Source organism: Panulirus ornatus, chromosome 21 (genome assembly GCF_036320965.1).
Source record: "Panulirus ornatus isolate Po-2019 chromosome 21, ASM3632096v1, whole genome shotgun sequence".
NCBI classification, from domain to species: Eukaryota; Metazoa; Arthropoda; class Malacostraca; order Decapoda; family Palinuridae; genus Panulirus; species Panulirus ornatus.
The window spans coordinates 12288882-12561381 of record NC_092244.1 but is presented as its reverse complement, the minus strand read 5'-3'; the positions used below and the strand labels follow the sequence as shown (position 1 = coordinate 12561381).

The 272500-nt window shown below is 40.0% G+C and overlaps 6 protein-coding genes across 10 annotated transcripts in view; 3 read left to right on the top strand and 3 right to left on the bottom strand.

Moving 5' to 3' along the window:
• Positions 1-41817, top strand: part of LOC139756370 (uncharacterized) — a 77279-nt gene extending 35462 nt beyond the window's left edge. Inside the window, exons 3-9 of the mRNA XM_071675747.1 lie at positions 752-786; positions 3491-3670; positions 4617-4882; positions 8374-8570; positions 24143-24290; positions 35672-35733; positions 37985-41817. Coding sequence (XP_071531848.1) covers positions 752-786; positions 3491-3670; positions 4617-4882; positions 8374-8570; positions 24143-24290; positions 35672-35733; positions 37985-38665 — 1569 coding nt within the window. The 3' untranslated portion in view covers positions 38666-41817. The remainder of the gene's footprint in view (positions 1-751; positions 787-3490; positions 3671-4616; positions 4883-8373; positions 8571-24142; positions 24291-35671; positions 35734-37984) is intronic.
• A 26601-nt stretch (positions 41818-68418) lies between these two features.
• LOC139756369 (uncharacterized) lies at positions 68419-80461 on the bottom strand. Its single transcript, XM_071675746.1, is given in 5 exon segments — positions 68419-69889; positions 74063-74263; positions 77376-78035; positions 78038-80074; positions 80077-80461. Coding segments are annotated over 5 exon segments (4293 nt in total). The 5' UTR covers positions 80374-80461; the 3' UTR covers positions 68419-68791.
• Positions 80462-81255: 794 nt separating this feature from the next.
• On the top strand, positions 81256-128821 carry LOC139756366 (uncharacterized). Of its 3 annotated transcripts, none has more exons than XM_071675741.1 (9): positions 81256-81310; positions 86273-88400; positions 97198-97375; positions 97845-98005; positions 100781-100962; positions 101445-101615; positions 111032-111250; positions 117562-117661; positions 120440-128821. In XM_071675741.1, the coding sequence occupies exons 2-8, from the start codon at positions 86282-86284 to the stop codon at positions 117649-117651; spliced, it is 3120 nt and encodes a 1039-aa protein (XP_071531842.1). In that variant the 5' UTR covers positions 81256-81310; positions 86273-86281; the 3' UTR covers positions 117652-117661; positions 120440-128821. The 3 variants fall into 3 exon arrangements, with proteins under 3 accessions (XP_071531842.1, XP_071531844.1, XP_071531843.1); XM_071675743.1 differs by lacking the exon at positions 81256-81310 and adding an exon at positions 81325-81384; XM_071675742.1 differs by lacking the exon at positions 81256-81310 and adding an exon at positions 81404-81599.
• LOC139756368 (metallo-beta-lactamase domain-containing protein 1) lies at positions 128813-151188 on the bottom strand. Its single transcript, XM_071675745.1, has 4 exons — positions 150984-151188; positions 140683-140847; positions 135116-135229; positions 128813-131850 (listed from the first exon to the last, which is right to left on the bottom strand). Exons 1-4 carry the CDS (start codon positions 151132-151134, stop codon positions 131642-131644), a joined length of 639 nt encoding a protein of 212 aa, XP_071531846.1. The 5' UTR covers positions 151135-151188; the 3' UTR covers positions 128813-131641.
• A 5090-nt stretch (positions 151189-156278) lies between these two features.
• Positions 156279-195776, top strand: Acadvl (Acyl-CoA dehydrogenase very long chain). The gene is made up of 12 exons (XM_071675744.1): positions 156279-156436; positions 167078-167294; positions 169673-169765; positions 171225-171350; positions 171688-171943; positions 174229-174404; positions 176315-176461; positions 182275-182391; positions 182606-182774; positions 185968-186152; positions 188890-189102; positions 191449-195776. Exons 1-12 carry the CDS (start codon positions 156360-156362, stop codon positions 191584-191586), a joined length of 1914 nt encoding a protein of 637 aa, XP_071531845.1. The 5' UTR covers positions 156279-156359; the 3' UTR covers positions 191587-195776.
• A 69299-nt stretch (positions 195777-265075) lies between these two features.
• kek6 (kekkon 6) overlaps positions 265076-272500 on the bottom strand; it is a 398199-nt gene continuing 390774 nt past the window's right edge. For all 3 annotated transcript variants that reach the window (XM_071675739.1, XM_071675737.1, XM_071675738.1), the window contains 3 exons: positions 271856-272024; positions 269677-269827; positions 265076-269545 (listed from right to left, as the gene is read on the bottom strand). In XM_071675739.1, coding sequence (XP_071531840.1) covers positions 267635-269545; positions 269677-269827; positions 271856-272024 — 2231 coding nt within the window. In that variant the 3' untranslated portion in view covers positions 265076-267634. The remainder of the gene's footprint in view (positions 269546-269676; positions 269828-271855; positions 272025-272500) is intronic.

Sequence of the window (272500 nt, the reverse complement as noted above, 5' to 3'; positions counted from 1 at the left end):
CACACGTTTGAAAGCAGTCTAGACAAACACTTCAGTCTGACATTATCTGCCCCTCCGTAAATACAGATATTCCTTCTTGATTTATCCGCCTTTTTTTTCCTTTTTTTTTTTTAACACTTGCAACATGAAACTCTTACAAGGACATGGTGATTTTTGCTGTTGTTTTTTTTCCTCTGTAATCTTTCCTCTCAAGTTACAGTATTATAGGTAGTGAGTGTTTACGTCCATGATTTTTATGAGAGAGAGAGAGAGAGAGAGAGAGAGAGAGAGAGAGAGAGAGAGAGAACTTCTGGTTATGAAACACTGGACACGTGCCATCTACGTCTTTCAACCCATTGCTTAAAAAACCTAAAAGAATAACCCTATCCAACACTCCTTTGACAGTAGGGAAAAGAATGATCATACTAATCCACTGTTTACAGTAGTCAAAAGAATGACCATGTCAATCCTCTACCAATAAAACCCCCAAATAATATGATCTAATCTCTGAACAATATTAAAAGAATTATCCTATTAATCCATTCCTAACAATACCTAAAAGAATGATCTTACTAAGAAACAATACATAAAAGAACGACTTTTGTCTATAAACTATACATATAATAATAACCTTATCAATAAACAACACATAAAAGAATGCTCTTAATAATCCCAAAGTACTAAAAAAAAAAAAAATTGTAATAAAAAAAATATCTAAAAGAATTGTTTAATGCATTGTTCATAATACCTAAATGAATGATCTCATTTCCAGGTGTCGCCAGAGCCATGTGAGGTGGGCCAGATAGTGTAAGTACAACCCTAGATTGTAGATAAGAACAATGGACACGTTATTAAGTTTACGCTGGACCTAAAGAACTCTAAACCCAGGGAACTGTGGACCCTAGGAACTCTAGACCCTGGGAACTCTAAACCCTGGGAACTCTAGACCCTGGGAACTCTAGACCCAGGGAGCTCTGGACCTAGGGAACACTAGAATCAGGAAACTTAAAACCCTGAGACAACCAAAACTGAGTCAGCATCTTTGCAGACCAATAGGTGTTAAGTAAGCTGAAGGTTCAAGTACTCGTCAAAATCAGGTGTCAAGACCTGGGTTCATCTCTAGGTATGGTTAGGTTCAAATGTTGGTTAAAGTAAAGGAACAAGTATTGGTTAACATTAAGGAACAAGTTATGATATTTAGTTTAAAGTGCTGGTTAATGTTAAGGAACAAGAGTTAATATTTAGTTTAAAGTGTTGGTTAACATTAATGAACAAATGTTAATATTTAATTTCAAGTGTGGGTTAACATTAAGGAACATGTTTTAATATTCAGTTTCAAGTGTTGGTTAATGTTAAGGGCCAAGTGTTAATATTTAGTTTTAAGTATTGGTTAAAGTTAAGGAACAAGTATTAATATTTAGATTCAAGCATTGGTTAATGTTAAGGAACAATGTTAATATGTAGATTCAAGTTAAGGGACCAGCGTTAATATTTAGATTCAAGAATTGGTTAATGTTAAGGAACAAGTTGAAGTCATGACGACAAAGGATTACGTGTGCCTCTCACTATGAAAACAAGGAAATGTGGCCGAATGTGATACTACAGGTTTTTAAGGTTTGCCATTAGGCTAATTGCGTCGGCAAGTGACACATGACGGCGAGAACCAGGTCTCTGATAACATCAACACACACACACGCTCCACTCACTGACACTATAATCATAGTTCAATTAGGAATATATATTTTCATCAAACCAATGTAGATTTTCTCTGATGGCACCTTTCTCTCACGGTATTAGTTATATATATATATATATATATCCTTGGGGATAGGGGAGAAAGAATACTCCCCACGTATACACTGCATGTCGTAGGCGACTAAAAAGGGAGGGAGCGGGGGGCTCGAAATCCTCCCCTCCCTTTTTTCAATTTTCCAAAAGAAGGAACAGAGAAGGGGGCCAAGTGAGGATATTACCTCTAAGGCACAGTCTTCTGTTCTTGGCGCTACCTCGCTAACGCAGAAAAATGGCAGAAATGATGTAGGCAAAATATCTTATATGGGAGTCTGCAAGGCAGCCGACTGTAAGTCTACGGTGGCCACTTGTGATATTTCACTTAGTCTCAGTCCTTCACGCTTGACCTCGACGAAAACATAACAGCATTTATTATAACACTGTAATGTCCCGATATCTTTGTATACATGTTGTGAAAGAAAACGATAAATATGAACTAATAAAAGATATTTCAGCTTTCCTGCTTAAAAAAAAAAAAAAAAAAGTTTCTGTTGGTTTATGAACGATGAAAGTTTACACGCGATTTTATTTCATACTCCCTGTTCTCCCGTTCGTAGCCCAAGATGCGTTTCTTCACTCTACCGCTGGGAAAACCACAAGATATGCGGTCGCTGTGGGTCATAAAAAAAAGAATTAAATGTCGGGTAACGGTGCCCTCTGGTGTACAGCCCCCAGTCTCAGTTCCCGGTTTTTGGGTAACTGCCAACACTTCATGCGCTTTTTAAAGTATTAAATTACGGCATTTCGTCAGGATCGTTTACATCCTGTTAAAAGATGTTTCAGGTCACTATTATAATCCACGCTACACAATGGGATAATCCGAATGAACAAAAATGAATGTCCTTTTAACTTTTATCGAGAATTTATACATACACACACATTATATATATATATATATATATATATATATATATATATATATATATATATATAATATATATATATATATATAATATATATATATATATATATATATATATATATATATATATATATATATATATATATATATATATATATATATATGCGATTTGAAGGGAAACCAGGCTGGAAATCCTCCCCTCTCGTTTTTTTTCTAAATTTTCCAAAAGAAGGAACAGAAGGGGCCAGGTGAGGATATTCCAAAAAAGGCCCAGTCCTCTGTTCTTAGCGCTACCTCGCTAACGCGGGAAATGGCGAATAGTTTAAAAGAAAAGATATATATATATATATATATATATATATATATATATATATATATATACAGAGAGCATGGAACACGCCAAAAGCGTTTCCATTTCCCAAATTCCAGTCTGACTTCGCAACATACCCGGACTCACTCGATCCATACATCTGGCACTATTGTCTGCAGTCTCTGCGTTCTTCGTCCCCAGCTCAACAATTGGAAGTTGTAGAATAAATATTCCGGGAGAGGGAACCAGACAATGTATCATTATGAAAGACTGACAAGAGCCACCGGGGAAGGAAGGGTAGGTTACATGGTGGCAGCAGACTCCTGGATAATGACCCCCTGCCTCTCTCTGTGACGTCAGATATATATACAAACTTTGCCGTGGAGGCAAAACTTCCATCCCCGGGGCTTTGTAAGTAAGTATCTCGCGAGACACACACATGATGCACTTATTTACTTACGCTGTACTTTACAGTCATTTATGCATAGAAAATGATCATCTGCTCTTATCTTATTTTGAGTTCTGCCAATTCTATTTTGTGCCGGCAGGTGCAGGGAATGGCCCAGACAGTGTTGCCAAGCTACAGAACGTCCGTGGCTGCAGGCCTTACCCCGCCCACCAGCCCCGCCCTCCTCGCCAGACAACGCGAATCAGTATCCTCTGCCGCCAGTGCAAGCTCCTCCCATCTACCCGCACGTGCTACCCGTATGGACCAATTGGTACTTTTGGTAAGATTCTATTTTCTATTCCCCCAACCCCAAATATCATAAAGATTCGTCTCATAGCGAGAGTGATGGCGTAAATGTGATTCCGAAGATCGCAAAAGCCTTCATCAGGGTTCATTACGTAGGATTAGTCATAGAAATCATGCGTTACATATACTTACGTTTATCTTACTTCAAGAATCAATTAGTATTTCATCTTCCTTGAAAATACGTGTACAATTAGAGAAGGCTTTCAAACTTTTAATTACACACACACACACACACACACACATATATATATATATATATATATATATATATATATATATATGTGTGTGTGTGTGTGTGTGTGTGTGTGTGTGTGTGTGTGTGTGTGTGTGTGTGTGTACACGTGACTAGGCCCTATGTGCAAGATCTTACACTGTTAAGTCTCCATAGCGAGGCTGACTTTTCACTCGCGGCGTGACCTCGTGCACAGGCGGAGTCCGGTCACACCCTTTTCTAAATCAAGAACCATATATATCATACTGTGGCTCATATTAGTATGTGTGCCTGATTCCCTTTTTCATGGATAATGATGGAAAGCAGACTGGTGCACAAGGACCTATACAAAAATAGGGTATAGAAATTGGGTGTGTGTAGTAGGGTCATGTCTGTAGCACTGTATATTACTCTTCAGAACTTTATACTGGCCAAGGGAAGTGGATTTTTTTGGCTTACGCTGTAATTTGCTTTATTGTTTCATGATTTTCATATCTCAGTGTTTCATCACAACGTTTGTGTATCTCAAATTTCATTTGCTACCCTGCACTACGTGTACCAAAGTTTCGTACGGAGTATGATGTGTTGAAATTGTGTTTACTGAGTTACTACATGGGCTTCCTGTGTAACCATAAGATAGGCGAAACTAAAGGAAAAAATATGATTATTTTTTCAGTGTTTACATGTTAGTTTTCGGCGTGGCCGGTAGGGTGATGGTGGCGCTGCTGGTGGTGTCCTGCCTGGCGGGTTGCGGTTACTGGCGCAAGAGGAAGATATATGAATCCTCAGCCTCCCAAACCCTTGGCCACGCCCACATCTACGGCACGCCCACGCCTTCCGACGACACGCCCATGTACGGCCCGCCCCTCCCTTTCCTCCCGCCCACGCCTTACCCCGCCCCGCCACCCTACAGCGAAGCAGCCAGACCCTCGTTTGACCCACTGGAGCAACACCTCTATGACGCCATGTTGTCCGGTAGGTTGCTTTGACAATAAAAAAATATTCATGGAAATAATAATTTCGGGTGTTTATCACTTGACTAATAAACAAACCAATCATATATAATTCTTATTTATCACGAAACTCTTATCGCTAAATATATATCAAAAGCTATCTTCCTTAGGAAATACTTTTAATAAGATTTTATGGATATCCCATGGTTCATTACGTCATTTCCACCACTATCTGAGCATTTCATAAGGTTTTACAGTAAATTTATCAAAAATTTAGATTATCCAAGACCAAAGAAATAGACTGTAGACTTATTATAATTTTGTGAAAGGGTTTCAAATCTGTACAGTCAGTATACATCTTTATATAAACTGAACAACAAGACGTCAGCAATAGTTTACATTAATATACAAAGCAAAAGAACTTAGTGAAAATTGTGGTTAGGACAAACTTGTTTTTCCTTAGTCACCACAAATTATATTGCCAGTCGACCCGTCTACAACGGTGGTGTGTACTTTTTAACTTATTTAGATGCTGGCATACATTAATATTCAAAGCAAAAGAACTTAGTGAAAATTGTGTTTAGGACAAACTTGTTTTTCCTTAGTCACCACAAATTATAATGCCAGTCGACCCGTCTACAACGGTGGTGTGTACTTTTTAACTTAATTAGATGCTGGCATTTTCAAATGCTTCGCCCACTGCCCAAAGGTGACTCAAGCCTCTGGCACATAGTGTGTGTCTGTATTATGACCTTATATATATATATATATATATATATATATATATATATATATATATATATATATATATATATAAAACCTTTACAGCACCATTGTGGAGGGCAGCACACGCTTCAGAACCTCTGCCAAAACACTCCTTACAACACATCTTACAGTAATAATTACACTAAAGTGAGAACGACCTCTAGATAATGGTTCCTCACAACACCTATAGCAATACCCCTTACAACAATACTCTCAAAACAAAAAAGAAACAACTAAAGCAATTATAAAATTCCTAAATTCATACACCACCCTCGTAAAATAACCCCAAGAATATAGTAGCCCCATAAAATAACGAACAAGTACAACACCCCTATAAGACACTCTTTAAAACTATACAACACCCCTTCAACTGTACATTTCATACAACACTACAGTAAGTACAGTCACCTCCAATAAAAGGAACTACGGCAGAATGACAATCTCGTAAAGTAACCCAACATGACTCCCCTACAACATAGCAACACAACCCTGAGGTTTCCCAAGACTCGCACATCCAACATCAACAGCCCGGCTTACAGGTCTGCGGTAGTCTCACAGTGAAGAAAAGGGATGCAAGGCTATATCTGCGAGAGAGAGAGAGAGAGAGAGAGAGAGAGAGAGAGAGAGAGAGAGAGAGAGAGAGAGAGAGAGAGAGAGTTAACGTTAATTCGGTCTTAACCTGGCACACATCCAGGACTCAGCATCTCGTCTCTCCCCGTAAGACCAAGATAACTATCCCTGTTTCTTCTCCCCGTAAGACTAAGATAACCACCCATTTCACTCCCCGTAAGACCAAGATAACCACTCCTTTCACTCCCCGTAAGACCAAGATAACCACCCCTTTCACTCCCGTAAGACCAAGATAACCACTCCTTTCACTTCTCGTAAGACTAAGATAAGTACCCCTTTCACTTCCCGTAAGACCAAGATAACCATCCCTTTCACTTCCCCTAAGACTAAGATAACCACTCTTGTCTCTCCCAGTAAGACTTATAACCAAACCCTGTCTCTCCCTACGACCAAAACTGTCTCACCGGGAGACCAAGAAAACCAATATCTGTCTCCTGCAGACGAAGATAACCACACCTGTGTCTCTCCGTAATATCAAAATACACAGGTGACATGTCTCCTTTTGTATAAAACATACAACCATTCATCTATCTCCCTCTAAAACCAAGATTCTCGTTCATCTGTCTCCCGAAGAACAAGTAACAATGATTTTGACGAAAATATTTCAGAAACCTAATATATATACAAAAAAAAAAAAAAATGAATTATAATTCTAGTTATCACTTGAGGAGAGATAGCAGTTAAAGGCAGAATTCTTTAAAACGGTGTTACTGATTTTTGGAGTTATAACCAGGGTCGTTTTTCATTCCATAAAAAAAGCACGTTATAGAAAACGAGTCCTCGGAAGGATTTTGTGATTTGTATCTAAAACTTTATACAAATTGAAGCGTTGCTGGGTGGATGTGCAAACACGTTCTCCCCCATGACATATTACTCATACATAAACAGACATTTTGAATTTGAATATGTCTTGTAACGTAAAAGTACTAAGTTTTCACTGGCACCAGGTAATGGAAGACGGATGCTGAAAAATAACAGGAAAAGGAGATCGAATCGGTGGAGTAGAACGAATTGTAATATTTTTAATTCATCTATTCGTGTTGTGTGTGTGTGTGTGTGTGTGTGTGTGTGTGTGTGTGTGTGTGTGTGTGTGGTGGGGGTTTTCGTTAATAGGGTCCAATCTCTAGAACATTCTCTACTATCATACTTTTAAACTTCTGTATGCTGCCTGCATCGACCACATCCTCTTTCAGTTCATTCCAATACTCACCCACGATAACAATACTTCATTACACGCTCTTAACAAATCTCTTGCTTAATTTCATGTTATGCCGTCTGGTGGTTCTATCCCTACATCTGTCGACGAATTCTTCACCTTCTACGCTGTCTTGTGTGAAAATTTACAAGTTGTGATCAAGCCACCCCACCTCTCTTTCATGGTGTGTGTGCATGTGAGCAGACATGTGCAAAGATAGGGAGTCTTTGGGAAGAATGCGTATGCTCAGGAGGGTGCATGAATGCCCCACCTAAAAATACGTATCTTGTCTGAAACTAGCAGAGGACGAATTGGATCTACGTCCATGTCTCCATTTACACAATCATTCATATTGATCAGATAATAAAAATAGATAAATATATAACTGCAGTAACCGTACAATCAGGATAAGAACACTTACTTCTACCAGAAATCGTCTCTGAGTAATGTTGAAAGAATTAAGTGTTTACCAAGCAAATTAGAAAACGGAATTTTTTCTGCAATCGCACCCCAAGCCCTCTTACTTCTCATTCAATATATCTCCTCTGTTCTTGCGATGTGTCTAGTAGTGTGTGTTCTTCAAAGAACTTTACCTTTAATAATGTTAATTATTTATACTTTTTATTGATTACAGCCTGAGTTTCTCTTTACAACTCCCGTATATAGGTTTACAACTTCCAAGTGAAGAGAAATGAAGGTTGAAATCACTTCAGAATCATAGTTACTGATTCACTTTAAAAATCAAACAATGAAATCTAATCGCTAAAGATAGGCAGTCAGTACACCAGTGATACCGGAGCTAGAGACAATAACATAGAGAAAAATACCATCAAAATTCATCATGTAACATTATGGATATAAAAGACATATCTTAACCAAATAATAACCAATCACGCAACCCACCCTTTGGTTTGTCCCTGCAGGTCGTAGTGTGTATGACTTCTACGACCGGCGGCACCCCAACGCTTACTACGACCGGTACTTCTTGCCGGACGACACCTCCTCGAGTGAGACGACCTCACTGCTGTCGTACCGTCTGCACCGGTCCTGTTCCGCCCATCTGCCCCGCCATCACTCACTCAGGAAGTGTGACATGCTCGCTCCCCCGCCTTACTCTGAGGTACGGTAAACCATGACTTTTCGTATGTTGAGAAAACCCAGTGGATGGCTCTTCTTAAGCAGTTAATGCATGGATGTTCGTGTGAAAATGGAATTATTCCATGGTTATACGTACATGAGTACGGTAAATGCATACTAATATAACGTAAAGAATTAGTGCATGGCTTTTAGTGCGTGACGTTAGTGGATGGCTATTCGTACTTAGAGAAATTTCATGCATAGCTATTTGTATGCAGAGAGCTACTGTTTGGCTCTTCGTATAACTTGGTAATGGATGACTGTTCCTATAAAGATATTTAATCCATGACAGAACGCAGAAAAAATGCATGACTCTTCGTACATAGCTAACGCATGACTACGTTTGTAAAATTAATGGTTTTCATGCCGGATTCCTTATTGAATAGGTTAGTGTGGCTGTTTACTGGAGATTGTCAATATTGTGGCTGCCTATACGTGAAGGTTTGCAACTATTGTGGCTGTATGTACGTGTCATCTACTTTTACGGGTCTGTGTATGGTAGCTAGTATCGAGATTGTCTGCTTAAGGGTTCAATGGTATCGTAGGTGTCTGTACATGTAGATTAGCAAGTAATATAGCATTATGCGAGTTTGCTAGAACTGGTTGTGCAAATGTGCGGATTAGCTATTACTGTGGCTGTCTAATAGTACTTGTGGCTACGTAAAACGAATTCTAAAACTTTGTTAAATTACTCTGTATGTCGACTAGCAGAATAGTTACCAGTGCGGAATAATTAAAACATTTTAACATACCGTTTGTGAGACAACTCGCCTGCCTTAAACGGTGCAAAACCTAACGGTCACTTATTCAAATCCAAAGTCAAGGAAACACAACATACTAGTATTGTGGTTGTCTGTACGGGAGTGTTAGCCAGTGTTGTGACCATCTGTGTGGTGTTGTGATTATCTGCACGTCAGGGTTAACATTACGCCTGTGGATGTTTAAACTGCGGCCTTTTGCCCATACGTGGGCGACGGATAACGTGATTCGCCGTTTTCATCCATAGACAGGCTAGTGTCTATGTGATCCACCACACGTCCATATGTAGGCGTAAAGCCTATACCTAATCCACTGTATCTGTCCATATGTAAGCCATATTGTGGTTATCATAATGCATTGTGCGTTTATGTGTATATTCTGAGTGTGTTACTTCATACAAGGTTTTGAAAACGGTTCAGGAGAGATACAAGGCTAGGTTTTGAAAATGATTTTGGTGCAATACATGGCTAGGTTTTGAAAATGGTTAAGATACATTATTAGGTTTTGAATATGATTCTGGTGCAATACATGGCTAGGTTTTGAAAATTGTTAAGATACATTATTAGGTTTTGAAAATGATTCAGGTGCAATACATGGCTGTTTTGAAAATTAAGGTACATTAGGTTTTGAAAATTAAGATACATGGGTAGGTTTTAAAAATGAGTGTTGATATGCATAAAGTAAGTTTTCTTCAATCTATACTAGAGTCATATGTTTATTTTTCGAGAATTAGTGATTTTCTCGAGTTTGCATTTGAATGAGTGACCGACCATTAGGTTTCGCAACGGCTGGGGGCAGGCGAGTTGTCCCACTTACGGTATGTTAATGCTTTAATTATTCAGTAATGGTAACTGAAAATGATAACAGCCTTGTCGGTAGTGACTTTCCGCTCACGGTGTTACCATGCTTAGGTGGAGTCCCCTGTACATAGCTTTCGCGTGACGTCATCAAGCTTCCGATCGGCCATGTTGGCGCCATGTTGAGTGTCCTGTGGCATGATGTACATCATGTAATCGCCATGTGTGTCAACAATGGTTAATCACTGTGCTATCATCGGTTGTTGCAACATATCAAACCAGGGCGATCCAACACCTGAACCATGAAAAAAGACGGACGCTGTCATCACTTATCAGCGGAAATGACACGGCTCTGGCCTCTTTACATTTAAGTGTTTTCCGTCCATTCATTTTGTGACAATTAAACAAATACCTAATAAGACTCATCATTTTAGAACTTAAAAGATCGGACTATTTACTTACATTTACAAAGTCACAAAAATAATATAAAATCAAGAATTCTGACACGTACTGATTACAGCAATTTGGATAATTAAGGCTAAAAAAAATACGTAAATTTTTGCATCTATGAAGATATATCTTGTCTGATAACGTAATGATAATTAGATGTCGCCCACCGGGAATGTGTACAGGCCTAATTATCAATAGTGATGGTGAGTTGCAATATTTCAAACAGGAATATTAATCACATCGATTATACATAAATCAAGGACATTGAGAAATTAAAATGAAATGATTCTGACGACATGCATGACATAACAGGAGAAGGAAGAATAGTACTTACTGTGCCTATATGTCCATGGTTGTTTTCGAGGCATACGGCCACATAATGAGCCCATCCACAAACCAATTGGATTTACGCTAGCCTTTTTAGATCTAAGTTGTTCTACAGTATAAGCACTTGTTGAATACTCTGAAAATGATCACAATAGTTGAGTACTGAGCTTGTCCACTTACCAGTATTCCGTGACCATTCAGGTTTCCGCGGGAAGATCTTGCACGGATCCCAGTCGTTTATGAGCTTCTGTTCGTGCATCTCTCTGCTGACGGTTGCCTGACGAATCGTAATTGCCATTTGTACTTTCTGAAGACGTCACTGCACATTTTATACAATAAACCTGTATCTTTCATTGCATACGAGTTTCAAAATTACGGAACTTAGAAGTTTCCCGCGCTAGCCAGAGCGTCTTGTTCCTCTTCCAAGATGGCGGATCATCGTCAGTGCCCCGGATGTCATGACGTCATAGGAAGAAATTAAAATATATATATATATATATATATATATATATATATATATATATATATATATATATATATATATATATATATATATATATACATATATATGCATATGCGGGTAAAACCACAAGGAAACAAGATACGAAGTGTCAACGCTTTCGTATACTGCAGTGCATTTTCAGTCTTGACAGTGTAGTTGATAAGTGAAAGTGCTTGACACTTTGTATTTTCTGGTTCCTTATGATTTTACCTGCATCTTTTTTATACTTGCGACTTGTGTACTTGTTGCATATGTATATATGTATATAAAAAAATTCAAATGACGTCACGACATCCGGGGCACTGACGAGTATCCGCCATCTTGGAGGAGGGGGACAACAAAGCATAGTGATCAGCACGGGAAGCTCCTAATGTATAAAATTCCGTGATTTTGTTACACGTATACATTTTAAAGATGGTGTTATTGTATAAAATGTGCTCTGATGTCTCCATAAAGTGACCATTTCGATTCATCAGTGAGAGACACGAACAGAAGCTTATAAATGTGATCCGTACAAGATCGAGAAAGCTGAATTGTTACGGGATACTGGTAAGTGGGCAAGCTCTGAGTACCCAGATATTTTGAACTTTTCATTGTATTCATAAGTGCATATTCCTAGAAGGACTTTTATCATGCAAAGACTCAGAATTTCGTTTGTGGATAGACTCGTGATGTAGTCGCTTGTAAGTATCTTATTTAATGCAAGTCGTCTTAACCAGTTCATTAACATCTCAATATCTTCGATTTGTGTACATCCCTGGTTGATTAATTCTCATGTTGAAACTTGAAATTCAATTTTTTAATTGGATACTACGATTGATCATGGCCTAGCAGTACCGCTCCCGCTTGCCATGTCGGGGTTCCGGGTTCGATCCCGGCTGTTAGGAGGGTTGTATGTTATACCGCTAGGCTATGATCGCCCCTAGCCTAGCGGTAGCGCTCCCGCCTGTTGCACAGGGGTCCCGGGTTCGATCCTGGCTGTTGGAGGTTTGTGTTCTATGAAGGTGCGTGTTCATATGCACTTTGTTCGTGTGTGTGTGTGTGTATATATATATATATATGTATGATCAGGGGTTCTCAACCATTTTGTTCCTCTGTGCCCCTTGGGCATTCTGACTGGTTCCCATGTACCTCTGAAATTAATTTTGAAGTGCTACATATATTTTACTTCGTAACATACAAGAAATAGGGAGAAGAGTTTGCCCAATGGCTGCTCTCATCATTAGCTGATTTATAACGAGGGTGTTCCATATTTCTTATGTTCTTCATTATTCATGGTGTAAACTGTACAACAGTGTACACCATGGTCTTTTCTCAGAGTCATTCTCAGACCCCTATGTGCCCCTTGAGAAGTTCAAATGTACCCCTGTAGCACATGTAACCCAGGTTGAAAATCCCTGATATGTATCAAGAAAATTATCATCACGGCCAGGATTTCACTGAAAGAAAATGAGAGGCAAAAGTTATAAAGTAGTCCAAGAGTTTATTCTGAGGTGAAAGATTGCCTTTTGAAAAGGGACTTTTTCATTACACGTTGGTAGCGAACCACTGTAATTATACGTTACACCAGCACTCTGCTATAGATAAACTTTTAAACTATAATTTCTAAAACTGCGGCATGACTTGAAATCGTTGTAGAGAGCAGCGACCGTTCCCGCGTCCAACCCTCCCCCCACCCCTTCCAACCCTCAGGTTCTAGTGTTGATGGACATCAGGGTCGGGTATTGGAATAGTCCTAGCGGCATTAGCCTTGTAGATGAGGCTGCCAGGCACGGTATGGAGATGAGGGAGGAGATTGTGAGGGGAAATGAGGGGTAACTTGGTGAGGAGAGGGGGGGGGGGGGAAAGGAATGAATTTAAGAGGGATAGAAAGCACGTCGGGTGGCATTTACCGTGCGTCGCTGGGTTCCAGACTTTGGCGAATTAGATAGACTGACGGATGAGTGGGTAATTGGAGTGATGGGCGGGTGGCTCGTAGGGACGTAGTTGATGGCATGTTACGAGGAGAGTTTTACGCTCGTGTTTCTCCATTTCTGAAACTTTTATATGCACACACACACACACACACACACACACACACACACACACACACACACACACATACATACATACATACATACATACATACATACACACACACACACACACACACACACACACACACACACACACACACACTTACCTCAACCATTTGCCACATACAAACCATCCCCAAGGGAGAATGAACTCCCAAGTTAGGTGGGGGCCGACTGCTGCACCCCAGATTCAAACATGCGGGCCCAACCCCGGGTGACCCTGTGCTGTCGCATGGTCATTGTGTGAGTAATTGCCAATTTTTACATCACTGGGAGAAAATATTACACTCGTGAGACCCCGTCTCGTATCATCTGTAAGATCAGAAGTTAACTCTTGCCAAGTTGCCCAGTTCATTTTCCTTCCACCAATCCATCCGTCCAACATTCTAACGCTAAACTATTTCTTCATATCTTTCCTAAATAGCTTCATGCTTAGCTTCGGATTGTGTACGTCATTAACTTAGTTACTTTTGGAACTTAAAGCCTCCTAATAGGTCCCCCCTTCCTATCTTCTCTCCTCCATGATGCACTGCTATGTAGCCCTCACCTTCATTGGAACTCATTTCTCGTAATTCAGTCACCATCTTTGTTGATTTTCTCTGCATCCTCACAATCAGATCTTTACCGTTCTTAAGTGTCATAACCAGACTTGAGAGGCGTAATCCAGCTTCAGCTTGGGTTGTGAATAGCTTACCGAACATTTCCTTATCCTAGTACTTGAATTCAGTTATAATATTTGCTAGCATCTAGTTTACCTATTTCACAGTTCTCTCAGAGTGTAGCTCTGACGACTGATTAAGCACATTGGATCTCTCACACACTCGATTCCTTTAGATTATTTCCTGCGAAGTAGTACTTGTGTTGGGCATTTTTTGACATGGTTCCATCCTCATTACCTTGCACTTAAGTGGATTGAATCTCGGTGTCCATTTTTCAGAGCAACTTTGGAGCTTGTGCAGGCCCCCTAGTAAGCTGAAACAATCGTTATTATTCCTTATTTCTCTCAAGACCTTCGCATCATTCGCATACATATACACCAAGAACAGTAGTTGGCCCAATACCGAGCCCAGAGCCACGTCCATTGTAACCCAGGCATATACCGATAACATCTTTTATCTGCGTTTTTTTCCCATGCAAAGAAGTATCTTCATGACAGTAAAGAAAGTTTGTTCCGTATGCCCTCTGTTGCTCCAGCTTCTTAATCAGCGGGTACAGGGTCAAAGTCTTTCTTGCAGTCCAGTAGCACAGTCTTCTTATCCATTTCTTTGTAGCTCATCCTCATCAAAGTTTGAAATTTTCGGGACGCAAGACATCCATACCCTTTAACCGCGTTGCCTTAAGCTTAATAGTTTCTCCATTGCATATAGTCGTTCCTTTGTTTTCTGTACGTGTTAAGTACCTATTTATCTGTACGGAGAGTTTTACCCTCGTGGAGGCCCCATATCTTGAACATTCTCTATCATACAATTTCTTCAAATTTTGTGTGCTTTCTGACCATGTCCTCAGTCATTGTTCCATTCATACTATAAAAGTCTTCTTTACTTCATTTTTAACAAATTTACTCGGTAACATATTCTGTTGTCTGGTTCATTTTTAACAAATTTACTCGGTAACATATTCTGTTGTCTGGTTGCTTTTTTACATCTCTTGAAGAACTGTTCACTGTCCACGTCATCAGTTTTAAAAGCTTATATAAAGGTTGTGATCAGGTCACCCTTAACTCCCAAGGTGGTGCAAATTTAAATCCTATAGCCTTACCCTGTAATGTGGCTCTCTTAATGTGGTACAATTATTCATTGCCCTTTGCACCCTCTTTGTTACCTTTTTTGTGCTTTTTTAGATGTGATGACTACCTGTTTGTGCTTTTTTAGATGTGATGACTGTACCTTTTTGTGCTTCTTTAGAAGCGTGTTCTTATTTGGCACTAAGTAGGATATGAACATCTTGCTAAATATACCCTTATCCATATACTTGAAGGCTACTCTATTTCCCAGCAGACCTTTTGTCTCCTTAGCTATTTTAATATGGCGACAGGTTAGGGTAGGTAGAAGAAAAGAGTGGATTATGAATGGTTATGAAGGGTATAATTGACTGATATACGTATTGATAAATGATTATGTGATTGGGTGGGTTGATAGACAGCTTTATGTGCGAGTAAGTGATTTCATGTGTTTATGTGTGAGTAAATTATTGTATGAGTCTATGTGTGATTAAATGATTGCATGTGTCTTAGGTGTGAGTAAATGATTGCATGTGTGGGTAGATTGATGGGTAGATGCGTTAATAGATAACTGGACGGATTGATTAAGTTGGTAGGTGTTTGGATTTGTGGATGAGAGACTGGAAGGTCGGTTGATGGATATTAGGATGAATGGGTGGGGTAATTTTTGGATGGGTGGCGGGTAGAATGATGTGAGGAGATTGTTGGTTCGACGAGTGGACCGATAGATAACCGGGCAAACGAATAGATGTTTGTGTTGCCCGCCCTAAAGGATGAATAGCTGGCTGTGGATGATAGGCTTTCAGGGCTTGCTGTGCTTGGTAGGTTGGCAAGGCGGAAGGATGGTTGGCTTTTCTACCATACTGATTATCTGACTTTTGGTGTGGCTTACGCATATGCTGGCTAATTGCATCATAGTTTTATGCGTATTTTCGTGTGTATCAGACTTTTATAACTACTTTCATCATCGCTCATTTTGTTGATACGCATAGGCAGTGGATATTGTTCCGTGTATTGAACACCGCTTTAGTCAATACAAGGACGATTAAAGCCATGACTCCACGGGGAAAATGAAACACGATAAGTTCCCAAGTGCACTTTCGTGTAATAATCACATCATCAGGGGAGTTACAAAAGAGAAGTATGTTTGGTGATATACAACGAAGAGACGTAGCTAGGACGTCATTTGGTAAACGCATGTTTACGTGTCTTTGTATATCTACTGACTTATATTTCTCTCTTGTATCTCCCCTGATGATGTGATCATTACACGAAAGTGCACTTGGGAACTCATCGTGTTTCATTTTCCCCGTGGAGTCATAGGAATATATATATATATATATATATATATATATATATATATATATATATATATATATATATATATATATATATATAAATATATATATATAAATATATATATATATATAAATATATTAGGTACAGTAGGGTTGAGGGTCAAGTCAATTGGGAGGTGAGTTTGAATGGTGAGAGGCTGGAGGAAGTGAAGTGTTTTAGATATCTGGGAGTGGATCTGTCAGCGGATGGAACCATGGAAGCGGAAGTGGATCATAGGGTGGGGGAGGGGGCGAAAATTTTGGGAGCCTTGAAAAATGTGTGGAAGTCGAGAACATTATCCCGGAAAGCAAAAATGGGTATGTTTGAAGGAATAGTAGTTCCAACAATGTTGTATGGTTGCGAGGCGTGGGCTATGGATAGAGTTGTGCGTAGGAGGATGGATGTGCTGGAAATGAGATGTTTGAGGACAATGTGTGGTGTGAGGTGGTTTGATCGAGTAAGTAACGTAAGGGTAAGAGAGATGTGTGGAAATAAAAAGAGCGTGGTTGAGAGAGCAGAAGAGGGTGTTTTGAAGTGGTTTGGGCACATGGAGAGAATGAGTGAGGAAAGATTGACCAAGAGGATATATGTGTCGGAGGTGGAGGGAACGAGGAGAAGAGGGAGACCAAATTGGAGGTGGAAAGATGGAGTGAAAAGGATTTTGTGTGATCGGGGCCTGAACATGCAGGAGGGTGAAAGGAGGGCAAGGAATAGAGTGAATTGGAGCGATGTGGTATACAGGGGTTGACGTGCTGTCAGTGGATTGAATCAAGGCATGTGAAGCGTCTGGGGTAAACCATGGAAAGCTGTGTAGGTATGTATATTTGCGTGTGTGGACGTGTGTATGTACATGTGTATGGGGGGGGTTGGGCCATTTCTTTCGTCTGTTTCCTTGCGCTACCTCGCAAACGCGGGAGACAGCGACAAAGTATAAAAAAAAAAAAAAAAAAAATAAATAAATATATATATATATATATATATATATATATATATATATATATATATATATATATATATATATTCCTATGAGGAGGTAGATAGATGAGTATGAATGTAAGCTGCTGCAGATACAAAAACTGGAAGATAGTGAGATCCTTAGAAAGCAGTATTACGACTCAGCTATAATGACTTGGCCTTTTGACCTAACCTTTAACTTTACCTTTGGTCTGACCCTCTTAATGTCTCTTCAAAGGCCTGGTATCACACTTCCGAGTCGTACCGTACCGTCGAGCTGAAATGCATAATATAGCTTCGGCCATTTAAAATTAACTTGATGGACTAACCAGCGAATCCGCCGGACTCAGCAGCGTTTTGGAAATGCCCATCCAGTTCTTGGTAATTTATACAGACCAATCCCTCGAAGTATAGGCAAATGTCTGGCTGGGTGATGGAGTTGGCCGGGCTGACTGGCGCCGACTGGGGACGGCTCTGGCTAATGTTGCGGGACCGTGGTAAAAAATCCGTGCGGGAACTACCTCTCCTTTCCTACCCTACGCGGATTATTGGGTCTTTTTAGCCTGGCTCATGGCAAACTTGAAACTGAACTGTATTTGTCTTTATGTAATATATATTTCTTGTTCCTATTATATATAAATGTATGCTTTTATACATAAATTTATATCTAGCTAACTATGAATTACTTAGTGAAAGTTGATTCAAGTACCTTTGTACTCTTGAAGTATTAAGAAAATAGAACAAAATATATATTAAACGAAGTATTTTATATAAACCACACACACACACACACACAGGAGGAGAAACCATCCTTTTGAGGAAGAACGAACTTAGAGGAATGTCAAAGGTAACATCGTAGAATGGATAGACAAGTAGCGTGCCGCAAGAATCAGTCCAAGGGCCAGTTCGGTTTGTCATATATATATGAATGACATTGATGATAATATGAGTTGCATAATACCATAATCCACGGACGATACTAAACAGGGAAATAAAGCAACAACAGAAATTGAATGTCTACAGCTGCAAGATTAAATGTACAAACAAGGTCTGGGTTCACGGTTGACTAATGAATTTTGAAATCGATGAGTAATACGTAGGAATTAAAATTTAGAGGCAAGCTACAGTATGAATTCTCTTGGAACTACAGAAGGTAAGAATAAAGGAGAGACTGGTGTGCAGAGGCGTATCCAAGGAGGAACGACGGGGCCGTTTCTCTCTTTCCTTGAGCAAACTTTTCAGTCAACTTATTAGATATTAATGACGACTAATAGAGTCATATGTTTATTCTAACACTTTTATTTCCAAAAAATGGAAACAAAATGTATATCTATGTTGAAGTTGATAAATGTTTCTTATGGTGGGGCGAGTGCAGTGCAGGTGTCCAGGGTCTTAAGTTGAAGGTGGCATCTTGTTTTTTTGGGAAGTTTTTCGGTACACTGCTTCGATGTGTGTGATGTTGAAAAGTAGGATGATGTTCAAAGCATGAACTTGAAGTGTGCATCGTATATGTATGGGGAAGTTGTTCCAGATAGGTTTATGTTTTTGGAATAGATTTCAAGATCAGATTGGAGGAGCCATTGTTAGTGTTGAGTCATTACGGCGTGGAAATGTTTTGTGTGTATGCTGGGGATGGAGGTTTGGGTTAGGGGTCTATAATTATACGTTTCTGAATTATTCATTTGTGTAGATCGTGGTATAGGGTTTGGAAGTGGTGGTGGGGGGGGGGGGGGTTGGTTAGTGCTGTTATATTGAATTGGGTGATGATTATGTGTAAATGGGATTGTAGCGGAAGCTACCGGGAGTGGGTGATTTATATGTAAAGGATACAAAGGGAGTCTTTTTTCTCAGAAACTAATACCAATAAATGTTTTGGGGATTAGTAGTTAGTCTGTGGCCTATATGTTCATATTTGTGATTTGGAGAGTGAATGTCGTGTGTGCTGTATCAGGTCTGTGGCCTATATGTTTATATTTGTGATGTGGGGAGTGAATCTTGTGTGTGTTGTATCAGGTCTGTGGCCTATATGTTCATATTTGCGATGTAGGGAGCGAATGTCATGTGTGTTGTATCATGGTATTAAGTATGGTTACTGTTGAGTGGGAGTGGTTGACCACTGTGGGTTATGGGATAGTGCAGGGTGGATTCACGTCCATTAGGGTGGTGAAGCGGGTATGGTGGATTCCTGTAGGAATGCAGATCTTGCCAGAGCAAGCCAGTGTTCAGACTGCTTGACGAAAGGTTGCTTGTTTATTATTTCAAGTGTTGTGATAAAATTGTGATTGTTTGCCAGGAGACTCCAGTTTAGAACTTCAGAGCTTAAGAGGTTAAGCCACAGATGAAGTGAAAGTAATTCATGTGTATGTGTGAGATAGGATTTCTTTAAGCGCACACTCTACAGTTAAGTCAAAATTTATTATCAAACGAAAGTTTGCTGAATATTTCCCTCTCCATATATTTGATATGAGTCATATATTTGCCAGCAGACTCTGTGTGTCCTTTACAGTTCTTCTCTGATGGGGCTTTGATGACAAGTTTGATAGTGCTGACACCCAAGTCCTTCTCACACACAGATTTCTAAAGCTTACTTCTGGCTAGATGATAGTTTTATTGAGGCCCTCTTTCACAGAGTCCCATCCTCATTACTTTGACTGCCATGTATCAATTTGTTTAGTTCTCCTTTTAGTTTAATTCAGGCCTCCTAACTAAATTTTCATCTTGACATTGGCACCATCTGCAAATACATTCAGGTTCAAGTCCAGTCTTTCTGGCTGGTCAAATACTTCGATCAAGAAGAGCAGTAGTGCCAAAACTGAACCCTGCAGCATGCTGCTGGTGACCCCAGCTTATTTTGAGAAGGCTTCTTCAGCACATGCCCTTTGTTCCCTTCCACAAAGGTAGCTTTCCAGACATTGAAGGAGTCTCTTTCTAATTTCTCCCAAAAGATCCTGTTTCCTTACCATCTTTCACTTTGTGAAAGATGCTTTCTACTAGTTGAGGAAAGCACAGTCCACCCATCCTTTTCTTTTGGCAGAATAATGTTCACCCTTATAGAAGTCTGAGCGGTTTGTTGCACATGACTGCCTCTCCCAAAATCCATATTGTCTCTCACTTGGGTAATTTCTTCTTTACGGATCTTTATGTATTTGCTGGTACTTTCTCATAATTTTTTGTTGTTGTTTTGTTGATTACATTTATCAGAGAAACCAGTTTGCTAAGTTTTTTCTCTTTTTTAAGACATGAATTTGCCCTCTTCCTTCCTGTAGCACTCTAATTCCCTACAGTAATATATTGAACAATATTTTAAGTGGTTTGAATAGTGTATGTGCACACCTCAACATACATGAAGAAATTTTATCAGAACCATGAGCATTATGTGGTTCAAGGTCCTTTAGTAGTCCGCTTTGTCTTTTGTAGTTATTTCATCATTTTCCAAGACCTCCCCATTCCATCTCAAGGATTATGTAGCTGCAATGTCTTTCAGTATGAAAAAAATTTCATCTGTTTAGTTCCTTGCGCATCTTTTCATCATTTACTAAGACTCCACCCTCTCAATCCATTAGCCTGATTGGCTGCTATATAACCACCAGTATACTGAGACAAATTTATAGAAAATATTTGTGTGTGTGTGTGTGTGTTTGATTGCTGTTTAATGTTTGTGAGTACTGAGTAAGTCTTATTAGAGAGTTTTATACCTATATTGCACCTTTTCATAACCTTTTATATCTTCATGTTTTTACTCCAATGTGTGTAGACATAAGCAGAGATTAGCATAGATATCAAAAATGTCATACATGATACACTTCTTGGAATGTAATGCTTAAGTGTGATTATGTGGTATATAAGGAATTTAAAAGAGCAGAAATGAGACAGGACTTGAGGAGATATAATCATGGAAACTGAATAAAACATAACAGTTTATGTGTTACATGAATTGAGAAATGGAGATCATTTGCCAGGAACTAGGGTACTGTGCTGAAAAGTTCTGTGACCTTTATGGTGAAGGAGTGGGAACACGTGTACCACTTGCCTCAAATATAGAGGGAAGAATGGTTTAATCAAAGATGTCAAAAATCAGTGGGGTTTCAAGATGTGCAGTGGCAGAGGTATAGATGCCAGCCTTCTAGCTTTTGCAAGGCATTAGAGAGCAAGGATTGAGTTTAGAAGATTAAGAAAGGAGGAACAGAAAATTTGAAAAGAGTATTGTAGAAAAGGCATGTGAAAATCAGAAACTTTCCCATGAATTCATCAGAAGTAGATTGCCAGTTAAAGAGGAACTAATCAGGTAAGGGATTCAGAAGGAAGATTTGTTGAGGATGTTGTAAGACTATGTGAGGAAAATGAATTACTTGGACCACATGGACTTAGAAAGAAATGCAACTTGAACTTCTTCCCACAAGCTGTAGACCTCACAAAATAAAAGAAATCATCTCAGACAAAACCACTTACCACTTCTAGAAATTAGAGAACAAGGCCAGTCACCATCAGTAACATAATTACAGAAAGACGAACATCAAACTGAGGTCTTTCTCAATACAATGAATCTACAACAACCAACTCTGGTGCATATTAAAAAAGTTCCACACCCTATGCATCATCCCAGCTTCCACACAAGAAGCATTTCTGACCTAAACCAGTGACATTCCTTGTAAAGAACACATAAACTACTCAGGAAACACTACTCAAAAATCAGCAGCAAACCAACCATTCCCCTAAACAGGGAAGTTATGAAATTCCTATTAAAGAGATAATGCTCAGCCTCCTTTTACTCCCAAAAACTCATGCAATTCTATTGAACCATTCAATTCTATTGAACCATTCAATTCTCCTGCACATGCAATTCAATTGAACCCTTCAATTCTCCTGCAACAATCTCTGTTAAAATATCAAACTGCATCATAGAATGTTTTGGCCTAGATGTAGTCCAATCTTTTACCGATATCTTCTACCACTCCTGTCTGCACAGCATAATCCATGACATCTGGAAGCATGCCAACACAGTACTGATCATACAACCTTCCAAACTACTCAATTCTCCCTCCTCTGTCTTCAGTATTTAAGCTTTTAAAAATTGTTCCATAACAGAATAAAACTAAATATCACATTTTCACTTTTATATCTTAGCTCTAGATGCATTCACTCCACCACCACACTACACAGGCTTCTTACAACATATTTTAGAATACCTCAAGCAACCACAACCCTCTTCCTGCAAAGTATCCGTGAAAATAGATATCAACAAAGCTTTTGACATTGTCCCTCAATGCCTCCTCATACAACAGATGCTTGACACCACTCCACAACAATAACAGAAAGTGGTTGGTCAGTTTCAAAGCTTGCTGCCAAGCCAGAGCCACTCACAAAGGTGCACCTCTGAGCTCCTTAAGCTCCACAGTGGAGTTACCAAAGAGAAGTTCTTTCTCTGATACTCTTCAGTCACTTTCTACATGACCTTCCATTATTTCTTGCAGACCATAATGTAAAGGTCCTTTTTATCTGCAGCCTACCTTACAGTTACATCACAGGATCCTGACACAAAAGTAGTGACATGAAACATGCAGCACTATATTTTACTATTTGAACAGTTGTTGCAGAATGTCTGTATCTCCACAGAAGTCTTCAGTTGCTCTTTACCCTAGATAGACATGAATCTAATCTGTATCTTCCTGTCACTCCTTTTCAACTAAACGACATCTGTTATGGGCATCACATATGACACACACCACAAGCATCAGCACAAAAACAGCACAAGGCAAATGCCCTCAGAACTGACTGGCACCAGATTTGTTCAAGAATAAGAATCCTTTAGTATCCTCTGCAAACAATCATATCCTCCCCTTTAAACTGCACTTTACCTGCTTGGTCATCTACTTTGTCAGAAACAAATATAAAAAAGTTGCAAACTATACAAAACAGAGCAACCACAAACAAACACCCAATACCTACACAGCACAATGTAGATTCTTTAAGTGCAGTCCCATCTCATCTCAGTTGGTTTAATTCTTTGTAACAACACTAGACCCTTCCCATCTGAACAACTCCATAACTAACCACCAGCTACCTCACATAGAAATAAAAAGCTTACCCCTGCTTCACCCTTCAATTATATTACTTCCTCCTCCACCCCTAACAAACACAACACAGACAAGGCATATACACCCTGAAATCACCTGATAACAGTAAGCAACCACCTCATTCTTAAATACCACCCAAGTTGTCACACACTCATCTGAAATCAGAGTATGCAGATATGTAGGAGTTGCATTTTCACATTTATGTTCTGACCTTCACTCAGCCTTGCAACATCACAAGTACCGATTTAAGGCTGGTTCACACTATTCATCACGTCACCATCACACCACCATTCCATCAACCACAGTTAAGACACTGAGTGCATACTGCTCTGTTGCCCAATACTCTCCCTTCATAGACACATAAACACCCAACATTGCTACACTTTATGACCTGAGGTCATTCCTGGTGGATGTAGCCAGCTTCCTGAGGGGTCCCATAGATGATAAAAAGGGGATTCTGAGGCAGGAAAGTAGGTAGGGATGTTTAAATGCATTTATTCATAGATGAATTTTCTCTGTGCCTTCACCAGCCTGAAACTAAACCAATGTCTGTCTACAGGTGGCAGCCAAGCCTGAGTTGTACCCTGTGGTAGTGATGAGGGGAGGCATCACGGAGGTCAACTCCAGTAAGTCCATGACAGAGGGAAGTGGCCTTACCCATCCCTCTGCATGGCACCCATCTTGCCATCATTATATATACCGATCAGGTATGTTCTTTGGGTGTTATCACACCCAGTTGATTCCAGGTTATCCATTGTCATGCATCCTTATATGCTGCAGGGGTGCGTGATGTCTCTGTGGCTGTCTAATTTGTTTATAGATGGAGTTGTTTGGGAGGTGAATGTAAGAGTTTTGGAGAGAGGGGCAAGTATGCAGTCTGTTGTGGATGAGTGGGTTTGGGAAGTGAATCAGTTGTTGTTTGCTGATGATACAGCACTGGTGGCTGATTCAGGTGAGAAAGTGCAGAAGTTGGTGACTGAGTTTGGTAAAGTGTGTGAAAGAAGAAAGTTGAGAGTAAATGTGAATAAGAGCAAGGTTGTTAGGTTCAGTGGGGTTGAGGGACATGTCAGCTGGGAGGTAAGTTTGAATGAAGAAAAACTGGAGGAAGTGAAGTGTTTTAGATATCTGGGAGTGGATTTGGTAGCAGATGGAACCATGGAAGCGGAGGTGAGTTACAGGGTGGGGTCGAAGGTTCTGGGAGCGTTGAAGAATGTATGGAAGGCAAGAATGTTAACTTGGAGAGCAAAAATGGGTATGTTTGAAGGAATAGTGGTTCCAACAATGTTATATGGGTTATAGATAGGGTTGTGCAGAGGAGGGTAGATGTGTTGGAAATGAAATATTTGAGGACAATATGTGGTGTGAGGTGGTTTGATTGAGTAGTAAGTAATGAAAGGGTAAGAGAGGTGTGTGGTAATACAAAGAGTTTGGTTGAGAGAGCAGAAGAGTGTGCATAGAAATGATTTGGTCACATGGAGAGACTGAGTGAGGAAAGATTGACAAAGAGGATATATGTCAGAGATGGAAGGAACAAGAAGTGTGAGACCAATTTGGAGGTAGAAGGATTGAGTGAAAAAGATTTAGAGCAATCTGGGCCTGAACATACAGGAGGGCAAAAGGCGTGCAAGGAATAAAGTGAATTGGAATGATGTGGTCTACTGGGGTCAATGTGCTGTCAGTGGATTGAACCAGGGCATGTGAAGCATCTGGGGTAATCCATGGAAAGTTTTGTGGGGCCTAGATGTGGAAAGGGAGCTGTGGTTTTGGTGCATTATACATGACAGCTAGAGAATGAGTGTGAACAAATGTGGCCTTTGTTGTCTTTTCCTAGTGCTACCTCGTGCACATGTTGGGGGAGGGGGCTGTCATTTCATGTGTGGCGGGGTGGCGACGGGAATGAATGAGGGCAGACAGTATGAATTAATGACGTGTATATATGTATATGTTTGAGTGTGTATATATATATGTATACGTTGAGATGTGTAGGTGTGTATATGTGTGTGTGTGGATATGTATGTATATACATGTGTATGTGGGTGGGTTGGGCCATTCTTTCATCTGTTTCCTTGTGCTACCTTCCTGGCGCGGGAGATGGCGACAAAGTATAATGATAAAAAAAAAGATATAGATAGATAGATAATGTGTTGAAAATGAAATGTTTGAGAACAGTATGTGGTGTGAGGTGGTTTGATCAAGTAAGTAATGAAAAGGTAAGAGAGATGTGTGAAAGAGTGTGGTTGAGAGAGCAGAAGAGGGTGTGTTTAAATGGTTTGGACATATGGAGAGAATGAATGGGGAAAGATTGACAAAGAGGATATATGTGTCAGAGGTGAAGGGAACAAGAAGCAGGAGACCTAATTGGAGGTGGAAGGATGGAGTAGAAAATATTTTGAGCGATCGGTGTCTGAACATATAGGAGGGTGAGAGGCATGCAAGGAATAGAATGAATTGGAATGATGTGGTATACCGGGGTCAGTGTGTCGTCAATGGAGTGAACTAGGGCATGTGAAGCATATAGGGTAAACCATGGAAAGGTGTGTGAGGCCTGGATGTGGATAGGGAGCTGTGGTTTCCGTGCTTTATGCATGACAGCTAGAGACTGAGTGTGAATGAATGTGGCCTTTTTTTGTCCAGTTTCCTGGCGCTACCTCGCTGAAGTAGGACGTAGCGATGCTGTTTCCTGTAGGGTAGGGTAACACCAGGAATGGCTAAAGGCAGATTATTGTACTGTAGCATTGTTCACATATTGAAATAAACTAAGTTCTTTAATTAAATAATGAGCTTTCTGCCAGAATTTTAATATAAACATAGATTTATTATTGTCTGCATAATTTTCTTTTTATAACTGGTAATTCTGTGTATCCTTTTTTTAATTGTAGATTGCTTAATCCATGAGTGTAAAAAATTATCTTTAGAAAATTATAATTTTCATTTAAGAATATGAAATATTTTTAAAGAACGTATCGTCTTTTTTGGAAAGATGGTATACAGAAACTGACCATATTCTCTTTAGGGTTTGTGTCTTCCTTTTTATGAAGTATTTTGTTTTTGATGTAGTCTTGTTTTCATGAAAATGAAATTGATTTATGTCAGTAGACTGCAAGAGCAAATTAGCTGCCCCCACCAGACTGAAACACTTTATAAGGAAGGGCAAACATTTTTCTGTTGGACAAAGCTCTCTTTTACCGAAAAAATAATTTGAAAAGGGTAGTTTTAATGAAGAAATAATTCTTTTCTGTATTGGGTAAACATCCTTTAACATAAATCATCCTGTAGGGGCTAAATCTCTTTTAAGAACAATTCTTTTCTTTAGTTTCTCTTATATTTAGGAAACTCCTTTTAGTACTGATGTACATTGTTTCAAAAAGTTATTGTGTACATTGTTTCAAAAAGTTATTGTTCTGTCTAAAGATCATATTGTTAACAGTGGCTGCTTTCTTCTTTCTTGTCAGATCTACAAGGCAATCCTGGATGAATGTAAAAATGAAATAAACGAAGATAAAGTTCATTATTAAAAAAATTAAGTACATGAAATTGCTTCATATCAGAGAAGAATTGTAGATATGACAAGCATAATGATTCATCTGATGCATTATTTCAGCATTATTTCAACCTTTGTATATATGTATATATAAAATGCCTAAGTTACTAGCCTGTCTTGACTGTGTTTTGTGCATCATTTCACTCAGATCCCACTTTCCTACAATCTGTTTCTGTTGCTTTTTATCATGCTGCTTCTTCAGAAATGCTCAAAATATTTAATATATTGGAGGGCTAGACTTTAAACAATATGCATGATTTATCAGTTGTAAATAGTTTAAACAAACTGTTGTTAAGCTTTGAAGATAGGTAAATCATCGATGTATATAATAGCTTTTTTTTTAGTGTGTGTGTATATATATATTTTATTTATTTTATTATACTTTGTCGCTGTCTGCCGCGTTAGCGAGGTAGCACAAGGAAACAGACAAAAGAATGGCCCAACCCACCCACATACATATATATATATATGTAATCGTAATCATATATATATATATGATTCAGTTTTTTCTTATCTGTGTATGATTTCTTCATTTCCGTTTTATCAGTAAGTAAGAATATTACATTACTTTCTGCATTGCTTTACTTTTTTCCGTTTGTCTCTCATGATGTTTTCAGATTCTGTGTTGTGGATTCGAGTTGACTCAGAATCGGTGCAGTGGCGACGACCAGCAAGAAGTAGCAGAGGTAGTCGGGGTCAGACATTTATCTCACATGCACATGTGCTGTCTTTCACCACTGTTAGGAGACCCTTCTGATACAGTAATCACAGATTCGAGGATAAAACTTGATCTACTTTTGTAATAGTTATAAGTGAAATGGATCAACTTAAGTATTTGTAAGAAAAATACCTACTGTAACTGCAAACATGTGGTAGATATACAAAATATGCGAAATTGCTTCCATTTCAAAGTACAGCATGAAAAACTTGACCAGATATCACAAGTGAAAATTATTTCTTTAAGTAAAGAAGTGCCATATAAATTGCAGTTGACTTTACAGGTTGATATTTTAACTCGTGGGTAAAAGAAGTACCATCACCTCTTTCGTGAGCATTTGAAAACATCCATGACTACGCCTCAAAATTATTTGTTTCAATGCAGAACTCCCTTTTGAATATTATCTTGTTGCCAAAGATGATTTTTTTTTCATAATGATCCATTACAAAATGTATTAACTGTATGGGCTCTCTATGGTAGTTATAGGTAAGGGACACAGATCAAAAAGGTCAGTTCTTTGATGAACTTTGGGACTTTACCCAATTTAAGGGTAGAATTTTTCATATTGCACAAAAAGTTTTAGTGAGATGAAATTAGTTCAGGGCTGGAAAGGTAATGGAGTTTGTGTATCACCAGTGAACTTATTCATTGCTCAGCTGATTGAGTTACCACATTTTAGTTTCTGAATAATGTTGCATTTTCAATGGGTGGTGGGGAGTATGTATGCTCTTTTCATTTAAAGACATAATCACAATAAACCAAGGGACAAGCTGTACGCTTGTCCTTTGAAACAAGATGGTATAGTCATGAAAATGTATCTCTTGAAAAAAAAAGTTCCCAAGTGCACTTTCGTGTAATAATCACATCATCAGGGGAGACACAAGAGAGAAATATAAGTCAGTTGATATACATCAAAGAACAAAGCTAGGACGAAAGAATGGCCCAACCCACCCACATACACATGTATATACATGTATGTACATGTATATTCATGTATATACATGAATCAGCTGGTGGCTGATTCATGTGAGAAACTGCAGAAGCTGGTGACTGAGTTTGGTAAAGTGCGTGAAAGAAGAAAGTTGAGAGTAAATGTGAATATGAGCAAGGTTATTAGGTACAGTAGGGTTGAGGGTCAAGTCAATTGGGAGGTAAGTTTGATTGGAGAAAAACTGGAGGAAGTAAAGTGTTTTAGATATCTGGTAGTGGATCTGGCAGCGGATGGAACATGGAAGTGGAAGTGAATCATAGGGTGGGGGAGGGGGTGAAAATTCTGGGAGCCTTGAAGAATGTTTGGAAGTCAAGAACATTATCTCGGAAAGCAAAAATGGGTATGTTTGAAGGAATAGTGGTTCCAACGATGTTGTATGGTTGCGAGGCATGGGCTATGGATGTGCTGGAAATGAGATGTTTGAGGACAATGTGTGGTGTGAGGTGGTTTGATCGAGTAAGTAATGTAAGGGTAAGAGAGATGTGTGGAAATAAAAAGAGCATGGTTGAGAGAGCAGAAGAGGGTGTTTTGAAATGGTTTAGTCACATGAAGAGAATGAGTGAGGAAAGAATGACCAAGAGGATATATGTGTCAGAGGTGGAGGGAACGAGGAGAAGTGGGAGACCAAATTGGAGGTGGAAATATGAAGTGAAAAAGATTTTGAGTGATCAGGGCCTGAACATGCAGGAGGGTGAAAGGCATGCAAGGAATAGAGTGAATTGGATCGATGTGGTATACCGGGGTCAACGTGCTGTCAATGGATTGAACCAGGGCATGTGAAGCGTCTGGGGTAAACCATGGAAAGTTCTTTGGGGCCTGGATGTGGAAAGGGAGCTATAGTTTTGGTGCATTATTACATGACAGCTAGAGACTGAGTGTGAACGAATGGGGCCTTTGTTGTCTTTTCCTAGCGCTACCTCGCACACATGAGGGGGGAGGGGGTTGTTATTCCATGTGTGGCAAGGTGGCGATGGGAATGAATAAAGGCAGACAGTATGAATTATGTACATGTGTATATATGTATATGTCTGTGTGTGTATATATATGTATACATTGAGATGTATAGGTATATATATTTGCGTGTGTGGACGTGTATGTATATACATGTGTATGTGGGTGGGTTGGGCCATTCTTTCATCTGTTTCCTTGCGCTACCTCGCTAACGTGGGAGACAGCGACAAAGCAAAATAAAAAAAAGATAATAGAATATATATATATATGTTCAGGCCCCGATCTCTCAAAATATTTTCACTGCATCCTTCCACCTCCAGTTTGGTCTCCCTCTTCTCCTTGTTCCCTCCACTCATGACACATATATCCTTTTTGTCAATCTTTTCTCGCTCATTCTCTCCATATGTTCAAACCACTTCAACACACCCTCTCCTGCTCACTCAACCACACTTTTTTTTTATTTCCTCACATCCCTCTTACCCTATCATTACTTACTAGATCGAACCACCTCACACCACATGTTGTCCTCAAACATTTCATTTCAAACACATCCACCCTCCTTTGCACAACCTTATCTATAGCCCATGCCTTGCAACCATATAAAATTGTTGGAACATCTATTCTTCAAACATACCCATTTTTGCTCTCTGAGATAACATTCTCTCTTACGCACATTCTTCATTGCTCCCAGAGCCTTCGCCATCTGACCCACCTTTTCACTCTTCCACGTTTCCATTTGCTGCTAAGTCCACTCCCTGCTATCTAAAACACTTCACTTCCTCCAATTTTTCTCCATTTAAACAGACTCCATACTTGCCCCTCTCTCCAACACTTGCATTAAGCTCCCTACCACCCCATCCATAAACAAGTTAAACAGCCATGGGGACATCACACACCCCTGCCACAGAGTGACCTTCAATGGGAACCAATTACTCTCCTCTCTTCCTCCTTGTACACATGGCTTACTTTTACATATGTGTGTGTGTGTGTGTATATTTATATATGTACATATATGTATATATGAAATATGTCACTGGACTCTGCCAGCTTGTGGTTTCACCCTAAGGGAAAAGTCTCCCTCAGTGAGGCATAATTATCAGCTGTTGAAATAGATTACAGTTGCAACAAGTAACTTTTTGCTCCATAGGAATCCATCATATCCTTGTTTCTAATTGTAGTGCAGCAGCAAAACTGTCAGATCCCCATAAAAGTGTCCTGGGTTTAGATATCGTTTTATATATATATATATATATATATATATATATATATATATATATATATATATATATATATATATATTTTCCCTGGGGATAGGGGATTAAGAATACTTCCCACATATTCCCTGCGTGTCGTAGAAGGCGACTAAAAGGGGAGGGAGCGGTGGGCTGGAAATCCTCCCCTCTCGTTTTTTTTTTAATTTTCCAAAAGAAGGAACAGAGGGGGCCAGGTGAGGATATTCCAAAAAAGGCCCAGTCCTCTGTTCCTAACGCTACCTCGCTAACGCGGGAAATGGCGAATAGTTTGAAAGAAAGAAAGAAAATATATATATATATATATATATATATATATATATATATATATATATATATATATATATATATATATATATATATATATATATTATCCATAGGAATCCATCATATCCTTGTTTCTAATTGTAGTGCAGCAGCAAAACTGTCAGATCCCCATAAAAGTGTCCTGGGTTTAGATATCGTTTTATATATATATATATATATATATATATATTATCCCTGGGGATAGGGGATTAAGGATACTTCCCACGTATTCCCTGTGTGTCGTAGAAGGCGACTAAAAGGGGAGGGAGCAGGGGGCTGGAAATCCTCCCCTCTCGTTTTTTTTTTTTTTTTTTTTTTTTTTTTTTTTTTTTTTTTCTCCAAAAGAAGGATCAGAGGGGGCCAGGTGAGGATATTCCAAAAAAGGCCCAGTCCTCTGTTCTTAACGCTACCTCGCTAACGCGGGAAATGGCGCATAGTTTAAAAGAAAAGAAAGATATATATATATATGCTCAAGTTTTATCCAAGAATATGTTTTTAGTTGATTGATATTTTGCATTGATTGATTCTGGGCCCGACACCAGCCTCTGCATTGTTCCTCATTTTGATGTATGAGCCACTTTTACTTCATGGTATCTCAACCAACTTTCTATTAATGTAATTAGTATGTGCTTATTTGGCCTTGTGCTTGCATATTTCTGTGCTTTTGTATTTTCTCAGTTCATATTCTGTAGCCAAGAACTCGAGTTGGAGAGCAGCTGAAGAAAGGCCTTATTGTGATGGCTGTCTTGCCCTCGCAGCACCACAACATAGTTGGTGTGGCTTTCCAACCATCACCTAACTTTCACTCCTTTGCATGACCCCTGTTACCAATCAGCTACACACTGCTTATCCCCAGGTTGCCAAGAAAAGGTTATCATTCATTTTCTGTCTCCCTATACCTCAGCCCATTCCTGTCACTTGCTGCCTACTCTTACCATTCGTACCACAATACCTAATGTAAGATTATATCCTTAACTTTGTATTCTGCTGTAACCATCCTGCTATCTTTGCCTTTACCCTTTCCTCCATCCTTTCTTTTAGTTTCTTCCCTAACCTGCTTGACTCATAACTGATCTCCCATCAGTCAACCCTTGCTTTCTTTCCAAACGCCATGCCATACTACATATCTCTCATATGATTCTCACCATTTTTCCCATTTCTTAGATTTTAATGTTTTCAGCTTCCCATTCCCTTAACCTGTCATTTACTCTCTACTTTTCTTCTATTCTCCCTTTTGTATCTTTTAAGTTTTTGTCTCCCTAAGCCTTCTATGTGTGTGTTGCCATATATTACCTCTATCTTGTATATGTATATCCAGACTTATGTACCTTTCTTAACATTTGTCTCTCCTATTTTTTTCTAACTTTTCCATCATCCTGACCTTTATAATTCCATATTTCATTCTTCCTATCCTTCCCAGCACTCTTACACCTGAACTTCCCAATACATACACTGACCTATACATATATACACATTGGAAAGAATCACAATTGAGCACATGATCAAGCATATGCCTATGAGTCCATGGAGAAATAAAACACAATAAGTTCCCAAGTGCACTATCATGTAAAGATCACATCATCAGGGGAGACACAAGAAAGAAATATAAGTCATTTGATATTCAATGAAGAGACTTGGCGTCCTAGCTATGTCTCTTTGTTGGAGACACGAGAAAGAAATATAAGTCAGTTGATATACAATGAAGAGACTTAGCATCCTAGCCATGTCTCTTCATTGTATGTCAACTGACTTATATTCCTTTCTTGTCTCTCTCATGATGATGTGATTATTACTCAAAAGTGCACTTTGGAACTTATCATGTTTCATTTCCCTGTGGATTCATAGGAATATATATATACACACATACATATGTAAATGCACATACATGTACATATCAACATATGCACGCGTACACACTCACCTACTGTCATCCGTTCCTGGTGCCACCCTGTCCTACAGGAAGCAGTCCTTCCATATGTACATCCCTTTATCCATCATATGTCCTTTTTATCTCTCCATCCCTCTACCTTCACTTTCCATAATCTTCTGCTGGACCTTTCTTTGTCCTTTATAGATATAGAAAATCTATATTCTTAGACTTTTCTACGTTTCACCATCATAATATATTCATACTGAATCCTTTTCTGTTCTTGCATGTATCTGCACCTCTCTTTGTCCAGTATTATCAACTCTGTTTGAGGATCCTTCATTATGTTTATCCCCTATTCTTTCTTCTTTCCTTCTTTAGCCTTTAGTTAGGTGTGGTCTCTTAGATGTTTGTTCCTTGGCACCCCACAACATGTTTAAGCATTTGCTCTTAGGCATCCCACAGCATGGTAGCCATGATTCACCAGATGTAGCCATGGTCCACAAGGCATTTGCTCCCAGGCACCCCACAACATTGTAGCCTTGGTCTACCAGGGGTTTGCTCTTGGACACCCTTTAACAATATAGCTATGAAGCATTTATTCCCAGATGCCCCACAACACAACACTGTAGGAGTTTGTTCCGGACACCTTACAACAGCATACTGTATCTGTGATCTACTAGGTTTATGCTCTGAGATGACCCACGACACAGTTGTTAGATGTGTGTATCAACAGAAGTCAGGGAAAGTTTTTTCTGTGACAGGCAGGTTCCCATTCTTTTTATTTGTGCAGTATGATGTTTTCTTTCCATTCATCTTTTAAATGATACTCATCTTCTGATACATGGTTTGATTTCTCTTTAATGGAAGGTTGAAGTGCCATTCCTTTGCATTCAGGGGTAGCTTCTAACAAAAGTTTCTAGTTCTCATCTCCCTTAATGATTAGTTTTCATCAACATTCCAAATTTGATTTCATTCAGAAGAAGCTCTTGAATAATAAGTTCCAATTTTCTTGATGTAGATTCACAGTCAGCTGCTATTGGTATTATCGAGTTTCGCTCTTCTCCATTCATGTGCTGTATAACATTTACGAGGTTTCTTCTGTTTTTAGTATTATCCATAAACAGTTTCCATAAAAGAGTTGTAATTGCATTCTCCCACATTCACTTACATTGTAGAAGTTTTCCTCCTCTCCATTTACAAGTAGCTTTAAAGTGATAGGTATATAATCCACTCCTTCCTCTTCTCATATTTTTTGATGAAAGGGTTAGATTTAACACAAGCAGCTTCTCTTGTCTATTGTTTGATATATGCAGTGCTTCAATATCTCTCATTAGATAGCAGTAAGCTTTGCCTATGTAGGATAACACTATGAAAGCAAACTTTTCTTTTAGTATAGACTTTAGATAACCAGTCAGTAAAATCATATTATTTCCTTTGTTTGCACCATAGCTTCTAGAGCCTACATAGTCATAATACTCCTCAGTCTGTTATGATGAAGTCCCTTCCTCTTTGGTAATGATAATCTTCACTCTTTGATAGTACAGTAATCTTCCTCCCCTCTTGGTAATAGCTCCCTCTTTCAGTGATAATATACCTACATCTTAAGTAATAAGACTCATATTTCTTCGGTATTGACACCCTTAGAACACCACTTACTCTTTGGTATTAACACCCCTCCCTTTTACATGATTGTATGATTTTCCTTGATATAGTTGTATCCTCTTATACATGGTAATATTCCCCTCTCCTGGATGGTCACACTTCCCTTTAGAGTAGGTTTAGTCTCTCCCACTCTTTGATAAGGATAAGAATATCCCTTTTGTTGTGATATTATCCCATCCACCTAATTGATTATATCCCCATCTCTGTGGCAATGATATCTTTCCCTGTATAGTCATAATACTTTTCCCTCAGTAAGGATGATATTCCTTCCCCATGGTAACATTACCCCTTCTTAGAGGGAAACATCACCCATTCCTCGAGTATGATGATATCACTCCCTTTATGACAGTTGTGCCTCTTGCTCTCTTGTGACAATACCCATTTTTCTGTCATGATAACACTACTACCTCTGAGGTTATAATACTCTTATTTCTCTCTCTGGTACAAATACCCAATACTCCTCCCTGGCTAGAGTTATTTTTTCTCCCTTTCTCATAGTGATAACCCTTCCCTCACTGATGTTAATAACCCCTCCTGTCTAATTATAGTACGCTTCTACCTGTGGTTACAGTAACCCTCCAGCTCAAGTGATATTTCCTTTTACCTTCCTGATGATAATGCTCCTCCCTATATGTTGGTAATGTACTTTCCTCAGATGATACTATCCCTCCCTCATAGGTGATATACTCTACCCAGATGGTGATAAGTACCCCCTCTATCTTCAACAAAAATACCCCTCCCTGTTGTGTTATGATGATACCCCTGCCACTTATGTAGTAATACTCCTTATATGTTGCAGGTTCCGTGTCAACACCAGAGGGCTCACAAAGTTCCAGTTACACTTGTGGTGCCACCCTCCAGGTGAGTGTGCTCAGAAATATGCTCCAAGGGGGTGTGGGGCCATCTTAAGGTAAGTGTACTGAGGAATGTACTTCAGTAGGTGTGGTGTTATTCTCCAAGTGAGTGCAGTCAGAATTATCCTCCTTAAATAGAAATAGGTAAAGCCAATAGGCCCTCTGATGTCTGTATTTCCCTTGTACTCCCATATAGTAGTTATTCTGTAGCTGGTGCATCTTACAGGGAATGCTGTGGTACTTGTACTTGAAGGTGCACCATTGCGGGTGTACACCATGGAGTGCATGCAGGTAGGTGTACTGTTAAGACAGTACTAACCTTGGTTAGAGTTAGTGAAATGTATTCAAGAGGGTATTTTTCATTTGGTGTACTCTGTTGGATATGGTCTAAGAGGTTTACTGCAAGGGTTGTGCTTTTGTGAGTATGTGCAATGAGAACTGTCATGTGTGTACTTAAGAGGTGCACTTTAGTTAGTGTATTCTGTTGAATGTTGATTGTACTTTATTAGATGTGCTCTTATGGATATACTCACAGAGGATGTACACCAGAAGGGGGACTTTGGGCATACTTCTTGTGGGTTATTGAAGTGGGTGCTCTTCAAGAGATATAAATTCGAAAGAAAATACACTTGGATATATTCTGGAAATATAATTCCAGGTTTAAATGACAGGTTCCAAGGGAATTGTGCTTTGCTGTATATTTTAATAGATGCACTTCAAGGGCATCTCGTGAGGATGTGTTTTGTAGGTTTCACCATAGTAACTAAACCATGCAAGGCTATTGCAGAGGACTATTGCAGGATGTGAACTTTGTCAGGAGTGCATGGAAAGTCAGATGCAGTCCTTGAATTCACTCCAGAGAGTGCAGTGTATCTAGTGTTCTCTGAAGGGTACACTTTTTGTGCAATATTTCGGGGGTATACTCATGTCATGTATGCATTTGGTATACTTAGGGAAGTGTGCTTCAGTTTTATTATTCCAGGGAGGATAGTATACAAGGTAGGGAGCACTCTGGGATGTGGTTCCATTTAGTACTTTAAGTGATTTACTGTAGACGGTATACATCATTAGATCTACTCTATGGGAGTGTGGCCCATAGTTTGGTGCTAAATTTTTGCACTCCTGATGGTATACACAGTAGATGTAACTCAGTGATGTTTTGTGATTTGTGATCTCAAGGTCTGGTAATCCTTTAAGGTGCAGTATATACTTTAGAAAGTTTACTTAAGGTGCAATATTTCATGAATGTCCCATGCCATGATAAATGTGTTCAAAGTATTTTGTCCCATATTCTGTTCCATGTAGTGTGGGTTACTGATAAAACTGATATGATTGTGTTTGGCAAGTCCCTGTAGTCTACAACACTTTACAAAAAGTGATATACTTTGTTTAGTGCTGTATCAGAGTATTGTTTGCATGTATTCAATAGGTATTCTATGGTAGGTGTATATATGATGGTGAACAGTAGGAGCCTCGAAAGTGTAAAACTCCTTCCCCGTACACTATAAATAGGTAATTATATGTTGGATAGTAGGTGTTATACATCAGCTAATGAAAAAAAAATTGTGTTTGTCTCTTGTTTATGTTATGTTCTCTACAGCAGATGTTTTGAACTAGTAGTAAGTGATCTAAAGGAATTAGTAAGCAATGCACTGCAGATTTTGATTAGATGTTGCATGCTAAGAACAGGCTGATTGTACCCTGGTTGCAAGTATTAAGTAAGATATGTATGATAAAGTAGACAAGCATTAGGAGGCAGTGTATACTTGTAGCAGGAAGTGAGTGAACAAGTAATACAGCAGTGGCAGGAAATGCCTAGCAAATAATGTGCAGCAGTTGCATAATTATTCTACAGTTGATTTATAACAGCAGCATCAGGGTGTATTAAGTAGTTTGTAGCCAGATAAATCATGTGCAGTGAGCACCAAATAACATGAAGCAGAAGCAGCAGCCAAAATATAACATGTATAACTGGTAATAAGCAGCAGTTTGAAGCATTATTTAACAGATAATGTATAGCAGTAGAACACTATATAATAGCACATTTCTGTAACAGTTAGTGTATGCTATAAAACATAAGAAAATAATGTCCATAATGTAATATATACACCAGTAGTAGAGAGTAAGAAAGTATTGCAGGGGAGAGAGTGCAATTTACATCTCACAGCATATATGAGGTGGTGCACTGTTACTGGGGAGTTTATAGTAGGTGGTGCCGAGCAGCATGGGGCAACAGTTAACTTGGTGGTCATCCACAGAGCGAATTCCGTGGTGGTCGCGTGTCATCACCTGGGGGTGTGCTGGCCCTGGCCTCACCAGCCTCGTCCGTGGGCCCTCATGCTTCTGATGTGTCCAGCCTACCACCCACCTCGCCGCCCTCACCCCCAGCACCCACTTCACCCACGTTGCCACCTTCACCAGCTACCCGTGAGCTGCGTGATGTGCTACACAAGATCAGCCAGTTGCCTGGGGCAGCATCGCCCCCACCTCCACTTACCCCTTCCCTTTCGCCGCTCTCCCCACACCACCGCCTGCTTACACATCACACCTCTTCCCATAGCCGCTACAGTCCTCCACGAACCCGTGGACGCCGCCCACTGGGAGCTTCACTTTCCCTGGAAGTATCAGGGCCTTCCCGGCCACGGTCTCTGCCCTTGAATGCTGCTCCACCCTCCTCCTTGCATTTAGATGACCCACCATCGCCTCTGCTCACAGCCTCAGCCTCTACGCCAAACTTATCCTCCAGTTGGCCCTCGCCACCATCTCGCACCCCACTAGTGGCCTCCCTGGTGGGTGGCTCCCGGGTGGTACACCACCCTGCTACCCATGCCCACTCAACTGCCCTGTCTCCAGGAGAAGGCAACGGAGAGTGGGCAAGAGATTCCCGGGATGCTAGGTTCACATGGCGTGCTAGAGATGCACCTGAGGAGCGGGTGTAGCTCTATTTCACCTGATCTTTCTTCTCTCACACTCACACTTTCATTCACAAAATGGCTCAAGAATAAGATTGCTATATAGGAAAATCAAGAAGTTTTAGAGCAGCAGGAGTAGACAGTATATGTCCTCTTGACCATGTCTTAAATTCTTGTATCAGATCTTCATAATGATACTCTATTTGTGCACGTTACCCCTTGGATCTACTTCCATGTAAGTTTTCTATGAATAATTGCAAATTATTTGTTCTTTCTTGTTTGGTTACACTCCAGGTCCTCCGCTGCAATATTGCTTATGTCTGGTTACATATTCCTTCTGATGCAGTTGAATTTGGCATTTCAAGGCTTTTATAGTTAGTCTAGTAGCAAGAATATGCTGTAAACATGCTTCAACACAATGAATTGCGGTGGCACAGCTATCATTAACAGCTTCACATTTCATTGTACTGTTAATGTGACTATTGTCTTTAACCTGCTTTTGCTTTTCTTTGACCTGTTACTAAATATGCCTCATACCAAGAATCTTTAAGCATGTTTCTCATAGAAAACTCATCTGGTTGGGACCTGTAACTGATAGGTTTTTTAGTAAAAATGAATTCATTAGAAAGATCGGCAAAGGTAAACATATAATGATAGTGTGCAGACTTTTTGATAGTTTTTTGGTAATGATTGTTTGTAATAATGACCAAAGACATAGATATTGGAAGTAATAAGAAGAAAACTGTATTGTAGATATGTAGTTTGACAGTGCATGACTGTTGCTAAACTGATAGTATTTAGGGAGAGCCATTCAAGTATCTGGATTATTTGACTCATGGTTTTAGTAATTACTAAGGTTTTTCACAAATGCCTTTACATAAATTAAGATAATATGTAAGAGTGTAGTATTGCCATGTAACTCAAAGGGTCTTCATATTAGTATTTAGATGTCACACCAAATTATAAGCAATAGGATGTTTATATTGAGTGTTTTATGATATATAAAAGAAAAAAATTAGAACGACCTGATTAAACACCCTTCATGTAATGGAGGATGGCATTCTTACAAATCAGTTATGTCTACACAAATTGACTTAAAGCATAAGTGCCTGATACCACCTCAACATTATGGAAATTTGTCAGACTTCTTATTAGAAGGCAAGTTTGGTAAGGCCTAGAATAGATTCACTGGTAAACCAAGATTTTGTCCTATGAAAAAAAATATCTGCTTATATATTTTTACATGCTGAAACCAAATATGTTTTCAGGATTTCTCTTATCACCCATAGTTTTTTGTTCCAGCATACTCACAGATTACATACAGTACATATGTACCAGTGCTCTACAGAGCATTTGAAACAAAAAGTTTAACAAACAGCTATTTTTCATTGTTTGTGAATTGCAGTTGCTTCTTTTTAAAAGCACTAGCATAGACAAATGAGTCACCAGGGGCTTGCAGAAATACGAGTGGAAATTTTGGGACATTCAAACAGTGCTCACTTCTGAGTGGCAGCTCTCTGTCAGTTTCAGGCTAGAACTCAATGTGTAAACAGTGTCTTTTCCACTCAGTTGATGGATTATGCTTTTGTGTATTCAAGTGTTGTGCTGATGCCCCATCCACCATTATGATGCTAAGAAACTTTGTAAATAGTAGAAATCCTTTCTGCTGCATCTGGGGTGAATTGACATTCATATCGCAGAGACTTTCTTTCACACCCCTCATTAAAAGATGCTATGAGCATTACTTTGTTTGTAAAGGAGGTTAATTTTGTATGATCACAGATCAGGGAACTGCTTTGAAATGAAAGTTCAATATAGAACTAAATGAAGTTGAAAGAAATGCATGGCTGTCATTTAAGAGAGTTAGCAAGGATTTTGGGGGGAATCACAGATCAGAAAACTACTGTGATGCTGTAAAAGATCTGTTGACTTCATATAAAGCTGTAGGGTGCAATATGAGTCTAAAATCCACGTTATAGACTCGCACATAGAATTTTTCCCGGAAAATCTTGGGGTAGTCAGTGATGAGCTCGACGAAAGATTTCATCAGGACATTTCGGACATGAAAAAATGGTGCCAAGGAAAATGGAGCCTCTCTATTTTGGCAGGTTACTGCTGGACACTAAGGAGGGATGTTCCTCAGGCCATATATAGCCATGAATTGTACACGTTTACATTTTAGGGGATATTTTTTTAAGTCTAATACCGGCCTTATTTATGAATGAGTAACATACACTTATTGTACAATTTAATTGCTCTGTCTGTTAAAATCCTTGCCTGATAGAAGAATTCTAAGAACATTCAAATTCAGTTTAAAAATTTTTATAAGGTCCACCTACTTTAATTCATGGGACAAAAAAATAAAATTTTGTTGACCAGTGAATCAGGCAGCTCTCTGATTATAGAAAATTGAAAAGAAATGTTTTAAATGACATGATGAGAGTTGATGAGATTGGTGAATAACTAGTACTTGTCGGAGTCCTGGTGTAACAGAAGCTGCAGGAAGCCATAAATCATTCTTAAGGCCCTTGCTCAGTTGGCACCTTTGCAATTGATGGATGTCTTAGCTTTGGTCCCCCTGCCACTCGCATTTCTTTCACCTTCACTTGGGAGAGTCATGCAGTTAAGATATGCAAGTCTGCTTATTGTAGGCTAGATCCTGGTGGCTGTGAATATTTTATTGGTTTTCATGGGGATGATCGCAGCATCTCTGATCAGGCAGCTGTTATATGGTTGCTAAGCTTCATACAATTTGTCCCTTTTGCAGATGATTAACATTCATTGTCTTTATGATTGGAAGTTCTTGTAACATTTTATATTAAAGGCACACTAAAGTTGTATTGAATCTGTAAATAAAATCTGGATGTAGTGCATGCAGTAGACAAGGAATAGTAGCAGTTGCAAGGATGGTACAGTTGAGGCACTTCTTGCATAAAGTAATGGTTGTTGGCATAGGAGCACCACTCTAGGGTTACTGTCTTATTTCAGGGAGTCAGGACAAAGTGTGGCATCATATTACTTAGTTTGACGTTTGATTTAATGTTAAGACCGTTAGTCCTGGCTGTTTATTTCTAGAAAGGTTTAAGTAGGATTGGTTAAGATAAGGTATTGATTTTTAGATGGCAGTACAGCAAACACTCACACACACTCACACACACACACACACACACACACACACACACACACACACATATATGCACTTGCATGGGCCTCCATGGTTAGCATTACTGATCTAGAGACAGCACAGGCCTGCATGGGTTTGAATCCTGGACGTGGCTGTCTACCCACATCTAACCCAGATGTTCATCCTCCTTCTGGGTTGGTCAGTAAATGGGTACCTGATGTGATACATAAATACAAGGTTAAGAGGCAGGGCAGCATTAGTGTAAAACTATATCCCTATAACGCATGAACGTCACTCACAAATAATAAGTTCACACAAGAACTAGCAACAGACAGAGGCACCCAAGCTACTCTTATCTTTAAGATTCAGATGGGCTACAGCTTCTTCAGGCTTATTGTAAAAGTAAGGAGAGGGAAGAGATTCCTGGGAGGCTCTTGAATGCAGTATTTCTTAAACATGCATTTCACTGATATATTCAGGTGAAGTAAGAGCACTGGTTGTGAAGATCACAGATTCAAACTGCCATGCTGGTGAGAGGTGCCAAGTACAATATGCCGAAGTTTTTTGGTCATTTTGTAAAACATTATTAAGAAGGAGGTATTGTGAGTAACTGTGATTATGTGAATAAAGAAACAAGATGAAAAGTCTACAGAGGAAAGTAGCTGTTACAGAGAGGCCACTGTGCCAATTGACATGCCAGCCTGACTTCCTTCAAAATTTTTCTGGTTAGATTCTTAAGTTTTTGTTTCATAAGCTTGTGAACGGCAGTAAGCTTGAGGAAGTTTATAAACAGGCTTGTTTTGAAATTTTGGTTTAGGAATTTCATCACCTTTAGGCTGAAACTAAAAACAGTACAAGCCCAGGGCCATCCTAGAGTAGAATTGTAATCACAAATGGAGTTGGGTGACGTAAATTACCACACCCATACAGTTGAAGTAATGCCTCCTAGGAGTAGGCTGCATGAAGGGAATTATAAGGGTTTTGCAATGAGTGGGGAAAATGATTAGACGAATTGAATGATGGATCCTTTAGAACCACAAGGCTGGGTAAATTATCGGCAGTTATGGAAAAACAAGATGACACTTAACAACAGTTGGAGGAAGAAATTGAGATACTGAAGAATCAGATCAAAGATCATGGAAAGTGTCATTAGATGAAGGAGGAAATTAGGAAATTGAGAAGCATGATTAAAGGGCATGATAGCAAAATCAAGCCATCGAATGGATTCAGATGGAATGTAAGCAAAGCAAAGAAGGTGCATTAAATGAGAGGTGAAAGAGGAAGAGGTCAAAATGGTCTTTTCTAGATGTCCTTGAGATAGAATAGGAAAAATATAAGCTTATAACACAGAAACCTGACACTTTTGGTGATTGAGGAAAGGGAACAGTAACAGATTTTGGACCTGTCAGCAGAAAGGCTATTGACTGATGCAAAGAAGCAGAGATCTAAGGACATTGAAAATGGTGGACATGGGAAATTATTGAATGAAGCCATAGAGAAAGCATTATGCACAGTTAGAGAAAGAAAGTTAGGAGGGTACTCTTGTTTGTTAAATGGGGGTTTATTGACTGTTGGCAAAGGTAGATTTTAGATAAAATCAGGGAGATGGCACTTAAGTCAACACTGCAGGAATTTGCTGACAAGTGGATTGCACCAACATTAAGAGCCTTAGTGAAGGAGGTTGATCCACTTAAATTGTTCATGATTTTTGGACTAGAGGAAGGCAATATTAAATCCAAAGTGGAAAGGATAAAGAAGGAAGAAATAATGATTAAAATGTCTATTGGAAGATATAAACATGCCAGATGCAGTTTCTGAGTTAAAAATAAACAAATTGATATGGTAGAAATATTTAAGACATAAGGGGGATGACTAGTAATGGTTACATTCAGTGTGGATGGAGTCATGTAAACAAGAGGTACTAAAGCAGGCTAAGAATCTTACAGACAAAGAGGAATTCAGTAGGGTATTCTTTAGAGGTGATAAACTGAAGGAAGAAAGAGAGAAGTAAAGAATACACTCAGAAGTCAAAAACCAGGAGACATCAGAACAGGCTAAAGGGAAGAAAAGCTGCTACAGTACCTTTAGGAGGTGAGGAATGGTTATTGATGGGAATTTCAGATTGGAAATAATGTTTACAAATGCAGATGGACCAGGAATATCTAGATAGAGCTGGAGTTCAAGAGTAGAATTAGTGAAAAATAAATGTATTATTTTTGGGGCACTGAAGACATGACTTACTAAAAGATATTATCTGACAGTCTGTCTGTAGGGATGAATAATAGTTTGAATGAGCTTTCTGCATGTATCCTTACCACTAAGGCATGGACCCATGACTTATGGCTGGCTGTTGCTTACCATAGTTTCTGTGTAGAGTCCCGCCACTTGAGAATTTAACTGTTGTGATACCATTGTTTGTATGTGAAGTCCAGCCACTTGATGATTTAACTGAAATGATGCTTACCATAGTTTCCGTATGGAGTCCAACCGCATGAGGATTTAACTAGTATGATACTTCCTTCCTTCAAACATGGAAGCTAAGGAGCTATCGTCCTTCTTTCATGTTTCCCTCTTCTTATAACCTTTGTGTCCTTGATAATCAGGTCTACAAATACCAAAGGAGCTCTGTTTAATTTTTTCATTCTTTTTCTTGCCTTATTTTTCTTAAGACTTGAGTTGGCCATTATTGGATCATGTGTTGCCTATGACATGTTGGTCACTCTCAGGACATTGTACTAGATGACTCTCCCACTATCTTTTAGTCATGTGTCAGAGGGTCTTGTTCAGGTACTTTTTGTGAGTGCCGGACATGTTTACTGCATATTATTTCAATCACAGATGGTTTTAATTTGGTCACAGATGGTCTGAGATCAGCCACAGCAGGTCTTAGGTTAGTCATAGTTGGTCTCAGGTCAATCACAGATGGTGTTTTGTACTTGGGACCAGCTTTGATTGATGTAAGACCATCTGTAGTTGACCTGAGGCTGAATGATAGCTTAGATTGACATAAGACCAGCTCCATTTGACTGGATCATAAGTGGTTAACCTCAACTATCTGTTGTTATATTAAGAGGGCTTGTGATTGACCTAAGACCAGCTGTGATTGACAAAACCAAGTGGGACTGTACTCAGGCCAGCTGTGATTGACCAGTGCCATCTGTGATTGGTCTCAGTGATGCAGATGACATATATGAAAGCCAGTGACACAGTATACACGATATATATATATATATATATATATATATATATATATATATATATATATATATATATATATATCTATATATATATTTATATTTATTATACTTTGTCGCTGTCTCCCGTGTTTGCGAGGTAGCGCAAGGAAACAGACGAAAGAAATGCCCCCCCCCCCCCATACACATGTATATACATACGTCCACACACGCAAATATACATACCTACACAGCTTCCCATGGTTTACCCCAGACGCTTCACATGCCTTGATTCAATCCACTGACAGCACGTCAACCCCGGTATACCACATCGCTCCAATTCACTCTATTCCTTGCCCTCCTTTCACCCTCCTGCATGTTCAGGCCCCGATCACACAAAATCTTTTTCACTCCATCTTTCCACCTCCAATTTGGTCTCCCTCTTCTCCTTGTTCCCTCCACCTCCGACACATATATCCTCTTGGTCAATCTCTCCTCACTCATCCTCTCCATGTGCCCAAACCACTTCAAAACACCCTCTTCTGCTCTCTCAACCACGCTCTTTTTATTTCCACACATCTCTCTTACCCTTACGTTACTCACTCGATCAAACCACCTCACACCACACATTGTCCTCAAACATCTCATTTCCAGCACATCCATCCTCCTGCGCACAACTCTATCCATAGCCCACGCCTCGCAACCATACAACATTGTTGGAACCACTATTCCTTCAAACATACCCATTTTTGCTTTCCGAGATAATGTTCTCGACTTCCACACATTCTTCAAGGCCCCCAGGATTTTCGCCCCCTCCCCCACCCTATGATCCACTTCCGCTTCCATGGTTCCATCCGCTGCCAGATCCACTCCCAGATATCTAAAACACTTCACTTCCTCCAGTTTTTCTCCATTCAAACTCACCTCCCAATAGACTTGACCCTCAACCCTACTGTACCTAATAACCTTGCTCTTATTCACATTTACTCTTAACTTTCTTCTTCCACACACTTTTCCAAACTCAGTCACCAGCTTCTGCAGTTTCTCACATGAATCAGCCACCAGCGCTGTATCATCAGCGAACAACAACTGACTCACTTCCCAAGCTCTCTCATCCCCAACAGACTTCATACTTGCCCCTCTTTCCAAAACTCTTGCATTTACCTCCCTAACATCCCCATCCATAAACAAATTAAACAACCATGGAGACATCACACACCCCTGCCGCAAACCTACATTCACTGAGAACCAATCACTTTCCTCTCTTCCTACACGTACACATGCCTTACATCCTCGATAAAAACTTTTCACTGCTTCTAACAACTTTCCTCCCACACCATATATTCTTAATACCTTCCACAGAGCATCTCTATCAACTCTATATATTATTTTTTATATTATTATACTTTGTCGCTGTCTCCCGCGTTTGCGAGGTAGCGCAAGGAAACAGACGAAAGAAATGGCCCAACCCCCCCCATACACATGTATATACATACGTCCACACACGCAAATATACATACCTACACAGCCTTCCACGGTTTACCCCAGACGCTTCACATGCCCTGCTTCAATCCACTGACAGCACGTCAACCCCGGTATACCACATCGCTCCAACTCACTCTATTCCTTGCCCTCCTTTCACCCTCCTGCATGTTCAGGCCCCGATCACACAAAATCTTTTTCACTCCATCTTTCCACCTCCAATTTGGTCTCCCTCTTCTCCTTGTTCCCTCCACCTCCGACACATATATCCTCTTGGTCAATCTTTCCTCACTCATCCTCTCCATGTGCCCAAACCACTTCAAAACACCCTCTTCTGCTCTCTCAACCACGCTCTTTTTATTTCCACACATCTCTCTTACCCTTACGTTACTCACTCGATCAAACCACCTCACACCACACATTGTCCTCAAACATCTCATTTCCAGCACATCCATCCTCCTGCGCACAACTCTATCCATAGCCCACGCCTCGCAACCATACAACATTGTTGGAACCACTATTCCTTCAAACATACCCATTTTTGCTTTCCGAGATAATGTTCTCGACTTCCACACATTCTTCAAGGCCCCCAGGATTTTCGCCCCCTCCCCCACCCTATGATCCACTTCCGCTTCCATGGTTCCATCCGCTGCCAGATCCACTCCCAGATATCTAAAACACTTCTTCCTCCAGTTTTTCTCCATTCAAACTCACCTCCCAATAGACTTGACCCTCAACCCTACTGTACCTAATAACCTTGCTCTTATTCACATTTACTCTTAACTTTCTTCTTCCACACACTTTTCCAAACTCAGTCACCAGCTTCTGCAGTTTCTCACATGAATCAGCCACCAGCGCTGTATCATCAGCGAACAACAACTGACTCACTTCCCAAGCTCTCTCATCCAAGAGAATATATGTGTCAGAGGTGGAGGGAACGAGGAGAAGAGGGAGACCAAATTGGAGGTGGAAAGATGGAGTGAAAAAGATTTTGTGTGATCGGGGCCTGAACATGCAGGAGGGTGAAAGGAGGGCAAAGAATAGAGTGAATTGGAGCGATGTGGTATACCGGGGTTGACGTGCTGTCAGTGGATTGAATCAAGGCATGTGAAGCGTCTGGGGTAAACCATGGAAAGCTGTGTAGGTATGTATATTTGCGTGTGTGGACGTATGTATATACATGTGTATGGGGGTGGGTTGGGCCATTTCTTTCGTCTGTTTCCTTGCGCTACCTCGCAAACGCGGGAGACAGCGACAAAGCAAAAAAAAAAAAATATATATATATATATATAATCATATGCCTTCTCCAGATCCATAAATGCTACATACAAATCCATTTGCTTTTCTAAGTATTTCTCACATACATTCTTCAAAGCAAACAGCTGATCCACACATCCTCTACCACTTCTGAAACCACACTGCTCTTCCCCAATCTGATGCTCTGTACATGCCTTCACCCTCTCAGTCAATACCCTCCCATATAATTTACCAGGAATACTCAACAAACTTATACCTCTGTAATTTGAGCACTCACTCTTATCCCCTTTGCCTTTGTACAATGGCACTATGCACGTATTCCACCAATCCTCAGGCACCTCACCATGAGTCATACATACATTAAATAACCATACCAACCAGTCAATAATACAGTCACCCCCTTTTTTAATAAATTCCACTGCAATACCATCCAAACCTGCTGCCTTGCCGGCTTTCATCTTCTGCAAAGCTTTTACTACCTCTTCTCTGTTTACCAAATCATTTTCCCTAACCCTCTCACTTTGCACACCACCTCGACCAAAACACCCTATATCTGCCACTCTTATCATCAAACACATTCAACAAACCTTCAAAATACTCACTCCATCTCCTCCTCACATCACCACTACTTGTTATCACCTCCCCATTTGCGCCCTTCACTGAAGTTCCCATTTGCTCACTTGTCTTACGCACTTTATTTACCTCCTTCCAGAACATCTTTTTATTCTCCCTAAAATTTAATGATACTCTCTCACCCCAACTCTCATTTGCCCTCTTTTTCACCTCTTGCACCTTTCTCTTGACCTCCTGTCTCTTTCATTTATACATCTCCCACTCAATTGCATTTTTTCCCTGCAAAAATCGTCCAAATGCCTCTCTCTTCTCTTTGGATGTGTATGTAGCATTTATGGATCTGGAGAAGGCATATGGTAGAGTTGATAGAGATGCTCTGTGGAAGGTATTAAGAATATATGGTGGGGGAGGCAAGTTGTTAGAAGCAGTGAAAAGCAGTGAAAGCAAAAATGGGTATGTTTGAAGGAATAGTGGTTCCAACAATGTTGTATGGTTGCGAGGCGTGGGCTATGGATAGAGTTGTGCGCAGGAGGATGGATGTGCTGGAAATGAGATGTTTGAGGACAATGTGTGGTGTGAGGTGGTTTGATCGAGTAAGTAATGTAAGGGTAAGAGAGATGTGTGGAAATAAAAAGAGCATGGTTGAGAGAGCAGAAGAGGGTGTTTTGAAATGGTTTGGGCACATGGAGAGAATGAGTGAGGAAAGATTGACCAAGAGGATATATGTGTCGGAGGTGGAGGGAACGAGGAGAAGAGGGAGACCAAATTGGAGGTGGAAAGATGGAGTGAAAAAGATTTTGTGTGATCGGGGCCTGAACATGCAGGAGGGTGAAAGGAGGGCAAGGAATAGAGTGAATTGGATCAATGTGGTATACCAGGGTTGACGTGCTGTCAGTGGATTGAATCAGGGCATGTGAAGCGTCTGGGGTAAACCATGGAAAGCTGTGTAGGTATGTATATTTGCGTGTGGACGTATGTATATACATGTGTATGGGGGTGGGTTGGGCCATTTCTTTCATCTGTTTCCTTGCGCTACCTCACAAACGCAGGAGACAGCGACAAAGCAAAAAAAATATATATATATATATATATATATATATATATATATATATATATATATATATATATATATATATATATATATATTTTTTCAAACTATTCGCCATTTCCCGCATTAGCGAGGTAGCGTTAAGAACAGAGGACTGGGCCTTTGAGGGAATACCCTCACCTGGCCCAATTCTCTGTTCCTTCTTTTGGAAAATTGAAAAAAAAAAAAAAACGAGAGGGGAGGATTTCCAGCCCCCCGCTCCCTCCCCTTTTAGTCGCCTTCTACGACACGCAGGGAATACGTGGGAAGTATTCTTAATCCCGTATCCCCAGGGATAGTATATATATATATATATATATATATATATATATATATATATATATATATATATATATATACTATATATATACTATTTTGAAAATCATGAGAGTTAATAGGGAACAATCTTAATTTTCAAGAAATGCTGGAATTCTAATTCTACACCATTGAAAAGTAAGTATAGGAAAGACTTACAAAGTGGCATTGATTTATAATTCTCAAAAGAGTATTATCGAACCAGAACAAGTAAACAAAGATAACAATGGAGGGATGGACACTCATGATGGTACATGAAGCAGTGAAATGCACATTTCCCAGATAAGGTAAAGTTCTAATCATGAAGAATTTCATTTTTAAAGAGATAAGCTAGGAAAATTTAAATTCTCATGGAGAAATGGACACATAAGTTTCTAAAGTGTATTTAAAGAAACTTTCCTGTATTATTCACATCACAGCAAACCAGAGGCAAATGGGCTTATACTCCATCATCACGAGATTTGATATTTATACTTAGTTGAATGCAGATTGAGAATGTCCTGTATGATTCACCAATTGGAAAAACTGATGATGTAACGTTTAAGCTCAGTTTGATTAAGTGGTAATTGGACATAAAAGTAATAAAGATAAAACCAGACTCAAAGAGGAAATATAGTCAGAAATAAAACAGAATTGAAGAACTAATGTGGAATCTTAGACTGGGAATAGGATGGTATAAGTGTGATATAGGACTTTATTGTTATGAAAGGTTCTTTAAGGTTTACAGTGAAGGAATTGGTACATAGTTGCTTTTAGCTTTAGATACAGAGGGATGATTTAAGAATAGAAAGATGCAGTGCAAAAAACTAAAGAGCTTAGGTATGTACTGTGGAGTAGATTTTGGCTGCACTATAGCCAACCAGCGTTTGACAGGTTTAAATGCAAAATAGAATTAGTGTAAGAGGATAAAAAAGGAGGAACAGAGAATTTTGAAAAGAATATTATGGATAAGGCAAGAGATATTTAAAACACCATAATTTCATCAGGAGTTAAGTCAGTTAAAGAGCAGCTAATTAGGTTAAGGGAATCAGAGGTAAGAGTTTTAGAAGATGGTGTAAGATATTTGAGTAGATGAATGACAAGAGGATCTTGGAAAGCATTGAAATATCTAGAAAAGCTAAACATACTGCTAAAAGGCCTCAACTCGGATAAGGCTTGTAGTCCTGGTGTAATTTTGCCATTTGTGCTAAAGGGGTGTGCAGGTGCATTTGATAAGCCACTTGGAATATTCTTCATGATCTTGATATACTTACAGTACTTGTGCTGAAGGGTTGTGGAAATGTATTTGATAGGCCATTTGGAATATTGTTCGTGATGTCACCAGGAAAGATTAAATGCCAAAGGAGAGGATGAATGGATCAGAATGACAGGACATGGTTAATGCAGACAACATACATAAATTTAAGAGGTTATATGACCATAATGAATATTCAAGAGATGGGCCCCACAAGTATAGAATCCCTCCCCATGCAGTACAAATAGGCAGTTACACACACACTTGCACATGAACAGAGGAAAACATGAATGTATGTCAACTAAGTTGATTGGAAAGGGTCAGTCCACCCATTTCATTGCAACACTTTTTTTTCTTTGTAGGAGGGGGGGTTACTTGAAAAGGCTAATTGGACTGTTGTCCCTAATGATAATCTTACTTTGTGAATTAGATTTTAGGACATGGTACTTCAGGATAAGTACAGCTCATTTTACTTAAGATCTAGGTTTTAGTCAGCGTTCAGAGCAAGAATGTTTAAAATCATAATGTAGTAGTGTGTAGTTCTCATCTCTAAATCAAGGCAACCAATCATAAGCATAATTCTCATATCCCCTGCCTTACCCAAGAATACTAGGATGTAAGGTATACATCTCCAGATGCCCGCATGATAACCAGTTCAAGACAGGTTATCCTTATCCTTGCAACCTTGGTCCAAGCTATAAGAAAATTATGCTGCTTCTTTGCTTGGTCTCTTTCTTCTCACAACTAGGATGGGTCATGTTCCATTTGGATTTTTTTCTTTTAAGATGATTTGTTAATGAATTTCATATGACTTTAAGATGAGTTATATTACTGTTGGGGTGTTATATCATTGAAGTTATAGGCCTCATATTACTTCTGGGATATTACTCACAGCTTGAATGAATTTTATGCTTCTTTGGAGTAGCTCTTGTAAAGGGATTATTTCACTGTTGTGGTAGGTCTTTTCATATCTAATGTGTTGGGTCATGTATTACTGCTGAGATTGGCCTGATAACAAAACTTTGATCACTAATTGTTATGGCTGTAGTATGACTTTGTGGATGAGTTTTGTATAATTGTTATCATGGGTCTTAATGTCATTAGTGGCATGATCTTTTCACCTGTGAGTGGGTCTTATTTTTCATTTGGCATGGGTCTTATGTCAATACTAGGTGGTTTCTTTATCACTTAGGGCAAACCTGCTCTGTTTTCTTTTATCACTGTTAGTGTGGATCTTATGTCACTGTTGAGATGGTCATATGATGCTGCAGTAATGGTCCCTTAACATAACTGAGATGGATATCATAATTATTTCATGTGTCTCATATCAGATAGAGTGAGCCTCATATCAGTTTTGGGGACAGTCTCCTGATATTAATGGTTTGGTTGCCATATCACGGCTGGATGGGTCTCACATCACAGCTAAATTGGGGCTTGTATCACTACTGAGATGGATCTTATATAACTGCTGAGGTATATTATGCTCCTGCTGGGATAGGTCACATTTTATTTCTGAGATGGTTTCCATCCCATGTTTAGGTGAAACATTTTATTACTTGTGTGTCTTGAATTATTACTGGAGAAGTTTTTTGCCGCTACTAAGTGAGGATTATTGCTAAATTAGGTCCTGTATAACTGTGAGGGTGCTTCATTTTACGTGATTTTTTTTCCAACATGGCACAGGCAGAACATGCCCCATTCAAGGCTATCTTAGGTGAAAGGAAAAAAAAGAGGAAGAGAAAAAGAATGTAGATATTTATTAGGGCTCTGTAGGTGTTTGTAAACCTGACTGGTAGCTGAGATGGTTAATAACACTGTTTAGTGGGTCTTGTATCACTGTTGTGTTGGATCTTTTACCATGACTGTGACGGGTTTTATGTTATAGCTACATGGATATATGATATCTAGGGCCAGGTTTTTATCACTGATGTGTAGTTCTGTCACTTTTGGGAAGGATTTTATAGCATTACTGGGATGGGTTGTACAACATATTGTGTGGATCTAATATCATATTTAGGGTACATTTTATAACTACTTAGATGAATCTCGTACTGGGATTGGTTTTATATTGCTTCTGGGTGGATCATATGACATTGCTGGGTTTGATCTTACACCACTTTTGAAGTGAATTTTATATCAGTACTTGCATAGGTCTTATAACACTTTTGGGTGAATCTTTTCTAACCCTAGGTTGAGGTATCTAGTGCACCACAGCTGGGATGGGTTTTACATCACTGCCAGAATTAAACTTATTTCACCAGTGGGTGGGACTTTCATTACTGTGAAGTGCCACTCTTTGGTTGGTGTTATCTTTGTTCAGGGTCTTATATTACAACTTTTTAGGGTTTTATGTATGTTGAGCTGTTTTTTTATCTGCAGATTAAGTCTTTTATCCATGCTTATCCATGCTGAGTCTGATATTCCAGCTGATTGCTTCCTACAACAGTACTGGTATATGCCTTTAGGATGGATATGTTTTTACAACTGGTTTGATCTCGTATTACTACAGGGAATGTATTGAAGGAAATCTCGTCCTCTTTAACAGATATCAATCTGTATCCATGGATAAATCATTTCATGAATATCTTCCATGTTTTCATGTAAGAACACATATGATCAGAGTTTTGGATTATTGGGTCATTTGTCAATGGCTTAGATAACATGTGAGATTTTGTCTGGCTAAAACTGTTGAAATTATTAATAAATATTTCAAGATGTCATATGAACATGGTAATATATATGTAGAGGGCATTCATGATGTGATGTCCAAATTACTGCTCTCTTTCCTTAAAACTTGTGAATAACATATTAAATTCATTTTGTTAAGATACAAATGGTGTATTGTATTGCAGTCAGACTCTTAGGTTCCTATTTAATTTCCAAAGATAATATTACCTCAGTAATAGATTGTGTGAAAGTTAATTTGCAACAGCAGACCTCTTGATTTTATACTTGCATTGTCGAGTATGATTGTTTTTCTGAGTCAGACTCTTCCATAGTGCATAGTTGATTTCTTTTCTTAGAATTGTTTAAAAAAATTTGAAGTTCCCCAGTCATTTTTTTGTAAATAACAGTTTTATTTACCTTATTCTATGGGTAATGGGATGATTTAGTATTTTTTCTTATGACAAGTTACTTTAGTAAAAGGTATGTAAATGAGGATTTAACTGTTAGATACTAAAGAATATTAACTTGTTGAATGATTTTTAAAAAGAGAGAATTAATTATGTTCATTAAATGCTATACAGCCAGTTACTTTGCAATCATCTTTCAAGCAGGTTAATGTGCAGAATAACATAATAAGGAAGTCTTATCATCAGTGAAAACGTATTTCTTCATTGGATGAGAGATATAGTTCTACATAATGGAAAATAAGTTACTTCAAATGATCAAAGTCTATCAATCACAGCAATTAAGTCATTACCTCAAATGACCAAAGCCTATGAAAACGAAGAAGTTGATTACAGAAACCTGTATAACTGAAGGATATAACTTCAGCTTATCAAAGTCTGCTGCCTTAGATAATCAAAATGCATAGCACCAGATAAACTATCATGTCATGTGATATAAGTCCATCATTTCCAAAAATCAAATTTCTTAACCTTGAGAATTCAAGTACATCAAACTTTAACGCTGTGTGTAATTGATTTTTTTTCCCTTCCCCCAGTGCTCAAAAAATAGCTGAATAATTTTGTTCAATTTATTTAGAGAAGAGCAATAGAAAAAAAGGAATTACATATAAATAAGAATTTAACCTTCTTTAGTTCAGTAGAATCACATTACGAGCTGGATTGGCCAATTTAATTTTGCAAAAAGTTTCATGACTTTTTATATGATAAGGAGCATTAGAATCTATCAAACCATTATTTTCTGTAAATTAAGAGACAAGCATTCCTAATTTAGGAAAAACATTTCCTTGATTGGATAATCTTCAGTACAGTTGGTGGGAAAGCTATGGGTAGCAGTAAGCGCTATGGATGTGGGGAGTTCCTAGAAAAGTTGTGCAGCTGCCCACTGTAGTACCATGGTCTCTAGTAAGTTGCTGAGGCATTCAGGAAGCTTTGAGGATTCATCCTTTTGTTTAGTTTGTCATCTATGGCCAGCAAACAGAGCCTACAATGCATGTAGACTTCAACCAGTTGCAGGAAATTAAGTTTGTAGATGTAGCAGTCTGCTACATAATAGTAAATTGTTGTCCATAGCACTTGAAAAGTTAAAGTTCTCTTAACGTAGTAAGTTTTACCAAAGTACTGGTATACTGTACTTGTCTGGAAAGATGTAGTGATTCTTCATTAGAATTCACTCGCAGAATTTAGCATGGTATATGCTGGCAACCTTTGGTAAATATTTGCCTCCATGTTTCTCTGCCATCATTTGTTAGTTCATAACCATATGATTCATTTTTTTGAAGACCCACCCAGGTCTAGCTAACAGTCAAGGTCTTTTACTTATCTTAAGATGTGTAGAGTTTATGTTTGTATTGACAACTTTTTAGGGATTTCAACTCAAAATTAATTAAAGTTAGTATGTTTGTATCACACTTTTTATCATACTGTGGATTAGAATGTTGAAAGGTACACAGAATGAGGAAATAATTTTTGGTAAAATTAAGGTGTAAATAATTGACAAGGAAGTTTGAAGTAATTCTCTCTGTCATACTGTACTTAAAGAAATTGTAAGAGATAAGATTAACTTATATGAGGCATAGTTCAGTCATGTGTTGGTGACTGATCAGCTGAATATACTTTTAAGGTAGCTTTGAGCATGTAAACAGTGGCTTACCAATATTTGTTTATTATTCATCCATGTGAGTTTTAACAAGATTATGCACAGTTGTCATTAATTTAGGCTGATCAGTGTTACATAAGTGAAGCAGATAGTTTTTGTTATTTCATCTACAGGAAGTTGGTGCTCCTAATAATTGTGTGTATAATTATAATGATAAAGCTGATGATACTTTATTCCTACTAGAGTGAATAGAAAAGACTTTTGTACTTCTGGAAATTATTAGTAAGCTGAATTGAACTTTAAAGGCAATTCCACAAAACTTGAAGCATTGTGAAAAGTTTTTCACATTTGTGAAAGTAAACTGCTAGATTCCATAAAACTGGGTGAAAGGACTCACTGATTACTTATGTATATAGTTAGCAGGTGTAGTAATATTATTTGGAAAAAATTTGGTTCCTTACATTCAATATTTGTTATAAGTACTTATAAGGCTTTTCATGGATAGTTAATCATCAGATCTAAAATATTTTTTGCAGACATATTAATGGTTTAATTTGGACTGATTTAACTAATTTGACAAAGTTAGAAAACACATTATAGCCTTACCAAATTTTATGATTCATCCAGCCATATATCCTCAAAATATCTATGAAATTGACTGAAAAGCACCACAAAAAGTAAAGGGATGTATTTGATGAGTGCTGTGATCAGAATACATAAAATGCAGGGTTATGAATACCCAGTAAATTATCCTGAAAATCTGTAGCAGAATTGAAAAAAAAATTGTAGTAAGTTGAAATGTATGGGGCCTGGTTGTGGATAGGGGCATGAGGTTTTGGTACATTACATACAACAGATCAAGAATGCACATGAGCTAATGAGGCCTTTTTTCTGTGTTTCTCATGCTACCTCACTAATGTGGGAAACAGTGAACAAGTATGAAACAAATATGATATTCTATAATAAATCACAGACTGTGCAATTACATATGTATGCATTGAGATGGAATGGAATTCCTTTGTTTAGATGACTGATAAATTATAGAATATTGTGTACATTTAATTTAGAAATTTTTAATGATCCTTTTTACCAAAATAACTGTATGGTAGCAGTGTATTAGTCTTGATTATCATGGAACTAGCAGATCAGTATCTTAACCTTGAAAGGGCTTCATTTTTCCTTGACCCCTCTCAAACTGAATTTGTGAACTTTTGATATATCATTGAAGATTATGATGAAAAATGAAAAGAAAGCTAAACACACAAGATTGTCAAGGACTACATTAGATTTGAAGCTGTGAACTGTTACAGGTTGTTATATGAGCATTTATTTTTTTTATGTTATGAAGTGAAAGATATTCTTGGAAAGTAAGTGAAAAACAAAAATAATCCATACATATTTGATCATCAAGGGTTATATTAGTTTTCATTGAATGTTCTCATAGGCTACGTTTTGGAAATGAGTAGTCATGAAAGATCATGTTAAAAAATTCCAGACACAGTCAGTTGACTGCAGGGAATCATGTGAATAGAGCCTTAGGTGGCCAAGATTCCAAGGAGTGCCTTGCAGTTGCCCTGTTAAGTGGTGATAGATACTTTTCAGGAGACAGCTTAAGACCCTCATGATATAAAGCAACCATACATGACAGCTATAGCTGTTTTCATTACAAACAAAAGGTGAGGAACTTGAAGCATAATTTTTAGACTGTCCCAAGAGAATGCATAGATTTATGTCAGTTGAATTTTTAGCTTGTCCCAGGAGAATGCGTAGATTTATGTCAGTCACCTTTCAAGGCTAATTATCCAGGTTGATTATCCAAGATCAAGTGAATTGTCCATCTTCATTACCACAAAATTTACATGGATGTAACTTATTTAGTTTACAGTTTGGGCTTAGCATTAATAAACTTCAAAACATGTACTTCATAGGTAGACTTTTAGAATATGGTTGCATATGATAAATGTTTCAGATTATTTCATAGATAACCATGATTTAATTCATTGGTTCCAGAATCAATTTTCAGTTGCAGTAAATTCTCCAGTAAAATGGAGAATGGTAATTGGTCCTTTTTTTTTTTTTTTCCTGGCAAGCCAAATCATAAAGTTTTCATATTTGGCATTAATATTTTTTTATAGACAATATTCGATTAGCAGGGGAGAAATGCATTAAAACGTATGAAATATATATGGTTTGATGTCTGCAGGATGGCATAAACATCAAGTGTAGTAGATTTCTTGCTCCATATTTTCACAAGTAAATTGCACACAAGTAAAGTGCCAGATTTAAAGGAATGTTAAGCAGCCTTGTGTTGCCTACTCATAAACACTTTTCAAAAACATTGTATGTTGTCCTTGTATATCTCTATTCATGCATTATGATGAATAATACACTATTGATAATAAACAAGCTGTAAAGAGGGTAAAAAAATTCCAGATTTAAAGAGATTTAGCAGTCCCATTTTGCCAACTTTTGAAAACTAGACAAAAATTAATGTTAATCACTATGGATTTTTATGTATGTTATGATGTACACTTACACAGCATCTCTTGAAATTATAATGTCCATAACCTACCGAAATGAAAGAGAAAACAAAGTAAAAACAGAAAAGAGAGATGAAGGAATCATTACATGGGTGGCAGCAGTCAGCTGAGCAAGTCATTGTTTATGCATGAGGTTTAAGTCAGCCACAAGGTGGAGACAACACTTTACAGGACCCTGGCACCATTTTCTAGCAAGGGAGGGTCAGCAAACTGCATTTCTTCCTTTTTTTCAAGGAAATATATGTATTTTTGTTGCAATTTGAGGCAAAGATTTAACAAAACTTTGAATTATGCCCTACATAACCAAACTTTAAATTGGGTGCCAGCTTAGAAGACTTAGAATGGGGAAATGAATGAATAAACTTGTAAAATTGAACCCTAGAAACCATTTTGTAAGTGCTGTATTAGGTGGAATAACCATATGTAAGAGTGAAGTCGTAGGGAATTGAATGTTGGATTATCAACTTAAACTTCCAGAGAGAACCAAACTTTAAGCTCAAGACAGCCAGACTTTTGCTTTGTGTCTTGGATATATAAACTTTCATTGCCTTGCCTCAGGATGTTCATTTATTAAGAGAACAATCCCTTAGTATTTACTTTATGATAGCTTTAAGGATCAACTATATTCATATTAAATACAGTATATCTTTTTCATGGCATTCCTGGACTCTGCATGAATGTGCTTATGTTGCGAGTGAAGTCACCTACTGCAATGTCATATCATCGTCATAGTATTAAAAGTACAGTCTCTCCAGAGAACTCGTTCTAGAGTCCATCCTTTTCCTGCTACTGATTGCAGTGCAGCCTTGAAGCTGCATGAGCCATTAAATGGGTCCTAAGGTTATGTGATTAATCATTTTACATCAGTGTTTAATGATTTTAGGGGAAAACGAATAATTCAGGCATGAAAAATTTAAGTGGATGTGCTTGAGTGCTAGGAATATATAGGTAAAGCATAATTTGAAATTTTCATAGTTAAAAGATATACAGTAATGCTAATTTTGAGATAAACATGATCTAAAAAAAAGTAGTGATTACAGTTGTTAATATTGTTTTGGATGAGATAGGAAATTGACTGAAGTATTCAGGAAGGGGATGACAGAAAAAGGATGGAAATATTCAGTAAGGAGACTGAAGTATTCGGAAAGGGAACTTTGGAAAAAGGATGGAAGTATACTATTGAAAAAGGAGACAGCAGAAAAAGGGTGGAAGTATCCCAAAAGGGAATAGCAGAAAGAAGATGGAAGTATTTATCAGGAAGAGTACTTATTCAGGAAATGGATAGCATTTTTTTTTTAAGTTGATATCAATCAGAGACTTAGGTAAATATTGGTGGAGTTACTAACTTGTTAACATTTGTAAGTTAATAATGGATGAGATGCGATGAAAGTTTTAACAAATAAGGAAAGCCAGAGTAAGTGACATCTGCCATACTTATGGAGTTTTAGATATAAGGATTTTTCTTGATATTTTACTGGAAAATTTTTCACACCATATCAAAATTCTAAAGTACTGTATTTATGTAACCATCAATGATATTAAAAGTTTAAGCTGTAGTATATTCTGATTAAGCAAAAATCTTGATTAGCTGTCCAAGTCTTATTATCAATGGCTGTTGAATCAATATTGTATTCTCACTTATCTCCATTCTTTTGCAAATATCCGTTTATCCATTATTTCACTTTTTAGAAGGACTATGTGAAATCTTGCTACAGCTATATGCCACAACACCTGAATGTACATGTATTGGTAGGTAACAACTGCATTAAGAACGGCTTCTGTGGCATGAATTTTTAAGAAGTATTGAGAGCAGGATGAAAAGTGCCTGGTAAAATAATTCAGAAACTAATTATGATATGTATTTATATTGGATGATCCTTGAAATCCTAAATATATGCTCTCTGGTTCGATAAATGCCAGATAAAAAAAATCTTAAGTTTTTCTTGTACTGAGCAAGTTTCATGAGGATGCATTGGGAAATAAACAGATATTGGATGAATTACCATAGGAAATATTGAAAAGTGAACATTACTTTAAAGTAGCATTCAAAAGAAAAATTAAGAGAAAATTAATGACAATGGGCAATATTATGTGGTAAACGTGTATTTGATAGACTATGAATCGTAGGTTAGGTGATGGGAGTGCAGCTACAGAATACCATTATTTGGCAGTTTTAATGGAAATTCATTACTTATGCAACATTGTTGGCAGAATCTTTGGAGGTTAATATTTTAATTCTGAGTACCTCAATGATGTAGAGCCTGTGGGACCACAGGTCATTTAAAAAACTTTGACCAGATTCATAACATTTGAAAGTCTTACCTCCTGATCTTGTTTAAGTCTATCCATGAAAGTTGTAATATGTTTAGGCTCTTAGGTTTGTGTGAGTTTGGAGTGTGAGCCACAGTTATTGGTAAATGTGTCACAGGTCAGTTGATCCTTGGATCAAGCTCATGAATTAAGTTCATTATCCTGGACAGTCTGAAAATTGTGTCTATCTTAGTCATTAACTTGCTGGAGCCCCCCACCCCTTTTTTACTGTGAGACTAGGGCAATGACGGCTAGTTTTTAAGGAGACAACTGAACCTTTTAAGTGCTAAGTGAATACACTGAATCATGGAATATCTCAAAGAAATATGTGCTAGTGAGACCAGCAGGAGGCCTACTGCTCCATGTGCTTCAACTGCAGCATTATGAGCATGTGGTTTGTGTCACAGATGTCAATGCTGCTAATATGTTTCTTCCTAAAAGAAAGAGAAATGAACTCTTAGGACAGCCAGAAAACTGATGGTCACAAAATCACTTGGTGAGAACAATAAGTGTTTTTCTGTCTGGAACTATTGAGTACTGTAAATGGCATGTCATGTTGCCTTGTCTTATGCTCTCATGCTTGATTTGACAGTAAACTAAGAAATAAGCAGATATCAAGTGGACTGCCATCATAAGCTTCTGGAGAGTAAACCAGACATATTTTGTGCCATGCCAATTGGTTGATGCTTGTCAGCATAATGATGAATATATGTAAGGATGTGTAAAGCAGTGTGTGGTGTATTTGATGGAAGCAGTGATGTCAACACTTAGGCAATAATACCAGCTGATATGCAAGTGATATATGCAATACGGCTCTTAGCCATCTCAAGGTACATAGTCTTGTAGGCTGTCATATTTGTAAGGAATCCTTTTTAACAGTTTCATAATTACTGTATTGTCACTAGATGAAATAAATGAATTAGTCTTTTTTTTTTACTGGGGTTTGATTTACCTTGTCATTAAATCAGAGGTGTGCAGTAAGTGAAACTAACCTGGAAAGTAGAGTTACAGAAGAAAATAACAGCAGAATTAGGCTGACTTAGTAAGACAAACCATAAGAGTGAAAAAAAATTATGTGAATTCTAATAGTGCAAAATTGTAAGATAAAAAATGAAGACAAACTATAATGTATACTGTTAACCTGTACTAAGTAACTGAGGAAGACTTGGGAGTAATGATATATTTATCACTTAAAGCCAACTTGGCAGTACATTGAAGCATAATAGGGCAAGCAAGATTTTTTTGTTGAAGCCATTTATGATAGGTCAGTGTGTAGCGCGGTGGTAGAGTGTTTGGGTTCAGCTGAAGCCACGCTGTGTGGGTGAGAGTTTGGTATTTTGTGTGATTCTATTGTCGATAATATCTTTAGAGTTTGGATACTGAGGATAGATGTGATATATGGTGATAGTAGGAGAGGGAGTTAGGGAGCTTGGAGGGCTTTAGGATTGGTATTATGTTGACAAGTTTCCTGACAGGGATTTTGCTGTGTCCAGTAGTAGTTGAAGATACTGTTTGATGCTTGCATTGCAAATGGGAGAGTGTTTTATGTGAAAGTAAGATATGTTGCTAGGGTCCATAGCAGGAGAGTTCTTTAAGGTATCAATTGCATTACTTTTATCAGGGGAGTGAAGTGTTGATGGGCAGTTGTTTTTGGATGGAGATTATTGCAGGTTTTTATGACTATCCTGTTAATGGGTTTTACCAAACTCTCCTTGCATAAGGTTATGCCATGAGTGAAAAGTCGCCTTTGGTGAGGCTTTATCATTAGGAGCACAGTCTCGTCAACAACTTTTCACTTTAGTGGAGTCCATTATTTCCCTGCTTCTGGAAGTAGTGAAACTTTGGAGCTGTAGGAGCTCCTATATATAAATAAAGCTTCAGACTACACAAAATTATGCACTCAGAACAATCACCAGTCACTGCCCAGTAACCATAAACATTAAACACCTTCACAATGAAATGTAGATCCTCCCAATACATTCCCACCTCAGCATACTCAGCTTTCAGTTCTAAGCAACAGTACTAGACCCCTCCCACCCACACCACTCTCTACCTTCCAACCCTCAAGTAAGAATAAAGCTTATCCCAGCCACACTCCTCAGCAACCTTTACTCACAGATCCACCCAACCCCCAACAAATATAACCTACAAAATACATACATACTAAACCCTACAAGCACTAAAGAACTGACCTTTCAACTCATCCTGCAGACATACAGACATCAGAGACCACACTCCCCAGACAAACTTGAGACACATTCTCCCACTTACACTTTGGACGTCATCCATCAGTACAACTGTACATACACCATCTCTACATGTCTCAAGACATTTCATAACCATGTTACTACTAACATACCAATCAATTGCCATGTAATCTTTGCACATACATGTACACACAACATCACAACACTTTATGACCTATGGATGTAGCCAGTTATCCGAGTGCTGCAGTAGCCCTATAAGGATAGAAGGGACTTCAGAGACTGGAAGTAAGTATCTAAAAATCTTCATACACTAATAAAAACACTAGAAATCTTTACATGTCAAATATATGTATGAGTGCACATGAAAATACAAACAGGACATAAATGCCCCAAAGGGAAATGCAGAGTCACACATCAATTCATTTTAGTGTACCAAACTGAAAACTGATGACATAAGAGAATTTTAGAATAGCAAAACTTTCCTTTGTTAAAGTTTTATACTAATGTAATACTGACTTCATGGTCTTACATCTAAAATTCTACCTTTGAATATTCTGCTACCATATCCATTTACCATTACACACTTCTGCCTCATGATGAAGTGCATCATTAGGTTTAAGGATACCCACCCTCATTTGAATTTCTAGCTTATGTACAGTTCCATCACTTATCCACAGGTGTCAGTAGTAGCCTAATAAAACATTTGGAACATATTATATATCACAGTTATCTACAATTGTCAGAGAGGTTGTAATTTTATCATTATTGTGGAAAGCCAGATTTACATGCCAAATATTGTAGTCATATTTATGTTTTAAGAAGCAGTTCCTCCTGTAACTGTGTTTATATTTTTGATGAAATTGAGTGTAAGTGCTATGTAAAATTAATTACATAAATAATTTGTATAATTATTATGTAGTACACTTGATCATCATTTCCCACACCAAGGAGGTAGCGCCAGGAAACAGATGAAGAAAGACCCATCCACTTGTATACACACATTTATACATACACATATACATTCATATGCATACACATGTATACATGTACATATTCATACTTGCCTTCATCCCTTCCCAGCACCACCCTGCCGCACAGGAAACAGCATCGCCACCCCCGGCATCAGTGAGGTACTGCCAGGAAAACAGACAAAAAAGGCCACATTCATTCACACTCAGTCTCTAGTTGTCATGTGTAATGCACCAAAACCACAGCTCCCTATCCACATCCAGGCTCCACAAATCTTTCCATGGTTTACCCCAGAAGTTTCACATGCCCTGGTTCAGTCCTTTAACAGCATGTTGACCCCAGTATACCACGTCGTTCCAATCCACCCTATTCCTTGCACACCTCTCACCCTCCTGTATATTCTGTCCCTGATGGCTCAAAATCTTTTTCACTCCATCCTTCCACCTCTGATTTGGACTTCTGCTTCTCCTTGTTCCCTCCACCTTTTCACACATATATCCTCTTTGTCAACCTCTCTTCGCTCATTCTCTCCATATGTCCAAACCATTTCAACACACCCTATTCTCCTCTCTCAACCACACTCTTTTTATTTCCACACATCTCACTTACCCTTTCATCACTTACTATATCAAATCACCTCATACCACACATTGTCCTCAAACATTTCATTTCCAACACATCCATTCTCGTCCATACAACCTTATCTATACCCCATGCCTCATAACCATGTAACATTGTGGGAACTACTATACCTTCAAACATACCCATTTTTGCTCTCCAAGATAACACCCTGTTACTCACTTCCACTTCCATGATACCATCCGCTGCTAGATCCACTCCCAGATATCTAAAACACTTCACTTCCTCCATTTTTTCTCCATTTAAACTTGCATCCCAATTAACTTGTCCCTCAACCCTACTGGACCTAATAACCTTGCTCTTATTCACATTTACTCTCAACTTTCTTCCTCAATATAATAGCCTTGCTCTGATTTTCATTTACTCTCATCTTTCTCCTTTCACACACTTTTCCAAACTCAGTCACCTGCTTCTACATTTTCTCACATGAATCTGCCACTAGAGCTGTATCATCAGCAAACAACAACTGACTCACTTCCTAGGTCTTCTCATCCCCAACAGACTGCATACTCGCCCCTCTCTCCAAAACTCTAGCATATACCTCCCTAACCACCCCATCATAAACAAATTAAACCATGGGGATATCACACACCCCTGCTGCCAACCAACATTCACTGGGAACCAATCACTTTCTTCTCTTCCTACTCTTACACATGCCTTACATCCTTGGTAAAAACTTTTCACTGCTTCTAGCAACTTACCTCCCACACCATATACTATTAAAACCTTCCACAGAGCATCTCTCTCAACAATACCATATGCCCTCTCCAAATCCGTACATGCTACATACAGGTCTCTTTGTTTTCTAAGTATTTCTCACATACATTCTTCAAAGCAAACACTTGATCCACACATCCTCAACCACTTCTGAAACCACACTGCTCCTCCCCAATCTGACGCTCTGCACATGCCTTCACCCTCTCAATCAATACCCCCGCCATGTAATTTTCCAGGAATTCTCAACAAACTTGTACTTCTGTAGTTTAAACACTCACCTTTATCCCCTTTGCCTTTGTATAATGGCACTATCCATGTATTTCACCAATCCTCAGGCACTTCACCACCATGATCCACATACATTAAACATCCTTACCAACCAATCAACAACACAGTCATCCCTTTTTGATAAATTCTGCTGCAATACCATCCAAACTCGCTGCCTTGCTGAATTTCATCTTCCACAAAGCTTTCACTCTCTTCTCTCTTCATCAATGTAAAAATTGTGTAAATGGTATGTATGGGATGTGTAAAATCATGCAAGAAGAAAACTGTACTCTGCTGAGCACACAGATGACTGTACTGGGGGGATTTTGTTTATATTGTGTTGGTACTGAGTGCTTGTGGTTGCTAGACAGTCGGTGAATGTTCTGCATGCTCCATTTTGTGTGTTTTGCAGCATTGGTATTTTTGCTTTTGATAGTGTTGATAACCAAGCAAGTGAGGTATAGTTTAGGATAGAGCAGATGATTAGCTTGTAAAGGATACTAAAGGATTCTTTATATCATCCAAATCTGGCACTGGTTCATTTTATATGAACAGTTTATTTGTTTATTGGTTTTGTGTTGATATTTGTAGTGTGGGAAGTGAATGTCACATGTATTGTGTATTTTGTCGAGTAGGAGTGATTGGCCGTTTTAGGTGACAGGAGGGTGCTAGCTGAATTCATGTCTTTCTTGGGTCAAAAGGGTAACGGAAGACTTCTGTGGAGAGGCATACATTTTGACCTTGGGTATCATTGTTTCAGTTTAATTTAGTGTTGCATGTTATTGATTCTGTAGTCAGGGTGCTGTGACATGACTGTAGGATTGTTTGCATGAGAAAGGACCTTCGTACTGTGGTTGGCAGGATACAGTGGGAGGTCATGTAGGAAGAGAATGAACAGTAATAGAAAAAGAACTGGTCCTTGGGGAACTCCATTGTACATCCTGAGTGTTTTGGAGATGAAGTCTTTGTGAGTGACTCTGACTTGGCAGCCAACTATGAAGTTGGCTTATCACATTTTGTCATTGCTATGGAGGGTAGAGTTATTTATTGTTTTTGTGGGAATATGTCATTGTACAGTATCTGGTGCTTTGCTGGTAACTGCAATGAATACTGTAATGGAGAGGGTTTATGGTTGGTTAAAGCCATCTGGCATATGTTGTGTGAAGTCTGTGTGTCATGTGGTAGTGGAGTGATTAGGTCTAAAGGGGTTTAAAGCCTTGTTTTGTGGGTGATTGGGATATTTTCCGTGATTCTGTTGTGGATCAGTTTTTCAGAGAAGTTGAATACTGATGATAGAAGTGATATAGGGTGGTAGAATGAGAGAGTTAGGTGTTTGGAGAATTTTAGGACTGGTACCATGCTGGTAAGCTTCCAGATCTCATGGACTTTGCTGCGATGCATGGAGTGATTTATGTTTGTAAGTGCTTGGATTGCAAATGGGCCAATCTGCTGTATGTAGAAGCTTGATGTGCTGTCAGGGGCTGTTGCAGGAGAGTTCTTTTAGATTTTAACTGCACTCTTATGTTCAGTGGGGTGAAGGGTGGGTGAGCAGTTGTTTGTGGGTGGATTTTATGTTTTTAATGATATTTTTTATAGATGTGTCTGTGGCTTATTTTCAAGCAGTTTTATGAGGATGTTTGTGTGTCCTTTAGAGGAAGGGATGTCACTGGATTGGGTAAGAAGTGCATCATGCGTAGGAGCTGGTTTGGTGTGGGAGGTGTGGATCATTTTTAATGTATGTGAGAGTTGTTGTTGGTTTTGTGATTGTGTTGTGGAAGGAGTGCCAAATAAAAGTTTGTCTTTCCCTGATTAAGTTAGTGATGATGTCATTTAGGTTTTAGATTTGTTCTGACTTATGTTGATGGTGAGAGGTTTTGTTTGAGCTTGTTTATTTTTATGTGGGAAGAAATTTCGGTTATTTTTTCCCTAAGTACTTGCAACATGTGCTTTTTCCTGGCTTGCTGAGGGATGACATGGCATGATATAGGGATGGAAAATCATCAATAAGTGAAGATCTAAAGCTTGGATTCCATATAATGTGTGAATGCTGGTCCATCCACTTTCCTGTAGTTCGTCATTTTGCTGTCACTGAGTAGGTTAGTGGTAGATTTATTAGAATGGCTGTGTGTTCAGAATACGAGTTCATACAATGTGCTCCAGGTGGTATTTGTATGCACCACTGACGAACAAAACTAATCTCTGGCAAGGTTAGTTGCTGGAGGGGGTGGATTAAGTGTCTGGATGGTAGGTCACATGGGTTGAAGATGTTGAAAGGATGTAGTTGATTTCTGAGTACTGTAGTTCTTCTCAGAGATCTTGGGTCTTAGTTTGGAGCCTTATTGGGTGGTAGGTATTGAAAGCCTCACATAGATAGGTGTTAGGCTTGTTGGTTAGGTTCTGCAATTCGAGAGAGTATCTAGGAAGGCAGATGGAAGGGGAGAGTATGTAGGTATTGACTATGTTGTAGTTAGTGTTGAGTAGTATTACTTTTGATTTTGTTTTCCATCATGTGTTTACATATATTCCTGTACTGAGTGTCATATTTATACAACCCCAGGACCCCTTTTATGGAAATCCTGCAGCTTCAAGGCTGAACTACACTCACAAGCAAAACATAATGACTCCTTTGGAGCAGGATCCTTAATAAGAATGCACTCCCTTCTGTCCATCAACAATGATACAGCCCTACCAAAGGTGACCTCTTGTGTATGATGCATTGACATACAGGCAGAGCCCAGTAACACCTTTATACAGGTATTCTCCCTAATCAAATTTTTTGTTTCATGAAATGTACAATCAGAAAATGTGGGTAGCTGAGTGATGTGGTCACTGTTGCTAGCAAAAATGACCAAAGTAAATGTATCATGGCCCTTAGCACCTTATCATTACCATAGCAACCCAATGGCATGCTCTTTAAAACCTATAAATACTGTGTCCCTAATTGAATGGGTTAAATATATGCTTGAGCTATTGCTGAATCTAAAGCAAACTCATGGATAATGATTTTGCACAAATTAATGTGCTGTAAACATGTGATTTACGTAATATTTTCAGAAAAAGCTATGTACGATTTTTGGTTAAAAGCTCTCAGCTGGATCTTCAAACTACATTCCAGTATAGTGTGTATCATTCACTACTTTCTTCAAAGAAACAAAATGTATATGATATACAGAAAGACTCCTTTATTTCAGCTTATACAGATTTACAGTACCAATGTCAGTCATTATTTTTATAATAAAAAATACTGCATATGACAACTTTCCAAACCTAATCATTCACTTGGATGCCATTTGTTATGTTACGTTGGTCTTCTAATAACCAAAAGCCTTTCCCGTTTCAGCAAAGTAACATCTGGAACACAACCACTGCATGCAGTCAGTTTCTAAGTTGTACTATATAATGTACCAAACCAAAACCTATCATCCATGACAGTCCAACCGTTGACAGCACATTGCTTCCAATATACATCAATCCAATTCATTAAACTATTAATTTCAAACCATTGTTAATTTTACATATGATACAGATACTTTACAATCGCACCCCTCCTCCCCTATTCAGTATTTCTGTCACATCCTGAATCCTTTTAGACAACATCAGATGGTCAGCATTTTCGTTGTTCTTCTTTGCATTTAAGAACTTTAAAATGAATATTCTGAGACTCTGTCGAAGGAGTCTGAGTTTTGGAGATGCAAAAAGTCCAGAGAATATACGTTCAACTGAGTCTTTACCAGCAGGGTGAAGAAGGAGAGCAATTAGAACTTGCCTTAAGAAGCTAATCATCTGGCTATCAATTTCCATAAATGATATATTCTTGAATACTGACAAATTCAGGCTATTTTCACCAATTAAATGTGTCACAAATTTAGCTAAATTTGCAGCCTCCCTTGGCTTTATAGATTCTACTTCTTCAAATTTGTCCCACAAAGCAAACTGCAAAAGCCTCTTATATTTTACATCAAAGTTACACATTCTGTCTGCAAGATATGCAAAAAATGGATTATAAACCTTGCATTTCTGACAGCACAACAATATGACATTAAAGAGCTCTCGTTCCTGCTGGGGTGGTAAATTCAGCTGCAAAAGTTTCTCACAAGCATCAAGATAATCGTCTGATCCTTCTGTAATTACATATAAAATATTTATTCTAGGTGGGCGCGACAACTGAAGTTTTGCTGCCTTTTCTTTAAACTTTTCACTGAACTCACACTGTAAATTTTTCTCTTTGACATTATCTGAAAGTTTCTGATCTCGGGTTGGTTTTTCTCCTGACCAAGCAGAACCCACAATCCACCATCGTCCATGCTCTCTAGCCTTTAGAAGGTCTTCCAGTGTTATATTTAACTGTGCTGCTTGGCTACCCTTCCGCATTAACCCTTTGAGAACTTTCTTAAGATGTTCTGCATGTGATGGATCAAAGTTAGGCATCTTAGCCATGTTGTTGTTACGGATTGCCTGTACCACTTCTAACATGAAACGCACTCGAGAATATTCTTTTATGTCCTTGTGTTTGGCCTCAGTCATAGATGCTTGAGTCTGGATTTTGGTAATAAGGGATTTTAGAGCCAGGGGATCTTCTTTCCGTAAAGTAAACCCCACACTGCGCAGTATCAGTAAGATAAGCTCCACCTGAAAAGGAATAATACAAAGTTAGCCACCAAAGCACAGTAAAACTTGTACAGCACTAGAAATTTGAAGAGTCCTAGATAAAATAAAGCATAAAGTTTTTTAATTTGTGAATGCACTAAATACAGGAAAACAGAAACAAGCATATTAAGACATTTATTTTTTTACAAGTTTCCATCACATTTCCTTCAGGAAAATATTTATTTCTTTTTACTATATTAATTAAGTACTTATGCAGATATTAGCAGGCCTGTTATGATAATATTCCTTGTCAGTTCAGATTCAAAGTAACTTTTTACTTTCAAATCATTTTCTATTCATACAGTATAGGGTAAATCAAGTTTAGTCACTACTAAAGCCTCCCTGATCATTCATGTACATCCTCTATTAACTTACAGAGTGATAAATTGAGGAGAGTCTACTATATTATGAGAACACTTCATAATCACATAATTTTCACATTGAAGTGATTTCCTAAGTGAGACATCTTCATTCGTCTTTGTAACAATAAGTTGCTACTCCATAGTCGTCATTTTACTAGTATTTTCATCTATGAGATTCCTAGCCCTCTGAACAACCAGCACTTAATCTGTTTGCCTCTTTCCTCGTCAATTTTGATCTCCTTACCTAAGCTTTTCTCATGTGCCATAAAGTATGCAGTGACATGCCAAAGAAACTGTCATACATGCAACTTTCTAATGCCTTCTTCACACTACAAATCAGTCCTATATCTTCACTCTTTATCTAGTGTCTTCATTCTAACTAAATTATTCAGTTCATTAATTATCACATAAACTCCAAAAATATTCATCAAAGTTGGAATGGTTTCATCTTGCAGGCAAATATTGCACTAATTGCACTCCCATTCACCATAGTTGTTAAAGCACCTCATCTTCATTTTTTCTTGCAATACCCTGCTCTTAGTTTCAACTTTCTCAATGTCACCTTTACTGAACACTTGAACCTGAATGTCTGTGCTTCTACATACACCAACTGTACAAGCTTATGAGCATTTTCACTTATAACAGCATCTCATTTTGTGGATGATACTGTGTTCTTTGCAGAGAGTGAAAAGGTGTTATAGAAGTTTATAAGTCTGTTTATGATGTGTGGATGTGTATGCAATTCAAACAAAATGCAAGAAAAGTAAAGTGATGGTGTTTGGGAGGAAACAGAGCGAAATTAAAGATTTTGCAAAGTCCCACAATAGAGAGAAGAAAGTGTATTAAACTTTTAAAGATATATGGGGGGAGAGACTCTGGAAGAGATGACAGAATTTAAGTATTTAGAAGCTATCTTGGGTAAGTTTAGTGATCTGGAAGGAGAGGTAAGAGCAAGAGTAGTACAGGATAGAACAGTCATTGGGTTTCTTAATAGAGTGATAAAGGGTAGAGGTGTAAGGAAATGAGGAAAGGATGATGAGACACCACAGTCCCACCTCTCACCTGTGCAGCCAAAACATGGACATGGGATGAACCATACAGGTCACAAATCCAGGCAATGGAAATGAGTTATTTGAGAGGAACATTTGGTATGACTGAATGGAATGAAGAAAGTAATGAGGGGGTGTATCAGAGAGTTAGTATGGCAGGGAATGCAAAGGGAATAAATTGGAGTGGTAGAGTGGGTGAAACAATACTTTAAGGTGGCTTGGGTATGTGAAAAGAATGCAAGATGAGACTTTGCAAGGAGAGTGTATGATTAAAGAGTACTGGGAAGAAAATGGGAGAAGAATGCATGGAACAGTGTAAGAAAGGGAGGCATGTAAGGACAGAGATAAGTGGAGACTTGCCGTGGCCATTCCTGAAATAAGAGTTCCCAAAGGGAATGGACATCACAGAAATAGATAGACAGCATCTCATATACTGCTCCATCTTTTTCATACCTGATTGCTGTTTCCCGTGTTAGCAGGGTAGTGAGAGGAACAGATGAAAAAAGTTACATTTGCTCACATGTCTTGCTGTCATGTACAGTGCAATAAAACCACAGCCTTCTATTCACCACCAGGCCCCATAGACCTTCCCATGGTTTCTCCCAGCCACTTCACTGTGTTAGTTCAGCACATTGACAGCATGTCAACCCATGTATACCACATCATTCCAACTCTATCCTAAGCAAGCCTTTCACCCTCCTGTATGTTCAGGCCCCAATCACTCAAAATCTTTTTCACTCCATCCTCCCATCTCCAATATGGTCTTCCCCTCTTTATACCCTCCACTACTGAAACATATATCCTGTGTCAACCTCTCCTTATTCTTTCCATATGTCCAAATCATTTCAGCACACACTCTCCAGCTCTCTCAACCATACTCTTTTTATTAAAACACTTTTCTTTTCCTCTTTTATTACTTATTGATCAAACCATCTCATACCAAATAGTGTCCTAAAACATTTCATTTCCAACACTTCCACCCTTCTCCACACATCCTCATTTATAAACTATAACTCATCCATCCTACAACACTGTTGGTACTACTATTCCTTCAAACATACCGATTTTTGCCCTCCCAGTTGCTGATATCTCCTTTCACACATTCTTCAATGCTCCCTCACCCACTCTATGACTCACTTCCACTCCCATGGTTCCACTTGCAGCCATGTCCACTCCCAGGTATCTAAAACACTTCCCTTTCTCTAGATTTTCTCCATTCAGGCTCACACCCAACTAATTTGTCCCTCTACTCTGGTAAACCTAATAACCTTGCTTTTATTTACATTTACTGCCAACTTCTTATTTTCAGACACTCCAAGACTCAATCTCCAACTTCTGCAGTGTCTCACTTGAATCTACTACTTGTGTTGTGTCATCAATAAGTAACAAGTGACTAATTTCATAGGCTCCCCCCTTCATCACCTACAGACTGCAACCTTGCCCCTCTCTCCAATACCCTTACATTTAACTCCCTCACCAACTCATTCATAAACAAACTAAATGGGCAAGGTGACATCTCGCATCCCTGCCAAACAAACTAAATGGGCATGGTGACATCTCGCATCCCTGCCATCAACCAAGCTTCACTTCCCTAAAGCAAAAACCTGATTACTTCATCAATAAGCATGAAATAATCACTGTGATATAACACAACGCTGATGTACACCCAGACTTTAACCACTCGCTCAAGCCAATGCACATTCTCACGCAACACTTACATTAAAAAGAATTTTTTTCACCAAGTATATTACATGATAAATTCTGTATTCACTTTACTGAAGTTGTTTTTCTAAATTAATAAATGCCACATACACTGTCTTGTTTCTTACTATCCCTTTCTTAACAAGCTTTAAAAAGGCCTCTTCCATTTCTAAATCCTTCTTGTTTCTCTTGTACAAGAAAAAGAGTACCAGTAATGTTTTATGTTTGCCTGCATAGCATGGTAGACACTCAAAGAATTTTTCATCCATCATCATCAATGTCTGTCCATCTTCCATCACCAATCTTACTTTAACCTGAAAAGTCTAAATCAGGTAATCATGAATCTGTTTACAGTTGTTTCCCAACATCTAAATAATTGAATGTCATGAAACATAGTCAAGAATTTGCCTAGTTATTCCCCCTATAATTTGGTTTAACTTATATCTTAACTTGGCTTATAAAAATATACCAACTTTGGCACTGGAACTTTAATACAGAAGTTTTTTCCCCATATTTTCCAAACAATATTTCTATCCTTTTTTATTTAACTCCTAATAAATATGCTGCTGCACTGCGGGTGGAACAAGTTTTCCATAAAAATTCATGTTCACACTATTCATCAAAATTCCACCATGTTTTCAAATATTTTTAATTGCCCCATGACCCCTTACTCGAAAGGATCCTGTTTTACTTCTTACCCCTCTTCTAGGAGCTCCTGCACCTCCAAGGCTGTGCTACTTCCAGTAGCAGAGAAATGATGGACTCCTTTGGAAAGGGAAATTTTTGATGACATTATACTCACTTTCATCAACAGACAATGATAGAACCTTGCTGAAGGTGACTTTGCACTTATGATATGACTACAGACAGGCAAAGTCCAGTAACACCACTTTTCAGAATCCTACTATATGCCCTACCAATTGATTAAAGACTTAATCCTCTATTACGGCTGCAATCATTCTTAATTCCACCACTCTTTTGTGGAATATTCACTCTCTTAATGCCTTTCCAATACTTTTATATGACCTTAAGATACTCCTCACCTCTTTATTTGTAAAACTGTGTGCCAATTTATTTAAAATGTCATATATAAGTCTGGCATTCATCACTCGAAAGTTGTAGAGGTTGGCTAAAAACAGTAGCAAGTTGTCCAGTTCTTTTGTGTCAATATCTTCCCCAGGCATCAATTGCTGCATCTCATCATTCCATCTCAGAACAAATTCATTCAGGATGTGGGCACCAACCTATAACAATAAGAATGTAAATTCAGTACTTTCATCATACAGAACATTAGATATGGGATAACACAAGCTAAATACAGTATATTCACCAAAGGTAGGTCACATTTTATGTTAAGTATCCTGACATAAAAACAAAGAAAAGCACAACTGGAAAGCTGTTTTTACTTCCTAAATATTGCCTAAAAGAACTGAATAAGCTAACATATAAACTGATATACCCTAATGATGCACATAAAATAGAGAGAAATAATCATACAAGTTTGTATTTACATTTTACCAATCAACTTTACCTTACAGAAAAGGGGGCCAAGTGAGGATTTTTCCCTCTAAAGCTCAATTGTTTGTTCTTAACGCTACCTCGCTAATGTGGTAAATGGCGAATATGTAAAAAATAATATATTTCTTGTACATATTCGCCATTTCCCATGTTAGCAAGGTAGCATTAACAGAGGACTGAGCCTTTAAGGGCAAATCCTCACTTGGCCCCTTCTCTGTTCCTTCTTTTGAAAAAGTGGAAAAAAAAAAAAAATGGAGGGGAGGATTTCCAACCCCCCACTCACTCCCCTTTTAGTCGCCTTTTATGAGATGCTAGGAATACGTGGGCAGTAGTCTTCCTCCTGTCCCCAGAGATCTTCAAGATATATATATATATATATATTCCTATGAGTCCACGGGGAAAATGAAACCCCAAAAATTCCCAAGTGCACTGTCGTGTAATAATCACATCATCAGGGGAGACACAAGAGAGAAATATAACAGTCAGTTGATATACATTGAAGAGAAGAAGCTAGGACCAAATGGCGTCCTAGCTTCGTCTCTTTGATGTGATGATGTGATTATTACACGAAAGTGCACTTGGGAACTTTTCGTGTTTCATTTTCCCCGTGAACTCATAGGAATATCTTGATCACGCGCAAAATTGTGATCCTTTCCAATATATATATATATATATATATATATATATATATATATATATATATTTTTTTTTTTTTTTTTTTTTTTTTTTATACTTTGTCGCTGTCTCCTGCGTTTGCGAGGTAGCGCAAGGAAACAGACGAAAGAAATGGCCCAACCCCCCCCCCATACACATGTACATACACACGTCCACACACGCAAATATACATACCTACACAGCTTTCCATGGTTTACCCCAGACGCTTCACATGCCTTGATTCAATCCACTGACAGCACGTCAACCCCTGTATACCACATCGCTCCAATTCACTCTATTCCTTGCCCTCCTTTCACCCTCCTGCATGTTCAGGCCCCGATCACACAAAATCTTTTTCACTCCATCTTTCCACCTCCAATTTGGTCTCCCTCTTCTCCTCGTTCCCTCCACCTCCGACACATATATCCTCTTGGTCAATCTTTCCTCACTCATTCTCTCCATGTGCCCAAACCATTTCAAAACACCCTCTTCTGCTCTCTCAACCACGCTCTTTTTATTTCCACACATCTCTCTTACCCTTACGTTACTTACTCGATCAAACCACCTCACACCACACATTTTCCTCAAACATCTCATTTCCAGCACATCCATCCTCCTGCGCACAACTCTATCCATAGCCCACGCCTCGCAACCATACAACATTGTTGGAACCACTATTCCTTCAAACATACCCATTTTTGCTTTCCGAGATAATGTTCTCGACTTCCACACATTTTTCAAGGCTCCCAAAATTTTCGCCCCCTCCCCCACCCTATGATCCACTTCCGCTTCCATGGTTCCATCCGCTGACAGATCCACTCCCAGATATCTAAAACACTTCACTTCCTCCAGTTTTTCTCCATTCAAACTCACCTCCCAATTGACTTGACCCTCAACCCTACTGTACCTAATAACCTTGCTCTTATTCACATTTACTCTTAACTTTCTTCTTCCACACACTTTACCAAACTCAGTCACCAGCTTCTGCAGTTTCTCACATGAATCAGCCACCAGCGCTGTATCATCAGCGAACAACAACTGACTCACTTCCCAAGCTCTCTCATCCCCAACAGACTTCATACTTGCCCCTCTTTCCAGGACTCTTGCATTTACCTCCCTAACAACCCCATCCATAAACAAATTAAACAACCATGGAGACATCACACACCCCTGCCGCAAACCTACATTCACTGAGAACCAATCACTTTCCTCTCTTCCTACACGTACACATGCCTTACATCCTCGATAAAAACTTTTCACTGCTTCTAACAACTTGCCTCCCACACCATATATTCTTAATACCTTCCACAGAGCATCTCTATCAACTCTATCATATGCCTTCTCCAGATCCATAAATGCTACATACAAATCCATTTGCTTTTCTAAGTATTTCTCACATACATTCTTCAAAGCAAACACCTGATCCACACATCCTCTACCACTTCTGAAACCGCACTGCTCTTCCCCAATCTGATGCTCTGTACATGCCTTCACCCTCTCAATCAATACCCTCCCATATAATTTACCAGGAATACTCAACAAACTTATACCTCTGTAATTTGAGCACTCACTCTTATCCCCTTTGCCTTTGTACAATGGCACTATGCACGCATTCCGCCAATCCTCAGGCACCTCACCATGAGTCATACATACATTAAATAACCTTACCAACCAGTCAACAATACAGTCACCCCCTTTTTTAATAAATTCCACTGCAATACCATCCAAACCTGCTGCCTTGCCGGCTTTCATCTTCCGCAAAGCTTTTACTACCTCTTCTCTGTTTACCAAATCATTTTCCCTAACCCTCTCACTTTGCACACCACCTCGACCAAAACACCCTATATCTGCCACTCTGTCATCAGACACATTCAACAAACCTTCAAAATACTCATTCCATCTCCTTCTCACATCACCACTACTTGTTATCACCTCCCCATTTACGCCCTTCACTGAAGTTCCCATTTGCTCCCTTGTCTTACGCACCCTATTTACCTCCTTCCAGAACATCTTTTTATTCTCCCTAAAATTTACTGATACTCTCTCACCCCAACTCTCATTTGCCCTTTTTTTCACCTCTTGCACCTTTCTCTTGACCTCCTGTCTCTTTCTTTTATACTTCTCCCACTCAATATATATATACTGTATTTTGATTCTGCATCACAAACTACTGAATTCACTTGCCTCATTGCCTACATTAGTGGAGAGGACTGCCACAAGCACAGCATGCTCCTGCACTAGCCTCTCAGGGGTTAATGTAGGTGCCACAAGGGATTCAAAGAAGAGACTTGTTAGTATCTCATTCATGTCATTGTGGCTATGCTTGATGTACATCCCTTCTATCTGGCTGACAATCCCAGCCATATTACTTTCAGCTAAACGGTTCAAGAGTCCCTTGAGGGTTTTCCTGAGCTTGCCAAGTTGTTCTTTCTTTTTTTCACTTGTATCGAGAGCCATGAGCTTACGAAGAGCTGGTGGAATATACCTACCATTTCCTGCTTCTCTGTTTTCATCTTGTATGATATTCCCTTCTTTATCTCTTAGACGCCCATATATATCTTCTCTTACACCATCTTTCTCTTTTGGTTGTGCTTTATTTGTAACATCTTGAGTATCTTCCTCAACATCACTGAATTCTGCACTCCCAAATGAATCATTTTCATCTTTACTGAACTCTGCACTACCTAATGATTCACTTTCTTCATCTTCTTTAAACTGAGCATTATCATGCATTTCACTAACACCACTAAAGCTAGTTCCTTGGGTATCTTCCCCGTCATCACTGAATTCTGCACTACCTAATGATTGATTTTCTTCATCAGTAAACCCTGTGCTACCAAGTGACTCATTTTCTTCATTTCTTCATTATCAATGAAATGAGAACTGCTTTGCATTTCACTAACTGCACCAAGTTCAATTCCTTGGCTATCATCCTCATCTTCACTGAATTTTGCACTATCCAATGATTCATTTCCATCATCACTGAACTCAGAACTATCTAATGACTCATTTTCTTCCTTATCAAACTGATCAGTGTCCTCTGCATCGTTATCAGAATCATCATCACTAACATCTGGTATTTTCATAAATTTTCCCATTCTTTTTATGGTATGCAAAGATGTCTTCTCTCCTTTTGTCTTCCGGTCACTATCTTTAACATGATCATAATTTCTCTCATTCTGTGATGATTCATCTTCAGTTATATTGGGTAAAAGAAATGATACCCTGTCCGTCCTTTTATGTTTTGACAGTGACCGAGAATTCTTTAAATTGCTCTGTTTTTTCAGTATTGTCCTGATCTGTTTCTTGCTAGATTTTTTCAAAAGACAATCAGAGTCTTCATCATCACTACTTGTCCTCTTTCTTATCTTTTTCCTCTTTTGTTTAAGTTCACACTCTTCATCCTCTTCACTAGATGATGAGACAACTGTATTCTTTTCCTCTTTGGTTTTATTTGATACAAGACTTTTGTTTACCACACAATCATTAGCTTCTCTCTCCTGTTCATTAATGTCATATCTGACATCAATATCCCTTTTCTTCTTTGGGTTTTGTTGTTTTCTTGTCCTGATTTTCTTTGATACATCAGAATTGTTCCTAGGAATAAGATATACATTATCAACGTCACCCGGAATTTTACTCTCTAAATTTTCATTTTCTTTACAATCATCATTAATACTGTCTTCACTGTCATCACTCACTATCAATCTTCTTTTCTTAACAGGAGAAGAATCACTTAATTCATCTGGAAGTTCATCCCTTACATTTTCAAACTCAACCACATTATCATCAACTACAAAACCTTCAAGATCTATATCATCATCACTATTACTAGAGTACCTGTCAATATCATTTTCCTGACCATTTTTTAAGATTTCTGGCTTACTGCAGTAGCTTGAGCCACCTTCAAAGGCCAATTCATACTCAGTCCTAAAGTCATGAATGAGTTCTTCATCACTGTCACTCTCTTCATCGCTACACTCTTCAGCCTGCGAGTCCAGAAAACCGCTGTTGTCATTTTCATCTTCACTTGCTTCACTAACATCTGAATCATTTACATTGGTATCTTGAATGGGACTACTCAAGTATTCACTTCTGCTGTTTGAGGAAAAAGTACTTTCAAAGTCATCTAAATCACCCTGCTCCATACGTGATGCACTTGCAACAGAATGGCCATCATCAACTTCAAAACCTTTAAGATCATCCTCTCTTGATGCCTCCTCATCATTTAAATCATCAGAGTTGTCTGTACTATCATGATCGTAATCCCCATCACTTTCATCCACTTCCTCATCTTCACCAAGAAGTCCACTTTCAAAGGCCTGAAAGTCATCATTCATAAAATCTTTGGACACATTCTCTACATCTGTATCTACTCCTGTTACATCCTTTATTTTTTCTTTCTTTTGCTCATCCAGTTGCCCCAAAGCAATAGCCATATCCTTTTCAAAGTCTTCATCACTGTCATGAACATCATTCTCATCCTTCTCGTATTTCTCTGCATTAGCCATACTTCCTTCCTCAATATCATTTAAAAGACCTCCAAAGTCATTTGCAAATATTGGTGCAATCTTCTTTTTCTGATTAGCTTTATATCCCAAAAGTCTTGCCAGCTTATTTATTTCCTTTGTATCTTCTTTCAAACCCCATTGTAAACTTTTTAGTTTCTGCTTGTCTTTGATGGAACTTCCTTTCTTTTCTTCCAGTTTACTTTCAGGTCCAACTTTGTTCTTGGACTTTTTGTCACTCATACGGCCGATCCCAGCTTCATGGTTGACAAATTCTTGCAGTCTAGCCATGCGATCACTGACTGACGATGATGCTTTAAATCCCTCACTTTCTTCTTCCTGGAAATGTGAAACATGTTTATCTGGGACATTTCCAGCATTATGTGGAGGCCTTGATCTCGCTTCATCTGATTTTTTTCACCCTTCAATTTCTTCTTCTCAGCATCAACAAAAGCTTTCAGGCGGTTGATTTTGTTTGGAGTATCCTCTGCCTTCTGGTAATTACCACCAGAGTCACTGGTTGTTCTCTTCTTGTGGCGGGCGGCATAAACAGCTCGTGCCTTCTTTTTTTGTTTTCTCTCTTCCTTTCGTTGTTGTTTCCGTTTCTGCACATTTGTTCGGAATCCTGTTGAATTTGCTACCTGGCGATTTCCCTTTCTTTTCTTGAACTTCATTTGGAAAAGCAAAGTGCACTCTAGAACCGAACAAAATTAACATGTGTTTCGTTTAGGTATCATGTGTTTACATGAAAACGAGCCTAAATGTTTAACATAGGGGTCCACTTTGAATAAAGATTTTGACGGGTGTACATAAATACCGATATATAAGGTAACATTGAATTAGAGCGTGTCAATGTGTTGAACGATGTTATAGCCTCTATGTTATAATGCATTTATGAAGTGAATCTCCGTCTGAGACTTGAAGCACACTGCAATTTGTTAGTTTATTTGTATGGTCAACAAGGAAACTAACAATTGTATTGTTAGCGAATGTATCGTATTTTCCTTAGATATTCTTGATTGGATCAAACCATATCTGATATTAACTAGGAGCTAAACTTTTAAGTTTGAAAATTAGCCATAGCACCTTAGAATACTAGGAAAATATTTCGTAGTTCTAATTACTGATATTTTCATAAGATGGGTCTTTCGATAGATTGTTTTTTAGCATTGGAAGGTGGTTACTTACATCTTAAGAAGATATACATGTTATACGTAGTATCATTAAGCTTGTATTCTTCAAGCCCGAGATAAAGGGTATACAACTTAGTATTTCAGATGAAAAAAATTTCTTTTAGTAAAATACATATTCAATAAATATTCTGAAGAAAGTCGTGTATTCTTTGTCATAAGAGAACTAATTTTATAGATTTGTGAATTACTATATAGGGTAAGTATTGAAATGAAATTATCATCACGTAATATTCTCAGAAATAGATTATTTACTTAACACCTTAAGAATTAGAGCTGTAGATTTTATGTTCTTACTTTACGACGTATTTCAATGTTAAAGAAGAAAATATTATTACTATAGAAAGGTGGTCTCCCCAGGTGAGCCTGCTCGCCATTGTTGTCACATCTCGCGTCTGTCAGCCTGGTTTTCGCCGCCACCGTAAGTATTATGGCAACGCGTCTAATGCTCGGTCAAAACAAACATGTCAACGTCCACATTCGACGACGATAAGGGTGATGACAGCTCATTAGGCATTGGAAATAAAGCTGGCTAGTGTAGGGGAGGGTGTGTATAGGCTGTAGGCGACATGGGAATGACCTTGACTAGATATTACGGTTTGGTCGCTGAGGGAAATGGAGGAAGAGAAGGGAGCGTGTGGTGCTGCAGGCCGCGGGCGCCTCAAACACTGGTTGCCAGCCTGAGGTTGAACTTTTAAAATAGTTTCGTTGTACGTACTGTAGCTGTTTGTTGGCATCAGTAGTGAATTATAGTCTATTAAGTATTGTGGGTGAATTGTAGTGTAGAGACATGGTCCATGTTTTTTTACCTCTTTAGTAAAACTAATGTAAATTAGATTGGTTGCACTTACGGGCGAGAGATTTTATCATCCTGTCATTTCAGTTCAAGTATTGCTGAATTATAGACATTGTTAGAAGTTTCACATCTTCCTCCTGAAGGCTGTTGCATGGACTGTATGTGAATATACTTCAGGGGGTCTTGATCCCCCCCATCACTCCAGTCAGGGACCAGGTTGCTGGTTTGGTTGCGTGTGATAAAACCCTAAAAAGATATGTCCCAGTTGGTTAAATTTTACCAGAACAGCGCAATAGATGACATCTACATTGTTTAAGTTATGTTCAAATGTTTAATACAGAAAGACGAAATATTTGTAGTCAAAAAAAATAATTTTTTTCTCAGTTCTCTCACTAGATCCGTCTCCCTAATACAGTTAAACATCTTACATATCTAAATAAAAGAAAATCATAAAAAATGATAATGAAGCAAGTTGAATAGGCTTTAAGCAGGAGGTAACAAATTTGTTAAATGACTGTTGGTAAGATAGTGTTAAGCACTAAAAACAGTCTGCTACTGAGGTGTTCCTGCAGGTGATGATGTCACCTCTTGAAATAATTACCGATTTGTACTGTATGTAAAGGTCATTTTGCACTCATGGTGCCCATCTCTTGAACATTTTCTATCACACAACTTGAATTTCTATGTGCCGTCTGCATTAACCATGTTTTGTCATCAGTTGCTCTATCCCTCATATCTTGAAGAATGGTGTACTTTTCGTGTCGTCAAAAAACTTGGATCAGGTCACCCCCTATCTCTTGAACATTTTCTATCTCACAACTTGGAATTTCTATGTGCCATCTGCATTACCCATGTTTTGTCATCTGTTGCTCTATCCCTCATATCTTGAAGAATGGTGTACTTTTCGTGTCATCTGTCAAAAAACTTGGATCGGGTCACCCCCACTCTTATTTCTTCCCAGTTGGGTAAATTCAAAGCTCCAGCCTTTCTTTGTAACTTAGCTATTTCAATATCAAGGTGTAACTAGGCTGTTTCGCTATCTTACCTGGATGCATCCATTGTAAGTTTTTTATTTCTCTGTGGTGAAGATATGGCCTGTATCAATTATTTTTGATTTCTTTTATTCTTTGATGGCATCTTTCATTTCAAAGATAGAAATAGTAATTAAGTTTAGATTTATTACTTTGCTATTTAAGATTTATCATATTAGTTTTAGAGAAACTGATCTGGTGAGAGGACTAAGATGTAATCATTTTTTTTTCTTTGATTTGCAGTAAAGCTTTGTTTTTATGTCAAACATTCTTGTACCTGCCCAACTGAACACGAACTTGAACAATGTGGATGGCATGCTCTCTGTTATCCAGGTACATTTCAGTATATTTTGGGTTTTTGTCATACTTGGATTAGGTTTGTGGTTGACCAAGCTTTGGGAAGCCTTGGCCCACAGAGCCGCTGCAACATACCTGCTTAGAATTCTATTCTGATTGCTTCTCCCCTTCAGCCAAAGTGGGAGCATTCATGTGTGTCAGACCTTTAAAAGTTCAGTATTTTTTCTGGCACGTTAGTTCCTAGATGTCTTCTTTTGAAAATGCGTTTCATTTTAGCTTTGGGCTCAGAAAGGAGAGTTATTAAATTATATGCTGTGGCAGACACGAGTATGTTCTTGTTTGTGATGGCAAGCTTTGCTTTGTACTCCAATAGAAACTCAAACCCCAGATTTGTATCCAAGAATAAAATCATCAAGATTAAAAGTCATCCCATTATCATCCTCTCATGGAAGATTTCTTTTAGGGAGCATTATTTCTTATTTCTGGTTAAATCCCGAGAGACCAGAGATTTCTAGTGGATTTTTTTTGTCTTTTTTGATAAATATCTATGTGGATCACTAAACTTTTCGATTCAACCAGGGCTTTATGCTAGCACATGGTGTGAAGGTGTCCTCTTTACTTTAGCCTTCATCAGAAAGGAGCCTTTTAGCTTTCTTCTTTCACCTTTGTTAATTGGTGTCAAAAGTTTAGACGTAATGGATCTACCATGTGGGGTTTTGTGGATTCCTCCTCCATGAGAGTTGGATTCCTGTATGCTCTCAGTTTTTCAGAAAAGGTATTTATTTTTTGTGATTAGCCTTTTTTTTTTTTTTCATACTATTCGCCATTTCCCGCGATAGCGAGGTAGCGTTAAGAACAGAGGACTGGGCCTTTGAGGGAATATCCTCACCTGGCCTCCTTCTCTGTTCCTTCTTTTGGAATAGGGGAGAAAGAATACTTCCCACGTATTCCCTGCATGTCGTAGAAGGCGACTAAAAGGGAAGGGAGCGGTGGGCTGGAAATCCTCCCCTCTCGTTTTTTTTTTAATTTTCCAAAAGAAGGAAGGTGATTAGCCTTATATGAAAGTATTTTCTTTAATCCTCCCCTTCATAATAGCATTCTCTCATTGCTCATAGGACAGGCTGCAGATGGGAGAAATGTAGGTTTTGAATGGTGAAAAACCTCTTCTCTCTGAGACCCACAAGGAATTTTTCCAGTTTTGCATGCCTTACCTACCTTTCCCATCCTTTTCCAAAACCTTTTCTGTGCACCTTTTGTGACTGCCTGGGTTAGCACCAGTCAGTGAATTGTGAGCTCTAAATGGTTGGTTTGGTGATGTCAACCTGGTGGCCTCTGCTGATTTGCTGAGAATGAATCCATTAGTTGAGCAAAAGGCTTCTGTGATAAGAAGATTGATAAGAAAGGGTGAGTGGAATAGAGCTTCCTCACCAATATTATATAGTTAGGAATAATCCTGAACCTGTATTCCTCAAGGAATATCTTACTGAATGTGAGACAGTGACTTGGAGAGAAAAGGTTTCTTAACCTTTAAATCGTTATTTTGTGAATACTCGTTGCTTCTCCACAACAGTCCAAATGGGAACTTTCAGAAGTGCTTGGTTTTTTACAAGCGAAGATTTTTACTGGCAGTTAAGCTTCTCTGTATCTTTCAGGAAAACCCATGTAGCTCCAAGCTCAGGAAGAGAGTTATTGAGATACACACAGTGTCCATACATAAAAGAACCTTTTAACTTTTTATAATGGTATGTTTAGAAATATCCCTTAAGTGACTATTCTAAAAAACTTGAACTGCAGAGAATCATTCTTTATGGTCATCTAAGTCTCGAGCAGACTTTGAAGAAATCACTAATTACTTGGATTTCAAATTTATTTTTTTAACCCATCCTGGCTTGTATGCTAGAGCCCATAACATAATGCCATCTTGAGAAAAATCTCTGTGGAAGAAATAAATGAAAGAGGTCTCTGACATTCCTCAAACATTCGCCAAGGCGAAACCTTAGAGACATGATGTACCTACTCTCTTTGGCACTGGGGTTACTACCTTTTGGGACATATGGATCCATTGGTAACTAAAAGTGAAAGTTTTTTGCCTTTGTTTATCCTCCTATTAGAAAGTGTTTCTCTGATTCTCCTCCTTCATATTGGTATGCTCTCCGCTTAATGGTACTTCCAGACTCTTGAGAGAGAGGCAAGTTTTGAAGAACGAGAAACTTTATTGGGGCAGTATCTTGCATCACCATGCCTACCCGTTTGTTCTTTCAACTAATCTTTCTCATAAACAGCAGTCACTATTGTTAAGTTTACATTCATGATCTGAGACTTTTGAGTAGGATGGTGGCTGGTACTGATCCTGGAAGCAAGTGGGTCATTGATGTCATCACCAGGATGGGGGTCACTGATTGGTCAAGGGCAGGTCTTGGACCAAGTAAGCTGGCTGCTCCACTAAGAGAGTGGTTTAGTGATGTAAGAGGCAGTTATCTCACCAGAAGGCAAGGGTCGATATGATCCTAATCCTAGGGATCTAAGGGATTCTCTCAAATTTGTGAGACTGCCCCTGAGAGAAAGATTTTTCATCCTTCAAAACTTAAACTTTTCTTTATTTGCTTTGCTTGCCTCTGTTTTTCATTCATTGTCAAGCCACAGGGAGTACTTATGTCATTTGTAACCATTGACATTAAAAACCAAGATAACAGTATGACTTACACAAGTGTAGTGCTTGTTTGTATATGTGCAGATAACAAAAAACAAAATAGTGGTTAGTATCAAAGATGTGCTGTATGTTTCCAGTCAGGTTGCAATGGTTATGTATGTTCTTAAGTTGCAATAGCTAACAGTCTGACCTAAGAGTATTGTAACACATCTGATGGTACTGTCCTGCCACATAGAAAATGTTCTGGTGAATTATCATTGCACACTTGTTCAAGATGGTGGCAGATTGGGTGGCCATATGTAATCAGGGGCACTTAACTGTAAGGTTTAAGTAAAGTAAACGTTGAGGACATGTTTCACTGTTTTTTTGTAATGTCCACTGAATTGAAGGGAAGAAGTTGACCCCCATTTTCAAAGTGTAGTGTGAACTCAGCTTATATTTACCATTCTAAATTTATTATTGATCTTGTTGTACTCCATTGACACCATTGAGGTGTTTATTAAAGGTAGGGAATGAATAGGGTGACCTGTTTTGCTAAAATTATGATTGAATTTTTTTTTCATAAGTGTTTGAAATAGTAATTTGTAAAGGATTTCTCTTGTATTGCAGGAGTAAGTGATGTCAGAAAGTGAAGATGGCAGCATCTTGGGAGGCAGCGGATCTTTAGAAATGAATATTGTCAGTTTACCTAAGATGGATGCAGCACCCCTAGACCAGCTGGGGCTTCATGGGCCTTCAGGAACCCTTGGCACCAGTGGTCTGACTTCTTTGGGTGCAACACCTCAGCATTATGCTCCTGCATCTTCTGGCAGCACCCAAACACTCCTAGAAGGTGTCATTGCCCAGGGATCTCGTGCACTAAGTAACGTTAGTCCAGCAGTGACTTTTACTACTGCAGGAAGTAGTACACAAGATTCTTATGGCAGCTTGGAATATGTGACTCAGATGCCTCTCCAAGATGATCAGCAAGCCAAATTTCCAGATGCTCTTGTTTCTGTAGACAATGTTGCTTTTGTAGATATGAATGATGCAACTATTAAAGGAGCCCCAGCTTCTGCTCCCCTGGAACTGTATTTTGATGTTATTAACCCAACCACTACTGCTGCTCCTTCAATTTCCAGCACTCATCATGCTCGACATGAGCACCAGACCCCTAAAGCTCAGCTCTTAGAAAGAGCTTATTCTGATATATATCTCCAACAGCAAGAGCAACAACAACAGCAGCAGCAGCAACAACAACAACAGACACAGGATCAAGAATTGGATCATATCCTTCCAGATGTTACGACAGCAAATCTTGTTCAGCTTGATCATGATGGTCTGCCTCATGCATTACATGATTACCGGAAACCAAATAAACTAGAACTTCAGAAAAGACAGTTGCAGCAGCAGCTACAACAACAGCAGCAGCAGCAGCAACAGAGACAGCTTCAGCAACAGCATCAAGAACAACAGCAGCAGCAGCATCAACAGAGACAGTTACAACATCCTCACAGGTTGCAGCAGCAGCAGCAGAAGGCATTCCAATTTCAGCAGCCGCAACAGCGACAAATCCAACCACAAGTACACATCCAGCAGCAACAGCAACACCAAAAACATCAGCACCAGCAACAGCAGTCACAGTTACAACAGCAACACCAGCAGAAACAGTTTCAGCAACAAATTCCAAAGACAGATCAGAGTAGTCAAGATGATGATCAAGAGCAACAGCAACATACTACTCAACACATGCCTCTTGTGTCTCGCAGTGGCCGCCCCATCCGCCGTAGACCAGAGTATGTTGAGTATGTAAATCAAAACTTAAAGGAGGAAGAAATATTACCTCATCTTCCTGAACAACTAGTCAAAGTGGAAGCAATGGTTATCGGTGCAGAATATGAAGAGGAGGACCCATTGGAAGAAGTATTGGAGGAGGAGGACCCACCAGAGGAGGAACTGGATTCTAATGATGAAGACCCAGAGACAAGTGGCAATTATAACACTGATGGAAAGAAATCCTTGCCACACAAAAAAAGAATTCCAAAAAAACTGAAAGCAACGAAAAAGCATGTCAAGTGCTATAAATGTGCTCAGTGTGGAGAACAGTTTACCAATCAGCAGCAGTTTACAGCCCATAAACAAACTCACACACCTCTTCCAATTAAACCTAAGCCTTTCAACTGTGAGTTATGTGGAAAGGGATTTGATAGTCAACTAAAATTTTTTGAACATTTAAAAGGTCATTATGAACCATACAAAAAGCACAAGTGTGAAGTGTGTGGTGGAGAATTTGAAAGTGCAGAGGCTCTTCAAGAGCACTTTCTAGTTCACTCTAGAGAACATTTTAAGTGTGAATTGTGCAACAAAACTTTTCGGAAAGAGAGTATGCTTGAGGTTCACTTAAAAGTTACTCATATAGAGGAAGATGAAACCAATTCCATTGAAAAGCCCTATACATGTGTTGCGTGTCCCAAGAGTTACCGCACACAGATGGCACTTGACTCCCATGTTCAGTCTGAGCATAGTGAAAATCCACCTGAGTTTAATTGTGAGGATTGCTACAGGGTCTTCAAGTCCAAAACAAAGTTAATGACACATAGGAAGATTGAACATAAAGAAGAAGGACCACAGAATAAGGGAGCACCAAAAAAAAAGATCAAAATAGGAAAGGCAGTAAAAGGTGGTTATACTTGCACAATGTGTCCGAGGGTCTTCACACACAAAAACTCACTGGTTTATCATATCCGAGGTCATACAGGTAAGAGGCATTGGGGCAGTAGTATTGAAAACTGTTTCTTTTCACTTGTCTGTTGTCTGTGATTAATTATCATCATTTGATGTCTGTCACAAACCTGTAAGCTTGATTAACTTGAAGCATTGCCATAGCATACCATGCTTCTAAGATGTAGTGGTTGGTATCAGTGATTCTGAAAAATGAGTGAGTAAGCCAGGTTTCAAATACTGGAGAGGGTTGTTATCCTACAGCCAATTCATTGAGTACATGACATTGGCTGGGATATTATTATTAACACCCTCATACACCATGATGCAATTGTCACATCAATATCTAGTCTTATCCAATTTTTACCTGATGCCACAGCCTCATCATTCGGATGAAAAACTAGAGTAATTCCAATTAGCACTCAAATTTTTGACATGTCTCCTCACAGCCTGCTTTCTAATGGTAATCCATCTTTCTTGTGAAATATGGTAACCCTTTGTAGCATGTGCAATGATTTACGAAGCCACAAGGTGCTGTGCACTAGCCCTTTAAAGATCTTTACTTTTCCATCTTATACACTCCTGCCTTCCAGTGTGCTGTAATGTTAGCCTGTTTGTAAAGTGATTATATAGTGTTCATTGGTGTATTTTATATTTTACTAGTTCAAACTTTTGAATATTTGAGAGTGAAGTGCTGTTGTTTCTCACAAGAAATGCCCCTCAGTGCATACAACAAACATCTCATCCCTCTGTAAAAGGGGTGGGAAGTTTTGCTTTAAAAGTGTGTTGTTATATTTCTGGATATTTAGGGTCATAAACACCCCATGTTTGTTCAGTTCCATCACATTGCTCAGTTGCATATGTGCATGTGGACATCATCTGAAGATGGACTTGATGATGCCCTTGCACAGTTTGAATCAAACTCTGAATATGAAATTGAAGACCCAGAATCTGATGGAAGCAACTTTTTTAAGGGCTTCTTATCTCTGTGCTTGGAGGTAAAAGGATTTTGCAGGGCGGATAAGTAACACCCTGCAGCATGACTTTCCCCCTGTTGCCTCTTATCCACACCCAGGGCCAAGTGGTGCAAAGCAATTGCAACAGGTGCAGCCATCTGCTCCCCCATACCATCACAGCTCCCCAACCTACTGTACCCCATGCAACACTCTCAAGCATATAACATCACACCAAAGGATGAGATTGTTATAGAATTTAATTTTATTGTATTGTTATAGAATTTGATTTTATTGTATCAGTATAATACTTCAAAGATTATATTGTTGTATGCATCCAATATGTTGCTTAACAGTATACTACATAGGGGTGGATTTTTTCTAAAATAGGTTACAGTGAAACCATACATGTTAGCAAAATTTTTAAGGTGACCTTAACTTACTTAGCCCTAACCTAGACCTAACCTATATGAACCAACAGAATAAGAAACGAAAAGTATGAAAATAAAGGGGAACCCTAAAGAGATTGAACACTTATGGGAAAATTTCTCATTATTTGTTCTTTATTTTTTCAGTGTATCATCTATAGTATAGTATAACTCATATTCAGTTTCTGATCCCACTAGTGTAAAGCATAAGAATGTCAGCATTTTTATTATTTAACACTTTTTTGTGGTCAATTTTTTTTTCTTTTTTTTAAGTGAGTTGATTGTGGTGAAAACTAAAACATATGCAACTTTAAGTGGGTTGAGTTGTGGTGAAAACTAAAACATATGCAACTTCACACCATTTTTATTTTCATTGTGTGAAAAGAGTATTTAATTTTACAAGAATGTAATTGGTTCCTACCAAAGTAAGACAAAGGACAGTATGGCTCTTCCATGCCAGTAGGTCACTGCTTACCTTGTGTGTAGGAGGTGATACTGTTATTAGCAGGGCGTTGTACAAGGATATTATTATTATTATTATTATTATTATTGGATGGTATTGCAGTGGAATTTTATAAAAAAAAGGGGATGACTTTGTTGTTGACTGGTTGTTAAGGATATTTATTGTATGTATGACTCATGGCGAGGTGCCTGAGGATTGGTGGAATGCATGCATAGTGCCATTGTACAAAGGCAAAGGGGATAAAGGTGAGTGCTCAAATTACAGATGTATAAGTTTGTTGAGTATTCCTGGGAAACTTTATGGGAGGGTATCGATTGAGAGGGTGAAGGCATGTACGAGCATCAGATTGGGGAAGAGCAGTGTGGTTTCAGAAGTGGTAGAGGATGTGTGGATCAGGTGTTTGCTTTGAAGAATGTGTGTAAGAAATACTTAGAAAAGCAAATGGATCTGTATGTAGCATTTATGGATCTGGAGAAGGCATATGATGGAGTTGATAGAGATGCTCTGTGGAAGGTATTAAGAATATATGGTGTGGGAGGCAAGTTGCTGGAAGCAGTGAAAAGTTTTTATCGAAGATGTAAGGCATGTGTACAAGTGGGAAGAGAGGAAAGTGATTGGTTCTCAGTGAATGTCGGTTTGCAGCAGGGGTGCATGATGTCTCCATGGTTGTTTAATTTGTTTATGGATGGAGTTTTTAGGGAGGTGAATGCAAAAGTTTTGGAGAGAGGGGCAAGCATGCAGTCTGTTGTTGATGAGAGAGCTTGGGAAGTGAGTCAGTTGTTGTTCGCTGCAGAAGCTGGTGACTGAGCTTGGTAAAGTGTGTGAAAGAAGAAAGCTGAGACTAAATGTGAATAAGAGCAAGGTTATTAGGTACAGCAGGGTTGAGAGACAAGTCAATTGGGAGGTAAGTTTGAATGGAGAAAAACTGGAGGAAGTGAAGTGTTTTAGATATCTGGGAGTGGATTTGGCAGCGGATGGAACCATGGAAGAGGAAGTGAGTCACAAGGTGGGGGAGGGGGCGAAAGTTCTGGGAGCGTTGAAAAATGTGTGGAAGGCGAAAACATTATCTCGGAAAGCAAAAATGGGTATGTTTGAAGGAATAGTGGTTCCAACAATGTTTTATTGTTGCGAGGCATGAGCTATAGAGTTGTGCAGAGGAGGGTGGATGTGCTGGAAATGAGATGTTTGAGGACAATATGTGGTGTGAGGTGGTTTGATCAAGTAAGTAATGAAAGGGTAAGAGAGGTGTGTGGTGATGAAAAGAGTGTGGTTGAGAGAGCAGAAGAGGGTGTTTTGAAATGGTTTGGTCACATGGAGAGAATGAGTGAGGAACGATTGACAAAGAGGATATATGTGTCAGAGGTGAAGGGAATGAGGAGAAGTGGGAGACCAAATTGGAGGTGGAAGGATGGAGTGATAAAGATTTTGAGCGATCGGGGCCTGAACATGCAGGAGGGTGAAAGGCATGCAAGGAATAGAGTGAACTGGAACGATGTGGTATACCGGGGTCGACGTGCTGTCAATGGATTGAACCAGGGCATGTGAAGCGTCTGGGGTAAACCATGGAAAGTTTTGTGGGGCCTGGATGTGGAAAGGGAGATGTGGTTTCAGTACATTATACATGACAGCTAGAGACTGAGTGTGAACGAAAGTGGCCTTTGTTGTCTTTTTCTAGCGCTACCTCGCACTTATGAGGGGGTAGGGGGTTGTTATTTCATGTGTGGCGGGGTGGCGACGGGAATGAATAAAGGCAGCAAGTATGAATTATGTTGCCACACATTAATGTGATACAGCAGCTTGCCGAGTATTGCATGGATTAGATAGTGGTGGGGGGCACACATGCAGCCAGCTCTCTGAAGCAAAAACCAAATCAACACATTTGGATGAGGGAAAGTGATGCAGAGCTAGAGCCACCCCAGATGTAAGAGCAGTACTCCATACAAGGATGGATCAGACCTTTGTATAAATGGAGCAACTGTTCAGAAGAAAAGAAATTTTGACATCTGAACAGGACTCCCAGTTTCTTAGTGGCAGACTTGGCTATTTCCATAATGTGGGGCTTTCATGAAAGGGTGATGTTATGGTAATACGAAGTATGTTCATTAAGTCAAGAGGTGGAATTACAGAACCATCAAAGGAGAGAATAGAGTTAGGAATTTTCGTGATAGAGATTGGTGAAAACTGAATCTTGGAGGGATTAAACTCAACCACATTTCATCCACCCCACTCCAATTTTGAGTTTATAGAGGAAATTGTGCCAAGACAAGATGCAGATCAAGTGACAGAAGAAGGAGCAGAATTGAAGAATATGGAGGAATGCAGTGTTGAGTCATCAGCTTATGGGTGTATACATATTTTTTGTTCGTACTTGTATGCTTTTTTCTGCATCAGCAAAGTAGAGCCAGGAACAGATGGTGAAAGGCCTCATTAGCTCACATCCATTCGTTAGCTATCATTTGTAATGTGCTGAAACCACAGTCCTCTAACCACAACCAGGCCCCACAGACCTTTTGATGGTTTCCCATATCTGCTTCAAATGCCCTGGTTCAGTCCATTGATGACATGTCACCTCATTTATACCACATCGCTCCACTCTGTCCATTACATGCATGTCACCCTCCTACATGTTCAGGCCTCAAGCACTCAAAATACTTCTCACTCCATCATTCAGTCTCTGATTGAGTGTCCCCATTACTTCAGACACACTCATTCTGTCCGTATGGCCAAAACATTTCAGCACACCCTCTTTAGCTCTATTAACTACACACTTATTACTACATGCCTGTCTTACCCTTTTATTACTTATTCAGTTGAACCACCTCACACTTCATTTTGTCCTCAAGCATTTTATTTCTAGCACATAAACCCTCCTCTGCCCATCCTCATCTATACCCCATGCCTTGCATTCATACAACATTGCTGTGGCTATGATACCTGCAAACAGCCATTTTCGCCCTCCCAGATAATGACTTCCTCCCCACACATTCGTCAATGTTCCTGTAACTTTCTTCCACTCACCCACCCTATGACTCACTTCTCTGGTTCCATCCACTGCCATGTCCACTCCCAGATATCTAAAATACTTTATTTCCTCCAGATTTTCTCTCATCAGACTCACACTCCAACTAACCTTTATTCTCCCTCGCTAAACCTAATCACTGTGCTTTTATTCAAATTTACCATCAACTTCCTCCTTTCATATACTCTCTCAAATTCAGATAACCTCTGCAGTTTCTCACTCAAATCTTCCACAAGTGCTGTGTCAACACAAATTGACTTGCTTCCCTCACCCCCTACAGAGTTCATACTCACTTTTCTCTCCAAGACCCTTGCATTTACTCCCTCACCACCCTATCCATAAACAAATTTAACAGCTGTTGTGACATCACACACTCCTGCTGCAGACCATTCTTCACTTGGAACCACTTCTCTGTTCTGTCTTTTTGCACATATACCTTACATCCTTGATAAAAACTGCATTGCTTTTAGTAGCTTTCATCCTACACTATCAGCTTGTAACACCTTCCACAAGGCATCTCACTCAACCATATCATATGCTTTCTCCAGATGCATAAATGCACATGCAAATCTTTCTGTTTCTTTAAGTAATTCTTACACACATTCTTTAAAGCATTCATCTGATCCACACATGATGCTGAAATCACACTGTTCCTCCTCAGTCTGGTGCATGCCTTCACCATCTCATTTTCAACTCCCATACAGTTTAGCAGGTACTCTCAGCAAACTCATATTTTTACTATTATAGTAAAGGTGTTACCTTTGTCCCTCTTACTTTTATACAGTGGCTGTGTATAGAGCTAGTAAGGAGTAAAGGATGACATGTGACAGCTATTAAGTTTCATGATGTAGACAGTAAAGTTTTTCATGATATATAAGAATAGAACAAAGCAGAGGCCAAAACAAGGTTAAACAAGAAATGCTTTAGGAAGGATTTGAAAATGTAAATTTTTAGTATCAGTTTAGTGGAAATATAGGATAGCCAAGAGCTAAATGGCAAAAGTATGGTATTTAATGTTGGTAGAGAAAGCTCGAGAGATAGGACCCTCTGTGTGTAGAACCTCCTCCTTTTACTGAACAAATAGTAATACACACATGCACAAGAGGTGGAGTCCCATGAGTGTTGAATTCCCTCCCATACTGTAGTAATAGATAATTACACATACGCATACAAAGTTCTTTGCAAGGAGTATAGATATAATAGTACGATTTATCTATGATTACCTCTATTCATACTGATGTGATTTGTTTGTGGCAACTTAGTTCATTCCTTTTGAAGTTGTTTCCCAATTACTTTGTTTGATTTTTTATTTTTTTATGTGCTTAGTGTAGTAAGTTTGTATTATTGGAAAAGTGCATTTAATCTTGGTATATTCTACAGCAGAACACCAAGATTTATATGCATACATTGCTACTTGTCTTTGCTCGGTTTTCGTTTTGGCAGTTTGTACAGCAGTGTTTATAAGCTGAGAGTGCAGAACATGAACACATAAGAGTAAGGTTGAAGTTTTTGAAAAAAAAATGTGATTTTGATGAAAAACTGGAAGCTGTGGATAAGTTTTGGTATTTGGGGATAGAGTTATTCTAGGTCTGTAATGAGAAAGCTAAAGTTGAGCATAAGATTCTTGCAAGGGTGTAATATTGGTAGTGCTTTGAAAGCTCTGGTGATAGGAGAACTTCAAGTGCAGAGTGTGTAAGAAGTTTGAATAGAGGAGTACTCATCCCATCCCTAATGTATGAATGTGAAACCCAGGTTTAGAACTCCAGAGATGGATAACTTGTTTATTGGAGGATAAGTTGTGAAAACTGAAGGTATGAGAAATTTTTTTTGGCATGAGAAATCATTAGAGAGGCACATGGATGACAGCTTACCTGTATAAGGATGTTTTTGTCTTTTACAACTTTATAGTTGGATATGTTGGTCAAAACGATATAAAGTAGTACAAAGATTTAAGAAGTAGTCGTATTAAGGCAATATTGTTTTCATCATTGTCATAATCATCTTTTGCTGCAGATAATTAGTTTTCATGGAATTCCATGTGTGGCGAGGTGGCGATGGGAATGAATAAAGGCAGACAGTGTGAATTGTGTGCATGGGTATATATGTATGTGTCTGTGTGTGTATATATATGTGTACATTGATATGTATAGGTATGTATATTTGTGTGTGTGGACGTGTATGTGTGTACATTGTGTATGGGGGTGGGTTGGGCCATTTCTTTCATCTGTTTCCTTGCGCTGCCTCGCAAACGCGGGAGACAGCGACAAAGCAAAATGAATAAATAAATATAGATAAATAGTTTTCATGCTCTAACTTTAGTTTCCAATGACAATGATTGTTACCATCCTCTTTCAAAAGATATAACATGATAATGGCTCTTGTACCTTATGGAGTATTCATCATTGTTTTCTGGACCCTCAGTCCATCCCTCATTCCATCACCATTCTTACTTCATCACTACCTTTGCTCTGTCACAGGAATTATCATTCTCCCATAGGCAGAACTCTGTTTTTTAAAGTGATGTTACTTAAGTTGTATCGAGGGATGATTTGTTCTAGATGGAGTGCTGCTCATGGATATATGAAACTTTTCCACCTTTCTCCTCAGCAAATTTCGGTCAAAAGCAGATGTTCTTAACTCTTTTTTTACTATTTTCAGTTTTAGCCCCATTTTATATACTGTAATGTTGGTTCTGTCTTTCTCTTTTATTTCTGTATAGCACTTTGGTTTCTCCAGTCCGGAGTTGGCTGATCGCCTCCTTCTCCTCCTTGGTTATGTTGTGCAGTGCTAAACAAGTTGCTTTGTCCCGGACATTATGTAGGCATTGGCAACTTGATCATTGTTCAGTTTGAAGTCTGTTTCTTTCCTTCCACAGCTGAAGTATGAAATCTTAAGCTACTTATATTTTTCCAATTATTACAATGTCTTTCTTTAAGCGGAAAGTCTACCATCTCTTGAAAAATGGGTGTTCCCCTTCAATCAGCCTGACCTTGATGTGAGCAGCAGTGCCTTATAATAAAAGAAGAAAGACATAAACAAGTGGGTTTTTTTCTTTTTGTGATAAAGCATTTTCTTTATTTGATATCAATTATTTCAATTAAGATTAAGTGTGCCCATTTAGTGGTGACTCTTTTCATAAGTAAATATCATGGCATTAATGGAAAAATTAAAATCATGAAAAATAGATAAAAGGTTTCGGAAAATAGAGTTTCAGGAAAACATTCGCTACATTTCTATAGTTTTCTCCTGTTTCTTTAATGAAATTTCCTTATCTTGTACAAATGCTGGGTCCCTGTTTACCAGTATTTCATGTACTATATATCAGTAAGTAACACAGTAAAGAGACCCATGTTTTACTTGTTTTTCTTTGTTGGGAAACAACTGAGAAAGGATGAGTGAGTGATGTCTACCTTTATACATGAATATATTTACCATTCACAAATACTGAAATGTATTTTTAAGCTTAGGAAGAGTGAATTCATAAAATAGATTCCCCCCCCTCCCACCTCCTCATTTTTTTTTTCTACCTGCAGGTTTAGCTAGTTATATAAAAATGCATTCTGGTGCCTTCTGAATACAGAGTATTGAGCTTGGGCATCATGTTGGAATTATGTCTGCTGCTGGTAAATTCCTAGCTACCAGTGATATGTTGTTTGCCTTAGTTTAAGAGCTGACAGTATGGTATGTTGCCCAAAATATGTAGGAAATACACTTAAATAGCAGTACATTCATCTCGCCTTGTTTAGACTCAAAAATGAGTCTTTCAGAATTTGATATTTTTGTTCGCATTTTTGTCTTTAAACTACTAGCTTTTTTATTTCCAGACCAGGTCACATTTTGTAGGCATATCTGTATCTCGTGTTGTTTATGTTCATCATTATGTTTACCCATAATTATGCCTTTTGTCGTAAAAAAAATCCATTTAATCTTATTTAGGTGAAAGGCTTCATTGCTGTATAAAATCTTTTTAGGTGAGAGACCTCATCAGTGTGAACAGTGTGGGAAAGCCTTCTATGCTGCTAGTGCTCTTAAGGTTCATCTCAGACTGCATAGTGGTGAAAAGCCATACAAATGTCAACTCTGTGAAAAATACTTCCGGCAGTGGGGAGATCTCAGATACCACACAACATCAGTTCATTCCGAAGATAGGTTAGTGTAAAGTATATGCTGTGTTTTGATAATTGTTGGCAAGAAGTTGTCTGATTTTGGAGGTAGTCTATACAATGTGAGAAGGAAGATTCGTATATGAGATGTAGTTACATGATAGAAGGTGGAAATGATTGATGGTCTCTTATATATTGGGGAAATTTTGTGAAATGTTAAAGCTGCGAGAAAAGTAACGAGAGAAATATGAATTTGAAGGAATGGTAAGGCCTGTTGGGAGTTGTAGTTTGCTTTACTTAAAAGTATGACAGTGAAGTATTATTGCTTAAAAGTAGATTGATAGAGAATTCCATGCATATTGCATTGTATTTTCTAATATTCATATAATGAGATTGATATTCTGAGATGTATAATGGATGGATGGTGAAAGATTGAAATGGAAATGAATTTGTATGTTTCTTTTGCAGCTGACTTCAGTTAGTTTTTACATTAATTGATTTGTTGATCTTCACAGGCAATATCAATGTGAGTACTGTGGGAAGGACTTCAAGAGGAAATATTGTTTAGTAGTGCACCGTAGAATTCATACTGGCGAAAAAAATTACAAATGTGAAATATGTGGTAAGGCATTTCGTGCAGCATCATATCTGCAGAACCACAGGAGAATTCATACAGGTATGCCCTTTGACCATCTTTCCTGTTCACATACGTGTACTTATGTATATCTCTTTTTTAACCAGGTATTCCCAATCACCAGTCTTCTTACAGCTCACAAGCCAGAAGTTCTTCATCATTTCCATTCACAACACTGAATACCCCACGTACACCATTTATACCCTCAACTGCCACATTATTCACCTTCACATTTAAATCACCCATCACTAATACCCAGTCTCGTGCACCAAAGCTGCTGACACACTTAGCTGCTCCCAAAACACTTACCTCTCATGATCTTTCTTCTCGTGGCCAGGTGCATAGGCACCGATAATCACCCATCTCTCTCCATCCACTTTCAGTTTTACCCGCATCAATCTAGAATTCACTTTTTTACACTCTACCTTATACTCCCACAACTCCTGCTTCAGGAGTAGTGCTGTTTCTTCCTTAGCTCTTGTCCTCTCACCAACCTCTGATTTTATACTTAATCGCCATTTTCTGCGTCAGCGAGGTGGCACCAGAAAACAGACAAAGAATGGCCCATTCATTCATATAAAAACATACACATATGCACACGCACACACACACACACACACACACACACACACACACACACACACACATATATATATATATATATATATATATATATATATTATCCCTGGGGATAGGGGAAAAGAATACTTCCCACGTATTCGCTGCGTGTCGTAGAACGCGACTAAAAGGGGAGGGAGCGGGGAGCTAGAAATCCTCCCCTCTCGTTTTTTTTTTTTTTTTTTTAATTTTTAATTTTCCAAAAGAAGGAACAGAGAAGGGGGCCAGGTAAGGATATTCCCTCAAAGGCCCAGTCCTCTGTTCTAAATGCTACCTCGCTAATGTGGGAAATGGCGAATAGTTTGAAAGAAAGATATATATATATATATATATATTTCATTGTCGGTTTGCAGCAGGGGTGCTTGATGTCTCCATTGTTGTTTGATTTGTTTATGGATGGGGTTGGTAGGGAAGTGAATGCAAGAGTTTTTGAGAGAAGGGCAAGTATGCAGTCTGTTGTGGATGAGAGAGCTTGGGAAGTGAGTCAGTTGTTGTTCACTGATGATACAGCGCTGGTGGCTGATTCAGGTGAGAAACTGCAGAAGCTGGTGACTGAGTTTGGTAAAGTGTGTGAAAGAAGAAAGCTGAGACTAAATGTGAATAAGAGCAAGGTTATTAGGTACAGTAGGGTTGAGGGGCAAGTCAGTTGGGAGATGAGTTTGAATGGAGAAAAACTGGTGGAAGTGAAGTGTTTTAGATATCTGGGAGTGGATTTGGCAGCTGTTGGAACCATGGAAGCGGAAGTTATTCACAGGGTGGGGAAGGGGGTGAAGGTTCTGGGAGCGTTGAAAAATGTGTGGAAGGCGAGAACATTATCTTGGAAAGCAAAATTGGGTATGTTTGAAGGAATAGTGGTTCCAACAATGTTATATGGTTGCGAGGCATGGGCTATAGATAGAGTTGTGCGGAGGAGGGTGGATGTGTTGGAAATGAGATGTTTGAGGACAATATGTGGTGTGAGGTGGTTTGATCAAATAGGTAATGAAAGGGGTAAGAGAGAAGTGCGGTAATAAAAAGAGTGTGGTTGAGAGAGCAGAAGAGGGTGTTTTGAAATGGTTTGGTCACATGGAGAGAATGAGTGTGGAAAGATTGACAAAGAGGATATATGTGTCAGAGGTGGAGGGAACAAGGAGAAGTGGGAGACCATATTGGAGGTGGAAAGATGGAGTGAAAAAGATTTTGAGTGATCAGGGCCTGAACATGCAGGAGGATGAAAGGCGGGCAAGGAATAGAGTGAATTGTGGTATACCGGGGTTGACATGCTGTCACTGGATTGAACCAGGGCATGTGAAGCGTCTGGGGTAAACCATGGAAATTTTGTGGGGCCTGGATGTGGAAAGGGAACTGTGGTTTCGATGCATTATACATGACAGCTAGAGACTGAGTGTGAACGAATGTAGCTTTTGTTGTCTTCCTAGCGCTACCTCGTGCACATGCGGAGGTAGGGGGTTGTCATTTCATGTGTGGCGAGGTGGCAACGGGAATGAATAAGGGCAGACTATGAATTATGTACATGTATATATATGTATATGTCTGTGTGTGTATATATATATGTATATGCTGAAATGTATAGTTATGTATATGTGCTTGTGTGGACGTGTATGTATATACATGTGTACGTGGGTGGGTTGGGCCATTCTTTCGTCTGTTTCCTTGCGCTACCTCGCTAATGTGGGAGACAAAGTATGATAAATGGATAAAGAAATATATATATAACACATAAATGCCCATACATGCACATATACATACATATTTTCATACTTGCTTGCCTTCATCCATTCCCAGCACTACCCAGCCCTTCAGGAAACAGCATTGCTACCCCCTGTTATTTAGGCTTTTCATGTTCAGTAATTGATATTCTTTGTTCCAGCCATCACACATGCATTAGGTAGATAAACAAATATGACATTTCCTGAAAGTGCTAGTTAAGGAGGTAAACAGCAAACAGGCATGAAAGAAGAAAAATATTTTCAGTGTTGATGTTTAAGACATGAACATTTTATGCACATCTCATTTGTTTTTTTACACTTGTTTGCCACAAGTTCAATCTGATGAATGTATAGCAGTTGGCAGTCTCACAAAGAAAACAGTAAAGAGCAATGATAGAATTTGTAAGTGAAAATCTTAATATCAGAGAAGCTGTTAGCTAAATAGGCATTATAAATGCTCATAAATTATCTTATAATTGATTTTCAATAGGTGAGCGGCCTCACCCATGCCCTGACTGTGGTAAACCTTTCCGTGTTCGCTCTGATATGAAACGTCATCGTCAGACTCACATGAGAGATGCTGCAGGGTCTGGAAGTGGGGTTGGGACTCCTGCATCAGGGCATGTCACTCATGGGGGAACCCAGTCACCATCTCCAGCCACAACAGCACAGGTACTCTCACATCTTCAAGCTCATCGTCACCAAGATCTACAGTATCTATCCTGCTTTTATATCTTTGGTATCCTTCTGGGTGGTCACTTATACTAAAAATGTAATAGCTATCAGATATTCTCCTTAAACATAATGTCTTAACTTAAAGCCTAGATTGCACATGAAGTTGATACTAGTGTCAGATGTATTAAAGTAAATTTCAACTTCCTTAAGACACTAGTCTCATGCATTGATGTGGAATCCATCCACATAACAGGATATTGGTTGTTATATACCAGGTAAGGATTTGTGCCTAGTTAATTAGGTCTCAGGTTTTGGTGCAACATATTTGACAGCTAGAGAATGGATGTGAGGAAATGAGGCCATATCTGTCTGTTACAAGTGCTACTGTGCTAATGTAAGTAATGGTTAACATGTATGAAAAAGGAAGATTATTAATATTGCATTGTGTAATTGCCTAATAATGTATTTCTTATTTCCAGATTGTACCTGGAACAATCTCCCAGGCAGGAAATCAGCCTCAGCTTATTATATCTGACCAGGTGCCAGTGCCTGGAAATGGTGATCAGCCAATTAGAATTATGGTTTCTGGTCTGAATGCACAACAGGTAGCAGCTGCTGTTCACCCACCACCTGCCCACAGACAATCACAGGTAATGCATGATTTTCATATGAACTTAACTGATGGCTTTAACCACAAACACCCAGATTGTGCACAATGAAATGAGTACTTCCAGTACAGTCCCACTGCAACATTCTGGGCACCCAATTCTTTACAACAGCCAGAGCCCCTTCCCAGTTAAACTGTGCCATAATCTGTCTCCAACCCATATGCAAAAAAGCTCCTCCCGGCCTCACACTTCAGTAAACTCTTTTCACAGATTCCCTGGCCCCCCTGTTGACATGAAGACATGACAGTGACATCATATTTCCAGTGTGATGACCAGACAAGCACTAAACAACTGGCTTTACTCCCAACCCAATTTAAAACCCCCATTCCACCTGACATACACTCAACTGAAATTTCATTCCTGGGCATGCATAAGACACTCATCTGCACTCTGGACAGTACTCATCTTTCCAGCATTATAAACATAGATTCAACATAACACAGGACCCATCATTCCCTTGATGCAATATCCACACTAAAGATGCTGAACACCTATTCCTCAGTTGTCCTTCCCTCACCCCCACAGAGACAGACATCCTTTACCACACCTTCTGATCTTTGGTCCCATTAGCTGGCTTCCTGAGCACTATGGAATGAATTTATTGCAGGGTAAACTAAGGATTTGTGTCCAAAGCTGTTACTAGTAAGTGTTCTAAGGGCGTTTAGTTTGCTTACATCTCTGATTGTTGATGATTGTGGTGTGGACAGGGAATGTCTTATGTGATGCTCAGTTTGGTTGGTGTTTTATCAAGCATATATGTATTTTGGCAGCATTTTTTCATTCTTGTTATGGACTGTGTAATGAGGAAGATAACTGCAAGGGTCTTAGAGTGAGGGGAGGCCTACAGCTTGTTGGGGGGATCTTAGTAGGTGAATCAGTTGCTCTTTGCAGATGACTTATATCTGGTGGTAGACTAAAGATGGGGATAGGGGAGAAAGAATACTTCCCACGTATTCCCTGCATGTCGTAGAAGGCGACTAAAAGGGGAGGGAGCGGGAGGCTGGAAATCCTCCCCTCTTGTTTTTTTTTTAAATTTTCCAAAAGAAGGAACAGAGAAGGGGGCCAGGTGAGAATATTCCCTCAGAGGCCCAGTCCTCTGTTCTTAACGCTACCTTGCTAATGCGGGAAATGGCGAATTGTTTGAAAGAAAGGAAGTGAAAAGAGAAAGATGAAAGTAAATGTGATACAGCAGGGAAGTGAAACTGGTGGTTTGAGAGTTAGTCTGGATTGAAGGACATGGAGTCATTGGAATACTTTATATATCTGGGAGGAACTTAACAGCAGATGGAGCTATGAAGGCAGACGATAGACTTAGGGATTAAGGGGCCAAGGTCCTGGGTGCAATCAGGAGAATGTGAAAGGGAAAGTCAGCATCTGATAGGGCTAATATGGGAATGCTGAAAGGTATAGTAGTTGAGTAAGTGTTGTATGGATGCGTGTCTTTAGCCCTGAATAGTGAAAAATGGAAGAGAGTGAACATACTGACAATGATGATAATGAAATGCTTATTGAATTTAGGCAGCTATTCACCCAAAATATACAGTTAGTGATATTACAAAACTGGGAAGCCATAAATGATCATAAAAGAGCTTAAAATCAAGGTAGGGCTGGAAATTTCAGTACTTTGGACAAGCACATGAGTGAGATACATCCACAAAGTCACAGTGGCAAATATATGGGAAGTTTTATAGACTGAGTACTATTGTTCGCGTCATGCATATAGTGATTGATAGTTACATGTTGTTTGGTATTGTAACATAGTAGTTGACACACCACATAACTAAGAGAAAACTAAGCTATTTACTTGCTTAGCTATGGACTTGTTCATGGATTGTTCTTGATGTTCATAATGATAGGTATAGCTCATCACAAGTGTGGCTTCCATAAGGTGAAATCCACTATTGATATTCTTTCCTGTCTTATTAATGCTTTGTATTCATCTCTAAAAGATTTTTAGGAAACCTATGTTGTTATCCTTCATATATCTAAAGCTTTTGACAGGGAGTGGCATTAGGGCCTTTTCTCTAGCTCCCCCTCTTGGCTTCCCAAGAGGGGGAGCTACAGAAAAGGCCCTTTGCTCCTCTCTGGCCCATTATCTCCATAGTTGATGGATCAGCTTCTCCCCTATTCTCCATAAGTAGCAGTGTACCTTAAGTTTCTGTCCTGCCTGTTACACTTTTTTCCTTTTTATCAATGATATCCTGTCTTCCACAAATAACCAAATGCACCCATATGCACATGACTCAACACTGCATTTCTCCACATGCTTCAGTTTTGCTCCTTCTCTCACTCGATCTGCACCTCATCTTGACACAGTTTCCTCAGTAAACTTGTGCAGGATATCTCAGTGGGGTAGATGAAATGTAGTTAAGTTTATTGTCGTCAAGATCCAGTTTCTGCCCATCTCTTTATCAAAAATTCTTCATAACTTTGTTGTCTTCGATGGTTCTGTAATTCCACCTCTTTACTCAGTTAAAATACTTGGTATTACTGTAACATCCACTCCATGTTGGAAATCCCTTTTTATGGAAATATTTAAGTCTGCCTCTAAGAAACTGGGAGTCCTGTTTAGATGTCAAAATTTCTCTTCTTTAGAACAGTTGCTTCATTTATGCAAAGGATTGATTCATCCTTTTATGGAGTACTATTCTTCGATATGGGGTGATTCTACTTCTGCAGCTTGACAGAGTTGAGTCAAAAGCAGTCCAACATATAAACACTTCCAAGCTAACTTCAAAACATGACCCGTTTGACCTACACTGCATGGAATGAACCAGGGCATATGAAAAATCTGGGGTAAATCATGGAAAGGTCTGCGGGGCCTGGATATAGTTAGGGAGCTGTGGTTTCGGTGCATTACATGTGACAGCTAGAGACTGAGTGTGAATGAATGTGGCCTTTTTTGTCACTTTTCCTGGCACTACCTTGCCAAAGTGGGGGATAGTGATGCTGTTTCCTGTGGGGCGGGGTGATGCTGGGAATGGATTGAAGGCAAGCAAGTATGAATATGTACATCTATTTTATTTATATTGTATTATATTTTGTTGCTGTCTCCCGCATTAGTGAGGTAGCGCAAGGAAACACATGAAAGAATGGCCCAACCCACCCACATGCACACGTATTTACAGAAACGCCCACACACGCTCATATACATACCTATACATTTCAGTGTATACATACATATACATACACAGACATATATATATATACACATGTACATATTCATACATGCTGCCTTCATCCATACCTGCCGCCACCCCGCCACACATGAAATGGCATCCCCCTCCTCCTGTATGTGCATGAGTTAGCATGAGAAAAAGACAACAAAGGCCACTTTCGTTCACACAGTCTCTAGCTGTCATATGTAATGCACCAAAACCACAGCTCCCTTCCTACATCCAGGCCCCACAAAACTTACCATGGCTTACCCCAGACACTTCGCATGCCCTGGTTCAATCCATTGACAGCACGTCAATCCCGGTATACCACATCGTTCCAATTCACTTTATTCCTTGCACACCTTTCACCCTCCTGTATGTTCAGGCCCTGATCGCTCAAAATCTTTTTCACTCCATCCTTCCACCTCCAATTTGGTCTCCTGCTTCTCCTTGTTCCCTCCACCTCTGACACATATATCCTCTTTGTCAATCTTTCCTCACTCATTCTCTCCATGTGACCAAACCATTTCAAAACACCCTCTTCTGCTCTCTCAACCACACTCTTTTTATTACCACACATCTCTCATACCCTTTCATTACTTACTCAATCAAACCACCTCACACCTCATATTGTGCTCAAACATATCATTTCCAACACACCCACCCTCCTCCACACAACTCTATCTATATCCCACGCCTCACAACTATATAACATTGTTGGTACTACTATTCCTTCAAACATACCCATTTTTGCTTTCCGAGATAATGTTCTCACGTTCCACACATTTTTCAATGCTCCCAGAACTTTTACCCCCTTCCCCACCCTGTGACTCACTCCTGCTTCCATGGCTCCATCCGCTGCCAAATCCACTCCCAGATATCTAAAACATTTCACTTCCTCCAGTTTTTCTCCATTCAAACTTACCTCCCAATTGACTTGTCCCTCAGCCCTACTGTACCTAATAACCTTGCTCTTATTCACATTTACACTCAGCTTTCTTCTTTCCCACACTTTACCAAACTCAGTCACCAGCTTCTGCAGTTTCTCACCTAAGTCAGCCACCAGCATCGTATCATCATTTACAACAACTGACACTTCCCAAGCCCTTTCATCCACAACAGACTGCATGCTTGCCTCTCTCTTCAAAACTCTTGCATTCATCTCCCGAATAACCCCATCCATAAACAAATTAAACAACCATGGAGACATCACACACCCCTGCCACAAACCGACATTCACTGAGAGCCAATCACTTTCCCCTCTTCCTACTCATACACTTGCCTTACATCTTCAATAAGAACTTGCGGGAAATGGCGAATAGTTTGAAAGAAATATATATATATATATATATATATATATATATATATATATATATATATATATATATATATTTTTTTTTTTTTTTTTTTTTTTTTTATACTTTGTCGCTGTCTCCCGCGTTTGCGAGGTAGCGCAAGGAAACAGACGAAAGAAATGGCCCAACCCCCCCCATACACATGTACATACACACGTCCACACACACAAATATACATACCTACACAGCTTTCCATGGTTTACCCCGGATGCTTCACATGCCTTGATTCAATCCACTGACAGCACGTCAACCCCTGTATACCACATCGCTCCAATTCACTCTATTCCTTGCCCTCCTTTCACCCTCCTGCATGTTCAGGCCCCGATCACACAAAATCTTTTTCACTCCATCTTTCCACCTCCAATTTGGTCTCCCTCTTCTCCTCGTTCCCTCCACCTCCGACACATATATCCTCTTGGTCAATCTTTCCTCACTCATTCTCTCCATGTGCCCAAACCATTTTAAAACACCCTCTTCTGCTCTCTCAACCACGCTCTTTTTATTTCCACACATCTCTCTTACCCTTACGTTACTTACTCGATCAAACCACCTCACACCACACATTATCCTCAAACATCTCATTTCCAGCACATCCATCCTCCTGCGCACAACTCTATCCATAGCCCACGCCTCGCAACCATACAACATTGTTGGAACTACTAATCCTTCAAACATACCCATTTTTGCTTTCCGGGATAATGTTCTCGACTTCCACACATTTTTCAAGGCTCCCAAAATTTTCGCCCCCTCCCCCACCCTATGATCCACTTCCGCTTCCATGGTTCCATCCGCTGACAGATCCACTCCCAGATATCTAAAACACTTCACTTCCTCCAGTTTTTCACCATTCAAACTCACCTCCCAATTGACTTGACCCTCAACCCTACTGTACCTAATAACCTTGCTCTTATTCACATTTACTCTTAACTTTCTTCTTCCACACACTTTACCAAACTCCGTCACCAGCTTCTGCAGTTTCTCACATGAATCCGCCACCAGCGCTGTATCATCAGCGAACAACAACTGACTCACTTCCCAAGCTCTCTCATCCCCAACAGACTTCATACTTGCCCCTCTTTCCAAGACTCTTGCATTTACCTCCCTAACAACCCCATCCATAAACAAATTAAACAACCATGGAGACATCACACACCCCTGCCGCAAACCTACATTCACTGAGAACCAATCACTTTCCTCTCTTCCTACACGTACACATGCCTTACATCCTCGATAAAAACTTTTCACTGCTTCTAACAACTTGCCTCCCACACCATATATTCTTAATACCTTCCACAGAGCATCTCTATCAACTCTATCATATGCCTTCTCCAGATCCATAAATGCTACATACAAATCCATTTGCTTTTCTAAGTATTTCTCACATACATTCTTCAAAGCAAACACCTGATCCACACATCCTCTACCACTTTTCCAAAAGAAGGGACAGAGAAGGGGGCCAGGTGAGGATATTCCTTCAAAGGTCCAGTCCTCTGTTCTTAACGCAACCTCGCTAATGCGGGAAATGGCAAATAGTATGAAAGAAAGAAAGGAGGGTGAAAGGAGGGCAAGGAATAAAGTGAATTGGAGCGATGTGGTATACCGGGGTTGACGTGCTGTCAGTGGATTGAATCAAGGCATGTGAAGCGTCTGGGGTAAACCATGGAAAGCTGTGTAGGTATGTATATTTGCGTGTGTGGACGTATATATATACATGTGTATGGGGGTGGGTTGGGCCATTTCTTTCGTCTGTTTCCTTGCGCTACCTTGCAAACGCGGGAGACAGCGACAAAGCAAAAAAAAAAAAAAGAAAATATATATATATATGTATATATATATATATATATATATATATATATATAAAAAAAATATATATATATATATATATATATATATATATATATATATATATATAATCAGCTGGTGGCTGATTCATGTGAGAAACTGCAGAAGCTGGTGACTGAGTTTGGTAAAGTGTGTGAAAGAAGAAAGTTAAGAGTAAATGTGAATAAGAGCAAGGTTATTAGGTACAGTAGGGTTGAGGGTCAAGTCAATTGGGAGGTGAGTTTGAATGGAGAAAAACTGGAGGAAGTGAAGTGTTTTAGATATCTGGGAGTGGATCTGGCAGCGGATGGAACCATGGAAGCGGAAGTGGATCATCGGGTGGGGGAGGGGGCAAAAATTCTGGGAGCCTTGAAGAATGTGTGGAAGTCGAGAACATTATCTCGGAAAGCAAAAATGGGTATGTTTGAAGGAATAGTGGTTCCAACAATGATGTATGGTTGCGAGGCGTGGGCTATGGATAGAGTTGTGCGCAGGAGGATGGATGTGCTGGAAATGAGATGTTTGAGGACAATGTGTGGTGTGAGGTAGTTTGATCGAGTAAGTAACGTAAGGGTAAGAGAGATGTGTGGAAATAAAAAGAGCGTGGTTGAGAGAGCAGAAGAGGGTGTTTTGAAATGGTTTGGGCACATGGAGAGAATGAGTGAGGAAAGATTGACCAAGAGGATATATGTGTCGGAGGTGGAGGGAACGAGGAGAAGAGGGAGACCAAATTGGAGGTGGAAAGATGGAGTGAAAAAGATTTTGTGTGATCGGGGCCTGAACATGCAGGAGGGTGAAAGGAGGGCAAGGTATAGAGTGAATTGGAGCGATGTGGTATACTGGGGTTGACGTGCTGTCAGTGGATTGAATCAAGGCATGTGAAGCGTCTGGGGTAAACCATGGAAAGCTGTGTAGGTATGTATATTTGCGTGTGTGGACGTATGTATATACATGTGTATGGGGGTGGGTTGGGCCATTTCTTTCGTCTGTTTCCTTGCGCTACCTCGCAAACGCGGGAGACAGCGACAAAGAAAAAAAAAAAAATGTATGTGTATGGGTGTTTATGTGAGTGGATGGGTCATTCTTTGTCTGCTTGTTCACTGTGTGGCTATTGGCAACTCAGTGGTGGGCTTTTTTGGTCACTGTTTCTTCTACACCTCGCAACTTTGGAATTCTCTACCCTCTCATATGTTTCCCAATAACTCTGACTTGGCATATCTTAAAATAGTTTTTTCACTTCCCCAAATTCCTAAGTACTTTCCTTTGTCTCTTCTTATTCCCAGGCCTTGATGTTGACTTTTTGTCCATGAGTAGAGCCTCCGATGTGGGGGGGGGGTGGGCTAGGATGTAGGGTAGAGTGAGGCAGGTTGATCATGTAAGAAATGACTGTACAAAGGAGAGGTGTGGAAGTAAGTGGAGTATGATTGAGAGTTGATCAGGGTATGCTGAAAGGGTTTTACATATCTAAAGAATGAGCGAAGAGGAATTGAGTAAGAGTATATACATGTCAGAGGTGGAGGGATGAGGGGGTGACCAAGAAGATGGAAGGATGGAGTGATATGCTTTGAGGTATTGGAAGTTGAACATTCAGGAAGGTGAGAGGTGTGCATGGAAAAGAAAGGAATGACTTGCTATCAGTAGGCTGAGTCAGGGCATATGAAGCCCTGAAAAGAAAATGGTCTGTGGAACATGAATGTAAAGGGATGTAAAGCATTGATTTCACTACATTGTAAATGACAGCATATTTACAATTATTAAGGATAAGATTTTGTTAAAGGGCAGGGCTTGTGAGTGGCACTTACTGCAGAAGAATGTAAAGTAACAAACAATGAGTTTTGTGAGTTATGTGGTGTCAGGTATTATGTATGAGAAAGAGGGATTTTATGTTTGTGGACTGAGAGATAGTTGCCCACTTGTGGGTGAGGCAGAAAGATAAGACAGGTAGCTGGGCCGAAGGAAAAACACTTGAAGCCACAGACGCGTTGGTTCACTGAGCAGCTTGCACTGTCCCTCCTGATATCCAGGCAGGTAGTGTTGGTAATATACCTCCTTTATTGGTGGCTTTATACCACCTACTAGAGAGTCATATGAGCAAATGGTGGTGTTGTTTGTCTGTTCCTGGTATTGCCCTGCTTAATCAGGAAACAGTCAACAATAGAAAAAAAGTGATCAACAAATACCTTTAGACAAACATAAAAGTTCTGTTTGAGATGTAATAATAACACAGTAGAAAAAAATCACAGAAAAACACCACCTAGTTAAGCTTCTGAGAGTTTCCCACATTTTCACAAATCCAAGTCCACACAGTGTTTACTAAGCATGCAGAACCCATAGGATTTTTTCTTCAGTACTTTTCGGAACCTCAGTATGCAACGCAACTATCTGAACAGCAAGAAACACACAAAACAGTTCTGCTTGAAAAGATGTAGTGATATAACACTGAAAAATCCCAACTAAAAGAATATTAGACCCAATCTGGATTACTATGCAGGAGGAGTACACACAGGTACATCTGACTGCTAGGAAAGGTGGTGCCAAATGAATGATGATAATGATAATCATTCTTTATATGTACTCATTTTGTTCTTTTTGAGTGAGGTAACTTGAGGAACTCTTGATTGATCCTTCACAGCAAAATCTTCACTTCTTCCTCCATTCCCACTTTTAGAGTGATAATACAGGAGTGAAGGATGTCCTCCCTCCTGCTCCAGTCTCTTAGTTGCCTCTACCTTATGAAAGAAATACATGGGTGACATTCATCCTCCCCTATCCTCTTGGATATGTATAATTCTACATACCCTGTTTTGCTTTGAATACAGAAAATGGCACACACAATAAAGATTGACATGTATGTAGTATTGCATTAAATGCCATGGTTCAAGAGTGACAAAAAATGTACGTAAGCTCTATTGTTGCAGATGTTTAGGGAAGGAACTTGTGTATTGTTTGTATCTAATTAGTCATACATGCATATTTCAATTATCCCTTATAGATAATTATTGGTATTGAATGTGCAAAGGTGCACTGTTGATATTTAGTAAAGTTACTCATTCTTTGTTTGCAGCATGTAACGGTACCTGTGTCTGGAAACATAGCAACTCTGACTACTGGTCCTGTATCCCCTGGAGGGACAACTACCACCTTGAGCCCAGAAGTTATCATTATGGATGATAACACCCATCAGCCCATTAATCTTAATATAATTCCTCGTGTGATTACCCAAGAACAGGTGGCATCCTCACCACACACTAGCCATGCTACACTTGTCACTACTGATGATGAGGTGGGTGATATATTTAGTTCATGATAGTTTCAAGCTTTGAAACTTGATACCTGATGTATGGGTATCTTGATATTCCTGTTTATGTATTGGACTTTTTTATATATGGAAAAAAAAATCCATGCTTCAAACTGTAGAGGCCTCTAAACCATTAAGTAGTTGATATAATGTTTAGTTTGTTACTTGAAAATCTGAAAGTAAAATGAATAATCACATATTGACAATTAGTATGGATGAGTACTAGAGGGAGAGAAATGGGGGAAGAATGCATGGAATAGTGTATGTGAGGATGGCAAGTAAGGACAAGTGAAGCCTCTTTAGCTGTGTCCACTCCCTTGATGAGAGTTCTTATAACGATTCAAAAGGAGGAAGTTGAGAGTAAATGTAAGCAAAAGCAAGGTTATTCGGTTTAACAGGGTAGAGGGACAGATTAGTTGTGGTGTGAGTTTGAATGGAGGTGGCAACAAATGGAACCAAGAACATGGAAGTGAGTCTTTGGTTGGGTTAGGGGGCAAAGTTCTGGGAGCATTGAAGGGTGTATAAAAAGAAAACTCAGTACCTGGGAAGACAAAATTGGGTATTTTTGATGGTACAGTAGTCCCAATTATATTGTATGAATGCAAGTTATGTGCAGAGGAGGATAGTTGTGTTGAAAATGAAATGTTTGAGGACATTATATGGTGTGAGGTGATTTGATTAAGTTATAAAAGCATAAGAGAGGTGTGATGATAAGAAGAGCCGAAGTGGATGTGTTGGATTGGTTTTGACATATGGAGAGAATTGAGTGAGGCGTGGTTGACAGAGAGTATGTATCAAAAGGAGAGGGGAAACAGATAAGGGGGAGACCAGACTTGAGTTAGAGATTTTGAGTGGTCAGGGCCTGAACATGCAGGACAGTGAAAGGAATGCATGGGATAGAGTGAATTAGAGCAATTAGGTGTACATGGGGCAACATTCTGTCAGTGGACTGAACCAGGGCATATGAATCATATGGGGAAACTCCTGGAAAGATCTGTGGTTTTGGTACATTACGCAACAGCTAGAGAATGTATATGAGCAAATGAGATAATTTTTTTGTTTCAAGTGCTATCTTGCTAGTATGGGAAATGGCAAAAAAATATGAAAAAGATGATGAGTATGGTTGAGAGATAAAGAGAGTATGCTGAAATGGTGTGGACATATTAGAAGAATGAGTTAGGAGAGGATGATAGTGAGGATATGTATGGGTCATAAGTGGAGGGGGATAGAAGGGGAGAAAGATTTTGAGGGCTCAGAGCCTGAACGTGCAGGGGTGTAAAATACATGCATGGGGTAGAGGGAATTGGAGTGATGTAGTATACTTGGGGTGATATACTCAGTGGACTGAACCAGGGCATATGAAGCAGTGAGGGGAACTGTGCAAAGGTGTGTGAGTTTCCTGATTGAAGGTTTGTTGAATGTGTTTGATGATAGAGTGGCAGATATAGCGTGTTTTGGTCGAGGTGGTGTGCAAAGTGAGAGGGTTAGGGAGAATGATTTGGTAAACAGAGAAGAGGTAGTAAAAGCTTTGCGGAAGATGAAAGCTGGCAAGACAGCGGGTTTGGATGGTATTGCAGTGGAATTTATTAAAAAAGGGGGTGACTGTATTGTTGACTGGTTGGTAAGGTTATATAATGTATGTATGGTTCATGGTGAGGTGCCTGAGGATTGGCGGAATGCTTGCATAGTGCCATTGCACAAAGGCAAAGGGGATAAAAGTGAGTGCTCAAATTACAGAGGTGTAAGTTTCTTGAGTGTTCCTGGGAAATTATATGGGAGGGTATTGATTGAGAGGGTGAAGGCATGTACAGAGCATCAGATTGGGGAAGAGCAATGTGGTTTCAGAAGTGGTAGAGGATGTGTGGATCAGGTGTTTGCTTTGAAGAATGTATGTGAGAAATACTTCGAAAAGCAAAGGATTTGTATGTTGCATTTATGGATCTAATATGATATAGTTGATAGAGATGCTCTGTGGAAGGTATTAAGAATATATGGTGTGGGAGGCAAGTTGTTAGAAGCAGTGAAAAGGTTTTATCGAGGATGTAAGGCATTTGTATGTGTAGGAAGAGAGGAAAGTGATTGGTTCTCTGTGAATGTTGGTTTGTGGCAGGGGTGCGTGATGTCTCCATGGTTGTTTAATTTGTTTATGGATGGGGTTGTTAGGGAGGTGAATGCAAGAGTTTTGGAAAGAGGGGCAAGTATGCAGTCTGTTGTGGGTGAGAGGGCTTGGGAAGTGAGTCACTTGTTGTTCGCTGATGAAACAGCGCTAGTGGCTGATTCGGGTGAGAAACTGCAGAAGTTGGTGACTGAGTTTGGTAAAGTGTGTGAAAGATGAAAGCTGAGAGTAAATGTGAATAAAAGCAAGGTTATTGGGTACAGTAGGGTTGAGGGGCAAGTCAATTGGGAGGTAAGTTTGAATGGAGAAAAACTGGAGGAAGTGAAGTGTTTTAGATATCTGGGAGTGGATTTGGCAGCGAATGGAACCTTGGAAGCGGAAGTGAATCATACTATGGGGGAGGGGGCGAAAGTTCTGGGAGTGTTGAAGAATGTGTGGAAGTCAAGAATGTTGTTTTGGAAAGCAAAAATGGGTATGTTTGAAGGAATAGTGGTTCCAACAATGTTATATGGTTGCAAGGCGTGGGCTTTAGATAGAGCTGTGCGAAGGAGGGTGGATGTGTTGGATATGAAATGTTTGAGGACAATATGTGGTGTGAGGTGGTTTGATCGAGTAAGTGATGAAAGGGTAAGAGAGATGTGTGGTAACATAAAGGGTGTGGTAGAGGGAGCAGAAGAGGGTGTTTTGAAGTGGTTTGGTCACATGGAGAGAATGAGTGAGGAAAGATTGACAAAGAGGATATGTGTGTCAGAGGTGGAGGGAACGAGGAGAAGTGGGAGACCAAATTGGAAATGGAAAGATGGAGTGAAAAAGATTTTGAGTGATCGGGGCCTGAATATGCAGGAGGGTGAAAGGCGTGCAAGGAATAGAGTGAATTGGAATGATGTGGTATACCGGGGTCGACGTGCTGTCATTGGATTGAACCAGGGTATGTGAAGCGTCTGGGGTAAACCATGGACAGTTTTGTGGGGCCTGGATGTGGAAAGGGAGCTGTGGTTTCGGTGCATTATACATGACAGCTAGAGACTGAGTGTGAATGAATGTGGCTTAGGTTGTCTTTTCCTAGCGCTACCTCACGCACATGCGGCGGGAGGGGGTTGTTATTTCATGTATGGCGGGCTGGCGACGGGAATGAATAAGGGCAGACAGTATGAATTATGTACATTTGTATATATATATATATATATATATATATATATATATATATATATATTTTTTTTTTTTTTTTTTTTTTTTTTTTATACTTTGTCGCTGTCTCCCGCGTTTGCGAGGTAGCGCGAGGAAACAGACGAAAGAAATGGCCCAACCCCCCCCCCATACACATGTACATACACACGTCCACACACGCAAATATACATACCTACACAGCTTTCCATGGTTTACCCCAGACGCTTCACATGCCTTGCTTCAATCCACTGACAGCACGTCAACCCCTGTATACCACATGACTCCAATTCACTCTATTTCTTGCCCTCCTTTCACCCTCCTGCATGTTCAGGCCCCGATCACACAAAATCTTTTTCACTCCATCTTTCCACCTCCAATTTGGTCTCCCTCTTCTCCTCGTTCTCTCCACCTCCGACACATATATCCTCTTGGTCAATCTCTCCTCACTCATTCTCTCCATGTGCCCAAACCATTTCAAAACACCCTCTTCTGCTCTCTCAACCACGCTCTTCTTATTTCCACACATCTCTCTTACCCTTACGTTACTTACTCGATCAAACCACCTCACACCACACATTGTCCTCAAACATCTCATTTCCAGCACATCCATCCTCCTGCGCACATCTCTATCCATAGCCCATGCCTCGCAACCATACAACATTGTTGGAACCACTATTCCCTCAAACATACCCATTTTTGCTTTCCGAGATAATGTTCTCGACTTCCACACATTTTTCAAGGCTCCCAAAATTTTCGCCCCCTCCCCCACCCTATGATCCACTTCCGCTTCCATGGTTCCATCCGCTGACAGATCCACTCCCAGATATCTAAAACACTTCACTTCCTCCAGTTTTTCTCCATTCAAACTCACCTCCCAATTGACTTGACCCTCACCCCTACTGTACCTAATAACCTTGCTCTTATTCACATTATATATATATATATATATATATATATTTTTTTTCCAAAAGAAGGAACAGAGAAGGGGGCCAGGTGAGGATAGTCCCTCAAAGGCCCAGTCCTCTGTTCTTAACGCTACCTCGCTAACGCGGGAAATGGCGAATAGTATAAAAAATATATATATATATATATATATATATATATATATATATATATATATATATATATATATATATATTTATTTATATATTTATTTATCATACTTTGTCGCTGTCTCCCGCATTAGCGAGGTAGCGAAAGGAAACAGACGAAAGAATGGTCAAACCCACCCACATACACATGTATATACATACACGTCCACATATGCACATATACATACCTATACATCTCAATATACACATATATAAAGTGAATTGGATCGATGTGGTATACCGGGGTTGACGTGCTGTCAGTGGATTGAATCAAGGCATGTGAAGTGTCTGGGGTAAACCATGGAAAGCTGTGTAGGTATGTATATTTGCGTGTGTGGACATATGTATATACATGTGTATGGGGGGGGCTGGAAATCCTCCCCTCTCGTTTTTTTTTTTTTTAATTTTCCAAAAGAAGGAACAGAGAACGAGGCCAGGTGAGGATATTCCCTCAGAGGCCCAGTCCTCTGTTCTTAACGCTACCTTGCTAACGCGGGAAATGGCAAATAGTTTGAAAGAAAGAAAATATATATATATATATATATATATATATATATATATATATATATATATATATATATATATATATATATATATATATATATTTTTTTTTTTTTTCTGCTGTCTCCCGCGTTTGCGAGGTTGCGAGGTAGCGCAAGGAAACAGACGAAAGAAATGGCCCAACCCACCCCCATACACATGTATATACATACGTCCACACGCAAATATACATACCTACACAGCTTTCCATGGTTTACCCCAGACGCTTCACATGCCTTGATTCAATCCACTGACAGCACGTCAACCCCGGTATACCACATCGATCCAATTCACTCTATATATGTGTATATTGAGATGTGTAGGTATGTATATGTGCATATGTGGACGTGTATGTATATACATGTGTATGTGGGTGGGTTTGACCATTCTTTCGTCTGTTTCCTTTCGCTACCTCGCTAATGCGGGAGACAGCGACAGAGTATGATAAATAAATATATAAAATATTTAGAATAATAGTAATAATAATATTAGATGCTGTATGCACTTGAGCACATCATGGAAGTGAGAATGTAGTTGGAATTATTAGATGAATGTTACATTGTGCCCCTGCAAGTTACCATAAACATATTCGTACATATTTGTTCATTTTTTTGGTGTTTTGCTTGGAATGGGGTGGTGGGTGCATCTTACTTAGTGTCAGATGCTCACATGTATATAAGTAACTGTGTGTCCAGTACAGGAGGTAAATTATGATACAGAAGACTTGATTCTGTTCTTGGACAGAATCTGGTAGCAGAAGTACATAGTTACTCTCCTGCTTGCCCCATGAGTTACAGCTTTTATTCTTCAAATTCAGGAAACTTTGACTTCATTGATAAGATAAAGCCTTGGATGTGCAATTGCTATGAATACTACATACATGTTATAGACAGAGAAATTTACACTTGTATCGCTTTGTCTCTCATGTGTTTACACTATGTTTACAGACACACCAGCCTCGTAAGGAAAGATGAACATTTGTGGGGGGTGGCTGTCAGCTAGCCACCCTGTATGTGTGTATGCAAAAACCAATTTGCCATGTGGCATTGATTCTGGTTTTCTCAGTTGTGTATACTGTACCTTATATTGTGAGTTAAGCTTGTTCAGACTTTGATTGACTTCAAAAATTAGTCAGTGAAGTATGGCATCGTCATTTTGTTTAAGGAAGTTTAGTGTCTAGATGTTCATGCAGATCTGTACAAGGCATTTTAACCATTGCATGTGTTTGATCCATTAGTATTTCTCAAAGTAAAGATAGTATAATGTATTTTCTTCTTTTCAGGGTTCTATTTTCTCTGTGATGTTTTCAGTGTAATATTTGAATGTACACTGCATGTTGATATACATTTATCTAAGATTTTTAGTTTAAATGTCTTCCTCAGTACCAGCTTACCAACTCTGGACGCAGTACCCTTGAAGTTCGGGAAGAGGAAGGAAATGTATATGTCTGGCATGGAGTCATCACAGGCTAAATGAAACTAAGTAAGTCAGTTTGATATGTATTTGAGAAATACTTATAAAAACAGATGGCTTTATATGTAGCATTTATGGATCTGAGACATAGGGTTGATAAGATATGCTTTGTGGAAGTTCGTAACAGTATATGGTGTAGGAGTTAAGTTACAGTGGAAAGATTTTACCAAGGATGTAAGGTTGTATATGAGTAGGAAGAGAAGAGTGGTTGGTTCCCAGTGAATGTCGGTCTGTGGTAGGGGTGTGTGATATCCCTGTGGTTGTTTAATTTGTTTATGGATAGGTTGGTTTGGGAGGTAAATGCAAGAGTTTTGGAGAGAGGGGCGAGTATGCAGTCTGTTGGGGGTGAGAGGGCTTGGGAAGTGAGCCTGTTGTTGATTGCCAATGATACAGCTCTAGTGGCTGATTCGAGTGAGAAACTACAGAAGTTGGTGACTGAGTTTGGAAAAGTGTGTAAAAGGAGAAAGTTGAGAGTAAAAGTGAATAAGAGCAAGGTTATTAGGTTCTGTAGGGTTGAGGGACAAGTTAATTAGATGTAAGTTTGAATGGAGAAACATTGGAGGAAGTGAGGTGTTTTAGATATCTGGGAGTGCTCTCAGCAGCAAATGGAACCATGGAAGCAGATGTGTCACAGGGTGGGGGAGGGGGAGAAGGTTCTGGGAACGATGAAAAATGAGTGGAAGGAGAGAACATGATCTTGGAGAGCAAAACTGGGAATTTTTAAAGGAATAGTAGTTCCAATAATGTTATAGGGTTGCAAGGCATGGGCTGTACAGAAGAGGGTGGATGTGTTGGAAATGAAATGTTTGAGGACAATATGTGGTGTGAGGTAGTGCAGGGAGCATTCCAATAAGTGTGAAGATGCATTTGTGATAGTGGGTTGTGGCACAGGACAGATTGAAGTATGGGATCTGTATAATAGCACTCTCAAATGTATATATAATGATGGTATCGGCAGTAGTAACACAATGCGTATGTGGCACAGGACAGATTGTAGTATGGGATCTATATAATAGCTCTCTCAAGTTTATATATAACAATGGTATCACAGCATGAGTCACTTCATTGCATATGTCTGGGAGCCGTCTCATGGTTGCTAGACTAACAGTGTGCGGAAATAAAAAGAGTGTGGTTAAGAGAGCAGAAAAGGGTGTGTTGAAATGGTTTGGTCACATGGAAAGAACGAGCGAGAAAAGATTGACAAAGAGGATATATGTGTCAGAGGTGGAGGGAACAAGGAGAAGTGGGAGACCAAATTGGAGGTGGAAGGATGGAGTGAAATAGATTTCGAGTGATCGGTTCCTGAACATACAGGAGGGTGAGAGATGTGCAAGGAATAGAGTGAATTGGAAAGATGTGGTATACCAGGGTCGACGTGCTATCATTGGACTGAACCAAGGCATGTGAAACGTTTGGGGTAAACCATGAAAAGGTGTGTGGGACCTGGATGTGGATAGGGAGCTGTGGTTTCGGTGCATTACTCGTGACAGCTTTACACATGTGCATTACACATGTGGCTTCGCTGAAGCAGGGTGTAGTTTTGCTGTTTCCTGTGGGGAGAGGTAGCCCCAGGAATGGATGAAGGCTAGCAAGTATGAATATGTATATATGTTTGTGTTTGTATATGTGTGTATATAGGCTTTTATATATATATATTTGTGTATATGAGTGGATTGGCCATTCTTTGTCTGTTTCCTGGCGCTACCTTGCTAATGCAGGAAACAGTGATTAAGCATACTAAAATAAGTATGAAATTTCATCAGTAAAGGACACTAAAAGTCTTCCAGAGGGTCAGTAAGAACACTGCACCTTTCAATGTGGTTAAGTTGAAACTCCTCTGGTGTGGGGAAAATGTTGATTGAACTATGTGAAAGGCCTCAGAGTAATAATGTCTGATGACCTTACCTTCAGTGAACACAAGGCAACAGTTGCTTTGTCTAAAAGGATGGTGGCATGGTTCATGCAAACTTTCAAGACTTGGAAGGAAAACCCAGTGACACTCAAGTGGCATATTGTCTCACCAATAGAACACTGCAGTGTGCTAACCTCACTCTACAAGGCTGACAAAATTTCAGAATTAGAAAGTGTTCAGAGATCTTTCTCAGCCCATGTTGATGAGCTAAAAAAATAGAGAACAGCTTAAATCACAAAAGCTTTACTTTTGTACTACAGACAGGAGAGTTATAACATCATTTGCACTAGAAGGCTTGGTCCCCATCCTTTTGCATGGAAATGATTCCCAGATGGCAGAACAGGCATAGAAGACTTTATAGAATACTACCTCTAAAATCAAAAGGCATGATATTCACAAAAAGAGAACACCTTAAACATTAGAGGCCCAAATCTCAACAAAATGTTTGCAGTCATCAGCAACACAATTGGATGGATAGTGGCTGCATAGGCATGTGGTTTGTGGCTTCCAACAGATTGGTCTACAAGTGACCCAACCCGGTAGCCTGGGCCCAAAGGCCCATGGTGATAGAAAGCCCCAAAGACTACTACATGGTAATCACACTTTCATATCTCTGACTTTCTCATCTTTTTTCTTGTAATATGTATTGTCCTGTACAGTTTGATCTTTTATACTAACTGTGAAGAACATGAATTAACCTTTTTCTGTTGTCTACTAAATCATGTTCAGACGCTTCTCTGCACTTGGCTTATATCTTCCTCCATTTTAGAAAGCAGTATCAATTTCTTTTGTGTCCTGTCTGCAGTTGCATTAGCAAAATGAAGCTTTTGAATTTATTTAGTGTTAAATACATTTGGTATATTGTTACATTTCAGATACGCAGCACAAGTAAATATTCTAGATTTTTGGTGGAGACATGAAGAAGCTGATCAGATGGAAGAGTGAAGACTAGAGGAAGCATTTCTATCATGGACATCTTTTTTGCTTTGCTTTCATCAAGTAGAATATCTCAAGATTATATTTATGTTTCTGCCTGGTACAATTTGTCATATTAATCACTCTTAACTACTCCAGAGGCAGATATCCTGATATGTGCCATTTGTAGTGGAACAGCCTACAAATGAGAAAACTGTATGCTGAAATTATCTAGATCTCTCCAAATATACCTCTTCATGAAATTTTTTTATAATTGAATATTTGTGATTTCAACAGCAGTGCAGTAGAATCATGTCATCAGCTTTTTTTTAGATCATTACCAGCTACCTCAGAATCTTTTTTTCAAATGGAATATAAAAAACATTTAAATATTCTAAAAAAAGAAAGCCACAGTTGATCGTTTGATTTTCGATGATAGCTACCATAGTAATAGAATATTCACTGTAGTATAACCATGTGCACAAGTTTTTTGATTGAGTAACTCTGATACGAATAGAGGAAAAAAAGGCATTATGAAAATATGCCTGAATGTTGCATTCTTATTTATAAACAGCTCATGAACATTTTCATAATGCTTTTTTTAAATGATACTGGAAGAAATTTAATGCTTTGGTACATTAGTTGGCTCTTAAATATGTACCCACATCTTGTTTGAATAATACAACTTCGATTAGGACAATGTTAATGAAAAATGTATTGTATGCTTAAGAGTTTTTGTACATTTGTTCAGGTGAGTTGAAAGTAGTTTTGATTTTATGAGAAATAAAGGTTCATCAGTAATAGTTTGTCCGTTCTCAAGAATTTTAGTGCTTTTCAAGTCTCCATTGTTTTCTAACAGCCATATTGGATTGATGGATGCAGTGTGATAGGTAAGAGCAGTACAGTATTATTTTCACAGTAGAAAGTCTTGAGTGTTGTTGTTTGCTGATGATACAGCGCTGGTGGCTGATTCGGGTGAGAAACTGCAGAAGTTGGTGACTGAGTTTGGTAAAGTGCGTGAAAGAAGAAAGCCTACTGTACCTAATAACCTTGCTTTTATTCACATTTACTCTCAGCTTTCTTCTTTCTCAAACTTTACCAAACTCAGTCAAGCTTCTCTTGCTTGTTTGATATATATATTTAAAGATTACGATGTGAGGGTTTTATGTCAGTTTGGGTATAGAACTAGATTATTTAGAAGATTGAGCAAGTAATACTGTATCTCAGTACCAAAGTGGAGTCAGAGCATGGAAATGAGTTTTGATAGTACAGTAATGGCTTAAACCTCTCATAATTCAAAATGTGATAAAGGGGGTCTTTTGGACTAGTGAAAGATGCAGTTCTTGACAGGTGGATATGGTGGTAGAAAAGTAGGTAATGAAGAACAAGGAACTGAGATGAGAAACAATGTAACACAGTAAAAGGTATAGTCATATGAAGAAAATGTATTTAGCAAGAATAACCAGAAGAATGCAAATAGAGAAGTTCAGATGGATTTAGGGGCAGCAGAGCCCAAGGAATAAGATGAAAAGATAAGGAAAGAATACATTTGTAAGAGGGGTCTGTCATATTGAAGGCTTTTCATGTGGCAGTGCTACATCCTGGAAAATATCTATAGTTAGATGTATATATTTTTTATTTATCTATATAATTTATATATTCTTATTTTGATAAATTAGAAAAATTGAATCGTAGGTCTTCATGTTTTGAACTTACATACCAAATGTCCCATACTGATTAGTTCTTTCCCTTCTGCATGGGAAAAATCAGATATCCTAAGCTTTGCCATAGTCTTTAAATAGGCCACTGTCCATGCTGAAGTCTAATTGCTCTTATTGATAGAATCATTTTACCTTCAGCATCATGCAAACATACAGAGGATATATTCTTAAGGCTGCGTCCTTATATAAGCCTTCAGACAGTATCCAGAATATGAAATTTTCTGTGAAGAATTGGTTTGTTAAATCTTGTTTGTCAAATACCAACATTGTAATTAGAAATCCTGCAGTTTCCAACAACTGTAGAGTATTTTCATCTTGGTTTACTTGTATAAGGGTCTCTGATGATGAAAGTGTGAACCTTTTCCTTAAAAACTGAAATTTTTGTTACTATGAAGAGTATTTCTCACTACTAAGAATGTGAAACTGCTTCAGATGTACTTGTTTCAAAAGCCCCCTTTTTTTTCTTTATGAAAGTAATGATACCGTATATACTCATGTAACCAATGGCCTCAAGTAAATGTCAACCTAAGTTTTTTGGCCAAAACATCCTTCATTTATCAAATATCTCATATAATTTTGGACCTCAGTTTTTCAGTGTCAAGGTTGTTGAAGTGACTGAGACATATATGCATACTAACCATACCATCAGTAAGACAGAGCAGACACAAGATAAACCATTTATAGTCGCAAGCAAATTGTATCAGGTGGAATGTTTATATGCAGTATGTTTTGGTCTCATATCCAGGAGTTGTCATGGGGTGGTGAGTGTCATTCAGCAGAACTTGCTGCCTAATGCAGTTATAGATAAAATGTACATTTTAATTACTGATATGAATGAAATGGTCATATCTATATCTTACCTGTCTTATTGTGAAAATGCAAAAATATTCATAACTGCATGGGTAAGCATGACAAAATGTTACATTGCCTGCCAGTGGTCTCACTGGTGCCAGGTCATCAACCAAAGCTTCAAAAGTTTTATTATAGACACTTTTAAGATGTCCATCACAGTGTGACTTTTAAGAAAAATAACAGATAATGCATATATTGTATTGTACAGAAGTGAATAACAGCTGTATTTTGGTGCACCAGGAACGCTCCTTCCCCAAGGAACACTGCTTTTTTCAAAGGAACATGACTTCTTCCATGGGTGTGGACCTTATGTTTTCTTAAGGTAAAGGTCTCTGTTAATAACACAGTTAAGCACTTCTATAACCACTTTACTCACCACCCTACTCATCTGTTACAGAACATGTTAACTCATACATCAGTCATCATACACACTTGCTTTCAGTAGAGTGATGTGTGCCACCTTTGCTTTATGCCAATAAACACTGCTTCCCCCACGGAACACTGCTTATATCCCAGCTATAGGTCTGATATTCTTGAAATACAGTTCCCTGTTATTACTTTAGTTAAGCAATATTTTGATAAGATTTCGCTAAAATTATCAGTAAGCTCTCAAAGATAAAATTAGGCTATGCTTTGTTAACATCCCCATAACCACTTTACACTTATATTACAATACACGTTAACTCAAGTTTCAGTCTTCACACAAACTTGAATAAGTCATTGACTTATATATATCTGAGATGTCAACCTCACATAATCAACCATTTTATAGAATAGTCCTTTGATATGGTACATCTGTGAGATGTCAGTCTCACATCAGCCATTTTATAGAGTAATTACTTATATACAGACCTCCATGCTGGCAACAAAGCCACCTTCTGGCAGAACACCTTATTGCCAGTCCTCCATAAAACTTGAGACAAAACCACATTTTAATCATGAACATGTAAGTTTTCATGTTTACCTATATGTGTTGATAAATAGAAGATTATCAAATATCTTTCTAGTATTTGATATCAATTGTGGTTTTGTCTCATTTCTTAGGGGACTAGTAGTGAGACCTCTGTAGGCTGCATAGGCCATGGCTGTTGCAGCAGAAGGACTAAGAATAATATTGTTTGTTTTGCAAATTAAGTTCAATAATGAATGAATCTTTCTTCTGTTCTTTATTGTTTTACGGCACATGGCATCTAATTTTTTTGTTGGCTCTTACTGTTTGTATTGCAACTTGACATCTCTTTAATTTTGTTTGGGCTCTTACCAGCCGTACATTTCAGCCTCCTGGAACTGTTATTTGTGAAAGAGGCTACCCCCAGTTTTTGCAAAAAAAAAAAGTGTCCCAAAAAGTTGATGGTTTCACGGGTATATACGGTAATATTGTTGAAAATCATGATCGATGATTTGTCGCTATATTATAACTGAAAATGCTCTTGGAGTATGAAATATATTTAGAAAAAGCATTGAATTGTTGAGACTTTGTGGCAGCTAAGCATAGCTAATTGTTTTTATTATGATTAAATTTTTTACATAAAGTACAATAATAGAAGACAAGATGATGTTTGAGGTTATATGGGTACCTCAGATCATGCTCTCATATGTGTTTTTTATATTTTAGTTAGTTGCTCATTTTTACTGTGGTGTTGTTCTTTGGCCTTATTTTCAGTCTTCATTTTGATAAGAAACCCACAGTGATTCAATTAGAATAGTATAAGAAACACTGTTTTGTAAATCTTGTTAAATATTTAGTTGTTAAATGGTGATACCTATCTTTTCCAGTGCAGAAGTATGCAATACTGTAGGAACATGATTATGTTATTTTTATTCCAGGTGGAAGGATGGAATGAAAAAGATTTTGAGCATTCGGGGCCTGAACATACTGGAGGGTGAGAGGCGTGCAAGGAATAGAGTGAATAGGAACGATGTGGTACACCGGGGTTGACGTGCTGTCAATGGACTGAACCAGGGTATGTGAAACATCTGGGGTAAACCATGGAAAGGTCTGTGGGGCCTGAATGTGATTAGGGAGTTGTCGTTTTGGTGCATACACATGACAGCTAGAGACTGAGTGTGAATGAATGTGACCTGTGTCTGTTTTCCTGGCACTACCTCACTGAAGCAGGGATTAGCAATGCTGTTTCCTGTGGGGCAGGTTAGCACCAGGTAAGCAAGTATGAATATGTACATTTGTATATATGTGTATACGAGTGGATGGGCCATTCATCTGTTTTGTGGCACTACTTCGCTGAAGCGGAAAATAGTGATTAAGTATAACAATGATAAAAGATGTGCGTGTATGGGCATTTATGTATATATATATATATATATATATATATGTGGGAATAAATAGGCAGACAGTATGAATTATGTACATGTGTATATATGTATATGTTTGTGTGTGTGTATATATGTGTACATTGAGATGTATAGGTATGTATATTTGTGTGTGTGGACGTGTATGTATATACATGTGTATGGGGGTGGGTTGGGCCATTTCTTTCGTCTGTTTCCTTGCGCTACCTCACAAACGCGGGAAACAGTGATTATGTATAATAAAATTATATATATAGAGAGAGAAGCAGTGCTGGCACATATGAAAGAGGCCTGTGGCATGGATAAGGTTGGAGATGGGTAGGTGAGAAAGGGTAGCAAGTGTTGGGATGACAAAGTAAAGTTCCTAGAGAAAGAGTAAGAGAGATATATGGTTGGAAGGAGTGCAAATGATTGGGTGATGTATAAGAGAAAGTGAGAGGAAGTTGCAGATTGCCAAGGATGGAAAACAATGTACAACACATTAACATAAAAGTTAAAGGTGTGCTATTAGCAGTAAATGAAGCGAACATAAACAGCAGGCTTCAGATAATTTTTATCCAAGGAAAATGACCTTTCACTGCACTTTTCAGTATGTCACTTGTAATGGGAAAAGGTCTATAGGATTGGAAGTTTGCCAACATGATGCCATCATTTAGGACAGAATCCTTCATTTGTGACAAATCCTGTTGATTTTCTATATAATCAGCACATATTAAAATTAAATAGTTGATTTCATGTATGTAGATTTTCAAACAGCATTTAAGAAAGTTTGGCATCTAGCATTGCTAGCAAAAGTTAAGTCATATAGTATAGATGGGGTGGTACTTTATTAGTTAAAAAATTGGTTGAATGGCCATAAACAAAGAGTAGTGATTTATGGTCAGACCTCAGAATCAATAGACATGACAGGAATCAGTTTGCAGACCAGTTCTCTTTTTTATAGATACTAACGATATTGATAACATGCATTTTGATTGTCCGTAAGTGCAGACTTTTACATATCAATGTTAAAAATGAGGAAAAGACTTGGCTTTAACAAATAATCTCTAGTGCATAGAAGCAGTAAAAAAAAAGTTTTCAAATTTGTATGAAGAGACATAAGTAATGATAGCCAACTAAACAACGTAAAATTATTTAGCTTGGAAAAGAGCAGGTAAAGAGGTGATGTAATACAGGTATTCAGTCTAGATTTGTCCGATTTAGCTTGTATTTAGTGCATACATACTCATAGGCATCAATGTATCACTTCAAATGAGGCAAGTACTTTTTTCTGTAGGACTGTAAATATATAGAATGATTTATCAAGTAGAGTAGTTAAATGCAGCACCATGGATACTTTTAAGAATAGACTTGATAAATACTCCACTTTAAACCCACAGTTGACCTCCGTAGTTACATGAAAAGCCTACTGTTTTTTCTTTGTATCATTTGTATGCCCTTTTGTTCTTACTACACAAATCTATGAGATTTTGATATCTTCATTGAACACAAACCTTCTCTAAAAGACCAAGGGGTTTGTTTACTGTTTGAATTTCTTCGTAAGTCCTTAATTAAGTTAACCCATCTTCTTAAGGAGATGCTACCCCACACATTGGAAGAAAAGTCAAAGAATACACATAAAGAAAACTTGAACGTCATAAATCATCTGATTCTGATTACTAACCATTGCTAGATATATGTTTGTATGGATGTAAGTTTGTTTGTATAGTTGTGTCTTTGTTTATATGTTTGTGTGTTATATCTAGATATGTATATAGATGCATATATTTGTATATTGATATTATGTTTATGTGTTTGTAATGATATAAAAGTTTTTGTATTATAAACACATTTCCTGTTATTGCAAGAGTATGGTATGTTCTAGATACATATGAGAGCATTATCGAGGCATCCAGTTTTAGTTTTTGTGTGTGTGTGTTTGTTCCTTGAGCTGGATAGTTAATGATATGTTTAATTTTAATGTACAAGGCTTCAGGATGTAAAACACATGGAGCAATTACAAAATGTTTCTTTGCATCACCGCGTGCCTGACTATGGAAGTTTAAATGTTCTAATTAGAATTATATGGATGAAACTATTTATTCTTTATTCAAAAATAATCAGTTCATAGAAAATTCTTTGTAACATGCATTGATTATAATCGAGGTTGTACTGTTACTTGTCAAAGCCTGTTGCAGTTTCTTATGTAGTTTTGATCAGGTTTTAGAATGCTTTTACCTTCAGAGGATTACTTGTATGATGCTTGTGTGATCTCTCTTGTGTAGTGAAAAGCTTTATACATTCCATTATGTTGAAACCATGTGTTCCTAAATACAAAGTTTTTCTAAAGCAACAGTATGAAGAGTAAGAATATTACTGTTGTAAATGAAGAATTATTATATTTTTCTTAAGGGTTATTAAGTCTTTTGTTTTCATGATTTAAGATGTTTTGCTTTGCTTTAAACCTACTTCTCTCTCTACGTGTATCTAGGAACTCTGGTTTGACCCAAGTTATTTGCATGGGTTAGCCCTAGGCAACTCTACAAGGACAAATATAGTACAAACATTTCTTTGGTTGTATCATGAGATAATTACAAAAAAAAAAAAAAATTATCATATTTTTCTATTATCTGTGATTGCCTATATTTTGTCTAATTTGTGTATATTGCATTGACAGTTCTACTGATTGCTACACAGTAGTCAATTGGAATTTCCCATTAGTTGTAAAAAGGCTATCAGTTCAGTGGAGAGCTTGAAACGTCATATAGTTTTAAATGCTAATTTCAGGTATTTTGTCATTTTTTTTCATAATTCCTTCACTATAATATTCATGAGTGAAAAATGTAGCTGTGTGTCACAGTACAAGTAAATGTAGCATAAATATTATTGTTTGCCCCTATGGTAAATAGTAAGTCTACAGAGGTTGGAGCACTTATATGTTATATTTCATTATAGGAATTATTGTTTTACTTAAGATATCTAGCTACTATAGTTGAAACTATTTTGATTAATAGACAAAGTGTAGTTTATTATGTAGGAGGACTTTATCACCATTAGTATTGTCTTCCAGATGTGCAGACTAAAAATTTTGATATTTCAAATTTTTACTTTTAAATCTAACATTATTAATGAGAATTTTGCTGAAAAAGCATGCTTTATATTACTACATGGAGGAAGCTATTCATTATGTAAAAAATCAAAATTTCTGCCCACCAAAGCTTTTAGATTTTATATCTTTACTACTAGTATCTTACCATGACAAGTAGTAATAAGCTTTGCATTCTATATAAAGAGTGCTTCATGTTCTGTGGCAGTATTATTTACTGTACAAAATAATTTTGAGTTGTAGTTTGGATACCCAGATTGAAATATTGTTGTCTGTTATAAGCAGTCAGTGCTGGTGCATCTTATACTATATAATAATTATATCCATAAAATATATTTTGTATGAAAATAGGAAATAAAGAAAAATTTTAAGGATTTGTTTGCTTCATTTTTCCTTCAGCATTACATTACCCCTTGATCCATATTCAGTGCAACTATATAGGACAGCTGGCCTTTCTTTAGTTTTTCAACCATCAAAGACAAATGGGCCTTCTTCCAAAACCTCACATATACCAAACTTACCCATTTTAATACAGTTATGTGGATCCAGCCCAACAAAGATGTTTGCTCCAATATATGAAACTTGCAATTTAATAATAATGAGCAAAAGACAAGAGGTTAGGTGCCTGAGGATTGGCAGAATGTATATATAATGCTATTGCATAAAGGCAAAGTGGATAAAAGTGTGTCCAAACTCAGAGTATCTGAAAGACAGGAAAGTACCCCACATAAAAATACACCATCTGTTGATTCCACAAAAAGCCACCATGGCAGTCCAGTTGGTTTATGGATTTGAGTGTAGGGAGGTAAACCAACTGGACTGCCATGGTGGCTTTTTGTGGAATCAACAGATGGTGTATTTTTATGTGGGGTCCTTTCCTGTCTTTCATAGATACTCTGAGTTTGGACACAATGCAAGAGTCTTAAGGAGAGAGGTGAGCATGCAGCTTACAGGGAATGAGAGGGGAGAGGGCTTGATAAATGAGTCAACTGTTCTTTACTGCTGACACACCACTGTTAGCAACTTTAACTGAAAAACTGCAAAGGTGGTGATTGGAAGTACATGTGAAAGGAGAAAGTTGAGAGTATATGTGAATAGAAGCAGTTATTAGGTTGAGCAGGGATGAAGGAGAGGTTAGTTAGGGTGTGAGTTTGAAAGGATAAAACTTGGAAGTAAAGTGTTTTGAGACCTGGGAGTGGACATGGCAGCAAACAGGCCAGTGGAAGCACAAGCGAGTCATCATAAGGTGGGAGGCAGGGAAGTTTCTTAGAGCGCTGAAGAATGTGCAGAGAGAAACGTTATGTGGCAGTGCATAATGGATGTCTGAAGGTAAAGTAGTCCCAATATGATATGGGTTCAACAGATAAGGTGGGTGGATGTAAGAAAGATGTATGGTAATAAAAAGTGTGTGATTGAAAAAGCAGAGGAGAGTGTGCTGAAATGCTTTCAACATATGGAAAGAATCAATGCAGAAAGGTTGACAAAAGAGAATATGTATGTCAAGATTGGAGGGAACAAGAACGGAGACCAAATTAGAGATGGAGGAATGGAGTGAACTGGAGTAATGTGATATTTTGACATACAATGCACTGTCGATGGGCCAAACTAAAGTATATAGAGAGGTAGAATACACCATCAAAGGGCTATTCAGAGGTATATGAAATGGTCAAGATAAACCATGGAGTAATATGTGGGACTCAGCTGTAAGTGGCAGCCTATGTTATAACCTTTTCACTGTACCTTTTCTTTTTCAAGGCACAAAAAAAGCAATTTTTTTTCAGATCAATTAGGGGTTGCAAAAAACGACAAGAGAAACCTTTATTTTTTCTCGAACTAAGAGTTCGCAGTCACAGTTATTGAAGGGATACACAATGAGCCTATAATCCCTACCTTCTGACCACAAAGTCACATGAAAACTCATGATGTGATCCTGTTGGCCTCCTCATGACTATGTTCTCCTCACTCTCACATACACTGCACACCTCTACTTCACTCTCTATCCATCTGGTGGTGGGAAATACTGTGTGCTGATTGATGCCAAAAGCACTCTGCTATTAACATCTGTAGCACTGAAAGGGATATTACATTTCACAGCATGCAAGTGAGGCCACTCAACATTCATCTATTCCTAATACCTCACTGAGGTGGGAGAGAAAATAACTGGGTATATGAAAAAATTATGGCCACTCTACTTTAAAAGTGATGTTAACTTAAAATAAAATCATTACAAAGTCTAGCCTCCAGAATGACAATCAGGAGAAAATTAGGGATGCTAAGTAAATATATAAATTCTCTAAGGGCAATGAGAAAGCTGTGCTGATATTTTCATACCCATGGAAATCAAAGTAAGTGCTCCCTATGCACTGAACTCAGTGTAATTATAAAAGATCACTGTCCCCTGTTCACTTTACAGACTACCTGCATTAACCAACAAGAATGCAGCATTACTGTATGGAAAAGGTGAATCTAATATAGTCTAAAGAATTTCTTTAACACTATTTACAAAAAATTTCTCCATCAGGTATTTCATAATGTACAAAAATTACCTGTAAAAATGACCTGTACCCTAAATCCTCTTAAACTAAAGTACAATAGATACCTGTTTGAGTTTACAATAGATACCTGTTTGAGTTTAAGTGAAAGGGAAAATTATTCACGTTAGAAATTAACCTGAATACAATCTCTTCTTGTCATACATAACACTTGACACTTAGTTCACTTAGCTCATTCTTCTTAACTCTAGATTTTCCTGCAGTGAACACCGTAAGCAGGTGGCTAGGTAAGGTTAGGTTAGTCAACTGCCTTCCTGTGGTGATACCCAAGTATTTAAGAGGCAGTGAGGTCATGTCTAGGAGTGGCAACTATTCCCAAAGGGAATTAAAGATGTTGGAGCCGAATGTTGCAATGTACAGAAGCAGTAATTAGGGACATTTAGGCAGACACATAAGGTAGAGGTACTAGGTACAAACATTAGGCAGGAGCATTGGGGAGAAATATGCAGAACATTAAACAGGAGCCTTTGCAAACACAGTACTAGAGTTACCCTCTGCCAGTGGCCTGTTAAAGGTGAGGCTGTAAAGTTTCACAAACAACACTGGACTTCAGTTATGGAAGCTATTGTAAAAGAATTAGGTAGAAATATTATGTTACTCTTCACAAACATGGCATACTGTCAATGAGGATTAGTTCACATATTAACTCTTAATTCCACTAACTGATACCATAGCAGCCTCCTTCATAGGCTCAGTAACTCTAAACATTGGACCATGACCCGGAACTATATAATCTGCCATGAGAAGAACTTCGTTTCGATGTTTCTCTTGCAATTCCGGGTTTTCACTTCCTGCAACATATTTCCAGAGTGTTGGGTCAGCTATATCCTCTTCTCTCTCAAAAAGGTCACCTGGGGGAATTAGAAAAATTATATTAAAGGAAATAATGAATATCTAAAGTATACAATAATCTTTTTTTGTTTCTGAACAAGCACATTCCAGATATAAATGCCTATGTGTGGACAGAGAGCATGGCTGCATAAATACAATAACCCTTACATGCCAGTTTTCATATGAAGAATCCTTGCGGAATGTAACAAATGTTTCAAAAGCTTTGTTTAAATCATCCACCATCATTTTGATGTATAGATGTATAGTTGTATAGTACTTTCTTCAGAGAATATCATTCTCTGGAAGCAGTTTTTTACATATTTGAATACGTAAAACGAAAATATATGCACCCAATTCAAATGGTAACCATAAATAGTGGACTGGATTGAATTAAATCATATGAAGTGCCTGGTCATGGATGGGAGCTGTGATTTTGGTGCATTACACACGAAAGCTAGAGAATGGATATGAGCGAATGAAGCCCTGCTTCATTTGTTCCTGGCACTACCTCACTAACATGGGAAATAACAAACATGTATGAAAGAAAAGAAGGACGATAGAAATGTGTCATGGTGAATTTTGGTCTCAAGGCTCATCCCTTCACTGTACCTCCCCCATACCTCCCCTTCCATTTTCACCTCATTACCCCTATGCAAAGCAAAATACACAATTATGGAAACCATGGCCATATGATTTAGGAAAAGTGAGTCAAATTATTTACAAACATATTCACATAGAGATCTGTCATCAATATATGGAGTGGTATAACTCAGAGAGGGGCATAGAAACTCATTAAACAACAACAACAATGCTTTGCTGATAAGGGTAAATAAGGTAAAATAGCCCAGCGGCAATGAGCTACTGGAGGAGTCGGCTTATAGAGGGAAAGAAGAGGTCAGTGGTGGCAGATTGAGAAATAAGAGATGTTCTTGGCACTGGAACACATGTGAGAAGTGCATGGCTGCTGAGTCCATGTGAAACTCCTGAGGAAGGCGGAAATGGCATGTACTGCAGCTCCTAGAGTGTGCGGCAGCTGTCAGTTTGTGCTTGGATTGCAGGAGTGCCACAGTCATGGCTGTAGGTCCCTTGTTGTTACAGCTGCTACATGTAACAGGCAGAATCAGTGTCCCATGCAAGTCCTACCGAAGGGGACTTTCGAGAAGAGGCACCAAAATGAAACCTGCTAGGAAGATGAAACATCAGGAGCTACTGGTGCCCAGAGGGCAGCTTGAGTCTGGTGTTAGGACTTCAGGAACTGGAATGGTACTTGTTGTCTGGCGCAAGTGAACTGCCTAGTCGACTGCCCAAGTATTTAAGAGAGAGTGAGGTCATGCCTAGGAGGGATAGCTATTCCCAAAGGGAATTAGAGACTTTGCTGCTGAATTTTGCAAACCCTGACCTCTCCTCAAGCTGTTGGACTAAGGTTACGTTTGCAAGAGGGGCACCATGTCTCATGGAAATAGTCAGGTCATTTATAATTACAGAAGCATCTTTTGATCTACCATTGCCAAACATAGAGAATGGATGTCATGGAGTAATGTCACTGATGCAACCATACGTTGGGCCACCAAACTCATTTCTCTGGGGATTATTAGGGCAGGTGAGGTCACCTGCTGTGACCTGCCACTAAGTAAGGGCTTAATCAGCAGGATAACACTTTGTGGAGCGATTGTAGGTTACTAAACTTCTCCCCCTTTTCCTGGTATTTTGAGATTAAGGCTTGGATGTTGATGAGGCAGATGGTACAGTAGGCTGGTCGTCCAGAGCTTGCAGGGAGTTGAGTAGTTAGAGGACAGGTAGTAAAGCTATGATATCCCCCACCTCTTCCTCTCTTCTCTGATGAGGAAGTTCACTGTCTGTATAGTGGACAAGGCAGCTGTATGGCACTGTAGATCACGCGTACTGTACTTCTCCACCAACATGAGTTTCTTAGAGAAGAAGGCAATGGGTAGCCAACCTTCATCACCATGCTGGTGGAGGATGGCCCAAGTGTCAGAAGAGGGTGCACTTGGTGCAGGATATACAAGGAGGCTGTGTATAGAGATCTCGTCCTTGATCAAAATGAAGGCATTAACTGCTTCTGTGTTCCACTTGAAAGTGATAAGAAAGTTCTTCCTGGTACCTTTGAGGAGGTTATGGAGGGGGTTCACTGAGGATGTCAGCACACCTTGTAATGAAAGTATGATAAAACTTTATAATTCCTTAGAATTTGAGGAATTTTCAAGGTCCTACAAGATGAGGAAAACCCTTTGTAATGTCCAACTTCTCTTCCAGGAGGAAGAAACCCTCTGAAGACATCTGATGAACAAGAAGTGTAAGTGAGGTGATATCAAATACACACTTGTCGGGGTTGATTAGGACTCCACAATTCCTTAGACATGCAAATCACTAAAGTAAGTGTTGCAAGTGTTGCTTTTCATTGCTGCTGGCCATTCAGAATGTCTTCCAGGTATGCATAACAGGTGGGAACTCCATGAAGTGTTTGGTTTATAAAGCGTTGAAATGTACGGGCAGCATTCCTCAACCCAAATGGCACCTGGATGAATTCGAATAGACCAATGGGGATTATCACAGCAATCTTAGGGATGTCTGCAGGCCCTATTGGAATATGATGGAAAGCATGAACCAAGCTGATCTTTGATAAAGCCTTCAAGCCACAGAAGCCAAGGTGAGGAATAGGGTAGTAGTCTGCACGCTGAGTTATTTAAGGCACAGTAGTCACCACAAGTACGCCACTCACCAGGGGAAAGACTCTGGTACCATGTGCAGGAAAGATGTCCAACAACTGTCCAAGGGATGGATGATCCCCATCTCTGGTATTTTGTCGAACTCTCCCTTGGAAATCATCAAATGTTCAGCAGGAAGGTGTTGTGGTTTGGCAAAAGTGCGAGGGTCAGTGGTGTTGATGTCATGTGTGACTGAATGTTCAATAGTGACAGTGTCTGGTGATGGCTTGATGTCGGAGAATTTTGATAAAATGTTGGTATTGGCTTGTCACTGATTGGCATAGATGAATGTGGGGCAATGACAGTGACAAAGGGAGTTGGGGTGCCAGTGAGGTGTCTGTGGTGGAGGGCTGCAGCTTGTTGTTCTTTGAGTACACCATGAAGTTATGATGACTCAGAAAATCATAGCCTATAATAGGTTGTTGGACCAAGAATGTCTATGCTACAAGAATCTCTGATGGACCTGTGACATGTGTCTAAGGATCACTATTAAATAAAGATAATTTTGCCATACTCCATACTATAGAGTAATGAAAAAGAAAGCAACTGAAAGTCTAACCTGAAACAACAACAGTTCCAAGGTCTTGTGTCTTGATCACAACACTAACATCAGCTGAAGTGTGACCAGGAGTTGGGATGATTTGGAGACAGTCATCTATCTTGAATGGCTCTCCTGAAAAAATCAATCCAAAATTTATTTAATCGTGTCTAAGTATTATTTGTGTTCATGGTGATATTCATGCTCTCATTAACACATCTACAGTACTATAAGTTCACAGTTACCATTTTTCAAAGAATGTAATTCTTCATTGAAACCTAGTAAATACATAAATACAGTAGTATAATAAGAACTTTAATTTCTGCAATCTCTCTGATCCACAGCAGTAGCTGGGGCTACCTGGCACAATCTTTACACATCAATATATGGGTAGAAAAGGGATGGATTTTTATTTCTACTGATTTCTCTGAGAGACAGAGGGGAAGTATATCCATGCATATTACTTTTTTGCCAAAATTCCTACTCTTGAGGCAAGATGGTATGGTATATGGGATACAAATCTCATATTAATGAAATGCATCTCTTTATCCACATTTCAAAATAAAATTAGGTGAAGCTGTTAAAGTCTATTCAAGTCATCACCAGTGAAACAAGTCCTCACACTGGTGCATCAAAAATATTCAATACTAAATATATATAAAAAAAAATAGACTAATTATGAGCTAGGCTGCAATTCTGTAACACTTTAATTGACACTGTAGCACTCCTTAACTATTCTAGGTGGATATCTTTGTGAGCTAAGCAACTCATCTAGATGGATATTTTTACAGGGAGCATTCTGCCTCTATTTCAGGGCCACCCACTATGCCTGAATGGAGGCTGAGGTGGCAGTACATAACAATTTCACCCCACAGTCAGTCATCCTCCAGCCATACCAATGACAGCACATTTTTGCGAGTTTTCTAAGGAAATTGAGCAGCTTTTAAGATTTAAAGTACCAAGCAGATGGTGAGTGATTCTAAGAACACAACCTCTTCCAGAAGTGAAAGCTGACAAAGATGAGGCAAGAGAACGTCTTTCTAGCAACATTCAAAGCAGTGTTGCCGGTGCCCACCTGATCCTGATAACAATCAACTATCACTGTGTATTAACTAAAAATGTGTATATAAGACTGCAGTGTGCTCTATAAAGAAAGAAACAAGCCCTTTAAGATTCTCACCACACTTGCCAGCAATTCTCACTAACCATGAGCATTCACGTTAAAGGTCTAATAACTTTAAATATATTCATTTAATTACCATTAATGCTAAAGTAAAGTGGGTAAAGAAGCTCAAGAGAACAAAAGTCACCTCCATGTCTTCCTGTCATATCAGGAGCTGTCATACACATTAACCACACACTCTAGAAGGCTTGCTTACCATTGGAAGACAATGTATCTGTGTATTTTGTGATTTCTTAATGATAATCTTCCTTTTTATGGAGGATTTTCTTTTTTCTGCACATTGGGTGATGAAATTTTTGGATCATGCTGGTCATTTAGCAGGTTAACAGATTAAACAAAACCATTAAGTCAAGCATAAAGACACCATTTCTTTCTTCTTTCATACTTGTTCATCATTTCTCCCATTATATAGTACCAGCAACAGGTAATGAAAAGACCTCATTCACTCACATCCATTCTCTAAGTATCATATGTGGTACACTAAAACACAGCCCTCAACCACAACCAGGCCTCATAGACCTTTCTGTTGTTTCCTCCAGCTGCTTCATATGCTCTGGTTCACTCCACTGACAGCAAGTTGCCCCTGTGTAACACATTGCTCCAATTTACTATCCCATATCCCCGGCCTACTCACCCCCTACAGACTTCATCCCTACTTCCCTCTCCAAGACTTCTGCATTTAACTCCCTCAAATTCCCAACTATAAGCAAATGAAACAGCCATGATGCTTACTCTCTTGAGAAAACCTCTCTGCTTCAAACAGCTTTCCTCCCACAATATTCATTCATAACACTTTCCACAAAGTATCTGTATCAACCCTATCATAGGCACTATACCTGCATTCTACTAATCTTTAGGTACCTCACCATGATCCATACATACTTAACTAAATATCCTTACTATCCCATTAACAAAACAGTCACCCCTTTCTGAAGAAATTGAAGTACAACACCATCCATCATGCCATATTTCATCTGCAAGGCTTTCACCACCTCCTTTCCCTTCACTAAAACACTTGCCAGAACTCCACATACCTCCCCAACCATACAACATAAATCTGCTACCCTACACTACATAAATTCATTAATCCTTCAAAGTACTCGCTCCATCTTCATCAACCCCTACAACTTCCTCTTGACCTTCTGCTGCTTTCTCTACATTTCCCAATCATTTATACTCCTTCCCTGTGATTACTGACCATACAACTCTCTTTCCTCTTTCATTAGCAACTTTACTGCGTTGTCCTACCACTCATTATCCTTTCTCACCTGCCCATCTCCCACCTTCTGCATGCTACACACTTTTCTCACACGTGCCAGTGCTGCTTCCCTATATATCTCCCATTCCTCACCCACTCCCCTGACTTGGTTTACTCTCACCTTCTGCCATTCTACACTCAATCTCTTTTAGTTTTTCTTCATACAAGTCTCTTCTCCAAGCTAATTAACCCTCACCATCCTCTTCTCACACATATACTTCATCTTTTTCAAAAACCTCTATAAATTTCACCCTCACCTCTAACAGGTGCTTAACAGACATCACACCAGCTTCCCCTCTTAACACATTACATCTAAGAGACTCTCTTCAGCATGCCAATCAGCATGTAATCCAATAATGCCCACTGACTGCCTTTCCTACTCACCAATGAATGCTTACATATATCCCTCTTTCTAATCCAGGTATTCCCAGTAACCAATCGTTTTTCACTGCATAACTCCACCAGATTATTAGTAAAAGAGAAGAGAGAGGCAAGAGGTCAAGAGAAAGGTGCAAGAGGTGAAAAAGAGGGCAAATGAGAGATGGGGTGAGAGAGTATCATTAAATTTTAGGGAGAATAAAAAGATGTTTTGGAAGGAGGTAAATAAAGTGCATAGGACAAGGAAACAAATGGGAACTTCAGTGAAGGGGGCTAATGGGGAGGTGATAACAAGTAGTGGTGATGTGAGAGGAGATGGAGTGAGTATTTTGAAGGTTTGTTGAATGTGTTTGATGATAAATTGGCAGATATAGGGTGTTTTCGTCGAGGTGGTGTGCAAAGTGAGAGGGTTAGGGAAAATGATTTGGTAAACAGGTAGTAAAAGCTTTGCGGAAGATGAAAGCCAGCAAGGCAGCGGGTTTAGATGATATTGCAGTGGAATTTATTAAAAAAGGGGGTGACTGTAATGTTGACTGGTTGGTAAGGTTATTTAATGTATGTATGATTCATGGTGAGGTGCCTGAGGATTGGCGGAATGCTTCCATAGTGCCACTGTGCAAAGGCAAAGGGGACAAAGGTGAGTGCTCAATTTACAGAGGTAAAAGTTTGTTGAGTATTCCTGGGAAATTGTATGGGAGGATATTGATTGAGAGGGTGAAGGCATGTACAGAGCATCAGATTGGGGCAGAGCAGTGTGGTTTCAGAAGTGATAGAGGATGTGTGGATCAGGTGTTTGCTTTGAGGAATGTATGTGAGAAATACTCAGAAAAGCAAATGGATTTGTATGTAGCATTTATGGATCTGGAGAAGGCATATGATGGAGTTGATAGAGATGCTCTGTGGAAGGTATTAAGAATATATGGTGTGGGAGGCAAGTTGTTAGAAGCAGTGAAAAGTTTTTATTGAGGATGTAAAGCATGTGTACATGTAGGAAGAGAGGAAAGTGATTGGTTCTCAGTGAATGCAGGTTTGCGGCAGGGGTGTGTGATGTCTCCATGGTTGTTTAATTTGTTTATGAATGGGGTTGTTAGGGGGGTGAATGCAAGAGTTTTGGAAAGAGGGGCAAGGATGCAGTCTGTTGTGGATGAGAGAGCTTGAGAAGGGGTCAGCTGTTGTTCGCTGATGATACAGCGCTGGTGGCTAATTCATGTGAGAAACTGCAGAAGCTGGTGACTGAGTTTGGTAAAGTGTGTGAAAGAAGAAAGTTGAGAGTAAATGTGAATAAGAGCAAGGTTATTAGGTACAGTAGGGTTGAGGGTCAAGTCAATTGGGAGGTAAGTTTGAATGGAGAAAAACTGGAGGAAGTAAAGTGTTTTAGATATCTGGGAGTGGATTTGGCAGCGGATGGAACCATGGAAGTGCAAGTGAATCATAGGGTGGGGGAGGGGGCGAAAATTCTGGGAGCCTTGAAGAATGTGTGGAGGTCAAGAACATTATCTCGGAAAGCAAAAATGGGTATGTTTGAAGGAATAGTGATTCCACCAATGTTGTATGGTTGCGAGGCGTGGGCTATGGATAGAGGAGGGTGGAGGAGGAGGGTGGATGTGCTGGAAATGAGATGTTTGAGGACAATACGTGGTGTGACGTGGTTTGATCGAGTAAGTAATGTAAGGGTAAGAGAGATGTGTGGTAATAAAAAGAGTGTGGTTGAGAGAGCAGAAGAGGGTGTTTTGAAATGGTTTGGTCACATGGAGAGAATGAGTGAGGAAAGATTGACAAAGAGGATATATGTGTCAGACGTGGAGGGAACAAGGAGAAGTGGGAGACCAAATTGGAGGTGGAAAGATGGAGAGAAAAAGATTTTGAGTGATCAGGGCCTGAACATGCAGGAGGTTGAAAGGCATGCTTGGAATAGAGTGAATTGGAACGATGTGGTATACCGGGGTCGACGTGCTGTCAATGGATTGAACCAGGGCATGTGAAGCGTCTGGGGTAAACCATGGAAACTTCTGTGGGACCTGGATGTGGAAAGGGAGCTGTGGTTTCTGTGCATTATTACATGACAGCTAGAGACTGAGTGCGAATGAATGGGGCCTTTGTTGTCTTTTCCTAGAGCTACCTAGCACACATAAGGGGGAAGGGGGTTGTTATTTCATGTGTGGCGAGGTGGCGATGGGAATGAATAAAGGCAGACAGTATGAATTATGTACATGTGTATATATGTATATGTCTGTGTGTGTATATATGTATGTATACGTTGAGATGTATAGACGTATATTTTTTCGTGTGTGGACGTGTATGTATATACGTGTGTATGTGGGTGGGATGGGCCATTCTTTCGTCTGTTTCTTTGCACTACCTCACTAACACGGGAGACAGTGACAAAGCAAAATAAATAAAATAAAGAAATCCACCAACTGTTCACCATTTGTATACACCATAATGAGAACCTAAACATGTCCCTCAATTATATCCTCAATTGCCAAATTCCTCAACTTAGCATTTAAATCACCCATTACTGATACCTGGTCTCTTACATCAAAACTTCAGACACACTCACTCAACTGCTCCCCAAATATTCACCTCTTTTCATCTTTATTCTTGTGATCGATGCATAAGCACTACCAATCACAAACGAGGCTTAATTTTCATCTATGGCATATCTCCCTCTTTTTTCATAACAATCAATGTAAATAATATTCATTAGACCCTCTACCTAAGCTAAGAATAAAGAATATTACCTCATAATAAGCAAACAGGATATCCAACCTGTTTCGAAGGGATGACAGAAGAATTCATTTTCATAGGACACTGTAAAGCCAACAATATGCTTAGCCTTCGTAAAAAGATTAAGGTTTCCTAAATGATCTGAATGTCCATGAGTTCCAACAGCATACTTGATTTCATCACAGTTTACTTCATTTGAGTCAAGACCTGAAAATAAAATATGTATCATTATTATTTTTAATTGGTGTACATGGGGTGTTCAGTGTTGTAAATGGAAATGGTGAAGAGCTTGTAGATTTATGTGCAGAAAAAGGACTGGTGATTGGGAATACCTGGTTTAAAAAGGGAGATATACATAAGTATTTGCATTATTTCCCTGCAAAAATCGACCAAATGCCTCTCTCTTCTCTTTCACTAATAATCTTACTTCTTCATCCCACCACTCACTACCCTTTCTAATCTGCCCACCTCCCACGCTTCTCATGCCACAGGCATCTTTTGTGCATGAGAAGCGTGGGAGGTGGGCAGATTAGAAAGGGTAGTGAGTGGTGGGATGAAGAAGTAAGATTATTAGTGAAAGAGAAGAGAGAGGCATTTGGACAATTTTTGCAGGGAAATAATGCAAATGAGTGAGAGATGTATAAAAGAAAGAGGCAGGAGGTCAAGAGAAAGGTGCAAGAGGTGAAAAAGAGGGCAAATGAGAGTTGGGGGGAGAGAGTAACATTAAATTTTAGGGAGAATAAAAAGATGTTTTGGAAGGAGGTAAATAAAGTGTGTAAGACAAGGGAACAAATGGGAACTTCAGTGAAGGGGGCTAATGGGGAGGTGATAACAAGTAGTGGTGATGTGAGAAGGAGGTGGAGTGAGTATTTTGAAGTTTTGTTGAATGTATTTGATGATAGAGTGGCAGATATAGTGTGTTTTGGTCGAGGTGGTGTGCAAAGTGAGAGGGTTAGGGAAAATGATTTGGTAAACAGAGAAGAGGTAGTAAAAGCTTTGCGGAAGATGAAAGCCGGCAAGGCAGCAGGTTTGGATGGTATTGCAGTGGAATTTATAAAAAAAAGGGGGTGACTGTGTTGTTGACTGGTTGGTAAGGTTATTTAATGTATGAATGATTCATGGTGAGGTGCCTGAGGATTGGCGGAATGCTTGCATAGTGCCATTGTACAAAGGCAAAGGGGACAAATGTGAGTGCTCAAATTACAGAGGTATAAGTTTGTTGAGTATTCCTGGGAAATTATATGGGAGGGTATTGATTGAGAGGGTGAAGGCATGTACAGAGCATCAGATTGGGGAAGAGCAGTGCGGTTTCAGAAGTGGTAGAGGATGTGTGGATCAGGTGTTTGCTTTGAGGAATGTATGAGAAATACTTAGAAAAGCAAATGGATTTGTATGTAGCATTTATGGATCTGGAGAAGGAATATGATAGAGTTGATAGAGATGCTCTGTGGAAGGTATCAAGAACATATGGTGTGGGAGGCAAGTTGTTAGAGGCAGTGAAAAGTTTTTATCGAGGATGTAAGGCATGTGTACATGTAGAAAGAGAGGAAAGTGATTGGTTCTCAGTGAATGCAGGTTTGCGGCAGGGGTGTGTGATGTCTCCATGGTTGTTTAATTTGTTTATGGATGGGATTGTTAGGGAGGTGAATGCAAGAGTTTTGGAAAGAGGGGCAAGGATGCAGTCTGTTGTGGATGAAAGAGCTTGGGAAGTGTCAGTTGTTGTTCACTGATGATACAGCGCTGGTGGCTGATTCATGTGAGAAACTGCAGAAGCTGGTGACTGAGTTTGGTAAAGTGTGTGAAAGAAGAAAGTTGAGAGTAAATGTGAACAAGAGCAAGATTTTTAGGTACAGTAGGGTTGAGGGTCAAGTCAATTGGGAGGTAAATTTGAATGGAGAAAAACTGGAGGAAGTGAAGTGTTTTAGATATCTGAGAGAGGATTTGGCAGTGGATGGAACCATGGAAGCGCAAGTGAATCATAGGGTGGGGGAGGGGGCGAAAGTTCTGGGAGCCTTGAAGAATGTGTGGAAGTCGAGAACATTATCTCAGAAAGCAAAAATGGGTATGTTTGAAGGAATAGTGGTCCCAACAATGTTGCATGGTTACGAGGCGTGGGCTATGGATAGAGTTGTGCGCAGGAGGGTGGATGTGCTGGAAATGAGATGTTTGAGGACAACATGTGGTGTGAGGTGGTTTGATCGAGTAAGTAATAACAGGGTAAGAGAGATGTGTGGTAATAAAAAGAATGTGGTTGAGAGAGCAGAAGAGGGTGTTTTGAAGTGGTTTGGTCACATGGAGAGAATGAGTGAGGAAAGATCAACCAAGAGGATATATGTGTCAGAAGCGGAGGGAACGAGGAGAAGTGGGAGACCAAATTGGAGGTGGAAAGATGGAGTGAAAAAGATTTTGAGTGATCGGGGCCTGAACATGCAGGAGGTTGAAAGGCGTGCAAGGAATAGAGTGAATTTGAATGATGTGGCATACCAGGGTCGACGTGCTGTCAATGGATTGAACCAGGGCATGTGAAGCGTCTGGGGTAAACCATGGAAAGTTTTGTGGGGCCTGGATGTGGAAAGGGAGCTGTGATTTTGGTGCATTATTACATGACAGCTAGAGACTGAGTGTGAACGAATGGGGCCTTTGTTGTCTTTTCCTAGCGCTACCTCGCACACATGAGGGGGGAGGGGGTTGTTATTTCATGTGTGGCTAGGTGTCGATGGGAATGAATAAAGGCAGACAGTATGAATTTTGTACATGTGTATATATGTATATGTCTGTGTGTGTATATATATATGTATATGTTGAGATGTATAGGTATGTATATTTGCGTGTGTGGACGTGTATGTATATACATGTGTATGTGGGTGGGTTGGGGCATTCTTTCGTCTGTTTCCTTGCGTTACCTCGCAAACGTGGGAGACAGCGACAAAGCAAATAATAAAACATAAGTATACGTATGTAAGTAGGAGAGATGGCCAGAGAGCGTTACTGGATTACGTGTTAATTGATAGGCACGTGAAAGAGAGACTTTTGGATGTTAATGTGCTGAGAGGCGCAACTGGAAGGATGTCTGATCATTATCTTGTGGAGGCAAAAGTGAAGAATCGTAGAGGTTTTCAGAAAGGGAGAGAGAATGTTGGGGTGAAGAGAGTGGTGATAAGTGAGCTTGGGAAGGAGACTTGTGTGAAGAAGTAGCAGAATGTACAGAATGGAAAAAGGTGAGAACAAAGGAAGTCAGGGGAGTGGGAGAGGAATGGGATGTATTTAAGGAAGCAGTGATGGCTTGTGCAAAAGATGCCTGTGGCATGAGAAGCGTGGGAGGTGGGCAGATTAGAAACGGTAGTGAGTGGTGGGATGAAGAAGTAAAATTATTAGTGAAAGAGAAGAGAGAGGCATTTGGACAATTTTTGCAGGGAAATAATGCAAATGACTGGGAGATGTATAAAAGAAAGAGGCAGGAGGTCAAGAGAAAGATGCAAGAGGTGGAAAAGAGGGCAAATGAGAGTTGGGGGGAGAGAGTATCATTAAATTCTAGGAAGGAGGTACATAAAGTGTGTAAGACGAGGGAACAAATGGGAACATCATTAAAGGGGGCTAATGGGGAGGTGATAACAAGTAGTGGTGATGTGAGAAGGAGATGGAGTAAGTATTTTGAAGGTTTGTTGAATGTGTTTGATGATAAAGTGGCAGATATAGGGTGTTTTGGTCGAAGTGGTGTGCAAAACGAGAGGGTTAGGGAGAATGATTTGGTAAACAGAGAAGAGGTAGTAAAAGCTTTGTGGAAGATGAAAGCCGGCAAGGCAGCAGGTTTGGATGGTATTGCAGTGGAATTTATTAAAAAAGGGGGTGACTGTTTTGTTGACTGGTTGGTAAGATTATTTAATGTATGTATGACTCATGGTAAGGTGCCTGAGGATTGGCGGAATGCTTACATAGTACCATTGTACAAAGGCAAAGGGGATAAAATAGTGCTCAAATTACAGAGGTATAAGTTTGTTGATTATTCCTGGGAAATTATATGGGAGGGTATTGATTGAGAGGGTGAAGGCATGTACAGAGCATCAGATTGGGGAAGAGCAGTGTGTTTTCAGAAGTGGTAGAGGATGTGTGGATCAGGAGTTTGCTATGAAGAATGTATGTGAGAAATACTTAGAAAAGCAAATGGATTTGTATGTAGCATTTTTGGATCTGGAGAAGGCATATGATAGACTTGTGGAAGGTACTAAGGTACTAAGAATATATGGTGTGGGAGGCAAGTTGTTAGAAGCAGTGAAAAGTTTTTATCGAGGATGTAAGGCATGTGTACGTGTGGGAAGAGAGGAAAGCGATTGGTTCTCAGTGAATGCTGATTTGCGGCAGGGGTGCGTGATGTCTACATTGTTGTTTAATTTGTTTATGGATGGGGTTGTTAGGGAGGTGAATGCAAGAGTTTTGGAGAGAGGGGCAAGTATGAAGTCTGTTGTGGATGAGAGCTTGGGAAGTGAGTCAGCTGTTGATCGCTGATGATACAGCACTGGTGGCTGATTCATGTGAGAAACTGCAGAAGCTGGTGACTGAGTTTGGTAGTGTGTGAAAGATGAAAGCTGAGAGTAAATGTGAATAAGAGCAAGGTTATCAGGTACAATAGGGTTGAGGGACAAGTCAATTAGGAGGTAAGTTTGACTGGGAAAACTGGAGGAAGTGAAGTGTTTTAGATACCTGGGAGTGGATTTGGCAGCGGATGGAACCATGGAAGCAGAAGTGAATCAAAGGGTGGGGGAGGGGGCGAAAGTTTTGGGAGCATTGAAGAATGTGTGGAAGTCGAGAACGTTATCTTGGCAAGCAAAAATGGGTATGTTTGAAGGAATAGTGGTTCCAACAATGATATATGGTTGCGAGGCGTGGGCTATTGATACAGTTGTGCGGAGGAGGGTGGATGTGCTGGAAATGAGATGTTTGAGGACAATATGTGGTGTGAGGTGGTTTGATCGAGTAAGTAATGAAAGGGTAAGAGAGATGTGTGGTAACGAAAAGAGTGTGGTTGAGAGAGCAGAAGAGAGTGTTTTGAAATATTCTGGTCACATGGAGAGAATGAGTGAGGAAAGATTGACAAAAAGGATATATGTGTCAGAGGTGGAGGGAATGAGGAGAAGTGGGAGACCAAATTGGAAGTGAAAAGATGGAGTGAAAAAGATTTTGAGTGATCGGGGCCTGAACATGCAGGAGGGCAAAAGGTATGCAAGGAAAAGAGTGAATTGGAACAATGTGGTATACCGGGGTCGACGTGCTGTCATTGGATTGAACCAGGGCATGTGAAGTGTCTGGGGTAAACCATGGAAAGTTCTGTGGGGCCTGGATGTGGAAAGGGAGCTGTGGTTTTGGTGCATTATACATGACAGCTAAAGACTGAGTGTGAACGAGGGGGTTGTTATTTCATGTGTGGCGGGGTGGCGATGGGAATGAATAAGGGCAGACAGCATGAATTATGTACATGTGTATATATGTATATGTCTGTGTGTGTATATATATATGTATACGTTGAGATGTATAGGTATGTATATTTGCATGTGTGGACGTGTATGTATATACACGCATATGTGGGTGGGTTGGGCCATTTTTTCGTCTGTTTCCTGTCTCCTCACTAACGCGGGAGACAGCGACAAAGTATAATAAAAAAAATATATAAATATTATTTATATTTCTTATTATATTTTGTCGCTGTCTCCCACGTTAGCGCAAGGAAACAGATGAAAAAATGGCCTAACCCACCCACATACACATGTATATACATACAAGTCCACACACGCGCATATACATACCTATACATCTCAACATATACATACATACACACACACAGACATATACATATATACACATGTACATAATTCATACTATCTGCCCTTATTCATTCCCGTCGCCACCCCGCCACACATGAAATAACAGCCCCCTCCCCCCGCATGTGCACAAGGTAGCGCTAGGAAAAGACAACAAAGGCCACATTCATTCACACTCAGTCTCTAGTTGTCAAGTGTAATGCAACGAAACCACAGCTCCCTTTCCACATTCAGGCCCCACAAAACTTTCCATGGTTTACCCCTGACGCTTCACATGCCCTGGTTCAATCCATTGACAGCACATCAACCCCAGTATACCACATCAGTCCAATTCACTCTATTCCTTGCATGCCTTTCACCCTCCTGCATGTTCAGGCCCCTATCACTCAAAATCTTTTTCTCTCCATCTTTCCACCTCCAATTTGGTCTCCCACTTCTCGTTCCCTCCACCTCTGTATCATTAATGTTACAAATTAGATTAAAATGCCTCATACCACAGGTTTGTTGAATGTGTCTGATGACAGAGTGGCAGATATAGGGTGTTTGGGTCGAGGTGGTGTGCAAAGTGAGAGGGTTAGGGAAAATGATTTGGTAAACAGAGAAGAGGTAGTAAAAGCTTTGCGGAAGATGAAAACCGGCAAGGCAGCAGGTTTGGATGGTATTGCAGTGGAATTTATTAAAAAAGGGGGTGACTGTATTGTTGACTGGTTGGTAAGGTTATTTAATGTATGTATGACTCATGGTGAGGTGCCTGAGGATTGGCGGAATGCGTGCATAGTGCCATTGTACAAAGGCAAAGGGGATAAGAGTGAGTGCTCAAATTACAGAGGTATAAGTTTGTTGAGTATTCCTGGTAAATTATATGGGAGGATATTGATTGAGAGGGTGAAGGCATGTACAGAGCATCAGATTGGGGAAGAGCAGTGTGGTTTCAGAAGTGGTAGAGGATGTGTGGATCAGGTGTTTGCTTTGAAGAATGTGAGAAATACTTAGAAAAGCAAATGGATTTGTATGTAGCATTTATGGATCTGGAGAAGGCATATGATAGAGTTGATAGAGATGCTCTGTGGAAGGTATTAAGAATATATGGTGTGGGAGGAAAGTTGTTAGAAGCAGTGAAAAGTTTTTATCGAGGATGTAAGGCATGTGTACGTGTAGGAAGAGAGGAAAGTGATTGGTTCTCAGTGAATGTAGGTTTGCGGCAGGGGTGTGTGATGTCTCCATGGTTGTTTAATTTGTTTATGGATGGGGTTGTTAGGGAGGTAAATGCAAGAGTCTTGGAAAGAGGGGCAAGTATGAAGTCTGTTGGGGATGAGAGAGCTTGGGAAGTGAGTCAGTTGTTGTTCGCTGATGATACAGCGCTGGTGGCGGATTCATGTGAGAAACTGCAGAAGCTGGTGACGGAGTTTGGTAAAGTGTGTGGAAGAAGAAAGTTAAGAGTAAATGTGAATAAGAGCAAGGTTATTAGGTACAGTAGGGTTGAGGGTCAAGTCAATTGGGAGGTGAGTTTGAATGGAGAAAAACTGGAGGAAGTGAAGTGTTTTAGATATCTGGGAGTGGATCTGTCAGCGGATGGAACCATGGAAGCGGAAGTGGATCATAGGGTGGGGGAGGGGGCGAAAATTTTGGGAGCCTTGAAAAATGTGTGGAAGTCGAGAACATTATCCCGGAAAGCAAAAATGGGTATGTTTGAAGGAATAGTAGTTCCAACAATGTTGTATGGTTGCGAGGCGTGGGCTATGGATAGAGTTGTGCGCAGGAGGATGGATGTGCTGGAAATGAGATGTTTGAGGACAATGTGTGGTGTGAGGTGGTTTGATCGAGTAAGTAACGTAAGGGTAAGAGAGATGTGTGGAAATAAAAAGAGCGTGGTTGAGAGAGCAGAAGAGGGTGTTTTGAAATGGTTTGGGCACATGGAGAGAATGAGTGAGGAAAGATTGACCAAGAGGATATATGTGTCGGAGGTGGAGGGAACGAGGAGAAGAGGGAGACCAAATTGGAGGTGGAAAGATGGAGTGAAAAGGATTTTGTGTGATCGGGGCCTGAACATGCAGGAGGGTGAAAGGAGGGCAAGGAATAGAGTGAATTGGAGCGATGTGGTATACAGGGGTTGACGTGCTGTCAGTGGATTGAATCAAGGCATGTGAAGCGTCCGGGGTAAACCATGGAAAGCTGTGTAGGTATGTATATTTGCATGTGTGGACGTGTGTATGTACATGTGTATAGGGGGGGTTGGGCCATTTCTTTCGTCTGTTTCCTTGCGCTACCTCGCAAACGCGGGAGACAGCGACAAAGTATAAAAAAAAAAAAAAAACCCACTAATATCATTAAAATGACATAATATGAAATACTTTGCTTGGAAATCTGACAATCTTTTAATACTTGTTCACTGTTTCCCACCTTGGTCAGGTTGTGCAGGGAAAATAGAAGGGCCTCAATTCCTTACTCTCTAAGTGTCATGCATGCATCATGCAGCAAAACCAGAGCCTAAAATTCACAACCAAACTCCGCACACCATTTAGTGGTTCCCGACACTTCATATGCCCTGGTTCAGGCCACTCATAACATGTCAAACCCTATACACAACAACTTATGACACTTTAAAATTAGGTTACAAAATGCATCAATGTACAACATTATGCTTTGATTTTTAACAGACTGAAAAAATTAAAAGATTTTCACCCATATATCTTTTATTACTAATAAAGTATACCATCAAAATTTGAGGCGTCACTGTAATCATGCATACTTCTAAAGTATCACACCAAAATGCCATTTGTTTTATATTCCACCAACTGGCAAAATACATTTGTCTGTATTCTATTCCTAGTAAGCCTTTCCCTCCTCAATGATCCAACCCCAATATCTTCTTGATCTCCATCCTTCCTATCTATACTTGTGATAAATAGATCCTCTAGGTCAATATTTCTTAAAATCATCCTCTCCTTCAAATCAAATCACTTCAACACACCCTGGTCGGGTTTCTAAATCAGGCTATGTTTACTGCCACATCTTTCTCTTACACTGTCATTCCTTACAAAATTAACACCCTTCACACCACATTTCCACCCGCTCTCTTCATTTCTACTGTATTTGTTGCCTACGACTGCATCCAAACAAAGACCTCTCAAACCACATACCCCTCAGTACCCCCAGGATATTTAACCACTCTCCACTTAAGGTGACTTTCTTTAGCTCCCATGGTTACATTCACTGTCCACTCCCGGCTACCTAAAGCACTCCACTTCCTCCAAGTTCTCCCTCATCAAACTCACTTAAACCATCCTATGTCTCTGTCCACCCCCACAAAACCTTACCTTTCTTCACGTACTCTCCCAAATTCAAAATCCTACTACAAGCCCCTCTACAGTCAACTATCAGAACTGTGTTATCTGCAAACAGCAAGTGATTCCTCCCCCAGGTAACCTTGCATTCACCATCCTCACAGCCCTAACTATGGTGACATCACACATCCTTGACACAAACCCACCTTCATTTGGAACCACTCTCTCTCCTCCCTTCCTACTCAAACTTAATCCTTATTCTCCCAGTAAAAATTCCTTACTACTTTTAGTTGTGACTAAATTAGATGTGGAGTGCAGTAACATATAACATTCCTAATCACCTAATCATTACAAACTTACACAAGTCTATTTGAGACAGGTTAAACTTTTTTTTTACTGAAGAGTGCACTTTTCAGTCTAGTCTGGTTTTGACAAATGACTTCCACAGTATATCACTCTTGCTGATTTTTGGGACAGTAGCAGAACATAAGCGAGCATGAAAATTATGCTATTTGAAAACAGTTACCTAACAATATCTATGTTCCAAAAGATGATCCCTTATGAGGAAGATTTAGCCTGAACGAAGGTAACTCACCATTTATGTTTACTGGCTGGTATTGTAAAATCTAAATCCCTAAACACAGCAAAGCAGCAAATTGATACATCACAATCAAGTAAGTTCATTTACATCAAATGAATAAGCTACAGTAAACCCTTAGCTATATGTACCTCAATTCAGCTAACTTGATAAGTTTGGGAAAAACATGTGGTCATGATTTTATCTAACCATAATAATTTTTTGCTTTGAAATTAGGTTTAGGTCTCATGGTCACAGTCGACTACTACCTGCAGTATTTCCTTTACCTTTTGCCCACTGCCTTGAAAAGAGACATCCCTATGTTTGCATGTCATTTGTATAAAATGATAATAAGCATCACACTCCCCCGGTCTCATTCACATGAACTAGAGAGTCAATTTGTGTGGGAGTTTGCATTTCCTGGGAATTGAATTGGAGTCAATTTGTCTGTATTTCCTGGACCTCATCCCTGTGGTGACCCTAAACGAACCGATTACTTTCTTACTAGTTCAAACTGATCAGCTTTCATCCACTACAGTATTTTTAATGATTACAGTAACCCCCTAGAGGTCATCATATCTACCAAAACACATTTCTATCTGGTCATAAATGTTGCTAACCAACTGCCTGTATTTAAGGTTAGGTACACAACAGCCCGTGGCTCAGTACCTGAGAGAATCTTTTCCTTATCCCAAGCGGTCATGGTGTCCACAATCATGTTATTCGGTCCTTTGATCAACGTACACGTACAGTTGGCAAACATCTGCCCATTCTTCGTGTGCGAATAGCCATCATATAAGATTTTTACGGTATAACACATGGTTCACTTGAAAAAACTACCCTTCACGTGTGTTTACTAAGCCAGCGAACATCCAGCGAACGACCTTGTCGTTACCAGCGTCGTCCGGGCACCACCTGTGAGCGAACAACATTAGTAGCTCACTCTCCTCCTTCCACACTTCGGATTTCAGATTTGAAGTTTGTTCTCCAAGTCCAAATTACGCCAATATATATATATATATATATATATATATATATATATATATATATATATATATATATATATATTTTTTTTTTTTTTTTTTTTTTTTTTACTTTGTCGCTGTCTCCCGCGTTTGCGAGGTAGCGCAAGGAAACAGACGAAAGAAATGGCCCAACCCCCCCCCATACACATGTACATACACACGTCCACACACGCAAATATACATACCTACACAGCTTTCCATGGTTTACTCCGGACGCTTCACATGCCTTGGTTCAATCCACTGACAGCACGTCAACCCCTGTATACCACATCACTCCAATTCGCTCTATTTCTTGCCCTCCTTTCACCCTCCTGCATGTTCAGGCCCCGATCACACAAAATCCTTTTCACTCCATCTTTCCACCTCCAATTTGGTCTCCCTCTTCTCCTCGTTCCCTCCACCTCCGACACATATATCCTCTTGGTCAATCTTTCCTCACTCATTCTCTCCATGTGCCCAAACCATTTCAAAACACCCTCTTCTGCTCTCTCAACCACGCTCTTTTTATTTCCACACATCTCTCTTACCCTTACGTTACTTACTCGATCAAACCACCTCACACCACACATTGTCCTCAAGCATCTCATTTCCAGCACATCCATCCTCCTGCGCACAACTCTATCCATAGCCCACGCCTCGCAACCATACAACATTGTTGGAACCACTATTCCTTCAAACATACCCATTTTTGCTTTTCGGGATAATGTTCTCGACTTCCACACATTTTTCAAGGCTCCCAAAATTTTCGCCCCCTCCCCCACCCTATGATCCACTTCCGCTTCCATGGTTCCATCCGCTGACAGATCCACTCCCAGATATCTAAAACACTTCACTTCCTCTAGTTTTTCTCCATTCAAACTCACCTCCCAATTGACTTGACCCTCAACCCTACTGTACCTAATAACCTTGCTCTTATTCACATTTACTCTTAACTTTCTTCTTCCACACACTTTACCAAACTCCGTCACCAGCTTCTGCAGTTTCTCACATGAATCCGCCACCAGCGCTGTATCATCAGCGAACAACAACTGACTCACTTCCCAAGCTCTCTCATCCCCAACAGACTTCATACTTGCCCCTCTTTCCAAGACTCTTGCATTTACCTCCCTAACAACCCCATCCATAAACAAATTAAACAACCATGGAGACATCACACACCCCTGCCGCAAACCTACATTCACTGAGAACCAATCACTTTCCTCTCTTCCTACACGTACACATGCCTTACATCCTCGATAAAAACTTTTCACTGCTTCTAACAACTTGCCTCCCACACCATATATTCTTAATACCTTCCACAGAGCATCTCTATCAACTCTATCATATGCCTTCTCCAGATCCATAAATGCTACATACAAATCCATTTGCTTTTCTAAGTATTTCTCACATACATTCTTCAAAGCAAACACCTGATCCACACATCCTCTACCACTTCTGAAACCACACTGCTCTTCCCCAATCTGATGCTCTGTACATGCCTTCACCCTCTCAATCAGTACCCTCCCATATAATTTACCAGGAATACTCAACAAACTTATACCTCTGTAATTTGAGCACTCACTCTTATCTTATATATATATATATATATATATATATATATATATATATATATATATATATATATATATATATGACCATTCATTTACTCCGACAAATATGACAATTTATGGTATAGTGGTAAGTGGCTAGCGCTCTATTCAGATAACAATTAACACACTAATTTCATAACTCATCCTCATTAAGTGTATGAAGTTACGTAACTGGACGTTAATATATGAAAAGTGAAGGGATTTTATGATGGTATTTCTAGGGTCGGCTAGATTTTGAAGGAGGGACCCCGCATCGGCAATGAGGAAAGTATGCGACCCGCTGAGCGTTGCACACTGGTGTGCTAACTCCGGGTATTTTGGAATACCCTGTTAAAACAAAAGTAATGCAGCTTCTACATTCGGTAACTACGTTTACACAGGCATCATCGGCACATTCAACAAACGGGACGGCGTTATAAGGCAAACTACAGCGAAGACAGTCGCGAATCCCGTTCTGAAATACAGTGCCATACATCTTTTAGCCAGGGTCAGGATCATACTGAAGACACTGTATATTGACTATATCCTTAATGGACATATTTGAGTCGAAAGTCCTTGCCCTACGCCGCAATCTTGGTTCACTTTCCCTCTTCTGTATGTATTTACTTTGGTTTTTGCTTCCGAGAGCTGGCTGCTAGTGTGCTACAACTATTAGCTAGACCACGCAATACTTGGCACGCTGCTGCGTCACATGATTATTGTGTGGCCATCGGGAACTCAAGGGTAGGCCGTTTTGACACCTGTTTCTTTCCCTAAACGTCCAAGCTTTGGAACTTTCTGCCTTCTCATATCTGTCCCATATCTTGGCACATTTCGAAAGAGAGGTCTTTCGCTCTCTCAAAACTTCGTAAATACTTCCTCTTGTCTTTTTCTTTTTTCGTTTCATAATTCTCTGTGTTTCAATCAAGGCTTCAGCTTTCATGTTGGACTTTTGTCCGGGACTGGAGCTTTCAACATCAAAAGAAAATATTCTGAATCCAGGATTTAACATTATGCATACTTTTGCTGTCAGTATCATACAAGCAGTTTGTTAGATCTTCACTAACTTTGATGTCTTTGCTTTAAGCGGAGTGGTCATTTTATAGTGGTTCTAAGGAGAGGGAGATCAAATTTGCATTGTTCCCTACTAGGTTAGAGAGTACGCGGGCTCCTGGAGCGTCCGTCATTTCTGTGGATTAATTAAAGCAAAAAAAAAAAAAAGAAAAATCTACCATACCTAAAGAACTATGCTTATATATACACCAAACTAAAGAATATATATAATGCTAGCACATACACTTATAAGAACTTCAATAATGAGCGAAATATATCATTCTTCAGTTAGTTTGATGTGAACGTCCGTATCCCACTTAGATAAATGCATAAACATTAAATTCGTAAGATAGTTATAGACGAATAATGAATGGGAACGATAGGCAGAAATAATTACTGATGAGTTCTTATTCTTACCCTTTAACATCCTTATATTTTGCATTTGACCTTACGTTTTGTTTGTACCGTACACTTGAAATATAATTGTAAGACATGATACACACACACATACACACACACACACATATATATATATATATATATATATATATATATATATATATATATATATATATATATATATATATAAGGTGAAGAAGACGGGGCAACACAGTGTAAAACTTTCTCCCCACAGCACATAAATAGTAATCACACCCATCTCTGTACGTCCCCAGCTACATACTATTCCTCCATTCCCTATTAACGTATCTGCATTCTCAACCTAAAGACAAATGTCTAACAATGAACATGAAAATGTATCAAACCTGTCGAAGGTATACCTGAAAGAAAACGAACAACGCTGTCTGTACTCTGCCGCAGTGTCTACGCAAAACCAAGGTTGACGATGTACGATGTTTATCGACTATGTACGATTCTTGTAGGGGGGCAAAGGAATATTATTTTCTTGTCATGGTGACTTCTGTCTCTGTCTATAGCGTTCAGAAATTATTACTTAACTGAAATCCTTGATCTCGGTACATCTATACTCACGATAATCATTGTAACAACGGTATAAAAAAAGATTGAAAAGACTCTTCAGTAACTTTGTGTTACTACTTTGACCAGAACAGTTAGTCTTAACTGTTATTTCTTAAATATAACTACAGAATATTACGAGTTTAGTTAATATTCTTTATAGAAATGAAACTTTCAACATTGACCTAATGTAGAGAAACGTGCTTATTTACACGTCTTCAAATGAACTTTTAATTTGATAATTTTCATGAATTTTTTTTAAGGAAAATTAGGAAAGGCAATTCAAAACATTCTTTCTTTTTTCCAGAAGGACACAAGGATCGTATACCACTAAACTATGTGACTAAGAACTGAGAATGTGTTTAGCTGAATAGTTATGTAACTCACACCTGGAAATTCTGAGAATATGGCCTATGAGTCAACAACTGATATCAAACAAAGACCAGATCATATCTAAGGGTTTCAGATACATCATATAATACTAAATTTATAGACAAACCTGCACAATTGTATATTTTCTAATATTTTCTATCTTCGTTCGGTACCTTTGGCCAAGTTCCAATGACGTGATCATGCTAACTATGGCCGTCAGTAGTAAGTTTTAAGATTATTTAGATAATTACGCTACCGAATGCCAGGGTCATTAAAGCTGTCCCACTTAGATCCACCTTTAGATAAATTCCTGAAGACCTTTCGAAGTTAAGGACAACTCGAAAACTATATGAGAACTCTTACTTCATATATGGCCCCTGAAGAAGAGTGGAAGATCATAAACAAAACTGAAATCAACATTTACAACTCAGTTAATTAATGTCTGGAAAACAAAACAATAGAATAAATGTTACGAAACTTCTCAGATGCATCCTATATCAATATCTATTTAAGAAAAATAATGTAATCAGACGGGGGAAAAAAATTCTGCTCAAGACAGAAGTTTAGATTTAAGGTCTAATTAAGAAACATATTTGAGGAATACCGTCTTAACCTATTATCATCATTAATTATTATCATTAATGTCCGGGATTCACATCATATACTTCAATTTTCAAAATGTACGTTTGTTTGGGCTCTAGAGCCATCAACTACAAGGGTCACCGAGGCCGCCAACGCTCAGCTACGTTACCAACAAACAAATTTGTAACATCTTCCAGCCACATCGATAAATCTATGACCATATACACTACCACTAAGTAAATGGCTCAGGATTTATAAGCAAAGCCAAGAAGGTCGGCCATTACAAGATGATACTATAATGTTTCTTATGAAGAAGAAATAAAAAAGGTATAATGATTCTTAGGGAAGATGTACGATAGTTTAAGGTTTGCATCTTGGCCGTAGAACGCTGCCAGATCGTTGTAGCAGATGACGTTGCTTGACGCACATCAGTAGGGAACGAACCACGACACAAGGTGAACTTTGCGAAGATGATGCGCTCCTCTAACATACTATGGGCCCTCTCCAGGTCTGGCCTGACTAAGGAAATAGCACCAGCTGCATATAGGTAAGAAAGACATTCAAAACACATAGTAGTGTGTTCTCGTTATCTAACCCTACCAAGTTGCGTAGTGAACTCAAGGAGAATCAGCTGACGAGACAGCCTTGGGGACGTAACCCACAGACCTCGATTTAGACACCTGATCCTTGCTGTACCTAACCTAACCGTTACTTAAGGGCCTTGACTTACTTTGCTGGGGGGGTGTGATCCCGGTAGAAATGCACCAGAATCCACGTAATTTATTATTTTGATAGTCACGTAAAGAATCGTTTTACTGGTTACATAAATACTGTTACTGATTAACTTAATCCTTGCGAGTAAAAAAAAAAAAAAAGAAAAACAATGGGGACTTTTCAAAGTAAAAATTACTATGGTATACTGTATCTTGTGATCTAGGATTGACCTGGTTAGATATTAATAATGAACACATTGGTTTCCTGTTAAGCCTTGATACACCCCGACATAGAGTATTCTAATAGAGTGGGGAGCGGGGCTGGCTGGTATGATCAGTGTATTCACATAGTTATCAATGGTGTTATTTGCCGAACAATCTTTTGTGAATCAAAAAAAAAAAAAAAATCGTTTCCCGCGTCAGCGAGAAAAGTGCTAGGACATTCGAAGAACATTATTTGTTCATGAATCCACTTTCGAAAAGTCATGGATGATATACGAATTACCAGCGCCATATATATATACCCACTACCAAGTCGCCACATGGACCAGTTTTGTATCCTGGTTTAGCCAAAAAAAAAAAACGTCGTACCCTGGGTACCACATCGCTCCAATTCATTTTATCCCACGTATTCTTATACCTCGGCCACCCAAAGCATCTTTCACTCCATTCGCCCCATCTCTCTTTATTCCCTCCACTTTAGTTAAAAGGCCAGGAGACATGGCCTAAGATATCTTTGCGCACGCTCTACGTAGAGCGTTTTCTCCGATTTTAACCTTGAATGAAGAGGAAGTCCACAGCTGGGTATGAGGACACAGTTCCTACTGATGCATTTGGGCCTCGAGAGAGAGAGAGAGAGAGAGAGAGAGAGAGAGAGAGAGAGAGAGAGAGAGAGAGATGTGCCTTCATCCACCAGCATTACTGTGGCTGAAGTAAACGTGAAGGGAGCAAAGGATAAATGGAACCTAGAGTTATTCTTTATTAACTTGACTGGAACGCTCTAAGGTCGTAACCGCCGTACGGCTCAAGTAGGATTTCCACGTTTGCGTGGGTTATGTAATCTCAGGTGTTGTAAGATTATTAGTCATACATCTGACATGTCTTTTGTAAGGCTGGGTATGATGTGTTCATGTCATTACACATCAAAACCCCTTTTCCAGGGGGGGTTCCAGGCAACAGGGAAAAGATGACTCCTTTGTATAGCAAGAAGTCCGTTGATGAAACCTTACTCCCAGTGATACAGCCTCGTGAAGGGTGATTTTGTTTCACCCAGTTGAGTGCAATGAGCTGAGCGCGCACGCACACTCTCTTAAATCACATTCTACCCTCTGACAGCAAGGATTCTAATCCCTCGCCATTGTGTGGGAACTGGGTACGCGTAGTTATTGTCTCCAGCTTCATAAATAGTACGGGGTTCGAATCCTTAATGTTGGAGGGCATATATATATATATATATATATATATATATATATATATATATATATATATATATACACACACACACACACAAACACAAGTATATGAGTGGATGGGCCATTCTTCGTGTTTCCTGGCGCTACCTTGCTGACGCGGGAAACAGCAAGTATAATATATATATTATTATTATTATTGTATTATACTTTGTCGCTGTCTCCTGCGTTAGCTAGGTAGCGCAAGGAAACAGACGAAAGAATGGCCCAACCCACCCATATACACATGTATATACATAAACACCCACACATGCACATATACATCCCTATACATACATATACATACACAGACATGTACATATATGCACATGTACATATTCATACTTGCTGCCTTCATCCATTCCCGTCGCCACCCCGCCACACATGAAATGGCAAGCGCCCCCCCCCCCACCCCCCACCCCCACCCCGCGTACGAGAAAGCGCTAGGAAAAAAGCCACACTCGTTCACGCTTCTCCAGGCTGTCATGTGCAAAAGCTATGTTTAATATTCACACACATGACAGGGTTTAAAATTAAATTGACGTAAGTGGTTGGCAGTATTCCACTAAATCCCGCCTTTCCTTTAGCGTCCCAGATTTTCCCGTCCACCAAACCGCTCTAGTGCATTTTCGGTTGTATTTTGGAACGTCTTTTGTTTCCTTTGCAACGGTACCTCCATTTTTCTGTTGTATCAAGTCTGTTGTGCTCTGGTCTGCTATCTATGGTTAAATTTTAAGTCTTTATGTTGTGTTTTTGTTTTGTCTTCTCACATTTTTTTTCAATATTTTACTTGTATCTGTTTTTACCTTGCGCCTTTATTTTTGTCCATCTGTGACACGTTAGATTCTGTTATTTGTTTCCTGAAGGTACTATTCCGTCGATTTGTCCATTTATCTTTCCTTTACGTCCTTATATCCTGTTCCTAATATTCTACGCAGTACACTCCCTGTCTCAATCATCCTCACCGCTCCTCATGTACACAGGGCAACACTCAGAATGCCAACATTCAACACTACAGCTTTGAATGACCCAGTTACAGATACAGCCTTTACCCCAAGGACAGTCCTTTTATAGACGTATGTAAATACTTGTTAAGGGACAATTATATACACTTAATAGACACTTGGTAGGTGTTAATGAAGTGCACGGTGTACAGCATCTATGTAATAGACGGCGTGTCGTGGAAGTCACGCTCATTGAGCATAATAAATTGATAAAAAAAAAAAAAACTCATATACTGTAAATATTGTTATCTTCCCTATCAACCTTTGTTTCACATCTGAGGCCACTATTCCTCCTCTTACTGGTGTCTCTGTTAGAGAAGTCTCCCTTATCTATCGGGAGAGGAGGATGGTATATGGTGGGGTTGGGCGTCATCCTCCTCCCCCATGCCACTGGCCTTGTTCCAGGGCCGTAAGCCTAAGACGCCGTCGCTATGTACTTTCCAGCGGATTTTTAGCATTGTGCCACGACATCAACAGAGACCTGTTGTAGAATACATATGTATCCACTGCCTGTGCGTGTTTAAAACAAATTAAATGCACGGCCAGGTCTTGGTAAAGGAGGTAAACTCTAAAGAGAAATTGTACTTTTAATGTTCTTGACCTTTCCGTACCTTGATTAATAAGCTCTCTAGTCATGGTGGTGTGTGGAGGGACTTAGAGAGGTGACATATGTAATTCTCAGCTTATCATCAAATCACTAATGTACGAGAGATGTAACGTGAGGTTCAGAGAATGAAGGATGGATCGATCGGGTTAGGGTCAATGGTTAACCACAGTTATTTTTTGAGAAACAAAGTTGATCCGAGATAATTAAGAAGGTGGTCGAGGTTTTGAAACTTATTAGTACGATGTGGAAGACAAAATGATGTAATGTCTCCCTGAACGGAGCCTATCGACTGATGGGGTAACCTTGGGCGAGTCCCTTATCACAGGGAGAAAGCAGCGGTCATGCTGACAACCTGGATTTTTACCCCACGACTCAGAAGCAACTCTTGTCACATTATGATCTAGTAACTAAACAACGCTTTAGAAAATAAAGGTATCTGACTCATACGATAACTTTTATGAGTTCATGGTGCATAATAATGTAACCATCAACATTCAACCTTTTTTCCACAACGAAGCAAAATTATTTCCAGTACAGTTCTTCCACTTGGTGAAATGAAAAGCTTACCCCCAACCTTACATTGTAGCAACATATTCATAGATCCCCTTTCCCCCCAGAGTCTATAGACGCAGATATCACCATTGCGTGTCTGCTGGATGTATCAAGTGCTAAGAAATAACCTTGGCTAACATCAGATTTAAAAAAACAACAAAAAAACCCCGACAATTAGAAGGCAAATCTAAAGCTGGCCCGGACATTAAAAGGACTAACTACCTCCCCCCCCCCTTTTTTTCCCAGTCTTAAGGTCAGCTCCACCAGACACAAACCCAACTTAAAATACGTTCCCCAAACATATGCAAGACACATATCATCACTGTTCAGGAAACCAGCTTCATCTCCAACACTAAGACATCAGTTCATCATATCCTAAGAGCCCCTTATGCCCAAAACGCAACTTCCACGTTGAAGACACACCGAACACCACAATTGTCCTCAACTCAACAGACACACACACACATGACCTTTGGGCACACCCAGCGGATGTGGCTGGCTTTCTGAGTACTGTATGAGCTCCATAGATTGGTGGTGTACTGTGTCGGGAAGGTTTTATACATTGCCTTGACTTGTACTCCCAGTGATATGGCCACGCCAGAAGTGGCGTTTCACTTACGAGTAACCAAATGCAACAGTGAAACCCGGTCACACACACACACACACACACACACACACATATATATATATATATATATATATATATATATATATATGTGTGTGTGTGTGTGTGTGTGTGTGTGTGTGTAAGGGGGTGCTTGTTGGGAAGAAGGACCATGATGTTCTGGCTAGCTCAATAAGAAGGGGGAAGAGAGGTTTGGGGATTACTTAAGGGTAAAGTCTGGGTTAGTGTGAGGGTGAGAGCAAAGCAGGCCATTCTGCTGGAGCCGTGGGAGCGTCTGAAAAAGTGTAATGAAGTTAGCGCCAGACGTTTGTGTGTGTGTGTGTGTGTGTGTGTGTGTGTGTGTGTGAGGGGTGGGGGGGGGGGTGAAAATGAAAGTGGGTTACGAGAGGTGGGTGACTTAGTGCTTATGCATCTGGTATCAAGGGGAAAGGGGAAGACAAGCAATTCAAAGAAGACTCTCACTTCTCTGCTGCTGAAAGTGATGCTGCTGCTCCTAAAAGCTGCAGGAGCTCCTGGAAAGGGACCCGGGTCCTAGAGTAAGCCCCCGAACCCGTACATGAAAGGGGTGACGGGAGGACGGATGTAGAGAAAAAAGGGAAAAATACTATTATGCCAATGATTTCCCTAATTAAATATGACACGGATGATACCAAGCAGTTCAAGAGAATGAATTCCACATGCATAAAACATAGATCATATACAAAATCATCGTACATTTTTATTCTTTATAACTATTTACATATATTTTCATGTTTTCCTTTATAAATCCATGCACCTGGAATACCTGTTTGCATATTAAGCACAAATTTATACAGTATACCTATATTTGTCATGAGTGATTGACACACATGAAAATATTGTTTGGGTATGGCTTTTGAATTCACCATTATCACTGCCATATTGGTAATGTTATATGACCAGGAGTGGCTGCTGTTTTAGTAGCTCATGTATAACTAACTCTGTATGGCCTGTGATTGTGTGGCTGGTTGCCAAGAGTCATGATGCCCCAGCCACTGTCCTGGTTATAGGGGCTCATCTTGTCAGACTGCCAAATGTGTGAGCTATATTGGTATAATATGGCCCAACTTATATATATATATATATATATATATATATATATATATATATATATATATATATATATATATATATATATATATATATATATATATATATCCCTTGGGATAGGGGAGAAAGAATACTTCCCACGTATATATATATATATATATATATATATATATATATATATATATATATATATATATATTAAGCTTTTTCAGTTCTGGTGGTATACTCGAACCCAGATTCATGAAAAATTTTGAAACTGTAATTGGCTGGAGACACTGAGTAACAGGTGTTTTGTCCTTAGGATCCAAGTTTGGGATATATCTACCCATAGGGTCATAGTCCCCAAGCGAGGGTTCTCTTTAAGAAATCATTTAGTACAGGAAATGCTCTTTCTTTAACCCACATGAATCAACCAAGGATGAAGATCTATGTATTGTCACTGACTGTAGGTAACAGTGACTATGTGGTTATAAATGACTAAGAGACCTAATACAGAATCCCAGTTTGATATCCATTTATCGTGTCTGTATTTTCAGAAATAAACCTAGGTGCATTAGGTAGATATATACTGATTAGCTTTTCTATTTCTTCTGCTGAGCATCAACTCATCTCTTCGTATTTTTTGATATTAACCAAAAGAAAGAGAAAAAACAAAGAACTTTTTACAGTGTATTTGTACAGAACATGCTCATCCCTTATAGAAAGGTTCTAGAGTGCTCTAGAGTGCCCTTTATGGGAAACCCATTACACACTGTTGCATCCCTTGGGTGATCCCAAAGATGCTTTGGGTTAATTTACCTAATGCCTCGGTAATGGAATATATATTGTCAAGTAAATATTGAATGTTTTAACTTTACTTAATTTTTATATCACATGACAAAGAACTATAATTTCATCTTTGTTGAATTAAAAAAAGTCCATGATGGGTTACGGTGTGGCCAAAATTAACTGTAACACCTTAAACATAGGAACAATCTTGTGTAATCTCTTGAGCATAGAAACACCCTAATGTTTAGAATGATGAGCCATGTACACAGATCAGATTTTGTTTGGAAACTAAACAGGATGCCTTTGTAAAATTTTAAATTTTTGTGCTAAACTGATTGAAAGAAAATGAACATAAAATTTATAGAAAAGAAGGGGCTTTAGCTTAGTCTATAGCTTAGCACAATATCACCAATGTGTTCACATGATGCGTGTGAAAAGTCTCACTGAAGTACTTCTCACTCTAAAGGAGTCAATCATTTCCCTGTTATTAGAAGTAGCACAGACTAGAAGAAGCAAAAGCCCCCAGGAGAGAGGTCCTAGAGTAACTCCAGGGTCATTTCAAGGAAGGGGTCCTGGGGCAATTATAAGTGAATACAGAGTAGGTTTCTGTATGAGTGAGAAGTCCATTAGTATGAGCTATGAACAAGTACATCATGATTCAGCTCTGGTAGTACTTCACATCTCAACCCATCCAAATCTCAGAATGATGGTTTTGTTTTAGAAAATTTTTTAGTACATGGTTTGCTTAAAATTCTCTTTTCTTTATTATGAATGATGTAGACTGCTTGTGAAACTGACTTTATCATTTGTTAATGACATAAATGTAAACAAGTATTTACAAAGTTAAATGACATTGTCATGTAAAATGCATTATTTTTGTGAATAAATTTCTCGTAAGTATATATGAAAAGTTTAATGTAAATACATACTTTCATGTAAGTAAAAAGTCTTGTTCTTTAGACCAACTGCAACAAATAAGTTATTTCCATACTGATGTTCTGGTTAGGCTACAAGAGCTAAGTATGTAACAGTCACAGCTACAATACTGGTAGCTAATGATAAGAGCACATGAAAACTTATCTTCATATCATGGACCTTTGAGAGAAGGCCAAATTACATTACTTTTGTGTTTACTCTCACACATATACCTGGCGTAGTTAGGGGTATGTGAGTGTGCTTAAAGACAGGATGCATAAAAACAAAAATACAAGGCTATGATATGGCATAACATGAGTGTAAAACTATCTCCCAGGAACATACAAACATCAACCACAATTTGAATAATAAAGATACTTCACAGTAGGACAGACTGAAAGGATACCTGTGCCTGTATATGATCATAATGTAGCTGGGAACAAACTAGGAATCTCGTTGTGTGTGACAGACTTGGGGGACAATACAGCACCAATACCCACCCTATTATGGAGAATTGTTCTGGAGACACATTATCTGCTGGTTAATATTAAAGTTGCATTTAAGAACATGGATAAGGAAATGGTCATTACTCTTACAGAAGCATCACAATATAATGGTAAAGGTTCAGCAGAGAGCAACAAAAAGATACTTGAAATAAGAAAGGGGAGTTGGGGTTAGGAGCTTGAGGCTATAAATCTATGCAAAACAGAGGAGAGGAAAATAGGTGGAGATTTTATTACAACTCTCAAGTATCTGAGTCAGGTAGACAAAGCTGACAGTGATCAGTTGTTTGAAAGCAGCAAAGAAAGAGCAACAAAAAGTCTTAGAATGAAATTTAGTATAACATGTAAAGAAGCACTTTCATAATAATAGAGTTGTGGATGAATGGAATAAGTTGTGGTGTAATTTTAAATCCAGAAAAAATACAGAAATTAAAAAAGTTTTGTAACTGCAAGGTAAGATTAAGACATGAGGTCCTTCAAGGGTAGAACTTTCCCCATGCTGTACAAATACACAAACACTACATATACTAAGAATTAATTTTGCTTGCCATTTCTCAGGCTACAGCTACATTTTATTTTGGGTATTTGCAGTATTTTATATACCCTGTTACTTTGCACTTCTCATTACCATTGTATATTTATATACATGCTTGTACAATGTTATCAAACTTCCCCTCTTATTTCTCAGATTGTACTATGGGTAGAGAGATTACCAGAAATTACTTCATTTCTTATCTCAGATACTGGCATGTATACGTAAACACTTGATATAAAACTGGGTATTGTTTTGCAAGGCAAGGTTTATACAGTTTTTGAATTGGCTCACTGCTTAGTTTGTTCATTTTACTGAAATAAGATGCTGATGAAATATCTTTATGCTTATTGCTCCTATGAAATCTCAGAAACCAAGACATATGTGGCTTATCTTGAGCATTTAGATTTGCAGGGTATCAGTGAACATAATTTAGGGAAGGTATTCCTTAATTCAGCCCTGGATTTTTTCATTAAGATCATATTTGTTGGGTTTCAGTGAATATGATTTAGGGAAGGTATTCCTGCAGTAGTCCTACAGCTCTTGATACCATATTGTTTGTGGGGCTTTACCGAGTATTTCCTGCAAACAGCCCTACTGTTCTTGATAAGAGATCTTTGGGGGACATCGACTGATTTTGTTATATATTGATAAGGCAGCTCCTGAGCACAGATCAAGGTCTTCATGATACTGTCTTGTATTAATGAAACATTTTAGATATGTGGCTTCTATATTTTGTAGATTTTGCAGAGATAGTTATATGCATCTTGTATGGTACAACAGATGAAATGGTATATTTTGTCATATTGCCACAGGTGCAACATTGCTCTAGCATTGTAAGCTGTACGAGACCATCATTGAGGATGCATTACTAGTTTCTCTTTAAATATAAGCTTAGGGGATTGTACTGGGACAATTTTGTGGGATTTGGACCAAATGGATGAAAAGTGCTAATTTGCAGGCTTCACCATGCCCTTATAATGGAACAAGTATTCTGAAGACCTCTTCAATGATACCCCTAAACCTCTCTGCCAATTCATTGTGGATCACTGCTACCCTGAAAATTGGTTATTCATCCAGAATCCTAGTGTTGCTCCACCAGGGTTTCATTGAAAAAATGGCTTACTTTTAATGTTTTTTCTTACTGTTTCACTTGGCACACTAAGTTAATTTGTCACTTGAGAGCAATGTCTGTGTTTGCTCCACCTTTGTACAGAAAATGCTTCCACTCCATTGTTCCAGATGGTTCCTCTGGTGTATAACTGTCCAAGTGCATGGTGTATGGTATTCTGGGCTTGACATTTGTTACTCTTCTTCACTGTGGTGTGTTTCTCTGTGATTTAGTAGAGGTACCTATCCCTTTCTAGGGTGTGTGTGTTTGTGTGTCTGTGTATGTGGGACATTCTCACAGACCTTAATAAAATCATAGGGATATTAGCATTACCACAGTAAAGATGATTTCTTTTTGTATGTTGTTATCAAATCCTCTCCCACCAAACAATAGGGCTTATCAGGAATGTAACAACATTATAACATTGGAACATTATAGCTTCAGTTTTTGGTTTTCTTATGCAACAGTACTGATTAACGGTTTTTGCTTGCATAATTTTTTTTTTAAAAAGATGTTAATTCAGCAAACTTTCAAACTTTATGAATATCTGTACTGAAGTTAAGTGCTGGGAAGTATGATGATAACAGGGCCTTGTGGCTCACTATATACACATTCACCTTGCCTTTGTGATTCCTACATAGGTGGCAGGTTACTGTGGAGGTTTGCATGGACAGGGTTTGAAGCACCTATCTTTTGAAGCACCTACCTATGCTTAAACTTTTTCTGTATGTCTCCCCTATTATGCACACTGTTTATTCGTTTTCTACCAGTTACACCACCATTTTATCACATTTTCTCACTCATATGGTCTTGCATGGTACTTCTTATCTCTAGCTCTAGCTTTCTTCATCTCCCCTGTGGAATGGTTTTTCAAAATTGTTGATTTTGGATGCTGTATGAATAGAGTCTACATATAGCTAAAATTCTGAAACTATAGTCAAACTTGCTGAAAATTATTTAAAGGGATTCTTTTTTTATGCTCAAAAGTTTGATAGTTGAATGGTCATGCTTTAAAGATGGTTAGCATGCCCAGCTGATATTGGTTGAGGTGAACTGGTATTGCTTTTCCACATAGTGCTATGTATGCCCTAAGCAGAGAGAGAGGAAACAGTCAAAAGTTGTGAAGTTAGCTATAATACAGAACTACTGATAGGTTTCATGAAAGAAGTCATCTGTTACTCTTAAGTATAAGAGGTGCAATAATTAATTTTATAATTAATTTTTTATATATATTAATTGATAAGAACCTTCAAAATAGTAGATTACTAAAGCATGAATGTTAACATTTCACTATCTTCATACAGACATGAACTCTTGTAAAATTCTTATTTTTCTCTTTTAGGCTGCAGTCAACAGCAGCTCAGCCAGCAGCTTCCGAAAAAGTTGCCCAGAAGGAACAGAAATTGCCAAAGCAAGCAAAGGCCAACAAATCATTTGTCATGAACATTTTCCGAGGTGCAGCTGTGACAGATCAAGCTATCCCCTATCCATATGTACTCACTGAAGAACAAAAAGAGACCCTAGAAATGCTGGTTGATCCCACGGAGAAGTTCTTTGAGGTAGGTGTATCAATGCAGTACTGTGGAAGGTTGAAATGGCTTAATTTCATTATTCAATTAATTATATCTTAAGACCCTTTTAAGGGACTTCTATAGCTTCAAAACCCTGTTACCTTCAGTAGCAGGGAAAGGAGGGATTCCTTTAGAAGTTCTTCAGTGAGATTGTTGTTCTTTCATCTGTTGATGATGATACAACCTTACTAAGGGTGACTTTTCAATCACAGCAAAACCACATGTGGGTAGAGTCCAGTAACACCCATCTCATTATTTGCTGTATTAATCATTCATGTATTGTATACAGAAAAACTGAACACAAAAAAAAATTATGTTCTACTTACAGTTGCTTAAAATAAGTGCTTCATAAGGTTTAAGTTTGCATTAAGGATAGTCTGTGATATATGAGATGGGAAAGCCTTTAATCTCCTGAATTTATTATTGATTACATAGCTTGATTTCTCATTTTTTTCTCTAATATTCAATTCAGTTTAGATCCTTGCACAAAAGTGGCCATTCTGTGGTGCAAAAGAAGTTTAGAAAATTGTTGCTTTATAATTGAAGGTATTGGTAATAAGCAACAAACATATTTTCAACATTATTCAGTACTGAAAGTATTTGGCTTGCTTTTAAATGCTTTTTTTTTTTCAATCTCATATAACACTTAAAATTAAGAAAAATCTATGAAACAGGAATTATTTTTTAAGAGTATAGAGTTTAGTTAATATGAGGAAGTTGCCATATGCATGACAAATAACCTGGGGATGGATTCATCCTCATCCCCCCTTGAGTTATACATTATACAACGATCATATTCAGTAATAATGATCTTCAGTGTATTCCTACAATTATTCTGACCCTTTTCATCATTTGAAAGGAAAAATTAATGTGCAGTATAAGGGAGGTAAATGCAAGTCTTGGAGAGAGTGTGAGTAGGCAGTCTGTAGGGGATGATGGTGCCTGCAATGTGAGTCAGTTGCAATTGTTTGCTGATGTCACAGCCGGTTCAAGTGAAAAACTGCAGAAGTTTATGACTGAGAGTGGAAGACGAGAGTGGAAGAGTGTGTGAAAGGTGGAATTTGAGAGTAAATGTAAATAAAAGTAAGATTATTAGATTTAGCAGGATGGAGGGACAGGTTAGTTTAGTTAGGGTGTGAGTTTTGAGTGAAAATTTGGAGGAAGTGAAGTGGGAGTGGACATGTCAACAGATGGAACTATGGAAGTGGGAGTGAGCAATAGGTGGGTGAAGGGGCAAAGGTTCTGGATGCTTTGAAGAATATTTGAAAAGAGAGGTCTTCTCGTGTAAGACAAAAATGGGTATGTATGAGGTATAGTGGTCACAACAATGTTTTGTGGACGCGAGGCATGGGCTATGGATGTGTTGGAAATGAGATGTTTGGTCATCTTTGCCCAGTGGTGCAGATGACTTCCAAGTGATAACACTGAAACTAACAACTCAAGGTAACAGGCCCCAACACACATATATGATGCAGAAGTGGAAGTAGTTCTACAAGGTATTTATTCTGTGAACCATTAGATATAAACCAGATAACTGAATAAACTCCATGATGAATCACTGTGCACCCGTACCCATTATATTTCTATAACCATCCTGTTTGTCCATTTTCTTGCTTCAAATGTTAAAAGGCTTTAAAACACCTTAGTAAGAGAAGTCAAATTTTTGAAGCTGTTATTATAAAATTATGGTCAAAAAATAAGATCATCCCGTGAGTTTAGTTATGGTTCCAACATTTTTTGTTTTTTAATGAAGACAGTCTACTGCTAAAGAGGTTTGCAAGTATCCTTATAGTTCTACTGCCCTGAGAGGAATAATGAACTCCTTATGAATGGAAAGTTAAAAGAGATGTCAGCAGAAACTAGAATAATGAGCTGATGAGTGAAAATCTCTCATTTTTTCCTCCAAGTCAGGGAACCATTGATAATAACATTCTTGTGGGGAAAAAACTAATGAAATTAGCCTTAGTGGTAATGATATGGATGTTGTGAACAAGCCAGTTAAGGAACTAGAAACTAGGAATAGAGCTGTACTCTCAAATAACATCACACAGAATGAAATAAAACTAGATACAAAGACAATTCTAACATCACATCCCAAACCAATTCGTAGAATACAGAACTTGTTGGTGCCACAGGTAGGGGCACTTGTTCACAGTGAAGAAAGAAAAATATATGAAACACTTGTCATATCAGACATTCACCAATGTGTAACACCATGAAGTGACAAAAGACCTTTATATTTATTAATTGTAAAAGTTCTGCCACCTGTAAATATGCAGCCAGTTACTCACAAACAATGCCATTATGAAATGTGATTTAATTCTATCAGAATATTTCAGATGCTTATTTGCATGTATATCTTGTAGGAGTGCAATGATGCGGCAAAGAATGACGCCATAGAAAGAGTAGATGAACAAACACTTGAGGGATTAAAAGAGCTGGGTGCATTTGGTCTTCAGGTAAGTATTTGTTTGTACAGTTGCATGATTTTATTTTAAGACTTGATAAAACAAAAAGAATACTGGCAGTACTACTCTGTAAAAGATTAAACTGTAGTCACAATAATGAATTAGTTTAAGTAACTGTGCCTCTAGTATCTTGGTAGCAGAGGATGGTCCTCTTCTCTGTCTGTTACCACTCTGCCTTCTTCTTCCCTTACTAATCTTCCAATTTATTTTCCTCATACTGTTCATCTTCCAAAACAATGAAACCACAGCTCCCTTTCCAAGCCCCACAGACCTTTCCATGGTTTACCCCAGATGTTTCACATGCCCTGGTTTAGTCCACTGACAGCATGTGTCCCTGATATACCACCATTCCAAGTCTTTCTATTCCTTGCACACCTCTCACCCTCCTGTATGTTCAGGCCCCGATTGCTCAAAATCTTTTTTACTGTGGTTTCATTGCATTACACATGTTTGCAAATCCAGCCTTTCTTCATTTATTCCTGGCGCTACCTCACTTAAGTGGGAAATGGCAAACAAATTAGGAATTTTTATTTATTTATTATACTTTGTTGCTGTCTCCTGTGTTAGCAAGGTAGCACGAGGAAAGACGAAAGAATGGCCCAACCCACCCACATACACATGTATATACATAAACGCCCACACACGCACATATACATACCTATAAATTTCAATGAAAACTTACATATACATACACAGACATATACATATATACACATGTGCGTATTCATACATGTTGCCTTCATCCACTCCCGCCACACATGAAATGGCACCCCCCTCCCCCGCGTGCATGCGAGGTTGTGCTAGGAAAAGACAACAAAGTATGTCGTGTATAATGCACCAAAACCACAGCTCCCTTTTCACATCCAGGCCTCCACAAAACTTTCCACTGTTTACCCCAGATGCTTCACATGCCCTGGTTCAATCCATTGACAGCATGTTGACCCTGGTATACCACATCGTTCCAATTCACTCTAAACCTTACATGCTTTTCACCCTCCTGTATGTTCAGGCCCTGATCGCTCAAAATCTTTTTCACTCCATCCTTCCACCTCCAATTTGGTCTCCCACTTCTTGTTCCCTCCACCCCTGACACATATATCCTCTTTGTCAATCTTTCCTCACTCATTCTCTCCATGTAACCAAACCATTTCAGTACACCCTTTTCTGCTCTCTCAACCACACTCTTTATTACCACACATCTCTCTTACCCTTTCATTACTTGATCAAACCACCTCACACCACATATTGTCCTTAAACATCTCATTTCCAACACATCCACCTTCCTCCGCACAACCCTATCTATAGCCCATGCCTCACAACTATATAACATTGTTGGAACTACTGTTCCTTCAAACATACCCATTTTTGCTCTCCGGGATAATGTTCTCGCCTTCCACACATTGTTCAATGCTCCCATGTTTACATGTGTTTAATGCTTTCTTCTGATCAGGTACCAGCTGAACTTGGTGGTGTGGGTCTCAACAACACACAGTATGCTCGGCTGGTGGAAATAGTAGGCTCACATGACTTAGGTGTGGGTATTACCCTTGGAGCTCATCAGTCCATAGGTTTTAAGGTATTTTTTTCACATCTTTTGTATCTTTATGATTAATTTTAGATAAGTTAGACTTTTCAGAACAGTCTTTTCTGTCAACTATTGGCTCTTATAAGCACTCTGAATCATTAGATGCGTACAGTTAACTGTAGATAGAAAGTATGTGGTAGGTAGTAGTTGGTAGGCAGCCACCAACCAGAAAGGTATATTACTGCTACTACTCTCCTGGGTATCAGGAAGGTTTGTGACAACTTAGTTAGCCAACACTTCATTGATTGTCAAGTTGCACTCCTTTGACCCAGTTAAAGATATCATATTTATGGATAGAGATAATATCAATGAATTCTCTGTGTTTCAGGGTATTTTAATAGCTGGCAATCCTGAGCAGAAAGCACAGTACCTTCCTAAGGTTGCCTCTGGTGAGCAAATAGCAGCATTTGCTCTGACAGAGCCCTCAAGTGGATCAGATGCTGGATCAATCAGAAGTAGAGCTGTACCATCAGAAGATGGCTCTCATTACATCCTCAATGGTTCCAAGATCTGGATCAGCAATGGTGGCTTAGCGGATGTTTTTACCGTGTTTGCACAGACTCCTGTCACAGATCCTAAAACAGGTTGGTAACTTGGTTTTGCCCTTTTGATGAGAATGTGATCAGTCAATGGACGTACTGAAACCACATCCCCATATCTACAACTAAGCCCAACTGACCTTTCAATATAAAGGGGAAAGGGTAGAAAGAATACTTCCCACATATTTCCAGCATGTCATACAAGGCGACTAAAAGGGGAGGGAGCTGGGAGCTGGAAATCCTCCCCTCCCATTTTTTAATTTTCCAAAAGAGGGAACAGAGAAGGGGGGCTAAGTGGAGATATTCCCTCTAAGGCTCAGTCCTCTGTTCGCAACACTACCTTGTTAACACGAGAAATGGCAAATATGTATGAAAAGAAAATATATGTATATGTATTTACTTAATTGTTATTTTCCGCATCAGTGAGGTAGTGCCAGGAAACAGACAAAGAAAGACACATCCACCCACAAACATATATATATATATATATATATATACTCACATACATGTACATATACATATATTTGTATATGCATACACACATATACATATCTACACATGTACCTATTCATACTTGGTTGCCTTCATCCATTCCCAGTGCCAACCTACCCCACAGGAAACAGCATCACCACTCACTGCATCAGTGAGGTAGCACCAGGAAACAGATGAAGGAAGGCCAAATCTGCTCACATCCATACATGTGCTGTCATGTGTAATGCACCGAAGCCACAGCTCCCTATCCACATCCAGTCCCTGAAGACCTTTCCATAGTTTACGCCAAACATTTCATGTGCCCTGGTTCAGTCCATTGATGGTATGTTGACCCCAGCATACCACATCGTTCCAGTTCACTCTATCCTGTGCACATCTTTCACCCTCCTGCAAATTCAGGCCCCACAGGAAACATCATCGCTACCCCCTGCTTCAGTGAGGTTGCACTTGGAGAACAGACAAAAAGGACACATGCATTCACACTCAATCTCTAGCTGTCATATGTCTAACACCAAAACCACAGCTCCCTATCCACATCCAGTCCCCAAAGACCTTTCTGTGGTTTACCTCAGATGTTTCACATGCCCTGGTTCACTTTCATAGAACACATAATACATTGTTGTTGATTGGTTAGTTAGGATTTTCAATGTATGTAAGGCTTAAAGTAAGGTGCCAGAGTTTTGGTAGAATTCCTGAAGAGTGCCACTGTGTAAAGGCAAGGGGGACAAAAGTGAATTTCAAATTACAGAGATATAAATAAGTCGGGTATATTTGGTTAGTTGAATGGGAGAGTGATGAATTAGAGAGGGTGCCGTAGTATAAAGGCAAGGGGGGCAAAAGCAAATATCTAAATTACAGAGGAATAATTATGTTGGATGTACTGGTAAGCTGAATGGGAGAATGGTGAGTGAGAGGTCTTCCGTGGTGGCAGGCTCTAAGAATAAGACCAGGTAGGAATGATGTGGCTTTAGGAGTGTCAGAGAAGGTGTGGATCAGATGTTTGCTTTGAAGAATTTGTAAGAAAAATACACAGAGAAAGAAGGATTTGTATTTGGCATTTATGATGGGGTAGAAGATGCTTTGTAGAAGGCTTTTTGGAAATAAGGCCTGAAAGGAAAGCTACTGGAAGCATTTTGGGGTGTTTATGAAGAAAGTTAGGCATGAGTATAAGTAGGAAAAAAGGAGGATGAGAGGGACCATGTGAAATGGGTTTACAGCAGGGGTTGTGTAATGTCACTACAGCTTTTTAATCTGTTTTTGGAATGAATGAAGGAAGTAGATGCAAAGGTCTTGGAAAGTGTTAGGTTTGCAGTCTATTAGGATGGGTGGCCTGGGAAGTTAATCAGTTTGCTATTTGCTGATGACAGCTGTGGTGCCAGACTCAAGTGAAAAACTGCAGAAGCTGGTGTCTGAGTTTAGGAGAGTGTGGGAAAGGAATGAGCTGATGGTACTTGTTAATAAAAGTAAGATTATATCATTTTGTATGGGAGAGAGACATGGTGGTTGAAGTGTGAATTTGAATGGAAAGAACCTGGAGGAGATGGAGTGTTTTTGATACCTGAGAGAGGACAAGGCAGTAGATGGAAGTACAGAGAGGGTGCTTGAGGACCCTATTTAGTGTGAGGAGGACTGATTGAGAAAGGAATAATAGGGTAAGAGAAAGATGTGGCAGTAAGAAGAGTATGCTTAAAAAACCTGAAAAAGTTGTGCTGAAATGTTTTGGACATATGTAAAGGATATCTGAGGAAAGACTGATTATGAAATTATATGTTTTTGTAGAGATTTTGAACAAGATATGAACATGCAAAAAGTGGTAAAAATTATATATCTCTTGCCAGGGCAAACTAGGGACAAAGTGACAGCATTCATTGTGGAACGAGCCTTTGGTGGAGTTTCTCATGGAGCTCCTGAGAAGAAGATGGGAATCAAGGCTTCAAACACAGCTGAAGTGTACTTTGAAGATACAAAAATCCCTGCAGAGAATGTTCTTGGAGGTGTTGGCAATGGATTCAAGGTAAATGACATGAGTCTTATGTTGTAGGATTGCAGCTACATTTTGGAGACTACTTAAATGAAGGTGCCAGAAATAGAAATCCATTGTATTTTTAGTTAACATTTTTACAGGTTATACCCCTGGGGTAAGGGAGAAAGAATTCTGCCTCCTTATTCACTACTTGTTGTAGAATGGGACTATACAGGGTGGGGGGATGGGGGGTGGAAACCCCTTTCTTACATTTCATTTTCTAGAAAAAGGAGCCAGGCAGGGAGTGCTCCTCCTCCTCGAAGGCTCAGGCTGGGGTGTCTAAATTTGCATGGACGTAACCAAGATGAGAAGATAGGATAGATAGGCAGGATGCTTGAGTGAAACAAAGCTGAAGGGTAAAGGGAAAGAATGGTTTGGTAATATCAAAAGAAAAGTCAGGGGTTGGTGAAAGGACCAGAGCAAAAGAAAGAGTAACATTACTCTTAAAGCAGGAATTGTGGGAGTGTGTGATAGAGTGTAAGGAAGTAAATTCTAGACTGATGTGGGTAAAACTGAAAGTGGATGGTGAGAGATATGAGATTATTAGTGCTTATGCATCTGGCCATGAGAAGAAAGATAATGAGAGGCAGATCAGTGAGTGTATCAACAGTTCTGATGTAAGAAACTTGGGATTAGTGCTGAATTATTTAAATTAGAAGATAAATAATGTGGCAACTTAGAGTATAATTGGGGCACAAAGGGTTTTCACTGGTATGAATGGAAATGGTGAAAAGCTTGTGGAGTTGTGTGTGTGTGTGTGCTGAGAAAGGACTGGTGATTGGAAATACATGGTTTAAAAAGAGGGATATACACAAGTATACATATGTGAGGAGAGATGGTCAGCGAGTATTACTGGATTACTTATTAATTGATATGCATGTAAAAGAGACTTTAAATTGGGAATAGGGTAATGATAATAGACTGGTAGAAATCTTGGTATTGGCATTTTCTACAGCACATATATTGCTATACTTCATCCCTTAACTTTTAAATTAGAAATTTCATATATGTCGGTATATCTAAAGATATTGTACTGATAGATATCTACACATATATCGTACTGTAAGTATGTATCTTTCGTTTGTTCTGATGTATCCAGTGCAGTGTTTAACTACATTACAGCAATTATTTCTATGTACTGTTTATGTCACTAGTTCACAATTATTTCTATGTACTGTTTATGTCACTAGTTCAGTCATAGAAAGGACAGTTTGATCACAAGTTCAACTAAAGTGAAGAAAGTTTGAGACATAAGACCTTAATATCCTAGATCCATATATCTACATAGGTGGTACCTTCTGTCATATAGCCACATCTTTTTATTGAATCTCCACACACCATGCTCTTTCCTTATTACTCTATAATTTTGTCATGCCTTCTTTTTCAAACATATTCATTCTATCTGTCTTTTCAACCTTTCCATTAATCTTTCACTGTACTTCCATTCATCATATATACACTTTTGATCATGTATTTCATCTCATTATCCTTACATTCCTAACACCTCAGGTGCTCATCTTTTACCTTCTCATCCTTGGTTCATGGTCCCATGTTAAGATTTTCTCATTCCTTACAGTCCTCTCCTCTTTCTCCACTTTCTGTAGGAAGCTTTTATTTTATTTACTTTGTACAAAATGCTCTGCAGTTGCTAATCTGTGCTTGCATATTCAGTGGGACTGCAAAATGCACCTTTCTACACCTGTTTCATATTTTTCTTATATTCCAATATATAGTATTGGTACTGCCAGTATTGACTAATTGGTACACCACAATTTTAACCAATCAATCTTTCATCTGTGACACAAAAGCACATAGCATTCACTGTCTCACGCTCAGAAACTAGTTGAAATCACTTACACTCAATCTCCTGTAGCTAATAGATTTACCATTCTTTATTCAAGGTTGCCATGGAGATATTGAACAATGGACGTTTTGGCATGGCTGCTGCACTTTCTGGCACCATGCGGTATTCTATTAAGAAGGCTGTTGACTTTGCCACTGCGCGTATGCAGTTTGGTAGACGTATTGACAGTTTTGGAACTATCCAGGTAAGTTTTAACTTAACTTTAAAAACTTCTTACATACAGTATTTATAAATGACTGTAAGCTGTGATACTTTTGTCAATTTTACAGGGATTATTAAGTTGCTCATGCAAGTCCAATCAAGAAAAGAAAGGCAACTTGCATGTATATGGGAAAAGACAGATATGGGTGAAGGACTCAGGAAAACTCCCTTTCCCAGACTGCCTCAGGCACATAGACAATCACAAAAAATATGTAAAGAAATATAATCACTTATTATTATACCTCCTATAGTTCACTGGAATTTATAGCACCTCTCAGGATGCCTGACAGATGCAGCAATTTACAAAACTGTATGACACTAAACAGGCACAGTCCTTACTTAATAGACAACCCAGCAGCCATGGGTTAACTTTTGAGGTAATCACATGTCAAATGTCAATCACATTACTACAGTACTCTAGCCCCAAGAATGCTCACAGTTCCCACCTGCACTAACATGATGTTTAGCAGCAAACAGGTGTGTCAACAGGGGGAAGCAGCATAGCTAAGATAACAGAGATGGAGCATCAGAACTGTGGATTATTCCCTTCATAACTGCATGTCTCTGTCTGGAATATAAAAAGCTTGTCCTCAAATGCAGACTAGGGGAGATGATGCATTAAATACAGTTTGCATGAACTCCATTCCCCTTAATCTTAAGGATGAATAGAAATGAATGAACCTGTGCCTGGACCAATTAAGAAATGCAGTCTTTTACAGAGCCCTCCTCAGGTTCCAGTGCTGAAGACTAGACCACAGTAACCTACTATAGAGTCAGGCAGAGAGAGAAGAGGAATCATGACAACTGTACTTGGCCATACACGCACATATACATAGCAACATATACATATATACATACATTACATACACATACATAGACATATACATATACACACATGTACATATTCATACTTGCTTACCTTCATCTATTCCTGGCGCTATCCTGCCCCACAGCAAACAGTATCGCTACCCCCTGCCTCAGTAAGGTAGCACCAGGAAAACCGACAAAAAAGGCCACATACATTCACACTCAATCTCTAGCCGTCATGTGTAACGCACTAAAATCACAGCTCCCTATCTACATCCAGGCCTCACAGACTTTTCCATGGTATATGCCAAACATTTCACATGCCCTGGTTCAGTCCACTGACAGCACATCGACCCTGGTATACCACATCTTTCCAATTCACTCTATTTTCTTGCACGCCTCTCACCCTCCTGTATTTTCCAGGCTCCAATCGCTCAAAATCTTTTTCACCCCATCCTTCCACCTCCAATTTGGTCAACTGCTTCTCCTTGTTCCCTCCACCTCTGACTAATATATCCTCTTTGTCAATCGTTCCTCACTCATTCTCTCCTTACGTCCAAACCATTTCAACACACCTCTTCTGCTCTTTCAACCACACTCTTTTTATTTCCATACATCTCTCTTACCCTTTCATTACTTATTTGATCAACCCACCTCACACCACATGTTGTACTCAAACATATCATTTCCTACATATCCACCCTCCGTACAACCCTATTGAAGCCCATGCCTCAAAGCCATATAACATTGTTGGAAATACTGTTCATTCAAACATACCCATTTTTGCTCTCCAAGATAACATTCTCTTCTTCCACATGTTCATCGCTCACATAACCTTCGCCCCCTCCCCACCTTGTGACTCACTTCCACTTCCATGGTTCCATTCGCTGTTAAGTCCACTCCCAGATATCTAAAACACTTCACTTCCTCCAATTTTTCTCCATTCAAACTTACATCCCAATTAACTTGTCCCTCAACACTACTGAACCTAATAACCTTGCTCTTATTCACATTTACTCTCAACTTTCCCCTTTCACACACTTTTCCAAACTCAGTCACCAACTTCTGCAGTTTCTCACTCGAATCAGTCACTAGAGATGTATCATCGGTGAACAACAACTGACTCATTTCCCAGGCCCTCTCATCCCCAGCAGACTCGCATACTTGCCCCTCTCTCCAAAGTTCTTGCATTTGCCTCCCTAACTACCCCATCCATAAGCAAATTAAACAACCAAGGAGATATCACGCACATGCCGCAGACCAACATTCACTGAGAACCAATTACTCTCCTCTCTTCCTACTTGTATACATCCTTGGTTAAAACTTTTCACTGCTTCTGGCAACTTACCTCCTACACCATATACTCTTAAGACCTTCCACAAAGTATCTTTATCATCTCTATCATATGCCTTCTCCAGATCCATAAATGCTATCTGCAAATCCACCTGTTTTTTTAAGTGTTTCGCACACACATTCTTTTGTCAAAGCAAACACCTGATCCACACATACTTTACCACTTCTGAAGCCACACTGTTCTTCCCCAATCTGGTGCTCTGGACATGCCTTCACCCTCTCCATCAGTACCCTCCCATATAACTTCCCAAGAATACTCAACAAACTTATGCCTCTGTAGTTTGAACACTCACCTTTATCCTTTTTACCTTTGTACATTGGCACTATGTATGCATTCCGCCAATCTTCAAGCATTTTACCATGATCTATGCATACACTGGTTATCCTTACCAACCAATCAACAACACAGTCATCCCCTTTTTTAATAAATTCTATTGAAATACTATCCAAACCTGCCATCTTGCCGGATCTCATCTTCCACAAAGCTTTCATTACCTCTTCTTTTTCAACCAAACCATTCTCTCTGACCCTCTCATTTTGCACTCTACCCCGACCAAAACACTCTATACCTGCCATTCTATCATCAAATACATTCAACAAACCTTCAAAATACTCACTCCTCTCCTCACTTCATCACTACTTGTTATTACTTCCCCACCTGCCCCCTTCACCGATGTTCCCATTTGTTCTCTTGTCTTACGCACATTATTTACCTCCTTCCAAAACATCTTTTTATTCTCCCTAAAGTTTAATGATACTCTCTCACCCCAACTCTATTTGCCCTCTTTTTTGACCCGTGCATCATTCTCTTGACCTCCTACTTCTTTCTTTTATACATCTCTCAGTCATTTGCACTCCTTCCTTGCAAGTATCATCCAAATGCCTCTCTTTCCTCTTTCACTAACAACTTTACTTCTTCATCCCACCACTCACTACCTTTTCTAATCTGACCATATCCCACCTTTCTCATACCACATGCATCTTTTGCACACGCCATCACTGCTTCCCTAAATACTTCCCATTCCTTACCAACTCCCGTTACATCATTTGCTCTCACCTTTTGCCATTCTACCCTCAATCTCTCCTGGTACTTCCTTACACAAGTCTCCTTTTCAAGCTCACTTACTCTCACCACACTTTTCTCCCCAACATTCTCTCTTCATTTTTGAAAACCTCGACAAATCTTCACCTTTGCCTCCACAAGATTGTGATCTGACATCCCTCCAGCTGCTCCTCTCAGCACATTAACATCCAGTCTCTATTTTACATGCCTATTAATTACTATGTAATCCAATAATGTCCTTTGAGCATCTCTCCTACTCACATACATATACTTATGTATATCTACGTTTTCAAACCAGGTATTCCCAGTCACCAGTCTTTTCTGAGCATACTGTTTTCAAACCAGGTATTTCCAGTCACCAGTCTTTTTTGAGCATACAAATCCACAAGCTCTTCACCATTCCCATTCCCATTCACAACACAGAATACCCCATGCACACTAATTATACCCTCAACTGCCACATTACTCACCTTTGCATGAATCACCCATCACTAAAACCCGGTCTTGTGCATCAAAGCTGCTGACACACTTACTCAGTTGCTGTTTACCCGCATTACCGAGGTGGCCCCAGGAACAGATAAAGATAACCTGCATTTCCTCGCATCCATTCTCTAGCTGTCATGTATAATACACCAAACCACAGCCTCCTATCCAGGGTTTTCCCCAGCTGCTTCATATGCCCTGGTTCAGTCCAGTGACAGCACATCACTTAACACATACCACATTGCTTCAGTCCACTCTCTTTCCGCTTGCTAGAGGTTACACGACAAGTAAAAAGTCACCTTTTGTGAGGCTCTGTCATTGGGAGTACAGTTCTTTCAAAGGACTCACTCCAAAGGAGTCTACATTTCCCTGCTTCTGGAAGCAGTGCAACCTTGGGCCACAGTAGCCTACTGAAAGGTCCTGGGTAATATCAACTCTTTCATAGACTGAAAGGTCCTGGGTAATATCAAGACTTTCATAGAGACTGGTCCAGTTGTAATTATAAAAATAACTAAATAAATTCATAATGTATATGAAAACCATAATGATACCATAAACAAATGTCTGTCATTCAATTACAGGCTTTTTTTATACAGTAAAATTCCTTGTAATGTATAATCTATTCTGTTTCCTAAGGTTTTGTATTAAAATTCATTGGTTTTCAACCTTTTAAGATCCAGATAATGTCATTTTGTTGTATAATTGCATGTTCTTCACTTTTTATTAAAAAGAAGTTATTAAAAAAATATGGATATTTCAAAATTATGCTATGTGATTATCCTGGGAATAGGGGAGAAATAATACTTCCCATGTATTCCCTGCATGTTGTAGAAGGCAACTAAAAGGGAACGGGGGGCTGGAAATCCTCCCCTCCTGTTTCTTAATTTTCCAAAAGAAGGAATGGAGAAGGGGGCCAAGTGAGGACATTCCCTCTATGGCTCAGCCCTTTATTTTTAACGCTACCTTGCTAATGCAGGAAATGGCAAAATATTTATTTCTATTTAATTTGCTTTGTCGCTGTCTCCCGCGTTTGTGAGATAGCGCAAGGAAACAGACGAAAGAAATGGCCCAACCCACCCCCATACACAATGTATACACGCACACGTCCACACACGCAAATATACATACCTATACATCTCAATGTACACATATATATACATACACAGACACATACATATATACCCATGCACACAATTCACACTGTCTGCCCCATTCACTCCCATCGCCACCTCGCCACACATGGAATACCTTCCCCCTCCCCCCTCATGTGTGCGAGGTAGCACCAGGAAAAGACAACAAAGGCCCCATTCGTTCACACTCATTCTCTAGCTGCCACGCAATAATGCCCGAAACCACAGCTCCCTTTCCACATCCAGGCCCCACAAAACTTTCCATGGTTTACCCCAGACGCTTCACATGCCCTGATTCAATCGGCTGACAGCACGTCAACCCCAGTATACCACATCGATCCAATTCACTCTATTCCTTGCCCTCCTTTCACCCTCCTGCATGTTCAGGCCCCGATCACACAAAATCTTTTTCACTCCATCTTTCCACCTCCAATTTGGTCTTCCACTTCTCCTCGTTCCCTCCACCTCCGACACATATATCCTCTTGGTCAATCTTTCCTCACTCATTCTCTCCATGTGCCCAAACCATTTCAAAACACCCTCTTCTGCTCTCTCAACCACGCTCTTTTTATTTCCACACATCTCTCTTACCCTTACATTACTTACTCGACTAAACCACCTCACACCACACATTGTCCTCAAACATCTCATTTCCAGCACATCCACCCTCCTGCGCACAACTTTAAAACAACGCAAAATATGTATGAAAAAAGATCATTAAGGTAAAATGGTAGCAATTTTACTTCTAGGAATAGGGAAAACTTGCCCTTTCATCAGCCTGTTTGGATGGAGTTAGAGACCCTGTTTAAGTAAAATCGATTTCACAAAAGCTGCATGTTTGCTTTAGTCCACCCTTTGTGTATGAAATACTGGATAGATGGGCGGACAGATAGTGATTTTCTGTTTTCATTGTATAATAATGTACACTTAATCATATTTCCTTTCTTTTTACCACAATAGGAAAAACTGGCTCGTATGGCAATGCTTCATTATGTGACAGAGTCCATGGCTTACATGATCTCCTCCAATATGGATTCTGGTTCCAAAGATTACCACTTAGAGGCTGCTGTTAGTAAAGTTAGTATCTAGTGACTGAGGTGATTTCTTTTTGATAATTTTTCCTTGCTAATTTCACCAGTGATATAAAAAACATAAAAAAAAGTATTTATTATGACAAACTTTATATCTATTGGATAATGTAATTAGAAAAAAGGAATTAGCATTTTTGTTAGTTCTTAAGCTTGGCTGAAGAATGAAGACAATATTTCAGTGCAATTTATGATTTTCACAGTGCTTTGCATCAGAAGCAGCCTGGGCGGTAACTGATGAAGCCATTCAAGTGATGGGTGGCATGGGTTTCATGAAGGAATCAGGTCTTGAGCGTGTGATGAGGGATTTGCGGATTTTCAGGATTTTTGAGGGAACAAATGATATCCTTCGTCTTTTTGTAGCTCTAACTGGTATGTGGAATATTGTATTGTTGAACCATTTAATTTTCATTGTACTTCATTCTAAGCTATGTATAGACTGAGTTTTACTCATGCATTTTTATATTTTGACACTAGATTTGAAAAATTGCAAGCTGGGTTTCATGGAGGCGAGGATAGATGGAGAGTACTGCCATAACCTGGCCCACAAGCAGACATCTCTAACCGTAGTAATACTTTTGATTCAGGGTCTGTTAAATCTCAAAATGTTACTGCCTCTGTGATCCATCCCCATATTATTTTTGTTTGCTTACAGAATATCCATATATTTTATTCAACAAAATACCAAAAAAGTATTTCCTATATGATGGTGAGTGAGGGTGTTGAATGTCCGGACAGGGAAGGGCCTGTGCTGGCAGCATGGATGCTTCTAAATTGTGTAAGTTGTCAATGATTATGTTTTTTTCCAGGTGAAATCACATTCTCTATACACCCACTTACATTACACAATACATAACTTCTTTTTAAGGTGTAATCTAACTCTACACACACTTATGTTTTATGTATTTCAATGCATTTTACATAGTTTTATGCATTTTGCATGATTACATGGTAGTTATATAGACAGACCTTTATCTATAAGAATAAACAAACAAACCAAAATGACCAAAAATAGTTTCTTTTATCTGTCTATCTGTATCTCTGATGCCAACTCCCTCCAGGAACTCCCATCAAGGGGTGGCCATGGCAAAAGAGTCTCCACTTATGCTTCCATTCCATATGCTATTCCACACATTCTTCCACCATTTCTATCCCTGTAGGACTTCTCCACTATTTCCCCATGTCAAAGGTGGTTTTCCTGTGAAAGTATCCCTTTAATTGTACTATCATACACTTGCTTGTAAACTCCCCACCTTGCATTCATTCCATATGCACAAACCGCCTCAGAGTATAACATTTCACCCACTCTGCCACTAATTGCTGTGGTGCAGTAAGCATGTGGTATGAAATGTTTTTATGTATTTTTTTATATATTTTGTATTGTTTTTGGATAATCAAGGGTTGCCAACCAAAATTGAAAAAATATATTTTGGATAATTTTTGTCTGAGTTATAGATAACAGAGGTTTTAATGTACAGTGAAAGTGTTCAAGGCAGTAAAGAGACAGGGTTGTTATGAAGTTGATGTATCGCCTTGAGAAATTTTTGTAATGGCTGAGAGATTGAAAATAATTGGCATTTTCCTAATAAGTATTCAGTGAGATGAATATCTCAGGTAGTGGAAGCTTTTGGAATTTCTCTGATGACCATTGTGTTATTTAGACAAGATGTTCTTTCTCTGGAGTGATTATAGAAATTACTTAAAATTAGCCAGTCAGCATAAACGGCATATGAATTTAGATGCTGCATTTACAGTTTTCATTTAACTTTGTGGTTAAGACTGCTCTTGACCTGGAAATGACTTATGATACCACTTTCGGTATTTTTATCCATAATGTCTTGCTTCTAACACTAAAGCATAATACTGTAATACTGCATTTATTTATATTTATTTTGCTTTATCGCTGTCTCCCACGTTAGCGAGGTAGTGAAGGAAACAGACGAAAGAATAGCCCAACCCACCCACATACACATGTATATACATACACGTCCACACATGCAAATATACATACCTATACATCTCAATGTATACATATATATACACACACAAACATATACATATATACACATGTACATAATTCATACTGTCTGCCTTTACTTATTCCCATCGCCACCGCGCCACACATGGAATAACAACCCCCTCCCCCCTCATGTGTGCAAGGTAGCGCTAGGAAAAGACAACAAAGGCCCCATTCGTTCACACTCAGTCTCTAGCTGTCATGTAATAATGCACCGAAACCACAGCTCCCTTTCCACATCCAGGCCCCACAGAACTTTCCATGGTCTACCCCAGATGCCCCACACGCCCCTGGCTCAATCCACCAACAGCACGTCGACCCCGGTACACCACACCGCTCCAATTCACTCCACTCCTTGCATGCCTTTTACCCTCCTGCATGTTCAGGCCCCGATCACTCAAAATCTTTTTCACTCCATCTTTCCACCTCCAAATTGGTCTCCCACTTCTCCTCGTTCCCTCCACCTCTGACACATATATCCTCTTGGTCAATCTTTCCTCACTCATTCTCTCCATGTGACCAAACCATTTCAAAACACCCTCTTCTGCTCTCCCAACCACACTCTTTCTATTTCCACACATTTCCCCCACCCCCACACCACCCACCCGATCAAACCACCCCATACCACACATCGTCCACAAACATCTCACTCCCAGCACATCCACCCACCCAGCGCACAACCCCATCCATAGCCCACGCCCCGCAACCATACAACATCGTTGGAACCACTGTTCCTTCAAACACACCCACCCCTGCTCTCTGAGACAATGCTCTCGACTATTCAGTATTTTTTGAGGCTTCATTTAACATAATTCTCTAATGACAATAATACCTTATGATTAATTCTCATCACAAAAAATTTTCATTATATTGCAAATTTGTTCTTGATTTGTATAAATTGTAAATTCTCAATTTCCATATAAAGAAACTAATTTAGTGCTTATATCAGAAGTTGTACCTACAAAACCAATTGTTTTAATGACTTTGGTGACAAGGAATTTAGAGTATGATTTATGATAAAACCAAGGTTTTGGTAATGTTGAGGACTCCAAATGGTTTTGAGTGTTACTGAAATACAAGGAATTCCTCGTTAGTATAACAGATATGTTTATCTTAAAGGTGCATGTAATACTGTACTGTCAGAATAGCTTTCTTCAGGGGGAAATGGGGCATTATGCAATCTTCAGATTCTTTGTGGACTGTTAAACCCACTGATAGGAACACTCTTAGCCTATAAGACTAGTATATATTATATTAAGAGATATTGTAATTACGACACTGCTTTGATGATATTTGTGTGCCTGAGTTTCTCATTTATAAAAAAAGGAAAAATGTTTCATAAAAGGATTTTTTTTTTTTTACTTTGCTCCACAAACCGAGTTTTTGAAAATTAGAGCATTGGGCAAACCAAAAATACCATGGTTCATTGTTCTAAGAAATATTTGGGTTTTAGATCTTAAACAGCAGGCTTATTAATATTGTATAAAATTGCAAATCAGAGCTTAGAAGTGTGTGCCATATTTCATTAACTTAATGCTTATTAATTAGGTTTGCAGTATGCTGGTGGACATCTGCGTGAGCTCCAGCAGGCTCTTAAAAATCCTGCAGCTAATATGGGTCTCATCCTGGGTGAAGGCACCAAGAGAGCCAAACGTGTTATTGGCTTCACAGATGGTGGCAACATAGAAGGCATCCACTCTAATCTGTCTGACTCTGCTTTGCTACTTGGAAGGGTGAGAATCAGTTTGTGAATTTGAGTTATGTATAGATACACAAAATAACATTTGTCACTAACAAGATGGTTTCATTATAATAATCTATTTTTTTCTATCCTATTGTACTTTGTCGCTGTCTCCCGCGTTAGTGAGGTATGGCAATGAAACAGATGAAAGAATGGCCCAACCCACCCATGTACACATGTATATACATACTGGTCCACACACGCACCTATACATACCTATACATCTCAACATATACATACATATATATACACACACAGACATACTTACATACACATGTACATAATTCATACGCAGACAGTATGAATTATGTATGAATTATGATTATAATAATATTTATGGAAATATTCTAATACAAAAGTGCAAGGCCAAGATAGGAAAATAATTAATTTGGTAATCCAGTTCTGCTGCAGAAATGCTTCAGTAGACCATGGGCAGCAGATCTAACTGCTACTTCCAGTAAAACTTTTCATATAGAAATTTTTTTGTAAATTAAATCTCTTGTTACAAAGCAAGGAATGTTGCCAATTTAAGTGAGATGCAGGTGTTACAGGAGGTAACTGTAAGTAAAAAGATTAGAACCTGATATGATTAGCAGTTGGGTACAAGAAAGCTGAAGTTTAACGAGGAATTAAGTCTGACAAGTTACCACTGAAAAGGAGAACCAAGATATGAAAGTTGCCAGGTCTGAGGAGGAACTACCTGTGTGTGTGGAACAGCAAGGTTGTCAGTACACCTCTGAACAGAGAGTATGTCTCATCCCAGGGAAATGCATATCTATCCTGTGACAGCCTTAATGGATTGGAATCCCATGGTGCTTCTGCTTACTTTTTCTTTCCTGACATGGCAAGGGCAAAGCATGCCCAAATCAAAGGATTTCTTAGGGGAAAAAAGAGAGAAAAAAATGCAGAAATTAATCAGGGCTGTGTAAGTGTGAGGATTTATGTGGTTTAATGGAATCTGAGAGGTGTGAGATGATTGAAGATTAGTGGTTCATAAGCTGGGGAGTTCCATCCCCCAAAGAGGGCATGAAAATATATTAGGGGGAATTGGAGTTATTGAAAAATGCCAGAATATTGCCAATTAAGTAAGAAGTGCAAACACAACTAGTTATATAATGTACTATATGAAAGAAAACTGTTTATCAACTAAATTTACTGATCTGTAATATTAATCAGTACACTTAAATATCAGAGGGGAAACATGGCAAAAGAAGTTTATGAACTGCTGTTGTGGATAATTGAAGGAAGAGTAATATGGATATATGAGACTACGTTAAGTGAATAGTGGAATATCTGAAGAATGGAATGATGGGTGTGAGATATGCTTGTTGAATGGTACTGATGGCTTTGCAAAGAAAGGTGTAGAAATTTTCATAAAAGATATATGGCTTGTCAGGATATTCTATTCTTAACATGTAAGATCTCAGTTAGTAGTAATATAGGTGACCAGATGAAGACTGCTATCATGAGGAAACTCTAAAGCAGAGTCAAGGAATTGAATCCAGGTGAAAAACTCATTTTGATGGATAACATTAATGAATGGGAGTCAGATCAAGAAAGGGTGATGGTTGAATATGAGGTCCCTTTTGAAAATGACTGAGAAAAGATATTTAAAAAGTACATCAACATGTGTGAGCATTTCTTTTGTATATTTTGAACCTAGGGATGTCTTTAACCCTTTCACTGCAGATAGGAAGATAAAGTTAGTGTTAAGTAATAGTGACCAAAGACATTAACAAACATAAATGCCATACACTAAAATGGATAAACTTATATCGGAAAGTTTGACAAACCGATCACTCAACCCCAGTCCCACTCCACCACCACCTACCTCGAACCCTCACCACCAGCAGTCTCAATTAGAATCATTTAATATTTTCTAATTTACCTGTGAAATGGCAATAGTTACTGAACTGTAAAGTCTAACTTACACCATGATGGATTGTGTTAGACTGATGGTAAGCTGTTTTGAGTATAGTCCGTACATGAGAATTAAATTGTGGAAATTTTTGGTCTGGAACACAAGCCTCCTTATAACTTGAGATTCAGTTACTCACACAACATCACTTCATCAGAAAGACAGTTTGCCAGGAATTTACCTCTGTTGTTAAAGCTTTGAGGACTCCTTGCATTATTATTATTATTATCATTATTACTATTCTTATTATTATTATTTATTTATTTTTATTTATTTTGCTTTGTCGCTGTCTCCCGCGTTTGTGAGGTAGCGCAAGGAAACAGACGAAAGAAATGGCCCAACCCACCCCATACACATGTATATACATACACGTCCATACACGCAAATATACGTACCTATACATCTCAATGTACACATATATATATACACACACAGACATATACATATATACACATGTACATAATTCATAGTCTGCCTTTATTTATTCCCATCGCCACACATGGAATAACATCCCCCTCCCCCCTCATGTGTGCGAGGTAGCGCTAGGAAAAGACAACAAAGGCCCCATTCGTTCACACTCAGTCTCTAGCTGTCATGTAATAATGCCCGAAACCACAGCTCCCCTTCCACATCCAGGCCCCACAGAACTTTCCATGGTTTACCCAAGATGCTTCACATGCCCTGATTATTATTATTATTATTATTATTATTATTATTATTATTATTATTATTATTATTACCGTGTTGGACTACTTATAAGTTTTCTTTCCTCATGGAAGCACAATTTGTAACTGTTATCTTTTTTCAACAGGCTGTTCAGGCATTTGGAAACTGTGCAGAGGGTCTTTTGATGAAGCATGGGAAGGGCATAATTGATCAGCAATTCTTCCTTAACCGTCTGGCTAATGCATCCATGGATCTTTATGCCAGTCTTGTAGTTTTATCGCGTGCCTCTCGCTCCCTCAATCTGAATCTGCCATCAGCTTCTCATGAAGAGAAAATAGCAAGAGTATGGGTAAACGAGGTTAGTAAATTCATAATGTGCGATTAGAATAATGAAAATCTCAAATTTTTTACAGTAAAAAAAAATCACAAAGTAAGTTTCCTGTTTACAATACAATTCTTTCTGCAACTCTGTTAACTGAGCATACATTTCCTTTCAATGTTGATGATAAGCCAGAACACCCATATGTGGTATATTTTTAACTGGAAGATAAAATTCAAGTTATTGGACCTTTCACAAATGCAAATGGTAGAGTAATGGTATTAAGTGATGAACAGATTGCTTAAAACTATCTTGCCAAAGTCTGCCAGTTGCTGGCATCACCTCATTTCAGGCTTACCCTCCCATTAAAAGCTTGATTGCTTTTATTAGGGTGTACTTCACACAGATTTAATATTAAAAGGAGATAGATGCCATGTCTCTTTCCACTTCAGTAGTTCAAAGCCAGGTTTTGACAATAGGATTTGGTAAACCATTCCTGTTTATCACACTGCTTAGTTTGTGTCCGTTGTATTTAGAAATATTTATGGAATGTGTAAAAACCTCTAAGGAGTAATCTGAATAACAAAGCCTTGGCCTTGACCATTTTGCAAACTGAAAGAAAATTAACTCTGGGTCATTGAGGTTAGTGATCATCATTCAAAAGTTAATAATCCACTGTTGACTTTCCACTGATTAGCGTTATTAACTGGTGTGTGGTTGTAATCTGAGCAGTTGCATTCCATTTACAGTAATGACTTCATTGAGCAGAGATTCTTAATCTAAAGTTAACTGTACCCATTACTGATGCACAGGTCTAACAGTTACTAAATTCAGTATCAGTGATAAGAAGCTCTGCATAATAGTAATAACTAAGATTTGTTTTTGTATTTATAGCTGTTACTTAGGGTCTGGCTATCTGCACTTTACAATTTATCTATCTATCTACCTATATCTCTGATGCCTGTTCCCTCAGGGGGTGGCCACAGCAAAAGTCTCCATAACTAGTGAAATCTAGTGCTGCTTCTCAGCCTTTAATGCTTCACCCTTAACAGGCCACTGGCAGAGGATAACTCTAGCACATTGTTTCCAGAGGCTTCTACCTAATATTCCTACCAACTGGTACCTTATGCATCTACCTAATGTTCCAGCCCACTACTTCTTCTTAAATGCTCCTGCCCACTACTTTTTCTTAAATGCTCCTACCTATTATATATATGTAATGTTTCTACCTAATGTTCCTACCTACTACTTCTATCTTTTGCTTCAACCATATTGCCAAAAGGCAGGTCTAGTGCATAGTGCTCTGCAGGAAAATCTAGAGTTACAAAGAATGAGTGATTTAAGTCAAGTGTTGTCAGGTGTTACGTGTGACAAGGAGATTTCTTATGCTTGTGGACAGAATGCCAGCAGGCTATGTGTGGTTGAGGCAGAAAGAAATAACTGCTATGTGGGTCAGGAGTGCAAGTTAACCATGGAAGAGCTGGTAAACTGCATAGCTGTCATTAGCCCTTCTAATACCCAAGTGGGTAATCCTAGTAATATACCCACCTGTTTGATGGCTGCCTACCAACTAATGCCAACAACATTACAACCATCCTCTTTATACTGATGTATAAAACTTTCAAAATGTATTGGCAAAACCGTGTATGATATATTTTATGATGCCTGCTAGTCAAATATATGGGGATAATAGTGTGTAGGATATGCCCCTTAAGTAATTATGTTCATCTTATGCATTTCAATTATATTTAAGGTACTGTTGTAGTGAAAAACATTTACTTATAATGAAGCTTTGCAATAGATTACGTACATCAGTTTCTCACCTTACCAAAGCTTATCCCTAACATATCTTTAACGGACAAAGGAAAACAAAAGACTTTAGCACTGCCATAGTACTTTTTGAGTAATTTCTTTGTAGCCAAAGGTGATTCACAAAGTAAAAATGGCCTCTATTCTTACCTTTGCTCTCAAGCAAAATACTTCCTCGCTCTCTGCTGTACAGTTAATAGTCATTTCAGAAAGTATTTACGCTTAGATAATGAAACAGTTCCTAACCAGATACTAAATGTATGGAAATGCTGATTTTCTGAAAGGCATTAAAATTAATGATGATTGAAAAATGGATATGAATATTCAAAAGTGTTCATAATGGCAGATTGCCACCTGGGTGGATGCACTGCAAGTTTCAAGTCTGTTAATACATAAACCTTCCAATGCAATACTCTTTGGCTAATTTGTATCCTTCTTTTACCATTATGATGCTTGTAAAGTATAAGAACTGAGGCAGAAACATTTACTGAGCAAAAGCTAGAGCATATGGGTTATGTATTATGGGATAAATAAGTTTTGATGCATTTATATCAATTGTTCATTATTTACTTCCAGGCCTCAGACCGTGTCCAATTGAACCTTACTGCTGTGAAGTCAAGTGTGTCTCACAAGAACTTTAGTGATTTAGAAGCAATTGCTAAAGAACTTTGTGCTGTTGGAAACATTGTTGCAGAGAGGCCACTGGGTATTTAAAGATTTTCAGCAAGATGGATTTCTTCACCCTCCATAATTTTCATGGTTATACTTATATCTACTATATATATGGACACTGATAAGTCTTCAGCCAACTGTTTGGATCAAATTATGAAAATGATTTGACAGTAAAGGAAATTTTTTGTTGGTATAATGCATACTGTATGAATGTGATGTAACTGATGATAAATAAATTTATTTCTTTTGATTGTGGGAAGAGAGAAGGGGGGGCAAGTGAGCATATTCCCTCTAAGGCTCAGTCCTTTGTTCTTAACGCTACCTCGCTAATGTGGGAAATGGTAAGTAATGAAAGGGTAAGAGAGTTGTGTGAAAGTGAAGAGAGTGTGGTTAAGACAGCAGAAGAGGATGTGTTGAAGTGATTTGGACATATTAAGAGTATGAATTAGGAAAGATTGACAAAAGAGGATATATGTGTCAGAGGTGGAGGGAACAAGGAGAAGCAGGGGACCAAACTGAAGGTGGAAGGATGGAGTGAAAAAGATTTTGAGTGATCGGAGCCTGAACATAAAGGAGGGTAAAAGGTGTGCAAGGAACAGAGTGAATTGGAACAATGCGGTATACCGGGGTCAATGTGCTGTCAATGGACTGAACCAGGGCATGTGAAACATCTGGGCTAAATCATGGAAATGTCTTTGGGGCCTGGATGCGGATAGGGAGCTCTGGTTTTGATGCATTAAACATGACAACTAGAGACTGAGTGTGAACGAATGTGGCCTTTTTTGTCTGTTTTCGTGGCACTACCTCGCTGAAGCAGGGGGTAGCGATGCTCTTTCCTGTGGAGCAGGGTAACACCAGGAATGGATGAAGGCAAGCAAGTATGATTATGTACATGTGTATATATGCATATGCCTGTGTATGTATATGCTATGTGTATGTATATATGAGTGTTTGGGTGTTCATGTATATATATATGGGTATATGAGTGGATGAGCCACTCTTCGTCTGTTTCCTGGTGCTACCTCACTGACGTGGGAAACCGATTAAGTATAATAATTTTTTTTCGTACGTTTGCCATTTCCCGCATTAGCAAGGTGGCGTTAAGAACAGAGGACTGAGCCTCAGAGAGAAAATCCTCTCTTGGCCCCCTTCTCTGTTCCGTCTTTTAGAAAAGTAAAAACTGGAGGGGAGGATTTCCAGTCTCCCACTCCCTCCCTTTTAGTTGTCTTCTATAACACGCAGGGAATATGTGGGAAATATTCTTTCTCCTATATCCCCAAGGATAAGGTTTGATATTATTAGGGTTGAGGGACAAGTCAATTGGGAGCTAAGTTTGAATGGAGAAAAACTGGAGGAAGTGAAGTGTTTTAGATATCTGGGAGTGGATTTGACAGCGGATGGAAGTGGAAGTGAGTCACAGGATAAGGGAGGGGGCGAAAGTTCTGGGAGCGCTGAAAAATGTGTGGAAGGCAAGAACATTGTCTCGGAAAGCAAAAATGGGTATGTTTGAAGGAATAGTGGTCCCAATGTTATATAGTTTGCAAGGCATAGGCTATATAGATAGAGTTGTGTGGAGGAGGGTGGATGTGTTGGAAATGTGATGTTTGAGGACAATATGTGGTGTAAGGTGGTTTGATCGAGTAAGTAATGAAAGGGTAAGAGAGATGTGTGGTAATAAAAAGAGTGTGGTTGTGAGAGAGCAGAAGAGGGTGTTTTGAAATGGTTTGGTCACATGGAGAGAATGAGTGAGGAAAGATTGACAACGAGGATGTATGTGTCAGAGATGGAGGGAACGAGAAGTGGGAGACCAAATTGGAGGTGGAAAGATGGAGTGAAAAAGATTTTGAGCAATCAGGACCTGAACATGCAGGAGGGTGAAAGGTGTGCAAGGAATAGAGTGACTTGGAATGATTATGTTCATGTGTATATATGTATATGTCTGTGTATGTATATATATATGTATACTTTGAAATGTATAGGTATGTATATGTGCATTTGTGGACATGTATGTATATACATGTGTATGTGGGTGAGTTGGGCCATTCTTTTGTCTGTTTCCTTGCGCGACCTCGCTAACGTGGGAGACAGTGACAAAGCAAATAATAATTCATACATTTGTTTTTTTCTTATACTTAACCACAGGGAATGATGAATTTGTAAGAAAAAAATGTATATAGCCTTTCAAAGCTAATTCTTATAGTTTTGTATGATAAAAGAACAGAACACTAACATAATTGATGGTTCGTGATAAGGTAATAAGACTGATTATTTTGTTCCACTCCTAAAGTCAACTTCATTGTAAAAAATTTGGATTTAGACTTTTTGTTAGATTTTCTTTTGTATTGCAATGGAACTTGACTTATGGAAATTGGTAATTCTTCTTGTATTATGTTTTAGATAAACCAAAGAAGTAGGTAACAGGAAAGTGGAACCATAGGTCAATAAGTGCAGTGATGCTGTGGGTGTGCCTGTGTGGGGCAATTTAGTAGTAGTTGTTTAGTGTCTTCACTGTGGTATTAGCATCATGGGTATGAAGGGTCCTGGGATGTGCTGAATCTGAGTTTGTTATCCAGAGCAAAGATGGGAAAGTGTGACCTGTGTTTGCCTGAGGAGTGTGGTTTCAGACTGGTGTACGTCTGATGAGGTGGTGTTATAGACTGAGTTGGAAGGGCAGTTGCTTGGAGCTCTTTGGGTCACTTCAGTGTGCATGTGTTTACTCAGTATTGTATTTGCTAGTGAAGGGAAGGATTTGTAAGTAGAGTTTGCTGAAGTGTGAGACAGGGGTAGGCATTTTAATTCTACCTGGGGGTTGATGGGTTAATTATGGAGTGGTTTGGGTGGGAGTTGTCTGGTGTTGTTGCAAAGAATTGAATGCCAAGCATGTTAGGATGGGAATTGATTGGGAGGATCTTTGTTTTATTGTGCAGGTGATGAATACTTTTGGTTGCAAGGCAGCCAGTGATTGTTCTGAATACTCTATTTCAAGTAGTTTGCAGATATGTTAAATTTGCTTTTGAAAGGTTTGAAGACCAGGCAGGTGAAGTGCAGTTTAGAGTGAAGTGGATGATTTATTTTGTAGAGGATGCTAAGGGATTATTTTCATAATTGCCCCATGGCCTCTTTCTAAAATGGTCCTGATGTTATCCAGGACCCTTCTTCCAAGGACTCTTGCAGCTCCAAGGCTGCAATAAACTGTAACAGAGACAAGAAACAAAGACCATACCAATGCAATTCCGTCTCAACATGCTCAGCACTCAACTATATGCAACAGCACTAAACCGCTCCATAACTAACCACCAATTCCCAATTAGAGTTCAAAAGCTTACCCCTGTCTCACACTTGAGCAACCTCTTCTTACAGTTACTCACCACCACACTTGAGCAACCTCTATTCACAGATATCCCCCATCCCCAACAGTTATAACTCTGACAAAACACATACACGCTGAAGTAACCCAAAAGCATTAAACAACCACCATCCCAACTCATTCTTAAATTCCAAACCACTTGACATACACTCATCAAAATCCACACGCCCCAGACTAATATGAGTCACACTTTCCAATCTACTCTCCAGATATCACACATCCCTACAATCCTACAAACACCATTTCAACATATCCCAAGATCCTTCATGCCCAAGATGCAACTAATGTAAAGAAGACACTAAGCACTTATTACTCAATTGCCCTGCATACTCCATACATAGACCAACACACCATGTTATATGACCATCCCAACCAATGGACATGGCAGTTACTGAGCACAGCAGGAGTCTCATAAAGATAGAACTCCTGGGGCAGAAAGTAATTCCTGTAAGTATGTATGATACAACCCCAGAACCCATTGTGAGGGGCTCCAGCAGCTCCATTCAGGAGAAGGAAAATGATGGACTCCTCTGGCATGAGAGTCCTTGACAAGACCAATCAAGTTTCCTTTATTAATTTTGGCACAGCCTTGCCAAAGTTAACTTCTTGCATGTGGTGTAACCACAAGCAGACAGAGCCCTCCACAACTGTATATAATGTTCCCCATATCTCTCACCATTATAGATTCTGATGTACTGCTTCCCTTGAAGTGTCATCAGTAATTATGAATACAATGCAACTTAGGATTAGGTATTAGCATATGTATATAATAGCTATATAAGTAAGAGTTTTCAAATCTTCACTTGACAAAATACAGTGTACATTGTATTGTATATTTTAATGTAATAAAATTTTAACAACTTAATTTACTATTAACTCTTTTCCTGTAAAACCAAAATATGTTCATTCATCTGCCCATATGCATAGACAGTTTATGTTTATTTTGTGCTGCCTTCAGGGGCCGGCTAGCTCGTAGCCCACATCTTGGATTATGACCAAGCTTCCTCGTTGACAGCCTATTTGATAACACTGTCCTAAAGCACTTTGGAGGAAGCTCCACTCCATTCCAGGAACTGCCATATGCTGTTCTCAATCTTTGCCATTAATAGTTGCACATTATATGAACCACTGATAAATGGTATTTTTCCAGAAATTGCCATATTTTTTCTATCCCTGGTAACACTATGGGCAGAAGAACCCTGCTGAAGTCTTTATATTGCAACAATGATGACCATTTCAACAAAACTACAACATAAATGATGTGTGAGAGTTACCTTTACTGTGTAAATTTCCACTGCAAATCACTCTTCCTTAAAAAAAATAACTCAGAACTCTGGACATACAACAGTCACTCAACACCTCTCAACACATTCATTCGGAGAACATTTACAAAACCGAAGTGCAATTCACACAGTCTGGTTGATTTAGAAGCATCACATATTTAATAACAACTGTAAGCCTCAATGTCATGTACAGAAAATGCAACCCCTCAAAAATTAAATCGTCTATAAAGACTTTCCATAATCCAGAAGAAAGTATATTCAAGATTAGGCTTAACAAAAGATAGATTACCTAATGATTCTATTAATATTCAGAGCAATATATCAAAACCATTGTAGACTGCCTATAAACTGCTCTCAGGACTTTATTATATATGACAGAACAGACCCAGGAAAGGTAACAACTGCGAGTTTTACTGATACAATCCAAACTAAAAGTTATGAGTTAAATCATCATCAAGAGGCATGTGTGGAGACCTCTCACAAACAAGGGCAGGATCGTGTGGCAAAGCTAAGGAGCTGGGCAAGAGAGAGATTGGGGGGAGGTAAAAGGAATAACTGGGTATGGAAGATCAAGAGAAGAAAAAGGTACTTGTTAACACTAAGGATGGGATGCACTTGACTATTTGTGATGACCTGTTCTGAGACAGAATATATATATATATATATATATATATATATATATATATATATATATATATATATATATATATATATATATATATAATAGCTTTTTTTTTTTTTTTTTTTTTTTTTTTTTTTTTTCCAATAGAAGGAACAGAGAAGGGGGCCAGGTGAGGATATTCCCTCTAAGGCCCAGTCCTCTGTTCTTAACGCTACCTCACTAATGCGGGAAATGGCGAATAGTATGAAAAAAAAAAAAAAAAAAAAAAAAAAAAAATATATATATATATATATATATATATATATATATATATATATATTTTATACATATATATATTTTTTATATATACATATATTGGTTGAGAGAGCAGAAGAGGGTGTATTGAAATGGTTTGGTCACATAGAGAGAATGAGTGAGGAAAGCTTGACAAAGAGGATACATGTGTCAGAGGTAGAGGGAACAAGGAATGGGAGACCAAATTGGAGGTGGAAAGATGAAGTCAAAAAGATTTTGAGTGATCGGGGCCTGAACATGCAGGAAGGTGAAAGGCGTGAAAGGAATAGAGTGAACTGGAACGATGTGGTATACCGGGGTCGACGTGCTGTCAATGGACTGAACCAGGGCATGTGAAGCGTCTGAGGTAAACCATTCAAAGTTCTGTGGGGGCCTGGATGTGGAAAGGGAGCTGTGGTTTCGGTGCATTATACATGACAGCTAGAGACTGTGTGTGAATGAAAGTGGCCTTTGTTGTCTTTTCCTGGCACTACCTCGCACGCATGCGGGGGGAGGGGGTTGTCGTTTCATGTGTGGCGGGGTGGCGACGGGAATAAATAAAAAGGCAGCAAGTATGAATTATGTAGATGTGTATATATGCATATGTCTGTATATGTATATATGTATATGTATACGCTGAAATGTATAAGTATGTATATGTGCGTGTGTGGACGTGTATGTATATATATATATATATATATATATATATATATATATATATATATATATATATATATATATATATATATATACATGAGTATGTGGGTGGGTTAGGCCATTCTTTAGTCTGTTTCCTTGCGCTACCTCGCTAACGCGGGAGACGGCGACAAAGTGCAATAAATAAATATGAATAATCTGTATATATATATATATATATATATATATATATATATATATATATATATATATATATATATATATATATATACCCTTGGGGATAGGGGAGAAAGAATACTTCCCATGTAATCCCTGTGTGTCGTAAAAGGCGACTAAAAGGGGAGGGAGCGGGGGGGCTGGAAAACCTCCCCTCTCGTTTCAAATTTCCCAGAAGAAGGAACAGAGAAGGGGGCCAAGTGAGGATATTTCCTCAAAGGCTCAGTCCTCTGTTCTAAACGCTACCTCGCTAACGCGGGAAATGGCGAATAGTATAAGGAAAAAAAAAAAAAAAAAAAAAAAAATTATATATATATATATATATATATATATATATATATATATATATATATATATATATATTATCCCTGGGGATAGGGGAGAAAGAATACTTCCCACGTATTCCCTGCGTGTCGTAGAAGGCGACTAAAAGGGGAGGGAGCGGGTGGCTGGAAATCCTCCCCTCTCGTTTTTTTTTTTAATTTTCCAAAAGAAGGAACAGAGAAGGGGGCCAGGTGAGGATTTTCCCTCTAAGGCCCAGTCCTCTGTTCTTAACGCTACCTTGCAAATGCGGGAAATGGCGAATCGTATGAAAAAAAAAATATATATATATATCATGGATTCTGATCTTATCACAGTTCATGAAAAGTATTTAGTATTCTTTGTGATTCATATAACAAGCATGAGACATTTATTCGCTATATAAAGACCTCTTTTTTTCTCTTAATATTCAACTGCCTATTCATCCTTACCAAAGGAGTGCTAAGAATATACGAGCAATGGCTCCTCCTGCAAGCACCCCACATCCACACTCTCCAACCCTCATGCACAATATATCTCAACCAGAGTCCAATATCCACCCCAAGTCCCACAGACCATTCCATGATCTCACTTGACCCCTTCATAAGCCTTGGTTCAGCCACTGACCATTTTCCCCTCCCCCACAAACACACACACATATACACACACATCACATCGATCCAATTCATTTTATCCCATCCACGCCCCTCCCTCTCCAGAATGTCGAGGCCTTTAATACTCCATCCTCCAATTTCCTTCTCACTCTCCCTCCACTCTATATTCCCTCCAGTTTTGAAATAAATCACCTGACAGTCTTCTGAGTTCATTCTCAACACTCCCTGGTCGACTTCTTCCATTAGACTACATTTTGACTCATACCTTGGCCCAGTTAACTCTCTCCTCATTAGCATACTGTCCATTGGTATTTCTGCATTTTTTTTCTATACATCATCTGAACCAGCAAATGAAAAAAAAAAAATACAGTTCTTGGGAATCTAAAGAGGACCTACGTACGAAAACTGGAATAAATTTTACACCCCTTCTCTTTTTGAAAATATATGGCAAATATATATATGGCAAATCTTCCATATCACTCCAGAGCGTCATTCATGTTATGACTGTTTTACTCTCTACGGTAAATCACGACTTAATAGCCTTAAATTCACACATTTCCAAAATACTGTCATAAGCGTCAAGTGGGGGTAAAGCCCACACGAGCCCTCTACTGTGACGTCATTAGGCAAAACCATCCGGTGGGCGCCAGTGTATATGGGAAATTTATGTAAACAGTACCGCTCCTCTCGTCATCCACCTCCAACCAAACCATCTGGATTTCTTGATGTAATTGGAAGCCCCGCTCGTTCAACTGGCGGAACGGTTCATTAGTCCCGAGGACAATGGGCCTTTTCTTTTCTGTCTGAATACTCTGTGCGAAAGTAATAGCACCGTGAGACGAGGGTCGATAAACATTTATGAAAGATCACAGAGCTGAGCCGGCTAACGAGTCTTTCCACCAATCTAGAAATGTAATAATATCTTATATTGTCTGATCGCAAATATTATACAATGGGGAGAGAGGTTTTTGTGTAAATGTATGGTAAGCTAGGTCCTCTTTAATGAATTACCTACAGTCCGACAGTACAATCTATATAATAGTCAAGTCCTGTAAACATTTTCAGTTCCGTTAGACATTTCAGTTTTCTGAAGCCCACCAGACTTCATCTGTTGCCTGAAGGAAAGCCATCTCTAAGTAACTCTCACTCCAACCTCCCTATACTGTAGTATACAAGTAAGATAGGCTAACACCAGTGCCCTTGACACAAATACTCTAAATTCAACCTACGTTCGAACTGAACAACTGACTACCATACACCGCACACAGGGATTAGCCTACTTCAAAGATATCATTAACAATGAAAAATATACATTAGTCCTCGGCAAATGCAATGTCCCACACCATATCTAAGATGCCTTCAATTCACACTCACATACGGTACAACAATAGAATAAACACGTTGAAATTTTCACAACAGTTTTGATAGATTCTTTTACGAGAACTTTTATGAAGAGGACAGTTTAAATGTCGAGTAATAGACACACTGGGGAAGAATCGAGCTGCCGTCCCGCTAACGTCTAGCGCTGAACAGACAACACAATTACCCGGTCAATAATCGAGCGAAGGAAGTCATTTTTATGTGTGAACTCTGAGCGAATGTTACCATATTTAGGTCACATCGCTGTGGAACTCCAGCTCTCCTTCTCAATTACACATCATAGGCTTTAGTCTTCATACTATGGATGATAGCTGTGCATGAAAACCTTCAGATTCTCTATAAAAAAAAAACAAGAAGAAATAAGACGGGTTTCTTGCTGTGTCCGGGAGGGTTTGTGTCATGTGAGGAAAATGCCGTGTTGACTATTACCAGTGATCCTGTTGTACTATTCATCGGACAAATTCGAAGCTATGTTAACCTAAGCTATCCTAACATCAAGGCTAAGTTAGGTTAGCTAATGAAGCACTAGTTGGCGGGTGTCCAGTGACCAAAACCTCCTTCACTAAGTCAGTTAGTGATTTCGTTTACCTATTACGTCATTAAGTTAAAAAAAAAAACCCACGGCCGACCATCACAGAGGAAGGGAAAGCATCGCTCCCTGTACTGTGTGTTGCCTTAGTGGAATGATCTATAAGAATGTTATATAAAACACTTCGCGATACATATACAACTCCACACACAACACACCACACATACCGTGCCATAAATTAATTACCCCACGACAGTTCTCCCAAACCAGCCTCCTACCACGAATTTAAATGCCATGAAATATTCCCAGGGAACAAGTCACTATATATATATATATATATATATATATATATATATCAATCTGTCCTCATGTAGAGTACTGCTCCCACATCTGGGGTGGTTCTAGCTGTGTTAGTAGAGTCGATAGCGGTCCGACATACTAACTCTCCCAGGATAACTTCAAAACTTAACCCACTTGCCTTACGCTGCAATCTTGGCCTTGTTTACATCTTCGGTAGGCATTACTTTAGTTTTGGCACGAGAGGTGGCTGCTTGTGTGCCCACACTACTACCTAGACCACGCAATACTTGGCAAGCTTATGCGACACGTGATTATGTGTGTCCGCTGCCAATTCAACAGCGAACCCTATTGATAATTTTTATTTCCCCGAACCCTGATGCCTTGGAACTCTCTACAACTCTCACGTCTCTTACTCCAAAATTCGTAAATACTTCCCATTGCCACTCCTTTCATCCCTTTCATTAACCTCTATTTCAATTAAGCCCCTGGCCTTGATGTGGAATATTGTCCGTGACTCGAGCCTACAACGAAATAAAGAAAAAATAAAGATATACAATGGAGTAGGTGGGTCAAGACCCAGGACCCACTGACCCTTATCTCCGTGTCTCTTCGTAGCTTCATTTTCCCTCCACATTTACAACAGGCCTCCAGCAACCACCCTCCCAAACTGTATCAGCTCCCGATACCCTTCCCACCAATCAACAACCAGCAAATATTTTCGCGGGTTGCTCTTTAGCCACCACGCCTAACAAGGCAGTATCTCATACGTCTGAGAACACAGCTTTACTGATCAAAACCATCAAATACTACACCAACCCACTGCGATCATCCGTCCATATGTGTGTGTGTGTGTATCTGTCTATCATCACCATATAGGTATATGCAAATAAAGACGATAGACTGAAGAGATGGATGATAGATATATAGGCAGATACAACAGGTTCGAATGGTTGTACTGAGAAAAAACTGATATATTAAAAAGGCAAAACGAACTTACTACATTCAGCAACAGATGGATAACAAGATGTGGATAGAATACAAACAGGTAAAGATGGATTGGTATAAGAGAGAGAGAGAGAGAGAGAGAGAGAGAGAGAGAGAGAGAGAGAGAGAGAGAGAGAGAGAGAGAGAGAGAGACCCCCACATAACCATATAAACGAGATAATGTAAGGGCAATAGCACTATGGAATCAGATGTGTGTTATAACACTATATTGCCGAGAGATCCTTCCCTGATACAGCCGTCCCATAAGGTCGACCGAGTCAGCAGTTCTGCCGGGGTATGCCACCCTCATGCCGGACACTTCATATGGCGGTAATGTTGAGTGCTCGGATATTCTGCCGGCTGAAAAGACGGCACTATATTTCCCGGGGCTAAAAGGCCCAAAACTGTGGAACTTTCCAGCCACGCGGGCGACCTTCCTGCAACCCTGTTGTTATCCTGGCGGGGGACGTATGGCCGATTCCCTGGCTAGGAATTGTCGCCCACTCACCGAAATCCCGCCACCTCGCCCGCAGTTTGGCTATATTTTGGCGCTTGTCTGGCTAGCAGCGGGCGAGGGGAGAGAGAGAGAGAGAGAGAGAGAGAGAGAGAGAGAGAGAGAGAGAGAGAGAGAGAGAGAGAGAGAGAGAGAGAGAGAGAGAGAGAGAGAGAGAGAGAGAGATTATAATAGAGAGCGCTCGGTATAATAAAACAGAAAGGAGAAGTATTTGAAGAGCGGTTCAGGGAAATGCAAATCCTGGTTTACGGAGAGAGAGAGAGGAGGGGAATGAGAATGAGGCATAGACATAGGAAGAGGAGAAAAAATATAAGAGAAAGAGGAAGAGTGAAAAGGGAGGAGGGGAGAATGAGGTGGTTAGTAGGGAGCGCAGGCATGATGATGATGATGAGGGCGCGGGATACGACACCCTTCACAAAGCCATCTTCCAACTGAAGAAAACGGAGGCGGCTCTCAAGAGGGTAGGGTAGACTATAACATCCCAGAACCACTGGACAAGTCCACTGTGGTTGATGCAAATGATACAAATACGCTCGATAACCCTAAGTCGATGAAAATAAAAAAAAAATACTAATTAAAATTTCATATAAATGAAGGCAAAAACAGAATGAGTCCGCTCCCCCAATCCAAAAAGTTTATTCATTGTCAGTCAACTGTATGTGTAAACAAAAACCACCTCGCCACAGATGGCGAAATACGTTATACATTTTCTGTGTAATACTCACAGCACCACGGAGGTTATACAGTGTAAAATGGTATTTCTGTGGTGAATGATTCCGCCATTCATGCTGCACAACGTTAACCAAAAACATATTAAACAAAAGAAATATTTTTCCCCCCGCTTACGGAAACCCATTCGGAAACTGCGAGAGTGTAATGGCAATTGCAAAAGCCAGCCAATCAGAACGCTCACAGCCACTGATCCTGCAAATTGATTGGACTTGGCACCGTTCGGCTGGAAGTGACCAGAGGGGGAAAGAGCAGTTGCACAGCTCAGTGTCAGGTCAGCTCTGGGCTGGAAACCGTCATCATTCTCAGGTTTTTACCTTCCAAGAGAAAGTAAACACAACACAGACGCACACACACACACCCTTGACCGGGACGACACCGTGTACTGTATACATGCGGGAGAGGTCAGTCCAGCAACTTGACATCCTTACCAGATTACATAATATATATATATATATATATATATATATATATATATATATATATATATATATATATATATATATATATATAGATAGATAGATAGATAGATAGATAGATAGATAGACAGATATAGATATAAAGAATGTAGACTTAAGATTTAAGAGGATGTTCTACCGTTCACTGTCAGAATAAAATGGCCAAGACAGTGAGGTAAACAACGGCATCCCATGGGTTCAGGACTCGATGAGCGCCACCATGCAAACTGTGGCAGAAACATAAGCACAAGCAGTACATAAGGAAGGACACGGAGGCTGGTGTATAGGTCACTTCCCTCCGGGAACTCCCTCAAGGGAGGAGGGTGAGTGTGGTGTGGTGTGTTGTGGCCATGGCCACAGTGTCTCCGTAACTGGCAGACTCCAGTGTCGGCGTTTCTGAAATCTTTAGTGCCTCACCCTTAACTAGCAGAGGAGGAGGAGGAGCAGCAGCAGCAGCAACTTCTCCTCCACCACAGTGTTTACCGAGGCTCCTAACCTAATGTTTCTACTCCTGACTAATTTTCCCCTCCCCCCAAGCCTAATGTTTCAAACCAACTTCTTCCTAATGCTCCCGCTTCATGTGCCTACCTAATACTTCTACCAAATGCGCCTGCCTAATGTTCCCACCTACACTGGGTGTGTGTACGTTACAATAAACCATGTTCCCACCTACGCTGGGTGTGTGTACGTTACAATAAACCATGTTCCCACCTACGCTGGGTGTGTGTACGTTACAATAAACCATGTTCCCACCTACACTGGGTGTGTGTACGTTACAATAAACCATGTTCCCACCTACACTGGGGGGTGTGTACGTTACAATAAACCATGTTCCCACCTACACTGGGTGTGAGTACGTTACAATAAACCGTGAGAAAATGGGAACTTTACACAGAGGAACCTATTTACAGATAGTCTTCTCATATCAATAAGAGTACAGTGGGCTTTAGTCAATCCATACAAGCGACTTTTTCGTGTGTGTTAAGATATAACTCTGGGACATTAACCGTGTCGAAATGTGGCAAGTTCAGTGTTCATGTATGTAGTGGTTAGAGGTCAAATGAGGAGACTCAGATGTGAAGATAATTCTCAAGAGAATGTGGACTTTATCCACAACGTTGCGAAAGATGAGAAATGACACGAAATGAATTCATGAGAAGGATGGTGGACGCATGAAGACTAGGGCGATGGGAAAGACTGTAAGCAAAACTAGATCCAATTGTTTCATGCATAGTAATATGACTTACAGTTAGTACAGGAACAGAAAAAAATAATAATACAAGCCTGGAAAACTCTAGTCTAAATGGGGGAAATAGCCACTGTGCGAGCCAGCCACCACTGTAGGGTAACAGAATACCAGAAATAAGGAAACATACGTAAGGGAGAAGTGGAATACCTCGATAGAGTTTGAGAACCTGATGTCCGGCGTTCCATACACACACACACACACACACACACACACACACACACACCGTTTTCCCTTGATATTCCACTTTTTATCATAATATTCCCTCACAAAAACTGCATCTTTCATGCCTTTTCTCCTCCCGGGACCAGGGATCAAAGGAAGTTTCCTTAAATGAATTTCATAAATGATATTCACATAGCTTGGCACGCAATCTTGCCACACATATAATGTTCGGTCAAATCTCTTTGACCTAGCTATTTCCATTTATCCACTGTGGTCATACGCTAACAAAACATTTTTTTTTACACTTCCAGTTCCTCTTTGAACCTTATGTGTCATAAAACACACGCGAACATGAGTAAAATATTACATATATTCTTACAACTCTTAACTAACTCCCTCCCTCATTTCATTTTCTTCATACATAGAAACTATGTTCCTCTCCAAGTTCCCCTGAAATGTCCAATCTAAAATAAAATCTTCAAAAAAAAAATAATGGGAATGACCCTCCTAATGATGATGATGTCACTGTAAACAATCTTAAACTACTCATCATGGAAAGACTGGAGGCTTGGGACCCCACGAGCGAAGACTGCATCCACGAGAGACGTCATGGGAAAAGTGTCAAACAATAATAAAAAACATTACGCTCTAACAACAGCCACTAAGAATGTAGTAATTTCAAGCGACGTAAGTAGGCAAGAGTCTGGTAACCGCAGACAGTAGGCAGCAGCAGCCAGCAATAAAACAGAGGCGTTTATTTCCGCTCTATGAAAAATAAAGTCGCTTACGGTCGGGTTTGTGATCCCGTAAAGATCTCGGGCGGGACACGGTGACGACAGGGCAAGCAACGCAGCTGCTATACTTTTCATGATTTTTTTCACCCTTTTTTGTTGTTGTTGCCCTACGACACTTACATACACATGCTCTCAAACGTGGCGTTGAGCTTCAGTGCTCCTGACTGATACCCATTTAAAGCGAGAAGTTCTTTTGAGGAGACCGGGCTATCTCAAAAGGGCGATGATACAGCCTAGTCAATGTGTTATTTTTTTTTTGTTTCCACTCGCGGTGTATAACCTACTGCTGGCGGACTCCTACAACACTTTACCACTCGAAGTTATACAGGCACTGTGAAAAGTAGTTTTTAGTTAGGCTTTAACTCGGGTAGTACACTCGTCTAAGAACTTCTCATCCCAAAGGAGACTTAACATTTCCTGAGGTAATTTTAAATTCATTGGGCTATAAAAAAAAATATGATGATTTTTGCTGTAACCTATTTATTTTCTGGTGGAATTTATACGCTACAAAAAAAGAAAAAAAAATGTCAGTCTCTTTTAATCTAGCCTAACTTTGTCAGTCATAGTTATGTAACATTCATTCATGTTTAAACATTGCCAATATCAAACGTGACTGGAAAGCCAGAGCAAGTTAATCGTAAGTAATAACAAACCTGTACAGTATTACTGGAACCGAATTATAAAACATGACAAAGGCACTAATTACACGCAACTGCATTACGTTTAATTAGTGAAATTTTGATAATGAAAAAATGCAGAGTAATAAAATCAACATCGACTCGATGATTTCATCGAAAAAAATATGCCATCATCATCATCTGCACTATTTATTCCTTATTTTTCCTTCACAAAAACATTATTCCACCAACGTTACACTCTCTCTCTATATTATATATTCACGTAGTCTTACCTACCTGGTTTTCTATCCTTTCTAAGTTCACATTCTTTCCCTCGGGAGTATATATATATATATATATATATATATATATATATATATATATATATATATATATATATATATATATTATCTGACACTTAAGACATTGTAACTCCTACTATATACTTCTGATTACATATATACGATTTCCTGAACCCTTATCATTAAACGTGCTTCATTGACTACACATTCCCCTCACCAATATGCTTAATTTAACATAACTGTGGTAAACCCCCTCATGGATTCACCTTTCAATGACACTATGCATTCTTGCACAAATGCCTGCAACATTTGCAAACTACGACCCTAAATTAACCCTACCAGAATAATTTTACGATCCTTGTGCTGGACGGTACGACCCTTGAGCTGGACGGTACGACCCTTGAGCTAGACGGTACGACCCTTGAGGTGGACGGTACAACCCTTGAGCTGGACGGTGCGACCCTTGAGCTGGACGATACGACCCTTGAGCTGGACGGTACAACCCTTGAGCTGGACGGTACGACCCTTGAGCTGGACGGTACGACCCTTTGGCTATCAGATGCTTTGACCTAGAAAGGCCACGCCGTCAGACTCAAGGGGTAGTACCACTGTGCTTTAAGGGTCGTCGGGTCGTACTCCAAGGCTGTATGTATACAACGTGCTCAAGGGCAGTACCGTTATGCACTAGGGTCGTGGCGTCGTACTCAAAGGGCGTCGTAGCTCGTGCTCAGGAGGGGGTCGTGGTGTCGTGTACTCATGGGTCACACTAGCACTCAACATAGGTAAACACGTCCGCTTCAAGATGCGACAGTTCACCATTCCTTCTTTCCTCACTCTACCAGCAGAGGACTCTCTCGCTGATCATCATAACACAACAGCTCCCGCCTGCACTCCCAACTTCAAGGAAAATCAGAGGCACAATTCCCTATCGCTACAGAGGCGACGCCATTCAAATGGCCGCCATGGTTTGTTTACACTCAGTCGGATGCACAACGAGCGGTAACCCTCAACTATTTAAAGTCATATTTATTCTTCTCTTCACCTAATTTCGGACATATATGTTCTACAAGGACAGATTCTATCTTGGGAACGATATCTGTGGTTTTAGAAATAATCTGGGCACTGGTAACAAGAAAATCCTTAAAACTTTGTATCAAATAAACGAAAGAACTTGGGCTAAACTTCAAGACATTTTCCAACTAGCGCATTTCACATGGCGCCTCCCTCCCTCCCTCCCCAGATTCTAAAAATGGATGATCCAATTACCCTATGACATTCTTTTCTCAAGTCATAAAAACTCTCAACTTCATAAAAAGGTCGTTCTTTGTGTCTTTCTGTAGGAGAGGAAGTTACCTAAGAGGGGAGGAGGGCTGGGGCGGTGGTCTCTGGACTTAGCATATCTTAATGGTAGTGTCATTCGCGTCCACCTTATCGGACACTGAATTTATAACGAGGTCCTCTGAATATTATATGAAAAGTGGAACCCGCTTCTGGTAACTAAAGTTTGTCCGTTAGATTCACCGTGATAAAGAGAAAAAAAAATAACATATATATATATAGAGAGAGAGAGAGAGGCCATTAAAAAGTTAGATTCACCGTGATAAAGAGAAAAAAACACAACATATATATATATATATATATATATATATATATATATATATATATAGAGAGAGAGAGAGAGAGAGAGAGAGAGAGAGAGAGAGAGAGAGAGAGAGAGAGGCCATTAAAAAGAATACTTTAAAGACAGCGAAAAAAAAAGTGGACCAAATGGATGTGGGAATAAGGAATGGAGACTATGAGGGTTTTCTAAGGGAAGTGGAGACGTGCATTTTATACAAACAGTTTCGGGTCATAACTTCATAAAAAAAAAAAGGTAGAGAGTTTGCAAGGCTTAGTTAGCTATTTATGGAGCAGGGAAAGAAACAAGACATCAGAACGACCCAGCCTTGGGTTACCAACAGCCACACAGTTCTCTTTTTGACGCATTGATGAGGCATATATCGCACTGTAGAGTCAAGTTCAGGTCTAAGACAAAATGAACAACCAGTTTCCAAACTCAGGAACGCCAGTGAGAGCCACAGAGGCAATGAAGACCGCAATTGTCGAGTGTGGCAACTAAATAACATTGTGAGGTCAGACTGGAGAGATCCAAGTTAGCAGGTAGAGCTGGAACCTCCCCAGATGTGAGAGCAAGTACTCCAACACAAGGAGAGAGACTTGATCCTTCGTACACACGGACCAGATGTATGTTCAGAGTTCACGACATGCGAAACACATCTCCTTAAAGGGGAGTTCACGTCTTCTTTACAGACTTAGCTCTGACGAAACGAGAAAACATATCCAGCGAAAGAAGAGGTAAGAGGACGAGTGGAGGAATATACCGCTGGAGTCCTCAGCGTTGAGTGAGTCGACTTGGTAACTACCTGGTCGACGAAAGGAAGTCGTCACAAATAGATGGAGGAGGGGCAAAAAGGAGGAGGCAGGAGGGAATCCTGGGGAACACCGTTGTGGACAGGAAAAAGAGGTAAAGGTGTGGAGTGATGGATGAACGATACTTCTGGGCGACGACCAGAAGACCTACCAACTTCTGGGCGACGACCCGAAGACCTACCATCGCGGGGAGAAGGTGAGGAGTGAGGTCGTCTCGCTCCCTGTGGATAGGCAAGGATAGGTGGCTCGAGATGCCAGACCAGACCCCTCTACTCGAACGGCCTCACAACAGTAACCAAAGGAGATATAACGTCAGATGTACAAACGAGAGATAGAGAGAGAGAGAGAGAGAGAGAGAGAGGAACTGCTCCAGGAGAGGCTGTACAATCATCTTCTTGCCCAAGAAAAACAAATATGCCACTTCGTCCGGCAAAGCAGGTTATAAATTGCAAGTATTGGCCTTTACAGAGGAGGCAGGTAGGGCAAGAGTTGCTTGCGGGTTTTTACGAGTGTGTGTGTGTGTGTGTGTGTGTGTGTGTGTGTGTGTGTGTGTGTGTGTGTGTGTGTGTGTGTGTGTGTGGTCAGACGAACCAAATCAAGGTAGAATTATTGTGGCAGTGAACACAAAGGACTGGGGACGAAAGCAAAATCTCGACCCCTCTAAGTACCTCCCAGAGAGAGAGAGAGAGAGAGAGAGAGAGAGAGAGAGAGAGAGAGAGAGAGAGAGAGAGAGGACAGCTTGTTTCAGTCAAGTGATGGTAGAGAGGTCTGTTGTGCGTCGCACCGTGAGCCATAAACCACCACCGTGTGCTGTTGGTGAAGACTTCCTTCGGGCCAGCCGTCAGTAACTGGTGAAGGGTTACAGTGTGAGGCGGGGTGTGTGTGTGTGTGTGTGTGTGTGTGTGTGTGTGTGTGTGTGTGTGTGTGTGTGTGTGTGTGTGAGGGGGTGTGAGTGGCGGAATCACAACGAGGGTGAGGCAGGTTGGCGGGGGTGTGGCTACCAGCCCTCCTCCACCCCTGCCATGTCTCCTCTCCTCTCTCTCGTGGACCTGGGCTTTCTCCTCTCTTTCCTCGCCTCCACCTCCCAGCCTCACAGGGTACACTCTCCCTTGATCCAGTTGCCGTAATCTCCCCAGCTCTCTCTCTCCCTCTCCCTCTCTGTCTATCCTAATCCTCTCGTCGAAGCTCCTGTCCTCTCGTCCCGCCTCTGTCTTCTCCCCAAGCTACCATCATCATCATCATCTTCATCACCAGTGACCCTCCTCCCTCCTCCTCTCCTCTCCATCCACCACTCACCATCTTATCGGCCTCGTCCACCATGTCTTCCGTCCAATGGTTTCCAAACTTGTTACCAGTTCCTTCCTCTTCCCATAGCCCACGAGCCATATTTTCTCCCAACTCTTACCGCTTCCTTCCCTCCACCATCTCCCACCGGACCTTTCCCTGCATCCACCCTAACTGCTCTCCTCCCATCTCTATCTCCCCTTTCCATCTCTCTCTCTCCCTCATATATATGAGACGAATTGAAACATATATAAGACCAATTGAAACATATAAAAGACGAATTGAAACATTTATAAGACGAATTGAAAGCATATATAAGACGAATTGAAACATAAATAAGACGAATTGAAACATATATGAGACGAATTGAAACATATATAAGACGAATTGAAACATATATAAGACGAATTGAAACATATATAAGACGAATTGAAACGTAGCATATAACAGCTATGCATGGGAGGGTGTGTGTGTGTGTGTGTGTGTGTGTGTGTGTGTGTTGGGGGGGGGGGGGGATGAGGATGTGGCCCAGGGCGGACTATGACCTGCTGAAATCAGGGAAGATGACCCTCCCTCCCTCCCTCATTCCCTCCCTCATTTTCCAAACCCCCTCATCTCAATCTTACCTTCCTCCCTCATCATTCCCTCCATCACTGACACCACGACTTCCTCCACCTCTCTCTCTCTCTCTCTCTCTCTCTCTCTCTCTCTCTCTCTCTCTCTCTCTACGGTCAACCTTCTCTCGACCTCATAACCCCACTATCAAGCCTGGCAACACGAGAGAATTGAAAATGAATATCAAGAATGAACCTTTCACACAAGAAATATAATTATGAACGTCTCAGAAAAAATAGATATCTGAGCCGGCAATATAATAAAAGACGCGAGAAAAAAAAAAAAAAATCAGAGCCAAAAACAGAATAAAAGAAGCGAAATATAGATAAATCTAACCCAAAAAACATAATAAAAACGCCAAAAAAATAGAAAAGTCTGTGCCAGAAACGCAATAGAGACACGAGAAAAATAGTAAACAAAATATCTGTGCTGGGAATATTACCAAGACGCGAAAGTATACGACGTACGCGAGAGATGACGGTCCATAACGCGAGATTTTGGCCAAACAGAAAACGAGATTCTCGCCCGGGGGAAACTATTATTCCCGGTGAACTGGAGGAAAGAAAGAAAGAAAAAAAAAAAACTTCGCTGATTCTGAACGGGATGAGGCGTTCAATGGAACCATTCATGTGTGGAGTAAGGCGCTCCCTGTCCACAATAGTGTGAGGCTAAGGTTAGTGTAATAATTCAGTCAACTGTTTCTGAGGTGGGAGGATGCGCGCTCCTGGGAGGCACTGTGGCGAAATGTTACCATAACATTATATTATTATTATTATCATTATTATTATTATTATTATTATTATTATTATTATTATTATCATTATAATCATAATTATTATCATTATCATCATTGTTATCATTATTATTATTATTATTATTATTATTATTATTATTATTATTCTTATCATCATCATTATTATTATTATTATTATTATTATTATTATTATTATAATTATTACTGATCATTATCATTATTATTATTAAGTGATCAAAACTTAGCATTATAAAAATTTTCATTGTTGTTATCATCTATCATCAATATCATTAGACTTGTGACTATAAATAATAATAATAATAATAATAATAATAATAATAATAATAATAATAATTTTGCCTGGGTAAACGGGAGGGTTTGAAATGATGGCGCAGTGTACCAACACTTCAGTGGCTGTCAAGTTCCCCTTGATATAAGTCTTACAGTCATCCACTTCAAGAAAAACTCACTACCTTCGTATAACACATAACGATTTAACAGCATGTAACTCACACGACCACTTACTCTTGAGTCAAATATTTCCGTGAGGGTGAGCGCTACGCGCTGACCCTCGCAAAATGGCCAAATCTCGTCATATACATGTACGATAGATAGGGTTCCCACGAGTGTATAACTCCCTCCCCATACTGTACGTATGATTAATCAAACATAGACATACCCAACCCACGTGAAAAATCACAAAAACAACAAACACAAAACACTTCAATACGATTCATTTCTCCCATTTTCTACACACACACACACACACACACACACACACAAACACAGAACTCCCCCGACGGAGCTGAGCCAGGTTTTACGGCGTCGACTGAAAAGGTCTCGTGTACTGACACCAGGAGTGCATATTGGGGGTTGGGGAGGTTGAAGGAGGAGGTGGAGGTTGGGGGAGTTCGAGTGTGTGTGTGTGTGTGTGTGTGTGTGTGTGTGTGTGTGTGTGTGTGTGTGTGTGTGTGTGTGCAATACTCAAGTACTTTTCACACTGCAGTCAAGAGTGCAACAATGAACTGGACGCGGGAGACACACCATTTCTCTCTTTTTTTTCTTCATCATAATAATCCCGTAACAGTTCACGGTGGAGGGAGGCGAGGCAGCCATAACAAGCTTGTCCGGCAGCATCGGCTGGTCAAGTGCATCCAGGTACTCACCACACACCACCACCAGTCCACCTGGTCACAGACGTGAGTGGCTTAGGGTAGGGACGACCCTAGTACAAGGGGAGGGTAAGAGGGGACGGACGACCTGGTACAAGGGGAGGGTAAGAGGGACGGACGACTTGGTACATTGGGAGGGTAAGGACGGACGACTTGGTACAAGAGGAGGGTAAAAGGGACGGACGACCTGGGTACTAGGGTAGAGTAGAGACGACCTGGCACTAGGGCAGAGTGGTGAAGACCTACTAATGAGCAGTGCCCAGGGAGGTGGACGGCAGTGCCTTACCGCTTTCAGTGACCGGCATGGTACGGGCAAGACCATGTCCCCCCAGTCGAACACAGGGGCGCTCCGTGTTACCACCCTGACTCTGAGAGTTACGAGCTGAGAGGAAAATACGAAATCATGAACTCGACTCTTTCAAAGTTGAACGGAAAAATAGACGCCACCTCACTCACCGTTCATGGAAAGATGGAATCCACATAACGGTCAATCCTCGTCTGCCTGGTCTCCGAACAGAAACGCGAGCCGCACGTGAGCCAAGCCTTGGTGGCTTATGAGAGCAGTGGCCATGAGAGGGACAGGCGATCGCTCAGAACCCCGAGGGACACCAGTGATGATAAGATAAGAGGAGAATGTCGCTCTATCAACGAGTTACGGCAATGGGTCAGCCAGAGACGAAGCTACGCACCGTAGAACAGAGAGAAGTGCAAAAAGACAAAGGAAGGCGAGTGCGTAGAACAGAGAGAAGTGCAAAAACCAAAGGAAGGCGAGTGCGTAGAACAGAGAGAAGTGCAAAAACCAAAGGAAGGCGAGTGCGTAGAACAGAGAGAAGTGCAAAATCCAAAGGAAGGCGGTCCAGAGAGGAGAGATTTGTGCCCAACCCTGTCAACAACAACACCCAGCCAGTTCTCCTGCGAACACACCAAGCCGAGCCCTACCGTAAGAGAATAGGTTCAAAAACCTTTAATGCTACTCCCAAATGACTTTACTCCAATGGTCCATGATTCACGCCATTCTCATCCGTCTATAGACCAGAAATCAGCGGTTCGTTCAACCTCACAACTTACGTTTAGCCACCGGTCAATTATTCAATCCACTTTCAACCATATTTAGCCCCCCCTGGTCAATGCCATATCCCACCATCTCTCAGCTACGGGTCAGTCAATCATTTATCCCGTTCTCATCCACCTCCACCACACTGTTTAAGACTTCGAGGACCGACCGCGAGTGTCGGGGGTGGAGACGTGGGTGGAGACGGGGGTGGAGACAGGGGTGGTGACAGGTTCTCGGAAGATCTCGTCAATAAACCTCGACAGCGTTAGTCAATACGTGTTGACAGGAGTGTGCGTGGGGGGGGTGAGAGGAGTGTCCAGATGGCTACCGAGAAATCTAGCGCCATCACGCGAGAAGTGTGGGACAAAGAAAATCCCCGCGACTGTCAGGCAATGAAAATCACCAGGACTGCCAGACAATGAGAACTGCCAGAAGGGGGTGTGTGTGGTTAATGAGAATCGCCAGGACTGTGAGGTTAATGAGAGTCACCTCCGATGTATCGTGTCTCTGGTAAATGACATCACGAACAGCCTCTTGTCGTGGCGTGACACCCCACACCACAATGACCCAGTCATGACACTCTAATGTCTCGAGATACAGACACAAAGCCACGTCCTGCAGAACGCTGGTTCGTTCTCCACGCAAGCAAGCTCGTCATCTTCCTCCTCGTATATACACAGACTTCGTGAATACAGTCGACGAAGGTTCCTCAAAAGCCCCAACCTCGGTCGACACCGCCTGAACGTGGCGAGTGTTGGCCAATCACCGAGTTGTTCCCATACTCAAAAGGTTATAATGGCTACACCTGAGACCGGAGAACCCAATCAGAATCTCTCTCTCTCTCTCTCTCTCTCTCTCTCTCTCTCTCTCTCTCTCTCTCTCTCTCTCCTCCTCTCCACCCGTCTGATTTTCTACCAACACGGTCGTTAAAAACAGCGTCACACCAAGCCTAGATTAGCAAGTAGTATGGAGAGGACACACCAACACCAATCGCACACTTTCAGGAACTGTCATCAATGAGGGCACACAGGGAGAGAGAGAGAGAGAGAGAGAGAGAGAGAGAGAGAGAGAGAGAGAGAGAGAGAGAGAGAGAGAGAGAGAGAGAGAGAGAGGACTCAGCATCCACCGCAAGTCACTCGGCGATATTAACGTCCCCTCTTTACAGACTCTTCGCCCCAGTAATCCTCAACTCTCAACGTCTTATCCCTGCCACTCACGGGTCAGCAGGAGGCTCCCACACACACACACACACACACACACACACACACATGACGTACACATACAACTCCAACACACGAAGGTAAAAAGGGTTCATCCCGTTCGAAGCCCGATCGCCAAGACCTTACTGATCGAACTTACCCAATCAGTCAACCATGCTCGCCTGTAGGGTTCCATCAGCCACCAGGCACACCCGTCCCCTTCTTCTTCTTCTTTTTTCCCGGTTCTTCCTACTGTTAGCCCCCGGGCCAGCTGTCGAAAGTGTTGGGAAGTGAAGCAGCCAACAACAAATCCTGAGGCCAAAACAACTTAGTTTTGGGCCTCCCACTGGACTGGGGAAGGTACAGACCAAAGGCCCACTTTTACAAGCCACGCCCGCGAAAAATCCTTGGCCAAATTCGTTTCCAAAGAACGCTTTCGATCCTGTGAGAAGCTCTTCAGTGTTTCCTGTCCTGCCATAATTACGATGACAAGTTTTACCTCTTATCATCAACCCAGTTTATTGATGAGCATGAAATTAATTCCGCTTATGGGGTAAAGTCAAGGTAATCCCTTTGCCCCCCCTCCTTCCGTTCAGCTTCGCCTTGAAAAACAAACACAGACAAACCTGTTTACCAAGCTGGACATTTGCCTCCTTGGACGAGGGGCATCTCGCTAGGGCACAGCAGAGTGACTTAGCTCCTGTGGAAAGACCTTTGGACATCGCAAGATGTCGTCTTTAACCCTCCCAGTGAGAGATAATCCCCTTCCCAAGATTATTGACAATTTAATCGCAATGCTGCCAAGAACTACAACTATCAACTCGAAAGCCGAGGTCTTGGATCGGTCCCAGGGTAATCGAGTCCACGAGAGATAAGCCGGAACACGTCTGTTCCTCCTCACTAGATGTTCAACATCGGAACAAGATGTTCACACTCACTTCCTCAAAGTCTCACCGCCTTCCAACAACCACAGACGCACCCGCTCGAAACCAGAAGACTTTTACGCTCGTAAAACACCTTGAACCTCATATGACTCCCAGTAGATACACACATAACCCTCTTCTTCTCCCATGTTAAACCAGGCGGTACTGGAATCTGTCCTCCGTCCCACATTCCCATTCCATCTTCCTCCTCTCCCACTCCAGCCACGAGTTCAGTGTGTCCGTGAAACGCTGTCGCAAACCCGAAAACTTAAGATCTACTTGTGAACTTTCCCCCCGAACCTCATCTCTGTAGCTAAAGCGAAGAGAACTCCACCAACCAGTCCAGAGCACCACTTCGCTGTGGACTCCTACAGGTCCAGCAGAGAAGCTGGGGATAAAGAAGAACTTTCTGATGATACGTTAAATCCCACAGGGAGTTCAATAATTCTTGAGAAATGGTTGGCTGTTACGACGAGTCCCAGTGGGATCAATAATTCCTGGGATAGTGTTGGTGTTTGGGATGGCATGACCGTGGTTCGTGATGGAGTCAAGTTGTCAAAGGAAATGATCAAAAGAGGTGAAATGTCAGTGACCTCTTGACCTTGGACGGGAGGCGAGACCTGAAGCGGGATGTGACCTGAGACACCAGTCCAGGTCAGGTGAAGTGAACTGGGAAGATGAAGTGAACTGGGATGGAAGTCCAGGTCAGATAAAGGAAGTGACGTGGGATAGAAGTCCAGGTCAAGTGATGCACGTAACCTGGGATTGGGAGTCCAGGTCAGGTGAGGCAAGTGACCTGGGATGGGGAGTCCTGGCAAAAGCGAGCGACCTGGGATGGGAGTCCAGGTCAGGGGTGGCAAGTGACCCACGGTAGAAGTCAAAATCAGATGAGGCAAGTGCCCTGGAACAAGAGTTCAGGTCAGGTAAGGCAAGTGACCTGGAACAAGAGTCCAGGGCAGGTGAGACAAGTGACTTAGGACAAGAGTCCAGATCAGGTGAGGCAAGTGACCTGGGACGAGTCCAGATCAGGTGAGGCAAGTGACCTAGGACAAGAGTCCAGGTCAGGTGAGGCAAGCGACCTGGGACAAGAGTCCAGGTCAGGTGAGGCAAGCGACCTGGGACAAGAGTCCAGGTCAGGGGAGGCAAGTGACCTGGGACAAGAGTCCAGGTCAGGTGAGGCAAGTGACCTGGAACAAGAGTCCAGGTCAGATGAGGCAAGTGACCTGGAACAAGAGTCCAGGGCAGGTGAGGCAAGTGACCTGGGACGAGAGTCCAGGTCAGGTGAGGCAAGTGACCTGGGACGAGAGTCCAGGTCAGGTAAGGCAAGTGACCTGGGACAAGAGTCCAGGTCAGGTGAGGCAAGTGAACTGGGACAAGAGTCCAGGTCAGGTGAGGCAAGCGACCTAGGACAAGAGTCCAGGTCAGGTGAGGCAAGTGACCTGGGACAAGAGTCCAGGTCAGGTGAGGCAAGTCACCTGGGACAAGAGTCCAGGTCAGGTGAGGCAAGTGACCTGGGACAAGAGTCCAGGTCAGGTGAGGCCAGTGACCTGGGACAAGAGTCCAGGTCAGGTGAGGCAAGTGACCTGGGACAAGACTCCAGGTCAGGTGAGGCAAGTGACCTGGGACAAGAGTCCAGGTCAAGTGAGGCAAGTGACCTGGGACGGGATCCGAAGTCAGTTCAGTACAGCATGGAGGCAGACATGAACGAATGAGAGCAAACTGGAATGTAGATTACAGGCAAAAATTATAATTACCCACCTGCAATTAACGTATCAAAAATTATGAAAAAAAAATTTAATGGTGAAAATTTTCATTAATTCATGCCAGGGCTCATTCCTTTTAATTATCCAGTAATTCAATTTTCATCTAATACTAAAATTCATGACACACCGTATGGGTAAGAACACCAAACTTCATATGTTCACCCATCCATCCATCTACCTATCTATCTATCTATCTATCTATCTATCTATCTATCTATCTACTTATCTGTCTGTCTGTCTATTTTCTCTTTAAAAAAATATCCAATTGGAAAGACGCGTCTTAAAAATGTTGGATCTCCTGGTACAAATGAAAATGAATTTAAAATCTCTTATGATAATAGAAAAAAATATGGAGAGAGAGAGAGAGAGAGAGAGAGAGAGAGAGAGAGAGAGAGAGAGAGAGAGAGAGAGAGAGAGAGAGAGAGCTGACAGAGAGATCATTCGCTCTACTAACGGAAGACAGGAACACACAGTTGGAACTGACTGACACCCAACCATTACAATCACATCCGACTCATTATACATATAAAATTCTCCCCGTATCAAGATAATTAATGTAATTTATAAACTGTCATTTATTACGTCAGAACTCTTAACGAATCAACATCACTTAGCCAATTAAAAAAATATATATAAATATATGCTACATTATAAAAAACGGCGTGTGGAGATTGTTTAGTTACAGAAAACAGCATTCAAGGGTAACTGATACAAAACGAATTTATTCATAAGCCATAAAAAAAAATCTGTCTTATACCAAAATTCTTCAGAAATTAAAACCTGTAAATGCTTAAACCTAAAAAAAACCTTAAACCAAGATCTCGGAAGCCGCCGATAAACCACAAATCATTAAAACAACATATCCTATTAAACCATGATCTTGGAAGAAACCGATAAACCAATAATTTTGTTTAAAAAACAGACAAAAAAAAAGCTTATTAAACCAACATCTTGGGAGCACCCGATAACCCGTCGATGCTTAGACTGGAACGACCGAAGGAGAAACAGAAGAAGAAAAAAGGTATCAGAAACGAGTATTATTTATGTCCATAATTGTGTGAGACATAACCCCCGTGTGTCAATGTGTCTTGCCAACCCCCATTCCTTGGCTAACGGGCCCTCGTAAAGTTAATTGATGGACTAACATCACTATTTTATCTCCCCATTATTTCCCGTACGTCTATGGGAGAGAGAGAGAGAGAGAGAGAGAGAGAGAGAGAGAGAGAGAGAGAGAGAGAGAGAGAGAGAGAAAGGGTGGTTGCTTGGAGCGCCATGGACTAGACTTTGCTACACAGATTTCTTGGTAAAAACTAATAAACAGATAAATAAACAAAAGATATCTACCACACACACACACACACACACACACACACACACACACAGCAGGCAGCCCAGACGACCTCCTGCTACCCGGGCGGCTGGCTACATTAAGCAGCTCCTCTGGGAGGAGGAGAGGAACTCCACCTCGCTACTGCTACTCCTCCTATCCACCCACCATCCTCTCTCCCCCAGTCGCCGGAGTGGCACTTCGTCGATACTGCCGGGGCGGGGGAGAAAAAAAAAATGAAGTACCCATTCCCGTGCCACCTATCATGGCCGACATTATATTTAAAACCCCAGGCGGCTCGGCTATTCGCGCAGCGGCAAATTCGCCCGTAATGATAATGTCGCGCACTGGGCTCCGCCAGTGACGTCAACCAATCCGGATTTGATCCCGAACGAACTCCGTTAATTAATAAATGAGTCTTAATCATCCCCCCCATCGTGGATTCGCCTCATTAGTTGCTGTTTTTGTTCGTATAATTACTCGAACATCAGACAATAGGTGGGGGCGGCCGCAGCAACCGAGCGGCGGCGCTCGAGCGTCCATAACGACGGGCGGGTCCGGGTCCCGGCGCCATCTTTGTCTACCGGTCAGTGTGAAATTGAAGATAAAGGAGACGCGGGCAGCTTGACGGTCGAAACACGCCACCCAGCAGGGATATTACCAGAATATACTTGGATTGACACACTATCCTGGTGAATATCTTGGCTGGATAGCCAAGTGAATATCGAATATCTTACGGACTTTCAAAATACCCAAGTAAATACTTTCCCAACTGGCTGTACATCCCAGCAAACATCTCGTGACTGCCGGAATGTCTTTTGACAGGCAGAATACCCACATGAATATCTTCCGCTTAGCAGAATATTCACGCAAACAACTCCAGATTCGCTTAACATGCAAGCGAACATCTCTTAAAACTTCCTGAAGTATATCACCTGTGGTATATAACATACCTCTTGGCTGCTACAATTATTACATTCACAACATTTCCCGGCCAATCTTAAGATATTTCCAAGAGACAAGAGGTGGTCGTCGGAGTGTTCAGACATTCGCTCGTGATGCTGGATATTCACCAAATGAATTCGAACATGATATCCGGGTTCATAAGAGCGTGATATGTTACATTACCCCATGCGTTCTAACGTGGTTTATTTTGCAAAATGCTTGCGGGAGTAATACTTAGGTTGGGAAATGACTTCGAATTACGTAATTATTGATGAAATGTGCCTTGAAGCGCGATACTTATTATAGAATATGCGTTCTACGATGGCAGCTTACGTTCGGCAATGCATCTGAAGGTGCAATGTTTATGTTGGGCAATGCGTTCGACCGTGATGTTTATCTTCATAAAATAATAACAGAATTATGAGACTGCTTTCAAGGGTCAAGTTATTCGAAAAGTTTTGAAAGGAACATTTGATTTAAAGCACTGGGGCCACGATGAGCTTTAAATCTAAACTAAATTAAGAAATGAGAGCGGGATGAAGTTTGGCCTTAAAAAAAATATATATTCCAAAAGCAAAACTTCTTAAAAAGTATTTGAGACGTAACTCTGCTAACTCGATTTTCATTCCTCCTCGCCTCGCACCCACGGTTTCTGACCCCCTTTTTCCCGTGCATTTACTACATGACAGTCTGCTAAACTTGAAGAAAATAATAAAAGAATCAATATTGACTGTGACGTAGCCTCGAACAAGTCTACTTCTGTATACTTCTTATTGAAAGTAAATCATATTAATATACGAATTGGACCTTCACATAATCATTTCTGACCCAAATCCATCCATCCTGTGTGAACAGCATATATTGAATATACAAAGAGGTGTTAGTCAATACATAACGTTCAATATATATATGGTACATGTCATAAATCATATGAAGTTTGTATACTACTCTAAGATATATGGACGATAAGATACAGTAAAATTACATTATACTACTGTAAAATGACATTATATACTTCATATAGTGTATCATTTTGATTCATAAGTAAAAAAAATTCTGAAATTTTCATCACTGAATAGGTTGTAGTACAAGATAGCAGAATCACAGACATTTTTGAACACAGGGACATATAAAAATATGTCGTGGGCCATCTACATACTGAGAATGAATAGAGTCTTAAAATCAAGATGGTCTTACAATTATTTTTTCACGCGTAGTTAAAAATCTTTCAGCTGATGGATGTTAATTGGTGACAGTCTTAACGACCCTGGCAACTGACAGGTCAACACTATAGCCCAAACGAACAAGCAAACCCGAAAGAATATTTGAGCAGACGCCTTGGGATTATTTTCTCGTGATCAAGATATTCCTATGAGTCCACGGGGAAAATGAAACACGATAAGTTCCCAAGTGCACTTTCGTGTAGTAATCACATCATCAGGGGAGACACAAGAGAGAAATATAAGTCAGTTGATAGCTTCGTCTCTTCGATGTATATCAAATGACATAATTTCTCTGTTGTGTCTCCCCTGATGATGTGATTATTACACGAAAGTGCACTTGGGAAATTATAGTGATTCAGTTTCCCCATGGGCTCATACGAATATATATATATATATATATATATATGCGTGTGTGTGTGTGTGTGTGTGTATGTGCGTTATTTTCTGGTCACAAATAGAATTAGAGTATTTGATATTCATTTTTGCATTATTACCAAATAAAATCCATCATACAGAAACGATATATATGTAGATAACTCTCCCCAGTCGCCTAAAAGCCAGTGGCACCGACGATTTTCGCTAGGCTATTTCGTAATCAGCGTAGAGCTCAGGGAAATTAAGACTAGCCTAGCCTAGCCTAGCCATTCACCGGGCGAACCTCTCGACCGTACTCCTACTGTAATGTACAATAACGTGTCTCTAATTACCTTAAAAGGGTTCAATGAATACAAAGGACTACAGAGAGTGTACGCACTGCAAATTGGTGCTGCCAATGCGTATGTGAGAGCAAAAAGAAAGAGAAAAAAAAAGGTAACGTTCATGAACTACGTACTTTAAAAAGGGAAATAAGAACACAGTAGCTCAAACGAGGGAGGGAGGGAAAGAAATACAGACAATCATTTCTCGACTAATGTAAGAGATGGACCACTAAAAAAATGTTCCCAGCATTACCTCGTCTGCACTTCCCGTTTTCATTTCAAACAACGCACTTCTCCCCTAAATTTTCATAGCTTTAATGGACGTTATATTTCGCTTGCTAGACGACAAGTTAATTCGCCTTTATTCTTGACGTATGTGCTCTCCTGAGCACAAATGATCGGTTTTTAACTATAGGTAAATGTGATCAGGTATATGCAACAGCTTGAGGTGATGAACAACAGACTAACATCATCATTAATATAATCATTATTCCTGAAAAAAAAAAATTAGTCATGCGTTATTTTCACACGAGAGGAAGCCTTCAGGCACGTTCGGCTTTTGCAAAGAACCATAGGCCATGTATAAATGAATATATATGTGTATGTATATGGTGCCGTTTAAATTGAAATGCGTGTTCTCCAAATGAGAAACTATAATCTAGACTGACAGGGCCCCCCACACTTCATCTGAACTATTTCGTTTTATTTTAAGGCGCGAGAAAAAAAAAATGCCTGATGGTTATATACCCACTGTTAAGTAAAGGTATTATTAGTTAGGTCTTTGAAAACGACGGTACGACCCCTGAACACAACGGTACGACCCCTTCAAAACGACGGGTACGAAGATAATACAGACTTGTATGATGTCTCGAGCTGGCTTATAAAAGTTATCACCAAGTCATAATTCATAATCTCCAAAGCAACTAGGTCGAGTTCCTTTAAGTCTCAGAAAAAAAAAACTCTAGGCGGCACACAATCTCAAATTAATGAGCTGCTGAAAGACTGGAAAATTTAATTTTTCCTGAGCCCAATTAGATTAGTCTCCCGTAAAACGTGTTTCAAAGAAAATGCTTGTACATATACTGTTAAGATTTCGAATGCAATTTCTGCCTGCAAATATATATATATATATATATATATATATATATATATATATATATATATATATATATATATAACAAGAGTATATGTGTGGGCGAAATCTGGATCTAATTTTGTCGAGGAAAAACAGTGCACCGAAATTAGCAAAGTAAAATCAACAACAGAACACAGCAAGAAGGTAAACAACAAATAAGTTTGAAAAGATGTGAAGTAGTTCTTCAGTGATACGGTGGGAGACGAATGGGAAAGTCAATAAACTGTGACTATAATTAAGAATAAAATACGTATGATGGCAGAGTAAGTTTGAGAGATGCTACCCTACAAGGGTTGTTCTCACCCTTGTACTGGCAAATTAGGCAATTACACACACACACACACATACACACACACACACACACACACACACACATACACATACACACACACACACACACACACACACACACACACCCACACACACACAAGGGCCTACATGGTTTAGTGATTGCCGTAACTGATCATGAGTCAGCAAAGGCTAGCCCAGGTTTGGAAACCAAGAGGGTTCGAGTGTTGGGCGAGGCAGTTAGCCCACACTCAACCCAAGTGTTCATACTACCCTCGGAACACATCGATAAATGAGTACACCTAGCTTAGGCTAAGGCGTGTATGAGTATATATATATATATATATATATATATATATATATATATATATATATATATATATATATATATATATATATATATATATGAGTGTAAAACTGTCTCCCGTAATAACACGACCTGTAAATAATATTCTGGAATCACACATACGCGCAAGAAAATCCTCATGTCATGAGAACGGGCTGTTAAGGGCTGACACTAAGTGGTGTTTCATGAACCACCTCGCTCGCTCCTAAACTGTCGCTGGGACGTTGTGAGAGGGAGGTCTCTCTCTCTCTCTCTCTCTCTCTCTCTCTCTCTCTCTCTCTCTCTCTCTCTCTCTCTCTCAGTCCTCAACGTACGAGAATAAATCGGAAACTGTCAGATCTAACAACTGATTCCCTAATGGTGAGGCTAGTCACAACCTGGGTCATATACATCCATCCATCTCCTCCAACTCGAACGGGTCGTTCATTCTACTCTCACTCATGTGTCAACCATCTACCCGACCGAAAGCCACCAACTCAACCACACGTAAGTTATCCGCGCATCTATCCAGTCATCCACCAACCCTCTGCCCGACCGAACGCCACCAACTCATCCACACACACAAAATAGTTTTTATACTTTCGTCCTTTTTTTTCCCGCGTTTTTGATGGAGCTTAACAGTAAAAAAAACAAAACAAAAATAAGCAAAAATCGGCCATCTGACAGCCCTGACATTTAGCAGGAAAAATATTTTAAGTAAATACGTGATTCTTCTGTTGTGAGGTCAAGCCTTGCGCGAAAACCTTATAAAATAATGACATACAAGAACATAAAAACTCCAAACAAAAACACTTAATACTGAATAGCTGGTCTTCTTTTTTCTTTTATTCCTGTATCTCATACACGCCTGATCTAGCTACCCATTTTATCGACCAACTGCTAAATGGTGGATGACAGCTGGGTTGACTGTGGACCGACTGCCACAGCCCCACATGCTAATTTCCTTCATAAGTTTACGGGGATAACTTTAATAGCTTAATCAACATAAGTTTATAGGGATAACTTTAATATCTTAATCAACATACGTTAATAGGGATAACTATAACATTTTAATCAAAATACGTTTATAGGGATAACTTTAACATCTTAATCAGCATACGTTTATAGGGATAACTTTAATATCTTAAAAAACATACGTTTACAGGGATAACTTTAATATCTTTAAAATCTTAATCAACACACGTCTATAGGGATAACTTTAATATCTTAATCAACATTACGTTTATAGGGATAACTTTAATACCTTAATCAACATACGTTAATAGGGATATCTATAATATCTTAATCAACATACGTTTATAGGGATAACTTTAATATCCTAATCAAAATACGTTTATAGGGATAACTTTAATATCTTAATTAACATACGTTTATAGGGATAACTTTAATATCTTAATCAACATACGTTTATAGGGATAACTTCAATATCTTAATCAAAATACGTTTATAGGGATAACTTTAATATCTTAATCAACATACGTTTACAGGGATAACTTTAATATCTTAATCAATACAAGTTTATAGGGATAACTTTAATATCTTAATCAAAATACGTTTATAAGGATAACTTTAATATCTTAATCAACATATGTTTACAGGGATAACTTTAATATCTTAAACAACATACGTATTTGTATTTCACTCATAGGATTTACAATAACGCTCCCCAGGAGGTTACATCTGACCTGGCACGTCAAATCTAATATATAAGATCCAGAAGCCGAGGGCAACGGGTTGTTATATGAAAAGATCCCGTGCCAGCTGAAACTAACACACACACACAGACACATCAATTTTCACCCCCAATAATCGGTTGGACATAGATAATGGAAAAAATAATTCATGGTATATATATATATATATATATATATATATATATATATATATATATATATTCTTTCTTTCTTTCTTTTAAACTATTCGCCATTTCCCGCGTTAGCGAGGTAGCGTTAAGAACAGAGGACTGGGCCTTTTTTGGAATATCCTCACCTGGCCCCCTCTGTTCTTAGCGAGGTAGCGTACCACTATAAAAATAACTCATTTCAAATATATACGATATATCAAGAAAATAGGAAGAAGAGAACGTAAGACTTCCAACCTGACAAAGAAAATAGGAATTTAGATAAAAGTAATATCCTGAAAATCGTCGGGTAGCTGGAGCCAACGACTGTTCCCTCCCCCGAGTCTTAAAATTACTAATTTCCACAACATTCAGTTTTTCCCTCAGCGGATCTCGGCTCCCTGGGGGAAAATCCCTTCACCCTAATATAATTGAATCATCCATACTTTTTCTTTTTTTTTCCCCTTTTTCCCTGATAAACTCTTTTTTTTATGTAAGATCTGATGTTTTTTCTTTTTTATGTAAGATCCAGTCACTCCAGCTCTCTCTCTCTCTCTCTCTCTCTCTCTCTCTCTCTCTCTCTCTCTCTCTCTCAGACCCAGGCATCATTCTTCGCACTAGGGTGATCAAACTCCAGTTAGATCTGTTACAAAAAAAAAAAAAAAGAATTGAGAAATACTTTATGGTATGGGAACCTAGACGGCAAATAAGTTTCACTTTTCTCATCTCTTCTCTTCCTTAACCTTATGGGCAGGGAGGTACGACCCTTGAGCAGGGAGGTACGACCCTTGAGCAGGGATGTACGACCCTTGAACAGGGAAGTACGACCCATGAGCAGGGAGGTTCGATCCTTGAGCAGGGAGGTACGACCCTTGAGCAGGGAGGTACGATCCTTGAACAGGGAAGTACGACCCTTGAGCAGGGAGGTTCGACCCTTGAGCAGGAAAGTACGACCCTTGATCAGGAAGGCACGACCCTTGAGCAGGGATGTACGACCCTTGAGCAGGGAGATACGACCCTTGAACAGGGAAGTACGACCCTTGAGCAGGGAGGTTCGATCCTTGAGCAGGGAGGTACGACCCTTGAGCAGGGAGGTATGATCCTTGAACAGGGAAGTACGACCCTTAAGCAGGGAGGTTCGACCCTTGAGCAGGAAAGTACGAACCTTGATCAGGAAGGCACGACCCTTGAGCAGGGAGGTACGACCCTGGAGCAGTGCTGTACGACCCTGGAGCCCACGACGGTACGACCACCGGGCATGTGTGCCTGGCCTACGTTAAGACCCGACCCTTACGCTTAAGAAATTATGACACGTTTAATATTAATCCTCCATTAATTTTCCCTTGCTAGCTAGGCATCTGCCCTGAGAAACACCGTAAAATATTTTCCGATGATATAAAAGTACAGAAGCCTTTAATAATATTCCAATTTTGACACACACACACACACACACACACACACACACACACAAAATTCTTGCTAGAAAAATACCTGCATCATTTTTTGGCAATTTTTCTTAAAGATTAAATCATGTTTTTCCCGTGCTAAATATCATTCTGGGAACCAAACATTGTTTTCAAACCATCATGCTTCATAATTTAGCTTTGTCATCACAGGATTAATATATGTCAACAATCGTGTGGTACCTGCTGGCCGCGAGAGAGCATTCATAAAGAACATTTCAGGTCCATACTTGAGGGTAAAGAATGCTCGAGTCTCACTCGCCTAGGTTATGCTCACACTTGAGTCTCACTAGCCTGGGTTATGCTCACACTTGAGTGTCAATAGCCTAGGTTATGCTTACACTTGAGTGTTACTAACCTAGGTTATGCTCACACTTGAGCGTCACTAGCCTAGGTTATGCTCGCACTTGAGTGTCATTGGCCTGGGTTATGCTCGCACTTGAGCGTCACCAGCCTAGGTTATGCTCACACTTGAGTGTCACCAGCCTAGGTTATGCTCACACTTGAGCGTCACCAGCCTAGGTTATGCTCGCACTTGAGTGTCATTGGCCTGGGTTATGCTCACACTTGAGTGTCATTAGCCTGGGTTATGCTCACACTTGAGTGTCACTAGCCTAGGTTATGCTCACACTTCAGGAGTCACATCAAGTCTGTTTCTGCCCAAGTGAAGACTCAGTTCGTGGTATTGGACGCCAATACTTAGCTACAGCCGGGGGGGGATTTGGGCCTTACGTGTAAGCCCATCTCGCGCCCAGGGAGAATAATTCTTCCATTCTTTGATAAATGATGTTTACATTGCCTGAGGGAGGGGGAGGGGGAGGGGAGGGGAGGGGGTGTGAAATGTTCTCTCCCTCCACCACGAGTCAAAGCTGACGTGTGTGGGGGGGGACGGGGGGGAGATGAAGTTGTGGGATGGGGAGAGGCAATGCCCGGCGGGGTGGGTATAAAAGAGGGTAAGGGTTGATGTTCATGGGAAAATGCAAGCGAGACAGATATGGTGAGGGTAGGTGTGTTACTAATCTACGGTGTGGGGAAGATGTGAAGGTGGAGGAGCGATGTAAGGGAACTGGGGAGAGAAAGGGGGTGGGAGAGACAAGTGGCCAGTGAATGGGGAAGGGTAAATCCAATGGACGTAGAAACACAAAGCTGGAGGGAAGATCTAAGTGGGTGTAGGAGGATGTATCAAGTGGGTGGGAGAAACACGAGTGGGTTGGGGAGACACTATGAGATACGTGGGTGGGGAGAAGATACACGAGCGGGTGGGGGAGAAAGGTATCCACCTATGAAGCGGTTTTACGAAAAAGACAGGCCTAGCAGGTAGCGCTCACCACAATTGTTCCTCTCTCCAGCCAGCTATAGGCATTGTTTCGCTGTTCACTCTGGGTTCATCTGCGAGTGTCGCCAAACACACGGTAAAATTTTCTCGCACATATTTCTGCAGTTGTTTCATACATGTTTCTTAAATTCTCTTCGTAAAATAATAAAACAGTCGTCGAAGCTTCCATGGCTTAGTCGTCATACACTATTTGTCTGATTTATTCTCAATATGTTCCACTGTATTTTTTCCACGGACTTAATAGCTCTTCTCGTCCTCGCTTTGGCGTACACAACACGTTTTCACTTACACCTCCAATCTGTTGCCACGACAGGATGCACACTTACCTCTTTCTCTTCCATATTCTGGGTTACGTAGTTCTTCATGTTCTTCGTCAACCATTCATGGTAGTACAGACGTGTTATTCCCTCGAGTTGAATCACGGAACACTTCGCCATTCTCTCTCTCTGACTGCCTCATCTCTTGTGTCGGGGGAGCGTGACCGGACAACACACGAGGGACTTAACCTCCTTCTCTTACGTGTATGTTAAACATTTACCTTTCAGGTTTTTCCATCTCACGTAAATCGAAGCATCCTAAATCATATAAACCCCTCTCTTGAGTTGTTCATCTTCTGAACATGTTCTCTGAATTCTGGCCTCGCATTGACGATGACGCTTTGAAGCTGTTTTGCAAGTGAAGCGAGAGAGAGAGAGAGAGAGAGAGAGAGAGAGAGAGAGAGAGAGAGAGAGAGAGAGAGAGAGAGAGAGAGAGAGAGAGAGAGAGAGAGTTGGGACGCTGTTTAACGGAGGAAGTGGGGGCTGGGGGGTAGGAGGTCCTTTTGGCTGCAACCATCTTGAAGAAGTTTGGTTTGTCTCGTATTCTGTTGTCTGTTAACGGATGAAACGGAGAATTGGGATCCCTATTGCCTGTGCTATCTTACAATCTTTGGCTGCTCTTCAACAGGATCTGTTTACCCCTTCTACCGTTTTGACATCGCCTCCCCCCCCTTACCCACCCACCCCCGCCCACACACTATGAGGTGGGTCAACGCCTCATTTAGACTCTCTCTCTCTCTCTCTCTCTCTCTCTCTCTCTCTCTCTCTCTCTCTCTCTCTCTCTCTCTCTCTCTCTCACCCCGTTAAGACAGGGAAAAAACAAAAACCACCACCCGTTTTCTTTTCCTCGTCCACGTTCATATTTTTCCCTCCCTTCTCCGTAATTCTCCTAATTTTTTTTTCTTTTCCTCGTCATTATCGACCATCCCCTTTCATTATCTTCAACCTTCACTATCATCATCATCACAATCATCGTTTTCTCCTCCTTTCATTACTACGCTTCCCTTCCCCTTTCCCCCCCCCCCCATCATCTTTACCCTTCACTGTCCCTTCCCCCCACCATGTCATCATCTTTACCCCCTTCACTGTCATCACTCTTCGCTTCACTGAAATCACTGCATTGTCATTAACCTCCCCCAATCATCGCGTCCTTCACCCCTCCCCCCCCTTCCTCCCCTCGACACATTCTCTCCCTTACCTATCTTTCTCTCTCACCCCCCCAACCCCTCTCTCTCACCTCCATCCACCCCTTCCATCGCCCTTCCCAGACACCACCAGCCCATTCCCTGCAATTTCCCTTCCTTATCACGCTACACACGCCTCTTCATCTACCTCTTCAGCAACCCCCTTCTTCCTCCTCATCTGTCTGACCCGTCAATGCATCGTCATTATCAACCCATCATCATCATTATTCCCTTCATCATCATCCGTATCCTCACTGTCCCTCCCTTCATCATCATCCGTGTCCTCACTGTCCTTCCCTTCATCATCATCCGTATCCTCACTGTCCCTCCCTTCATCATCCTTCTAATTCACGACATCCTCTTCATTCCACTTCATCATTTCATCTCCTTCATCCATATTTCTACAACATCATCCACCTCCCTTCATCTCTCTCCATCATCATCATCATCATCCATCGCCTTCCATCATCCTCCACCTCTCTCCACCATCTTCCACCTCTCCATCATCATCCACCTCCCTCCATCATCTTCCACCTCTCTCCATCATCACCATCCATCTCCTTCCATCATCCTCCACTATCTTCCACCTCTTCATCAAAATCCACCTCCCTCCATCATCTTCCACCTGTCTCCATCATCATCATCATCATCATCCATCTCCTTCCATCATCATCCACCTCCCTCCATCATCTTCCACCTCTCTCCATCATCATCCACCTCCCTCCATCATCTTCCACCTCTCTCCATCATCATTATCATCACCATCCACTCCATCATTATCCACCTCCCTCCATCATCTTCCACCTCTCTCCATCATCATTATCATCATCATCTTCCACCTCTCTCCATCATCATTATCATCACCATCCACTCCATCATTATCCACCTCCCCCCATCATCTTCCACCTCTCTCCATCATCATCATCATCATCATCCATCTCCTTCCATCATCATCCACCTCTCCCTCCATCATCTTCCACCTCTCTCCATCATCATTATCATCACCATCCACTCCATCATTATCCACCTCCCTCCATCATCATCCACCTCTCTCCATCATCATTATCATCACCATCCACTCCATCATTATCCACCTCCCTCCATCATCATCATCCCCCACCACCATCCTCTTCACCCTCGTCATCCAATATAATTTAATCTCGAAATTTGGCTTCCCATTCGTCTCCATTTCCTCTCCTCTTTCTCCATTTCCTCGACGACCCTCACTCTTTTATTACCTAGTTCACCTGGGAACTGCAGACAATGGTGGTGGTGGTGGATAATGCTGGAGACTGGGGTAGGTGGATAATGTTGGAGGTTAGAGTCAGTAATGGGCAAGTGTTGGAGACTCGGGATAATGTTGGAGGTTAGAGTCAGTAATGGGCAAGTGTTGGAGACTCGGGTTGGTTTCGGTGCAGGAAACTGGGTGGTGATGGTGATGATGGTGGTGATGGTGGTGGTGATGGGTGCTTCAGCAGACTGCAGTGATGGTGATACTGGCACTGGATCCGTTATTGATGTGGGAGACACGGGGAGTGGTGTTGGAGTGTTGGTGTAAAAGAATGGTTTGGTGATGGTGGTGAAAGGCGTGTAGTCTCCTCGAAGTGATGGTGTGGGGTGAGTGGAGATGGGTGGCGGTGATGGCTGCTGCAGCAGCGTTCGAATGCGGTACAACCACCCTTCTCCACCACAGAATAAATACGCGTAAATGGTTAGGAAACGGCGCAGCGTCTCCAACGGTCGTGACCTGCGCGAACAATAAGCCCCGCCAAGTATGACGTCAGAGGTAAACAAACTTTGCATTGTGGGCTCCTGTGAGCGAGCCAGGCCACGCGCGCCGCGGGACTCAACTTTCAACACAATAGAAGCGATTCTAATCACAATAGGTCTTCGCGATAAGTTTCTCTCTCTTTTTTTTTTTTTTTCCCCACCACCACCTACTTTTTTTTCCCTCCCTCCTCCAGCCCAATCCTGAAAGACCTGTAGCACGAGTGGTATGTGTGACGGGCGTGTGTAGAGGGGGGAAGGGGAAATAACCGGAGGTGTCTGGTAACGCGGGGCCGCCTCCACTCTCTCCGTGGAAGATAACGTGGAACACGGAGAGCTTCGGTGGCCGTGAATGGAAGCACCCGGGCGATGATAACCATCAACCCCCCCCCCCCCACCCCGTTGCCCGATAACCTGTGTAGCCTTCCGTGGTGCTTCCCACCTCCTCCTCCCTCCTCCTCCTCCTGCTTCTCCTTCCTCTTCTCTTCCCCCCCCCCCCCACTCTCTCTCTCTCTCTCTCTCTCTCTCTCTCTCTCTCTCTCTCTCTCTCTCTCTCTCATACGAACAGAAGAGAGAGAGAGAGAAAAAAAAACTAAACTAAAAAAATGGTGTCACCATCTGTTTGCTGGTACACATCGATCGTAGTGTAGCTACACAGGGATATGTTGAACTAAAATAACCCGCTGGCCCCTCTCCTCTCCTTTCCCTCGCCTGCACTGGCTCCCTCCCCTTGTTCAGCACCATGGAAAAAAAAAGAGAGAGGTTACCACTTAATAAAGGAAACCGTGACAATATTCTGCACTTAGGAACCTAAGCTAACGATCGTCTATACACTTTTTTTCCCTCCCCCATACCATCAAATTTTCCCTTATTGAGGCCAAGTTTCAGTTACGACAAAAAAATCTTTGATAAAGGCCTACGTGTATATCAGAATTTCCAAGCAGCAATTTAGCACCTACACATAACACAGAGAGACTCATACCAGGTGGTAACCATCACGCATATGATGTCTACATTTCACGAGCCCTAATGTATCTACCACTGAGTGAAATTCCATGTTACTGACTCCCACCAGTGACTACGTCAGAGTGAAGGAAAAGGCCTATTGCTCGAGCGCGTCCCTCGAGGGGGGTAGCGTGATGTACGACACACACACACAACACTAAAGCCCAACGAAGCTTCATCACGCCACACGTACGATGTCCCAATTAAAGCAACGATAGTCACGCCGCGTACGATAACTCGTCCGCCGGAGCTAGACGGGTTATGGGGGTCCGTCATTAATCTTGCAGAAACAAGCAACCACTTCCCCTGGACAGGGATGATCTCGTTAGTTAAAAAAAAGTTGGAAATTAATGGTCCGGCCGCTGTACCTTCTGTCCTTGTGGCCACTTATGGCTACTTTAAATTTTAAAAGCCTGATATATATATGGGGGAGAAGGGGGAAAAATTCTTGCTTACCTCCCAGATGTATTTGACTTAGTTTGCTTGCATTATGGTTTGGAAGCGTTCTGTCAAATGAGAAACTTAAAGAAGAGATAAATGATATCTACATGTTACCACATTTATCCCTATTTCCCCCATTGGCTCTACCCAAATTCATCATCGTCCCAGAAACCATATGGTTGTGTAGGTAGCCAGAATGGTTATTTCCATCACGTCAAAGAGTGTGAGGCATCCATACGTAACTCTATTGTAGCCTTATTATTTTTTCTTTCTTTTTTTCAGGCACGAACTTGGAGGAAACGTGAACATGGAAACAGCAATTAATCTAGATGAGTTAAATGACCCAGCCACGTTGGTGTAGCGAGAGGCAAGGCCGGTCATTAAGGCCGAATTCATATTTAAACACACCTGGCAAACAGATTGAGCGCTAGACACGTTTGCCTGCGCCTCTCTCTCTCTCTCTCTCTCTCTCTCTCTCTGGCCGCCAGCCAAATTTGGCTGCTCTGACCTGGGCCCCCACCATAGCACTGGCCTTGTAGCTCACCGAGCTGGCCTAAGGGGACGGTGGTGCCCCCAAGAGACGACTGCTACGTTTTAGTGACAATTATTTCACATTCGGCTTCATCCCGAACCACAATAAATCTATCATTACCGTTAACTCCGATAAATGAACTGTTACTTCTAAAACTACCACCACTGGAACGTATACGAGTGGTCTAGTATTGCAACGCTACTACAACTTTAACCTTAAATAGTTATCACTACAAGTACGATCAATACTATCATTATTACTAAAGTAAACCTATGTCCAATTTTACTACAACCACCACCACCACTACTATTAATACTGCATGGGAAAACGCGATCACCATGGCAAAGGATCCAACATATTTTTTTTTTTCCTTCAAAGGAAAATTCAGATCCAGCAAAGGGCGACGTTGGTAACAGCAAACGAAACGCTGAAAACTTCGAATCATACGTTTCTTCATGTTAAAATTAGTCTTATGATACTCTATGACCACACTCCATTAGTCTTATGATACTCTATGACCACACTCCATTAGTCTTATGATACTCTTTGACCACACTCCATTAGTCCTGAGGCAAATTAAGTGATTCATTGATTTCTCAACGAAAGTAGAGCGCAAATATTCTTTTAGGAACTACAATAAACAGGAGCACTTGCATCTCGTGCATTATAATGAATCCCATAATGCACTTATCATAATCCCATCCTTATCCATAACAATCACTCCCTGGTGCTGGTGTGAAGATAGCTCCTGTTACCTGCTAGTTCGCGAAGCATGGCAAGCCTAATGATGCCCCACAAGCCAGAGGAATGCCAAGCCCCCAGAGTTAAGATAGCTGAAGCTTCAGCAAGGATGTGGAATTGCTTTTCAATGGCGTAAAAGGAAAAAAAAAAGATGGTAATTCTATTATAGGCTTGCATATACACAAAGACCCAAAACTGTGCTGTTAGCTAAATCATATCGAGGCAGGCGACTGTATGATACAAAGATAGGCTTGCGCGGGGGAGGTTTGTTATTGTGCGACGTGAGGTTAGGCTATATTAGGGTCGAGGCTACGCTACATTAGGGTCAAGGTCTCAGAGAGGAATTTTATTTGGGGTTTAAAAAAGTTTCTTTCGGGTCCCCTTCCCTTCTCCATTTATCATCCTATTTTTATCCACTATGGTTTCATGGCATGTGGTTTTAGAATGTTTTAACTGTGTACGCTCACACAAAATGCGAATACTAACTTTAAGTCTTCGATATACGCAAGCATTTTCTGAGATCCTAGGAAATTCCCGGGGCCCCCTTTTGGACCCCCCGGGCCCCATGTACGATGTACCCTCCTGTATCCCCCCTATCCACACATAAGCCCTGATTGAGTTATAAAAAGAGGGTAGGCTTGAGTTTAATATACTATGTGAGCTACGCTAGTTAATCAGTTAGTGTGTGTGTGTGTGTGTGTGTGTGTGTGTGTGTGTGTGTGTGTGTGTGTGTGTGTGTGTGTGTGTGTGTATGTGTGAGAGGCGGGGTTGGTTAGCATATGTGATCCTGGACAAGAGAAGCTAAGCAAGACGCAAGGCTGGGCCAGAGATGTCTACCGTTAGACGTGAGTACACACACACACACACCACAAAAGCTGCTGCATTACGTGAGCCTCGCTTATGCAAACCACGAACCGCCCAACGAAATTTATGCACATTTTCCGTGGTAGAAGCACTTGTGTACCGTTCACCAAGCCTAGTCTCCCAACCTCGCTTTCTAGGCAAATGTTTCGCTTACCCTTTTTCATCTCACGCTCAGCCACCGCTGCTAGACTGTCCTTCATAAAACTATCCACAACTCTATATCCACTTACAACCACTGCCCATTCCCCCCACACATTCCACTTAACACAAACGAAGCTGTACAAGGTTTTGGTGGTTATTTCAACAAACAAGCTATCAAGGCCCGAGATGATATTTTCTTTTTTGAATTATTTAATACGCTCTTCCTCCTCCGTGTTAACGATGTCCTTTCTTCAACAGATAACCAAATGCATTCATTTGTTTATGACAACTGGATGCTCCCAGTTTTTTGTTTTCTTTTTCATATATGTTCAGTCCTCTCTCGCTCAATTTGCTTCTCGTGTCGACAAAACTTCCTCTATAAATAGGATACATGAAACCTGTTTAGTTTAAAGCCTCAAAAACCCCAATTTCTCTCCATTCTTCTGTCTCACTCTTTTTAAAAACGTACAATAACTTTCTTATCTTTTATGATGGATTTGTCATTCCACAACGTAACACAATGAAACATACTTGGGTAATATCTAATACCTCTTTGAAACCTTATCTTACACACATATATCTAAATCTGTCTCTACGCAACCGAAAGTCCAGTCCGGATGACGTAAATCGTAAATCCTCTTCCGAACAGTTGCTCTGGGGTTGGCTCCAGCTCTACATACATACTACACAAAGCTGAGTCTAAAGGAGTTCCACTTTTCAACTTTGCCCTACCCGCAGTGTTGGTTCACTTTCATACTTCTACTATAATGTCACTTCGGTGTTTTTTTTGCTCCCAAGAGCTGGCTGCCTGTCTGTGTGCCCCTGCCAAGACCGTGAACAACTCGACCAGCTACTGCGTCACACTAATACACTGCCTGGCAACTTTGACAAGGGTGGGCCGTTTTGATATTTATTTCTTTCCTTATACCTCAAAGATTTGGAACACTTTACAACCGCCCCTCGCCATTCACGTCTTTCTTAAAAACCATGAGCTAGCCACTTTCAAAAGGCAGGCTTTCCATTTCCTCCGAAATTTTTTGAATACATTTCCTTTTCTTATTTCTTTCTTTCATAATTTCTCCTCCCGTGGGCAGAAAACACCGACTCTCACCTCCTAAAGGGAATAAAGAAATCTATCACAAAACAAAACATTGTAATATTTGTCAAATGAATCACCTGTATTATTAATTACCCAAATTACCATAACATTACTAGTATTTGAATTAAATTAATAGCTCAAGAGGTTGGGAGTCCTTTAACATCCTTAGTCTACCAAAGCCTAATATAAATCAAACCATAATCCCCAAAATCTTTACTGAAAATGAAAAATCATTGATTGAAAAGGAAAAAAGACTGGAGTCGTTAATTTCCTTTAGTCTTCCCTAACAAATCCCATTTTCTCTGGACACATTCCGTAATGTTATTTCTTAAAAGGGAATTTTGAGACTTCTTTATTCTCCCCATCTCTCCAACGATCTAATTCAAGGGTCGGTTTTTACCCACTGTTTTAAATAATTTGGCCATTCTTACAGCAGCCGGGTAGAATTACCTATTCATGAGGGGAGGGAACATCTATGGTGACGCCCATTAAACTATGTGAAGCTTCAGCCTAAGGAGACTGTAATTTGGTTTTCAGACAAAATTTTAAATATGTATGAGATAACATCCTATCTAGGATAAGGGTGGGAAGGGGTTGGCGCGGGGGGGGAGGCTCCCGCGCGAGCTAAGGTAAAACAAAGACTATGAAAACATTATGCAAATTTCACGGCAGGAGCGATCGTCTTAAACGTAGTTCATAAAAGAAAAAATCTAAGGTAAAAATTCAATTATTTCATACACATAAATCAGAAAATAATTCAATAACGACATGTATTTACAAGGTTTATTTCCTTCGTGCCGGTGTGTCGAAGACAAGTATTTCTTTTTTCCCCCCCAACGTACAAGCGTCCTACTCCCCTTCTTAATTTCCGGGTCCTTGAACACGATGGCTCTATCCTCTTTCCTGCTCCCTATATCCCTAAGATATCAATGTCCCCGAAACCCTAGACATCTGTTCATCATAATTCTCAGATATCACTGAACCACAACCCTATATATATATATATATATATATATATATATATATATATATATATATATATATATATATATATATGGCCCACAACCTAGATATTACAGCCTTCACAACCCCAGCAATTACAACCAAAGGCATCATAAAAAATAGTCCATAGAGATTACCAACTCGCATATCAGTGTCCTATACCCTAGATGTTACATATACATCCTCAACCCAAAATACAACCGCCCCTAAAAAAAAAAATTATATACTGTTGCTCCAAAGCTCAGAGATATCCTCACGCACAACCTCTGACATCACCATCTCTTATAACCACAACAACCAATGTTCCTCCTATATCCTAAATTACATTATATTACAACCCCATATATCACTCACAACCTCGGCTAAATATACCTTTTCTCGGGAACCTGAAAACACAACTGCCAACACAACACATGGTCTCACAACCTCACGCACAACCCTAGTTATGACCACACCTCTTCAACCCCCAGATATTTTTCGTCCCCCAAAGACACTAAGAGATAAATACTAAATAACCCCAAACATTTCAGATCACAACGCCGCTCTTACAACACCCCCACCACCACCACCAATTCCCCCAGTTCGCCAATCGTAGCTTCCCCTGAACCTCAGACAACCCCCCCCCCCCCTTTCGTCGATGCCCCAGCCGTAAATCCCCCTCCCTATGAGAGAGACATGTCCAGAACGCCTGAGTCAGTCAACGGCCATCTTCCGAATGACGTCATAAATCTTCATTCCTTGCCTCTCACGAAGATTAATCGTTTTCTTCTTTTTTCATGCAAGTCGGGGCAAAAATATTCGCCACCCTGAGACTTATCGGTTTTCTGCGACACCATGTTGCTCTACAGGCGCGGAAACAATAGCGATAAATAAATGACCCTGGTGGGCTCCTGCGATTGTCGTTCGTCATCTGTTATCTTCTGTTTGTAAACATACGTCATCCTCGGGGGGAGGGGGGGGTTCGTCCTCCTCTCGCAGGGTAAACTTGAACAATTTGTCGTCATTTTTCCGTGTAACTTTATAAATAAATGTTTGGACGCCAGTGCTGATTTTCCTGGAAGTGGCATTTACTTGTTCTTTATTGAGTTTAATGGTTGTTTGTGTTTTGCATACATCTATTGTATACGTTACTTACACGAAGCGAATACTGACATCAGATAATGCATGATTTAAGCCATCTTTGCTCATTGTATTTTGTTTTTAAGTCCTGATTGCTGATACTGCTGAATAATACTTATTGGCTGGTTGGACTTGTAAGTCTATTACATGGCAGGGTCATTAAGGTCAATAATCACCAATCGAAAAGTCTAAAACACTTTTGTGGATGTTTAAATCAATTCTATAACCATATCTTTCTAACAGCACGTATGGCCCTTAAAAATTATTTACACTGGTGTTTACGTATCAATAAATATTTTGATATTGCTGCTTTTTCTATGAAAATGCAGTTTTTATGTTGTCCAATTCGTTGTTTTTGTTTGTTTGCAGAACAGACTGAAATAATGGAGGACGGGAAGACAGGGAGAGAAAACGAGAGGAACTACCTTACTTACCTAACTACCTATGAGCACCTACGACGAGGTTAGGTCATTAGCCAAGGTAACGAGAGAGAGAGAGAGAGAGAGAGAGAGAGAGAGAGAGAGAGAGAGAGAGAGAGAGAGAGAGAGAGAGAGAGAGAGAGAGAGAGGTATGGTTAGCTAGGGTGAGGAAGGAAGATCAGGGTGATCAGGGTGAGGGTGGACAGCTCAGCCTTGAGGGAAGGTGAGGACGAGGAGGGAAGGGGGTGAGTTAGCTCCCTAGACTCCCTCCCTCCCTCCCTTCCTCACCCACCACCAACACCCAACAGACGGAGAAACCGACCCGCACGAGGGAGGAGGCCCCCACCCCCGCCAGACTCCCATCCACCAGCCTTACAGCACCCACCTCCGTGAACCCATGATGGACCTCCGCTCTTAACCCCCTCACCTCACTCTCCCTCACATTGTGTGTGTGTGGAGGAGAACGTGTCGTCCCAGAGGAGCCGTAGTGTTAACCATCCCTCAAGAAAGTTTTTCATGGTCACACTCACATTGCCACGTCAGCAGAGAGAGAGAGAGAGAGGGCCGGTTGGATGGAGATGCTTATGGTGGCGATCTATTGGGATGGGATCCATAAACGGGACATCTTAAGAAAGAGCGTCTATATGAAGGGGGTATAATTTTCACCACAGGATTCCCTAAAAGGACTATTACACTGGGGATTTTTGCCTTCAAGATATCAGATGGATATCTTTATCTTGGGGTCTATTGTTTAGGAAAATGTTGTACTAACCCAAGTACGTAATGCAGGGATATTAACATTCTAACATTATCTTCTATGGTATATAAACAGTCAGTATGTCCGTCATTTCTATATGTTATACTTAAAAAAAAGAGTTCCTTAGTAAGAAACAAACTATATTTCACTTCTATAGCTAGATAAAATATATATATATGCAAGATATCAAGCCATTATCTATAAATTCTACCATAAACGTATTACACCAGTAAGCCCAGAGCCATCTTATCACTGCTATCTCAGCTTCTATACATTATGAATAGATAAAATCACAGGCCTGAATCAGATAAAACCGTTATTGTAATTTCTATACGTTACGGGCCCGAAGCTATCGCAAAGCTAGTGTCGCTGAGCTAGCTTCTATATTTCACCCAGAACGCTATCACGGAATATATAGAAACCTCCTTACAGTATTTCAACTTTTATATATAAAGTACAAAGTTTTTACTGGACTGGTAAGAGGGCACTTTGAAGATCATATACATAACATCCAAAGTAATGAAAATAAATGAAACCTGGTTCGATAGAGTGATTACATTTTGACAATTATAACAACAGCTGTGTCTGATTCAAGCACTGTAAAGTGGTGAGTTGAACTAGCGTCGTCGTTCACTGCAAAACAGCCACTGCAGTGAAACCGTGACCTGAAGTGTGTTGACCGTCAGCACTCATGCATGAGAAGCACTGCCCAGCCACTGAATCTCGTTAACGAGACATTATTCACTGGCACTGACCCCTTCCAGTCAAGACACTGAATCACTGCAAGCATTGCAGAAACACTAGCCTAAAATCCACCTCATGAGTATATCCCTCCCCTCCATCTAGTTAAGGCCTTCCATCAACCTAGTGACGGAGTGCAGGTCTAAATGGATCCAAACATTACCTCCTTTCCATGTTTTTCTGTCTCTTCTCTCTCCATCTTCCTAACCATCAGCTCATCTCCCAGATGCTGTTGTCTCAACTACCAACATTATGGTATACCGAGCTTTTCAACATTCTTCGAAAATCGATCTTACATAAAACGACGTATGATTGATCGTGTGTGTGTACTGCTATATATGTATTCTCCTACATATAGCGACGTATGATTAATCGTGTGTGTACTGCTATATATGTATTACTACAGGACGTGCCCAATACATATATGAACCTCTATATTCTCATGTTTATACACAAATAAGAATGTATATACGTTCCACTTGTAAACACCCACACACACACATTCATATATGGAATAACACACAATTATATGCAAATCAACATCACAAGATCAAGACTGAACTCAAACCAGTGTTCCTAAAGTTCTATGAACTAGCAACACTCCGTCACTGTGTTGCGAGTGAGCTACAAAGAGAAATAATTCCCTAAAATAGTGGAATATAAAGTAGAAACTAAGCGAGAATGTTTTTGTGGGATATTACTGCGCTTGAATATGAAATTACAGAGGAGTCAAACCATCATACATCCTGGATTAATGAATGATACTGAACACAAGCAAAAACCCTGGAAGGAGGTGATATATGAGGGTTATTCATTAGGATCAGTTTTAACGAATGGAAAGAGAACACAATTCTCTATTAGCTCTCCCTCCCAACCCCCACCCCATCTCCCAACTGGCAAAGCATGGCATAAATACAAGATCTCATCTATTATATTTACTTCCAAAAAAAGGCGTGTGAAATATATATTTTTTTTCACCCCCACCTCTCGTTTTCTACGTTGCGTATGACTGCACGAAACGATAAATGATAAACTCTTCCGCACTGAGTCGACTCCAACAACTGTACGTCATGGCTATAAGACATCTAAGTTACCCAACTCACCACTTTTCCCCCAGGACAGCCAGCGTTAGAAATGACTCCACTAAGCAATAACGTTGAACATCAACCTTAATAATAATAACCTCAACCATCTGGGTCAACTTATCGTTCAGAAACTAAACGAAAAAGAAAAGAAAACTCATTCACTATGTCACGTCACGAACATTAATTTCAAAGCAACACAAAACAAACATCTAATTAATCTCGCCTGCAATACAAGGTGGTTTTTTTTTTCCTTTTTTTTTAATTAAGGTTTGAAAAAAAAAAAGGAAGAGAAAATCAACTCGTTCAAACAAAGGCGGTAGCTGGAATCAAGGTCGCTGAGAGAGAGAGAGAGAGAGAGAGAGAGAGAGAGAGAGAGAGAGAGAGAGAGAGAGAGAGAGAGAGAGAGAGAGAGAGAGAGAGAGAGCGTGACGCGGGGCCACTTTTTTTTTTCTAACAATCCCTCACCTAAAAAATGTTTCACGAAAACCCTCTTTACCTGACCCCAATTGGGAATAGTCGATGACCCGGCAAATTTCATTCATATTTCAGGGTCCTGTTTCCATAACTATGTCTAACATGTTTACTTATCATTATGCACCAAAGGTTTAGGGTTAATAATACATCCCTTCAAATCATAACGAAAGGACGAGACCACATATTGTTTTCACAAGTCAGCTCGCCCTTTTGTATAACGTGAATAGCGAATGCAATCTTACAAGGAATGCAGAACACAGGCTTTTCATTTTGTTAAAACATAAACTGCATACCAATCTGTCCATAATACAAGCAATCTCCATGACTGTAATTCTGTCCTCCACTGAGAGAGAGAGAAGAGAAAAATGTATATATACACGTATAATGCCCTAGTCTAATAATAAACACATCCTTGTACATTCTCGCTAATCTTGAGCAACAAGGGCTTAACTCTAAGCGCGTTTTATGGAGAGGTGATGATGACAGGGGGTCCTCAGAACCTGTACACCCGTTTTCTTCTGTAAACCGAGGTACAACTTTATGCGTTCGAGAGGAATTCTGGGGAAATAAAAATCGACAATACGACAATGGGCCGCAAGGAATTATCGTCCTTACGCGTCCGCCCAAAGAATGTGGCACAAGTCATTCCTGCTTGGGGCAACTAATACGATATCCAAAGCTACAGTCTCTCTCTCTCTCTCTCTCTCTCTCTCTCTCTCTCTCTCTCTCTCTCTCTCTCTCTCTCTCTCTCTCTAACTGATGTCTCGTGGTCACAGAAGTTACAGTCTCGCTCTAACTGATGTCTGGCGGTCACAGAAGCCAGCGCAGAGGTACTGCCTCCCGCTCATGCCATGCAGCGAAATCATCATCAACATACAAGTGTAAATCCTCACCTAATCATGGACATGGAGAGGCCATTACACACGACATGGAGTCCCAGAGAGAGAGAGAGAGAGAGAGAGAGAGAGAGAGAGAGAGAGAGAGAGAAATAAAACAGTAACATTAAAAGAAATGACAAGAGCAATATAAGAGAACTGCGTTGAGAGATAGATAGATAGAGAGAGAGAGAGAGAGAGAGAGAGAGAGAGAGAGAGAGAGAGAGAGAGAGAGAGAGAGAGAGAGGAACATTCTACCCATCCTCCAGTTCCCCGGCAACTCAGCAGTCGTGGCGAATGATGACCCAATACATATAAAAACAACCGTCAAATCAACAGGGGTATCCTTCCTCTTCTAAAAAAAAAAAAAAAAAAAAAGATAGAAAAAAGATAGAAAAAAGAAAAAAAAGCTATCTCAAACCACTCCATATCTTATAATCGTCATAGGGACATCAAACACGAGAGAATTACAGGAGATAAATTACAGGGAGAGAACTCCGTTATCAACATAGATTCTGCTCCGTTGTCATGAGATGCTGGCGAATCTGGCAACACACCCAGACAATGCCGGAGCCAGACTCGCGGGGGAAAGAAAGAAACCATGTCTACCCGCCATTTATCACGAAATCCTGACGTTATGGGACATTTTTAAGTGACTCTGTATAATTCACATTAATAGCGGTCACAATTTTCGCTATTCCGGGCTGGAAGAAGATGAAGAAGACAACCCACGGGGAGAATTCCAAGGGGACAGCCAGTGTGTGAGTGGTCGGGTTCGAATCTCCTGGCGCAATGGACTATAATTTTATAGTTGGCGATTCTCCTTTACCTTTTTGTATAGCCAAGACTCACGTCACTGATTACGGTTCGGAGAGAACTCCAATCCTTTTCGTTTTATTTTGTCAAGACACATACATTTCAAGGCTTCACCCCTTCGTTTATCATCAAATGGCGACTTGAAAAGAAAGGAATATACCACGAACGCGCTAATCATACCTGTGTCTCATTTATGTAAGTATATAAACACTATCCTTAACACGTATGTGTCGAAGTCTACAAACCGCTGATATTTTCTATCCACCTCATTACGTATACGTGAAAATAATGTACATGCCAAATTTATGCTTCAGCTAATATACATTTGAAATGCAAATTATAAATTTTAATGTATTTAAAACACGCCATAAGAATATTCTATCTAGTCAGGCCCGAATACTTGATTTACGTCCTCGCTAACAGGAAATTCACTTTTATATTTCGTTCACATATTCATTCATTTATTCTTCTAGTGAGGAAGAAAAGTTTTCTTTTTTTTCGAATACCTTACAGGTGACAATCTGTATCACAATGTTAAACACTCCGTAGGTCACAAACGAAGCTTAGATCCTGGTATGGATAGCTACAAACGATCAAACGAATTAACGAAGTGGTTATACCTACACCCTTCCCAGGGACGTTGGACTGTATATCAACAGAACTTCCAAAAGACTCAACATTTCGATCGGGGATACAAAAACAGAAGCTTTCCTTGGGTAAAATACTTTTGTGTAGAAATCCTTAAAAACCACTGATTAATTTGTAAATTCTTTCTCCTCAACTCTTTCTTTCATCTTTACAAACAAACAAACAAAAAAATCTAAACAATAAACCATGTTAACATTACTAATGTAAACAAAAACAATCATAAATACGTAATTTCCCTTCACACACACAAACACACACACACACACACACACACACAAAACAATTTCAAACCTTTGCCTTAACACCATAAAGACTTCCATCAAGGTTTCTCCATCGCAAACACTTCCATCAACAACTTTTCCATCACCCAAACCATAAATCTAGCCTTCACAAACACGTCAACCACTGACGCCGCTACCGTGAACACTTTTATAACATCACCAAACACCGACTCTGCCAACACCATACCTTCAACCAGGAACACTTCCAAGGCGAGATCTTTGCACCAACCCACAATTACAACAGTTTGCCCTCCAAATTCAAACATTTTCTACCACTAGGAATCATCTCGCGAGTGATACCAACTCTATCTCTTCCACCACAAACCAGTCAACTAACCATCTAACAACCACACTCGACGTCCCGTAACAACAACAACAACAACAAACTTCCTCCGAAACAACGGTCGACGATAAAAATTCCTTCCCGTCAGCTCATTGGTCGACAAGATATCGATATTCCGTTTTCTTCCAGCTGAAATTTGATTGGCCCAAGTTTCTCCATTATATGTAATTTCCTGACATCTCTTGTATTCATTCCGATGTCATAAAGAACTACAGCTCCAGTTTAATGCTGATGCGAAAAAAGAAACTAATTCATTCGAAAACAAGTTGATGGGGAATTTACCTCCGGCAGATGTTTAATAAATACCCGGGAGGATAAGATCCTTGGCGATGACGGGTACAAATTGTTCGCACTGATGGTTTCCGCTCACGGATTTTGTTGCGCCTTTATAACCGTGTGTGTGTGTGTGTGTGTGTGTGTGTGTTTTACTGTCAGACACATAAAGTCAGTTATTTGTTAGTTGCCTTGATATATGCAATGTAAACACGACGTACAATTACCGTAGACCATAATAGCGTAAAGATACATAAGTCACCCCCTAAAGAAAACTGAGTATTTACAGTAACTAAAATAAAAAGAAATAATCCAATTAAAATATCAATAAATCAAATAATCAGCATAAATGGGGTAAAAAAGTTACTGAATGAAGCGGAAAGTTATTTTTTTTTCTTTTACAGGGAGATTAATGCATGACTGCATGATCATGGTTCACGAAGGCGGGTGGAAGGGCGGGCGTCAATGGTAAGCAATGTCACCATGACTGATTAATCTGTTTATGGACGGGGTGGTGAGGGCGCGGAAATACGTGTAACTTAGAGCGAAGGTCGGGGTCTACGATATGCTGGAGGTGGAGGTGGCAACATGTAACCATGTTTGTAGATAACACGGCGCTCTGGTAGTAGATTCCAAAAGACTGGGTGACAAGAGTCTGGAAGAACGAGAGAAAGTTGAGAGTAAGTGTAATATAAAAATGTTTGGTAATGAGGCGCAGCAATGGGATGAAGCAGCATTGTCTGAACGTATAACTTAGTAGGTGGGGCCTCATGGAAATGGAAACCTTTTTAACACCCAGGGAGTGGATGTGGCAGTTGGTTGGAACCATGGGCGCTGAGGTGAATCATACAATGAAAGACGAGGCTATTGTCCATGGGTGCATAAAGGAGTGAGTGATAGTGTGTCTCAGGGTAAACACGGTATGTCTGATGGTGTAGTAGTCCCGAGGCTGTATTGTATGTTTTACGGCACAGGGATAGAGGTGGTTTTTAACGAAGAGCAAGACACCACTTCTTTGGAATTGCATAGTCAGTGAGGAAATCCATATAGTCTTTATACCTCAAGGTGATTAAGGGACACTAATTATATCATAGCTTATTCTCATTTGTATTTGTCTATAACACTAAAAACCCAGGCATCATCTCTCACCATCATTATCCTCAGGCATCATCTCTCACCATCATTATCCTCAGGCATCATCTCTCACCATCATTATCCTCAAGCATCATCTCTCACCATCTCTCTGGCTCAGGTTCCCGGATATGAGGCACATAATGATTAAGGCAAAGATGGACAGATCATCCTGATACATCCATTGCTCATCTTCCTTCTCCTCAACCGACCCTGCCTCCCCTCCTCCCACACCTCGTACCCTAACACTCCCCTCACCCTTCATTTACTGTCTTCCCTCCTATTCACTAAGAGTTTTCTGCCTCTTGTCTTGTCTCCCTCTTATTTACCATCCTCTCCCTTCAATATCTTCTCAGTATTTATCATCCTAGTCTCCTCTTACCATGTCTCGTCGCTTCCTCCAAAAACTCTCCCTCTATCATTTCCTTCTCCTCCTCCCACCAACTTCCCTGATATGTCCACCTCTCCTCTCTCCTCTTACTTTCTCTATCATTCCACTACCACTCCTAGTTTTTCCAATATTTTTTCACACTATTCCTTCACTCCCTCTCACTAAACTATATATATATATATATATATATATATATATATATATATATATATATAAAATCAATAGCCTCCAAGCATCACTGTTCGTTATAAAGGCCATGTGAATCGGCTTCACCAGCCGCTGAGCAAATAGCAGAGCTGAAAGCCTCTGACCCTTACCCAAGCCAGAGCCAGGTGGAGGGCTGGCCAGCCTTTGACCAAACATCCCTCACACGTGGGAGTGACACCACTCGAAGGTGCAACATTCCCTTGATCAAGTGGCTGACTCCACCCGTACGGGAAAGCCCATTCAAACAAGAGCAAATTCCGAAGAAAATATAACGTATCAGAAGCCGAGGAGACTATTCAAGACTGCCGAGTTCATTTATCCAACAGCCCTCCGGTGCACGCGAGTCCCTCCTCTATTCACAGAGGGGAGCAAAAAAGGAAGAGACCCCCCAACCATCTCAAACACGGGCAGGGGGGGATTTCACAACAGCAAAGCCCTCCTCTTCCTGACTACATACAGAACCACAGAGCATTGAAGACCATTGAAGACCAAGGAGGAGTTGCCTTTCTCAGGCATTACGAGACCAAACACCCGACCCCCGACCTCGCAGCATGTTCCTGGGGGCTGGGAACGAGCACCACCACACGCAACACCTACCTCGCACGCTACGTTACCTGCACGAGCGCAACATCTTCCCTCCTCAAGTATCAAAGACAGATTCGTGGGTGACTTGCCAACTACGCCTTTACCATTAGCATCTCCACCACACCTCTACACTACCACTACCACCACGACGACTACTACTACTTCCTCCATCTCCACCACCCTCCACACCATCACCACTCACCACTTCCTTCCTCCATCACCCTCATCACCACCACCACCACTTCCTTCCTCCATCACCCCCATCACCACCACCGAAACTTCCTTCCTCCATCACCCTCATCACCACCACCACTTCCTTCCTCCATCACCCTCATCACCACCCCCACTTCCTTCCTCCATCACCCCCATCACCACCACCGAAACTTCCTTCCTCCATCACCCCCATCACCCCTCCGTGCCATCTTCCACCGTAATGAGGATGGGACACAGTGAAAGAAGGCCTCAGTGCGAATAATTGTCAAGCAAGAAATGAACTGAGAACCTATGTGTGAGAGAGACTTGGGAATCGACACTGTGCCTTACCTGTCGCCAGATTATGACAACAGTGAAAGATACAAACTGTCTGCTGGTAAATTTATGAAAAGGATTGAAATACATGGAAACCCTCCACAAGTTGTTCACATCTTACCTAAGGCCAAAACTATATAACATGCTTCTCAAGTCTGGTCGCCGCACCTAAAGAAGCACAAAGAGCTCATAGAGAAGGTCCAGAGGAAGGAAACACACAGTAAAAGGATCATGAGAGAGCTAAGCTACAGGGAGAGTGGACAAGTCACAGATGGTTGTTAAACCAAAACCTACAACCACGCAACAACACGTCAAAAGGACTCCTCAAAGAAACATAACGAGACAGACAGACATACAGACAGACCAGGAAGAGAGAAGGAAGAGAATAAAGAGAGAGAGAGAGAGAGAGAGAGAGAGAGAGAGAGAGAGAGAGAGAGAGAGAGAGAGAGAGAGAGAACCTCAGTAGGAGGACAGGTAAAACAGCTGTGGCCACTTGAGCCTACCACCACCATCACCAACACACACACACACACACACACACACACACACACACACACACACACAAACATCGCCGCAGCAGAGGGTAAAGAGACATCTCGAACTCTCCACCCCCGCCTCGCCCCCCGCCACACTTAAATAAATGACTGGGATAAGAGGAACTCATTAGCCACCATCACAGCCTGGCCCGGCCTCCCATCACTCACCGGACCCTTGCTATAGAGCGGAATCACCCCTCGGGGGGGGGGGGAGACGTAATCGTCGCCTTGACAAGCTGGTTGACCACCGTAATTGCTTTATCGGACCGTAATCGCTTTCATGCAATTCACCTTGACTGTTACATTTAGGTTACAATGTGTGTGTGTGTAATCCTCCCCCGCCCGGGCTGTTATTAGCATTAGAGTGTCATTAAGCCTCGGGTATCTGACGCTGGCGTTCATTTCGACTCGAATTATCATAACGGTCGCCTTCCTCGACTTCCAGCCTACCTACATTTACACACAACGTGTAAAAGAAAAAAAAAATAATGCAAAAGGAACTCGTAGACTTGACTCTCTTTTGCTAGGGGTGGGGAAAAATAAAATAACGACACGTTCGCTATGTTTATCTCTCGGTACGAGGCGATAAACAACTCCAGAAACTTCAAAATATGGTGTCGAGGTAAACAAAGATGGGGAAACACTGCCAACCATACAAGACAGTTTGGGTCCACTTCTTCCACTCCTACATGACACTCGCTAAGTCTGGAGAATGAAAAAAAATGCGACAGTGGGACGAAGGATATTCTCGATCACATAGTATCCAATCTTGTCTCTTTTTCTTTCCCTCCTACATTAGCCGACACCGCAGAGACAAATTTGGTCGCTACTTGATTTCATCGACAGATTCACAACCAACCTAAGATCACCATTTCCCAGTTTGGACTCGCTGCCTGCCCTGGTCGACGTACATAAACCCGTCCTGTACATACAAGTAGAAACACCATCATGTGTACTAGTGTTCACAGCAGCAGTGATTCGAATTATTCAAGGAAGACGCTAAATGTCGTCTGCTGTACAACAAAATTGCTGAAAGAAGAATGACAAAAAAAAAACGGGTGGAAATACTGTATGCAAAACACCAAAAAATTATTTATAAATTCCATTCCCAATGGTTCGAGATTAAGCTTTTTTTCTTTCTTTTTTACACTAGTTTAAAGCCGGGGTGAAATTCAAGGTCAAGCCACCTTCTCAATGGATTAACTCGGGCAAAAATCTGGAGTTACAGACCTTATCCCTTATCGTTGTTTAGATGATGGGGGAAACAGCCCCGCGCAAAGTTGCACGAGCAACTAACTTAAAGTTGTAAAGTTGCCATCAAGGGTTTAAGTCGAAGGTAAATGCGAAACCCCGACCATGGACAGAGCAGGCACCAAAGGCTCTCACACTATAACTCGGGGCCCACAAAATGAATTCCATTATCCAAAAATCTTGACCGCATATATATATTCTCTACCAAAGGAATAACAATCCATCATTTATCTCTGACGATGCAGTTATTAATAAGCGGTAATTCTAGTTTATTCTAAGGCTTCTGTGGTCGTCATCACGGGCAGAGGGAGGGCAAGAGAGCGCGGCGGGGGGGAGGGCGGTCGGGTCTCGGAGGGCGCCACCCCCAGCAAGAGACGCCACCCCCAGCAAGCGACGCCACCCCCAGCAAGCCTAGCCTTTTGAGCGATTACTTAACCCACCCCACCACCACAGGCCGTAAGCGGCCCCGTGGGACAACGCAGGAGCCCCGGCAAAGTTGAGGTATTAAGGAGAGATGGTTGGAGGGCGAGTTTAAACTTTACCTGCCACCGGGGAGGAGGAAGAGGAAGTGGACTTCCCCAGACAGATCACCGCTCTCCAGAGGCGGGCGGCGGCGCCCGCCTCTCTGTCTCCTGCTGGTGCAGGAGGGTACCTCAACAAGGGAAGGTATAAATAATGTGTAAAAGGGGAACTCGGAGAAGGGGTGGATATTTCAGTAAGTGAATGCTAAGTGCTTGTGATTATCATGTGTTTCCAGGGGAGAGTTCTCTACTCCGTGTTGCCCCAAATCTGTGTTAGGAGGCAAAAATTCTCAGGCTGGGGTAAACCCCCCTTTGTATAACAACATTCGACGCATTACATAAGCAACGGTTAACTAGTTATAACTCCAGGCAAACCCCTCCACCCGCGCTCGCGGGGGAAGCCCTTTGACTCGCGTATTTAACCCAATTTATGATCTTGAATTCGAATTCCGCTCGTCGCTACAATGTACGATCCCGTGTCAACAAACCAGTCACATCTACAGGAGAGAGAGAGAGAGAGAGAGAGAGAGAGAGAGAGAGAGAGAGAGAGAGAGAGAGAGAGAGAGAGAGAGAGAGAGAGAGAGTACCAATAGGAATCATTGCTTGATTTACTGAAGAACCGAACGTATGAATACAATAATAATAATAAATTTGAATGATAAAGTAATCCTAAAATGGTTAAATAATTCCTAAAACGGATCAAAGTATCCAACTTGAATACAATCAATTAGAAAGCTACATATGACGCTTTTAATATGTCTTCGGCGAAGTGACCAATCAGACAAAAGCATCCGTTGGCCTTCAATTGTTTTTTTTGCAATAACGGCCAATCAGCGAACAGGGCACTTCACACTTCATTCTTTATTTCAATATTCTCATAAAGTGACATACATGCATTAGTTATTAACGATCCTATTAAACTCAAAAACAATAGACTATCCCATTCATTTTATCTATTATACCGTTCGCTTCAGTAATAACAGAGAGCATGCCTCACTTTGTTAAAAAAAAAAAAATATGGGAAGTGCACACTCATTTTAGAATTACTAATTACATTTGTTCTGAATATTTAGTTTCCTTGTCGTATACAGCGTAACACGGGCAAATGACTGCAGGACAACTGGCATCCACTGGCCACATAACATAGTGGCCACATGACACAGCATGACATGTATGTTCACATGATACTTAGCATATATATATAAATCACTGGCCATGACATTTGCCATGACATATAAATGGCCACGTGTCAACTAGGATCAAGTAAAAGGCCAGAAGGCACCAGTACTTACTTAAGGTCCCCCCAAAAAATCATACAAGCAGAAGTACAAAGACGTCAGTGACACTGGCCATGAAATTAGTGTAAATATCTCGTATTGCCTGATGATACGTCACCCCCCACAGCTGGTGACGAGGCTAGGCTTGGCTAAGCTAGGCTAGGCTAGGCTAGGCTAGGCTCTTACGTTGGGTTAGGTTAGATTAGGCTTGTACTCTTTGACCTAACCAAAACCTATATGACCGAACCTAGTATAGAAAAAAGCGTTCGTTGGTAGAGGCAAACCTTCAACTGATCCAATATACAGATGTGTTGTCTGCAAAATCAGAGCCGAGTGGATGAAACGACTGCAATAAACTCTGACCCCCATGATCCCTAACCAACCACAAGCAAAACAAAACTAAAAAAAGCAAAAAATAACTTTACACTTCGGAGCGTTATGTGCCGTGAGAATGATGCCAAGAAACACGACTTGTATCAATTTCCCGCTCAAGATAAAATGCTTTGGCTTAGTGTCTGACAGATAACCATGATAAACATCACCCACGGGATGGATAAAGGGTTCCTCCAGCCCAACGGCAAGATATGGAACCTTCCTTGCCCCAAAACAGGGGAAGATGATAAACGGTTGGGCCTCAGCCCAAAAAACAACTGCATTTTTTCACCCCCGTTGTTGTTCCGTTACTTTCATTATCTCGTACGTTACGCCCGTCGCCCCACGATGGCAACACATCCCTGGCTGTTCAGCCAAGAAAAAATAACAAAAGCTAGCAAAATGGGAACACTTGAGGGATCAATCATTAAAAGCTAGCAAAATGGGAACACTTGAGGGATCAATCATTACAAAATATACACATATACAGACTAAAATCTTGATCGATCAACAAAGAAAAACCAAAAACACACAATATCAAAGTCGGTGGAGGAGGAGAAGGATGATTAAAAAGAAAAATAAAGAATAAAAACCCCGTAAACACTTCCTCAAGAGTGTTGATAGTGAGAGAGAGAGAGAGAGAGAGAGAGAGAGAGAGAGAGAGAGAGAGAGAGAGAGAGAGAGAGAGAGAGGAAGGAGGGTTGTGGAGGAGGACGAGCACTACCCCGGTAAACGTCTCCCAAACCAGTAAAACAAAAGAAATGCCGTAACAATGCAAGAGCCACTGACGCGGAAGCTAGCTTGGCTGGCCCCCTCCTCCCACGCCTCCTTTGAGTAACTATCCTCAAAGGCAACACAAGGAGCGACTCTCACACAACAACAACAACAACAATAACAACACAGCCCCCAACCCCCCCTTTCACATCCCGTGGGGACATAAGTGACAATGTCAGTGTCAAAAACTATGGGGAAGAAGTAGCTCTTCAAGGCGCCCTTCCCCCACTCCCCAATCTTCACTGTGGGGGCAGAACGAGACTATTAAGGAAGTCTTTCATGGGCAAAGAACTCTTTTTATTAAAAAGAGCTGAGGTTTCTGTGCCCCACAGACACGGGCCCGAGAAGAGCAGGAGGAGGAGGGGAGGCTCTGTGCCTTGAAGACTGTACATGGGTAACCCACCTTTTATGGAAGGGTAGGAATAAAATCTATAAATTCGAGAATACAACAGCTACCAATAAGGGACATTAAAAAAAAAAAAAATACCATCGACAATCGACAAATGACTGAAATTCTAGGCTCGTAATATTCCAAGAGGGAATTATCATTTTTCATATAATTTATACGAGTGTAATATACCTCAATATTCCAGTATTATACAGCTATACAACTGAAGTATAACACTACTGTATTTCTGAACCACTGCACTTTTACGTTAATATATTTACATTTATGTCATTTACTAGTTCACATAAGAGGAGCTAAACTAACATCAAAGTTATGACTGCGAGTTTTTATTGCATAACAAAATTTCGTTATCATGTCACATTATCTCTTTTAAACTGCACACAGGTGTTCTTGTGCTGTAAATACTGAAAGTTAAATGATTTTACCAATAAGTTATTAATATCAGAGAATTTCTAATAGAACACAGATCATAAAAATTTAATCCACTCAAACTGACAATATCATAAAGGTTCAATTTTTCATTTGCTGAGCTCTTATCTGACGTGGAGTCTTGCCAAGCAGATTCATAATTAAGCCTTGGGCTTAAGCTAGGCTTCTGAACCTTTTCGAGACTGGGACTGGATCACACACACACACACACACACACACACACACACACACACACACACACACACACCAGTTTAAAAGCTCTGTACTCCCTGCTTGGTTAAGTATTACGATGAACAAGAAAGTCTTTGAAACACACAAGTTCTTGCTGTGGTTTTAACAATTTTAAGGCCACACTGTTCTGAGTCGGGTTAAACTTAGTTTGTTAAACAAGTGGGTCTTTTAAAAGCCCCGAGAGCGGAAGGGTAAAGAGGAAATTCTTACAAATTTACGTCCCGTCCACGAGTAATTAAATTTAAAAATCTTACAACGAGGTTAGAACTTTTGTGAGAAAACCTCGAATCACTGTGCGTGCACCCGAGTAACAAAAATATGTTTTGGCTCACTGCAATGTTATCCACGTAGGGTTTCCAACGACTGTAAGTAAAGACAAAAGTCTATGGTTTCTATCGACTATACTTTGGCCTGAATATCAACCTAGTTTACTGAAATAACGGTTAATTTCAGTGACCTTTGTAGCTGATGTAAACCATGCACAGGTTTCCGAAATGTTTCCCTAGCATGGATGGTCCTTCATTAATACAAACTATACTTATGGTAAATTCTAATCGTGGTGTCTGTTGGTCACGTATATCACAATTGCGTAGATTAACAAGCGGATCAATCAATATGCTGATCCTTACGTTAGTCTATGATCAAGGTCGATAACTGAGTAAATGTAATGAAACACAAATGTACCTATCAAAATAAAAAAATTCAACGGAATGGTTTAATAATAGCTTTGGCAATGGGGTGACGATATACTATCGCGCTAACATTTCTTTAGCAGAGGAACGAAAAACAAAATCAATTTATGATTCTTTATATTAACCTACTACTTGTTCTTATTTCTTTGTCATCGAAGGATTTAAATAATTTATACCTTCATGAGAATCTGGTCATTATCTACATTTGTCGATCTTTCATATTCTGAACTTTACTCCCTCGTGTTTACATTTTGTTTACCTTATTTGTCCCTACCCCCTGTGAGAGTTCACATTAAAAAAAAAATCGTGTATATCTATATACTACTATACTCAATCGCCGTCTCCCGCGTCAGCGAGGTAGGGCAAGGAAGCAGACGAAAAAATGGCCCAAACCCACCCACATACACATGTATACACATAAACGCCCACACACGCACATATATATACCTATACATTTCAACGTATACATACATATACATACACAGACATATACATACATATATACACATGTACATATTCATACTTACTGCTTTCATCCATTCCGTCGCCACCCCGCCACACATGAAATAGCACCCCCTCCCGCGTGCGCGCGAGGTACCGCTAGGAGAAGACAAAGGCCACGTTCACACTCAGTCTCTAGCTGTCATGTGTAATGCGCCGAAACCACAGCTCTCTTGCCACATCCAGGCCCCACAAAACTTTCCGTAGCTTACCCCAGACGCTTCACATGCCCTGATTCAATCCATTGACAGCACGTCACCACGGTATATATATATATATATATATATATATATATATATATATATATATATATATATATATATATAAGGCATCCCATTAACCTGAATCATAATCAAACACATTTATCAAAATATAAGCTCTAACTACCTTGTTCATTAAGCTAATGTAATTCTATTTTTTTTAATATGAAATTACTTTCCAGGGGAAGATATTCTGTGAATAAAGTATTCGAGTACGTTTAATGTACAGTACAGGACAGAATAAAATGGATCGCAATGTTTACTATAAAAAAAATAAAAAAAGAGGGAAAAAGACATGATAATATTACACAGTACGAAGTGCATTTTGGCGTCATCAATACTTTGCAAATGCAATATACACGATCATATATATGCCTACTTAACATATCATACGAGTAGAACATGAATAATCTGTTAAGATTTCATCAACCTAATATATCTGGGGGAAAAAATTTGATCATAAAAATATTTCGAGGATTTGACTCTATCCAGTCAATGTCCTCTGAACACATCACTATCTCTCTCTCTCTCTCTCTCTCTCTCTCTCTCTCTCTCTCTCTCTCCCACACATTGCGTAGAGCCCGATGGATGTCATTTGAAACGGCCTGAACTATATACTGCTGCTGCTCGCTAACTCAGACTCAGAAAAACTCTTTAGGCTAAGCATGACTGGACCCCGTCATTTATATTCACGCCCACAGATGGAGTTTATACAAATACATCAACATGAAGTGTTCGTGTCTTACTTACCTGCAGCAGCATCAATCACACACACACATATCTATAATCTCTTGTGCAATCATCTAAACAATAAATATACCCAAGAACTTCAAATGGCCATTACAGGACACACTTTTGCATATGTCAACATACCAGAGCCAGACCACAACAATGCCACCACCAATACCTAAGATTAATCATTTGGACGATCTAGCTTAAACATTACACTCAACAAGCCAATTATCACCTCCCCTAGACACTCATTTTGTAATTAAATACATACATAGAGCAATAAAAGGGCTACTTACGTCTATTATTCCAATAAAACACACAGGTCCACGTGAAGCGTCACTGTTTACAATAACACCTGTCGTTCAGCGAACAACCCACCGGCCGACTCACCCGGGTGGGAAATGATCGCCAGAACTGGTTATGCGCCGACGCAATTAAAAGCCGTGAAGATTGTTTAATGAGATAAAATCTTCTTATTGATTATCTTCGCATGTATTGTCTTATCTTACGCCTACTTATGATAAGAGAAAGTCTTTATCTTCAATGAGAAAAATCAAATTAAATTGTAAGTTCCGGAATTTTGTTCGCTGGTTCCTTTAATACAGCAGAGCCACTAAACAGTTCTGGCGATCATTTCTAGTTGGGTAAGTTGGCGGGCTAGGGAATATTATTCGTGGTGTGTCGAGTGGAATATTCAAGTAGTATTCATATAGAATTCTTAGATATGCTTATTGTCTGGATAACTGTAGAAAAATAGGAGATAAGTGTCATTCTAATCAATTTTTAAGGCGTGGACATAGCATGTGTAATAGAATGATTATCATTATCACATAAAAACTGTAGTAACAGTAATATCTATCATTAACATTATTAGCATTATACGCGTTGGAAAAGGTCATCTTATAATGGTATATTTGGTTTACTTCATCAAGACAATGACCCCACTCACAGAGGCGCGCTGTAATAATATTAGTTCGTACAGCGCAATCATAATTTTCTTTCACAAGCTTTTCATTTGAGTTTAAGATAGATTAGGTTATCATCTCTCTTTTTTTTTTTTGTATTAGTTACGGATTAAAAAAATGTCCAAGTCGCGCTAGTGAACCCTATAGTGAACTCTATTGAAAAATCATCCGTTACCGACAAATCTTTTTCTGCCATCATTTCTGTAACTACGATTTCGACAAGAACCACATCGTATGGTAAAAGGGAACTTATATCTCTTCATTAATCGATTGATAAAACAAAAAATAATGTTAACCAAAATGATATATGTTCTTACTATACATAACGTGTTCATCTAATGCTAACGTTGATTTGCAAGTAAGAGATATTCCTGGGTTATGTGATCCTAGTATCATCCTTATTACTTGAAGGTGTTCACAAACTATACAATTGGTGGATGTAACTTGACGTTGATGAACCTTAATGACCCTGGCCAGTCGGTAGGTGGACAGCCTAACCAACCAACCAACCAACCATGAGGTTATTAACGTGAAGACACAATTGGTCGTTACAGATGACTCAGTATATGAGGTTCAGTATTTCGTGTCGTCGCCCTCAACCTCTTCATCTAACTGCCTAACAATCTACCTTGCCAATTCGCTTTGTAGTTACTTTACAACAGAGAACCACTTGAATAAAGTGGCTAGTTCGCCTAGTGCCACTCCACGCTGTATACCACCACCAAGACGAACGGATTTAAATAGTTTACCTCAGGTGAAATAGTCACCACTAATGTAAACTATATCAGGAAGTGGGGCGGGGGGAGGAAATGATGATTTCTCCCCAGGAAGTGGGGCGGGGGGAGGAAATGATGGTTTCTCCCCCCCTCTCTCTCCAAAGTTCAATTTACTCTGCATTCTGAATCCCAAACTGAATCCCAAACTGCCTCAATGAATGTGGCGAAGCGCCAAGTTTGGACATAAATCCCGAGGTTGTGGGATCCCTGGGAATCCCTCCAGCACATGAAACTTGACTACGTATTTATGGACGGGACGCAGGAGGCAGTCTTATACGACACGACGCGCACGGGTGGCCCTCGAGCAAGGACGACCCTCGAGCACAACCGTGCAAATCTTTCGAGTGCGACGGTACGAGCCAGTGAGCACGACGTGAGACCTATTGAACACGACGATACGACGCAATGGAACGCGACGAAACGACGCATGGAACGTGACGATACGACCCAATGGAACGCGACGATACGACGCAATGGAACGCGACGGGACGACGCAATGGAACGCGACGATACGACCCAATGGAGCGCGACGATACGACCCAATGGAACGCGACGATACGACGCAATGGAACGCGACGATACGACGCAATCGAACGCGACGGTACGACTCACTGAGCACGACGGTACGACTTGCGAGTACAATGGCGTGAGTTATGACCTTGATCCTAATGGGTTAAGTTAAATGCCAAGCCATTATACCTAAGGATCGTACCTTCGACTTTAAGGGTCGTACCGTTGTGCGCAAGAGACTAAAAGATATATACGTACATACACACATGTCTACTACTATATTATTGTAATTATTCATCGATTAATGTTCAATGAATCATCATTAAGTGCGGTAATATATCCACCTTAATATTCACTCCGTAAAACGTCCCGTCCATCAGCCACTACGAGCACGTCAATGCGTCTCACTCACTCGCTCGCTCGCTTACCCGAAGCGTTCAAATACCCAGCCCCCCTTACCTTGATGTTAAGCGCTATTATGACTAGTTAAGTAGTTATTATTACGACCTCTTAGTCTCTGTAATACCTCAACTGTGTGTGTGTATGTGTGTGTGTGTGAGTGTGTGTGTGTGTGTGTGTGTATGTGTGTGTGTGTGTATTTTCAGTCGAATGGCTGCTTGAAACTTTATTTATTTTGTTTACGTAACAGTACACTAGCAGTTTGTCGCTGCAGGTGTGTGTGTGTGCCCGCATATCGTGTGGTCTGGCTGGTCTGGTGGTACACCTAGTTAGGGAACTAACTTGGCCACTGCTCGTGTCAACATGTTCCCGGGGACTTCCCACACGTCGTTTTCCATTCTTGCCAGCTGCGGGGGTCGAAGAGATTGGGGGGGAGGGGGGGAGTGGCCCTCCCCGTGGCGTTTAAGGTAATATATGTGTGTGTTTACTCGCATGGAATAGAATTTTAGAATCTGGGTTTTTTTTTTTCTCTCAAACGGTGGTAACCTTTTTTTTTTTTTTTTTTAAAGCGCCCCCTGGGGTCTTCCCCTGGGGGGAAGGGGGCGTGGTCAAGAGGTCACGAGATGCCAATCGCCTGCAGGAGGAAGATGTCCCAGACGGCCTCGTCCTTGCGCTCCCTGCCCGGGGTCGTCATCTTCTGCTCTTCCTCCTCCCCCCTTGTTGGTAATGGACGGTGAGCCAACCATTCATCACTGGTTGACATGGGGAGGGATGAGGGAGAGGGGGAGAGGAGTGTGTGTGTGTGTGTTTGTGTCTTCGTCTTGCCTTCCCGCCGAGGCCAGTTCGACCCGACGACCTTTTTCTTCTACCACATCCACCACATCTACCCAGACTTATACCACTTCCGTCTCCCCCTTCAGGTGACCTCCTTCTCCCACCCACACACACCACCCGATCAGGCAGTGATTAAGACGGACACTCACTTGCGGGGGCTGGGTGGGACGAGGGGGGTGGGGGATTAACTAATTAGGGAGGTGACGTCAAGGAAAAGGGTTTAAATCCTTTTTTTTTTCATCAAGTTTGAAGCAGAACTCTGTACTTGTAAGGTTGTTGTCTGACGTGAGGAGGTTGGTAGTACTGACCGAGGGTGGGAGGAGGGAGGGATGTGTGTCCGCTGTTCAAGAAGAACTAATTGTCTTTTGACCATTTTTCTTTTTTTTTTTTATATACCTTATCTTTACAGCCACTTACCTCAAGCTCTGCTTCTCATCTTTGAGCACGATCGTCCGGCCTTTGATCCATAACGGGCCGACCCTTCACGAGACGACCTCGTAGTCTAATGGGCATTTAGGTAATGGTATAATGATCTTTTAGGGTCAGGTCAAAGGTCACGTCGTCTTTAGATCAAAAAGGTCGTACCGTCCACCAGTGATGACGTCTCGGGTCGACACACCTGGCATGACCTTCAGGTCAGGGGGTCAGCAGCAGTGATGCAGAAAAAGCGTCACACAGAACAAAGAAGTCTCTCTCTCTCTCTCTCTCTCTCTCTCAAGGTCTGTCTGGTTTTTTTTTTCATCCGACTCACAACAGTTCATCTTTAGTGTTGTCTTACCTGTTTATTTCTTGTTTCTTTCCACGACAATGGGCGGAAGAGACGAGGCCCAGATGTGAGGGCAAGACAATAGATAGATAGAGAGATAGATAGATAGATAGATAGAGAGAGAGAGAGAGAGAGAGAGAGAGAGAGAGAGAGAGAGAGAGAGAGAGAGAGAGAGAGAGAGAGAGAGAGAGAGAGGTGGGCAAGCAATAACCCGGTCATACGAGGACTGTTGTTGTGTGGTGATTCAACACAGGATTATTAACTCGGGAGTCGCCACACTTTACCCGGGATTTATACTTGGTGTTTCATTGGTATTAACTGTCTCTCGCCTCTACCTAAGGTTTACCTGGAGTTTACTTACCATTTGGTTTACCCAAAGTTGAAGCTTCAGGGAGGCCGAGTTGAAATGCAGGTCCTGTGGAGGTTTACATTGGTGGCTGAAGCGTCTTGAAGGATTTCCGAGTTTACTTTCGGTTTACATTTTTTTATTATTTGGAAAAAAAATGCAGGTTTTCGTTGGTTTACCTGGCCAAACACTGAACTTTATTGTAGGTTTATTTGGGAATTATGTAGACTGCTTACCAGTAATTTGTTACATAAAATTCACCTCTTATTAATTTTGCCATATTTATTATGCAATCATTCTTAATGTGCTTATATCCCACATAATATCAGTTCACCAAAATAGTTTAAATTTTTCATCTGCTTTCAGTAGACCTTACGTTCACGATGTAAACTTTTCGAATGCAACATGTTTTCCCCTAAAGTTTACACCCCCCCTCAAAAAAAAAAAAATTAACTGACGAACACCTGGGGCACAACTGGGGCATTTGTAGGTGTCACTTCTTCCTTTTAACCCCTGCATTTTACACCCAGTGACCCACCTTCCCTCCGAATGCCCTGTTTCTCTCCCAGTACAGTCAACCAACATTGACCTTATGTACTTACCCCAAAGCTTTTCCCTCCCTTTAAACATTCTCGTGTAAAAAAAAAAAAAATCAGTTCCTTGACAAATTTCTAAAATTCCTCCATTGCAGTTCCGGACAAGTGCGGATTTAGCAGGTGGTGATATCATTGCAATTTATGCAAATTACTTCAGCAAGGTGTCCAGAGTTTTCAGGTGGCATTAATATTCGTAATATACCTGCCCTGGGAAAATGTGCACGTTCAGCTAGGTTATGAGGGGTCATAATACACTGCGGACGGGTGGTCAAATCTCACTCACTTGTGTTTCGCCTCGTCTTAACCCACTCCTGCTGCTACAACTCTCTGGTATATGGTGTATCGCTTTGTTCACACATCTCCACTACAAGAGGAGACTTGATCTCCTACAAGAGGAGACTTGTTCTGACGGAGTTGTTCTTCTCCTCTACCTCTGTGTTGTTATAATGGTTCGGGACAATGCTCACATACGGCGCTAAGTATGTGTGAACATTCTTCATTCATTTGGGATTTGGATGTTTTACAAGACATACAAAATTTCAGAAGTGCAAAGCAACGTACTTTCACAACGAGAAAATAATTCTAACTGGGTAGGGATCATGTTCCATCTCGGCAACGCAAAAGTACTGTATGGTAAATTTGTACAATTATCTACTTAAAGTTATCTACTTTTAGCTTAACGATATAGTTAATTGAACTAAAGGAACCCTGAGCTTAACAGAGTCACTTTCGGAATAACAGGTAAATCTGGATTTTGAAAACTGTTCAATTTAACGAAGTAACACCTACTATGTCTTCGTTTATTCTAACAACAAATTCATGTAGGTAGCTCGAGGTATATGATTATGTTGTGAAGCCAAGTTCTACTCTCAAGGATCTTTATAAACTATGATTCTACAGGGACCAGTTAACCTTATAATTCAGTCCATAGTAGCAGCCGGTATTCTAAGCAGTTGGGGCGCATGCAATCAAGCAAAGTTAAGTGCTTGTCTAGATATGTCAGTGTGTATCTGTTTTGTCCGTGTCAATGTATTTGTTGGGGGTTGGAGGGATCTGCGAGCAGAGGATACTGTAGTGTGAGGCATGGGTAAGTTTACTTCAGCTTGTGGGTTAGTGGTTAGTTAGTGGGTGGGAGGGTTCTAGTCCTGTTGCATAGAACTGGGTACCAAGCATGTTGAAATGGGCCTGTATATAAGGAAGATCTTTGCTTCACTGCGAATGTGTAGGTTATATGTGTTTCCTGCTTCACTGCGAATGTGTAGGTTATATGTGTTTCCTACTAAGTCAGTGATTGTTGTCAGCTCTCTATGTGCGTGGTTTTGGTTCATCACAGATGACACCTAGAGAATGCATGTGAGCAAATGCGGCCTTTCTTCATCTCTTCCTGGCGCTAACTTGCTCACGCGGGAAACGGCGATCAAGTATTAAAACCCCCCAGAAAAGTTGCACCCTTTCATTGAACAAAGTCCTATTGTTATATAACAATGCCCATACCAATACTTAAATGGAAGTTTATTCCTGGAAAGGTATGTTATTCATAATTCCAAAAGATCAGTAATACTAATCAAAACACAATCATAATACCAGTATGCATTTTTGTAAATAGTTAAAACTAATCTAATCTTGGGCAGAAGATATCTGTTTACTTTTCTGCTTGCCAGTACTTATTTGACAGTTTGACTGGCATGTAACAACTATCTCTGATCCCTTGCATGTGTTGTATTTGCACAGAATGCAAATAGATGCATCAGCTGAATGAGGTAGTCGAAACATCAAAAATATCACTAATAATCATTCACTTGGTATCAGACATGATGAACTCTACCCTTGTGTTTGCTACTGAACACCAAATAGCCTAGTTTTAAACTGGAAACTGCATCACCAATGTTATATTTTAATCATATAATTCATTTGTACTGCATTTGGTAATGGAAAATTAATGACTGAAATTTGAATTCGAATTGCAGTATGAGCTCAACATTTTATGTTACTATCATTATTTATTATTGAATCACAACCTTTTGATTGCTAACTGCACCCCTGACCACCATTGGTGACCAGTCAAACATTATTCTATGCAGGGTCCCTGATTTTCAACCATGATAGGTATACAATGGAGTTTTTATACATTCTATAATGAAAGGGAAATGTGGACCCACCAGTTATGTCAGCCATGATCCTACTGCTAGATGCATTATATTTACTTTTTACATAATTACTGGGATGAAAGTCACAGAAACCTGCCCGAGACATATCACAACCATAAGGAAGTTCAACAAAGTTTATCATGACCTGTCCACTTGTCACTGTTACACTGAGCCAGAACTAAAGCAGACAGCATAAAGTCTATTACAATATATACCAACACTATTAATGATGCAACTGATATTGGTACCTTTACATAAATAAAAGTTTGACTGAAATCAGTGTTAGGAACTAGTTCATCTGTTCAACAAAGGTTTTAAAAGTTGCTGCATCACCATTCAGTAAGTGGTAGTTGGTAGGCAGCCACAGACCAGGGAGGCATATTAGCAGTACTACCCACCTGGGTGTTGGGAGGGTTCGTGACACCTGCATAGTTAGCCAGCACTTCAGTGGTCGTCAAGTCGCACTCTGACCCAGGTAGCTGTCTTTTCTTTCTGTCGTACCCAAATGTGGACTAATGGCATTCTGTCCACAAAAATGCACTCTCATGTTGTTCTACATAACACTTAACACTTAAATCACACAGATTCTTCATAACTCTCGATTTTCAGCAGAGCACTATGCCCTAGCCCTGCCTTTTAGCAAAATGTTAGGTGCAATAATAGAAGTATAAGGTAGGAATATTCAGGCTTCAGAGATATAGATGGATAGATAGAATCACCAATGACAGTTTGCTAATTCTCAGATTATTTTCATGGAGTAGATATCACAGAAAGTCTGACCAGCACATCAGTGAGTAACAGAATCTTAAATGGCTTTCATGAGAGTGGAAGGACATGAACAGCTCTAGATATGTTAATATGCTTATGAAAGAAATTGTCACATTTTTTTCATGGTTTATCATTTTTGAATGAGGACTGATAAAGTCAAGGTGCACAAAATACAATGTATACAGATAAAATTAGCATGTATGTCAAAGGATGAAGTATTTGAAAAAGACAGAATGCTGTATAAAAATAAGGTGGATGAATACAGTGACTGTGACGGGTGTTTGCATGGAGCAGCATGTACACCTGTGCAAAACTTGGATATACAGAGAAGTTGTGCACGCCATCTAAACACGTAGGAAGGTACTCTGGATATGGATGGATGAAGTATTTTCTCATTCACATGAATCCTCACTTCAAAATTTGTTTCCATAAGAGCAATATCACATACTGCAATATTAAGCAAAAATACAGAGAGTTTCATAACTCATAAGCTTCAGAAACTCATCTGGAATATCCAAAAGAAATGTATTAATTTCACGTATTCATTTATTAACTGCAACTTGTGCCTTACAATTATGAGGACACTGGTTCTGTAGGAATGTTTGACAAGGTGACAGTCGTTCTTCTTTTTTTTTGTGCCGACATGTATGTTAAGTATGGCCAGTCCTTTATGCTCTCCTACACTACAACCAAGACTATATCACCAACATTTTTCATCATATTCTTTTCCTTAAAACATCACAAAGGCCACACCACTGACCCTATCACAATCAATCTTTGATTTCCCTAACATCACTACCTTGCTCCAATCCCAAGACCATCACCAATGAAGAGCTGTTACACATTCACCTTCATTCAAGGTCCCAAGTCCCAGCATCTGGTGATGTATGCAAAATCTGTCCCTTAAACACATTCCATTTCTGAGATATTTTTCTCTAACGGGAATACGCTTGAAACTTTTACTGAAGATGATTACTATGGTTTCTTCCTGTCAACTTCTTGCTATGCAGGGTCACATTCAGCCACTGCCAGATGAGAGATAAAAGCAGGGAATTGAGCAAAGATTAACATCTCAATGAGCAAGAAGGACCTGGCCATTCACATCATAAGGTCTTTTTTCTGTAAGGAAAATGCGCTAGTTTTGACAAAAATATTAAAACAATTCAATATGACATTCATTTCATGACATAACAGCAACAAGGAGCATGTTTTGAAATCAACTAAAAACACGTGTTGCTAAGATTGACAAATGCATTCCTACTAAATACTCCCATTTACTAGGTGCACGGAAATATTATTTACTCCAGTCTCAGAAAAGGAGGAGTTTAGGAATTTCAGCACATGGGAAATGAAGGAAAGTAGACAATTCCCAATGTAGGTATTGTCTCCTCCTCTTTCTGAGTAGGTAGAACTCTAAGTTTGCTTTCATTCTGAATGTCTTCCTGCCATGTTTTCATTTTTCCACCTTCACCACATATAGTTGGCACTCATTTCTCAATACTCAAATAGTAAAGAGATCAAAATCTTAATATACTGAAGTCCTCTGTAAAACGTTCAAGGAAAGAATAATTTGGTAAAGTATAATGTGAAAAAATATTACAGCAACCAATTACAAGACTTGGAATTTTCAAAAGTATAATAAAATAATAAAATTTTACAAAGCTGAAAAAATTAGCACATGACTGCATCATAGTGAAAGATACTTCATGTAGATCAAACTAAACTCAACTCCACAAACTTGTATTATATAAATCTTATAAACCAAATTTCACTAGTGCAAGCACCATCTAATTGTTCCCTTGGTTGAAAGCAAAGACAAGAAAATTTATTCATGAGGAATTTCCGCACATACTAATTTCAATGTAAACAAATTTCAAATAAAAGATTCATTAGCTAATTGATTGTAAAGAGCAACTGTTATTACAAGTTTGTACTTCTAAAGTCAGGTTTGACACTTGCCTAACAGATAACATCACCACACTAAAACTGGTCATTTACTCAGGGTTCAAGTACACAGCTCCAAGAAAATAAGCTCACTTTACTCTGCGTGACTTTAAAAGTAACTTTCATTTTGAGATAGTAGTATCCAGACCAACATGGCCATAGTAAACAATGCCATAATTATCATGACATCACAGTTACAACAATAAACACCACAAGATCAAAAACAAAATTGTCACACAGGAGGGGGTTAATGTCTCTTATGCAATAACCTACATATAAGAACCCTGCATCATGAAGTCAGTGGACATGGTGACCAGCTGATGTCTTCCACAAAGCTTCCCATGATCCGCAGCAAACTCCTTTATCTTCAGAGCTTTAATCCTTCGATATCAGCATCACAATCATGTAACAATTTGGTAGTTTATGAAACAGTTACAGTCTGGTTGGGTTGCCTTGGCTCATGCGGATGCAGAATATACACAAATGGTCACTAGATATGCACTATAATTTCACATAAGCATATTCTCATCAATAAATATGAACATACAAAATTTGGTGCTACCTGCGTTATGAAAATACAATATATATATTTAGCATAGTAATCAAATTCTATTTACTAACATTTTCGACTTCAGTTTGAAGATTATACTCTATATTCACAGCAAGCTGCAACAGTCATATGGAGCTTCATCCATACTTAAATGCAGATTGGCTCATCACCAGATAACTGTTTTAGGGAAATGGGTATACTGTTTTCTAAGAATCCCATTAATAAGTCAGCTTTTGCAAGACACCTATCTTTGCATACTTCCACAATAAATCATCTGAAAATCATTTTCTGCACTTATAAAGATGCACAAAATTATATTCAAAAGTACCATGTGCAGAAAAATATCTCCAACACACTGGAAGGCCTAAGAAGCACTAGAGGCAGCCTGAAAGTATGTCCTCTCACCCTTATCATAGCTGCACTATCTCTCATCTACATTAAATGTCTGTCTCTTTCCAAAACACTCCTACACAGTACAGACATATCCTCATCAGCTAAGCAATCCCATCTTTGTCAGGTAATACTACAACTTAGCTCACTTTTTGTGTCTTGCCACAGCAGAAATGTCCTGCTTAAACTAAAACGACCTGTTTTCACACTTCAGTGCCATCAGGTCCTTCATCTTGGAAGACTCTGCCATTTTCACCCACAAGAGAAGATTTCCTCGAGTCACTAGCAGTTGAAGATACTGACAAGCGCTTACCACTGGGCTTTGGTGGTGGTTTTGGTGGCACCTTCTTTCCGGACATCACCACTGAAATGGGGCCTCCTGAGGAACCTTGGCTCATGTCACTCATGTTCAAGTCATTCTTACCACTCAAGGTGTTATTGTTGTTATTGTTGTTATTGTGCTGAGAGGACGAGTCTAAGGCAGACTCATTGCTGGAACTCAGTGAAGTTTTGGTGGGTGTCGTGTGATGGCCATTAATTGATGGCTGGTGTGGGGAATGGTGAGCAGGAGAAACTGTATGATAAGCAGGAGAGGCAGTGCGTACAGTACTGGCATTGGACGGTGTGGGAGAGTGGGCAGCCAAGCGTGAGCGTGTGGCCAGGTGAGTGGAAGGGGTCTCATGATTTGGGAGACTCAAACCACTGTTTCCTTCTAGCAAGTTTGGTGTAGAGCGTGGTAATGTAGAGCTTTGATTTCGCCGATTAAGATGCCCTGGCTGAGTACTCTGACTGACTGGAGTGTAATATGGTGGAAGAGAAGGTGGAGAGTTTGGAGACTGGGGTGTGCATGGCGTGTATGGCTCTGCAGCACGTAATGCTGGGCGGGTAAGATCAGTACGAGAAGTACCATCTGCGGTAGTACGCGGTCCTAAAGTGTCGTAGATTGGATCAAAGCGTACCAATTTCCCATCATCACTTGCTGGAGGTGGTGGTGGTGAAGTTTCTGGTTCAACTGTCGGGTGGCCAGCCCACGATGGTGAGCGATGCCTACGTGGGAGAGTCACATATCCAGGACGCTGTTGCACTGGTTGAGGAGGAACATATGCTACTGGGTAATGAGAATAGTCTGCTGGATGAATATAACTGTAGCGCCACTCCCCAGGTGCTGTTAATTGGGGAGCCATCAGTGAATGGTAGGACAGTTGTGTTGGTGATACTGCTCTGGGACGTGTCATGTCCAGCAAGTCTGGATAGTGTGCCATGTAATCAACCATAGCATTATGTGAAGTAGCAGTGTTGTCTAGAGGTAAGGTAGTGTCCTGGGAAGGGATATCATCATCTTCTTCTTCTAGGGTAGCTAGGGGAGTGCGGTGGGAGGCAGGACCAGCTTCAGGGTAGTCCACTTCATCATAACTTCTGTGAGCTCCTGGATCAGCATTCAGGGCTGATAATTCAAGGTCTGTCTGCGGAACCTTCTCATACTTACGTGGTGGCTTTTCAACCGGATTAACAATCATTACGTTTTTGTGCTCTATATGATTCCCACTAGCCACACCGTTAACAGGTCGAGGTTTAGGATCATTATTTTTGCGCTTCTTCACACAGCAACAAATCAAGACAATAATCAGAATCACTAAAAGCAGGCCACCTACTACTATAGCAATAATAATATACAGGTCAAGACCAGTTTGTGGGGTAATTGCTTCAGTCTGTGTTGGAGCAGCTGGGACAAGTGATATATTTTTCTCTACTAATCCAGCCAGGTTATCAGCCACGCAAGTGTAAAAGGTAAAGTCATGATCTGACACATGTGTCACTGTCAGCTGTGTCCATCGTTCACCACCTTCAACAACCTCATTTACCACATATCTCTGCTCTGGCTGTGAGAATGGAATGATTGACATGTTAGTCAAGACTCTCCCATGCATAACCCACTTCAGCTGGGGTAAGGGATCCCCTTTTGCACGGCAAGTCATGGAAGCATTCTGTCCCAGTGTGGCTGGAATTTCAGGCTGAGGTACAATGAGATCTGGTCGGCATGCCAGCTCATCATCAGATACACTGTCCCACCTTCGACCAGACACTCGCTCAGGTGAATGGCAGGTAACATGCATCTAGAGAAGAAAAAAAAAGTTCATCATCATTATGTTAATGTGCATCATTCTATTCTACATCTTAAAATGAAAAAGTATCATATCTACAATAAAATTTTCAAAACACCAAAAACAGAGGATGCAGGACTTACTTGGAGAAGAGACTTAGTTTTCATCCACAGGACAAGGCTCTTAAGGAAACAGTCACACTCCCAAAGGTTGTCATGCAGCTCTAATTCCACCAGGTTGGAGTTGTTTTGGAACAGTTCTGGTTGCACCAATTTGAGCTGGTTACCTGATAACCTGAGAAAGGGAGCCACAAACAATTGTTAAAACTGAGATTTCTATAATCAGTAAGTATATCTTTCACTAATGTTTTTTACCATAATTCACTCAAGAGCTTTAAAACATCTCTACCAAATAAATCTTAACATTTCACTGGAGATCTTTTCCATATTTCACTCTCAATCTTTTCTCATTTTAAATCTCATTGTTTTTCTACCTTTAATAAGCATCTGAGGTACATCCTGTCTGCGTTATGAAAATTATCTCAACCGTGTTTCACTAAATCTCACCCTTAATTTAATTTCATCTCATGTCTCCTCTTCAGGGCCTTCACTACTCTATGTCTTCCACATCTTTCAGCATTCCAAGTCTTCTCTTTTAGACTTTAACAATAGTTTGTCTTCTCCTGTAAACCTTAACCATTTTGTCGTAAATGTCTAGACCTTAACCGTATTTCATTCTTAATCTAAATGACCTTCTCTAAAACATACTTATACTTAACTGCATCATATTATCTTTAATGAATACCTTAACTTTGATTCAACAGATTGGTATTAGATATAACATCTGTAGATATCGATGTTACCTCACTCTCTATCTTACTATTATTTCATCTTATATGTTAATGTTATCTTATAGTAATTCATAACTCTATTTCACTCCTTCTCCTGCCTTTCCCATCAAAATTTCATTGTGAATCTCGAGTACATTGATATAAATTTTTCCAAAATACAGCTCATGTTGCACTAAACCTATGCTAACTTTCGCCTCAACCCAGGCTTAATCTAAGCTCTATTTAACATCTTTTCACTCTAGAGCTCATCACAGATTTTGATACCTAACAATCTATAATCTAATTTCATCAAAATTACCAATAGTACTATACCATACCCATTTTGCTCCAGTTGCTAGTTACCCATATTACTCTAACCAAAGGGAAAGACAATCATCTTAAGCCCTAAAGTCTCATTTCACACTTATTATGAGAGGGTGTTGATAGACTGATATTTTGCAACACCAAAGTTGTCTTTGCATTTTATGGGACTCTCAACAGATTCATCTAAAGTTTAAGAATGCATAACAGTACTATTATTGATCACTATACAGCTTCTTTCAGTATATTGAATTCATTCAATAAATGTTGGGATAAGCATCTCATTTATTTTCCTTAATAATCATTAAAAATGCAAATGCCACAAAAATCATTTACCTAAATGACAAAATATTTTTATTATACAGTCCCAGCATGATGAAAATTGTATCTTGTAAGACATGTTTTTATAAATACCAAAAGACATATTTCTATATATTCAGATTAATTCAATCACTTCATACAAATGCTCATTAATGTAGTTCCCTAACTGGCAAAGATTATGCAGTAAACGTGATAAGAGTTTTATAACAATATGTACAAAATCATCAATGAACCACAATCGTCCAACCTGATGGTAATCAGGATATTATAGGACATAACTTTCAAAATTCTAAATGAGAAGAAAAATAACAAGAGGTATATGAGACCACAAAAAAAAGAAAAGCATAAGCCCCACTACTGTTTGATCATTTGTAAAACAACCAATGTAAAACACCTGATTTTTACTTCTCTCATACAACAGACTGCATCCTGGAGTATCAGTCTTAATATAGATTGGCACTCAGTTATGTTAAGTGTTGCTGTCTTATACTGGGATCTGCCTTAACAGGAAGAATAAGCATGACTGATGGGGATACAACAATATTAACAACACTGCATTACCAGTATAAATCAATCAATCATGGGAAGAAGGAGAGTATTTTATAATTATGAATAATGTTTGCAATCTTCAGGAGACTAGGAATACTATCCAAAATCTAAGATTGGTACAAACACAGTCTTTTCTGGAGATGGTCCAAAGATATCAAGACACCATTAGAACCTTTCTCTTAGTACTAAGTTCTTGTCTTAGAAGGGGAAAAAATAAAGGCCTAGCCTCAGTTCCTATTATCATATTATCACATTTTGAACAATGTAAATATAACTGAAGTGCCACTTCCTTGGGAACTTACCGCAACGAATACAGGAGGTTGAGGTTGGAGAAGGCATAGTTGTGGATGTAGGAGAGGCGGTTCTCCCGCAGGTCCAGTTTCCGAAGGTGGGGTAGTGGAGGAAACTGCACCCCATCCAGACGTGAAAGCTGGTTCATGCTTAGGTCCAGGACACGCAGCTTCTCTAGACCTGACACACACAAACACACGTACACATTTATATATCTAAAATCAGTAAGAAAAAAAAACATATTCTGTAAATCTCCTATCACTTACAAAGGGTGCAACAAATCGCACAGCTTATCTGTATCGTTTCACAACTCATGGAGAGAACATATAAAGTAGAATTTTATTTGCTCTGCATGAACTATCTATTAGGAAACTGTCAGTGTTCATGACAGTATTCATTTGAAGAGAGAAAATCACTCGGTAAATATGAAGTCTGTAGGATTTCTCGAACTGATGGACATAACAACATATAAATCAAGAGCTTGTATCATAAATAAATACTAAAATGCTGTGCATAAATTATCTACAAGGAGACCGCCAATGAGTTCAGCTCATCATAGTTTTTTTTACGGCAATTAAAAAATCAAATAGTGAACAATGTTCATGATAAGGGGGGGGGGGGAAAAAGAGAAGAAAAATACGGATTTTAAACCATCC

Excerpts from the sequence above, each read along its gene's own strand:
- LOC139756366 (XM_071675741.1), top strand. The coding sequence starts at position 86,282 with ATGTCAGAAAGTGAAGATGGCAGCATCTTGGGAGGCAGCGGATCTTTA. Across the intron at positions 97,376-97,844 it reads TCAGTTCATTCCGAAGATAG|GCAATATCAATGTGAGTACT; the intron begins GTTAGTGTAAAG and ends TGATCTTCACAG. Across the intron at positions 101,616-111,031 it reads CTGCCCACAGACAATCACAG|CATGTAACGGTACCTGTGTC; the intron begins GTAATGCATGAT and ends CTTTGTTTGCAG.
- LOC139756368 (XM_071675745.1), bottom strand. The coding sequence starts at position 151,134 with ATGTGTTATACCGTAAAAATCTTATATGATGGCTATTCGCACACGAAG. Across the intron at positions 140,848-150,983 it reads TAAGGAAAAGATTCTCTCAG|GTCTTGACTCAAATGAAGTA; the intron begins GTACTGAGCCAC and ends TTTTATTTTCAG. Across the intron at positions 135,230-140,682 it reads CTGTCATCCCTTCGAAACAG|GAGAGCCATTCAAGATAGAT; the intron begins GTTGGATATCCT and ends TGATTTTTTCAG.
- Acadvl (XM_071675744.1), top strand. The coding sequence starts at position 156,360 with ATGATGCGCTCCTCTAACATACTATGGGCCCTCTCCAGGTCTGGCCTG. Across the intron at positions 167,295-169,672 it reads CCACGGAGAAGTTCTTTGAG|GAGTGCAATGATGCGGCAAA; the intron begins GTAGGTGTATCA and ends TATATCTTGTAG. Across the intron at positions 174,405-176,314 it reads GTGTTGGCAATGGATTCAAG|GTTGCCATGGAGATATTGAA; the intron begins GTAAATGACATG and ends TCTTTATTCAAG.